This window comes from Mesoplodon bidens, assembly GCF_964165515.1.
Source record: "Mesoplodon bidens genome assembly, chromosome: 15".
Taxonomy (NCBI): Eukaryota; Metazoa; Chordata; class Mammalia; order Artiodactyla; family Ziphiidae; genus Mesoplodon; species Mesoplodon bidens.
Genome location: NC_138171.1, coordinates 63146269 through 63409700, shown reverse-complemented (window position 1 = coordinate 63409700; position 263432 = coordinate 63146269). Strand labels below are relative to the sequence as shown.

At 53.1% G+C, this 263432-nt stretch overlaps 9 protein-coding genes and 1 long non-coding RNA gene across 27 annotated transcripts; 5 read left to right on the top strand and 5 right to left on the bottom strand.

Annotated features, from left to right (window-relative positions):
- Nucleotides 1-5261: 5261 nt before the first annotated feature.
- TFAP4 (transcription factor AP-4) lies at nt 5262-39409 on the bottom strand. Of its 4 annotated transcripts, none has more exons than XM_081255947.1 (7): nt 39321-39409; nt 9441-9606; nt 9232-9330; nt 8659-8829; nt 7915-8055; nt 7125-7280; nt 5262-6312 (listed from the first exon to the last, which is right to left on the bottom strand). In XM_081255947.1, exons 2-7 carry the CDS (start codon nt 9513-9515, stop codon nt 6118-6120), a joined length of 837 nt encoding a protein of 278 aa, XP_081112073.1. In that variant the 5' UTR covers nt 9516-9606; nt 39321-39409; the 3' UTR covers nt 5262-6117. The 4 variants fall into 4 exon arrangements, with proteins under 4 accessions (XP_081112073.1, XP_081112071.1, XP_081112072.1 ...); XM_081255945.1 differs by lacking the exon at nt 39321-39409 and adding an exon at nt 17148-17466; XM_081255946.1 differs by lacking the exon at nt 39321-39409 and adding an exon at nt 17207-17466.
- A 5902-nt stretch (nt 39410-45311) lies between these two features.
- Nucleotides 45312-66597, top strand: GLIS2 (GLIS family zinc finger 2). Its single transcript, XM_081256631.1, has 7 exons — nt 45312-45778; nt 59929-60171; nt 61045-61217; nt 61760-61936; nt 62020-62153; nt 62238-62356; nt 63632-66597. The coding sequence occupies exons 2-7, from the start codon at nt 60000-60002 to the stop codon at nt 64429-64431; spliced, it is 1575 nt and encodes a 524-aa protein (XP_081112757.1). The 5' UTR covers nt 45312-45778; nt 59929-59999; the 3' UTR covers nt 64432-66597.
- A 728-nt stretch (nt 66598-67325) lies between these two features.
- Nucleotides 67326-134410, bottom strand: LOC308629115 (mitochondrial import inner membrane translocase subunit TIM16). 7 transcript variants are annotated; one of them, XM_081256622.1, is made up of 31 exons: nt 134267-134408; nt 131830-131926; nt 130961-131035; nt 126663-126733; nt 126104-126287; nt 123254-123330; nt 111882-111932; nt 106095-106181; nt 105575-105657; nt 85325-85379; nt 84751-84808; nt 84529-84674; nt 84349-84441; nt 84063-84194; nt 83143-83269; nt 82591-82766; nt 82017-82125; nt 81826-81912; nt 81603-81745; nt 81425-81529; nt 81262-81347; nt 80340-80481; nt 80153-80242; nt 79109-79225; nt 78706-78841; nt 78218-78309; nt 77607-77693; nt 69310-69394; nt 68348-68484; nt 67927-67992; nt 67326-67502 (listed from the first exon to the last, which is right to left on the bottom strand). In XM_081256622.1, the coding sequence occupies exons 1-31, from the start codon at nt 134324-134326 to the stop codon at nt 67416-67418; spliced, it is 3141 nt and encodes a 1046-aa protein (XP_081112748.1). In that variant the 5' UTR covers nt 134327-134408; the 3' UTR covers nt 67326-67415. The 7 variants fall into 7 exon arrangements, with proteins under 7 accessions (XP_081112748.1, XP_081112749.1, XP_081112754.1 ...); XM_081256623.1 differs by lacking the exon at nt 134267-134408 and adding an exon at nt 132661-132712; XM_081256624.1 differs by lacking the exon at nt 67326-67502 and having other exon boundaries at nt 67940-68044; nt 134267-134410.
- VASN (vasorin) lies at nt 90335-101327 on the top strand. Its single transcript, XM_081256630.1, has 2 exons — nt 90335-90478; nt 98620-101327. The coding sequence occupies exon 2, from the start codon at nt 98630-98632 to the stop codon at nt 100658-100660; it is 2031 nt and encodes a 676-aa protein (XP_081112756.1). The 5' UTR covers nt 90335-90478; nt 98620-98629; the 3' UTR covers nt 100661-101327.
- A 2278-nt stretch (nt 134411-136688) lies between the features above and the next one.
- On the top strand, nt 136689-137399 carry LOC308628616 (small ribosomal subunit protein eS19-like). Its single transcript, XM_081255738.1, has 2 exons — nt 136689-136817; nt 136998-137399. The coding sequence occupies exons 1-2, from the start codon at nt 136737-136739 to the stop codon at nt 137352-137354; spliced, it is 438 nt and encodes a 145-aa protein (XP_081111864.1). The 5' UTR covers nt 136689-136736; the 3' UTR covers nt 137355-137399.
- A 6472-nt stretch (nt 137400-143871) lies between these two features.
- LOC308629765 lies at nt 143872-146974 on the bottom strand. Its single transcript, XR_014017707.1, has 3 exons — nt 146893-146974; nt 145737-145851; nt 143872-144026 (listed from the first exon to the last, which is right to left on the bottom strand). It is a non-coding gene; the product is annotated as an uncharacterized lncRNA (long non-coding RNA).
- Nucleotides 146975-147108: 134 nt separating this feature from the next.
- Nucleotides 147109-179119, top strand: DNAJA3 (DnaJ heat shock protein family (Hsp40) member A3). Of its 2 annotated transcripts, XM_081257996.1 has the most exons (12): nt 147117-147342; nt 152978-153111; nt 158776-158859; nt 159662-159862; nt 160867-161019; nt 168248-168395; nt 169432-169496; nt 170976-171104; nt 171615-171730; nt 172489-172586; nt 178029-178145; nt 178753-179119. In XM_081257996.1, exons 1-11 carry the CDS (start codon nt 147132-147134, stop codon nt 178130-178132), a joined length of 1443 nt encoding a protein of 480 aa, XP_081114122.1. In that variant the 5' UTR covers nt 147117-147131; the 3' UTR covers nt 178133-178145; nt 178753-179119. The 2 variants fall into 2 exon arrangements, with proteins under 2 accessions (XP_081114121.1, XP_081114122.1); XM_081257995.1 differs by lacking the exon at nt 178029-178145 and having other exon boundaries at nt 147109-147342.
- Nucleotides 179120-182445: 3326 nt separating this feature from the next.
- Nucleotides 182446-192217, bottom strand: NMRAL1 (NmrA like redox sensor 1). 4 transcript variants are annotated; one of them, XM_081256621.1, is made up of 6 exons: nt 192140-192217; nt 191632-191705; nt 188196-188434; nt 185286-185535; nt 183824-184014; nt 182446-182774 (listed from the first exon to the last, which is right to left on the bottom strand). In XM_081256621.1, the coding sequence occupies exons 2-6, from the start codon at nt 191669-191671 to the stop codon at nt 182595-182597; spliced, it is 900 nt and encodes a 299-aa protein (XP_081112747.1). In that variant the 5' UTR covers nt 191672-191705; nt 192140-192217; the 3' UTR covers nt 182446-182594. The 4 variants fall into 4 exon arrangements, with proteins under 4 accessions (XP_081112747.1, XP_081112746.1, XP_081112745.1 ...); XM_081256620.1 differs by lacking the exon at nt 192140-192217 and adding an exon at nt 191868-192133; XM_081256619.1 differs by lacking the exon at nt 192140-192217 and adding an exon at nt 191905-192133.
- A 5391-nt stretch (nt 192218-197608) lies between these two features.
- HMOX2 (heme oxygenase 2) lies at nt 197609-224846 on the top strand. Of its 2 annotated transcripts, XM_081255270.1 has the most exons (6): nt 197609-197705; nt 219689-219815; nt 221934-222051; nt 222413-222904; nt 223839-223965; nt 224055-224846. In XM_081255270.1, the coding sequence occupies exons 2-6, from the start codon at nt 219730-219732 to the stop codon at nt 224180-224182; spliced, it is 951 nt and encodes a 316-aa protein (XP_081111396.1). In that variant the 5' UTR covers nt 197609-197705; nt 219689-219729; the 3' UTR covers nt 224183-224846. The 2 variants fall into 2 exon arrangements, with proteins under 2 accessions (XP_081111396.1, XP_081111397.1); XM_081255271.1 differs by lacking the exon at nt 197609-197705 and having other exon boundaries at nt 219666-219815.
- Nucleotides 224847-225081: 235 nt separating this feature from the next.
- Nucleotides 225082-248246, bottom strand: CDIP1 (cell death inducing p53 target 1). 4 transcript variants are annotated; one of them, XM_081255274.1, is made up of 6 exons: nt 248145-248222; nt 229111-229194; nt 228431-228536; nt 228142-228297; nt 227128-227401; nt 225082-227006 (listed from the first exon to the last, which is right to left on the bottom strand). In XM_081255274.1, the coding sequence occupies exons 3-6, from the start codon at nt 228513-228515 to the stop codon at nt 226895-226897; spliced, it is 627 nt and encodes a 208-aa protein (XP_081111400.1). In that variant the 5' UTR covers nt 228516-228536; nt 229111-229194; nt 248145-248222; the 3' UTR covers nt 225082-226894. The 4 variants fall into 4 exon arrangements, with proteins under 4 accessions (XP_081111400.1, XP_081111398.1, XP_081111401.1 ...); XM_081255272.1 differs by lacking the exon at nt 248145-248222 and adding an exon at nt 247806-247886; XM_081255275.1 differs by lacking the exon at nt 229111-229194 and having other exon boundaries at nt 248145-248246.
- Between the last annotated feature and the right edge of the window lie 15186 nt (nt 248247-263432).

Below are 263432 nucleotides of genomic sequence, written 5' to 3'. Positions count from 1 at the left end.
TCTGAAGTAGCCCTCACTGAGAGAACCTTCCCATTTACCTAAGGCTGTCTACCTTAGAAGGACCCAAATTCATACCCAGTGCAGGAATCCCCCCCACAATAGCTCTGACGGAGACCTCTGTTTGAATACCTCCAGTGACAGGGAACTCACTACCACAGAGCACTAACTCTGCTGTTTTGAATACAAGGTGAGGCCCACAACCAGCCACAATGCTCCAGATCTCCTCCTCACCTGCCACCACACCTTCCCGCAGGAAGCCAGGGACACGCACCACAAGAGTCCCCTAGAGAATGGAGACCGCCTCTCCCCTGATCTCAAACATGCAGCCCCCCACTAACCCTCTGTGCCTGTCCACCCCAGACAATTCCTCCCTACAAGGGAACAGATTTTCGTCAATTCTCTTTCCGAATTTTCAGAGCATCCTCTCTATCTCCCACAGGAGGGGAGGCAACGTGATGCAGACAACGAATCTCTGGAATGTGTACAGCACCGCAGCCTTCTCCAATCACTTTGCCATTTCCTCTTGAACTTGATCCTGAGGCTGCCACGGAGACAGGCCGTACCAGCAGGAACCTGTGACCTAGGCCCCCTAATTCAGGAAACTCTGCAGCTGTCACTCCTAGCTCCTTTTCAACACCAGGGGTGTGGTGGGGGAAGAGCCGGTTTGGGGAGCTCATTCCTTCCTACAGCTGCTGGATTCAGGGCCCGACCTGCCCCCCAGCCCCCAGTCCTACCCCTCCTCTCAGCCAGCACACGCTCACATCAATCAACACCAGAAGCTGCAACTCAGCAGGGCAAGAGGAGAGATGGGACCAAGGCAGGGGATGGCACTAACCTCACCCCTAGCGCAGGACTTGCAGGGCAAGGGAGGCACACAGAACTCCAGAGAGAGGGAAAAAGACAAATGCCACAAGGATGGTAGCATCCAGGAAAGCACAGAGAGGCAGCCAGATAAAGAAGGGCCCGTGGGATGGGCTCGGGTGGGATAGGGGAGAGCCAGAGACTACAAAGTCTCAGGCTAAGGACAGAGTGGCCAGCCAGCTCCAAGAGGCGGCTGGAGGATTTGCATGTGCTTTATGTACTGGTCTGAGGCCAGTTAACCAACCGCTAAGGCGGCTAAGGTCACAGGAATCCCCCTCCCCCCCCACCCCTTTCCACTAGACAACCCTTCAAACATCTCACAGAGCTGGTGCGAATGCCCTGCTGACAGGGATGCCCCGAAATCAGGGCAACAAGCAGCATTTATTTATCATAACCCACCCTGTGCCAGGAAAGCATAAAGATGGCTCCCAAATATCCATAAAGTACACCAAGAAAGCAAGAATTGGATGTAACAGGAGATGAAAACCACACAAAGGCAGGCACACAAAATGGAGCCATTTGTAAGGCTGATACAAAAGCAAACGGCACTACATACGTAAGTCTTCCCATGTGTGTAACTTGATCACTTGCCAATTCACAGTGTCCTTAAAATAAGAACAAGCCAACTGTTCGGGAGAAGTGAAATTATTTCTGCTGCTGAGACTCAACAGGAATTTCTTCTGAAGATCTTCACAAAGAGGACATGGTGTAATGTAATGACCCTTGAGATCAGAGCAGACATACATTTCCCATGAGATTTAATCCCTAACAAAGACCTTAAAATAGGGTGGGGGAGGCCACCAGGAACCAAGAATGCCTAGCTCCCTCCCGAAGAAACCATCACCAAAGAGAGTCACATGCTTAGAATGTCCCTCCACAGCCACACTGGTGGCAGAATCAATAGCCTAGCACAATCTATTTGGGGGACAGCATCTACTAAAATATATTCATAATAGCCGTTAAGTTGGAAGCAACCTAAATGCCCATTGTTAGGTGACTGGCTAAACAAATTTGTGGTACGTTAATACAATGCAATATTCTTCGCAATAAAAATGAACTAACTGCTAATATACACAAAACCATACATGAATCTCAAAAAATTATATTAAGAGAAGCCAGACAAAAAGAGTATATATACTGTATGATTTGTATGAAGATCTAAAATAAACAAAACTAGGGCGTTCCCTGGTGGTCTAGTGGTTATTAGGATTCAGCACTTTCACCGCTGTGTCCGGGAGTTCAGTCCTTGGTCAGGGAACTGAGATCCTGCAAGCTGTGTGGCACGACCAAAATTTTAAAATAAATAAATTAATTAAATAGACAAAACTGATCTATAGTGATAGAAATTAAAACTGTGGGGAATTCCCTGATGATCCAGTGGTTAGCACTCTGTGCTTTCACTGCGGAGGGTGCAGGTTTCATCCCATCGGGAAACTAAGATCCCTCATGCCAGGCTGTGTGGACAAAAATAAATAAATAAATAAAACTGTGATGAGATTCCACTCTACACCTACCAAATTTGCTGGAAAAAAAAAAAACTGAAAAATATAATGATCCGACAATATCAAGTGCTGATGAAGTTGCACAGCAACTCCAATTCTCAAACACTGCTGCTGCAAAATGGTACACAGCAACTGTACACACACATACATAAGTGAGAGCATGTAAAACTGTAAAATCTGAATAAGCCCTGTGGTGGGCACTGACAGCGATCACCTGGTTTCCATACCATACATTAGGCAAACAAGACGCTAGCACTGGGAGAGACGGGGTGAAGGGTGCAGGGGGCCTCCCCGTACATTTCTATACTTCCAAAAATTAAGTTTTAAGAAGCAAACCACTTGAGGGCTTGGTGGAGTGCCGGCTACACGGGTGTATATTCGTTTGTGAAAATTCACGGAGCTAAACACTTCAGTTATGAGCCCTCTTCTGAGTGTACTTTATACGGTACTTCAATAAAAAGGTTTTTAAAACAGGTTTTGTTGAACTTTGCATTGATCGTGTCTCTCCTAGACCCCTTCCCATCACAAAAAATAAAATTCAAGCTTCTTAGTGTGGCTTGGAAGTCCTCTACGATCTGGTCCCTCCACTTCTTCCTCCTCCCAGGCCAGTGTCCGCACTGCCCGCAGGATACCGTGCCCTTTCCGACCCCCTGGCCTGGCTCCCACGTGCCCCCGACGCCCCCCGACCCGCGGCCGTACCCACGGAGGTGTAGCCAGGGCAAGATACACACAGGGCTCCCAGACTCGGCAGGAAGAAAAGAATGAGATACTTCGTGGGTAGTTTCTTGCATTCATCACCTGTGAGGAAATGGCAACGTTTCAGACACTGTGGGTTAAAAGGAAACGTGCTATTAAAATTAATGTCTCTTGCTCCTTTCTGACCATGGCCTCTAGACCGTCGTAAGTCACGTGTGCAGCGTACCGGACTTCCGCCGGGCAGCGCAGGCACCACCACCCGTGGCCGCGTCCTTCGAGCCCGCGGATGCAAGGGAAAGCCGGCGAGCGCCTCCACGCGGAGGACACGCAGGAACCGCGGGCTCGCGGCGTTTGCGTGCGGAGCGTGCGTGAGAGCGCGCGGGGCGGGGCCGAGCTTGGGCCAGAGGAGCTTGCAGTCGGGAGCGCGCGAGATGGCCTGAGGCACCAAGTAGCATGCGCACCGAGGGGCGGGGCGGAGCGAGTCCGGGAAGAGGCGGGACGGAGGCCGCGCCCCTGATTCCCGCCGCCTGCTGGTAAGACCGCCTACGGCCGCTGGGCGCGCCACGACAGGTCTGGGCTTGGGGTATTCCCCTGGCCCCGCCCCTGAGCCGCGCCTCTGGCCTATAGGAACTGCGTAGTTCCACAGACACCGGAAGGAGGCGGAGCCTCCGCCTTGCTGGGCCAGAAGTCCTGGTTCCATAGCGCCCTCTATTGACCCTCTCAGGAGCTGCCTGGAACCCGTCGGACGCGCCTTGCACCTGGCCAAAAGGGGTCGCTCTGCTGGCCTTGGGAAGGGTCGTCCCCGCCCATATCCGAGTGAAGACGGCTCCCTCAAACACGCATTTAATTTATGTAAATATATCTAAATATATCCCAAAAGAGAAAACTACAGTAATAGTGCTAAGTGAAAGAAGCCAGACTCAAGCTAAATATGTAATGTCATATACTGTAAATGAATATATTTATAGTATATGACATTTTGAAAAAGGCAAAATTATAGGAACCATAGGAATAGATTGGTCGGTGGTTGCCAGGGGCTGGGTGGACCACAAAGGGACATAGGGGAACACAAGGATGAAGAAACTATATCTTGATTATGGTGATGGTTACACATTTGTCAAAACTCCCACAAGCAAAAACTAAATTTTTACCGAAGTTAAATTACACTTTAATTTCTTTAAACACTAAAAAACAAAAAGCACATTGGTGGTTATCAGGGGCTCAGAGAAGGGAGGAATGGGGAGAGACTGATTAATGGGTAAGGGGTTCATTTTGGAGTGAGAAATGTTTTGGAACTAGATAGAGGTGATGGTTGCACAGCATAGTAATGTAGTAAATGCCACTGAACTGGTCCTTTCTAAATGCTTAATTTTAAGTTATGTGAATTTCACTAAAAAAAAGTATTAAAAGTTCTAAAAAAGAAAAAAAATGCAGGCTCCTGCCTGCCTTTCTATTCAACAAATTCCTGTCTGGAGGCATTCATTGTGGGGTGAGATGTGAATCAGCTATTCTTCCTCTCTGGCCTCAGTCCCCACGTACCTGTCATGTACCTGAGGAAAAGCAGGTCAAGAGGGACACATTATATAGCAATCTCTGGTCATGGAGGATTAAGGAATTTAAAGGACCACCCCCTTACCAGTTAAGATGTAATGTCCTTGTGCCATTATGATTCTCAACTTTCAGAAGAGAAAACTGAGTCTCAAAGATCAAGTGGTTTGCCCAAGGTGGATCTGATCACCAGCAGACCAACCCCAGGACCTGAGCTCTTAAACACCACACCATAAGGGAGTGCTCACTTCTCTTCTGTAGATGAGGATACTGAAGTTCCAAGAGGTTACACAAGCCGAGGAAGTTGCAAAGCCTAGGGATCAATCAGGACCACTGAGCATCTTGTGTCCTTTCTCTAGGAGACAGGAACCTATGGCTTCGTTGTTCCTTCTCTCCTTGCCTCCCACCAAGGAGGAGTTGGGAGCCACTCACCTCGGCCCCAACACCATCTCCCATCTTTGCAGAATCCCCAGAGTAAACCCAGGGAGTCTAAGGATGCCAATTTCTCATCATAACACCACACATAAGTTGGGGGAGTCATCACGCTCACCCACATCCAATCCCCTCCAGTGGGCCCAGAGAACACCCCCTACACTACCCCAGGAAGCCTTTGCCAGCTCCTCATGACAGCACACATCCAGGAGACACAGAAGCTAAAAAACAAAGTACAAACTTTATTTTGTTTCTTTATAAAGGCACAGTGGCCTCTTGGTTTTTCCCCCCCACTTTCTTAACAAAATATAATAGCTTCTCCTTGAACACAAAGACCTCAAAATTGTAAAAAAAAAAAACAAAAAAAACAAACAAACCAAAAAAAAAAAAAACTAAACTAAAACCAAAAAAGAACCAACAACAAACAAAACAAAAAGAGAAAGACGAAGACTTTTTTGGGGTGGAAGATGGGAAACCTGGAGGGAGAGGTGGGGGCCGGACAGTGGTGGAGAGTGGCGATTCCTAGTGCTGAGACAGGGAGGGGAGGGAAGAAGGGCAGCAGCAAACCCCAACCGAGAAGCAATGGAGACTCCCGGACCCCGAGAGCCCCGACCCAGCCAGACCCCCAACCCATGTAAGTGCTTAAAGGAGAAAGAACACCAAAAAGAGGAGGAAAGGGGTAATTAAAAACTGACGGTCATAGGGCTGGCTCTGGGGAGGGCAGAAATACCTTGGGGTTTTGTTTGATTTTCCCTGTTCTTAAAAACATGTTTCAATGAAAAAATGCTTTTTGGCGGAGAGAGGCCAGGCACCTCCGTGTCCGCTTCCCCAGCCTCCGGGGCCGAGGCCCAGCCCCAGGTGTCCCGGTGCTGCCACGCGCTCCTGCCGCTCCAGCCCCGGACCTCGGGTTGGGTGGCTTCACTCAAAGGTCGATTTACAGTATTGAAAAATAGGTCATAAAAGAGACCCAAATGATGCCGTAATTTTGTAAAAATTCCTCACTCGTTCACCCTCATCTCTCCCAGTTGCTGCCCCGCCCCCTCCAGCCCCCAGAAGGGAGAGGAGGGCTGGGGGGTGGTCAGGGAAGCCCCCCGTTCCCCACTGGCTCCTCCCGGCTCTGGTCCATGGCGTCGCTGTCCGAGGCCTCCGAATCGGAGGCGGTGTCGGAGGCGTGGGCCTCGGGGCAGCTGCGGACCGGCTTCACGATGACGGCTCGACGCTGCTCCTCCTCCTGCTCCTGCCTTTCCTGGGTGCCCTCGATGTGCTGGATCGCCTGGGGGAGAGGCTGCCATGAGGATGGTGGGGCCACGTGGACAGCCACCATCTCCCCCACCACCACCCCCCCCAGAAAGGTCCAAAAGTAAGCCTGGCAAAGCAGGGGCAGCCTGCCAGAGTCAGGAGGAACAAACTTCAGAAGCCCTCTGCTGAGCTGAAAAAGACTTGGAGGGGAGACAGTGCCCAGCTGCGTGAAGTCACAAGCTTCTTACGCTCATTTATATATTTCAAAGCCTGCCTGTTGGCTTATGGAAGGTCTCTGTTATAAATTTTATTATTCGATTTGTCGGGTTTATGTGCAACTCAAGTTCTGGGGGTTGATGGCCTTTTTTCTGTTTGGGCGTTTTGGGTTAATTGTTTCTTTCTTTGCAATGTTGTTGGGCCTCCCGAGAGGTCTCTGCCCCAGGCTGGGCACAATAGTGACTTCAGGTTTGACCTTCAGAGCTGACAGTGAAGCCAGGCTTCACTGTCACCCAACCGGTCACTGCCACCTCCACCCCCATCCCAGGTCCTGGACCAATCCAAGAGCTGGATGCAGGAACTCTGAAAGCAGGGGCTCCGGGAACAAAGGACCCCCCTCAGCAAATGCCACGTGGAGAGAAGGAATGGGGTCTTCCGGGCCATCCAGTCCCCCCCCCGCCCCTCACCCCAGATGCAGAGATGGAGACCCATCTGGCTTCCAGACTTCCTCCCCACAAAGCTCAAGCTCTGTCTCAATCCCCTCCAGTCGCCCACTTTCTTGTCTCCCCACAAAGGGACCATTCTCAGAGGACGACCCCCCATGCGTTGCGCCCTCCCCAAGCCAGGTACCTGCACAATGGTGTCCAGATTTTGCCGGGATGTTGAAACAGAGTTGATGACCGAGGAGGGGCCCATGGTGACGACATTGATGTGGTGGGAGGGAGGGGGCGCTGGCGCCGGCACGATCACCGTGGGGTGGTGGGTAGGGGCTGGAGTGGGCAGGAGCTGCAAGACAGAGGCCCTCAGTCTTTCTACGAAGGTTCTGGGAGCTGCCCCTTCCCTTCTGTCCGCCACAGAGGGTGTGGGACGGCCCTCCAAAACCATCTCCCTCTGCCCGCTGCCTGGAGAACCTCCACCGATCACCACAGCCCATCGGCCTCCTTCACTTGCTGGGGGCTGTCCTGTTTGTGACCCCTCCCACCCCTCTTATTTTAAGAATGAAGAAAAGGTGGCCTGGAGAGGGGCTTTAGGCTGTCTAAGACTGCATGGCCCTTCCCTCTCCAGAGCCAAGCCAGCACTTCACATCTAACAAATACAGTGGTGGTTGGGAGTTCAGACTGAATTTAGATGGCCAGGGTTCAAATCCTTGCGCCAAACTGCTGAGGATATTGGGTGTGTTACTGAACTTTTCTGTGCCTCCAGTTCCTTATCAGTAAACAGGAGTAATAACAGCTCAGGCCTCAAAGGGCTACAAGAAGGATTCAATGGAATAATGTATGCAAGACACCTGGAAGCCAGGAACATCTGCATTACCGATTTAGGCCCGGGGTCCACCCTGCTAGACACCCAGAGGCACCAACATTGAGTCTGAGAGCCCCGGCCCAGGCCCAAACTGCCCCTCCAGGCATCTCCCGCTCACCTGTGTCCGCAGGTGCTGCTGTTCCCGCTCCAGCTTCTCCTGGTGCAGCAGCCGCACCTGTTCCTGCTGCTGTTGCAGCTGCACCTGCTGTGCGATCACCTTGAGCTTTTCCGGGTACATGTGGGCCTCCAGCGAGCGCACCTGGGGGTGGAACGGCAGGCTCAGGGGTAGGACCCGGGCCACACCCTGGCGCCTCCCCCAGCTCAGGGCCCACAGACTGCTGAGGTCGGCCTCCCTGCCACCCTCGGGGTGGAGACCAAAGTCCTGACCGTAGCCAGCCAGGCCCGCCCTGACTCTGCTCCCCTCCCATGCAGCCCCCCTCATGCCATGCTCCCTCCCTTCCTGCCTCCAGCCCCAGGCCTTTGCCCATACTGTTCTCTCTGCCTGGAGCACCCTTCTCCCCCCTCTGCCTGGTCAGTGGTGAGACTTGCCCTCCCACCCTTGGCTCAGGTCACTTCCACAGAGAAGCTATGGGGCGTCCCATCTGGAACCAGCCCAGGTCCCGCTCCTGATGCCCACCCATCCGGTGTGGCCTTTATCACAGCTGCATGATTACGATGTGAGAGCCTTTGACTCATCTCTCCCCAGGCAGACGGTGACCCCCAAGGACTGGGACCTGTGTGGTTTGCTCCCCACTGGACACCCCTTTCCTAGGCCTGGCACAAAGCAGGAGCTCCCGTAAATAACAGGAGGAAAGGAAGAGAGCTGGACAGCATCCCCCACCTGCCCGCCCACCTGCCTCACCTGCTCCTCCAGCATCATGCGCACCGAGCGCTCCTTGTCCAGCTGCTGCCGCAGCTCAATCATCTCCCGCCGCAGGTCCTCCGCCTTCTCGTCCTCCCAGATGTCTGGCGAGCCGATGCCCTCGTCCTTGTCCTCTGCCCGCCGCCGCTTGGGGGATGAGCCACTCAGCTCCTGAGGACCCCAAGGGGTCGGTGAGTGTGCTGTGACACTGCATACACCACCACCACCGCCACCAGGAGTGGGGGTGGGGAGCTCCATCGCAGCCCCCCAAAGCTGTCAAACCCAGGTGCACCGGCACTGGGGAGCCCCAGTGTGCAAATCCACCAGACAGCCAAGGCTGGGAAAGGAGGCAGAATGGACTTGCTTCCCAAAAGTCACCCAGTTCCTTCCAGAGCCCACTCCACTGCACTTGACCCTGGATAAATCAGGGCCTGGGCAGGAAGGCAAGTGCCAGAAGTAGGCAGGTCAGTGGGGAAGAAGGGACCCACAGCCACGTCACAGTCCCAAGCCAGTGGTTGGGCCCGGACACGCCCATGTCAGTGAGAGGGAGCCAGGAGGAGGGCAGGGCGCTACCTGGATAAAGCGCTTGAGCTGTGTGTTCTGCTGCAGGAGCCTGGTCTTCTCCTGCTCCAGGGAGAAGATGTATTCGGCCGTTTGCTGGAGAATGGCTGCCTGAGAGCAGGAGGGACAGACAAATCAGGGACCCTGGCTGACAGTGTTTTCCAAATCTCCCTGCTCCAGCCCGCCACCTCCTCCAGGAAGTCCTCCTGGCGCTTGCCCACCTTGCTGAGCTTCTCTCCATCTGTGTGGGGGATGAGGGTCTTGAGGGACTGGAAGCCCGCGTTGATGCTCTGCATGCGCCTCCGCTCGTTGCTGTTAGCAATCTCCCGCCGAATCCGCCGCTCCTGGTCCCGCTGAGTCTCAGGGGTCAATGGAATGTTGGCAAGGCTGTGGGGAGGACAGGGACAGGCTCAGGCTGGGCGCCCTCCATGCCCTGCCCCCAGTGGCCCCTGTCTTTACAATTCATCTCCAGAGGGGCCTAAGTGTAACAGGCATCCCTCCCACTACAGAAGATACCAGCTCTGTCTGATGCTTACACCCCCAGTAGATCAGGGGGCTGATGGAGTAGCGTGCTCTGGGATGCCTGGGTGTCAAAATAAGCATGCAGACCCCAGGTCCCGATCCCAGTGTCTGGCCAGCAGGTTTGAGTGGGGCCCAGAAACCCACATGGCTAAGAATCCCTGTGATTCTGATGCAGGTGGCCTCAGGTTATAATCAGAGACACCTGCTCTTGGGACACCTCTGAGCTCCTTGCTATGCACCTGGACCCCCTCCAAGGTCGCAGGCTTGAGGACTGAGGGAGATGTCCCTCCTCCCTTCCCATCCCCACAGCCACAAGCTACTACATAAGCCCCCAGCCCGGCCCCAGACCCTGAGCTAAGACAAGACAGGTACCACTCACTCCAGGAAGAGGACCCGGCCAACCTCCCCTGGGGACAGTTCTCCCTGAAGCCCACCCATCCCAAAAGGCAAGCCCACCCTGTGCCAGAGAATCGAGGCTCCCAGCACGCAGTAGGCGATGTTATTGCATATTATGTGATTGCATCTTGCAGGAGCGGCAGCCAGTGGGGTGAGAGAGAAGGCGGCAAGCGGTAGGGGGCAAGGCTGCCGGCCGAGAGGCATTGGCAAGAGGCAGAGACTGCAGCGGGGCCTGTGGGCCCAACGCCACTGCTCCCGAGAGGTGGGCCTGTGTGTGGCCTGGAGGAGGCATGCTCCCCTTCCAGGCCCTCTCCTGAAACTCCCCCGCCCCTGGACTGATGGCTTCCAGATGCTGGGCTCCCAGAAGAGGCCACCGGACCCACCCAAAGCCACAGCCCTGGCTTCTTCCTGAGGGGCCCTCCTGGGGTGACCTGGTCCAGGCCTGGGCCAAGAGAGCTCACACCTCTGGGTCTAGGAGAATGGGGAAAGGATTCTGGGCAGCCTTGTTCCATTGGTGGGGGAGCCTGGGCTCAAAGAGGTAGGTGCCCAGGCTCCCATGCCCATCCCTAGGCAAAAAGGAGTTTGCTTGGAAACCTAGGAGAGGAGCACATCTGCAACAGCTAGATACAACCGAGGCCTTGCTGGCCCCCCGGCCTGCCCCACCTGTCCCCCCGCAGCTCCCTGAGGGACCCTAAACTCGCTCTTGCCCTCTCCTGGGTCTCTGCCTCCTCTCCCCACAGAGAGGGTCGTCAGCTGGGGGTGGGCTGGGAGCAGGCTCCACATCAGCCGCTGCTGGGGGTCTGAAGCCCTGTCCTCCACCAGCACCCCCAGCGTCTCCCTGGGACCCTCCCCAAGATACAGTTCCCTCACAGCACTGGAAAGGGGGCCCACGACCCCCATTTACAAATGAGACTTAGGGCTCAGAGTGGGAGGGACACAATTTTAGGGTCAGACAGCCGGGCATCTGCCTCCCCCACTTCTGGGCCAGGGGCACCTCCCTTCTATCAGTTTCCCTGCCCCTACAGTGGGGGTGATGGTGAAAAGGGGAGGATGCAGGTCAGAGACCTGATACGCAGTGGCTTGCCTACCCCTTTGCAGGCAGGGTGGGGTGGGGGTGGGGGGCTTGGGGGGTGGATCAGAACTGAGTCCAGGCTCCTGGGTCTGGCAGTGCCCTCCAGACCCTCTGCGGCAGGTGGATTAAAGACATGGGGAGTGGGGACTTCCCTCGTGGTCCAGTGGTTGAGACTCTGCACTTCCACTGCATGGGGCACGGGTTTGATCCCTGGTCGGGGAACTAGGATCCCACATGCCACACAGGGCAGCCAAAAAAAAAAAAAAAAAACGTAAAGACACGGGGAGAAATATCCCTAGGAAGCCAAGCCACTGAGTGACTGAGATCTGTCTGGGAGCTTCCCAATCCCTGCCCCGGAGAGATACAGGGAGAGACCGCCCCCCGCCCCGACTCACCCCACCCCTGGGTACTCCCTGGTGATGCCCACAGGTCAGAGCTGACCAGAGTGGTAAGGGGTCAAAAAGGAGACCCATGTCCAGCCCTGGGTCGCCCTGAGTGCTGGCCCTTTCAGAAGGCCCACCTGGAGACCCTAGCAACAGAGTTACTATTTTAACCTGGCAGTCTCGTGGTTAGGACTTGGCACTTTCACTTCGTGGGCTGGGGTTCAATCCCTGGTTGGGGAACTAAGATCCTACAAGCTGAGGGACATGGCCAAAAAAATAAAATAAAATAAAATATAAAAAAGTCTTGAGTTCTTAATGTAATGTGCTAAGGACTCACTTTGCTGGAATTTTCTCATTGAACCATCTCAATCTTCCTCTGAGTTAAGCGGCCTTATGGCATGAGGACACTGACGCTTGGGAAGGGAACAGCTACAGTAAGCGCTGGGGCTGGGACTTGAACCCTGATCCCAGAGCCTTGCTCTTACCCACAGGGCAGAGTGGGCTCTGCACCATCCCTCAGAGCTGGACACCCCGACAGACAGGTGACAGTCTCCCCTGTAGAAAGGATTGAGCATGGGTGTGCACTGCCATCAGGTTAACTCTTACTATCACTCGCAGAACTTTTTATATATTTTTCCCTGTCTGACTACCATGGACACCCAGTTGGGTGGCTGCGTTGCAATGAGGAATCTAGGGTTCTGGGAGGGGAAGTGACATGTCCAAGGTCAGGCAGCCACACCAGGGCACCACAGGCACCTGCAGGAGACAAAATGAATGCTCTCCTCCCCCACCCAGGGGTGGGACCCTCTACTGAGGGCTCACACATAGCCCTGCTTACCAGAGCCCTGTGTGGGGCCTCAAGAGGCAGCGCCCTGGCCCTCCTGACAAATGGTGGGACGGGACAAGGCCCAGAAGTGAAGTGACTTGGCCAAGATCACACCATGACAGCGGGCATAGCAGGGTACAGCTGCAACGCACCTCCTGCACTTCCCAGCCCCCAAGTCCCACCAAACTCCCCAGGCTGAAGCCAGAACTCAACACCCACTGCCCCCCACCACTGCCGCAGCCCCACCAGCCAGCTCATCTGCCCATGAAACCTCAGCCCAGGGAAGCCAACGTTCAGCCCCTCCCTTCTCCCCAGGATGCCCACGAGCTGGGGAGACACCAAAGGAGACCACAGGACCCCAGGCCTGAAGGCCCCAGCCCAGAAGTTCCCAGAAGGAAGGGGCCTGGCGTCCAGGCAGGGAGAAAGGGCCTGCTCATCCTGGCTCTTCCGAATGTTCTATCCTGTCCCTTTTACCACCAAGTCCATCAGCCCAGCCTCCTGGTTCAGGAACCAGCTGCTGGTTAACCTAGTACAGACTTAAGTCCCAGAAAACAGACTTCACCCCAAAGCCACAGTTCCTCATAGGGACTTAGGCCGCCACCAAGACCAACTCACCTAAATAGCCCTGGAAGTTTCTTTAATAGAATGCAGACTAACCAGGGGTTCTGATGAGTGGAATCATGGCTATCCAGGGGTTCCTATACAGGATGGCTAATTAGCATTTCCAGCTGCTACTCTACTAGATAAAGTGGATATTTCTGCAAACGCCTGAAAGTTTCTTACATTTCTTTCTGAGTTTTGCAGAAGTAAACATGATTTACAGTAATTGTAAGGTCCTCCATCTCCTTCACATCAACTTCAGACCCACTCAGGTGAGCAGTGAGGCCTGGTCCACAGATGTTCTCTCTTACTTGTCTCCCTCCCTGAGAGCCTCAGCCAGCCAGTCTCCTGGGGCTGGGCAGCCAATGGCCAAGGAACTGTTTGCATACCAGCCTCCAGTGCCACGACCGGAGCTGCCACCCCCCTCTACCAGCGTGCCCCCAAGACAGCCGCCCCCCCCCCGGAATAATGCCCACATCCCAACCAGAGGCTCAAGGGCAGGAAGCCAGCTCTTCAATTCTAGATCCGGAACTGTACCTGTTCCTCCTGCCTAGCCCAAGGGCAAACTGGTATCCCCTAATCCCCACACACCCCTGCCCGGCTCCAGTCTCAAATTAGCCACTGAGAACTCTCATTTCACACTGCCCAAAGTCACTCACACACCCACCACTCAATGTCTACACGGTCAGAGGTGGGAAAGCCCACGCAGGGTTTCTCCCATACCCCAAAAGGAGGACAGGAGGAAAACGACCCTCTCATCAAGGATGCCCAAGGCCCCTATCCTTCTCTCTGCAGCAGGTACTGAAGCAGCCTGGGGCCCTCGCCCATCCCCGCTGCTTCTATCCATACGCCCTGCCCTTAGTCCCAGAACAAACCACGTCCAGGTTGTTCCCATCAGAAACACCCCCTCCCCACAGCTTCTCCAGCCCCTCAGAGGGAGCCCTGCACTGGGTTCAAGTGGAAATTCCAGCCCTGCCACTTACTAGCTATGGAACCCCAAGCTTAGCCACTTAGTCTCTCAAAGCCTCAGTTTCCCCATCTATAAAACAGGGGAATACTGCCTCACTTCATAGGGTCGTGGTGAAGTTTAAAAAAGATGGGAGGGGGCTTCCCTGGTGGCGCAGTGGTTGAGAGTCCGCCTGCCGATGCAGGGGACACGGGTTCGTGCCCCGGTCCAGGAGGATCCCACGTGCTGCGGAGCGGCTGGGCCCGTGAGCCATGGCCGCTGAGCCTGCACGTCCAGAGCCTGTGCTCCGCAATGGGAAAGGCCACAACAGTGAGAGGCCCACGTACCGCAAAAACAAACAAACAAACAAACAAACAAACAAAAAGATGGAGGAAAAAAAATAAGGGAGACAGATTGAGGATAACAGGATGCCTTGTTCTTTCAGAGTTTGTACCCAGGATCCCAGGAGAACCCATGGCTCTACGGAAACTGACTTGTCCTGTAGCACCATGAGACTTCCAGCTCTTAGAACAGGAGCAAGTTCTCGTTCATTGTGGTGTCCTCAATCCCAGCACAAAGTAGGTGCCTCGTAAATACCAGATCAGGGACCCAACACACTCCAAAGTCCCTAATTGTTCTCTAACTCCTTCTGAGGGGAGCTGGTCCCTTTCCCCGCTATGGCAGGCAGTAGGTAAACTCTTTAAGACCACCATGCTCCTGCTTCTAAGAATCTGAGCGCCACTTAATAGCTACCAGGCACTTTCCACACACATGGCCAACCTTCACAGGTGCTCCATTTTACGGAGGCTGAGAGCAGTTAGGCAACATGTCCAAAACCACACAGCTTATGTGCTGCCGCTGTCGGGTATGGCCCCCCCGCTGTACAGTACCGTCCCCTCTGGGAGACTGAGGAGAGAAGCAGGGAGCCCTGCTAGTCACTGAGGGATGAAGCAAAGTCCACCAGCCTGAGAAGCGAGTATATCCGGCCAGAAGGCCCCGCCCAACCCACACTCAATCCTACCTCACCAGGCAGCTCCTCCTGAAAATGAAAAAACCCAGAGGCCCCAAATCCACACCCAGTGCATGGGCTGACAACTGTCTCACAGCTGGACAAGCTGAGTAGTCCCCGTGCCCAACCCTGGGGCACTTGGTCCCTAAGGGACTTCTGGACTCCTCTGAAGGGGGGCTTGGAAGAGGAACAGGTCAAGCTGGAGTCCTAGGGGGCCCAGAGAGGACGCGGCCAAGGCCCAGGCCTGGCAACCAGAGGGTCCTATGGTACCAAGCCTGCCTGGGATCAGGCCCAGAATGTCCACTCCAGCATCTGGGGCAGCTCAACCCACATCCTCACTGCCCAGGCCCCTCTGAGCAATCAGCAGCTCAGGGTAAGAGCAGGGCTCTGAGATCAGAGTTCAAGTCCCAGCCCCACCACTTGCCCTACCTGTTCCTTCCCAAACCTATCCTCCGCCCACACAGAAATCATAAAGCCACTTTACTCAGAGGAAGATTGTGACAATTCAGTGAGAAAAATCTCGCAAAACGAATCCTTACAATGCATTATGTGCTCCAGAATTTTTTTTTTTCTTTCCACTTATTACAGCTAAGCCCTCCAGGTGGTCCTTAGGGAAGGGCCAACACTCAGGGTGGTGCTGCTGACTGCCCACCACCTTGAACTTAAGAGTAGTTAAGGTGGGAGCCCTGGTGTGTGCGGGGGGTGGGGGGGTGTAGGGGGTGTATACGTGTGCAGCAACCTTCCCCCAACCTGGTTTCTGCAGCCCCTGGTGTCGACCAGCCTGGGCCACACCGCCTGCGGCTCCTCCTCCCTCAATCCCCGCCTTGCCTGCCCAGGACGGCAGAGCACGTGGCCCCAGCCCTGGGGAGCCATTTCGCTCCTAAAGTAGCAAGGCAGGAAAGGGGCCACAGGTCCCATACTTGGACCCGTAGAGAACAACCCACGCAGTATCGCCGTCCCGCAGGTCGTGTTCAACATGCAGATGCCCAGGCCCTTCTCCTAGCGATCGGAATTGCGGGCGTGTGCATTTTAACAACTGTCCAGGGCGATTCCGCTAACCCATAACTCTTCGGTAAAGGGTAGATCTGGAGCAACCCGGGCCAAACTAAGAAAGTGCCTCCTGGGGAAGGCTAGGGATCTCGGACCACCCATCCACCCACCCACCCAGCCTGCTGGGCAACCGGACGCTTTCGGTTTACGGCTGGGGGGAGGGGCACGAGACCGGAAAGTTTGCAGCGGAGACCCACGTGCGGCGGGCAGCGGCCTGGTGAGGCTAGGGGCGACCTCTGATGCCCCCTCCCGCAAAAGCCCCGAACCCGGCCTGCCTCGACCATCCCGCCCGCGGGGTCAGAGCTTTGTGCGGGTAAAGCGTGGCCCAGGCGCGCCTACAACTCCCACAATGCCGCACCGACGCGGCGCGGAGAACTACTGCTCCCGCGAGGCGGCGCGCTGAGGTCCGCCTACTCCAAGAGGGCTGCAGAGTCACGTCCAGGCCTCGCTAGTAAACAGCGCCCGGGCGCGGGCGGTGAGCTAGCGAGTGGCCGCCAACATGCCCGGGTCCACGGCGCTCCCGGCGGGCCGCGCCGGCCCCTCGGGTCCCGCCCACTCCCGCACCCCGACTCCAGCACGCCCCCCCGACCCCGCTGCAGCCGCTCCCTTCAAACACTCACACCACCCGGCTCCCCGCCCGCCCCCCCGCGCTCGGAGCCGCGGCTTAGCTGCATTGTAGCCGTCCGCGCCGCGGCCCCACGCGCGCCCCGGGTCCCCCAGACCCCCTTGCAGGGGGCGCCCAGAGAAAGCGATGAACGAGGGAGAGGAAGGAAGCCGCCGCGGGAGGGGGGAGGAGGAAGCGAGGGGGGGGAAAGCCACCAGCACCAAGCATGGCCGGGACTGCTGCAGAACCACGTGGGTCTGTTTGCAATTTACAAACGTCGCGACTCGCCCGCCTGCAGCGGACAAAAGTGACCGGGGCCGCTCGGGGCCCCCACGTTCCGAGGGAGGAGGGTCCCCGAGCGGCCCGAGCCTGGCGCGCAGGGCTGCAGCCACCCCGGCGGCTAAGAAAGGCGAGAGGGTCCGCGGCGCGGGCCATGCGTGCGCACACGCGCGCCCGCCGGGGCGGACTAGCCAGGGGCTGCAATCGTGGGAAGGGGGTGAGGGGGAGGAGGAGTACACACCTACAGAGCCCTCCTATCACTTCTTTCTCTGTTTTCCTGAAATGTTGCAAAGAGGGCACCTTCTGAGTGGGCACCATGAAATACTCCATAGCGATCGGCCCCCCTCCTCTGCACGAGCCAGGTCCCGCGGTCCGCCGGAGAATACAAGATGGAAATCCGAATCAAAGGGCAGCGCCGGACGGAGGTGCAGAATCGGCCGGTCCCAGATGCTGGCTGCGGCGGCGGCGAGGGGAGGGAGGCGGGCGGGAGGGGCGGGAGGGAGGTCTCTCCGGCCTGCCTCCCCGGGCGTGTGTATATGTGTGTGTGTGTGTGTGTGTGTGTGTGTGTGTGTGTGTTTGCAGCTGATCAGATGTCTGTTTCAAGGCGGGAAACAGCTGGTGAAAACTCAGCACTCCCCCGGCCTCCTTCCGCGGAGTAAGGAATTGCATGTAAACAAAGGACTATTTGCAGCGCCCCCCAGGGCGGCGCGAGGCCCGGGCGAGAGGGGTGCTGGCCCCCAGGGGCGAGTGGTGGCCAGGGTCTGCGCGCCTCCCCACGAGCTCCGGGTGCGGGGGCCGCGGGCGGGCTTGAAGGGCGCGGCGTGAATGGAGCGAGCTGCGGCCGAGCTACATGCGCCACTATGGGTGATGAGGTCCATCAGCTGACAGGTTGGCAAGCGTAGCAAAAAAAAAAAAAAAAAAAAAAGCCAGCCACAGCGAGGAAACCCAGCCCGCGCGCCCGGGGTCCGGCGGGGACTGATCCGTGCAGGGTCTGCGCGCTTGGTGGCCGTCGGGGGGCGGGGGTGTGCAGCTGGGCCCGGCGAAGGCGAAGGCGGCCTGAGGTGCTGCTCCGGGCTTTTTTCTTCTTCGGTTGCAACTGCACAGAGAGGAGCTGCTCTGGCGCGCTCCCTCCGAGCCCAGGGCCCCCTGGAAACTTGCGTCATAGCCACCGCTTCCCACATGTAACTTGGGGCCGACTTCAGAGGCCGGCCAGCCCCCTCCCTCACTCGCTCCCTGCCTAGCTGCCCGCCCGGCCTGGGCTCCGGAGCCTGGGAATCCCGGAGCCGGGGAGGGGAGGGCAAATGGGGGCGCGCCGGGCGCCTCGGATCCTGGGGCTGCCTTAGGAAGCAGGGGCCCCGGCGGGGAGGGAAGGGTGGAGGCGGGCCAGGACAGCAGCGGCTCCGGAGGCGGGCTGCCAGCGCGGCTGGGAGGTTTGGTGGATGCTGCCGGGTCGCCTCCTATGCCCCCTCGCTTTACCCCTCCGCTGGGAGGCTGGACAGCAGGAGGCACGCCCTAGCTTGGCCTGGGCAGGCGAAGGCTGCATCTTCCCATTCAGGGCGAAGCCAGTGCGAGACTTGCTCCCCCGCCAGGGTGCGCTCTCTACTAGGGGTGAAGGCCTGGAGCGGGTGAGGGAGGGACGCCTTGGCGGCGAGCTTCCGTCCGCCCTTCCCGCGTCCCCTCCCCTGGCTCCTGGAGGTTGGCCCCTGGCTCAGGAAGACCGCGCTTGCCTTGGAATGTCCTCCCTCCTGCCCACCGCCTTTCCCAATCCCATCCGCCTTCCAGGTTCCGCCCAAATCGCGCCTCCTAATTGAAATACTGCTACTTATAACAAGGATTACTGTTATTATTAGGAAATGTTACTGTTATTAGATATTCGGAGCACCTTGTAGATGCCTGGCAGTTTTGCGTGAATATTTTCCAATCCTTAAAGTAAGCTGTCAGGCTGTTTCTGTAAGTACAGATCCCGGACCGTGTAACATCACAGTCCCTGGGAGGCTTCACTGTGGGGACAGGAAGGATGACATCTGGGGACAACATAGGATACAGGGCCACATAACTGTGTACACTGAGCAGCGTCCACAGTGCCTGGGTGAATGAATGAACGAGAGCTGGGAGAAGTGTGTCCACCCTTTGCTCTGTCTTCTACAGAAATGCCTTGACCCAGCCTGAGCCCGGTTCCTGCGAGCACACTGTCATTCAGACTGGCCTCCCCATTTCTGCCAAAGGCGTCTTCTCATCTACAGCCCTCTGCTGTCTCAGATGCACAAACCCACACCCCCCTGGCTCAGCTGCTCCTGCCCCAAGGCCTGAAACGTCATCACTGCCCCCACTGCTCCCACTGCCCCACTCCAACACTCCCATCACTAACCCACTTCATGGCAGTAGCACCAGAAGTCCCCAGACTCCAGGCCGTTTTCCATTCCCAGGAGGCTCTGTACACCCCTTAGTCTGATCCCTTCCCAACTCCTAATTCAGCCCACTGTGCCCTCTGGAGCCCTCAAAGGGTGTTCAGCAAAATCCCCTTTATCCTTAGTACCTGACTTTACCCCTCACCTTCTTGCTCTAAGTTAGGTGTCAGCAAACTTTTTCTATAAAGGGCGTGTAAAAGTTATTTGCATGCGGAATCTAAAATATGACACAAGTGACCATATCTAAGAAACAGAAACACACTCACAGACATAGAGAACAGACTTGTGGTTGCCAAAGGAGCGGGGGGTGGGGAGGGAAGGACTGAGAGTTTGGGATTAGGAGATGCAAACTATTATATATAGGATGGATAAACGACAAGGTCCTACTGTATAGCACAGGGAACTATATTCAATATCCTGTGATAAGCCATAATGAAAAAGAATATGAAATATATATATATAACTGAATCACTTCGCTGTACAGCAAAAATTAACTCATTGTAAATCAACTGTACTTCAATAAAATTTTTAAAAAAATATTTGTGTTAGCTTCCTATTGCTACTGTAACAAATTACCACAAACTTAGTGACTTAAAACAACACAAGGGAATTCCCTGGCTGTCCAGTGGTTAGGACTCGGTGCCTTCACTGCCATGGGCCAGGGTTCAATCCCTGGTCAGGGAACTAAGATCCCGAAAGCTGCACAGTGCAGCCAATTAAAAAAAAAAATTATTCTCTGGAGGTCAGAAGTCCAAATGGGTTGTATTTGTCTGAAATCAAGGTGTCAGCAGGGCTGCACTCCTTCTGAAGGCTCTAGGGGAGAATCCATTTCCTCACCTTTTCCAACTTCTAGAGCCTGCCCACATTTCTTGGCTCCTGGCCCCTTCCTTCATCTTCAGAGTGCATCACTCCAACTTCTTTGGTCATCACATCTCCTTCTCTGACTCTGACCCCCCACCCACCCTTATATGATGACCTTGGGCCCAAGCAGATAATCTGGAATAATTTCCCCATCTCAAGATCCTTAATTATATCTTCAAAGCCCCTTTTGCTATGTAAGGTAACTTATTCACAGGTTCCAGAGATTAGGACATGAACATCTTGGGGAGGTCATTTTTCTGTCTACCATACCATTCTCAGTTCATGAGCCATACAAAACCTGGCAGAGGTTACAATATGCTCCATCTATTCCACTCCTAGGTACACATCCAAAAGAATGAAAACAAGGACTCAAACAGATGATCATATTACCAGTATTCACATCAGCATGATTCACAATAGCCAAGGGTGAAAACAACCCAGGGTCCATCATCAATGGATAAATGGATAAACAAAATGTGGTCTGTTCAAACAAGGGAGTATTATTCAGCCTTAAAGAGGAATGAAGTTCTGGGACTTCCTTGGTGGCGCAGTGGTTAAGATTCCGTGCTCCCAATGCAGGGGTCCCGGGTTCCTTCTCTGGTCAGGGAACTATATCCCACATGCGTGCCGCAACTAAGATTTCCCTGCCGCAACTAAGGAGCCTGCCACAACTAAGACCCAGCACAACCAAATAAATAAATAATAAAAATTTTTAAAAAGGAATGAAGTTCTGATATATACTATAGCATGGCTGAACCTTGAAAACACGATGCTAAGTGAAAAAAGCCAGATACAAAAAGTCACATGTTGTATGATTCCACTTACATGAAATATCTAGTAGGCAAATTCATTGAGACAGAAAGTAGATTAGAGGTTACCAAGGGCTGGGGGGAGGGGAGATGAAGAGTTATTGCTTAATGGGTATGGAGTTTCTGTTTCGGGTGATGGAAACTTTTGGAAATAGTGGTGATGGTTGCACAACACTGTGAATGTAATTAATGCAACTGAATTGTGCACTTTAAAATGGCAAATTTTATATGTTTTTGACCACAATAAAAAAAAGTTTTAAAAAAATGGTCAGTGGGGGACTTTCTTGGTGGTCCAGTGGCTAAGCCTCTGCACTCCCAATGCAGGGGGCCCAGGTATGATCCCTGGTCAGGGAATTAGATTCCATATGCCTCAACTAAGAGCTCCCATGCCGCAACTAAAAGATCTCACATGCCACAACTAAAAAGATCCCGCGTGCCGCAACTAAGACCCGGTGCAGCCAAATAAATAGATAAATTTTCTTTTTTTTTAAGTATAAAAAAAAATGGTCAGTGGGCTGGATTTGAGCCGTGGGCTGTAGTTTGCCTGACCCCATTGATCTGGGGGGTGCTGCAAGCCCCTTATCTTCTCACTTTGCTCCTTTGCCAGCTTAGATTTCACAGCCCACCAATATAGTCATCTTGCGTGCATGCTCCCTTGTGAGTCTAACCCCCACCTGCCTTGCCCCAGCCCTGGAGCTGAACAGCGCTGGGAAAAGGAAATCCCACCAACTCACTTTTAAATGCCAGAACAGATCCTCATTTGTGCAGCTGGCGATCCCTTCGTGTTGCCCTGGTCCATCTCCCTCCCTCCCAAAGGCTCCCGTCACCGCCTCTGCCTCCCTCCTTGTACCTGAAATCTGCCTCCTAACCTGTGTCTGGATGCGTGTCCGCGCTCTGTCCGTGCACGGAGAAACCTTCCATGTGAATTCTTCAAAGATGTCTCTCCAGCAGCTGTCCCGCCCCTCAGCCCCCGCATCCTTACCTCGTGCCCTCTACTGGGTCGTTCCCACACCGAGAACAAGCTGTCTTTATTCCCATTTAAAAACAACAACAAAAGGGAATTCCCTGGCGGTCCAGTGTTTGAGACGACACACTTTCACTGACGAGGGCGCAGGTTTGATCCTGGTCTGGGAACTAAGATCCTGCAAGCCCCTCGGCACGGCCAAAAAAAAAAAAAAAAAGCACAATCATACATCCTGTTCCAGCTACCACCCTTACGCTGCTCTCCTTGACTGCAAAATTCCCTGTCCCAGAAGTGGGCACTTATGCTCACTCTCCCATCCTGCTCACGCCATCCGGAGCCAGTACTCCATGAAAACTGCTCTCAGTGGTGACTCCAAGAAGCTCTGTTTTCTGTCTTCACTGTATCTGATCTTTTTTTTTTTTTAAGTTCCCCAAGCAGGGATTCTGAGTGGAAGCTCAGAATCCTAACCACTGGACCACCACAGAGTTCCCTACCTGAACTTCTTGAAGTTCTTTTCTGCTTGGCATCCAAGATATCCCAGGGCCACAGTCCTCAGACCTCTCTGTCTACACACACTCCCTGCTCTTCGGACAACAGACTTCCAGAAAGGATTTGAGGCCATGCAGTGTGATTCAGAATCTAGGTTCTGCCCGAACCCCAGCTCCAGGTGTTAACAGGGTGACTGCAGGCGAGTTCCTTATCCTGACTCAGCTTCCCGGTCTGTAAAACAGAGGCCGTATAGCACCTAGCTTGCAGGCTGTCACGTGAAGTCGCCGACACGCCTGGCATATCGTAGCATTAATAAGTGGTATTTCTTATTATCACTGGTACTGAGTTGCCACGGGCGGCAGTGGCCAGAGACATCTGAGTGGGCCCAGGGATAATGACAGGGTTTGGTGATGTGCAGGGGAGGGACACAGAAGCCAAGCTTTCCCCCTTCCCTGCTCAAACTTGTCACAGTGATGGGACTTCCCTGGCGGCCCAGTGGTTAAGAATCCACCTTCCAATGCAGGGGGCATGGGTTCGATCCCTGGTCAGGGAACTAAGGTTGCATATGCTGTGTGGCGCAGCCAAAAATTTTTTTTTTTTAAAGACAAAGGAACCGGGGCCTCCCTGGTGGCGCAGTGGTTGAGAGTCCGCCTGCCGATGCAGGGGATACGGGTTCGTGCCCCGGTCTGGGAGGATCCCATATGCCGCGGAGCGGCTGGGCCCGTGAGCCATGGCCGCTGGGCCTGCGCATCCGGAGCCTGTGCTCCGCAACGGGAGAGGCCACAACAGTGAGAGGCCCGCATACCGCAAAAAGAAAAAAAAAAAAAAAAAAAAAAAAAAAAGACAAAGGAACCAAAAACTTGTCACAGTGAAAGGAAGCAGGCGTGTTGTAAGGTTCTTTTCTGTTGAATGTGGGGCTCCTCTCCTTTACAGTCAAGACACTCCCAAGTAGGATCCGAGTGTGAAAATCAGCCTGCAGATAGTTTGCCCTTTAAAAGGGGAGGTTCTGTGAAGACTGTCATCAAATAACTGCCCATGGATGATTGGTGTTAGAAATGCAGATTATCATGTACTGAGTTGGCAGAGAGCCAGCCCACCTGCAGCAGGACTCTGGGGCTGGAGACCCTGATCAGACACTGCTTTGGAAAGCGGGTGTGGAGAAGGGGCTGGCTCGGCCTGGGGGAAAGAGCCAGGGACAGCAGTGTGGCCTGGGACACCTGAAAACCCGGCTTTCCTTCCTCTATGTTGTCAAACCCAAGCCCAATCAGCCCCCCTCCCCAAAATTCCCCATTGCTCCCCTTCCCCCAACCCCACCCCCAAATTCCAGGTGGGAGGAGTGAATGAGAGTCAGCAGTAGGCTTTATTGATGATTGGTCTATCAAAAAACCATGGTCTAAAAAAAAAAAAAAAAAAAACATGGTCTATCCATCCAATGGAGTATTACTTAGCATAAAAACAGATGAAGTACGAATACATGACACAATGTGGATGAACCTTGACAACACGATGCTCAGTGAAAGAAGCCAAACACAGAAGGCTACATATTGTATGATTCCGTTTCTATAAAATGTCCAGAATAGGCAAATCCACCGAGGTAGAAAATAGATTAGTGGTTGCCAAGGAATGAGGGGTAGTCAGAGGGAAATGGGGAGTGGGTGCTAGTGGGTATGGGGTTTCTTTTGGGGGGTGATAAAAATGTTCTCAAATTGATTGTGGTGATGGTTACAAAGTTAATTGTACAAAAAAACCCCACTTAATTTTACACTTTAGATGGGTGAATTATATGGTATGTGAATTATGTCTAATAAAGCTGTTGAGTTTTTTTGTTTGTTTTTTGTTTTTGTTTTTGGCTGCGCTAGGTCTTCGTTGCTGAGCGCGGGCTTTCTCTAGTTGCAGCGAGCAGGGGCTACTCTTCGTTGCGGTGCGCGGGCTTCTCATTGTGTTGGCTTCTCTTGTTGTGGAGCACGGGCTCTAGGCTCACGGGGCTTCTGTAGTTGTGGCTCGTGGGCTCTAGAGCGCAGGCTCAGTAGTTGTGGTGCCTGGGCTTAGTTGCTCTGTGGCATGTGGGATCTTTCCGGACCAGGGCTGGGACCCACGTCCTCTGCATTGGCAGGCAGATTCTTAACTACTGTGCCACCAGGGAAGCCCAAATAAAGTGTTAGGTTAAAAACAGCTTTATTGACCCTAAAGATGTCCAGAAGTCCTGGGAACCCCAGAAATCACAGGGATCCCCTACAGCAGAGGGTTCCAGAGCTTCTTTCTTCAGCCAAAGTGGGATCTGGCTGCCCTGATGGTGCGATCAGCACTGCCCTTCTCAGAACACACCTGCCTTCCTCTGAGGCTGCTTGGAGGTTCAGGTGAGAGATGGGAACCCTGAGAATGTGGATTTAAACTGCAGCCAGGAAGACTGTCAGCACAGAGGCAGAGGCAGGTTTCCACTCTACATAGCACCCGTTGGGAGGGGGGATGCATTTTTCTCAGTTTTAAACTTTTATCCTACATGTGTGTCAAGAATACTGTTCTTCTCCTTGGATAGATGATGTCTTCATTTCCTGCTTCTGTGTAACAAATTTCCATAAGTTTATTGGCTTGAAACAGCACAGCTTATCATCGCCAGGCGTGGCATGGCTGGGCTCTCGGCTCAGAGTCCTGCCGGGTGAAATCGAGGTGTCAGCGGAGCTGCAATCTCATCAGGGGCTAGGATGCCCTTCCAAAGTCAGTTTGTTGGCAGGATTCAGTTCCTTGAAGCTGTAGGACTGACGTCCTGTTGTCTTGTGGATTGTCAGCTCCTGGAGACCATCCTCAGGACCTTGTCCCGTGGCCCCACCATCTGAGGAACAGAGAGGGTCCCACACATTGATTCCCTCTCTCGCTTTGAATCTCTCTAATTTCCTTTTCCACAAGCAGCTGGAGAAAACTCTGCTTTTAAAGGTCTTGTGTGCTTAGGTCAGGCCCACCTGGATAATCTACCTCAAGGGCAACTGTGCCATATAACATAACCTAATCACGGGGGTGATGTCATAGTCACAGGTTCCGCCCACACTCAAGGGGAAGGAGTATAGGAGGGCAAAGGTCATTGGGGGTCATTGGAGAATTCTGCTACCACCGAGGGGGGACCATGAAGGAGAAGCACAGAAAGTTAAGGAACATCCCTCAGGATGTACAGAGAATTGGAGATGGAGCCTGAAGAAGAATCTAGGGCCCCAACACTACTTTGAGGCTTTACCTCTACACAAATATGCCAGGAGTGCTGGATAGAAGGACCAGATGGCCTTTAGGGCCCCCGTTGACCTCTAAGGCTCCAGCATACTCGTGCATATGGGGAACCCCAGCCTGCTTGAGGTGGGGCAGGGTGGTGGAGGGTTGTGGATACCAGCCATCGGAGCAGGGATGAGGCCCCATGGAAGCAAAAAGCCCCTGCCTGGGAGAGGATCCTGAATGCTCCCAGGAAGGCAGAATGGGGGTCAGACGCTTCTGCTGTGGATTGGAGCAAACCCCAATATCCCCCAATGCCCTGGTCCCCTTTCTTACCCTAGTCACAGGGAGACCTCTGGGCCGACAAGGCTGGGGTCCCCCAACCACTAGGGGGAGCCTGGCACACACGATGCTTTTGTGCAAGCTGAGCCTGAGCACATTGGGGGAACCCAAGGCAGGTACTGGGGTGGAAGGACTGACCGCCCAGCTCCCCACACCCCCAAGGCCCTGCAGATCCTGGGGCACCAGTCTTGTCAAGGTGCCAAAGGCCCTGACCTCTGGATGCCTGCTTTGTTCTAACAGCCCGATCTGGTTCACTTTGCTCATAAGCGAGCTCTTGGAAAGGGGACTGGAGTCCACCTGTGGCGTGTTCCCCGTTCCCCCCTTTAATCCTGCCCCCCATGTTTCCAGACCTGACACTGCAGCCCATGGCGGGGGAGCTCCTGCCTTCTCCTCTCCTCTTCCTCCACCAGCTCGCCCTGTCTTGGGTCCCTCCAGGGAAATGCCCCTCTGATTTTCAACACATGGACAAGGAGGAACCAGGCCATCTGCTTCGATTGGGTGCATCCCACTGAGTTTTATAAAATCTCAGTGAGGGAATTCCCCAGCAGTCCAGTGGTTAGGACTCGGCACTCCCACTGCCGTGGCCAGGTTCAATCCCTGGTTGGGGAACTAAGATCCCACAAGCCACTGGGTGTGGCAAAAAACCCAAAAAACAAAAACAACAACTCAGCGAATGGCCACCCTGGCTGGACTTTCAGTTTTAGGCAGAAATGGCTGAGTGACCACTTCCTCAGTTGATTGTAAGCTGACAAGGCGGTTATAACAATCCCACCAGGCAGCCCAGTAGCCTGGGGCACAGCATAGCAGTAAAGGGGGACCTAATGATGCCCAGCCTGGGCCCTTTAACCAGGGGTGCAGGGGGAAGGGGAGGACAGAGCCTCTGGTCGACATAAAAAGAGAGTAAGTCAGCCAAGGCACCAAGGGGGTGTGGCTGGATAGGACGAAGGGTCAGCAGAGGCACCACGAGAAACGGGGAGGGAGCATTTGGGGTTCAGGAGAAAGGCAGGAAGGAGAGGAATCGGGATGAGGACAGCTGGGGAGCTGCCGAGCTCGAGAGGTTGTCCAGTGTGCCTCTGGGCAGCGGGCTCTCCTCCCACTGGAGGAGTGGACGGGGGCGGGGTGACAAGGCGGGACGCCCAGTCCCATTTGAGGATGGAAAAGGGTAGGCTGGGACCAGCCAGGCCAGGGGAGGGACACAGGCCTTCTCTGATGAGAAAGCAGACCTGGGTGGGCTGTGACGGGGGAGGCTGCCAGGAAATGGGAGTAGCTCTCCCTGAGGAGGGGAGCTCAGAACCCTAGCGTGTCAGGAGGCACGAGAGGTCTGGGTCACTGTGTGCCAGATGCTGCTCTGGCGGCTTTACCTGCATTCCCCGTTTTATCCTCACTACAGGCCCCTAAGTCCTGTTATACCCTGGGGACTTGTCAAGGTCACCTGACCAGTCTGTGTCAGCACCTGGCTCCTTCAACAGCCTGTGCTGCTGCCCCTAGAATAGCCTCCAGGCTGAGAGCTCCCCTGGTCCCGGTGGCCTGGCCCTGCCCAGGTATGGCCAGGTGCAAGAGGGGAGCTGAGGGATGTGGAGGGAGAAAACCCTGTCTGCTGAAATGACAAGGTCAAGTTCACGGTGATATGGAACCCATATTCTGTGGTTGACTGTCAGTGCCCAGACAGCCAAGGGAAGGAGCAACTCCTAGGAGTCAGGGAAGGCTTTGGATTCAAGTTTGGGCGGACAGGGAGGAAGGAGGTGAGAGAAGCTCTCCACAGGGCAACCTGACTGCTGCAAAGGACAGTTTCAGGACGGCTTTCTCCTCCCTCGACACCTCCAGACCTTGCACCCATTTGTGGCTGTGCTGCTCCCACCAGCACACTGGGGGTTAACATCTGTCTGGTGTAGTGACCACAGCAGCAGTGGCAGCAGGCTGTGATGCCAGTAACTCAGAAGCTGAAATGTGAGAAGCAGGAGGAGAGAGGCAGGGCTGGGAAAGGCTGAGCCACCGCGGCAGCAGCAAGGAGAGAGGGTTTCCCTGGCAGGAGCCCGCAGCTCGGCTCCAGCGGCCAGAAGAGGCCCTCCCATCCTCGGCCCACGTCCCCTCCACATCACTGCCTCAGGCCATGGGCTGTGGCACCCACTCAAGATGGTCCATGGTCACGGTCACGACCAGTGTCTGAGCCCTTGGGCCATGGAGCAGCAAGTCGGGGCTGCAGATCTGGGGAAGGGATGGAGGGCGTGCCCAGGCGACCAGCAGAGAATGTATGTGTGGGGCCCTGCCCAGCACTGCCGGAAGCACTGGGTGGGGAGACAGGCAGAGGGCAGAGTGGGGAGGAGGATGGGAGGTCCCTCGGGCCCCCGTCCTCAGAGGTCTGGCCTTGACTTCCCCCTCCTTGGGCAGAACTGAGTCATGGGAGCCTCCCACTGCTCCAAAGGCAGGGAGACACACAAATCTCCCCGCTCCCTCCCTGGGCCCGCTGCCAGCCTGCCTCTGCCGTGAGGACCAACCTCAACTTCCCAAGTGTGTGCGAGGTGCTGGGCACCGTGGGAGACCCTCATCTCCCTGCCTTTAGTCAGACCCACACCCGCTGTATCAGAGTTTTGGCGGGTGTGTGTGTGTGACCTGCCCCCCCAATACAGATGAGCAAACAGAAGCTCAGAGAAGTTCAGAAATTTGCCCAAAGCCACTCAGCCAGAGTGAACCTGGGCTTGTCTGACAGCAATTACCCACCATGCCATGCTCCCAGGAAGGCAAAAGGAACAAAGTCCACCGGCAGGTGACCCGGGGCTGTGTGCCAAATCCAAGAAGGCAAGAGATGAAAGGCAGCCTAGGAACCTCAGGAAAGAGGCTGCAGATGAACAAAAGGGGCAGTAATGTTTGGGGCTTGGTACCCCGTGAGGTGGTGAGAACGGCATCCAGAGGAAGCAGGGGAAAGGTCTGGTCCTGCCTGGATCTGTGGATGATGATTCTATGGTGGTAGAGACCTCCTGTAACCCCTTAAGATGCACCCCCTGGAGCCACAGGATCACCACTGAGCAGGTGACCACTCACCTTGACAGAACACAGAGCACTTCTGGGGCTTGAGGTTTGCATGGCCCTTGTTTGAAGAGTTAGCAACATTTACTGTGGGAGGGACTTCCCTGGTGGTCCAGTGGCTGGGGCTCCACGCTCCAGGTTCGATCCCTGGTTGGGGAACTGGATCCCACATGCCGCAACTAAAAGCCCGCATGCCGCAACTAAGAGCCCTCATGATGCAACTAAAGTTCCCACATGCCGCAAGGAAGATTGAAGATCCTGCGTGCCGCAACTAAGAGCGGTGGGCAAGGCTCTGCTAAAAATGTACAGAAGCACTGTAGTAGGCCCCACTGGGGCCTGTTGGCCAGGAGGCAGGAAGGTCCCAGCTCCACAGCTTCCAGCTGTGACCTTGTGTGACCCTGACTCACTTCTCTGAGCCTTGCTTTCCTCACCTGCAGAAAGGGGATCATGCCAGCACCAACACGGAGGGCTGCTGTGAGGATTAAATGGGTCATTTGTCAAAAAGCACTTAGATCGAAAAACTTCACCTTCACAAAAACTTGTACATGCATGTTCATAGCAGCATTATTCACGAAAAGTAGAAACAACCCAAATGTCCTTTGATGGATGGATGGATAAACAAATGCTGATCCATCCATACAGTGGAATATTATTCACCCATAAAAAGGAATGAAGCACTGACACAGGCTACAACATAGATGAACCTTGAAAACATGATGCTCAGTGAAAGAAGCCAGACACAAAGGACCACATATTGTGGGACTCTATTTATTGGGGTGGCCAAAAAGTTCGTTTGGTTAATGAATTCGCTGTTCAATAAAGTTCTTAGTGGAAATGAAAAATGTCTTTTATTTCTACTTAAAATCAAATGAACTTTTTAGCCAACCCAATATATGAAATGTCCGGAACAGGCAAATCTGTAGTGTCAGAAAGCAGACGGGTGATTGCCAGTGGCTGTGGTGGGGAGGGGAGGAATGGGGAGTGATTACTAATGGGTTCAGGGTTCTTTTTTGTTTTGTTTCTAAATCAATTTTTTTTGTTTTGTTTTGGCCGCACTGCACGGCTTTTGAGAGCTTAGTTCCCCGACCAGGGATTGAACCCAGGCCCTTGGCAGTGAAAGCGCGGAGTCTCAACCACTGGACCGCCAGGGAATTCCCAAAATCGATTTTATTTTTTAAGGCAGTTTTAAGTTCAGTAGGTTTTTTTTTGTTGTTTTTTGGCCGCACCTCTTAGTTCCTTGACCAGGGATCGATCCTGCGCCGCCTGCAGTGGAAGCACGGAGTCTTAACCACTGGACCGCCAGGGAATTCCCTAAGTTCAGTAGTTTTAAGTTTTTAAGCAATACTGAGCAAAGGTTCAGAGATTTTCCATACACCCCCTGCCCCCACTATCAAATCCCCCATGTAAATGGTACATTTCTTACAATTGATGAATCTCCTGGGGTTCCTTTTGGGGGATGATGAAAATGTTCTGGAATTAGATGGTGGAGATGGATGCACAACTCTGTGGATATACTAAAACCCACTGAATTGTATTAGTTTAAAGGGGTGAATTTTACGAGATGTGAATTCTACCTCAATTTTTAAAAAGCACGTAGTAAGAGCTCAGAAAACGTAGCTCTCGTTACTGTTACTATGTCCTTCAACTTCAGAGAGTCTGTCATTTAATGGAAGAGACCAGGTGAACACATCAAAAAATGTTTGACACCCAGAAGAGAGCCGGGCAGCCTGGTCCCAGCAGCCTGGGACAACTGTCGTAGAGTCACGATCAGGGCGTGCAGGACGTGAACGAGTGACCGATGCAGGAGCCCCCACTCGCCACGCTGGCTGATGTGGAGATAAGCTCCGCACAGAGGTACCGACCCCACCACGTCCAGAGGAGAATAACCGTGAGTGCGGGAGTCTTGTCAGGAATCCAAGGAGGTGGCATTTGGGCTACGAGTCAGAGGATGTGGGTGGTTTGGTGGGGATAAGCAGGCACCCACAGATGTGTGGCATCCCAGAGGGATGCTGGCAGGCAGGGCTGGCAGGAGTGGAGGGTGTTGAGCCCTGGGGGAAGACGGGGGACACTCCTTGGAGCACTCCCTGTGCCCAGAGCAGATTCTGGGAGGGGCTTTACCTCAGTTCACAAATGGTTGCAGAAAGCTTACAGGAGGCTGGCCCTCCACCCTCCCAGAAGCTCTAGGTTTCCGGGAGGTGTCCAGGAGGTTCGGACCACTCTGGGCACCGAGTTTCCTCTTCTGAGCCACCCCCCAGGTTCCAGGGTTCCAAGAGAGAGAATATAGGAGATGGGCAAGCCTGGGTCAGGCCCTTCACCACCTAACCACCCCCCCACACACCCCCATGTCAAACGACCAGGCTTATGCTGTGGCACTGGAGGGAAAGAGGCAGCCACTCCCAGGAGTAGAGGCTGGGCCCCTCCTCCAGCCCCAGGTGGAGCTGAGGGCACATGGAGGCGACTCCCAGAGGCAGGCCTGAGCCTGCAGGCTCACAGGTGAGGCCCACCAGCTGCTCCCTCTACCCCTTTCCCGTTCCTCCTGCCTCCATCCTCTGTCCCAAGTAGTCCCTAACTCTCTCCTGGGAGAAGCTCCTTGGAGGAGAGAAAGGGGCGTGCACACACGCACGCATACACACACACACACACACACACACACGCACCCATCATCCTTTCAGCCCACAGGGCATATCACACAGCACCTAGATACAGGGAAGAGAAAGGGACCTAGGCTAGTTAGCATAGAACCTTCTCCAGGCCAGGCAGGTGCCAAGGGATTTGCAAGCATTGTCTCAGTCAATCCCAAAAAGAATCCTATGAGATTTCATAGATGAAGAAAATGAGCTTCTGAGAGCTTAAGGAATTTAGCCAGTGGGACACCCCAGTAGGTAAGAGCCATAAAGCCAAGCACAGTGCCTGGCACAAGCCCCAGGAGGCAGTTCTGTGGGAGCTCAGCAGAGTGCTGTTTCTGCCCACCCCCTGGCACTGGCTCTTTTGGGGGACCCCTCCCACTCCCACTTTCTCCGTGTGGCTCCTGGGGCATCGGCCCTGCACTGCAGCGAGCTCCTGACCCAGACCCGTCCCATCAGTGTCCAGGATGAGCTGGGCCCCAACTGGGCCAACAAGAGGAAAGCCTAGGGTCTCGCTGGAGCCCCAGGGAGAGGCAGGCTAGGAGTTCGCAGGCCTTGGGGAGCGAAGGCCCGAGAGTAAACCCACACAGAGGACACTGGGCCAGGAGATGCAAGCCAGTGTCCCAGGGCCATTGCTGAGCACTGGACCAGCTAGGCCCTCGGCCTTTGCAGTTATATGAGCTCCCTGAAGGAAGGTCTGACTGCAGAGCTCACACTGTTTCCCTGCCCCACGCTGTCCCCTTCGGGGCTCTGGTAGCTTAGGAGCTGGGACAAGGCTGGGGATGGGGCCTCACCTCTCTCCAAGAATCCTGGGGTCGGGGGGCGGGGAGTGTGGGACCCTCTCATCCTCCTCCTCCCTGGCTCATCGCTCAGTTTGACCTTCAAAGTTGACATCTGCTTCCAAGACTCGGTCTCTCCTCCTGGAATTTAGCCTCCAGATGTCGGATCCGAGGCGGCAGTGGTGGCTGCCTGGCTCCCCCCAGAGTGAATCAGCCACATTCCAAAGGTGCAAACACAGACACCGCGCCCTCGGCAGCCTGGGGCTGCAGACTTCCTCCCCAGGCCCGCCCGGCCCCAGCTCCCGCTCCGCTCCCCTCCCCAATCGCCTCTTCCCAGCCAGACCAAGCTTTGGGCTTCCTTTCCAGAGACATTCTGGAAAAAGAATGCCGCTGGGGCCGGGAGACACCCTGATCCGCCCTGCTGGCTCTGTCCCCTGCAGCGAGCACGAGCACGGACCCCAGCCTGGGCGCCCCCAGCTGTTATCAGTATATGCGGCTCATTCACACAGCAGGAATTTACTGAGCACCTACTATGCAGCAAGCAAGATAGAGACAAGTCCCTGACCTCACGGAACTCAGCCCAGCAAGAGAGTCAGACAGAATCAGGTCCACAGAGAGAAAATAATTCCAAGTGCAGGCACAGCTCTAAAGGAAAGAAAGAAGGGACTGAGACAGATGACAAGGGACAAAGGGAGGGTTGTGGGGGCCTCTCTCAGAAGTCACATGGAAGCTGAAGCCTAAAGGATGAACGGAAACCTTATCTACAGGGTCACTTCTCGGTGATCTTGTCGCGAGAACCACAGCATAGCAACCCCAAATAATGTCCCCCGATCACTCAGCAAGTTTTTGAGTCCTTGTGCTCGCGCCTTCTGTCAGCATTAATGCAGGGGTGTCTGGCTAATATTATTTTTAATAAAAGCTTTATTGAGATATAATTCACATAGTATACAATTTACCATTTTAACGTATACAATTCAATGGTTTTCAGTATTTCAATGTAGTGCAACCCTCACCACAATCAATTTTAGAATATTTTTACTACCCTCAAAGAAACCCTGCACTGCTTACCAGTTACATCCACACCCCTCTGCCCCCAGCCCCTGGCAACCACACATCTACTTTCTGTCTAGGGACTGGCCTATTCCGAACATTTCCTAGAAATGGAACCATACAATATGTGGCCTTTTGTGTCTGACTTCTTTCACTGAGCATCACATTTGCGAAGTTCATCCACGTGGTGGTAGCCTGTGTCAGTACTTCATTCCTTTTCATGCCTGAGTAATATTCCATTGTGTGGACAGACCACAATTTGTTTATCCATTCATCCGTTGATGGACCTTTGGGTTGTTTCCACCTTTTGGCTGTTGTGAATAATGCTGCTGTGAACATCCACGTACGAGTTTTTGCATGGACATGTGTTTTCATTTCTCTGGGGTGCACACCTGGGAGTGGAATCGCCAGGTCAAATGGTGACTATGCTGAAGAACTGCCAGCGCCTGCACCACCTGACATGCCCACCGGCAGTGGGAGAGGGTTCCAATTCCTCCCTCTTCTCCTCAACCCTTGTTATTGCCCCTCCTTTTTTGTCACTGCCATCTGCTGGGTTGAAGTGGTATCTCACGGGGTACCCAACTGCACCCTCATTCCTTTCATGCCTGCACTGCCCCCACCCCCTGGAGATTCTAAGGCTTACAAGCCCTACAGCAGGTCCTGCTATGATCCACCTCCTCCTTCACAAGGGTCAAACCCAAATCCAGTCCAATGCCTGCAGGCCTTTAGGTACAAGGAGCAGTGGGGAGGCGAGATGGGGGATGGGGTGTCCTGGTCTGTGACCCCAGGGCAGAGTGAGGAAGAGGGGCCTTGGGCAATTTCCTACAGGAGCTCCCATGCATCTCAGCCTATCTGCACCTTCACAGACAGGGCAGGGCTTCTTCTGTTCCTTCACTGCCCTAGATAGTAGGCACACATTCATTCACTCATTCAGCATAAATAATTGCCAAGGGCTTCCCTGGTGGCACAGTTGTTAAGAATCTGCCTGCCAATGCAGGGGACACGGGTTCGAGCCTTGGTCTGGGAAGATCCCACATGCCGAGGAGCAACTAAGCCCACGCACCTAATGAGTGCGTTCTAGAGCCCGCGAGCCACAACTACTGAAGCCCGCACGCCTAGAGCCTGTGCTCCACGACAAGAGAAGCCACCGCAATGAGAAGCCCGTGCACCACAACGAAGAGTAGCCCCCGCTCGCCGCAACTAGAGAAAAGCCCGCGCACAGCAATGAAGACCCAACGCAGCCAAAAAAAAAAAAGAACTTAAAAAAAAAAATTTAGGGCTTCCGTGGTGGCGCAGTGGTTGAGAGTCCGCCTGCCGATGCAGGGGACACGGGTTCGTGCCCCGGTCCGGGAAGATCCCACATGCCGCGGAGCGGCTGGGCCCGTGAGCCATGGCCGCTGAGCCTGCGCGTCCGGAGCCTGTGCTCCGCAATGGGAGAGGCCACAGCAGTGAGAGGCCTGCGTACCACAAAAAAAAAAAAAAAAAAAAAAAAAAAATTTGCCGAATGAGTGAATGAATAAACAGAAGATGAAGAAAGAGAACCCAAAGAGGGGATTAGCGGTTAGAAGCTCAGGCTCTTGGGTGAACTGGTTTGCACTTGAATCCCACTTCTGCTACTTTGTAGCTGTGTGTCCTTGGGCCAATCACTTGGCTTCTCTGAGCCTCCCCCGCCTCATCTACAAAATGGGCCTGACAGTGACTTCCTACCTGACAGCATGGTTTTGAGGATTAAACGTGGTGATAAAGATCAAGCAGTATTCCATGCCGAGGACTTCTAGAGACGAGGTCATGTAAGGTCAATCCTCACAAGAACCTTGTGAGATAGGACTATTATTACCAGCTTTGACATTATAGGCAGGAAACAGGAACTCTGGGGGCTCAACGAATCTGTCGTTATAATGCTGGGAATGGCAAAACCAGGATCTGGGGAATCCCCTGGCAGACCAGTGGTTGGGGCTCCACGCTTCAACTGCAGGGGCCTGGGTTCCGTCACTGGCTGGGGAACTAAGATCCCAAAAGCCAGGCAGTGTGTCCAAAAAACAAAAAAACAGGATCTGAACCAAGACCCCTGACTCCAGGGGGGGACACTGACCCAACGCCACGTGGCCCCTGACACAGATGGAGGGAAGCCGGGCAGCCTCCAAGCAGGTGACAGATGGGCTGGTCTGGAGGCGGACATGCCTGTTCAACTGACGACCCTGGGCTCAGAGTCTGGTTCTCAGAAAGTGGGCAGGCCGCTGGGGAGCTCAGAGGCCCCTAACAGCGGGTGGACGGATGGAGGGACGCCAGAGGTGCTGCCAAAGCAGAAGTTGACCATGCCTTGCGGGGGGCGGGGGGAGAAGAAAAGGTGCAAAGAGACCTCGAGGCTGCAAGCCTGGGGCACTAGGACAGACACCAATGAGGGGAGTCAGGATGATGAGGCGGTACTAAGAGTTTTATCAGGGAAAGCAAAAAGAAGTCAGAAGTGTCCAGAAGGGAAGCCCGGCTACTGAGAGGGACACTCTTTCCTCTACCAGCGTGTGCGGCATAGGAGCCTGGCAGAACCCACAGCGGCTGGACCACTCTAGGGTGACAGGTGTGGCCAGACTCCCCTCAAGTCAAAGAGCCTACGTCGAAGTCGAAGAGCTCCAGGGGGCTAACTGAGGGGAGATATCAAGCTATCCCCTAAAAATGTAGGCCTGGTGCACCCCGAAGGCTAAGTGTAAGTTTGGGGCACTCTCCTGAGTAGAGATGGGGTTCCCCTCACTTTTGCCTCTGCAACTGAGAAAAGCAACAAGCCGAGAAGGCCCAAGGATGGAACCCTAGGGAATACCTGGTTTTAGGGGACCACAGGCAAGAGAGGCAGTGCAGACCCCAGAGAGCTTCAGGTGAGCAGGAGCACAGGCTGTTGCGGAGAGGCGGCTGGGAGGAGGTCTCCACAGGAAGTGCTGTCGAGGGGACAGCTCGGGACAGCTCAGCACTGAGCAGGTTATGGGGTGGCCTGCTCTCTGGGGAAACTTGGCTGGGGAGGGATGGAGGCAGGGCTATCGCTTGAGAGTCCATCATTTATTTTCTTATTTTATTTTATTTTTTTGCGGTACGCGGGCCTCTCACTGCTGTGGCCTCTCCCGTTGCGGAGCACAGGCTCCGGACGCGCAGGCTCAGCGGCCATGGCTCACGGGCCCAGCCGCTCCGCGGCATGTGGGATCTTCCTGGACCGGGGCACGAACCCGTGTCCCCTGCATCGGCAGGCGGACTCTCAACCACTGCGCCACCAGGGAAGCCCCCCATCATTTATTTTCAACATGGGAGAAGCTCAGCTGATGACAGCACCCCAACGGAGAGTGGAATGCATTTAAATTCAGTCGTGGAAAGCATTTACACACACCAGGCTCCAGATTTGCTAGAAGGGGTTTCTCACAGCTGCCTGGCTGGGAAGTCCAGGACAGTGGTTTTCCAGGTTCAGTCAGAGGCCCACATGCATCTGGAGCTTGTTAAAAATGCAGATCCCCAGGCCCCACCCTGGACTTACCGGTTCAGTAAGTCTCTCAGTTTGAGAATCCACTGGCGCTGTAAGGCTCAGAATATCACCAGCTCAGTAGGCGACAGTGCACAGAGACTCACCTGAAGGGACCAGCCCTCACCTCTTTCCGGCATTCTATCCACATTTATCCACATGAGTCTCAGGACTCACATGTGCCGCCTCAGACCTCTAGACCTCCACCCAGACACTCCCACACTCTTGGCCCACCTGGTCAGTGACCAGAACTCCAGCTGCCCCCTTAGTTAAAGGCCAGGGTGTACAGGAGGTCCTAGGCGCCCAGGTAGAGTGAGAGTCATTCACCTGACCACCAAACTTCATGAGGAGGAAGCCCTCTGCCGGCGCCCCCCAAGGTGCCTCTGGCCCCACCTGCACCAGTCCCACCGTGAGAAAGGACTGACCTATTTGACCCAGACACAAAGGCCTGGTGACAAGGTCTGGGGATGGCGTGGCTGAGAAGAAAAGCAGAAAGTGTCTCCATCCCCTTCAGTCATCATCCCGTCTGCCACCCCTACAACCCCACAGAGTATGTGTGTGTGTGTGGGGGCGGTCTCCAGGCCAAACATGAAATGTATCCCCTCTACAGGGGTGAATCAGCTCCCAGAGGGGCAGGGCTTGGGCTCTGCAGTCAAATGGTTTGGACTAGGATCCCATCTCTGCTCTTTTACAGCTGTGCATGCTCAGGCAAACCACTTAACCTTTCTGAGCATCTACCAAACAGGCCTGACAGTAAGTTCTGCTGTGGTCCTGTACCACCAGGACCTCTGACTGACCGGAGACTCCAACACAGGGGGCTGGGTCGCACCCCTAACCCTCCCAGGGCCACATTTCACACCACAGCCCAAAGGCCAAGGCTGGAGGCTGTGCCAGGCTGCAGAAGGGACAAATTGCAGAAGACTCGCCATCCTTGCCCCATTAGAAACCCACAGCCCTTCTCGGGATCAGAGGCACAAGCAGATCTTCACAGGAGCACGAAAACATTTTCCCCCCTTCCCAAAGCAGAGAACCGGTCAGCATGGCCAGCAGAGCCAGGTCGGTAGCCCTGAGGCTGTTACCCTCTGGTCTGCGCAGCGGTCAGAGAATGTGCTGCAGGTGAAGACACGGGTGGGTTTCATGTGTTTTGTGTGTGTGTGCGTGTGCGTGTGAACCTCTCCAGACTTACAGGGATGTTTGGGGGATTCTGCTTGTTCTGCACTTGCTGGCCGGCACACAGCCTGCCTGGCTGACTCCACCTTTTTTACTGCTCTGGAGCACTCAGCCGCACCGGACTCCCCCCAACCACCCCCAGAAGCAGCCTCTTCCAGGCTCTGGGCCTTCTGCCCTCTCTCCCCAAAGCCACTTGTACCTGCACCAGAGAGCCGAAAGGGGGACAAGTGCTTCCCAGACAACAAAAGCCTCTCCCAAGAGAACAGACATCCTCGAAGGCTCCTGCTACGCCCTTGTTCTGTGCACTGATTTCAGGCTCGGTTTCAGGTCCCCATTTACTGGGTATGAATTACAGCCAGCTGGCTTTTGGGCAGATGGTCAGCAAAAGGACCCTGCCCACCCATCTTTCACTTCAGGAGGTCAGTCACACCCTCTCCCTCTAGCACCCTGGGAGGAAACTGAGGCGCGGCACAGAGGACCTGACTTGGTCAAGGTCACCCTACCCTGGGTCTCCTGGGTGTTTCAGGCAATGACGCCAGTCTCCTTGGGCTCCAATGCTGTGTGACCTTGGGCAAGTTATTTAGCCTGCCTGAGCCTGATTTCCTCTCACACAATGGTAGCGCCCACGTCTGGGCTGTCCTGAGGCTTAAAGGAAATAATATGCATACAGCACCTAACACTTTGCCGGGCACTTGCTCAACACTAAGCCATTACTGCATGATTCCGTCCTTTCTTTCTGCCCCTCTCTCCACTCCAGCCACACCGGCCTCAATGCCCGGCTGCCCCCAACACCCCCTCGCTTCCTCCGGGACTTCGCTCAAGTCACCTTCTCAAGGACTCTCCTAGCCGCCTGGTGGATGTCCGTCCCCCGCTTTTGTCCTCACCCTGACACTCATCCGACAGAGTGGACATTCTACTGATTAACCCGCCGGCTTCTCGCCCTGGAGCACAAGCCCTGTGAGGGAAGGGCTTTTGCAGCCCTCTCCACCCCGGGTGCCCGCGCTGGAGTGAACGAAGGGTTCCTATCTCGTCTACCCGGCTGCGGGAGCGCCTGGGAGCCTGGTTCAGGGGCCAAATTTTGCCCTGGGGGCCGCCAGGCCGGGCCGGAGCAAGAGGAGCAGCGCGCGCTGGGGCCGCGGGCCGGGGTTGGTGGCGGGAACCGGGACTCCGGGGGGCGGCGCCGGGGACAAAGGGCGGCCCTACCTGCGAGAGGAGTGCGGGTACCTCCCCCAGGGCGGCTCCGGCGCGTGCCCGCGAGGTCACGTCCGGGGCGCGCCAGCCGGAAGGAGGCCCCTCGCGGGGTGTGAGGGGCAGGGCGTCTGCGGCCTGGCCACGCCCCCGGTCGCGGGCCCGAGGCGGGGGCGGAGCCAGCCGGGTCGGGACCGCCTCGCACTTCTGCTCTCCCCCGCCGGCTCATTCATATTCATGAGGCTGTGAGGGGCGGGGACCGGGTCCCCCGCGGCGCCCTGCCCCCCCCGCCCCCCCCAAGCTGCGGATCCCGCCTCTGCGGAGGCTCCGGCCCCAGTGGGGCGCCCCCGGCTTCCGCCTTGGGGAGGGAGTTTCCACTTGGTCACGACTCAAAAATGTGTCGCTCCCGCTCCTCCGCCCCCTCGTCCCTGCCTGGGATGGGGGGGGTCTCCTCCCTCGGAAGACAGCGGGGCGGGGTCAGGGGAGGGGCGGCTCCTCCTTCCTGGGGCAGGTCCGTAGGGATGGGGCTAACCCTTCCCTCCAAGTTAGCGCCTGTAATAATCTTCATTTTTTTTTTTTTTTTTTTTTTTTTTTTTTTTTTTGCTATACGTGGGCCTCTCACTGTTGTGGACTCTCCCGTTGCGGAGGACAGGCTCCAGACGCGCAGGCTCAACGTCCATGGTTCATGGGGCCAGCCGCTCCGCGGCATGTGGGATCCTCCCGGACGGGGGCACGAACCCGTGTCCCCTGCATCGGCAGGCGAACTCTCAACCACTGCGCCACCAGGGAAGCCCCATAATCTTCATTTTTAAAACATAATAATAGTTCTAATTTATTGAGCGCTTACTCTGTGCCAGGCACTGTGCATGTTATATGAACTACCTGTTTTAACCCTCCCAACAGTCCAACTCAGCTAAGTACAGTATTGTCAGAACCAGAAGGTCAGAAAGTTGAGTGACTTACCCACCACCACACAGCCGGCCTTGGGCTTTTTCCGGAAAGGTAGGTACCAATAGGTTGGAGGGGCAGGTGCTTGCCCCCCACCCCTTGCAGGAAATGGGCTTACTTAAGGCACTCCTGGCTGGCTGGGCGTGGCTGAGGGGTGGGTCTGAACGCCTCATTCAAGGGAAAAGCTACAGACTGGGGGAAACCAAAGCATGAGGGCAGGACAGGCTGCACAATTTGCCGGACCCAGTGCAAAATGAAAATGCACTGGTTCAGTTTTGAACAGTGTGTTCAAAAATGATTAAGAATCTCAAGATAGTAACGGCAGAACATTCAGCGAAGCATGGGCCCTGCTAAATGTCAGGCTCGTGCGACTGCACAGGTGAATGTCCATGAAGCTGGCCCTGATGAAGGAGCCAGGGGCTCTGCTAGGGGCTGAGAAGACAGCATAGACACCCCCACCTCCAATATCTCCCCCTCCCTCACCCCCTCAACCCAGGAGACTCACTCCAGGCTGGCATCCAGAGTTCAGCCTCCAGAACTCCAAAAGCTGAGCACTTCAGGCCCTCTAGGTATCAGGTGAGTCCCCACGGGAGAGTGTGTCTCAAACCCAAATGACCCTGCTGGCCCCTGGGCATTCTCAGCCAGGGGCCCTGCTGGCAGGTGGGCTGGGTCATACATGCTGGGCCCAGCAGGGCCCTCAGTTCTGACTCAAAGCCCTTCTTTCTCACTGGAGCAGGGAGTGAGGAACAGTCAGGGCTGATTCCCAGAATAAACACTCCACCCATAGTCAGCCCCAGCCCTCAGCCACAGCAAGCCAGCACCAACAGGGAGAGATCTCCCCAGGCTGCCTGCTCAAGGTTAATGTCACCCTGATCTCACTCCTGCCATTGCTCCATCCTTGTGCCTGGGCCCCCACTCACAGTGGGTTGCAGGCTTCATTAATAACAATAATAGCTACCATTTGCTGCACTCTTTTTCTCTCCTCCCGGCATTGGTGGGAGCCCTTTGTGTGCCCTCTCAGTAGAGCCTCACATAGCTCCATAACAGGCATGAGGATCACCATTTCACAGATAGTGAAACTAAGAGAGATGCGATGCTTGGCTAAGGTCAAGGGCTAGAGTTTGGGATTTGCTGCCATTCATCTGTCCCGGTTCCTATCATCTCTCCTACATCTGTAACATAGGTCTTTAGGCTCACTTCTCTGTGTTGTCTTGTATTATTCACTTCCTGCCCCTAGAATAGATTAAAGGCTCTGGAAAGACAGGAACCGAACTGTACTTATACAGCTGAGTTTCTGCTGGACCTTGCATCGTGTGTTAATTGAAAAGCTACTTACTAAGCATCATGTTGTGCAGGAAACCCTCCTTGCAGTGGGCAGGTATGTGTGTGTGAATGAGTAAGCCATGTCCCCTCTGGGTACTGATGTAAGGAGTCCCCACTAGACTGAGAGATCTCCTTGGAGACCTGGCTGGGTTTGCTAGCCCAGCACACAGTAGGCCCTCAATAAGTGTTGTTGAATGACCACATGATAACAATTTAATAAGCATCTGTTGAATGAATGGGAACCTAGGAGATGTTCAATAAATGCTTACTGGGAATTCCCTGGCAGTCCAGTGGTTAGGACTCGGCGCTTTCACTGCTGGGGCCCAGGTTCAATCCCTGGTTGGGGAACTAAGATCCCACAAGCTGCACAGAGTGACCAAAAAAAAAAAAAAAATGTTTATTGATGAAAGACTAGGGGACCAGATTCAGCCCCCAAATATATTAGCAATTACCCTAGCTCAGGCTCCTATAACAAAATACCACAAACTGGGTAGCTTAAACAACATGTTATTCCTCACAGTTCTAAAGGCTGGAAGTCCAAGATCAAAGTGCTTACAGATTCAGTTCCTGGTGAGGATTCTCTTCCTTGCTTGCAGCCAGCCACCTTCTTGCTGTGTCCTCACATGGGAGGGAGAGGGGGAGGGAGAGAGTGAGAAAGAGATCCAATCTTTCTTCCTTTTCTTGTAAGGGCACTGAACCCATCATGGGGACCCCACCCTCATGACCTTATTTAAACCTAATTACCTCCCAAAGGCCCCATGTGCTAATATTATCACACTTGGGTGTGTGTGTGTGTAGAGCTTCAACATATGAATTTGGGGGAGGACACAAACATTCAGTCTATAACAGCAATATTTATGAAGCATTTATGAAGAGGACATCCCTCTTCACCCACCTTTCACTAAGAAGGAGGAAGCCATGCCTGGCCTAACTACTACAGCAGGTGCTGCCTCCCAGAAAAGCATACCGTGAAAAACCCTCTCAGAGACTGGCCCTCTGAAATGTCCCGTACCCCTATCCTGCCACTTATCTGATGTCCCAGGGAGGTACTGGGTTATAACACAAGCTTTGGAATCAGATTGACTGAGACTGCAACTGTTCTATGCCTCCTACTAGCTTCTAAGACCTTAGCCAAATTACTTAATCCCTGCCTCAGTTTCTTTCTCTGCAAAATGGGAATAATAATAGGACCCACCCTCAGGGTTGTTGTGAATATAATGAAAGTAAAGCATCTCATACAGAGGAAGAACTAGTCTGGCTGGGAATCAGGGGTTTCTGGTTGGGTCAACTCCACCAAGCTAATATATATAGAGTTCCTCATTCTTGTTGGATTTGCAGGTGCCAAATTTAGGGGTTTATTTGCAGCTAAGGGGACCCCAGCTGGGTCCTGGAATTGAAAAGTGTTGGGTCAGGCTTGAAACCTGGTAGTGACCACTAATGTGTATTGAGAATGTACCTCATTTAATCTTCACATCAACCTCAGAAAGAAGATACTATTATTCACTATCCAAACATGGGAATCCCAAGTCAGAGTTCTCACTGGGAGCAACATGCTTGTCCATGAAAACAAACGGGAGTAGAAAAACAAATAAGAAAGGCCCTCCGACCTTTGGAGTTCACTTGAATCCGTTCCCGCTGAACTGTGAGACCCAGGAGGGCAAGGATGGCTGGGGTTGTTCACTCTCTGTCCCTACTGTCGCACAGTGCCTGGCATCCCGTAAGCATTCCATAAGCTTTTTTTTTTTTTTTTTCGGTACGCGGGCCTCTCACTGTTGTGGCCTCTCCTGCCGCGGAGCACAGGCTCCGGACGCGCAGGCCCAGCGGCCATGGCTCACGGGCCCAGCCGCTCCGCGGCATGTGGGATCCTCCCGGACCGGGGCACGAACCCGTGTCCCCTGCATCGGCAGGCGGACTCCCAACCACTGCGCCACCAGGGAAGCCCACATAAGCATTTTTAACAAATATAAAACTAGCCCCTTGTGTACCTCTTTTCCATACACCTGCATTCCCTCGGGGCTGGAGCCCGGCGCCAACGGGGGACGAAGTGAGGCCCCAGGCTTCACGGCCGCGCTGCGGGCTAAATCGCTGCTATCCGGGATGCCGGAAGGGGGCGCTCTGTGGCCTTGGGTCTCCGCCCCTCTCCACGCACTGGTGGGTCGGCGGACCCAGACAGTCGGCCCTTAACAGCCCCTTCCAGAAGGCGCTAGGTCCCGAAGCTGGCCTTCCCCAGGGATCATCCGCCAGCTAATGTTTAACCCGGCCTCACTCCACATTATCCACACGAGGGAAACTGGGGTGGGGTGGGGGCAGGGGAGGTTACCCCCAAATTGCTGCCTTCCAGGCCTACTGGCCTTTCATGTATCACCCAACAGTTCATGAGCGCCTACTCTGTCTATTCACGCAACAGTCGTGAGTACCTATTACGTGTCCATTCATGCAACCTACTATGTATCCATTTGCCCGAAATATAATGAGCATCTACTATGTGTCCACATAACAGCTCACAGCACGTATTATGTGTCCATTCATGCAAAAGGCATGAGCACTACCATATGTACATTCGGTTAAGATGGAATGAGCACCTACGCTGTGTCCATACGAACAACATGTTCTGAGCAACTACTATGTTCCAAGCACTGTGCCACACACTGAGGATGCTGCGTGATGAAGACGCACTCGTCCCAGGCTCTGGCGGGGCACTGCAGCATCAACTACACGAATGAAGGCAAAATTACGCCCAGAGTCAGATGCCTCACCTATGGAGGATGCTTTTCCTCTCCTGGACCCCTCAAGGCCAACTGGCAGGGCTGGCCAACAGCAGGAGGGTTGTTTTTGAACCAAGATTTGCCACCAGACAGCAAGAAGATAATTGGGGGGGGTGCTCTGGGTTGGCCCAAACAAAACACACTTAAGAATGCGAGTCTGGGGTTAAATCTCAGGAGGTAGAAATCAACTTAGCCGTGTGCGGGTGCGGGGCTTTCTCATTCGCGTGTACCCACTCCTTTCACTTCCTAACCGCTGGCACCGCGCTGGGAGCTGAGGGTGCAGGCGCGACCAAGGACCCCAGCGGCGCTCGGCCTGACAAGGCACGTTGTCCCAACTGCTGAGACCAAGACCGCGGTGGGGCCTCCTCCTTATTCCACGGGAAACTGAGGCCGAGGGCAGGGCGAGGACCCGCCCGACGTCCGACGGGAAGGAGGGGCTGAGGCCCACCTCGAACCCTGGCTTGCGCCGCCCCGAATCCGAAGCCAGGGCCTCTGCCCGCCGGGCGCTGCCCGCGCGTTCCTGGAACTGAGCTGGGCGGAGAAATCAGGGCCTGCGAAGAAGCATTCCTGCCGCCCTCTCCGCCGCCCGGGGCCGCAGGGGGCCAGGCCAAGGTGACCCCGCGAGAGGGAGGCGAGGGGCCCCCACCCCCTCGGCCGCCGCGACCTCCTCCATCTTCCCGGTCTTGGGGCTTTTCCTCTGGGCCCGCACGCTCTCTCTCCGGTCCTCCTCCGCGCGCCGCCCCCTCTCCGGGCTTCCCCGAGGGCGGGACGTCCCTTCCCACCCCGCCACCCCCAGGCCACCTCCTGGGCCGTGTCCTAGAGCTGCCCTCGGGCCGGGGGCGGGGCCTCGGGGGGGTACCCGAGGATGGGGCCGCGGAGGCCGCGCGCGGCTCGGCCGCGGCCCGGCGCCCCCTCCCTCCCGGTGCCCGCTCCCCCGGCCGCGCCGCCCTCCCTTCCTCCCCTCCCCCGGCCCAGCGCCGGCTCCCGGCCGCCCCCTCCCCCCGACGCGCACGCCCCGCCTGGCAGCTGGCGCCCCGGACCTGGGGCCGCGGCGGCGAGAGGGGTTTGCTGGGAGGGCGGGAGTGAGGGAAGCAGCGGGGGAGGGGGGAGGGAGGAGGGAGGGAGGCCGCCCCCCGCGCCCCTCCTCCTACCCCTCCTCCGCGGCCCGCCTGTCCCTCCTCCCGCCGCCTCCCTCCTCCCTCCTCCCTCCCTCTCTAAGACATCCCCGCACGGCCCGGCCGCCGCGGCCACCTTCCCTGCCGGAGCTGCAGATGTGGCGGAGCGGCCGGGCGCCGGGCGGCCGTGCCAGGGGAGCCTGCGCCCCGTGAGCCTCGGGCCCTGGCCCCCGCCCGCCCGGCCCCCTCCCCCGCTCGCTCTCCCACCGCTCCCAGACCGCCGGAGCCCGCAGCCGGGAGCCCGACCGCCCCCGCCGCCGAGGTAGGAAGCCCCCAGGCTTCGCGCCGTGGGGACGGGGACCGGCGCGGGGGGCTGGCCTGTCGCGCGGGGGCTGCGGGACCCGAGGGTCGCCTCCCCCTCCCTCGTCCGCGCCTCGCCCCGGGCCATTGTGAGCCCTCGCCGGGGCCCCCGCGCTTGCTCCCTCGCTCGCTGGCTCGCGCGCTCCCTCCCTCGCCGGCTCCCCGGCCCCGTCCCTCCGTCTCTCTGTCTTTCTCCTCCCTCCTTACCTCCCTCTGTCCGGAGGCCGGGCTGCGGCCGAGCCCCGGGCGGGAGCAAACTTCGGCGGGGAAGTTGGGCGGCCGCGGTGGGGGCGTGCTGCGGGGTGAGAGAGGCCCCCACCCCTACCCCCGAGCCCGGGCACGAACTTGTCTGGGGCAGCCGGGCAGCCGCCCTTTCACACGGCGGGGCTGTTTCTAGGATGGGGGCTGAAAGGTGTCTCCTCCCTGGTCCAGGAAAGTCTCCCCCTGCTGCCCCTGGCTAGCCCCGACCTTCCTCGGGCCAGGGGAGGGAGGCGTCCCCGGGGGTCAGGACTGGGAGCTGGCGTCCTGTCCAACACTTGTTCCTCCCCTGCTGTCTGGGTGCAAGCAGAAGGGTCTGGCAGAGTGGGGAGGGCAGGGGTTTCCAACCTGCCTGAGGGAGGGTCTGGATGGGGGCGGAAGGAGGGGGGCAAGGCAGGTGCATCCCGAAGGAGGGAGATGCCTGCGCCCTGCTTCCCCGAAGGCCCCCTGGGATGGGGCTGGAATCCAGGCTGGCACCTGGAGGCCTTGGCACACTGCCCTGCCCAGCCGGGTACTCAGGCCACAGCAGGGCAGCATGCGGCCTGTCCACCTCTCCAGGAGGGCCCGCCTGGCCGGCCACCCTGGGCAGTGATGGTTGCAGGGAGCTGCCCAGCCCTGCCCTGGGGCCTGGGAAGCGGGAAGGGATCCTGGGAGGAGCCCTGGGCCCCCAGCCATCACAGCCCAGGATCTTGGCTCTGAAGGGAACGCTTGACACTGAGGGGGCAGCCAGGCCAGCTGGGGACCTGGCCAAGGCCTGGGCTCCCATGGTTCTTGGTCTGGGCCAGGGACAGGGCCTGAGCTGTGGTCCTTGGAGGCAGCCATCTGAAGGTCCTAGACATGCCTTGTCTTGACATCCTGGAGGGAAGGTGGGGCTTAACCAGCAGCTACGGAAGACAGGCCCAGGGAAGGGGAAACTGGCCCCTTCAGTGTGCCCACCCGCCCAGCCCTCCCCAATCCCCACACCAGTGCCACGGTGCCACAGCTGTTCCAGCCCAGCTCACACAACCCTCTCCACGACCTCCTCGGCACCTCCCCTCTGCTCCTCCTTCTCCCCTCTGGGCCCAGGCTGGGCCTCCCAGCTGGCCCTGGCCGGCACTGGGGGAGGGGCTGCACCTGGGGGCCCCTCCCAGGACACCCCTTTCTGAGCTCCAGCCCAGCTCATTTCACAGCCCAGCCCAGCTTGGCTTGGCCCTGTCTGCAGTCAGCCAAGCAGGAGGCAGTGCCAGGGGCTTGGGCACCATTTATGGGGGTTGAAGACCCGTTGAAAGCAGCCCGTTTTCCTTAGCCCCTTCCCCTCCCCCTGCTTTCCGGAGCTGCCATTAGCGCTGACCCTCTGACCCCTATGCCTGCCCGCCCTTCCCTGTCTGTGACCTTTGACCTTTGATGTTAAATCCCTCCAGCTGGGGCTCTTCGGCCCCTGAGTGACCCTGATGCAGGACCCCTGGGGGCCTCTCCCTGCTCCTGGCTCTCTACACAGGGACACCTGCCAGTCCTTCCCTCACTGATGGGGAGGAGGTGCCCCAGGAAGCCAGACAGTGAGTCACCCCACTTCCAGGCACCACTGCCTTTGGGGTCAGTGGCTTTGGGGGATTCGCTGGAGCTGGGCCACAGCTGGGTGGCCACCACAGCTGGGTGAGTGGGAAAAGCCCCTAGCCTGGGAGTCTAATGTCCTGGATTCGACATTTGGCGGTGCCACCAACTCCCGAGGGTCGTTGGGCCAGGCTCTTCCCCCTTCTGGGTCTCAGTTTCCTCTTCTGTAAAACCAAGGGGGTCAGACAAGGTGAGCTTCCTGACCTGCAGAGTCCATGAGAAGACCTGGGGGTGGGGGGTGCCGAGAGGGGGCTAAGGCCAACAAAAGCCAACTCTCAATTATCCGTGGGTGGAGCCACTATGAATAACTGAATGCCACAGACATCCAGAAACCTCATTTTTAAACAATCCTGTGAACTGAGTCCCCCCCAAAGCTTTTGTTGTTTCTGAAAAGCCCAGCTGCAGATGGGTAGCCACAGCGATGTCTTCTCCTGCCTGGGCTCCCCTCCTTGCTAGGAGTGCCGGGCAAAAGGGCAAACTGGTCTGGGGACAGAGCTCTGCCAGGGCCTCTCCCTGGAGCTTGTCAGAGGGCCTGGATCCCTCTCAGCTCCATCATGTGGACCCCTCTCCCTTCTCCTCTCCTTTCCTGGCCTTGGCCCAGGCTGTGGGAGTGTCATCTGCCACCTAATCCTCCGGGGTCTGAGCTGCCTTATAGAAGGAAGAATGTGTTTTCCTGACATTTTCCTACGTGCATTTCCATCTACCCCAACTCGACTTGCCTGGAATCCGAATTTCCCACTTGGGCGAGGGGGTGGGGACGGGTGCCAGGCAGAGTTTGGGGCAATCCCAGGATGAGGGAGGGTGGCGACAGCTGTGGCTGGGGGACCAGATGTGGGGCTGGGGCGTGCAGTTGAGCTCTCTGGGAGGCGTTTGGGGTGGGGCCCCTGGCGCTGAGAGGCACACCAGGGGTTGGGGCGAGGGCTGCTGCTGGCTCTCTCCCGCGCAGGAGGCCTCCCCAGGTTCCCGTGTTCCAGGCGGGGCTGAAGAGGCCCCTCACCCAAGTGGGAAATTCGGATTGCAGTGGGGAGGCCCTGAGCCGAGTGGAATGGGGCGGTGGGGTGTGGGTCTGCCTTTTTCGAGGCTTTGAGAAGCCCTCCTCTATTTGGGGTTATTGTCATTTTATATTTCATACAGATGACTGAGGCCAGAGAGCTGACCCCTGGAAGGTGCTGGGTGGTCCTCCCTTCACCTCGATAAGCACCCTTCTCAGAGGTGGGCGTGTCCCTGGCTGGCAAGGGTGTCTTTGGGGCCAGCCAAAAGATGTGGATCTCCCCCCAACCCAAATTGCCTCTCCTCCCAGGGCCTGTGAAAGAGTCCTAGAGATGGGCCACAGTCCAGACATAAGTCTGGGGGTTCACCTCTCTGAGAATGCCAGGGCCAGGTGGGGATGGGATACTCAGCCTTGCCCCAGCCTGCCTCCAGCCCTGGGTGGAAGACACCACAGCTTTTGCAAGGCCCTTGGGACACATCTGCCCTAGTGGTTTCCAGGGTGGCCGCTTCAGCCCCACCCTGGGGGCAGGGACTCTGCACTTTCACCCAGGACCTCTAGTGCTTCGCTGATGAGCCACGGTTGGGGTGACCCTGACACCTGGACAGGAATGGACTTGTTGAGTGGGTGGGGGGTGTCTTATGCAGGGGCATGGTCTGGAGTAGACCCAGGTTTCTCTCCAGGATCCAACTTAGCCCTATAAGCCCCTGCTGTCTCTCCAACTAATAAAAATATCAGCTCAGGTCCTGGGGGCTGGGGGTGGGTTGGGGAGGTGAAGTGGGTCAGGAGATGGAGCAGCAGGGGAGGAATGCCTCTAACAGCTCCCTGAGAAAATCAAAAGGATGCCTTCCAGTGGCCATCACAGGCACTGACATCTGTCACCTGAAATTGCTACATTAGCCTCGTGAGAGAGACTCATTGATCCCTATTTGACAAACGAGGAAACTGAGGCACAGTATGGAAGAGGGCCGATGGGCATCTGGGCCTGAGTTCCTGGGTCTGCTATGGTTCGGGAGGATGGGGTTGGGGTCTGGTGGCCTGGCACAAGAGAGGAGCCTGCTCTTGAGGGGGGCCCGAGCTGGCCCTAGCAGCTGTGCATACTGGGCCCCGAGCCTCCATCCTTTTCCTGGCACTGATCCTCCTGGCCTCAGCTCCAGACTTCTCCACGGGGGAGACGAGGCCTGGCCCAGGTCTGCAGGGGTTCTTGGTCCTCTTTCCCATTCCAGCTCTGGGGCTGTGGGACCCCTTCCAGGTGCTCTGGGAGCCCCAGAGGTCTGACCTGCCTCCTGCCTGGGACATGTCTCTTCAAGCTCCCTCAGGCTGGGCAGGGTAAAGGCCCTGCTCTGGGCATCTTGGGGGGCAGGGAGCTCTGGCTCTCCACTCCCCTCCCCCTCTCAGATGGGATGGAGGGTCTGGGTAACTGGAGGGGCCTGGGGGCCACAGAGATGGGAGGTGATTCCAATGGGGGAGGACTTCCCGTCTGCTCCAGTTGCCCCTGGTGGGGGATGGGCAGCGGGGGCTGAGAATCTTCCAGAGCCATAACTGGGGGGTGGCTGGAGCCTCAGGCCCTTTGTCTTCACTGCTAGAGAGGCCAGGTAGTACCTCCACAGCGAGGGCCGACGTGAGCATGTGTGACATGCATGTGTACACGTACCCCCGTCATGGCAGATGGCTATCTCCAGAAGGACTCAGACCCGGCCTCTGGCCCCTTCCTCCAGTCATGGCCAAGGGTGGGTGGGAACCTGCTGAGGCCCCAGGAGACTGCTGAGCTGCCTGAGTCAGCCCCCGGGAGCCTCCAGGAAGACAATCCTGCCTGGCTGACCGAGGGTCTTGTTTGCCTGACACACTCACAGGGTAGCTTCCCACTGGGATCCTGGGAGTAAGGAGGCGGGTGGGGAGGAAACTGAGGCTCAGAGACTTGAGGGCTTGGCCCAGGGTCACTTAGGATCAGGGAGGGTCAGAGGGGAACCAGAGCCTAGGATTGTGTGGTCCTGGCCCCTGAAATATCAGTTCAGCCTGGGAATCCCCCCAGCTTCTCTGCTGCCCCCCATCCTCTGCATGGGCATCATGTGGGACAGCTGTGTCTGGAGGAAGCCTCCTTCCCTCCCCCTCATCATCCGCCTGGGTCTGCCTGGCAAGTCCCAGCCTGCCTGAGCCATTTCTCCCCAGGGCCACTCCTTCCTGCGTCCAGACCCTCGGCAACCCCCATCACCACACTTCCAGGCTGACTGACCCAGAGCTGTGAGGTCCACCTCCCCCCAAGGCTGTGGGGCCCTCCATTGTCCTGCCTGTTGTAAAGTACCCCCCACTCCAGTGCTGCTGGCTGTCTGCCTGCCAGCCCCGACCTCCTCCAGGCCAGGCCCCCAACACCCCCTTCAGGATACATAGTGGACATCCTGAGTGGTCCCGTGGGCCCTGGGCCCCAAGGGCCTGAAACAGGCCAGGCCTGGCACGGCCCCACCCAGTGGGTGTTTCCTTTGGGTTCATGCCCCTGGCTTCTGGACTTGCTTTGCTACCCAGAGTGGGAGCAGGGGAGGGGCAGGGGTGGCTGGGAAGAGGGCATGGGGGTGGAGTCCAGAGTTTGTGCTGGAGCTCCTGCTGGGCCTGGTCTAGGCCAGCTGTTCTGGGGCGGCTCTGTGTCAGGGCTGGGTGGGAGTGGCAGGAGATGAAGCTGAGGGAACTGCGCCCTTCTGGTCATCCCAACCGATCAGGGTGATGCTGACTGCCTTACCCTCACCGCCCAGGTCTGCTCCTGGGTCCCTTGCCCCAGACAGGGAGGAGGAGACATCTGTGTCGGCCCTGCCTCAGGGGCAAACCACTTCCCTCTTTGGGCCTTAAGCCCCTCCACACCTCCCCTGCTGGTAGGTACCACCAATGGATTCATTCTCTCATTCATTCAACAAACATTCACTGAGTACCAAGTGTTTGAGAAAAGTGAAGGGCTGGGGACTTCCCTGGCACTCCAGTGGTTAAGACTCTGTGCTTCCACTGCAGGGGGCACGGGTTTAATCCCTGGTTGGGGAACTAAGATCCATGCCTTGCAGCATGGCCAAATAAAAGAGAGAGAGAGAGAGAAGGGAAGGGCAGGTGTGATGGTGCCGTTAGGGGAATGGTTTGGATGTTCAAGCTCTGGTCCTACTCTAGGCCAGCCCCCTCCTTTCACCGATGGGGAAACTGAGGCCCAGAGCCTTGCTCACATCAAATCGCAGCAGGCCTGGTTGTCTGGCTCTGAGTCCCCAGCACTTCCCATTGCTGCTCAGTTCACTGTGGTGGAAGGAGTGGCATTAGTGATGCACTTGTGAGGACTTGGACCCAGGGCGAGTGTGGCAGGCAGCAAGGGGCCGCTGCAGGGCTAGGGATGCTGCCCTCAGCGGTGTGGGGACAGAGGCAGGTCCTCTGCTCAGCTCTCAGGCACCTGGAAGGACAGCCATGTATGCCTACAAGAGGCAAAGAGTGAATCAAGGGAGACTCTGGAGGAGCAGATCGGAGGGAAGTGGCAGCTGGAGGAGAATATGGAAGCGCAGAAGGCTGTGAGGCAGGAGCTAGCACCCAAGAGCATCAGGTGAGCAGGAGGCAGGGAGTCCTGAGAAAGGAGGTGCTGAAGGGGAGAGCCTGGGAACAGGGGATTGGGCTGGAAAGGAAGATGGCAAGTCTTCTGTGTAGAGCAGTCCATGGCTCCCCAGTACCCTCCAGGTCCTGGCCCAGCCTCTCTCTTGGGCTTCCTCCTCTGCTGAATGACAGGCAGGTTCATTGTGGGTCAGTTGGGGCCACACTCCCAGGCCTCTGCAGTGTTGGGTGCAGAAAGAATGTGGGCTTTGGAGCCTGGAGGTGAATCCCAGCCGTGCTATTTATAAGCTCTGTGACTTTGGCAGTTAATTGAACCACTGTGAGCTTCAGTTTCCCCATCTGGAAAGTGGGGAGAATAGCACCTAAGTCACAGGGTCCTGAGGATGAATGGAGATGGCCCACAGCACTAGTTGTGAGGACCCCAACGCTTCGCCCCATGTCCACGTGGCCAACTTGGATCCAACCACCCCCACACACACAGGAGCACCCCCCCCCAACATTGTTCACCTCTGTGAGTCTGGGCGCCCTTCATTCTCATTCATCTGTGGGCCCCCAGGACCGAGTGGAGGGCCTGGTGTTGGAATGCATAACTGAGTGGTTGGTAAATGAAGCGGAGGGAAGGGCCAAAGTCCAGAGCCCGCCTGGCCACCTCCTGCCTTCTTGAGTTGGCGGGGGCTGTTGGCAGTGGGCCTGGTCCCTGTCCCGGGGTGGTGGGAGGGTTGGGCCGTGAGGAGGGGCCCCCAGGACTTGGGTGGCACTCCTGGACTCATTCTGCAGCCAGGCTCAGTGTGGGAAGCACAGTGTTTCCTTCTCTGTGGGGACTGGGCTTCATCCCCGCTCCCACCCATAAGCCGAGACTCCTGAGTCCAGGACCCTGACCCTGGTTACCTGCCGTGTCCTGTGTGTGGCGTGTGTATGCACAGGTGTGACACATATGCATGTGCCTATATGTCTGAGGGTGCCATGGGTGCCCATCCATGTCCTGTGGGACACTGGCCAACGCCTCTGCAGGCCCTAGAGAGCACTGGCAGAGTGCCCAGCCCTGTCCCCCCACTCCGGGTGGCAGTGCTGCCTGGCAGGGCCTAGGCTGCTGTGCCTAAGCCTTGTTGGTGTGTGTCCCTGTCTGGCTCCCCTGGTGCTGGCCCCTCCCAGGGATTTGGGTGGCCTGGGGGCCCAGCCCTTCCCTCTCCACCCGCCACCTGGGCGTGGGGGCTGCTTGGCGGGCTTGCCTCTGGCTGAGGCCCAGGTGCAGGCAGTGCTCATAGCCCCACGCACCGCCCCCCCCAAGCTGGGCAGACAGGAAAATACCAGACATAGTTGTGCAAAGGTGGCTGCAGGCAGGCAGGCAGCGGGGCGGGGGTGTGTGGGGGGGTGGGAGGCCGCCTTGATGGGCCTGGAGCCACCAGGCTAGGGGAGGCCTCTGTGCCAGGCTGGCCCTTGCAGCTGGATGGGTGTGTGTGTCTGTGTGAGTGTGCATTTGCAGGCCTGGCCCATGTGTGAGCTGCTCCCCCCCACCTCCCCCCCAACCCCGGAGCTTGAGCCTGTTGTCACCCTGCTGGCATTGGGGAAGGAAATGTAGCTCCTGGGAAGCTGGAGCTGGGGAGGGGCATAGGGGAGCCAGCTGCTTGCCTTCCAGCATCAGTACTGCCTGAACCATCTGGGTGACCTTAGAGGCTGAGTTACTGTGTGGGGCACCCCCAGCGCAGGGCTGGAAACAAGAATCTTCAGGGCTACCAGTTGCTGGCACCTCCTGTGTGCCAGGTGCCTGGCAATCTCGCCCTGTGGGGTGCCCCATGAGCTGGCACCTTATCCATGGGGCCTGTATTCCTGATGAGGAAACCAAGTCTCAAAGGTGTGACAGGGGACTGGGACCTGGTAGCCTGACTCTGGGTAGGGCTTTCTAAACGTACCCAAGTGGGGGGTTCCCGGCATGCACCCCTGCTCAGGAGGTGCCCAGCTGGGAGCTTTCCCGAGGCCCCCATGGCTAAGCAGAGAGCTCAGCCCTGGCTGTGTCACCTGGAGGCCCTTGAGCTCCCACCTAGGCAGGGTCTGCCCTCCAGGAGACCTGGGGAAGCCCGCCACCCTCACCCCCATGCTGGCTGAGTGCCCATCTTGGGGTGGGGGCGGGGTCTGCTTGTCAAGCAAGAGGTTCCTGGGGAAGGCGAACCCCACGCTCTTCCAGGAAGTGCTGCCGGCACTGGCCCCTCTCCTGGGACCTGCTTGGGTCGAAGTCTCAGGATAAGCCCCCTAGGTCCTGGGAGGAGGCTTCCTTCTTCCAGGGCTGCTCAGAGTCTCTCCAGGACCTCCCAGTGCTCTTTCTTTGATGCAGTCGGGCTCTGGAAGGTGGCTTGGGTTAGCTGTGGCCACTCCACTGGATAGCAGAGACTGTGGCCCTCCGAGGGGCACAGGCTTGTTTAGTTACACCCTCAACTGAAGTACAGGTACTCCCAGCTGAGGGTGAGACTATGTCTGTGATTACAGTGGGAGGGCCGGTTCCCTCTCAGCTGTCCTCACAGCCCCAAACTGGCCAAAGACTGGGGGACTCAGCAGCGCTAGTGAGAATTCATTCACAAGTTTGATTAAGCACCTACTATGCGCCCGGCAGTGTTCTAGGTGCTGAACATTACGTACTAATGGGAAACACTAATCATTGGATGTGCACCATTTTATTGATTTCTCCCCAAAATCCAATGAGGGGTATGTCTTTAAATTTATTTATTTATTTATTTATGGCTGCGTTGGGTCTTTGTTGCTGGGTGCAGGCTTTCTCTAGTTGCAGCGAGTGGGGGCTACTCTTTGTTGCAGTGCTAGGGCTTCTCACTGCGGTGGCTTCTTGTTGCGGAGCACAGGCTCTAGGCATGTGGGCTTCAGCAGCTGTGGCTCGCAGGCCCTAGAGCGCAGGCTCAGTAGCTGTGGCGCACGGGCTTAGTTGCTCCGCGGCATGTGGGATCTTCCCGGACCAGGGCTCGAACCCGTGTCCCCTGCACTGGCAGGTGGATTTTTAACCACTGTGGCACCAGGGAAGCCCGAGGGGTATGTCTTATACTATGATTATAGTCCTGTTTTAGACATGACAACAATGAGGCTCAGACTGGGAGGTGACTTGCCCTAAGTCAAATGGGCAGGAAGTGGCAGGGCCAAGTTGGAGACCCAGGTGGTCTGACCCATACTGGAGCCCTGCTCTGTGGCCTGGTCAGAAAGGGGGGCCCTGAGAAGATGAGGCCTGCCCCTGCCCCCCAGCCCCTGCCACTGCGTGGCTGAGGAGGGTGGAGCTCTTGGCCAGAGCAGGGCGCCACAGCAGTTCCCAGGAATGCAGGGCTGTGGGGTCGTTTGCTTTGGTAGCATATCTGCCCTCAGCTCCCCAAGTCTCCCTGTGGGCCCCCCCAATAGTCAGCCCCTCCAGCACCCACTCACAGCCTGCTGTCCCTCCTGGGCTCTGCACCTAGCTCCCACAAACCCCTGGGCAGGGAGGGGGTGGGAAGCCAGACCCCCTTTGCCTGCCCCTTCCCACGTCCATGGGCCCAGGAGGGGCCAATGGTGAACACAGCTTCTGGGTTCACATGGGCTTGAAACCCAGCTCTGCCACAGACAAGCTGTGTGAACCTGGACAGATCACTTAATCTCCCTGAGCTTCAGTTTTTGCATCTGCAAATGGGGATGAAACAACACCTGCCTTAAACAGTGGGCATGCCACCCCACCCCACTCATGCAACCTGGGCCAGAGGTCTCCCCTCCCAGCCCTCAGCTTCCCCCTCTGTAAGACCCACGTGCTGACAATGATGGTCCCTGTACCAGATGCAGGGGCACCCTTCCAGATGCAGGGAAGCCAGGGACTTGCTTCTGCTTTCCATTCCATAGCAAGAAAGTCACGTGGGCTTTTGAGAGGTACCTCCTGGGTCCTGGTCCCCAAGTCCTAGGCTGGACGGGTCACAGCTGCTCAAAGGGCAGTTTCAGGACAACCCCGGGGAATAAGGGGTGTGCCTCTCATTGCCCTGACAACACTGCTACCCTGGCGCTCGCTCACCTGGTCCCACGCTGCTGTGGGGTGGGCAGGGAGGCCCCTCTTACAGGGGCCCTGTCCTCTGTTTCTGCCAAGGAGACCCTGAGCGTTTCTCAGGGGTCGTGCCAAGCCCGCCGCCTCCGTCCACACAGGCCCCTTTCCCGGCTCAGGCCCAGCCAGCGGCCCTCTCCCAAGCAGGGACGAGGGGCTTTCTCCAGAGCAGATTCCTGCCGGGCGGCTCCCATTAGCCTGGTGACCTTGAGCCTCAGTTTCCCTATCTGTGCCACAGGGAAACCAACGGCGTCACTCACCAGAGCGACTTTAGAGGGTTCAGAGAATTCGTGCACACACGGCTCCTGGCACATGGTAGGTGCTTAATGGATGCTGACCCCCACTTGCGGGTGTGAGTTCCACCCCACGCCGCAGGACCCTGGTGGAGGCGGTGACTTGTCCCGGCCTTAGTTTCCCCGAGGGGCCGGCCCCGCCCCTCGCTGGGGTGGGCCGGGCTGCCAGGTAGGGCCGGGAGGGCGCTGCGGGCGCTGCAGCTGGGGGCCGTCTGAGTGCGGCCGGAGGGCGCACAATAGCGGCCATTGTCTGCGCTCGGCCAGCAGGCGGGCGCGGCGGGGCGGGGTCCGGGCCCCCGAGGCCCACCGCGGCCCACCCTCGGGGTGACCCCGCCCCGCCCCCGCCGCCCCGGTGGTCCCCGCGCCACCCCCGCGCGCTCCCACCCGCGCCGCTTCCTCCCGCTCCCTCCGCCCTAATTAGTTCCTTTCGCAGCTGGAGCAGCGGCGCCCGGCTGCGCGGCCACCTCGGCGCCGCCTCCCCGCCCAATCCCCCGCCTCCCCGCCCAACCCCCGCGCTCGGGGACCGCATGACCCCGCTAGCGCGGGGCGCTTGTCGCGTCACCTCGCGATCAGCGGGAAACTGAGGCCAGGGTTCCGCAACCAGGTTCCACGCTACCTGAGACTCGCCTCTACTCTCAGCGAGACGGATCACTCTTCGGAGCGTCCCTCTCCTTCTCCGGGAAACAGACACCGAGTGTCCACCTCCCCACCCCCAAATCGATCGGGTGATGGCTGGCTGCCGGCCTCCGGAGGTGGTCACAGCGCCAGTCCCGGGGTTCCAGGCCCAGCTGCATACCCACTCCGGGCTTCTAAGGCCCAGGAGAATGTGACCCTGGCTCTGGACTGCCCCCATCACCCAGCCCGGGAACAAAGAGCAGAGCCCGAGCCCAGAACTGGCCACTGCTGGCTGGGGGTGGGGGGGTAGAAGGGGACACTTTGAGGTTGGCCAAGGTCAGAGCAGGAGTGGGGGTCACAGGCGTCTCCCCTTGGGTGGGGCAGCCTAGGGTGGGGAGCTGTGGGCTTTTGGGGGCGGCTCCTTCCTCCTTTCCCAGGAGTGGGAAGGCTGGGCCTCCTGGCTGGGCTCTGGCTTTCATCAGAATGAACCCCTGTTCCCAGGGCAGGACCCAGTGGCAGGAAGTGGGGGGTGTGTGTCTCTGGGGACTGGGTCTGCTGATTAAGGGGGGTGCTGTAGTCCCAGCCTCACCCTGGGAGACAAGATCCTTTTGGGGTCCTCCCTAGTTCTGGGCTGAGGCAGTGTCTCCTACAAGTCTTCAAAACGAGGTGACCCACGGCTCCTCCCTGGCTCCCCTCTGGCCTTAGGAGAGGGCATCGGGCAGGTGCCAAAGGATGTTACTCGGAGAGTGTTGCCAATGAGAGTGTCAGTCTGAATTCCCAGTTCCCAATCCTGCCCTCGTGGTCCCCTTCTCCAGAAGGTCGGGTAGGGGGGTGGGGGACAGAGGCTGTGGGGAGGCCTGTGGCTCTAGGCCAGCTGAAGGACCAGGCCACCAGCCCTTCCTGGCTCCTGAATTCTTAATCAGCATAAATATTTACTTCCTTCCTCCCCTTCCAGGCTCCCAGCACAGAGGAGCTTCAGGGAGGTTGGACTGGGCCTGTGTCTAAAAATAAACAGGTGGAGGGACAGGCAGACACACAGACAGACAGACATAACTGGGGGGGTGGGTCAGGCAGAGGGCAGCTCCCTGCCCAGCCAGAGGAAGAGTGGAGGGGGCCCAGGTCCATCCATCACTGTCACCTGCCCACCTGGGTCTGGAGCTCCTAAGGGGACAGGGTGGCAGTCTGGTCCCAGCCTCCCCCCCCCCCCACCCCCGCCTCCGGCATCACTGGGAGCCCCTGGCCCATGCATGGCCTGCGGGTTAATCCAAACAGATCTGCCAGCTCCCACCTGATGGAGTTTAACAGGGAAAAGTCAAGTCACAGACCCCGGTCCCACAGCCAAGTGTGGCCACCCATTCTCTGATAATGCTGCCCCCTCCCCAGGCTCAGAGACTCCAATGTTAGCCATGTGCTTGGCTCTTGGGATGTGTCCCCAGAAGCAGAGGGTCCTAAGTGAGGGAGGGGACCACTGTTACTTGTGTGTGTGTAGGGTCTTCGCAGAAGTGGAGCTTGTTGGGGAGACGGATGAGCCGGGGCTTGGAGCTGGGGCAAGCTCCAAGTTGCTGAGGGGCTTGGTCTGGAGAAGATGGGTGAGGACATGGGCTCCCCGTCCTGCTCCCTGGAGAGAGCTCCAGGCAGCTCTGCAAACACACACACTGGTGAAATACATGAAGTCTTTTACCATGTGGTGGTCTTGGGGATGTTCCCTATTAAATTGTGAAGAGCTAGATTCCGTGAACGACAGAGAGTATCTTGTTTGGCAGATAGATTTTCAGGGTGTGATCATCTCAATTAACAAACACAAGGAAACACCATTTCCCAGCATGTGAAAAGATTGCTGCTGTAAAAAATGATGTTTGAATTTGGAATAAAGGACCCTTGCTCTTGGGTCACTTATATGTGAAGAAAATTACACCACTGAGAAATTCAAAGTGGTGAAAATTCACCACTCAAAATAAAAGAATATCATCACCATCAAAAAAAAAATATGTATGTATGTTTGTGTTTTACTAACCACTAGACAGCCGATCACTTCCCCCTACCCTGCCCCTGGATGGCCTGGCTGGGCCACAGTCCCCAGCTGCCCCCTGGTGGTGGCCCAGAGCCCTTGGGCTCCCCACGCCTGTGGGACCCTCTCCTTGGACTGCCCCTGGGAGGCAAGGCCACCTGTCTGTCTGCCCAACCCTTGGGGCCAGGCCAGGCTTTGAACAGCTTGGCTGGGACAAGCTCTCAGCCTCATTCCCTTGGAGGTGACCACAACTGTCAGTAACTAGCACCTCTGAGGGCCACCTGGGAGGACACTCATCACCCTCCTGGCCTGGTTCTGGGTCTCCCAGCTCATACCAGGCATATATCCCAGGCGTGACTTCCCACTCAGTCAGAAATGACCTTTGGGACTTGCCTGGCCAGTTCCAGGGAGAAGATGTGGCCTTGAATCTGATGGTTCTGCCACTTCCTAGCTCTGCAACCTGAGACAGTGTCGCTAAAACTCCATTCATGGCAGAATGGACCCTGTGAGCTTTGCTTCCCAGAAAAGTCTCGTGAGAAGTGGAGGAGTTAGCTGTGGGTTGGTGGTTGGCTCACCACGATACCTGCTATCCAGAGCCACTCAGAGGGTCTCTCTACCCGGGGAGACAGCCTTCACACTGCCCAACACCCACTGCCTCTCCGCTTCTGTGGGCTTTAATGGGCTCAGCCCGAGGAGGAGTCTGGGGTCACAGTGTCACAACACGGCTCCTGTCCTCTTCCAGGTTCCTGCCTGAATACCAACTTGGGAGCCCCTCGCTGCCTGCTGCCACCCGCACCCCCAGCCCCCATCACCATGCACTCCTTGGACGAGCCGCTCGACCTGAAGCTGAGCATCACGAAGCTCCGGGCGGCGAGAGAGAAGCGGGAGAGGACACTGAGTGCAGTCCGGCACCGAGCTCTGCACAGGGAGCTCGGCCTGGTGGATGACAGCCCCACCCCAGGCTCCCCGGGCTCCCCGCCCTCAGGTACTGTGCCCGGGCAGGGCAGCAGTCTCAGCCCTGGTGGAGCCCTGGCGATGGGAAAATTGTCCCAGGTGTATCCACCAGGACATACAGCCCCTCACAGCCTCACTTAGAGCGCCCTCCACACTGTCCATCCATCCTCCCAGCAGTTTATCTTTGGAGGCGGCACTGTCCCTGGGAGGAGGGAACTAACTTGCCCAGCTCCTGAAGCTGGCACAGCAGAGCCAGAATTCAGACTGAGGCCTCTGGGAGAATTTGGAGGAGCTGATAAAGGGCACGGGGGATTCATGGGTAGTAACAAAAGGCCCCGTGGCCCAGTGTCTGGGCTCTGAGGCAGAGTGGTCGGTCAGCCAGACCAATTGAGACTGGGGACCGAGCCCAGCAAGTGCTTCTTAGGGGGTGCTTTGGGCTCAGGTCTTCTGCTCCATCTCCGGTGGACCCTGAAAACCAGATCTACCACGTCCAAGCTGGAAGGCTCTGGAAGCAGCCCAGCCCAAACCTTTCATGTTACAGAAGGGGGCAGAAAGGGACCGGAGAGAAGTGAGAAAGGTCCCTACCTGACATTGTGATGGGGAATCAGTGGCCCTGGGTTCCAGTCCCTATTCAGTTACTTACCCTGTGTGCCAGCCCATTCCCATCTGTAAAATGGGTACTTCCCATCTTAACCAGTGGCTGACCTCTCACCACGGCAGAGGTCACATTTGTCAGCTGTACAGGCTGCTACTCAGATTCCGGGGTCCCAGGGTGGTGCAGGGGGGCGGGGGCAGGGCGTGGCTGGTGTCTGCTTCCAGAGTCACAGTGGAGGAGTCGTGGGCAGGAGGGCCTGGCCCGTCAGAACTCCTGGCTCCAGTATCCCTGAATCATGCCTTCCCTTAGGCTTCCTGCTGAACCCCAAGTTCCCCGAGAAGGTAGAGGGACGCTTTTCGGCAGCCCCCCTGGTGGATCTCAGCTTGTCGCCGCCGTCCGGGCTGGACTCGCCCAATGGCAGCAGCTCGCTGTCCCCTGAGCGCCAGGGCAATGGGGACCTGCCTGCAGTGCCCACCGGCCCGGTAAGGAGGGGATGTGTGTTCTAGAGAAGGTGTATTCCTGGGGCTGCTGTAACAAAGGACCACAAACTGAGTAGCTTAAAACAGAAATGTATTATTGTGGAAGCTAAAGTCCAAAATCAAGGTGTTGACAGGGCCATGCTCTCTCCAAAGGCTCTAGGGGGAGTCCTCCCTTGCCTTTCTCAGCTTCTGGTGGCTCCAGGTGCTCCTTGCCTTCTAGCCATGTCACTCCACTCTCTGCCTCTGTCATCACACGGCCTCCCCCCACCTCGGTGTGTGTGTCCAAATCTCCCTTTCCCTTTTGGAGACATTGGTCACTGGGTTTAGGGCCCCTGTCCAGTCTGACCTCTTAACTTAAATCTGCAAAGACCCTATTTCTATACAAGGTCATGCACACAGGTACCAGGGGTTGGGGCTGGGACATGTCCTCATGTGGAACACAGCTCAACCCCCAGACAGAGGGAGACCGGGGGTGTGGGGGTGGGGTTTGGGCCCACTGGCCCGTGGGCAGGTGCTGACCAGCTCTGCTCCCTGCCCTCCCCCAGGACCTCCAGCCACTGCGCTACCTGGACAGCGTCCCCAGCTCCTTCCAGTTCTTCCTGCCCCTAGGCTCCGGGGGGGCCGTGCACCTGCCTGCTTCCTCATTCCTCACCCCCCCCAAGGACAAGTGCCTCTCGCCAGAGCTGCCCCTGCCCAAGCAGCTGGTGTGTCGCTGGGCCAAGGTGAGTGGGGGTTGGGAAGAGTGGGGCAGGGTCCAGGGCAGGTGGCGGCCCCACTCGGGCTCAGCACACTCTTGGCCCTGCAGTGTAACCAGCCCTTTGAGCTCCTACAAGACCTTGTGGACCACGTCAACGACTACCACGTCAAGCCCGAAAAGGACGCAGGCTACTGCTGCCACTGGGAGGGCTGTGCCCGCCATGGGCGCGGCTTCAACGCCAGGTGAGGGAGGGCGAGGTGGGTGGGAAGGGGGGCCTGGGTGTCCAGCGGCTGAGCTGTCCTCCTCCTGTGCCCTCCCTGGAGCAGATACAAGATGCTCATCCACATCCGCACACACACCAACGAGAAGCCGCACCGCTGCCCCACCTGCAGCAAGAGCTTCTCCCGCCTGGAGAACCTGAAGATCCACAACCGGTCACACACAGGTAAGGGCGGGGCTGGAGTGCGGGCGCCGGGCCATCCGCACAGCCAAGAGACAGGCGCGTACCCCAACTGTTTGGTGGTCCCTTTCCGAGTGCCACTTGCTGGGGAAGCCTCTCCCGTGGGTCAGACTCTGGCCACGCGCTATCGGGACAGACTCGTCTTCCTGTGTCACACTCGGCATTGTGTTCGTATGATCGTCGACTCATGCCCCCTGTGACTGCAGTGTGTCTGCTCGCTTCTCACGGACCCCAGCACACAACAGGGCCAGCACTGGCCAGCAGAGCCACACACTTAATTTAATTTATTTATTTTATAAATATTTATTTATTTGGCTGCGCCGGGTCTTAGCTGCAGCGCGCGAACTCTTAGTTGTATGTAGCATGTGGGATCTAGTTCCCTGACCAGAGATCAAACCCGAGGCCCCTGCATTGGAGTGTGGAGTCTTAGCCACTGGATCGTCAGGGAAAGCCCCTTAATTTTAAATTTCCTAATCGTCTCCATTGAAAAAAGTACAAAGAAATACACGGTGAGGTGAATTACAATGATACATTTTCTTGAACTCAGTATATTCAAAATGTTGTCACTTCAATATTAAAACGTCAGGGAGGGACTTCCCTGGCAGTCCAGTGGTTAAGACTGTGCTTCCAATGCAGGGGGCGCAGGTTCAATCCCTGGTCAGGGGACTAAGATCCTGAATGCCTGCGCTGCGTGGCCAAAAAACAAACAAACAAACAAAAAAACCCCACACACATCAAGGAGACACTGAAATTCTTCATTTCCTACAAAGTCTGTGGACTCCGGTGTATATTTTACACTAGAGGCACGTCTCAAAGGCTCACAGCTTCACGGGGCTCCGGCCGGCCCTGGTCAGCGGGAGCAGCCCTTTCGTAAATCTGGAGAAACTGTGTTGAGTCAGGGCCAAGGGCATCCACGCAGAGCTCACTGTGAGCCAGGCCCCAGCAGGGTCTTTAAGCAGTTACCTGTGGAAGTGGTCGCTGTCATCAAAGTCTGAAGCACAGGCCTGAGGCCAAGGGCACACACAGCCAGGCCACAGGCTGGCTTCTCAGCGGCCACGACCTGCCGTCCCCACTGGAGTCAGAGCTCCTGCCGGTGCTGAGGACACCACCCCCCAAATCAGACAGCCCCTGCTCTCAGGGAGGTCTGGGTCTGGGGTGAGGGGCCTGGGGACTGTCGAGTGGGGGGTGGGGGGTGGGAAACTGGGCTGGGATGGCCTGGGCGGCGGGAGCCCCTCACACCGGCACCGGCGCCGCCCACAGGCGAGAAGCCCTATGTGTGCCCCTACGAGGGCTGCAACAAGCGCTACTCCAACTCCAGTGACCGCTTCAAGCACACGCGTACCCACTACGTGGACAAGCCCTACTACTGCAAGATGCCTGGCTGCCACAAGCGCTACACGGACCCCAGCTCGCTGCGCAAACATATCAAGGCCCACGGCCACTTCGTGTCGCACGAGCAGCAAGAGCTGCTGCAACTTCGCCCGCCCCCCAAACCACCACTGCCCGCCCCTGACGGCAGCCCCTACGTCAGCGGGGCCCAGATCATCATCCCCAACCCGGCTGCCCTCTTCGGAGGCCCCGGCCTGCCCGGCCTGCCTCTGCCCCTGGCCCCCGGCCCCCTTGACCTCAGCGCCCTAGCCTGTGGCAATGGCGGGAGCGGTGGGGGTGCAGGGGGCATGGGCCCTGGGCTGCCCGGCCCCGTCCTGCCCCTCAATCTGGCCAAGAACCCGCTGCTGCCCTCGCCCTTTGGGGCTGGCGGACTGGGCCTGCCCGTGGTCTCCCTCCTCGCTGGCTCCGCTGGCGGCAAGGCCGAGGGGGAGAAGGGGCGTGGGGCGGTGCCGGCCAGGGCCCTGGGCACAGAGGGCCGCAAGACCCCCCTGGAGAGGACTGAGAGCGGCCGCTCCCGGCCAAGTCCCGACGGCCTCCCCCTGCTGCCGGGCACCGTGCTGGACCTGTCCACAGGCGTCAACTCGGCGGCCAGCAGCCCAGAGGCGCTCACTCCTGGCTGGGTGGTCATCCCGCCGGGCTCCGTGCTACTCAAACCGGCCGTGGTGAACTGAACCCACTCAGTGGACGCCAACCACCTGTAGCCCAGCCGGCGGCTCCCAGCCCTGCCCCCCGACGAACGGAAACTCTTCTGCGAAATAGCAATAATGTTCTCCTGCCTCAGGGCCCAGTTGGCTGTGTCCCTGGGCAGACCTAGCCCCAGATAAGCTGGGCAGCAAGGATGGTGCTAGAAGGGCATTGCTGGCACCCCAGGCTCCCAAGGGAGGAACTGGGTCTGCCAGCTAGGGAGAGCTGTGCTCCTGGGTGCTGAGGCCTGGCTCACCTCTGCCCCACCCCGCCCCATCCTCCACCTAGCCCTCAGTACCCCCGTCCCCCAACTCTAGTGCCACGCTCATCCAGTGGCCAGCCGGGCAGGTCACCCTCCCTCCCTTGCCCACCGGCCAGCCCTGTCCCGGCAGTGGGGATGGTGGGGTGGCATCTGTCCTCCTGACTAGCGCCAGGCTCCCTCCCCATCCCCTTTGATGGTGAGCTGTGAGGACCCCCTGGGATCGAGGCCCCACCCCATCCTGCCTAGCCTCACTGGGCCCCTGCTCTGGGGGCTCCTGACCCCTTTCCCTCTGGTCTACCCTCCAGAGGGAGAGCAAGACAGACGCAGGCCCTGGCAAAGCCACAGGAAGAAGCCACCTTACCTTATGACAAGGCGCCTCCCAGCTTGGAGAGGGAGGCCCGCTCTGCCAGCTGCCCTTCACTGCCCGCCATCTGCAGCCGCCGGCTCGCTGCCCGAGGGTCAGTCCCTCCTCTGGATTGGCTGACACTCCAGATTGAGGGGGCTGGCTGACTACTCACCTGCCCCTTCACCACTGGGCCTCCCTCTACTTTCAGGGAGCCCTGAGCAGGGAGAGGTGCCAGGACCTGGGACTGGCCCAGCTCAGGGAATAGGTGGGGCTGAGCCGGGCCTGGCCTGGGGCGGTGCCACCCTGCACAAGGGGCTGTGGAGGCCTGCAGGGTGTTGTTAGGAGGGGAGGCTGGCTAGGCACAACCCCAGGCTGGGATACGGCTTCTGTCCTGGGGGCACCAAGTCATGGCCAACACAGGCGAGGGAGGGCTCCAGGCTGGTGCTGGGCACAGGAGCTTCCAGAGGCCATGGACAGGACCTGGGCTTGAGGAGGGGAAGAGGAGCCGCAAAGCAGCCAAGGATGCCCTTGGGAGGGCCCCGCCCCTCTGCCTGGGAAGGGGAAGCCAGACGAAGGAGCCTGGACTTGGCGACCTGGCTGCTTCCTTTGGCTTTTCTGAGCTGAGCTCCTGCCCTGTGTCCCTGCTCTGCTCCCCCATGGAGGGGCCAGAATAAGCTAAGGATGCTGGGGCTCCACGTGCCCCAGAGCCCACACGTTGGGTTTTCTCCCAACCCAAGCCCGGGGAGCTGGGCTCTCCCACAGGCCCTGGCGGTGCAGCACATGTCTCATTCCCCGCCCTGAGCCCTCACGTTCCCTCCCCGTAGGGGGCCTGGTTCGGTCTGGGAGGTGCTGGCCCAGCAGTCAGGAGCTCTGTCTGGCTCCTAGGCCTGCCCTGCCCTTGGCCACAGTGACCAAGCCCTCCGTGTCTCCGGCTGCAGAACAAGGGAGCTATGGGACTGCAGGGGGGTCCTTAGCAGTCCTGCAATTTCCCTCCTCTGAGCAGCTCTGCTGACCCTGCCCTTTCCTGGACTGCCCTTCTGTCCCAGAGGGGTCACCCTGAACCGGCCCACTGACAGGGCCCGGCAGCACTGGCTTTGCCCCTTGAAGGGGCTGTGAGCAAAGCAGGAGGGAGCTGGTCTCCTTCCCTCGCGCCCCACCCAGGACCCAGGCACCCCCCACCCCCACTAAGGGCCCCAGGCCTCAAGTCCCCATTGGGGTGAGGGGTTTGAGACTCAAGCCCCGGGAGCGGAGGAACAGGGCACTGGAAGGTGACATTAGCTCAGCATGTGACTCGGTGATAGACCAGGCCCGAAGGGGCCGGTGTACGTGTCGTTGTTGTCGGTTTGTTGTTGCACATTCCAGGATATCAGTATTCTAACAGGTTCTAAGTGCCTTTCTATCGTAGCTTATGTTTTTCCTCCTCTTGGCTCCATTGCTGTTAGCATAGAGTTTAAAAAAAAGAAAAGAGATAAGCTAATGACTATAACAATATATTCCTCCATGTGAGAGGAAGTTTATAAAGAAACAATAAAAGTGAGTTACAAACACGGTTGTCTTGGATGTGCCAGGAGCTGGGCCATGGACAGGAGACCACCTCTGACTGCCCGTGCCTGGCTCTGGGGTCCCCCACCCAGACTGCAGTGCTGAGACCCTGTTCTGGGGTTTTTTCCCAACCCTGTGGGGGCCACAACCTCTCTATCTGCTGCTGGGAGCCAGAAGGGAAGGGCAGCAGGGGAGGGTGCTGAGACGGAAGGTTCTGGACAACACATCGCAGGTTCAGGTCCTCATGTGCCACTGCCTGCCATGACTTTGTTGAGTGCCTTAGCTCTGGGGAAGCCCGGCTCCCTGGCCTCGGTGCAATGAGAGGCTGGCAAAAGCTCCTCTTTCCCGGCCGCACCCTGGAGCTTTCCCCCCAGATTACTGAGGTGTTAGAGCCCAACCCAGGTCAGGGAGAGGCGGCCTGTGACAGAGCCCGGGGGCCTGAGCTCCATCCACCAGCAGAGTGGGCGGGGCAGACCTGAGGGCCGTGATGCCGAGGGAGGGCCTGGCATTGGGACTGCGACAGCAGGAGTGGCTGTGTCCAGTACTTGACAGAACGCGGCCAGCTTCCTTAGACGAGCAGGGCCAGGCTGGCTGGCTTCTAGCCAACCTTGCCCACACTGGCCCCGCTGGGTGTCAAAGGCCCAATAACGGGCAGGCAGATGCCACTGCTTCCCCTCCCCTGCACGCACAGCCCCACGGCTGGTGGGAAGAGCAGCCTGCCTTCTGGAATCTGGACGTGCGCACTCAAGAAATGCGGAAAAGACATTTATTACCGAGCTATAAATTAGAGGTGGGTGGGCGGGGCGTGAGGCACCGAGTGGTCACGTTTTGGGCGGCTGCTCTCGCTCTCTGTCCTCCTGGGCCTGGATTCTGAGTTCCTCCTCAAGGCGCTCCTTCGCTCGCACCACCTGGGGAGGGAGTCACAAAAAGTTAGGCAGGATGGCCCCTTCCCTCCTCGGGTCCAGCTCCAGCTTCCTGGAGAGCAGTGGGCAGGTCAGAGGTAACAGCCTGAGCGGAATATAAACAGAGGGGCCTGGGGACGCACTGACTGAGTCTGGGAGCTGAGAGCTGATTCCAGCACTCCACCAGCTCGCAGTCCTGGCCCTTCAAAGCCTCGGCTGCTGGGGGCACCACTGTCCAGGGTAACACAGGGCCCAGGCCAACACAGTCCCACTGGCTGGGCCACATGGAGCTGGCAGCACTGAGGGGCTGGCAGTTCAGGGGGCTCCCTGCGCCCCCGGGACCTTTCTCCTGCCAAGCTCTGAACTGCCTGGAAATGAGGGAGACCCAGTGAGAAGCGGCCCCGCGGCCTGCCCTCCTCCCAGCACTCACCTTTGACTGCAGGTAGAAGGAGCCACCCACGGATTTGTCGTTCACCTTGAATAGGTGTTCGTAGTTCTGCAGAGGAGGGGAGACGGTGAGGGTCCCTGGGTTACAGAGGCAGGGGAAGCTAGGAAATGACAAAAAGGAAAGCGAAAGGGCTCGCCCCCTCCGCCGCGCTATGGCACCCGGAGCCGTTGAGGGGCAGAGAAGCGGACAGGTGCCCACTGAGGGAGGCCCACGCCTCTGCCACTGCTGCCTGTGGCCTAAACACTGACAAGTGACAGTGGCTTCTTTGAATCCCAGCTGGCCGCAGCCAGAGCCCCCACTCCTGCCCGTTTCTGCTGCCCCCGTCCCCCCTCCCAACGCTGGTGGCCTGCCGCCCATCCCCACTTCTGGTCTGCTTGTCTCGGAGCTGGCCTGGTGGCCTCACCTTCTGGATCTCCTCAGGGCTCAGCTTAGAGACGTTGAGAATCTGCTGTGCCTCCTGGAGGCTGAGGCCGGAGAGGTTGGAGGCGGCTGCAGACTGGTGTCCCGCGCGCCCCCGGGCGTCAGCTGCTGCCCGGCTGGCTGTGGGGACACACGGGTGAGCACTTGGCCCTCAGCAGCCAGGAGCTCCTCCGGGCCTTCCACGTGGGCAGCTCACCGCTGCCAGGTGGCGTGGGGGAGGAGACAAGCCGGGCCAGAGGGCATCTCTTCTCCAGGAGTGGATTTTTTTGGGGTGGGGGGTAGTAAAGTGAGGACAGGGGCAGGGGCTGGTCAAACCTGGCATCAGGTCCCCAACCTAGACCATGAGATGACCCTGTCCCTCTTTTCTCCCCTGGCCTCTACCTCCTGGGTGCATCGCAAGTTGGGGAGTTTAGGTTACTATGGGGAACAGAGTGAAGCTGCAAGCAGGGGCAGGCAGCATGGCTCTGCCCTACGGTTACCTAGGCCACCAAAGCAGGCTGCCTCGGGTGACTTCTTCCCTTTCAATGCCTCTAGATTCAGGAGCCAGTACACTTTTTCTTAAAGGGTCAGAGAATAAGTATTTTAGGTTCTGCAGGCCAATTAGTCTGTGTTGCAATTACTGGACTCTGCCTCGAAAACAGCCAGAGGTATGGCTGTTCCAATAAAACTTTATTTACAAAAACAGGCGGCCAGGAGGGCCAGTGTGCCCATTTCTGGCCGGATGCTCACGCCCATCAGGTCTCCCTTTTATAGGATTGTCCCAAGATCTAATAGCTCTGCCCCCCAAAGGGAAGTGCCCCAGGCTACCTGAGCTGCCAGAACCCCACCCCACAGAGGGCCCTTGCATTCACAATTGGCCCAGTGCGAGGGAGGGGCCCAGAGCTACGGGAAAAATCTGAGCCAGGCAGGATCGCCCAGCCCAAGGAGACAGAGGCCCAAGCTTACCTGCAAACTCCTGCTGCAGGGCCCGGGCAAAGGCCCTGCCCACCACCTGCACGCCCATCACAATGATCTGGGCCAGGTACTTGGCCTGTGAGCAAAGCAGGCACCTATTAGCAGGCTGCATTCTCAGAGCCCCCAGTGATGGACCCTGGAAGTGGTGGCTGTGCGACAAGACTTCTGGATTGCTGAGGTAAGGAAGCTCAGAGCAGCAGCCACAGACCACTTCCTCCAAAGCACCCTGATAAAAAGCTTCTGCTTTGGGTGGCTTCGGGTGCTCATGGGACAGCAGGCCCGGGGGAGCGGGGGGAACCCAAGAGAGTCCCCAGAGGCAGATGGGACTCTCCCTCGTCCTTTGGAAGAGGCGGACAGGAGCCAAGGCAAAGTGGCCTGGGAACCAGAACTCAGGGCCGGTCCCAGACCCTCCATTCACTCTGCCACGACAGGCTGCTTCTTGTACTTGGCTGATCCAACCTTTACGGGTGGGGAAATGCAGTGCCATTCTAATTGTCCCCATACTATTCAAGTCAGTTCCAATCAACACAACAGAAGACCAAAATACCCTCCACTTTCAAGGAGCAAAGCCCACTAAGTGGGCATTTAGACAAACACAGCAGGGACCAAGTGTTGAGGGAGAGCAGGCCAACCCCTGTTCCTCCACCGGCTCACTCCTTCACTCAAACCCTGCCTGAGTCACCACCGGGACCACAAAGATACCCAGGACCCGGCCCTGTGGGAAACCCTCCACTGCAGCACAGTGCGAGCGTCTTCTACCCCAAGACCAGGTGGGCCAATGCACCACGGAGACAAGTGGGGCCTCTCATCAAGCATGACCAGAGGCGTGGAAAGGCACCGGAGGGACACCTCAGGAAGGACAGGGAGACTCTGGGAGGCAACGGCACTTCTGGCAAGTAGAATCTCGATGGGAAAATGGGGGCTTTCTAGGCAGGGGGACCAGGGTGAGCCCAACTGGGAGAAAGTATAGGGGATGCCTGGGAGCAGCCAAGAGCCCAGAGGTCTTGTAAAATAGTAGGAGGTAAGATGAGGCAGGCGGGTGAGATGGGAAACATACAGATCTTACTGTGACCAAGGATTACAAGCAGACAGCATGTGTGTGTGTGAGATGGTACAAACGTGGGTGCGTGGAGGACACCCGGGGAATGCTCGCGGCAGGTCACCACTGCTCACGTGGCACATCCAAGTGGTTTCCAACAACCAAGAATGGACTTAGCCAGGGTGCTGAGCACTGTGACAAACACATTCTATCTATTGTGCCATCTAATCCCAACAACTCAAGACGCTGAAACACAGAGGGGTTTAGTGACCAACATGAGGACACACAACTAATACCTGGGGGAAGATGGGCAGAAAACCCATAGCCAGTGCTATCAGCTATCCCCAGGCTGCCCACCTCACACAGAATCCCGGGGTCTGCAGGGAGGGCGACTGAACAACATGACAAGGATCAGGACCCAACCCAGAGGCCGAAGAGGGGCTTGTTAGATTCCAGTGGAACCCCCGACTCCAGAACTGGCCTTGCTGGCCTCCCTAATGGGTGGGGTGGGATGCGGTTCCGGGCCATTAGCGGGGATTGATAAATGGGAAGTGGGTTTGGATTTCACAAGTGGGTGGAAATTTCATAAGCCCCGTATTTCACACCATGAAGACTCCAGTGATCAGAGGGAGGGGCAGGGCTGCAGGCGCTGCACTGTGGTGAATAGACTAAGGAGGATCTGCTTCAGATGGGAAAGTCTCACCTGGCTTCTCCCCCAACCGCCGCTTGCCTAAAGCCTCTCCCAAGTCGGGCAGGAGGCTCTGAGATGGACAGCTGGTCCTGTCTGAGGGACTGAGAGGCTGACAGGCCAGCAGGTGATTCCGAGTGTTCCCTTGGCCAGGAATTCCCACCAGGCCTCCGACCACACCTCCTTCTGCTGCCACACCTGACAGCAGCCCCACCCCACTGCCTGCACTGTCTCGTACTCAGGTGTTTACTTCTCTGCCCAGGTGGTGACTGTTGCTAAATAATGAACGTTAAGAGCTGAGGCTCTAACTGGGCAGCTCCCCCACCACCCCCTGCCCATGGTTCCTGCTGCCAGAGCTCCATAGCTGCAGGGCAGGCTGGGCTTCCTGCAAAGTTTCAGAGGCTACCCCAGCCATCCAAGGGAGCTGCCTGGTCCACCCACCACAGCTACCAAGGTTCCTGCGGGAGGCATCTCCCGGGGGAGGCAGTGATGTGGAGGTTACACAGACAAGCTCTGGGATCACCTGTGTGCAAATGACAGCTGGGTGCCCTGGATAAGTTCCCAGTCTCCCTGAGCCTCAGCTTCCTCTCCTATTGTGGCCAACAACAGGGCTGTCATGGGGATTAAATGAGATAATGCTTATAAAGTGCCTGGCTCAGACCCTGATAATATAGTAGGTGCTCAATAAATGTTGATTTTCATTTATTACTACTCTTTGTTTCCCAAAACCTGACACTGGCCAGGCACTGGAGAGTAACAAAACTCCGCCCAACACAGCAGCTCATTTGATAGATCCTCTGATTCCTCAGGGGAGAAAGCTGCAAAATGCTGGGTTACATTCCCAGGGAGCTGGAAGCAGCGTGGAAGAGAAGTGAGAAAGCTGCTTTAGTCAGGCTGACATAACCTGGGTCCCCGCTTTGCTTCTTGCCACCTGTGTGGCCCTGGCAATCACTCAACCTCTCTGAACCTCAGTTTTCTTATCTGCAAAATGGGGAGAATAATACCCCCCTTATAGGAGGGCTAAGGCCCTCAGAAGGCAAGGCATGTAAAAAGTGGACACCTGACAGTGGCAGGTCCAGAGTAGCTCAACAGCTGCCTCTGCTTCCAGACCAGATCCTGCTTGGTGCTGAATGATCTAGAGATCAGAGGTGCAGCCAAGCTTCTCAGCTACCTACTCAATACCCAGACACCTACCAAGTGCCAGGTGGGTCAGCTGTGCTCACAGCTGAGGATTCATGGGGAGCACAGCTGTGCCAGCTGCAGCTACCACAGGGGATGAAGACAGTTACTGGCTGAGGCCTCTCCCAGAAAGCCCTAAAACACCCCATAATCCACTGACTGATGCTCAGGCCTGAAGACCCAGGGCAAGAGCAACTGGCCAACACAGCATCCAACTCAGGCCAAGCTGATGGTCAAGGAGCAGAGGTCAGAGCCATGAGACTCCATGCCTGGGACACTGCAGATGGCACATATGCTTTCCTGCCTGGAGAGCAACGTGGCACAATGTGGGACCAAAGCCCTGCAGCTGGGGCAAAGGACCACAGGCAGCGTGGGGGGTTGGGAAGCCCTAAGGAATGTGGTTTGTCCTGTGTGAACTGCATCAAGAAGGCAACCTGGCTTTGGACAGACGGATGTGCAAAGTTCCCTTCAAGGCACAGTTCCTTGGGCTGGTGGGTAGAGACAGCCACTGACTCACCCTCTTCTCAAGGACGCATGGAGATAGAAAGGGGGCTCTCTTCACCCAGGGCCCCTGCAAACAGCTGCTGGCATCACAACTAGGCAGGAGGGAGGTCAGGACCACAACTCTCACATCTGCCGTGATATGTCCAGGGCCTGGGCTGTGGCTAGCACAGCAGGTGCCCGATACATATTTGAATGAATGTGACACTTGACAGGGCTTCCAAATGCCTCCCACTCCCTCTGCTGAAGGAGGGTTCTGGCCATCCTCCCAAATCACGCACACAATACCCTACCTCTGCTGCCACTGCCAGCCAATTCAGTCTACCCCCAGCCTGGCATCCCCAGCTCTGGCTACAAATGACTTCTCTAGTTTTCTCTCCGCTCATCACTCTCCACATCACGTACTGCAGCCACACCATCTACTCCAGGATCGGCTCCCCTCCTTCTTTACTCTGAGTTCATACACCACACAGGTCACTCTTTTCACGTGCACAATTCAGCACTTTTTAGGATATTCATAGAGCTGTATAACATTTTCATTATCCATCCCCCCAAACTCCATACCCATTAACCCATTGAACATCCTCTCTCCTACTCCAATACAGTCTAATCCCAACATCCTTCACGACTTAGCTCATGTCAGGCTTCCCTAGTGGCGCAGTGGTTAAGAATCCACCTGCCAATGCAGGGGACACGCGTTCAAGCCCTGGTCCTGGAAGATCCCACATATCCCACATGCCGCGGAGCAGCTAAGCCCGTGCACCACAACTGCTGAGCCTGTGCTCTAGAGTCCGCGAGCCACAACTACTGAGCCTTTGTGCCACAATTACTGAAGCCCGCGCACCTAGAGCCTGTGCTCCGCAACAAGGGAAGCCACTGCAATGAGAAGTCCGCGCACCGCAGCAAAGAGTAGCCCCTGCTCTCTGCAACTAGAGAAAGCCCCGAGCAGCAACGAAGACCCAACGCAGCCAAAAATAAATAAAATAAACAAATTTATATATATATATTTTTATGACTTAGCTCATGTCACCCCCATTCCCCTGGGTGAAATCTTTCCAGGCTCCTCCCATTTCTACCCTCCCATATCACTGTCTTTCTTTTCCTATTAATATTGTCCTATTTTACGGACTCGCCTGCTTTCTCCTTTAAGGTACCAACTCCTCCAGAGCCACATGCAGGAATGTGTGTGAAGGACTCAGCTGGGGTGGGGGGCGGGGTCCTCAGAAAACGGCAGTGACTATTACAAGGCAGGACCAATGTGGTGCTAAGTGTGTAGTCTTAGGACACAGAGGAGCTGGGCTCAAAACTGGGATGAGTGACCCTGGAAGAGTCAGACGCCCTGAGTTTCAGATTCTTTATCTGTAAAATGGGGACAATGAGAGCACCGACTTCTTTAGAATTAAATGGGAATCTACATAAGCCTCAGCTCAGGGCCTGGCGCTTGTAAGCTCTTACCTTATCCTTAACACTATCAGTTAAGAAGTGGTTCCCCAAACCCACTGCCTCAATCACTCAACAATCCTCTATCCGGGGATAGAGCTCAGGACCCTGTACTTTTAAAGGTCCCCAGGTGACCTGACGTAGCCAGTGTGGCCCAGATCTGTGGGCTGGCTCTGGGTGCCAATGGTACCGCAGAAACGCTCAGTTTTCGGTGTTGCAGGGTCTGGTTCAAGTCCCAGTTCTGCCACTTCCTCGTGAAAGTCCCGGAGCCCGTTTCACCAGCTTTCAAATGGGGACGATAATAGGGCGACACCATCAACTAGCTCGGGGACCGAGCAGAGGCTCGCGGGCCGGACTTACCTCCACCTTGGGCTGCCGGCACGTGGCTGGCGCACACGGCGATCGCATCTGCTCGGTATTTCCCGGCACGCCAGACCCGCCCTGCCTTCCAGCCAGAAGGCTCTCCCTGGCCCCGAGGTCGACAGCGCCCGCCTCAGTAACCCCCGGCTGCGACACCCCAGTCCCCGCTCCCCGCCGGGAACGCAGGTGGCGCGCGGCGCCCGCAGTCCAGCCGGAGCTCCCAGCCCCGGCCCCGAAACTGCCTCCCTTCCCCTCCCCTCCTCATGCCTCACCATGGCGGCCACTGTGCTTCTAGGGCACGGGCTCCGGCTTCCCGGCCCCTCGGCCCCGGCTCAAGGGCGGCCGGCGGGTCAAAGGTCAAGGGAAGCTGCGAAGAGCGCGTGCGCTAGGCATGCGCGTTGCTTCTGAAAGGGCGGGCGTGGGCGGAGACCTATGGCCCGTGGGCGGAGTCGGGGCGGGGCCTGCCCCAGCCTCCGGCGTTCCGGCGACCACCGGAGGCTACTGATGGGCGGTTTCAGGACCCTCTGGCCCTCCTGCTTATCCTGGGGCGCTAGGAGCAACAGAACAACACCGGTCAAACGGGGGGGGGGGTGCTATTTCTTCCCTCCATTTTGCCAAAATATTTGGGACTAAAAGACATGCAATAAACATACACCTCATAAACAATGAGTAAGACGTCAAATTCTCACAAATATTTAGGAAAACAGGAAACTTCAAAGTAGGTTTCATTCCAGGTTCCCTGTCTGGAAAGGAGGGCTCGTCTCCCTCCTCCTAGAAGTCTTTGTTCCAATGTCACCTTCTCAGTGGCCACCTTGATGCCCTACCATCGCTGCAACTTGTCCTCCATTCCTTTGCTTTTCTAATACAGGCTTTATTGAGAGAGAATTCATACACCACACAATTTGGCCTTCTGCAATGCACAATTCAGTTCTTTTTAGTATGTTCACGGAATTGCGCAACCATCACCATTAGTTCCAAAACATTTTCAGCCCAGCCTTAGCAACTCCATACCCATGAGCAGTCACTGACAATTTCCCCCTCCCCCAGCCCCTCGTGACCACTAATCTGCCTCCTCTTCTATGGATGTCTCTTCTGGATGTTTCGTAGAAATGGAATCATACTACATGCGGCCTTTTGTGTCCCTTTTTTTTTTTTTTGGCTACGTTGGGCCTTCGTTGCTGGGCACGGGCTTTCTCTAGTTGCGATGAGCAGGGGCTATTCTTCGTTGCGGTGCACAGGCTTCTCACTGCGGTGGCTTCTCTTGTTGCAGAGCATGGGCTCCAGAGCACAGGCTCAGCAGTTGTGGCACATGAGCTTTGTTGCTCCACACATGTGAGATCTTCCCAGACCAGGGCTCGAATCCATGTCCCCTGCATTGTCAGGCAGATTCTTAACCACTGCGCCACCAGGGAAGGCCCTTGTATTTGGTTTAAACCTTTTTTTTTTTTTTTTTTTGTCCACGTCATGTGACACGCAGGATCTTATTTTCCCCACCAGGGGTCAAACCAGTGCCCCCTGCAGTGGAAGCCTGGAGTCAACCACTGGACCACCAGGGAAGACCCATAAACCTCTATTCTTGATCCCTATTTTTTTCTGAAGCTCTTACCACATTCTATCAAATTATACCATTCATTCATCTTTATGTTTATTATCTGTTCCCTCCCACTAGAATGTGGATTCCTGGAGGGCAGGACTTTGATCTCTTTCCTCCACTCTTGGGCATCAGCACCTGGAAGAGTGGCTGGCACATGGAAGACACTCAACAAACGTTTGTTGAGTCAATGAGAGTCGGGCTGCCTCCTACTATGTTCTGGACCACTACCCTTCTTTCCTTTCCTCCAACTCTCCAAATTCTTTATTCTCTCAGCACCCTGGCTGCCCTTCCTTTTGTCTGAAACGTTCTTCCCAGGGCTCTCTCCATGCCTTTGTGGCCTTCAGGTCTTAGCTCTCAGCTTAAACGTCGCTTCTCAGACCCTGACCACAGTCTCCCCGTGGCTCCCTTTCACGTAGTTTATCTACTTCACAGCCCTCCTTGCACTGTCTATTTGTGAACTTGCACATGGTCCGGCTCACCCCGGCCTACTAAGACTAAGTACTAAGTGCCTTGAGAAGCCATGTCTCTCCCGTTCATTACAGGAGCTGCCATCCAGAGCCCTGCCAGATACTAGCGTGTTGGATGAATGAATGAATTCCCAGCAGGAGCAGAGTCAGGCCTGGGACAAGTGGGAGCCCAGGGCCAACCCGACCTCACCCATACTCCTGTCCCCTTCCCCTTCTAGCCAGCCAGAGACCACAGCGGCACGAGAGGTGGCCAGCTTAGAAAAGTTTAATTGCTAAAAACATCCAGGGTACATGTAGGCTAGTCCCTGCGGGGCTCACACCCCCTTCATTGGGCTATCAGCTCAGTGATGCCCATTCCTCCTGGCTTCAAGTTTGGGGAGCAAGGCTACTGGTCCCAGGCCCCTGAGGCTGGTGCTGCTCCAAACGGCCTGGTGGGGGGCCAGCCCCCTAGGCCCTTGACCAGAACTGGAGCAGCAGGCAAGATAGGACGGCATGTGATAATTGAAGGTGCTGGGCGAAGCCAGCCCAAGCTGGGACCAGCCCAGGTCAGAGTAGAGGGGACAGGGAGCCCAGCGGCTGCCCAGGGACATGCCACTGAGCCCTCGCGCCCACCCCACCCCCATGCCCCTGGCTCCACATGCTAGCAGGCAGCTGAGGAGAAGCAGCTGGTCCCAGAAAATGCAGAGATGCGAACAATCCATGGGGGTTGCAGCAGGACCCAGAGGCTACGGAAATGCCCAAGATCCAAAGGAAGCCAGGCCTTCTGGGGTGAGGTGTGCCCCGGCCAAGAGGTGGCTTCCAGTTTGAGGGTGAGACGTGAGGTGTGCAGGGGCACCAGCTGGTTCAAGGAGGCGGCAGTGGCAGGTGAGGCTAGAGGTGGCTGGTGGGCAGGCTAGTCCTGGAGAGATAAACCAAGAAGTGGGAGGGAGTTGAGAGGGCCTGGGGGAGGGGGGTGGCACATGCGGCAGGCGTGAGTCGGGGAGAGATGGGACAGGCAGCAGGGCCCACTCGTCCACTCACCCACTCGTCCTCATCCACACCTTCGAAGGAGTCCTGTGGGAGCGGGTCCACCCGGTTCCCCAGCTTTGCCACCATGGCACTCAGCAGCTGGGAGAGGGGACGGGAGAAGAGGTGGGAAGGGAACAGGGCTTCTGACCCCAAGAATGTCAGATCCCAAGGCTGGAACCCCAAGGTTCAAAGTTGTGGGAGAATCATTTTCATTAGAGCCCTGACAAAGTTGATGGTTTTCATTGAAAAAGATACCTTGACAGAGATGGGGGAGCCAGAGACAGACAGACTGTAACACGGAACGTAAGAGTCACAGGGCAGCTGTCTCCACATATAGCCTCAGACGCTCAAATATGCACCAGGGTCCCCAGCGCACTTGGGTCTGGTTGGGTTGGGCCAGGCTAGAGTGGGGCCTCTTTCCAACCTTCCCTGGCTTCCTGAGCCCTGTGCCCTGGGGGCGGCAGCAGTCAGCTTTAGGGCTTTGGAAGGTCTTCCCTGTCCAACTGACAAGTGGGTGACACTCGCTCCTCGCCCAACCTGGGTTGGACTAGAGAACTGAAGGGCAGTCACCAGGAGCAGCCAGGACCCTGTGACCCCAGCGGCCAGCCCTCTTCCATGCCTACCTCTTCCTTCTTCTGCTGATCCGACTTCTCTTCCAGGTAGAGTGCTGAGGATGGGGCCCGCCGGGCAAGGCCTTCACGGGGGGCCTGGCTCACTGGGGTGGGACAGCAACAAGCATCAGGCAGCAGAGAGCCCCTTTGGTGGGGCCTCCTGGCCTAACTGCTTGGTACCAGCCCCTAGGGGATTCCATGGCAGAGAGTCCAGAGGTGGCGCTTCGTTTCACAAGGCCTGCCCTCGGCACCAGGCTGTGTGCACGTGCGCATGTGTGTTGGGGGTGGAGGGCTTGTGATGGAAACACAGACCCCGGGCCCTGCCCTCCAGGGGCTCAGAGACCAAGTCCGAAGAGCAACCACCCCATCTCTGGGAGCACTAGAGGTTTCTGATTGCCAGCAGGGATGGCGGTTCGGACTTGGGCCTTCTGCCCCTTTCTCCAACCCCCACCCACTCTCCTGCTTCCTACCTGCCCCCCCAGCCCAGTCCCTCATCCTACCTGGGGTCATGTCAGGGGGCTGCAGGCTAAGAAGCCGGGGCTGCCCGTTAGCGCCTCCCAGCCAGGCCTCAGCGCTGAGCACCGGCTCCCAGCTCACAGCCGTGTCTGGGAACACGTCATCCTGGAAGAATTCTTTCTGCAGGGAGGGAGGAAGGGGCTGCCCTGAGGTACTGACCAGAGGTCTAGGGCACACAGGCATCCATTGGGAGGGGGGCATGGCAAGACCCAGGACCCCAATCTGAGGTTTCTGCAAGTTTCAGAACATCAGCAGAGTAAGGGGAACAGGTGCCCCAAAGAGCAGTGAGTGGGGCAGTGTGGTGACAAGACCAGTCAGGCCCCAAAGCCTCTGACAGGGGCCAGGCAGGGGGTGCTGGGCATTGGCATGCTGGGCCCCCAACCTCACCCTGACTCGGGGCAGCCGGAAGGTGACAGGCTCCAGGGAGGTCTGGCGAAGTCGCAGGCATCGGGCAAACTCCACCTCCCGCACGTCACACTCGGTCTTGGGCAGGAGAATGAAGCCCTGGGGCGGCAGGGGAGTTGAGCTGGGGCTGGAGTCCAGAGCTCACACTGAGCACCTGGGCCCCCTCACTTAGGACCATCAGGACCAAGGCCTATCCCTGGAGAGTGGTGTGATATTTAACAACTAGCTCTCTGGAGGGAAAATGCCCGGGTTTGTAGCATTTGCCTATTTCCATGGTGTGAAAACTCCCACCATATCAATTTCACACTACTAACATGACCTGGTGAATGCAGATTTGGGAAGGGATGTGCAATAGCAGCCCATGATACAGTATTTCTGCCAGACAGGGCCCACAGATGTAAATAACCTCAACAGTACAAATAATAGTGAAGTCAAGTAAAATAATTAGGAAGTGATAAATTAAGTATCTATTGCCTTGGTCTTTACTGTAACTTATTTGTGGGTTCATAAAACTTAAACTTACATATTTTAATTTTTAACAATGGTTGAGTTTAAAAACCAGTTCCCGGGCTTCCCTGGTGGCGCAGTAGTTGAGAATCTGCCTGCCAATGCAGGGGACACAGGCTCGAGCCCTGGTCTGGGAAGATCCCACATGCCACGGAGCAACTAGGCCCGTGTGCCACAACTACTGAGCCTGCGCGTCTGGAGCTTGTGCTCCGCAACAAGAGAGGCCGCGACAGTGAGAGCCCCGCGCTCCACGATGAAGAGTGGCCTCCGCTTGCCGCAACTAGAGAAAGCCCACGCCCAGAAACGAAGACCCAACACAGCCAAAAATAAATAAGTTTAAAAAAAAACACAAAAAAACCAAACCAGTTCCCGAGGCTGCTGGGCACACCCCGCCCGGCCCGGTGACTCAAGGGCCCCACAGGCCCCTGCAGTCCTGCACATGGCCACGAGAGGGCGGGTAGCCCATGGTCCCACCCACGGAAGGAGGACCAGGGAGTGTGTGCGTGTGCGAGGGCTCACCTTGTGGGGGTCAGGTGATGTGAAGCTGTTGCACTCCAGGAAGAAGGGGGCCTCGGGGAGCAGCTCATACAGGAACACACGGGTGTCGCCCTGGGGGAATGGCAACAGTGAGGTGGCCAGCATTAGCTGCCTTTCCCCCCACCTCCTCTCACCTGCCCAAAGCCCCCGCCTGTGCACCCCAGCCCACCTTGCCCGTGAGCAACACCAGGCGGGTATCTGGGTCATAGCTGGGCAGCAGGGTCGAGGGAGCCACATCCAGCCCCAGCACTGCCAAGGGGCCACTGGCCAGGGCCTCAGCCGAGTACAGGAGTAGCTGGCGCTCACTTCGGCTGCAGGGGGGCAGAATCAGGTCCTCAGAGCTGGAGGGGCCTGGGGCATGGCAAGGACTCCAGCAAGGCCCCCGATCTTGTGGGGCTGGAGGCCTGAGGGCCTCGGGGTGGGAGGAGAGGCCTCTGCCCATCCTCCTTCCTAAACCAGCCTCAGAACCACTGGCCTGGCCTAATACAATAGCTTTCTAACCTGCCGCCCCGCCTCCTCCCAGACCTCTGCCCCCTCTGCCCCTCCTCAGCACACTCCTGTCCCATGGCCACTGTGGCTACTAAGTCTGGACTTTTCTCCCCACATTCTGTTCCAGGCCCTTTGCTCCAGCCAGGCTGGTCACCTTCTGGGCCACTCCACCCAGAGGTGAATGCCCTCTCCTCCGGGTCTGTGTTTACCAGCCCCTTTGTGACCCAGTTCAGATGATACTTCTCTTAGGAGGCCCTCCCTGATCCTTCCTCCAGAGCACCAAATGCCCATCCCTTGGACCTCTCCAGGAGGCTTGGTTCTGTGTTTTGTGTGCTTTGTCTGATCCCCACAAGGTATGGGCTCTGCAGCAGGGATGGCTTTCAGCCCCCTGGGCCCCTAGTTGATTCGTTCCTCCCCATCTCCTTCCCTCCCATCAATCCACCCATGCACCCATCCATCTATCCATCCATCCATCCATCTGTCCAATAAATGAGAGTTGGGGACAGCTTCTGCATGCCTGACAGGTGTATGTGTATCTGGGGGAGGGGGCACAGGTGGCTGCTGAAGTCTGGGGATGGGAATAGTGGTCCCAGAGTTCTCACCTGTCAAAGCCAGACACCAGGAGACAGTGACCATCACACACCCAGACAATGCGGGCTCCACGGGCCCCCTCAGGCCCTGGGCCTTCCTGTTGGGATATAGTACATGAGGCCCAGCTGGGACCCCCGCCAGGTCTGAGGGCCGCCCCCAGCCCCTCCTGCTCACCTGCAGGGGCTCAGGGCTACCCCGGGGCTCGTAGATCCGCAAGTGCCCATCCTTGCAGACAGTGGCCAGCTGCCGCCCATCAGGACTCCAGGCCAGGCCAAAGATCTGGGGGCAGGTGGGGACATGAGAAGCAGCCTCTTGCCCTGTGGCTGGGCGCCTGCCCCCAAAGCTGTCCTACCTGATCCCGGTGGCCCTGCAGCCTCAGCCGCTCTGCTCCAGCCTTAAGGTCCCAGATCCGAATGGTAAGGTCGTAGGAAGAGGAGGCCAGCGTGTCAGCTGCCAGCGGGTGGAAGCGCAGAGAATAGATCTTCTCCGTGTGGCCTGGAGGCGAGGCATGGGGTGACGCTGAGCCCCTCAGGAGCCACCGCCCACCCCCCGGCCCCCACCCAGGCCCCCCTGACCTGTGAGCACGGCCTCGGGCATGGTGAGCACCTCCTCAAGGCCTTCTGGGGGCACCCGCCACAGCCGGATCCTGGCATCCTCCCCAGCTGTGGAGAGCACAGGCTCATCACTGCTGACCCAAGGCCCCCCTTCTCTGTTCCCATTGAGGACCCTGGGACCCTCCCTCAAGCCCAGTGCCCAGCCTCCTTACCCACAGCGAGGTGGTGGGGATCAAAGGGGTCCCAGGCCAGATCGGTCACAGCTGCCCCATTCTGCAGCGTGGGCAGTGCTGTGTCGGGCAGACGGCCGGGCTTCCGCAGCTGTGGGAGGTGCCCCCATCCCGAGGCCCATCAGTAATATGCAGGAGAGTCCGGTCCCCAGGGCTGCAGGGCAAGCAGCGTGCCTGGGCCCACACCCTCTGCAGCTGATGATGCACCACCAGGTGGCCCAAGCTCTCTGCCTCAGACACCTTGCACTCTGAGCCCCAAGTGCCAACCATGAGGCCCCCAGAAAGTGAGGGAGGCAGCACGGAGTGGTGGAAAGAGCTCAGGCTTGGGGCTCAGGTGGCCTGGGTTCAATTCCCAGCTCCACCACTTACACAGCGTGTGACCAGGCATCTCTGTGCCTCACTGCTTTCATCTGTAAAATGGGGATAAGAGTAGCACCCCACACACACCGCATGGGATGCTGGGCACTTGGTTTGTGCTTAGAGAATGTGAGCTGGTGTGGGCACCTCAGCATCCTGCAGGGACATGGGGACAGCGCAGCAGGGTGGGGCCCCTCACCTCGAGCACGGCCACCTGCCCACCACTGCTGAGCAGGGGCATGGCCACACGCTGCCGGTTGGCACAGAAGCCGTCGCTCTCGCCAGGCGTGGTGAGGTTGAGCCCCTTGAGGTTGGTGATGTGGCTGTCTCGGTGCAGGACGGTGCCCTGAGCGTGCCGGAACTTGGAACTGGGGCCTGGCGGGCAGCAGGGACACGGAGCCACGTGAGGTGAGGGTGCCCTGCCTGCCCCACACTGTCCCGCAGGAGGACCCGGGCCAGTCCGGAGTCCGGGCTGCCTGCTCCCCTCAGCATAGGACCGTGCAGGCTGTGTGCCCAGGTCTCTGCCAGTCCAGCCAACACAACTCGCCCAGAATGAGACTCGAGGGATCTCGGAACGTTTAGGCCACCCTCTTACAGGTGAGACTCTCTTCATCCCGCAAGGAAGTGACTCCTCCAGGAGGGGAGGCGGGACTGTGGGGGGAGGCAGGACCGGGGTGCAGAGGAGGGTGGCTGGGGTGGGGGTGGACAGGGCTCCCGTGGTAGGGCGTTAGCCCCGCGCTGAGGCACTTACCCAGCAGGCTTTGCAGGGACCTCTGGCTGGGACTGGTGCTGATGCCGCTGGTGCTGGAGAGCGAGGGCCCCAGGCTGGAGGGCGTGGAGGGCGAGGTCAGCAAGCTGGGAGGGGAGGAGAAGCCCTCCTGGGGGAGAAGCTCCGGTCAGCCAGCAGCCCCGTCAGGCGGGTGGTCAGCCAAAGAGAGAGGGGATGCCGGGGTCATCACTTTGGGACACTGGGGTAGGCAGGAAGCCCCACCGTGGGATGTGGGGTGGGGACGCAATCGCTGATGGGCAGGAGGTAACATGGGGTGAGCTGAGCGTTAGCACATGGGACAGCAGGTAGCAGCTGCTGCTCCTGGGAAGGTGGGCCCAGAACGGTCAAGAGCTTTCAAGAGGGGCTTCCCTGGTGGCACAGTGGTTAAGAATCCGCCTGCCAATGCAGGGGACACGGGTTCGAGCCCCTGGTCTGGGAAGATCCCACATGCCGCGGAGCAACTAAGCCCGTGTGCCACAACTACTGAGCCTGCGCTCTAGAGCCCGCGAGCCACAACTACTGAAGCCCAGGTGCCTAGAGCCCGTGCTCCACAACAAGAGAAGCCACTGCAATGAGAAGCCCTTGTACCACAACGAAGAGTAGCCCCCGCTTGCCGCAACTAGAGAAAGCCTGCGCACAGCAACGGAAGACTCAACGTAGCCAAAAAATTAAAAAATAATAAAAATTTTAAAAAAAGATCTTTCAAGAGAAGCTAGAAATCCAGATTTTATATGAAAGTCTTACTTTCTAAGTGTTTGCTCAATTTTGATAACACAGAGGTTCTTCATTTATGCTTCTTGCATTTCTGAGACCATCGGGCAGGCCACACACTCCTGCCCTGACCTGGGGCCCCTGTTGCAGCATTGCAACGGGGAAGCCAGGTGGGCTATGCTGATACTCACGCTGGGGTCCGCATCACCCACAGGTGTCTCTGCAGGCTGGGCCTCTTCCGGGGTGGGCCCTGCAGGGGGCACCAGATGGGAAGTGAAGCTGGGATGGGGTCGGCAGGATGGGTGGAGGCTGACCCTCTGCACCTGTGGGTAGAGGCCGGCAGGTGAGGCAGGAGGGCTTGGGGTGGGGATAGCGAACACCAGGCAGCTGAGTTAGTGCACAGGTGGACCATGTGCCACGGACGCGGCTGCTGCTGGTGGTGCAGGCCAGGAGCAGTCAGCCAGGCCTTGGCCCTACCTGCTGGTTGCTACCAGCCCACCAGGCATGGGGGTCGGAGGCGGGCACACAGCCTGCAGTGTCCGGGAACAGGTCCTCGTGGAACTCCACAGCCTGGTGGCACACAAGCACACGGGCAGTGAGGTCAAGTCCCCCAGGCTCCCCCAGGCCCTCCCAGTCCCTCACGCAGGACCCCCTCACCTTGCGGGGCACGTGGTAGCTGATGGGCACGATGGCTGTGTTGCTCAGCTGCAGGACGCGAAGCACCTCGCAGCCCATGACGGCCAGTGCTCGCCGGGGCACGAGGGCCACCCCCTGCAGCACGCTCTCCAGGAGGCACTGGGTCACTATCAGGGACACCGTGGAGGACAGTCAGAGTGGGTCAGGGAGGGGAGGGGGCACAGGGCGGGGAGCAGGGCTTACCTGGGCTCAGTGCCGGCTGCTCGGGGGCCACCTCATAGCAGTACAGCTGACTCTCGCCCTGAAACGATCCCCACCCGAGCGCTGCTCGCTGACTGTGCTGGTGGCCTGGGCTGCCCGGCTCTAGCTCCAGCCGCCCCGTCCCTCCCCAAGGACGGAGTCACAGAGCCACGGCCAACGTCTACAGGGCGCTGATGTGCGCTGGGCTGAGCCCCTGGTAGACTCTGCCTCGCCTGTTCATCATCACGGAGCACGGAGTGAGCACCAGGGGTATACGTTCAGTAGGACAAAGTGCCTGCTGTGTGCTGACTCTGCTCTATTCTCAGCCTTATCGTCACGAAGCTGACGTTCTGGGGAGTGACCCCAACTGCATGGAATGGAGACTTGGAGCCCTGTGTGCCTGGAGCCCCTGACAGGGGTGGAGTCTGGGCAGCACTGTTCTAGCTCCTCCTTTCCGGGGTGAATAGCATCCTGCACTCCCCACTCTCCCAGTTGGCTGGCCAGGTCAAAGGTTGGGGCCAGGTATGGCGAATGAGGGCACCAGCCGACATGGGTGGGGGCTTGAGCTTCTCCTCACCTTTCCCGCCAGGACCAGGAGCCTGGAGTCTGGATCCAGCAGGGGCATCAGAGACCTGGGGGAGAGACGGCCTGTCTTAGGGATATGGCCAGTCATTGTGGCCAAGGGGCAGGGGGAAGGGCTGAGAGTATCGTGACTCTAGATCGGGGCTTAGGCCAAGCACAACAGTGGCCAGGAGTGATGCAGCCCCTCCAGTTGCATCCAGCCTGGTCCCCAGGGACCCTCCACCTCCTCTCCCTGTGCTCCCGACATGCTGAGCACATCCCCACGTCCCAGCCTTTCTTTTCCAGGTCCTCCGTCTGCCCAGCTGCTTCACCCCAGGACTGTGCTCGGCCTGGGCACAGGGGAGCTGTCCCCTCTTTCTGCACCTCAGCCCTGATCTCTTCCCACGCTCAGCAGCTCCAGGAAGCCCCCCGACATACATTCTGTCCCTGATCTCACCTCCACCAGCCTAAACACCAGGCCCGGGAAGGTGAGAGGGGTGCTGGAGCTGGGGAGCCCCTCCATCTCCACCCGGCACAGTCGGCCTGGGTGCTCCAGGACCCAGGCTTAGGGGCCCTCTCCTCAGTCACCCCTGCTCCTGGGCCTTGATGCTGTCCTAGAGACTCAGAACTCCCCTAGGCACCATCTCTGAGCCCCAGTGCCCAAGCCTGAGCCAGGGGCCAGGAGCAGGGGCTCCTTCCTGCCATGCTTCCCTGGCCTCCCTCTTCTCTGTCCCCGAGGTGGGGCCCTGGGTGGGGGGCAGAGGCTGGAAGCCCCCAGAGCCCCTGCTGCTCTGTGTTGCCTGTCTCGGCCAACAGACTGTTGCTCTCCAGAGATTTACCACTCCTCTTCCCCTCCCAGGCCCTGCAGGGCCCCTTTGCAGCCCCCAGCCCTGACTGCTGTTTTCCAGGCCCAGAGTCTCCTGGATGTGGGGCACCCAGAAGAACTCAGACTGGTGTCTTCATCTGTTTCTGCTTCCTGCTCCTGGTTTTCTGGTCCTGCTCTCACATCCCTGGGGACCCATGGGCCTGGACCCCCACCTCAACGCAGACACTCATCCTCAAATGGAACCCCATCCTCCTCACTGTGGTCCCAGCAGTCAGAGGTCGCCCAGCTGTGGCAGCTGCCTCCATCCCTCACCCAGGCAACAAACGGTCCAGCCCACCCCCTCCCCTGCCCGGCCAGCTGCCCACCACCCCTCCCCACCCTGCTGGAAGGGAGCCACAGAGTGGACTGGGAAGCTGGGTGGGTCCCTGGGTGGCTCCATAGCTTCCTGGAGTGCCTTGGGCTGGTCACCTGTGAGTAACACAGCCTCTAATTACCTTGGGCTCAGCCGGGTGAGCTGGGCTCAGAACTGCCCTCTTGACCTGGTCTGATCACTGCCTGCTGTGGGGGGAGAGGGGGGCAGGGGGACAACGTGGTCGTGTGACCTCGGGTGTCCCCCGCACTGACGCTGGATCCAGTGGGGCCAGACGTAAGTCCCTTCCGGAGTTCTAACAGGACTTTCACTCACCCACTAGTTCATCCACAATCATTCCCTTGGTGAGCTGGTCTGCGCCCGGCCCTCAGCTGGGCCGGCAGGTGTGACCAAAGGTGGGTGCAGCAGACCCCACCTCTGTCCTCAAAAGCTCACGGCCTGGGTGAGAGGCAGACAGAATTCCACAGACAAACGCATGAAGGAAAAGTTCTCTGAGGACACACAGCAGAGAGCAGAAGGGCCTGACTCTGGCTGGCCACAGGTGAGTGGGCATTCTCTATGACCCAAAGGTTAAAGAGAAATCAACCACGTCAAGGGGAGAGAATTCCAGGCAGAAAGGGCAGCATATGCAAAGGCCCTGTGGCAGGCAGGTGCACAGCCTGTTTGCGGAACAGGGAGTAGAACAACATGGCTGGTGGTCTGGGCAGTAAGGGTGAAGGGCTGAGGCTCAGGATGGGGTGGGTAGAGGCCACACAGAGCAGGGCCTAGTACATCAGGAGGAGGGTTCTGCCTCCCTCCATCGGATAAGCAATAAAGAAGCAAATGACAGGATGAGATTTGTGCTGAGCAGAGGTCACCGTGTGGAGACAGGCAGGAGGAAGGAAAACAAGAGTCTAAGAGCAAGTATGCTGGGCGGGGACTCTCATCACCCTGCTGTTGCTTTGACAAGAAATGGGGAATCGGCCTGCAGTTTCCACCCTGGCATCAGTGGCTCACCTATACTCTAAACCAACCTCTTTAAGAGGCTTGACCTGGCACCCCTGTGTCCCTGCCCCATCAGCCCCAGCTGGCTGGCCCAATGACTCAGGTGCTAGGACGGGGGCGGGGGGGGGCGGCAGGAAGTCAAGGAGGGCAGGGCTGGCTTCTCTGACAGGTCAGGCCAGTCTTCTTCGCCTCAGGCAGAGCTACCTGAGAAGCTCCGGCAGGCAGGAGCATCCTGCCCACCACAGCGCAGGCCAGGAAATGGGGTCATGGCACCCAGCCCCAAGAGTTGGCCAACAGCTGGCACGGGCCTGACCCCAGGCCTTGTAAAGAGAGCCAAGCTAGGTCTGGGTCTGGAATGCAGAACCAAGCTCCAGCCTGGCATAGGGCCAGAGGGGGTGAAAGCTGGCATGGGCACCTCTCCTGCTGCCATGGCAATGGGGGGGGGCTGGCATCTGGGCCTGCCACTGGGAAAGGCTTTGACCCAGATCTAGGGGTCTGCTCCAGACTCAAAGCCACAGAAGGTCTAGAGCCCAGACCTGCCACCTACCCCTGAGCCCAAGTCTCAGAAGCTGCAGAACCATGGTGGTATCAAGTGGATCACGTGGGGGAGGGGTTACCCCCTGATACTCCCATCAGCTTTCCCAATATTGCTGCAAATAACACAGGAAGTACCACGGTGAGCCTGCCAGGAAATGCAGTTTCAAGAGCCCTCCTCTGGTTCTCCCTGCCAGCCCATCTCTCCCACTCAGACCCACCACCTAAACATCCTGGCACTGGCACTGGTCCAAAGCAGAACAGGTCCCCTGTTCTTGTCACCCAGGCTGGGCAGTGGGGACCCCCTTGAACCAAACCCTGCCCCCCACTCCCTTGCTCCCTTAGAACCAGGTTCTAAGGCAGGTGGTGCCTTGAAGCCAAATGAGGACAGGATGGACGGACATACTGGGGAGGGGGGCCTCCTGGAAGCTGTCCTTGAACCTCCAGGTGGATGGGAGCATGGCCTGTGTGAGTCCAGACTTAGGATTGGGGCTGGGGATGGATCCTTTAGGCAGGTGGGATCTCACTATCAGCAAGAAATGGCCACAGAGGCGAGAAGATTCAGGATCTGTCAGGAAGTCCTGTTCCTGGAGGAGAGTCAGGCTGGGGTCTCCTGAGGGCCTTAGGGGACACAGGGCCCAAGGGCAGAGGCATAGGGACAGTCTGAGCTGACCGCAAACTCAAATGGTTCAGGAAACTGAAGGAGTGCAGCAGCCTGGTGTGAGACAACTAGGCTTGGTGGGGACTGGGGCCACCTGTGAGTCTGGGCCTTGGTCACAGGGGGCAGCTGCTGCTCAGCCTTGACCGAGAGTTCCCACTCAAGGCAAGCTGGGAAGACCCATTTTAATGTGAAACTACTGGATTTTTCAATGTTGGCAATGGCTTCAAAGTTTTAAAAAGTCCCACAGGAGCCAAATGAAACACACCTGAGGGCCTGCACTGGCCTAGGAACGGACGTTTAGAGGTGTGCAAAGCACACTCCACATCCACATATAACAACAAAAGCATGGGGTGCAGACCTCTGCTCATCCTGAAAGGGGGCCGTGTTGGGGAGAGGTCCTGCGGAGGCGAAAAGCTGAGAAGGAAAGTCTGGGAGGTAACCGTTGCACCTGGACCCTGCTTAGCCCTGTTAGAGACTGGACAGAGGCTATCCTGCCTTCTGGAGGTGATCCAGTCCTTCAAACACCATGCAACCCCCCCACCCCTGCAAGTTGGTGTGGCCCAGCCTGCTGGGATAAGCCTTCAGGCCCCCCGAGATTTGAGCTGGCCCAGCCAAGCCCTGACTGTGGGCTGGGCTGGACGGGGTGGCGGGTGTCCTGGAGCCGGCTGAAAGTTAGGAGCTGAGCTGGGTCCCCAAAGGCTCTGAGGCATGACTCTGACCACAAGTGCAGAGGGGGAGGAGGGCAGAGTGTTTTCCTGGAATCCTCCAAGGCAGGGGATTTTTCTGGACTAGCCCAGCCCTTGGCACCCGCCCCTTCTGCCCCATTAAGGGCCACTGTCAGCAGCACCCAGGCCCCACCTACTGACAGTGAGGCCCAACCTCACATTTCAGCCCAGCACCCCCCAGCACATTCTGGCCTTGAAGCTGCCAGTAACTGTGGGTAGTCTATCACGTCCCCTTCCTGGGTGTCGCTCCCTTCATCTAAGACATGGGGAAAGTGGTCCAGAGGTGCTCACAGCAAAACGACCCCAGGACTCAGATTTGGCATTAGAGGTTGTACTTATGAGGTTCTCAGAAGGGATCTGTGTGTGTGGCCTACCCAGGAGTTTCTGAAGTTGGGATTAGCTACCAACAACAACATGGAGAGATTTCACATAAAAAATCCAGATTTCCAGTGTCTTCTGAAAAACCTGAAGCTCTGGCAGACTGGGACAGGTCATAGCGGCTGAGTCTCCCCTCCCCAGGTCTCCACAGGCTCTGGGGTCCGTTCCTCGAGTTTTTATCACCTGCCTGGTATGTCACAGGCATCCAGGTTTGGGATGCTTGGTCTCACTCATTATTCGCTTGCTTTTTCACAGGGAAAAAGGGATCTGCCAGGGTCATATTACAAACTAGTGGCAGACCAGACTGGACCGCGGGACTCCTGACTCCCAACAGAACCAAGCAAGGTCTCTCTTGCCCGCCTGGTCGGGAGTTGGCGGGGTGAGGACCAGGCTGCTTGGCCGAATGACCCTTTCAGCAGAGAGGGGAGGCGGGTCTCCGCCGGCCCCGCCTCGGCCAATAGGGAACAGCCACGCCCCCCGCCCATGGCGGCCCCACCCCCAGACTCTTAAGACGGAACCCGCCTCCCGCGAGCCGACTCCGCAGCCCGAGCCTTGGGGCGGGGAGACACGGACGCGGCTGCCTCGGCACCTCAAGACCTCAGGACCCAGGACCCCTCCGGCCTCCGGGCCAGGAAGCACTGAGGCCGCGGCCCGTCCCGCCCGGCTCCCGCCGCCGCCGCCGCTGCCGCCCGGTGAGTGTCTACCGGGCTGGGGGTCTGCGGGCGGGAACAGGGGACGGGCTGTGCACACGCGCCGATCACGCGCGCGGACCCCCCCGACCTCCGCCGCGCGCACACGCACTCAGGGCGGGCACGCGGCCCCCAGTCTTGCACGATCACCTGGATCAACTCGGGGACGGAGGCGGGCGGGCACCGTGCGCCCCCGGTCTGCCCCCTTATCTGGCAGTCATCGGGCTCCGACAGCTCCACGGCCGGGGTGCGCGCACGCGCGAGTACGCGGCTCACCGGCCCGCGGGGCTGCAAGCAAACAAAATAAACACCCCCTCCCTCCTCCCACGGCTGGGCCCTCCGGCATGACCAGTTTTATGAAACAAACCCCTTTGAGGGGATGGCCAAGCCACAGCCTTCGGTTACTTTTACCTCCTGGAGTGACACTGGTTCTGGGCATGAATACCCCTAACCCCTGTCCCCCTCTGCAGATCGACGGCCTGGGGTCCGTCCTGAGGGCTCTGTCACTCAGGGCAGAGCAAGGGGCCCACAGGCATGCAGCCCTTGAAATGGGGTACGGACCTTGGCTGACTGGGTTGTACTCCAGGTATCAGGGTGCCCCATCTCTGCCCCTGCCAGGGAAGGGGCTTTGCTCAGGCTGTGAACCCAATGGCCTGGAGCCAGCCTAGTCTTTTGTGTCCCTGGGCTGGCAGTACTGCAGCCTGAGGGCTGCCGAGGTCCCCTGTGGTCACTGGCAGGCCAGCTGATTGGTGCCAGCCATTCTGCCTCACCCCCATTTGTTAACGATTACCACACCAGGGTAGCTGACTACCTCTCCCGCTGGGGCCAAGGGCTGGAGTGTGAAAGGTGGGAAGGAGGAAGTGGCCCTGAGGGTCCCTCTGCTTGCCTCTGCACCAAGGGCAGGTGAGGCTCTGGAGCGGGGCACCAGGACCCAGAGCCACCTCCCCAGACCAAGAGCTTCTAGGGCCGGGGAACTGAACTAAGTCTCAAGGTCCCTTCCCACTAGGCTGGACTTTGGGCATTGGGGGCAAAGAGGGGTGGCTGGGCGGGTGAACTCCAAGTGGGGTCAGCAGGCCCAGTGGGCCATGACATCCAGTATGGGCCCAGCTGTTGGCAAGACCCAATAGGGCTAAGGCAGGCAGTGTGGGGGATGGGAGAGTAGTCCCCTGAGTTTGCTGTCTTCTCCCAGGGGAATCAGCCCCTGGAGCTTCTGTAAACAGAGTGTCAGAGGCAGGAAGAGGGCTCTGGTAATGAGCAGCCCAGCTGGATTCCCTCCAGACCATTATCTGGCCTCTCCCGGGCCCAGGGAGGGAGGATGAGCACACGCGTGCCAGGCTGGGGGCCCGGGCACTGCCTGTCTCCACCTCCCCTGGCCTCATGTTTCAGTGAAACAACTACCTGGGACCAGTGGGCAGGCGGGGGCTGATGTCCCAGGGCATTTGCTGGAATGGCACCACTCTCTCCAGACCCTGGACATGGAGGAGGAGGGGTTCAACATGAGAAGCCCCTCAAAGTACCCAAACCAGTGCTCTCCCCAGGCAGCCCCCTCTGGCAAATGCCCCCAGGGAGATACCCTGGGCAGGGGATGCGTCCAGCTCCTGGCTCCCATTCCTGACACCTCCACTACAGTCCTGGGTAAGCTAGGACAAGTCCCAGGTAAAGAGAGTTGAATCCTTGTGGGGGCTTTTAAGTGGGTAGCAGCTCCTGGGATCAGGACAGCAGGGTCTCAGCTGGGCCCTGGAGGCAGCTCCCACCTCAGTAGGCCAGCCAGCCAGTTCCCCTGGTGGCTAGAGAGAAGGCTGGGTGAGCCTCTGCCCACAGAAGCATCCCTGACCACTGGCAGGCCCTGAGCTCATGGGAAGGACAGCAGTGCCACTTAACAGGGTTAGTGATCCCTCCCAGAGCCCCCCTCAGAGTCCCCTCCCTGGGCCAGGGAGCCCAAGGCTCCGCACTGCCAAGAAAACCAGCTCCCCTCACTGCTGTGGAATTTGAGAGTTCTTGGAGAAGGGGGAGGGCGTGTGTGTGCGTGTGTGTCTCAAAGCACAGCCCAGTGGGCGTGTGTCTGGCGTGGGCATGTGTCTGCGCGCGCGTGACCAGAGCAGGGCTGTGTTTGGGGGCGGGCAGGGGTGTGCTGAGGGTGGGCGGGGGCTCAGCCTTCTCCCTTTTATCAGTTTCCACATTCCAGAGTCAGCCGGATTGCTTTCCCTCAGCTGGCTGGGCCGCCTGGCCGGCCAGACCCGCCAGCCTCCCCCGCTTTTCCTCATTCCACCCTCCCTGGGTATGAGGAGGCTGGAGCAGACTCCCTTGGGCCACCTTAGGATTGGGGGGTGGGAACAGGCGAGGGGCCAGTTCTTCTCCAAGGTGGAGAAGGGCCCCCACCCGTCTCCTCCCGGGGAACGCAATAAGGCTCTCACATTCCTCGGAGGCTGCCTGAGAGATTTAATTAAGGAGGAAGGAGAGAGCTAGCCTGCACTGAGAAGAGGCTGAGGCTGGGGTGGCCACTGGGGCCCCCCTGGCCCTGGGCCTGGGTGGGCAGCAGTGAGAGGTGAGGGGCAGGCTTGTGGCTCCCCTAATCAACCCCACCTGCTCACTGATGAGCTCACAGGCCCCAGGAAGGGCCTCCTTCGCTGCAGGGTAACCGAGAACCCTGGGCATGATGGAATGAGAAGGGCAAGACCCCTCTGGGGCTACCTCCTTCTCAGACCCTGTCTAGGCCCCAGACAGCCTGGGCCCAGCCGGCTTGGGGCTGGTGGCCTCCCTTGGTGACTAAGGTCTTCCTCTGGCAAATTCAGGGTTAATTGCAGAGTTAGGGCCTTAGTTGATGGGTGCTTGGCCCTGGGTGGGGACAGGGCGGTGAGCAAGCCCCATGTCTGAGCCCAGCCCCAGTGGCATCACAACTGCACGTGCTGACGGTGGCGTCTGGACCAGCCCATTTCAAGTTGGGCCGCAGCCACCACATAGCTCCTGGGGCAGCAGGTGTCCTCTTCCAGCGGAGTGGCACCTCTGCTGACTGAGAAGGCATGTCCTGCCACCCTGAGGGCTCACTTGAGCCAGGGACTGGCCTTAGTCACTGGTCTCCCTGCCCTGGGCTGACAGGTCTAGCAGCTGTCAAGTCACCCACAGTGCCACAGAAGACACCCACCTGGGGCCAGGCAGCTCCTGCCACGGAGTGGGGAAGCGGGAGGAGGTCCAGCTCCTGCTCTTCTGGTGCTGCCAGCTGGCCATACCTGCTCAAGGATCTAGACTCTTCCCTGGACAGGGAGACGGGCTGACGTACAGACTATCCCCCTTTGCAATATTCTGCCCCAGGATCTGAGGCCTGGCTATACAGGAGACCCACCCAAGGAGCTTCTCTAAAACACAACTCTGCCTGGGTCTCACCCCAGAAATTCTTATTTAATTGGCCGGGGGAGGGTGCGGCGTGAGCATTAGGAACTTTCTAAAGCTTCTTGGTGATTTTGATGTGCAGCTGGGGTCGAGAAGCCCTATAGGTGGGAAATGGAAGGGAAGCCCGGATGAGGTCGTGGTGTGGAGTGTCAGGACTTATCCATAGCGTGAGTAGAACCCGCTGGGGGTGGTGATGGAGTAAGTAAAGCAGAGATGCCAAGACTGGTGGGTACCCCCACCACCAGTCAAAGGGCAGGGCTTAATCAAAGGGCAGGGCTAGGACCACCCCCCAAGGGGGCTATCTCCGAGGAACCTGAGGCTCAGCCCCCTCGGCCCCTTGCATGAGGGCCCAGGATAGAGACCCCAACCTGCTGGGCCAAGGGCTGCTTCTCCCCAGGGATGGGGAGACTGGTGGACCCAGCCCGGGCCCGGAGCCTCCTCAGACACGTCAGCGAAACTGGAGCCAACTGTCCTGGCTGCCGGCATGGTCCCGCCTGCCTGGGGGGTTGGCAGACTCCTGGGCTGGGCTGTTGCCAGGCCTGGCCGGCAATGCTTCACCCTGGCGGGCCGGCACTGGGAGCCAGAGGCCCAGAGCCATGGGGTCAGATCTGCAGCCCCAGACCCCTGTACCCACTCCACAGCATCGGGTACGGAAAGGGACGTGTGCCTGCTTCTGTCTGCCCATTCCTGTTCCCCACTGGCCAGGCACAGGAGATGCTCCCGCCTGAGGTCTCACGTGGTCAACCGAAGGCCCAGGTTCCACTCACTCGCCAGTCCCTGCCTGACCCAGGGCCTATGAGTGGGTGCCTCCAGGTGTCCCACACTTGGGGGTGGGTGGGGACACTCTGGGTCCCCCTGAGAGCTGAAATGATGATGTCCTTACAGAGCCCCTCCTTCTGCTCCCCCTCCTCCCCCGTCACATGCTGAACTGCCGGCCAAAGGACAGCTCACTTCCCCCCACCCGCTTCTAGAACTAAAGGCACCTTCCTCCCACCCCCAGGCTGCTCTCCCTAGCTTCTCCTGTTCTTCCACGCCTGAGGATGGAGGGCAGCCTTTGCGTAGAGGCCTCACCCTGGGCCCAGGGGGCCTCCTGTCTGTGCCTACATCTGCGTGAAGCCCCTCTCACACCATGGCATCCTCACCCCATGCATGCGGAGGGCAAGACTCAGGTTTTATGGGTGACGCCCTCAGTAGGTAGTGTTTACTGACCACCTAGAATGTCCTCCAAATACAAACTAAACAAGCCCTGAGACTCAGGCGCTGTACCCAGCCTCCCCCACTTCACAGATGGGAACTGAGGCGAAGGGCTGTGGCCAGGCTGTCATGCAGCCAGGCTGCGAATGCAGGCAGTCAGACCCCAAAGCCCCATCCCAGCACTGTCCCCTGGAGGGCCCTTGTGGTGGGGCCAGGCCAAGGCGAGTCCAAGTGGAGGGGAGGCCCTGGACACTCTGCCCTCCTGCCTCCACTCCACCACCCCCCCTCAAATCCCAGGGCTACCTCCAGAACTCTCCCCACATCCTTTGCAGAGGGAGAGGGCCCACCTCCCTGCCTCGAGTCAGCAGATCAGATATCAAAGCCCAGGCCCCCGGTCCTTCAGGGCTGCTGAAATTGCAAGGGCCAGGGCAGCCATGACCCCAACGAGACACTCCCCCCCCCAATGCACACACACACCAGCACGCACCCAGACAGGCGGAATGGCTCCCAGAACTTGTTAAAAGAACTTCCCCATTTAAAACAAACAGAACAACACAGAACCACAACACTGGGTGCTCAGAACAACTCCAGAAGGTGAATCAGGGCTGCTAAGAACAAAAGCCCACAGGTGAGAAGGGATCTGGGAAGCTATTTAGGCAGAGCTGGTCTCCTGCTGCCCTGTCACCGGCCCCCTCCAGTCAGTCATTGCCCTCTGGGTCCCCTCTGGGGGCTCTCTGATCTGTTCTTGGTGGCAGAGCCCCCCGGAGCTGACAGCCCACAGCTTGCCATTTTCCCAAGCCCCAGTGCCAGCTCCTTGCTGGATGGGTGGAATGGGGCTCAAGCAGAGGCACTCATCCCTGCATCCTGTGGACTGCTTCCACAGGATGGTAGCTGATGCCTACTGGGGTCTCCCCAGCCCAGAATGCCAGCTGCTCTTGTTCTGACCCAACCCCCACTCTCCATCAGCTTACCCAGATTGCCTCTGCGGCCAGACAGACCCCCGGTGTTCCTGCCTCCCTCCCCCATGATGACTTTACTGATTAAAGGGCCAGCAGACTACAGGTGAAGCTCAGAGCCCATGCTGGTCCCCTCCTCAATGCAGAGTGGGAAACACCCCCCAGTATGCATCCCAGGCCCCTAAGGACCACATGCCTGGCTCCTCGGAGCTAAGTGCTCCCAATCCTGGGAGGTGTCCATTCTGGAATGCCCAGGTGGACAGATGAGGAAACTGAGAGAAAGCTGCTCTCTGTGGCCTCACAGTTCAGGTGCCCCTGGCCCAGGGCTGCCTGACTGGAGTGTAAGCTTTTAACTGTGATCTTTTATAAGGCCCAGGGGAGCTGAAGCTGTAGGGGTGGCCAGGCTGGCCAAGTATAAGGTCCCCTCCCACCCCAGAGCCTGGCTGCGCCCTTCCTGACCCTGCCCGCCACCCCCACCAGGAGGGCTAACTCAGGGGGAGGCAGCTCACCCCCCAGGTGCATGAGGGGGTGGGGGTCGCTCACAGCCCACATCTGGAGGCCAGGCCATACCCACCGCCTTCTGAGTCAGGGAGGGTGGAGCAGGTCCCCACAGTGGAGGAGGCCAGGTGCGGCATACACAGCCCCCTGGGAACGGCGCCGGCAGGGCTGGGGGCACACGAGGCCTCCCGGGTTCTGGCTGAGGTTCATCTGAGGCTGAGTGCAAGATGCTCCTCCACCATTCACTCAGCAAAGATGGGCTCTGGGATACAGGGAGCAAAAACGGGGCCTCCCCTCAGGGAGGGGACAGCAGAATCTAGAGAGCAGAGGAGGTGGCACTGGCTGGGGTCAGGGAAGGCCTCCCTAGCTGGCCTCTGAAGGGCAGTCACCAGTGTTAACTAGTGAAGGGCAGAGGGGACCCTGCAGGTGGGCAGGGCCTAGGCAGGCCCAACCTGGTGACGGGCTTTTACTCAGAGCTGGCCCAACACCATAGTGGCCTCCTGGGGACCACCTGCCCCTCCTCCGCCTCCCGTTCCAGGAGCCCACATCCCTGGGGAGGGGCAGCCCGATGGACGGCATTGGGCAGAACATGGGCTGCGTAGGGGGCCACGCTACCTGTGTGGCTGGATGGCTGGCCAGCATGGGGGAAGGGGAGGCTGAGCCCCAACACAAAAGGCCCTTGTGTGAGCAGGAGGCACCTGGAGGGGAGGCATGCCAGCCTCTCAGGGACTTTAGGGAACCAGAGTGTGGGGACCGCTGCTGGGGTGGCCCCCTGGCTCCCCTCAGGAGCCTGAGTGAAGGGGGGCCCATGCTGTGGCCCTATCCTGTCTCGGGCAGTTCCAGCTACGAGTGGGAGCCTGGAGCGGCTTGGGGAGCCACCCCGACCTGGGCAGGACTGGGCCCCACATCAGGAGGGCAGGCCCAGCCACACCTGGACGTGGTTAAGGACCTGGGCTCTGGCTCAGATTTCCCGGCAGTGCAAAGGCAGCAAGTCACTGCACCTCCAGGAGCCTCTTCTCCTGTCATCTGGGAGTGAGGAGAACAGCTTCCACCTGGAGTGGCTGCTGGGGGACTAAACAAGGAGACCGTAGACGCTCAGTGCCACGGGCACGTGGGAAGGGCTGCTGCTCCTCTTGCTCAGGGCTTGGCCTAGAGTGGATTCCCAAGAAATGATAGAGGATCCCATCTGCGGAGCGTTTCCAGGCTTGACACTACCTCCAGGGCCACCACACAACCAACGTCCCCCAACCTGAGACCTGGGTCAGCCCAGGGAGGCTGGGGGCCCCTCACCTCTAGTTCTTTCATCGTGGCTTAGAGATGGGGGATCTGAAGACCAAGGTTCCCTGCCTCCCCCCTTCCCACAGGGGGGACACCTACCAAGGGCTCCAGCCCTCCTCTGCTTCCCCAGGGAACTCTCCTGCTGGCCATGTCCTAGGCAGGTCTGACTTCACAAGTGGAAAAACACCAATCCCAGAGTTTCCCCGTGAAGTCTTCCCGCTGTGGTCTCTCCTCACTCGGAGGACTCAAGAGTGCGGCGGCAGTGGCCGGTGGCCCAGGGCAGGCAGCTTCTCTATTTACGTGCTCGGCCGCCTGCCTGCCTGGTCTCTCCCAGGTGCTGCGGGAGGGGCTGCCACTCCAGAACCCACCATTCTCCCTCCTTCCCTGTCCACCTCAGCAGAGATTTTTGGGGTGGTTAGGGGGAGGGCACAGAGTCTGATGTTTTTTGACCATGTGTTCTCTCTGGGCCACAGAGAGGCCAAAGGGCTGGAGTTAAGGAGAAGGGGGTTATTTGTGGTCACTGAGTGTTGGGGGGCCAGGCCCCTCTCTGTGTGCATCAGCCCACCGAACCCTGGTGTCAGCGCAGGAAGTAGCAACTGATATCATAACAAGGTCATGTGATTGCTCAAAGTCACATAGCGAAGAAGTGACGGGGCAGGGACAGGAACCCAGCCAGGGCACTGGGGACCTGACTCATAACTACTGTATGCTGTTGGGTTTGGGGGCGGGGAGTGGAGAAGGGGGCTGGGAATTCCCTTCCCGGTCCTTCCTGGAGTGGCTGTCCCCTGGGGCCCCTGACTCACGGTCTCCCGCTTTCCTCTCTGCTGCCAGGGGCCAGAAGATGCGCTCCAAGACCCCCCCGCCTCTGTTCCTGCCGCTGCTGCTGCTGCTGCCGGCCCTGGAGCCCAGGGTGCAGGGCTGCCCATCCGGCTGCCAGTGCAACCAGCCACAGACAGTCTTCTGCACCGCCCGCCAGGGGACCACCGTGCCTCTCGACGTGCCGCCCGACACAGTGGGCCTGTACGTCTTTGAGAACGGCATCACCACACTCGACGCGGGCAGCTTTGCCGGCTTGCCGGGCCTGCAGCTCCTGGACCTGTCACAGAACCAGATTGCCAGCCTGCCCGGTGGGGTCTTCCAGCCACTGGTCAACCTCAGCAACCTGGACCTGACTGCCAATAGGCTTCGGGAAATCACCAACGAGACCTTCCGTGGCCTGCGGCGCCTGGAGCGCCTCTACCTGGGCAAGAACCGCATCCGCCACATCCAGCCTGGTGCCTTCGATGCGCTCGACCACCTACTGGAGCTCAAGCTGCAGGACAACGAGCTGCGGGCGCTGCCCCCGCTGCACCTGCCGCGCCTGCTGCTGCTCGACCTCAGCCACAACAGCCTCCCAGCCCTGGAGCCCGGCATCCTGGACACCGCCAATGTGGAGGCGCTGCGGCTGGCCGGCCTGGGGCTGCAGCGGCTGGACGAGGGGCTCTTTGGCCGCCTGCGCAACCTCCACGACCTGGACGTGGCCGACAACCAGCTGGAGCTTGCGCCGCCTGCCATCCGGGGCCTGCGGGGCTTGACGCGCCTGCGGCTGGCGGGCAACACCCGCATCGCCCAGCTGCGGCCCGAGGACCTGGCTGGCCTGGCAGCCCTGCAGGAGCTGGACCTGAGCAACCTGAGCCTGCAGGCCCTGCCGCACGAGCTCTCGGTCCTTTTCCCCCGCCTGCGGCTCCTGGCGGCTGCCCGCAACCCCTTCAACTGCGTGTGCCCCCTGAGCTGGTTCGGCCCCTGGGTGCGGGAGAGCCGTGTGGCGCTGGCCAGCCCCGAGGAGACACGCTGCCACTTTCCACCCAAGAACGCCGGCCGGCTGCTCCTGGACCTTGACTACGCCGACTTTGGCTGCCCGGCCACCACCACCACAGCCATGGTGCCCACCATGAGGCCCACGGTGTGGGCGCCCACAGCCCCACCTTCCAGCATGGCTCCCACCTGGCTCAGCCCCACGGAGCCAACCACTGAGGCCCTGAGCCGACTGCCCCCCGCCCCACCCACCATGGGTCCTGCCCCCCAGCCCCGGGACTGCCCGGCATCCATCTGCCTCAGTGGGGGCACCTGCCACCTGGGGGCGCGGGGCCACCTGGAGTGCCTGTGTCCTGAGGGCTTCACGGGCCTGTACTGTGAGAGCCGGGTGAGGCCAGGGCCGAGGCCCAGCCCTGCCCCGGCCACCATGCGGCCACCCCAGCCCCTGCCCCTTGGTATTGAGCCCGCCAGCCCCACCTCCCTGCGGGTAGGACTGCAGCGCTACCTGCAGGGCAGCACCGTGCAGCTCAGGAGCCTCCGCCTCACCTACCGCAACCTGTCGGGTCCCGACAAACGGCCGGTGACACTGCGGCTGCCGGCCTCACTCGCAGAGTACACGGTCACCCAGCTGCGGCCCAACGCCACCTACTCCATCTGCGTCCGGCCCCTGGGGGCCGGGAGGGTGCCTGAGAGCGAGGAGGCCTGTGGGGAGGCCCGCACGCCCCCGGCAGTCCGCTCCAACCACGCCCCAGTCACCCAGGCCCGAGAGGGCAACCTGCCACTCCTGATTGCGCCCGCCCTGGCCGCCGTGCTCCTGGCCGTGCTGGCTGCTGTGGGGGCGGCCTTCTGTGTGCGGCGGGGGCGGGCCGCAGCAGCTGTGGCTCAGGGCAAAGGGCAAGTGGGGCCAGGGGCTGGGCCCCTGGAGCTGGAGGGGGTGAAGGCCCCCTTGGAGCCAGGCCCAAAGGCGACTGAGGGTGGTGGGGAGGCCCCGCCTGGCGGGCCTGAGTGTGAGGTGCCGCTCATGGGCTACTCGGGGCCTGGCCCCCAGGGGCCCCTCCCAGCTAAGCCCTACATCTAAGCCTGGGAGTGATGGATGGCCGGGGCCAGGCTCTTGGCCCCACTGGGACTGGCCAGGGCCCTCCTGCTGCCAGATCAAGGAAGTTCTCAGATCTGTACGATGAGGACATGTCAGGACCGGGGCTGTGTGACCACAGCAAGTCCCTGCCCCTCTCTGGACCTTGGTCTCCTCATCTGTAAGAAGCTGGGACCCAGGTGATAACCTCTAAGGTCCCCCCGCCGCCCGAGTGCCTAGAGGATGGCGTCGGCCCCGTCTTCTGCAACATGCAACCTCTGGGGTGGGGCGGGCCCTGCCGTGTGCTGGTAACACAGGCCCGGGGCTGCCAAGCTCCCCACCCCAAGGAGACTCTGGGGGCCAGTGAAGGACGCCCCCAGAAAAGAGAGCAGAGGGAGAGTGGGACTGGGGATGGGGTGGGTGACACTGCCTCAGCCCCAGAAAGTGAAGGAACAAAAGAAACTGGAAAGAAAGATGCTTTAGGAACAAGTTTTGCTTCTGTTTTTTAAAATATATTTATAAAAGATCCTTTCCCATTTATTCTGGGAAAATGTTTTTCAAACTCAGAGACAAGGACTTTGGTTTTTGTAAGACAAATGATGATATGAAAGCCTTTTGTAAGAAAAATAAAAGATGAAAAGAAACAAGCATGTTTCTCAGGCATGGCCCCAGTGTACCTGGGCTGGACAGAGGGAGGGTGGGGGCTCGCAGGGTCGGCCTAAAGGGACAGCCCTCTCTGTGGGGAAGCTGGGGGCAGGGACCCCTCTCCCCAGTGGGCACCAGGCCCTAGTCAGCATGCCCTAGGCTGTCCTGCCCTGGGTTGTGTCTGCTCGACTGAGGTGCCCGGACCAGCCTCCCAGTGAGACTGGGAACCAGGAGGGAGCAGGGGTAGGAAAGGGGCCACTTCAACCTCCGGGCAGAGGAACGGTTAGGGCAGCCTTACCCTTCCCAGGCCCAGTCTTCTGCCAGCAGGAGCTGCAGGGCTCCTGGGAGAGGCTGGGGAGATGCTCGTGGCAGACGCAGGCCAAGATGACCCCCAAGGGTCCCTCCTCAGAGATGGGTCTGATGAGTTCACCGCCTGCCTTCCTCTGTGGAGGAGGTGCCTTGAGCCATGCCCTGCCAGGCCCTCATGGATGGTCCTAACCAGATGGCACATATGGCCCAGCCCTTCCTGCAGTCCTGTTGCCCCTCTGCATGGGCTCAGGCTGGGAGACCTTGCTCCCAGCCTCCTGCTCTAGCTACAGAGAAGGGGCAGCACAGATCCTGAATGGCAGGAACTCTTTGCTGGGTGAGGAGGCAGGGACCGAGCCAGGGCTGTTAGGGGCAGGTGGCCCTGTGATGCCCCTTTACTCTCTGCACTTGAGTAAAGTACCCAGGCTTTCCAGAAACCCCGGAAGTGGGAGTGTTCTCCAGGAAGCCACAGGCCGAGGTGGTGGCAGGGCCCCCAGGGATGCTTTGCACAGCCCTGGCCTGGACCAGGTGCTGGGAGCTTAGGAACAGTGAGATACACGCGCCCAGCACCTTTTCCTATTACCCTCTGGCAGGAACGGAGGTGCCCCTGGGGCCAGAGAGGCCCTGCAAAGGCTAGAGCGAGCCTCCCTGCGGCCCCGTGCCCATCTCCCTGCATGGGTCATGGCCCCTGGCCCCCAGCCTCACCCTGGCGGGAAGGAGGCAGCCCAGCCAGGCCTGGGGAGTAGGCCCTGCGGTGCTGGGCGTTGATGTCAGTGCAGAGTCAGGCCCGGCCACACGAGGCTCTGGATTCAATTACCGGCTGCTGAGGGTTCTGGCACGAGAAGGGAGGAGGTGGGTTGTGGTGGGCAGAGAGTGGTGGCAGCGGGCCTGGGTGGGGCCCCTTCTTCCTGAGGCGGCGGAGGCAGCAGCCCAGGTGGATTTCCTGTGGGCCTGGGTCCCATTAGGGGAATGGCTCTGGCGAGGCCTGCCCTCCCCTTCGGCGGCCCCGTCAAAGGGGCCATTGTGGGTCTATGGGCTGGTGCTAAACACAGTGGCTGCTGAATGAATGTTTTCGCTGCAAAGCTAAACCTGGCTAGTGGGGCCGCAGGGGCGGGGTGAGTGGTGGGGCCCACAGAAAGGGGCCTGAGCACTCACGCCAGCCCTCCCAGAAAAGGTCTTCGGGCATCCCATCAGATGAGGGGCCGGGGGATGAAGAGAGGGCCAGGGAACGAGTGGGGGACCAAGCCAAGACAGAGCCACTACCCAGGGTGATCCTGCTGTGGGGAAACACCAGCCCCCAACTGCTGGGTCCTCGCTGCCACAGGCCCTGCGCCACACGGGCTACACATGCTCCCATTTCACGTCCAGCAATCCCTCTACAGAAGAGAATCACAGGCAGGGAACAGTGAGACAGCGGCTTGCTCAGCGCAGGCAGGGACGGATTCCAACACCTGCTCCCTGGCCCAGGAGGTGGGGGTACCAGCCTTGTGGGGAGGGCTTGGCCCTCCAGGAGAGGGGAGGGGCTACTGAGAGCCGCAGAAGGCAGGCAGGGAGGGGTTTCCCAACCTCCAGGGAACTCGCTGGGATGCAGGGCCGGTGCCTCTGGCCAGAGGTGGACACCTCAGTGTGAAGAATCAGAGCAGACTCCCAGCCTCCACCCTGTGAGGCTTGCTGCCAGGGCGACCTCAAGAGAAGATCGATTTCTCCGGCTTCAGCTTTTATTCTTTGGTAACATGTGGAGAAAAATCTCCATCTGCCTTCAGCTCAGGGCTGATGCTGTTGACCATTCACCCAGCCCAGGAGCAGGGCACCCGAGACAGGTGGTGGTGTTTCTGCGTCTCCCGGACCGGAGCATGAGCTGCTCCATTAGCCCAGGTCCTGCCGGTAACCCCCCAGCTCCACCCAGCACAGGAAGTACGGGGCAGCCATCTGTGGACCTGCTGCCCGAGCCCAGCTTTACAGATAGGACCTGCTGCCCTGCGCGTCCCACGTGGGGAGGTACGCTCCACAAACAACACAGATGAGCAGGGGAAGGGCACAGATGGGAGCAGAGACAGAGGCCCCTGGGAGGGTGGGGCCCTGGGTCCTCCCTGGGAGAGGATGGGGAGGGGCATGTGCCTGACCCCTGGCTCCCTATAGCTCTTATAAGAGCTCATACTGTTCTGCCCAAATGGAGATGGAACATCTGTAAAACAGAAAAGAAACTGAGCGGGTGCGGTGGAGACCCATGCCGTGCCCGAAGCTGACACCCTGCACACTTCCTACCTTCAGTCCAGTTCACTCAGCAGCCCCCAACACCCCAGGGGGCTCCTGAGGGGTTCTGGCTTCTGGGGAGCCTGGGATAGGGGACCCACCACCTCTCAGGCCAGCCTGGAGGCTGGCACGCATCCCTGGCGTCCACCAGCTTTGTAGAGGGCTGGAGAGTCCCAGCTCCTTTGCCAAGGGCGTGGGCCCAGTGGGGCAGTGGCCATGACTGGGGGATGAAGGGGGCGGGACACTGGCCTGGCCGCCCATCTGGGAGTGATTTGAGAAATTCCAGGCCTCGCTGGCCCTGCGAGGCTATTCTTAACTGCTATAATTACAGGGTCAGCCTTGGCCAGTGGCACCATGGGGTCTGGGCATCCTTAACTCCCCCAGGGGCCACACTGGGGCTGGGCGGGGGCTGCTCCTCGGGGTGGGGTGGGGGCCGGCACAGACCGGGGCGGAGCCTGGCAGGCAGGAAGTGGTGGGGAGAGGAGCACTTGATGGTAGTGCTGGCTCCCTGTTCCAGGCTGGGCCCGTTCCCTCCCTCTGCTGGGGGGCCCCATAGGGAAGGGGCTGTCTGGCCTGGGTAGGCGTGGAGGACAAGATATCAGTGCAGCATGAGGGCTGGGGGAGGGGTTGCTGGACATGAAGCCAGAAGGCCTGGGGGCCCTGATTCCTCCAGCGCAGGGGGGCCCTGGTAACATCCCGCTGTATCCCCAGGGCCAAGAGCAGACAGAGGCCTCACACCTACTGGTATGGGATCTCACTCAGCCTTGCCTCCCTCATCTGCAAATTGGGCCTTTCCAGCACCCCAGCCTTTCCCTGGGTTGTGAGACAGGATGGGAGTGCCACCCTGACGGTTTCCCCTTCTCTGGGGGCTTTCAGTGGGGTCGCCCTGGCAGGAGCTCTTACGGCACTCAGCCCTGTGTGCCCCAGGCACGGCCCTCACTGCTCCCAGAGCCTGGACAGGTCACCACGCCCTCTATTACTCAGTTTCCCTAGTTGTAAAACGGAAGAGGAAGGGGCTGAATGGATATCCAAGGACCAAACCCCCATCCTGGCTCGGACCTCCCAGGTCCCTGCCTGGGTGGGGGGTTCAGCAAGCCGCCCCAAGAGTCACAGCTGAACAGGGACCAGGTCCCACCGCCTCCTGCACCAGCCGGGCTGGTCCTCCAGCCTCCTGTACCTCATCTCCTCAATGGGCCTTCTGGTGCGTGGGTTGTCCCTGCACAGAGCTGGCTGGGCCAGGACCCCGTGGGGCACCACCATAAACCCTCTTGCACACGCTTCCAGGAGGGTGGAAGGACGAGGTGCACTTGTACCTCCAGGCTGCCTGCACCCCCCAACCCACCCAGGACCACCAGTGACAAGCATGTGGCCAGGGCTGAGGTCTCACAGAAACTGCAGGTCCGAGGCCTGCCTCCGTCCTGCACTGGAGCCTCCAGACCTGCTAGCCCACCTGACCCCACGTCACCCCGCGGCCACCTCATGATCGTAGCCTCAGTTTCTTCAGTCTTCGGCTCCACCAGAACACTCACAGCAAAGTCAAGCGCATCCCCAGACCCCCTGTCCCCGCACCGCCGAGTCACAGTCCCCTCCCCAAATGCCAAAACACACCAGCACGAGCCCCCGGGCAGAAGCCTGCCCCACAACCAGCAGTGTGCACTTACAGACATCACTGGGCCCTCAATGCCCCAGCCATCCCAACACGTCAGCCACTCCTACCTGGGAGAGGTGTCCAGGGTGAGGGAGGTGCAGGCGCTGGAGAAGAGCCGGGTGTCCCAGAGCTTCACTTCACGCTCACGCATCTGCAGGGAGGGGGCAGAGAGGGGCTCAGAGGGGCCCAGCCCGGAACCCAGGGACTAAGGACACAGGCTGGCACGGGAGCACTTGCTCCAGAGCAGAGCATTCGGGGGTGGGGGGGTGAGTCACGCCAGGGAGGGAGAGTTTGGGTGTTCATGTCCTGCCCCTTTAAGAACCCTTAGGTGACAAGGGACAAGGGGCGGTTCCCTCTGTGGACTCTGGTCCCTGGGGGGGCCCACCGCAGTTCCCAGGGTCAGGCTTAGCTATTGCAGATGGAATCTGCCAGTTTTCAGCAGCCGTTGGTCCCCTGGGGCTCTGAGACCCGGCTGCACACAGGGCCGTATATGGACGGGTCTGGAGCTGGCCCCAGCCCCCCGCTCCCAGTGGGCCTCGTCCCCGCCCTCTTGGTGTGGATGCCCTACTCCTCCGGGAGGAGCCCTACCTTGTTGAAACCGGTGGACACAAGGTGCTCCTGGGTACCTGTCCACACCAGCCGGCCATCCCTGCTGTTCTCATGGGCCCACGTGCTCTGGAGGAGGAAAAAGATGGCACTGAGTTGAGCCTTGGGGGCCTCCTGTGGGGGGAGGCACCCACCTGAGAGCCTTCCAGAGGGCAGGAGGGGTCAGCTGGGGACAGCTCTGCACCCAGAGGGCCTACTTGGCCACTAAGCTTGGGCTCAGTCTCCCTCCTTGTAAGGGGCCTGTCCGGCTGCTCTGCTCATGGCCAGGCCCCTCTTGCCGCGGTGATGGGGCTCAGGACGGCGGCACATCCTTGCCTCTGCAGGTGTCCGGGGGGAAGCACTTGGCTGCCGGTCACCATCCTCAGGCTCTGAGGACCCCAGCGCCCTCTTGGAACTTCGTTTTCCTTGCTCGTGGCCTGGGCTGCCTACTTCCCAGGACTGTCGCGAGGATCAACTGAGACCACACGTGACGGGAACAGGCCGGCCGCAAAGCGCCGTGCAAATCGAGGGATTACGAGTGGTACTGCTGCCTCTGGACGCTGCCGGGGGCCGAGGAGAGGGCCTGGTGCCAAGCATGGGGAACAGTCCCTGGAGAGGGCAGAACAGTGCCCCTCTTGGCCCTCCCGTGGTGCTGGAGCTGCCAGCAGGAAGGTTTGCTGGGCCCCAGGGAGGAGAGACGAGTTCAAACCGTAGGCGGCCCTGTCCCCCGGGCCCAAGCAGGGGGGAGCTGAGGGGGCCAGAGGAAATGCAAACAGCTCCCTCCCAGTCACCCTGGCCCCTGGAGCCTGAGACCAAAGACCCTGTTACCAAAATTAGCTCACCCCAAACTGTGGCCAGCTTCCTCCCAGCTTCCCACGATCTCCTTGGGAATGAATGAGGGAGGCAGGCGGCTGTGAGGAGCTGGCCCCGCGCCCCCTCCCCAGCCCGCGGAAGCCGACCCCAGCGTGGGAGACCATCGGAAACGGCTCCGTGTCGTTCAAGGGGCTTTTCTCACTGCTTCCTTCCCACCCGGCTGTAGTCGGCACAGGAAGTCAAGGCTAGAGCCTGAGAACTAGGGCCCAACATCCCTCTCTTTACGCAAGAGGGGCTGTGGGGTCAGGGCAAGGGTCAGCTCCACCACCGACACCCCAGGGTCAATCAGAATTGTCACATGGGCTCTCGCCCTCTCATCGGTGTGCAAACATCCCACGTAAGGAGCACCAGATGGCTCGCACTACGTTAGCACACCATTCATTCATTCAACAGCCGTGCAGGCCTCCTCCTGGCCAGGTACTGTGCTGGGAGCTGGCAGTGGGGCCGGACACATCTCAGATGGACGGTCACGTCCTGGGTGAAGCAGGGCTGCTCACTCACTTGTTCTTTCATAATATGAATATTTGAGCTGCACATGACACTAGGCACTGGGAACATGGTCAACAAAACAGAAAGGGTCCGCAAACTCATAGAACGTGCAGGTTGAAAGGCAGACGTGAACCAAACAGAAATAACTATGTCAGCGAGTTGCTGTAAGTGGGGGGTTAGGGGCGCGAGCTTTGGAGTCAGACTGGCTGGGTGAAAGCCAAGCCGCCAACAGCCTCGTCCCAGGATGTGCCTCAGTGTCCTGACCCACACAAAGAGCACCATGATGGACCCACTGTGGAGGGCGAAGCGCTCAGGGCTGTGTCCGGCACACATCAATGTGCATTTTTTAGAAGCATGGTAACAGGGTACAATAGAGTATAATTGAGGGCAGTGGATTTAAGGTAACACTTAAGATGTGAAGGATTGGCAGGCGTGAGCCAGCGGTGGGGACCAGCATCTGTGAAGAGTCGGGGTCTCGGAGAGCGAAGAGGCCGGCACAGCTGGCAGTGGGGTCGGGGGAGAGGAGGAGGCGGTGCAGGGTCTATAGGGCCTGTTGTCAGCGAGGGCGTGTTTTTCATCCAGAGGCACAGGTTTGGGTGGAACATTCCTTGGCCTGTGTCTCCACCTTCCTATTTCACACACAGAGAAACCAGAGGCCCAGAGAGAGGAAGCCATCTGCCCCAAGTCACCCAGCAGGACAGCCACCCGCACCAACCGTTACTGTTCTCTGTCTGCACAAGAGGAGCTGATGGAGGATAGGCCAGGAGACAGGCCCAGTCAGAAGGCAGCAGAGCCCAGACCAGGAGGAGCCCAGGATGCTGGCTGCCCACAGGTACCTCGGGTCTCCAGCAATCCTCCCTGGATGAGTTCACACTGGGGGAACCAGGCAGTGATGGGCAGGGCATTGTGGGCTGGCGGGTCCTGCTCGCCCCACAGCTCTCCACTCTCGCCTCGGGTCTCAGAGGACACGGCACCCAGGAAGTGGAGACGAGGTCAGAGCTTAGGCTGAGCCCAGTGCACCCACCATGGGCACACCCAGCTCAGTCTGTCCCGGGGGCCAGAGGAAGCCCCAGCAACTTGGAGGGGAGGCCAAGGACCCCCTCCCCAATCCCCTATCCCCAGATCACTAGAGTGACTTTCAGTTTCAAAAATGGCAAGTTCTGGGCTTCCCTGGTGGCGCAGTGGTTGAGAGTCCGCCTGCTGATGCAGGGGACACGGGTTCATGCCCCGGTCTGGGAAGATCCCACATGCCGCGGAGCGTGTGGGCCCATGAGCCATGGCCGCTGAGCCTGCCCGTCCGGAACCTGTGCTCCGCAACGGGAGAGGCCACAACAGTGAGAGGCCCGTGTACCGCAAAAGAAAAAAAAAGAAACAAAAGGCAAGTTCTTTGCTGACCACAGTGGGACTCGGGGAGGAGGAGCCCTCCCTCCAAATCCCCGGATTCTCATTTTCCTGGGGTAGAGGGGAGGCTGCAGTTGGGACCCAGGCACCCTGCCACCCGAACCTGAGCCCTGTCATAGGAAGCTGCTGATGGTGATCCCGAGCCCGCAGGCCAGGCCTTGGGGTTTCCCTCTTACAGGCAGCTAGGTGTCCTGCTCGTGGAGAAGCCCCTCGGTACCCCATGTCTCCCCCACACCTGGCCCCAAGGAGAGAATAGGAGGGGCTGAGGCCAGGCCGCGCCTGCCCAGTACAGGGGCGCCAGGAGCAGGCGCATACCCAGCATTCCAGCTGCAGTGAAGCCAAATCCCCCTCTCTGTCGCCACAGCAACGCTTCCTGTGTGGGGCAGGGCAACTGGAAGAGCGGCCCTGGGCTCCTTCCTAGGGTGAGGGGACCTTCTCCGGTGGTAAGACCCCCATCACTCACCCACACCCCTCCTCAGCCAGGCTCAGTCCTGGGTTGCAGATGCTGGCCCCCCAAGCCTGCCTGATACGGGGTGGTCGGAAGGAGTTCTGCCTGTCCACGCCAGAGGTCCTCTGGCCCCCTCCTGCCCTGGACCAGCCTGTCGAAGCTCACCATCCCTGGGTACCCGCTCAGCTGTGGCTTCTACTTCCCTGGCACGGCCATGGCTTCAGGGCCTCGGCCACCCCCACTGGGGCTCTGGCACAGTGAAGGGGCAGGAGAGGCCTGGGGCTCCGGAGTCAGATGGACCGAACCTGCCTCTGCCACTCAGCTGTATAACCCTAGGGAAAAAATGACCAAAGGACTGACTTTACAGGACGGTCAGGAGAGTGGAAGGAGGTTGTGTGTGCCAAGAGCCTGGGACATAATAACCCGTCATAAATGCAACCTAAAAACAAAGCAGAGGGTGTGAACAGGAGGGAGCCGCCCAAGCATCCCCTGCTCCAAGCTCCAGTCTCCAGAGGCAGGCCCCAAAAAAGACAGTGGAGGGAGGACTCCCCAGGCCTCCCTGCCCAGCCTCCAGGCCATGGGGACAGCCAGTGGGGCAGGGAGGGCAGAAGCTGGAGGGAGGGCAGTGCCTTCTTCCCCAACCCCCACCAGTACCCCCTCCAGTGGGGAAGGAGGATCTCAGGAGAAGGCACTCCCAGAAGGCCTCTCCCCCGAGCTGGCCTCTCGGCTCACACCGACCCTGGCTGCCAGCAGCAGTTTTCTTAATAGAAGCCAGGTGTGGGCCAGATGCCCTGGCGGAAGTGGGGGGCAGGGCCAGGCAGAGGGCAGCATTCCAGGTCCTGCTGCCCCCGCACAAGCGGCCAAGCACAGGCAGCGTCCCAGGAGCTAGGAGGGGGTGGGAGCCACCCACGCTCTTCCCGGGTCTCCTCGGCCCAGAAACCCCCTTCAGGGGGGCTCCCTCCCTCTTCTCTGAACTTGGAGCCCTTGGACAGCAGCCACTGCATCTCTACCTCAGCACCATGACTGCCCCCCGTTGCTAGAGGAGGAGGAGAGAAAGGAGGAAAGGGTTCAGCTAGATGAGGTGGCCAGAGGCACTGCCCAGCTGGGGCAGGAATGGAGGCGCCAGGCGCTGTGGCCTGGACCCTGGGGAGGAGAGGGTGACCTGAGAAAGCTGCGGGGAGAGGGCCTCAGTCTCCCTCCTCGAGCTGAGCCTGGGGCCCCTTTCCAGGCAAAGACTGAAGGTTATTTAGCACAGAAAGCTACAGTGAGGCCCACTGTCACGTTGCCCTGAGGCTCACACAGCTCCACCACAGCCAAGGGGCGAGGAGACCAAGGAACCAAGACCCAGCCTCGAGGAAGCAAGCCCAGGGTGGAGCTAAAGCCACTTCTGCTGGGCTTGGTTCACCTGCCAGGATGGGGCCTCCTCTTGGTCTTTGGCCAGTCAGAGGTGCAGCTGACTGCACTGCCCTGGGAAAGAGCTGCAGTTGGCTGTATGAAGGGGGGGGAGAGAGAGAGAGAGAGAGTGTGTGTGTGTGTGTGCGTGTGTGTGTGCGTGTGTGCATGTGTGTGCGTGTGCGCGTGCGCTACTACTGCTTGGGTTTAGACTGGTGGATTACCCTTGACCCCGGGTGGGGAACAAGTCCTAGAAATGGAGATGAGGCATCTCTGCTGGGCCTGGGGTCTTGCTGGGGAGCTCTGCCCACGAGCTGGCAGCAGAACCCTGAACTGCACCTTCCTTAGGAAAGAAGGCTCCTCAGCTTCTAGAAGTTTAAAAAATGTAAATCTGCTCATTTCATTGTTGGCTTATAACCCTAATGGCTCCCAAAGCACAGGTGACAAGCCCCTGACTCAGGCTCCTAGGACAAGCTTAGCACGCCCCAGGCCGTCTACAGCAGCACTCAGGCCTCAGCCCCAAGCCAGCTCCTCAGAGAAGCACTAAATCACTCCAGCAAGAGGAGCCCCCCAGCAACTGCCCCGTGTCTGTCTCATTCACCACAGAACATTCTGTGCCTGGCACCAAGTTGTTCTCAAACGAATGAACGAGTCCCCAGTGGCTCAATGCCTGCAGCATGAACCCATCGCCTGGACTCCTCATTTGGAACTCGAAGGGCCACATGCACCCATGCACAGCCAGACACAAACCAAACCCGCTCGGCGCCCAGGGCCCACAGATCAGGCAGGCCCCCCAGCACCAGGGCCTGGAGGGGTGTAGAGGGTGGGGGCTGGGTCTTCTTGGCTCCTCTGCGGCTGGTCTCCGCTGACCGTACCAGGAAAGGTGGGTAGGGTTGAGGGTTTCAAAGGAGAGGAAGTTGGAATCTCAAATTAGCTTCCTGAAGCCACAGGATGCTTCCACCGAAGGCCTGTCCCACCCTGTGATCAAAGCTGGATCCTCCCAACACCCAGAACATGCTTCCCAGAAAGAGCCTCGAGCCACCTCCCAGGTGACCCCCACGTACCCACCAGGCCTCGGCCAGGGGCACGGGGCGTGGCAGAATCTGTGTCAGAGGCTGAGCTGCCCTTGCCCGTGCCTGCTGGAGCCGCTAGGGCCTCAATCCAGCTCCGCTGCCCACACAACTCACCTGGGAGGCCTCAGGCTTGGTTCTGGGGTCGAAGATGCGCAACTGCTTGTCCTGGAAAAGCAGAGAGGAGAAAACAGCACAATTAGGCCGGGGAGGTCCTCTGGGAGGAGGCCTATCTCCCCAACCCCTAGGCTCTGATGGTCCCACACCCAGTACACAGGTTGAGCATCAGGCACCAGGCGACCCCTCCCCAGCCCAGTTCCTCCTTCTCACAGCAGAGGGCAGGCCCCCTTTCCAGCCCCAGTCACCCACAACAAAGACTGTGACAAGAGTTCACATTTCCTGAGCACCTACTATGTGACACGCATGATCTCACCCTATCTTTCCAACCACCTTATGAAGCCATGCTATCACCATGACCCCTTCACAGATGGAGAAACTGAGGACCAGAACCAAACTCTAGGTTACCAGCCACTACACATGTGTCCGGCCCTGTGCTCAGCCCAGCCTAGAGGGGCTCACAGGACAACATAAATTCTACACTTGGCGTCTAACCAGGACGGCAAGCTTGCACATCCATCCATCACTCAGCACGCAGTTACTGGTTCAGAATACCTGACTGAGGGTGGGGATGGGAACAGACGAAAAAAGAAAAAAAAAAAACCAAAACAAAATGCCCATACCTTATATAAACAGCTTTCTTCCTGTGGAATAATTTCTCTGCGTGTGTGAGTGTGAAAGTGTACACAAATGTACATGCATAAAGAACTGGGGAAGAGGAGGTGGAATCGGTATCCGTTGACTATTTACAGGCTTGGCCATGATAAATTGTTAACTGCAAAAAGGAAGATGCAGAGTTACGCGGTGTGGTGTGATTCTACTGTGGTATTTGTATGACCACGTTCCTGTATGTTCTGCAAGTCTGCTGAGTAAGGAGAAAGGTCTTGACAGGCACGGGCCGTGTTTTAATGCTGGCACCAGGGGTGAGGCAGGTGAGGGGTGATCAGCTTTTCCTTTTTATATCTTAGCACGGCTCCACTTTCTTCTGATCAGCACAGATTCATATTTTCTTATTTCAAAAAACAATCAACCAGCAATGAACAATTGGAATTTGAAATTAAAAACACAATACCATTTACATCAGCACCCCCCAAAACTGAAATACTTAGCTAGAAATCTAACAAAATGGGACTTCCCTGGTGGTCCAGTGGTTAAGACTCCATGCTTCCACTGCAGGGGATGCAGGTTCAATCCCTGGTCGGGGAACTAAGACCCCGCAAGCCACGTGGCATAGCCAAAAAAAAAAAAAACTAACAAAATACGTATAAGATCTACATGAGGAACACTACAAAACCGCTGAAAGAAATCACAGAACTAAACAAATGGAGAGATATTCCATGTTCACAGTTAGGAATACTCAATATTGTCAAGATATCAGCTCTTCCCAACTTGACTTATAGATTCAATACAATCCCAATGAACATCCCAACAAGTTTTGTGAATATCGACAAACTGATTATGAAGCTTATGTGGAGAGGCAAAAGACTCAGAATGGTCAACACAAAATAAAGGAGAAGAACAAAGGTGGAGGACTGCTGCTTCCTGGCTATATTCTAAAGCTACAGTAATCAGGTCGGTGTGGATCTGCACAAGGATAGACAAATAGATCAATGGAACAGAACAGAGAGCCCAGAGAAAGACCCCCTTAACTACAGCCAGCTGATCTTCGACAAGGGAGCAAAGGCAATACAATGGAGCAAAGACAGTCTTTTCAACAAATGGTGCTGGAACAACTGGGCATCCACATGCAAAGAAATGAATCTAGACATAGACTTTACATCTTTCACAAAAATCAACTAAAAATGGATGATAGTCTTAAACATAAAAACACAAACCTTTATTATAAAACCTCTAGAATATAGCATATGAGAAAACCTAGGTGACCTTGGGTTTGGCAATCACCTATTAGATACAATACCAAAAGTGTGACCTATGAAAGAAAAAACTGATAAATTGGACTTCATTAAAATTATAAACTACTGGTCTGCAAAAGACACTGTTAAGAAAATAAAAAGACATGCCACAGACTGGGAGAAAACATTTGCAAAGCACATATCTGAGAAAGGACTTACATCCAAAAAACACAAAGAACACTTAAAACTAAAAAAAAAACAAATTAGAAAATAGGCAAGAGACCAGAATGGACACCTCACCAAAAAAGATACACAGATGAAAAATGAAAACATGAAAAGATGCTTTAACACTGTATCTCATTAAGGAACTGTAAATTAAAACAACAATAAGCTACCACTACAAACTTACTAGAATGACTAAATTTCAAAAACTGACAACACCAAATACTGGTGAGGATGTGGAGCAACAGGAACTCTCATTCACACTTCTGGTGGGAATGCAAAATGATTAGGGCCACTTTAGAAGACAGTTTGGCAGTTTCTTACAAAGCTTTAAAAAAAAAAAAAAAAAAAACTCTTACTACATGATCCAGCAACTGTATTTACCTAATATCCTAAGTATTTACTCAAATAAGTTAAAAACTTATATCCACATAAATGTTTATAGCAGTTGCAAAAAACTGGAAGCAGCCAAGAAGTTCCTCAATAAGTGAATGAATAAACTGTGGGACATTCATACAATGGAATATTGTTCAGTGATAAAAAAAATAAATAGCTCAGACAGACCCCAAACCATAAAACTCCAAGAAGAAAACATAGGGGAAAAACTTCATGACACTGAATTTGGTAATGATTTCTTTCTTTTTTAATTAATTAATTAATTAATTTTATTTATTTATTTTTGGCTGTGTTGGGTCTTTGTTGCTGTGCACAGGCATTCTCTAGTTGTGGTGCGCGGGTTTCTCATTGTGGTGGCTTCTCTTGTTGCAGAGCACGGGCTCTAGGTGCCCAGGCTTCAGGAGTTGTGGCTCACAGGCTCTGGAGCACAGGCTCAGTAGTTGTGGCGCAAGGGCTTAGCTGCTCCATGGCATGTGGGATCTTCCCGGACCAGTGCTCGAACCCATGTCCCCTGCATTGGCAAGCAGATTCTTAACCACTGTGCCACCAGGGAAGCCCGGTAATGATTTCTTAAATACGATAGCAAAGCACAGAGAAAAGCAAAAATAGACAAATGAGACTATGTAAAACTTAACTTTTGTTTATCAAAGGACACAACAGAGTAAAAAGACAACCTACAGAATGGGAGAAAATATTTTCACATCATCTATCTTATAAGGAATAAATATCCAGAGCATATAAAGAACTCATATTACTCAAAAACGAAAAATCAAATAAACCAACTAAAAATGAGCAAAGAACTTGAATAGACATTTTCCCATAGATACACAAATGGCCAAAAAGCAAGTGAAAAGATGTTTAACATCACTAATCCTCAGAGAAATGCAAATGAAAATTATAGTAAGATATCACCTCACACCCGACAGAATGGCTACTGTCAAAAAATCTAGACTATAACAAGTGTTGGTGAGGATGTGGAAAGTTGGAATCCTTGTGCATGGTGGTGGGAACATAAAATGGTACAGATGCTATGGAAAACAGTCTAGCAGTTCCTCAAAAAATTAAAAATAGAATTATCATATGATCCAGCAATTCTGGGTATAAACCCAGAAGAACTGAAAACAGGGTCACAAAGAAATATTTGCACACCCATGTTTGCAGCAGCATTATTCACGATAGCCAAGACACAGAGGCAACCCAAGTGTCCACTGACAGATGAATGGATAAACAAAACATGGGACTTCCCTGGTGGTACAGTGGTTAAGAATCCGCCTGCCAATGCAGGGGACACGGGCTCGATCCCTGGTCCAGGAAGATCCCACATGCAACGGAGCAACTAAGCCCGTGCACCACAACTACTGAGCCTGCACTCTAGAGCCCGAGAGCCACAACTACTGAGCCCACACGTCACAACTACTGAAGCCTGCGCACCCTAGAGCCCATGCACCACAACTACTGAAGCTCACACACTCTAGGGCCCGTGTGCTACAACTACTGAGCCTGCGTGCTGCAACTACTGAAGTCTGTGCTCCGCAACACGAAAAGCCACAGCAAGGAGAAGCCCATGCACCGCATCAAAGAGTAGCCCCCGCTCGCTACAACTAGAGAAAGCCAGCGCACAGCAACAAAGACCCAACACAGCCAAAAAACAAAACAAAACATGGTATACACATTCAATGAAATATTTTTCAGTCTGAAAAAGGAAACCCTGTCACATGCTACACTATGAACGAACCTTAAGGACACTATGCTAAATGAAATAAACCATTTACAGAAGGACAAATAATGTATGATTCCATTTATATGAGGTATTTAAAGTAGTCAAATTCATAGATATGGAAAGTAAAATGATTACAAGAGGCTGGGGGAGGGGCCAAAGAGAAGTTGTTCAGTGGGTGTAGAGTTTCAGTTCTGGAGATCTGTTTCACAACCATGTAAATATATTTAATATTAGAACTGTATATTTAAAATGGTTAAGATGGCAAATTTTATATGTGTTTTTTATACCAAAATTAAAAGAAAATAGCTATCAGTCCACAAAAAGATATGGAAGACCTATAAATGCATATTACTAAGTGAAAGAAGCCAATCTGGAAAGGCTACATATTCTTTGATTCCAACTATGACACTCGACATCCAGGAGAAGGCAAATCTTACAGAGACAACAAAAAGATCAGTGGTTGCCAGGGGTTTGGGAAGAGGAAGGCAGGGATGAACGGGTGAAGCACAGGGCACTTTTTTAGGGCAGTGAAACTATCCTGTGTGATGCTGTAATGATGGATACATGACGTCATGCATTTGTGGGAACCCACAGAAAGCACATCAAGAGTGAACCCTGGGGACTTCCCTGGTGGTCCAGTGGCTTAAGACTCCATGCTCCCAACGCAGGGGGCCCAGGTTCGATCCTCGTTGGGGAACTAGATCCCACATGCCGCAACTAAGAGTTCGCATGCCACAACTAAAGATCCTGCATGCCGCAACAAAGATCCTGCAAGCGGCAGTGAAGATCCCACGTGCCGCAACCAAGACCCAGCACAGCCAAATAAATAAATAAATATTTTTGGGAAAAAAAAAAAAGAAGAAAGACCAAGATTGTTTTTTTAAAAAAAATGGAAGAGTGAACCCTAATATAGATTGTGGGCTTTAGTTACTGTAGCAACATTGGTTTAACTATAACAAACGCACCTCACCAATGCAAGATGGAGTGGGGAGGGGAATATGGGGAATCCTGGCCCTGTCCGCCTGGCCCTGCCTAGGTGCTTGGGATTCAGACAGAGCAGACAGTCCCTGCCGAGTGCTGGTGTCTGCAACCCAGAGGTGGTCACAGGTAACTCTGGGGAGGAACCTGGACCTGACTTGAGCCCAGAGGACAAGTGGAGCTTGTACTGGGAAGGGAAAGGCATTCGAGGGAGGAGGAAGAGAACGAGCAAAGATGTGGAGACAAGAGTTCGCTGGCATGAGACATGGAGGGAAGACGAGGTCATACAGGGAGAGTGAATGGCAGGAGTGGGGGGCAGCAGGCAAGCACACAGCTGGACAAGGGAGGGGTCAGCCTGCAGAGGCCTCGAAAACCAGGCCTCCCTTCACGGGCCTTCACGGGCAGGGTCCCAGGGTTCTCCTTCCAGCTGCAGTTTACTGAGCACTTGCTACGTGCCAGGTGGGCACCAGGCACAGTCCAGTGGTTAGTTCTGAGGCACCGTCCACTCCACAGCCTCAGTCAGGAGGAGTTTGCTTAGAGACAGACAGCGATCAGACAGACAAGGACAGTGAGGGACACAGGATGGAGACAGGCAGAAAGAACAGTGAGAGACAGAGAGAGGACGGGGAAAGATAGAGGGTCCAAGAAGAACAGAGACACAGAAAGACAGAGAGAAAGACAGAGAACAGAGACAACTATAGACACAGAAAAGACAGCAAGGGACAGTGAAAGAACCAGAGATTGAGAGCAGAAACAGGGCAGCACGAGACAGACAGAGGATGGGTCAAGCAGTGAGCAACATTGGATCTCGACAGATGACAGGCAAGAGAGAAGGCCTCCTGGCAGCAAGGGCCACTCCCACCCCTGTGGAGACCTGACAGGCAGGATTGGGACGCCAAATCCACCACTGATGTGCTCTGTGACCTGGGCAAACCCCCGAGCCCAGGGTGGGGTGAGGGTGATGGCAGCACTTCTCACAGGTCGGAGGCACAGTCTTGGGACCTGGGCACCTCCCTAAAGGCAGCTGGGCCAGCGAGTGCAGAATTCCAACAGGAGGTCCAGACCAGGCTTCAGACTGGGCACTGGGGGCTGGACTGGCGCTGGTAGGGCCTGCAGGGCCGGGCAGCGGGGGTGGCACTGGGCTGCCGAGGCGCTGGGCTCACAGGCACACTCCCGGTGGAGTGGAGCCCAGCTGGCCAAGCCCAGCCATCTGTGGGGCCAGCGCGCCCCCTAGCGGCCACCTGCTTCTCCCCTCGGCCGCAGGAGCTGGGAGGGGGGCCAGAAGGGGCTTCACTGGCCTGGGCCAGCCCCTCGCCCTGCAGGGGCACCAGGAGGCCTGCAGGTAGAACTGCTCCAAGGCAGGACGGGAGTCATAACCAGGTGGCCAGGGAGGTTTTCCCAGTGGGGTTGGCGGGGAGCACAGTGTGGAGACCAGGGAGGCTCTGATGAGAAGAATGCTGCCGACCACTGGTCAAGAGGGGCTCAGGCTCCCTTCTGCTGAGGGTGGGCCCCTCACGGGCTCCCCCCGTACTCTGAGAACAAACCCATGGGCACCTCCACCTGGACTGCGGTCACAGGGGCAGCCCCCCTCCTGCACCACTCCCCAAGGGCTTGCAGCTTTTGACGAACCCGTTCAGGATCCTGAGGCTCCCTTTACAGCAAAGGAAGGGGCAGTGGACACAGGACTGTGGTGATGCCTGGCACTCGCTGACATGTGACACCCTTCAAGGACAGCGTCCTCCCCCAGGATGCCGCACCCACATCAAGAGTATCGCGAGGCCCTGTGTCCCCACAGGTAACCAGGTCTAGGAACTGGGGTGGGAGCTGGGGGGCATCCCCTGGGCACCACTCCAGGCAACCCACTTGGGAAATCTATGCTTCTCATCCCTGCGCCTTTGGGCTCTGGGTGGAGAAGGCACAGAGGTCCACCAGACTCAGAGATGGTCTGCTCCAGTAATCCCTCCCCCCAAGACATCAGCAGGCGAGGAGTTGAGTCGCCATCCCAGGACACAATGGGGACAGGGTGCTCTGTGACTGGGTAGCTCTTCCTTCTCCACCCGCCCCGCTCCGGGCCCAATCTTGATGGTAAGTGGGGCTCAGACCCCTGGGGACGTGGGGCTGGACCCCCACAACAGAGAAGCCCCCTGTAACCAGCAGGGGGGCAGTCCAGAGTTCAGGAGCCCAGCCTGGGTGGTGGGGAGGGAGAGGATGAGACCAGCGGCCCAGGGTTCCTCTTGCAAGGTTGCAGCCAGATCCTGGGAAAGCTGTCCCCAGGGATGGCACCCTGGGGACTGCCGTGGCTGCAGGGTTTGTGGTGAGGCCCTCCGTCCCTGGGTGCTGAGGGCTCGCAGCTGTCACCCCTCCTGGCACTGCTGCCCACAGCCATTCGCATGTCCAGTGACTGGTCAGCATGGGGACAGGGCCCAGCCCCCTTGCCTCAACAGGGACAGCTCCCGCGTAGTTCCACAAGGCATCTGCAAGCAGTCCCTGGACCCAACGCCCTCGGCCCCCTCCTAGGTACCCCCAGCCCCATGCTCCACCAGGCCTTCCCCCCGGGAGTCACTTCTCCCTGTGCTGGCCCCCCTCCTGGAAGCTGACATGCTCCTTGCCATCACCCCACCCCCACACCGTGTCCTCCACCACAGTGACCGCTGCCCTCAGAACAAAGCCCTCGTGTGGCCTCAGGCCTGGCCTCAGCTGGCCCCACTCTGCCCCTGGCCATACCCCTCACCTGGCTGCCTCTGAACACAGCAGGACCCCCGGGAGACAGGACCGCCGGGAGACAGGACCCCCGGGAGAGTGCCTGCCTCCTAATTGATCCCTCCGAAGCCTCATCAAAGCCAGACTCAACCACACTGGGGGTTCCGACCACTCTGGGGGGTCCGGTTCATATCAGGCCCAGCTGGGCCGGGAGCTCTGGGGAGTGCCGGCACCTCTGGCTGCTCCACAGGAAACGACCCAAGTCCAGCCCCCAGACACCTGCTCCCCAGACACCCTGCCTGGGGCTGGGCTGGGGGCCTGGAGCCGAGTGGATGCAGGGCGGAGGCCACAGGCTAGACTGGCCTCGTGGGTTGCAGCTTTTGAGTGAAGGGCCGTCCAGGCCACAGTACCTGCGGGCAGAGTGGGGTGCTGGAGGGCGGCCTGGGCGAGCTCTAAAGAAGCTGCCTTCCTCCCAGTCCAGGGCCGTGGCCCAGGCAGGCTGATGTGTGGGCCGTCGCTGAGGCCAGTCCCTGCTCAGAACGTTCACAGGGTGTGGAGACGGCACCTGTCTGCCCAGGGCTGTTCCATCACCATGAAAACCAAGGCCCCTTCCTGCTGCCCTCCTGTCAAGCTGCCTGCAGCTCTGACCCCCTCAGGCACCCACTGGAGCTGTGAGGCGGAGGAAGAGCAGGACCCTCCCTCAGGGGCTGGGGCTTTCCGCGCACTTCCTCGCGGACTCACATGTGGGACGGGCAGCCCTGCTCTGTTCAACCTCCAGGCTCAGAGGGCTGACTGCGCACCCACGGACACATGTCTCCCCCCAAACCCAAGCTGGAGCCCAAGGTGTTCACAGAACACCCCCAGGGCAGCCTCCTCTGGAAAGCCGCTGGCTAAAATGTATCAACCACCTTAAGAATCTTCACAGCCTGCAGTCAGCAACACCCCTCATAGGAATCTAGGTGGGGGTGGGCAAGCTCTAAGGCCCACGGGCCACATCCAGCCTGAGACCTGGCTCTACCAATGCAGTTTTACTGGGACACAGCTACGCCCCTCATGTATGTACTGCCCATGGCTGCTGCTCTGCTACAAGGTGCAATGACAGAGACAGCCTGGCCTGCAAAACCCAAAGCATCTACTATCTGGCCCTTCACAGAAAAAGTCTGCCCCTGCTCTAGGCTAAGAAACTCAGAGAAGGCAGAGAAAAACCATATATACAAACACATTCAAACGTTACAGCTTATAACACAGTGACATAAACTGGAAGTTAATCCACGCTTCTGAGAGTAGGAGCTCCACTGAGAAAACTGTGAATCTACATGATTAAATATTTCCCATGACATTTATTAAATTTTTGATGAATTAGAGAAAATGTTTATTATGTGGAACAAAAAAAGTGCAGGATAAACTAACATGGAGAGTATGATTCCTACACGTACAGAAAAAGCAGCACAGAGAGAAAGATGTCAAAATGGTGATAGGCCCTGTCCCTGGGTGGAAGGGTTACAGGTGACTTTTTTTTTTTTTTTTTTTGCTTCTTCACTTTTACACTGCTCTCCAAAATTTGTAAAATAAGCATAAACTACTATACTTGGGTGATCAAAAGAAAACACCTCCCATGACAATTCCCTTCCAGCTTCCTCCTCGCTCCCATCCTGTCTCATTCTCTCATTCTCTCTCTCTCACACACACACACACACACACACACACACACAGACACACACGCTGTGGAGACAGCACAGAGGGAGTTTCTCAGTGGAGGGGGAGGTCACAGCTCAAACACAGGACTCTGTCCAGGCTGGTCCCTCTGCCTGGGACACCTGTCCCCTCCTCAGTAAGGGTAGCCCCGACCTCACTATCCCTGGGAAGCTGTGTCACCAACGTTTTGCCCGAGCAAGGGAACCATGTGACTGCCTTGCCCTCGAGCACGGCTCCTTAGGGACCTAAGGGGACAGTAGCCCCGTCTGATTTACCTCTCGACCCCCAGAGCTCAGGCCAATGTCTGGAGCCTACTGTTTAATAAGCCAAACAGGGGGGAAAAGTGGATGAAGACCAGGAAATGGGGCTTCCAAGAAGGCAGAGAGAAGAGAAGGTGGGAAATAGGATCCTCCCGTGTATGCAGGCTCCACATTTTCTCTTCAGAGGCGTCACCCCAGCCAGCTCTGGTCCCCACCCCCCCACTCTTCCTGGAAGAGCCCTTGCAGGCTCCTTCCTCGCCTCCCACCTTCCTTCACGTGTGGCTTCAGGCAGTAGACACCCTGCAAGCTCCTGAAGGTCTCAAGACCCAAATCCACAGGTATGTCTCAGCTGCATCTTCTCAGACCCTTCCCGTGTTCCCTGGACGCCCTCTAGCCTGGGTCTCAGGGCTTCCTTCCTCCCACCAGGCGCTCCCCCATCTCCTCGCAGGTTCTGGTCCTTCCTCAGGCTCCCTCTGCCTCTGCTCTCAACCCTTCTCTCCCACTCAGGGCACTCTCATCCCTCTGCAGGTGCCATATAAACACAGACGCCACCCAGGCCTCCACCTTCCGCTCAGACCACTGCCCAGAGCCAAGTGCATGGACTCAACTGACACCTCCGCCCAGACCTCCCGGTACCTCCAACCTGGGGAGTGCCCAGTCTCGGTGGCAGGCCTCCTCCAGCCTGTAAACCAGGAGCTGGCCTCGGGACCCCCCCCCTCACACACAGCCCACCACCAACCCTGCAGCTCTCTCCTCCCCAGCTCCCTCGACCCCACCTGCAATTCTCTGTCCACAGTGCAGCAGGGGAGCCTCAAAATGCAGATCTGCTCGCCTCACGCCTCAACCACCCACCTCTGGCTTTAAAAACACTCCAGTGCTTTCCCGTTGCTTCTGTAGTAACAAGCGCGACCCTGTGTACGCAGCTCTGCTCTCTGCCCCCAGCACACTCCCCCTGCCCCGCACCATGAACCCTTCCCTCATAGCCCTTGCCAGAGGCCAAGCCTCCCCTGGCCTCTCCAACCACTCAAAGCACCTCATGTCCCTCTTTCACAGCCTGGGTCACAATTATCCTTTTATCTGTACGATCCCTGGACCCACATCGGCCACCCCCACTAGCACAGGACTCAGTGGGCACAGGACCTGGCATCACCGAGGACCCTGAGGCCTTCTGACTGGCCGGAGGGCCAGCACAGTGCCCAGCTTGTGGATGCTGCCTAACACAACCCTCACGGAGAGGCAGGCAGTTTGGACAAAGCAGCCAGGCAGCCAGGTGAGGCTGGCTGAGAGTGGTGTTGGGAGCCCCAGAGGTCCAGTGTGGGGCTTTCTTTAGGGGGGTGGGGGCTTCAAGAGACAGGTATGAGCCAGAGGCATGAGGACAAGGAAGGTGAACACCTATCCTGGCCTCAGTTTGCTGCTGCCCCACAAGTACTGCCGAGTCTGACAGGTACAGCCCAGGACACGGGCTCTGCGACACGACGGCCCTGGCAGAGCTGGGCATGCCTCAGGCCCCCCACAGGCACTTACTCGAGTCTCACCGCCCACCCTTACCTTACATGTCGTGCCCACCAGGGCTCCGTCCCGGCTCCAGGTGGCACCCTGCACCAGGTCCCCGTGGGCCGCCAGCTCTGCAGAGAAGCGGCCAAGGTCAGGAGGGGTCCAGGGTCCCCCCAACCCTGCCCCATGCAATGAGGGCATCAGGGAAGCGGGCGCAGGCAGGCCTGGCTTGGGGGTAATTCCGGGAAAGGGGCAGCAGCAGTGAGGGTGCTTCAGGCAGAGGAGCAAGGGCAGCAGCTCCTCCCAGATTGTGGGGGTGCTTTTGTTGGGGGGGGTGCTTCCTTCAGCCCTGCCCTCCTCAGGCCATGCTCCCACTCCCTTCCCAGGCTCCCTGCTCCTGGGCCACCCCACTCTGCTCAGTCACCAACATCCCCCCAACCCCCGCAGACCACGGACGTGTCACACACACACCCGCCCTGGGCCCCTACTCGGGCCATCCCCATTCCCTCCCCCAACAGCGTGACAGTTTTAAAATGTGTCCACAAATTCTTTGACACTCCTCCTGTTATAGACCGAATTGTGTCCCCCACAAAAAGATGCTGAAGTCCTAACCCTCAGCACCTGTGAAGGTGGCTTTATTTGGAAATAGGGTCTTTGCAGATGACCCACTGGGGAGAGCTGAGATGATGATCAAGTTAAGCGGGTATTGCTAGAATGGACCCTAATCCAGTACGAACGGAGTCCTTGTGAAAAGGGAAATCAGAGAGAAGATGACATGAACAGAGGGAAGACGGCCATCAACATGCCCCAAGAAACATCTGAAGCCACAGACGCTGAGAATGGGACCTGGAACAGATTCTCCCTCGCAGCTCAAAAAGAAGCAACCCTGCCAACATTTTAATTTTGGACTTCTGGTCCCCACAATTGTGAGACAATAAATTTGCTGTGGTACTCTGTTACGACAGCCCTAGAAAACTAACACCTCCTTTCAAAATGTGGGGCCCGATTCCCTTCTTCTTGAGTCTGAGCAGGACTCAGAGACTCGCTTCTAACGGAGAGCATGTGCCTTCCAAAGCTGGGGCGTAAATGGCACCGTGGCCTCCTCCTTGATGCCTCTCTTGGACGGTCCACCAGGGGAAGTAGCTGCCATGTACTGAGGGCGCTCAAGCAGCCCACAGAGAGGCCCATGGGGGAGAACCGAGGCCTCCTTCCCACAGCCAGCACTGTGTGAGTGAGCCACTTAGGAAGTGGATCCCTCCACCCCAGTCCAGCCTTCAGGTGATGGCAGCCCCAGCTGACAGCTCAACCCCAACCTCATGAGGAACCCTGAGCCAGAACCACCCAGCTAAGCTGCTCCCAAATCCCTGACGTTCAGAAACTGTGAGATGATAAATGTTACCAGCTGTTATAAGCCTCCAGGTTTCGGGGTAATTCTTTCTGCAGCAATAGGAAACTACTATGACAAGGTCTACTCCCCCGAGGTTAATTCCAGCCCTGTCACCTGCTTGCACTGTGGCCTTGGTCAAGTTATTTAACCTCACCTGTAGCACGGGAACGGCAACACCCCCCCCTCCTCCACGTGAAGCCCTCAGCACAGCACTGGGCACACGAGAAGGGCTTGAGAGATGCTAGTTACAGCTGGGGTGACTCTGATGACACACTGCTGGGTGGCCTGCACCAGGTTAGGGTGGTCTCCTCCACTGCACCAGCAGCACTCTGGGGGCAAGTGGCACAAGACGGCTCCAGGATGGGTGCTGGCTGACTCTTCAGTCAGGAGGGAGTCCCTCAGACACCCCGTTACACTGTCGGCCCTTGGTGCCAGCCCCAGAAGTGGGGGTATCACCAAGGTGAGCCTGACCCACCCTGGACACTCTGCACAGCACTGTGGGGCAAGTCCATCCTTCAATTCTCTGAGCCTCATGTCTTTCTTTACCTTGAACCTGCCAAGGAGGACTCTGCAGAAAGGATTTGGTGGTGCTGCCACAGAAAACACCTGGGTTCCGCTGTGGGTCACACTGCAGGGTCATAACCATTCAAATACTGAGGAATCTGACCCAAAGTTGTCACCATCTACAAGTGGTCTGAGTGTGTGCCCCCCAAATTCACATGTTGAAACCTAACTCCCACTGGGATGGAATCCAGAGGCAGGGCCTCTGGGCGGTGATTAGGTCATGAGGTGGAGCCCTCATGAATGGGATTAGTGTTGTTATGAAAGAGGCCCCAGAGAGCTCCCTCACCCCTGCTGCCACGTGAGGACACAGCCAGAGGACGGCCATCTGTGAATCAGGAAGCAGGTCCTCACCAGACACTGAATCTGTTGGTGCCTTGATCTTAGACTTCCAGCCTCCAGAACTGTGAGAAATAAATGCCTGTTGTTTATAACCCACCCAGTCTGTAGGATTTTGTTATAGCAGCCCAAATGGACCAGGACAATATATACTAGGAAAATAAGAGAAGCAGCACCGGGGGGGAGAGGATGTAGAAACAGCAAAATTCTCATCCCCTAGAGGAGAAATCAGTAGTTTGTTTTCAAAACTGAAATGTCACACAATTCAAGAAATAACAGTATAAGGAAGTTACTTAGACATATGGAGGAAAAAGCAGAAAAAACAGCTAAGTGAGATGAAAACACATGCCTATGGGGTTTAGGGAAGGATGGGGTGTTTGTAACAAGCCTTGTAAAATTATATGTAATATATACACACACGTATACAAACATACACATACACACACCCATATATATACATAAATACATATATATGTATATATATGTATGTATACATATCATATACATGGGAAACTTTGTTACGTGTCTTAAAAGTCATGTTACCAAAATCATAAACAAAGAAACAAAGTGCTGCCAGACGGGGCTGCCCAGGAAGGGACAGTGAGTGTGGCCCATACCTGTGAGGGGCTGGTGCTTGGCGGCATCCCAGACCTTCACAGTCCTGCCCGCCGTGCTCACCAGGACGCCATCTGCGGTGGGGTGGAACTGCAGTACCTCCACCTGGACGTCCTCAGGGCCCAGCACCAGCCCAGGCTCTGAGGGCAGCGCCCCGCCAGGGGCAGGCAGTCGCCAGAGTTTCACCTGCAGGAAAGAGCGAGTCCGTGAGCCCAGGACTGGGAGGAGCCTCGCTGCCTCCAGCCAGCCTTGCCCCAGCTGCCCCCTACCCCAGGGGAAGGGAGGGGACGGGCTCAGGGTCACAAGGTGTGGTTAGAGGCCGAGGGGAAGATGTGGGAGTGGGGAGAGCCAAGCGCACTGCTCCCCCAGCACCAAAGGCCTGCTGTCCTCAGGCAGCCAAGCAGCAGAATGCAGGTCATGGCCACAGCTCAGGGTAAGCGCACGGGAGCACACGGGAGCTGGCGTGGGTTGAGGAACTTAGCAGGAGGGGCTGGACTGCAAACCAGCAGGGCCCTGGTGGCTCATAAGGCCTGGAATAGCTCTTCCAGCCGCTCCACTCACCGTCCTGTCGGCTGAGGCCGTGGCCAGGAGGAAGTCATCAAAGGGAGAGAAGTCCAAGTCCGTGACCAGGTCTGAGGGAGAGAAACAGCTGACACAGGCCAGACATGGGCCAGATGTGGGCCCGCCGGAATGTCCTGTTCCAGCCCACCGTGCCCTCTCCCAAGGCCGGGACCACGGCCCAGGCATCTGAGCTGACCCCTCTGCCTACACGGCAGCAGGCTGAAAGTCCTCGAGGGGAGGGCACCTCTGGAGACCACAGGCCAATGCCACAGGCCCCCACCTGCAACACACATCCCCAAGAGCCCTGCATCCCAGGGTGGTCAAGGGCCCATCACTGGGAGGTTGGCAGGATGATGGGCAGGAAGCTCCTTGGATCACCAGGTACCTGCATTCGCCCAAAATCCAGAACCCAGCTCAGGTGAATGGATACAAGCGCCGGCCCCCATGGGATTCACATATAGGACAGACTAGAGGCCACCCAGCCCTAACAGACCCTCATCACATCCACAGGGAGACACACACTTCTCTGCAAATGCAGCAAGAGGCGGGCTGTGAACTCAGGGGGGACCCCAAGGTCAGGGGTCAGAGGAGGCTTCCTGCAGGGGGGCACAGTGGGCCCTGGAGAATATGGAGGGTGGCACAGGTTAGGACATCGGGTAGGCAGGGGGCTGGAGTGACATGCCTGACCTAGGAGTTCTCTGCCCCTTGACAAGCCAGGGCTGGCCCACCTACAGGAGTGCACCTGACCCAAGCCCAGGCAGCCAGCTTCTCTCTGAAGGGAGTTAAACCAGGAATGGGAAGCCTAGCGACAGGGTGCCTTAGGGACTGGCCTGGGTGGAGAGCAACCAGCTGGGAGGGAGCTGACAACTCTCAAACCAGAACCCTCCTAAGGCCTGCGCGTCCAGCTGCTCCTTCAGTTCTGGAAGCTCCCCAAGAGTCTCCCAAATCCCTTTCTGGCTTAAGCAAGCTGGAGTTAGTCTCAGTTCTTTGCAACCAAAGAACCTGAACTGCTCATCTCCGGGGGGCCGGGAGGGGAGGTGGGGCACACGGAGTGAGCCAGAGCCCAGAGGGGAAGTGAGACTGGGGGTTTCAGGGGGACAGAGACAAGGCCAGGGCTCAGGTGTGGGGGCAGTGGAGATGTGAGCAGGACGGCCAGCCCCAAGGAACCAGAGCAAGGAGCACAGTGACCATCCCTGCTGCCAGCCTCCCCAGGGGGGCCGAGCAGGTACACTTTCCTCCCAGGCCAGAGCCTGACCCTGGGCATCCTGCCAGAGGAGACGAGGAAGAGAAGGGGCGGGGACTTCCCTGGTAGCACAGTGGTTAAGAATCCACCTGCCGATGCAGGGGACACAGGTTCGATCCCTGGTCTGGGAAGATCCCACATGCCGCGGAGCAACTAAGCCCGTGCGGCACAACTACTGAAGCCCACGTGCCTAGAGCCCGTGCTCCGCAACAAGAGAAGCCCCCACTCACAACTAGAGAAAAGCCTGCGTGCATCAATGAAGACCCAATGCAGCCAAAAAATAAATAAATAAAATTTTAAAAATTAAAAAAAAAAAAAGGGAAGAGAAGGGGCGGATGGGAAGAGGCACACCATGGGACAGCCCTAACCTGGACTCCTGGCCACGGAAGCCCTGCCACCCAACCCTGCGGGCTCCTTAAGGGACAGGGCAGGGCCCAGGCTGGGTGCAGACGCTGGCACCCCCAAGGGAATGAGCAGTGGTGATGTGGCCGTTCTGAGTGCTCAGTTGTGCCGGCAGGCTTGTGGCCTTCATGTGTGTTTATCTCACCAAATCCTCACAACGACCCATCAGGATGGCACTGTGGTGTCATCCCCAACTGGAGGAAGAGGACATGAGGACAGAGAGATTAAGTAACCTGCCCATAGCTGCACAGCTAAGAAGGGGCAAGGCTGAGGGTCAGGCAGGCAGTCCAACTTCAGAACCTACATCTTCACCGCAACACACGGTGTTTCCCAACTCAGAGCAGGCCCCCAGCCATCACTCCACAGCCCAGTCATGCAGCAACGCTCTCTAGATGCTTCCCAGCCTTCTGCTCCCCTGGACCAAAGGACCACTTGGCCCTGAGCCAAAAGGCAGAAGGTGCCCCTGAAGGCAGGGTGCCCTGAAGTCAGGGCAGCAGCCAGAACCCAGGCCACCACAGTCCCCCCCGCCACCAGCACCTAAGAGGGCAGACCAGTGCCTGGTGCCCAGACAGCAGGTTCTGAGGAGCTGGAGCTCAGCTACCCCCAGAGCAGCTTTCTGGCAAGGCTGCTCCTGCGGGGAGAGGCTCTGGATAGCTGGAGCCACAGTGAGGCTACGATCTGCCAACACAAGCCTGGTTCCCCAGTAACAGGGGGCCCACCACCTTGCAGACAACACCAACTTGAGGCCACTTCCCCATGAGGAAAAAGCATCAGGAAGCAAACAGCATGGTGTCTAAAAACACCTGGGTTCCGGTTCTGGCTCTGCCAGCAGCAGTGCCAACACTGCTAAATTCTTTAACTCTTTGAGCCTCAGTTTTCTTAGCTGAAAAACTGGTTATTTAAAAACCTACTTCGGGGCTTCCCTGGTGGCGCAGTGGTTAAGAATCCGCCTGCCAATGCAGGGGACACAGGTTCAAGCCCTGGTCCGGGAAGATCTCACATGCCGCGGAGCAACTAAGCCCCTGCACCACAACTACTGAGCCTGAGCTCTAGAGCCTGTGAGCCACAACCACTGAGCCCGCGTGCCACAACTCCCGAAGCCCACGTGCCTAGAGCCTGTGCTCTGCAACAAGAGAAGCCACCACAATGAGAAGCCCGCACACCACAACGAAGAGTAGCTCCCGCTCACCACAACTAGAGAAAGCCCACGTGCAGCAACGAAGACCCAACGCACCCCAAAAAAAAAAGAGGTATGAGAATGGATGAGAAAGCAGACTTCATCTATGCGCTACAACATTAGATGGATCGCAAAAACATCATTCCAAATGTAACAGACCAGATTCAAAGACTAGGTATAGTGTGAATCCATTTATGTGAAACGTCCAGAAAAGGCCAGTCTGTAGAGCAGAAACCAGCAAAGGTTTTCTGTGAAGGCTGGGATAGGAAACGTTTTAGGCTTCAAGGGACATACAGTCTCTGTCTCCTTAACTCTGCAGTTGTTGGAAAAAGCAGCTACAGACGGTAAGTCAATGAAGAGGCGTGGCTGTGTTCCAATAAAACTATTTACAAAGACAGGCAGCAGGCCAGATCTGGCCACACAGTAGCTTGCAGCCCCTGCAGCAGAGGCAGAAAGATCAACGGATGCCTGAGGCTGCAGCGCCCAAGGTAGAAACACATTAACTGCCAAGGGGCACAAGGGGTCTTTCTGGAATAATGGAAATGTTCTAAGACTGGATGGTGGGATATGCAACCCTGTAACTTTAATAAAAGTCATCGAATCCTTCACTTAAAACAAGTAATGTTTATAGTATGTAAATGATACCTCGATAAAGTTGTTTCAAATTTTAAAAAAGGATTAGGTGAGAAAACGCAGATACACGCTTAGCACCTGGGGAGCTATCAGTCTTCACTCCTGTCATTTTATTAACCACCATCATCTTCATCAGGACCACTACACTGAGCTGCACACCCAGACCAGGGACGAAGGATCAGCCCCCTTCCCTCACCCAAGGCTGCCCAACAGGCAGCCAGGAGCGCAGTCCAGAAGGTCTGGGCCCATGGCCACTGCAGCTGGACAGGGAAATGGGAGGCAGCTGGGCCAGCACTGCTGTAGCCCAAGGAGAGCAAACTGTTCCCTCAAAGCAGGCAGGCTGCCAGACGGACTGCTGGGCGCCCCCAGAAGCAGCTGTAGTGGTGGACAAAAGCTCTCTTTGTGAGGGCCCATCTCCGGCCCTGCAGCCCAACCAGCCCCCTCCTTGGAGTGCCCTGAGCAGCCTGGCTGGAAAGAATGCCTGGTGGTGAGAGGTGATCTGCTGGGCTCCAGGTGAGCACACAGGGCTAAGAACCACATAGGGTTGAGTCTTCTGCAGTGATGGGGAGCCAGCATCAGCCTGGAGCCTGGCACTGGCCGGTGCATATCCCCCTCCTTCCAGCCTGACCACCTGGAGCACCCAGCTTCCCTCCTCTCTGCCCAGGCCACAATTCTCAACCAGGAACCAGCCTTCCAATCTGGACCCCGTCTGTCAGAAGGCACAGAGAGGAGAACAGGAAGGACCCAGCCAGCCACAGGGCTGTGGGACCAGGTGAGTATGAATCCTTGGCCCCAGGGAGGGAGGGGCAAGTTCCAGGCTTCCTGGGTCCAGTCTCCACTCACCTGAATGGCAGCCCAGGTGGGTCACATGTCTCTTGTCCTCTCCCTGGCCTTCCAGGGGCACGATGCCCAGCACGCCTGTCAAACAAACACGGGGACTCTGACTTCAGGCCTAATAGGGATCTGTTACCCAGGACTCCCAGAGCACACAAGACCCAAAAGCTCAGCCTTGGACCTTCCCAGAGCCTCCACCAACTGTAAGGCCACACCCTTTGGGACAGAGTGATTGGCAGAGGTTTCGGTTCCTGCCCCACACAAGAGCCTTCCGTGACGTCGACTGTGCAAAGACACTAGGGTAAAAGGACGTCTCTTTAAGGCACTGTGGGTCATAAGCAGTCAGCATGGGGCTACCAGTTGCCACCTTCCCAGCTTTACCTGAGAAATAAGCCCTCACCAAAGGGCAGCAGAGCTGAGGAACAGGGAGAGAGGTCAGGATACAGTGAGATACAGCTCTGCCTAAAGCCTCTGGAATTCTTAGTTCTATAAACCAAAAAGGTATCCATTTCTTGCTTAAGTCAATTTGAGGTCTGAGTTATCACTGACAACCAAAGAGTCTCAACCAACACAGGGGGCTTTTGCGTTCGTATTGACCCCAGCTGCTCCCAGATGAGGAGTGGATTGCATATGAGGATAGCTGGAAACAAAGGCGACAACCCCCTCCCCACCCTCCAGGCCAAGCCAACATGTTTTTACAAACTTCGGGCAATGCCCGAAGCAAAGTCAATCTGCCTACTGTATATTGACCAGTTTGCAGGGGTCTAAGGCCTTCATGGTGCTGACCTCTGAGTCCTGAGAGGCCTCTCCAAGCCTCTGGCCCCACCCTACCTAGGGTGACAATGTCTGAATCCCCACAACCATGTTCACCTCCCTACCTGGACGGTCAGAGTTGAATGCAATTAAGCTGCAGCTGGCTTTGATATGGTTCCCACATGAGGGGACAGTTCCTGCTCGAATGTCACTGATCCAGGTCTGAAAATAAAGAACAAAAACGTGTTGGCCAGGGCTCTGCCTAAAGCAAGGGGTAGGGCATACGGCATAATCCAGGGAACTCTACCTTAAAGCTGCACCATTAGAGATGCATTCCTTAGGATCAAACCCTGTCCCCACTCACACAGTCCCTTAGAAAACGCAAAATGTCCTTGAAATGATAACCTGTCATTAAGGGGTTGATTTTGCTTATTAAATAAGTTCTCTAATAAGGGGGAGGAAGCTGTCAGAAGGAAGCTTAGGCTGAACAAAGTCAAGAGGCTAACTGGGCAGTGTGTGTGTTGGTGGGGGGTGGAGGGGTTTGATTCTGTTGAAAGGGAGAGAAGCAGAGAAAGGAGAAGTATGCACCTAAGGTAGAAGACAGACTTGACTTCCTCAGCTGCATTGCTGAAGGCCTCCACTAAGTACGGGGTCTCTTCCAAGCCCCAGAAGAAAACACTCAAGCTCAGAGAGGGGAAAATAAAGGCCTTTCCACGAAGTCCCATAGTCAGGTGAACGATGCACCCCCATAAAAAGGCAATAAGGTTAACACCCACATACGCAGAGGAACACTTTTTCTAAAACGGAGGTCCGCGAGGTCCCAGTGTTTCCTGTTGGTTTCAGCACCTCGCAGCATCCCTGCCGCCCGACGATCGAGCACCCACATTTCCCAGCCCACCCACTCACAGTGTCCTGGAAACCACCCCCACCATCCAAGTTTCTAGTTCAATGTTCACCTGCCACGGGTAGAACGTTATCATCTTGCATTATTCTCCCCTCCTGATTCATGTTTCCTGTACAAATACAGTGACAGGAAATATCTTTGAAAAGAACCCATCACCTGTTCTCCCATCTCCCTAACATATAAACCATTTTAAGCTCTCCCTGTAATCCCTAATTCTATCACTGTCTGTTTACCTTGTTGGACTGAGGTCCACCCAGAAACAAGCCCCAGAGCTCCTCAAGTACACTCCAGACCCCTCCAAGCATTATTGCACTCAGAGCAACGGTCTTAATGCAAATGTGAGAACCTCTCCACCACCAGCCCCCCACACCCGCTTCAACCTTTCGATGGCTCCCCACTGCACTCAGAGTAAAACCCAACTTCTTCCTGTGGCCCTCAGGCTCTGCAGGCCCACTCTGGACTCATCTGACACCATGCTTCCCTGTCACTGCCCTCCATCCACCCTGGCCCACTTTCCTTCTTCCACCAGGCTCTTTCTCACCCCATTCCTCCTATGGCTGGCTTTTTCTCACCCTTCCTGACTTAGCTTAAATGTCACCTCCTCCCAGCAGCCTTCCCAGACTACCCTACTGAGGTTAACCCCACCTCTAAGTCCATCTCCATCTTCATCTTCATCCCGGCCCCTCATGTGTGTTCTTCAGTGCATTTATTAAAACATGCATTGCCCTTGCATGCCTGTCTGCTTTCTGGCTGTCTCCCTCAAGAGACTAAGCACCAGAGAGGAAGGAAAATGCTGCCGTGTTCACTGCTATGGTTCCAGCAGCTGGACACAGCACATGGGACGTGCCCAGGAAATATGGTCCAGAGGATAAAAACCGGGTTTTTGCTCCAGGCTGCCCTCATGTGAGATGGTCCCTGATGGGGTCACCAGAGGTCAGTTTCTAAGCTTCATTATTGGAAGACTCTCACAGGCCTTCCAAATAATGTTTCGCTGTAGACCAAGGATGGCATCATCTCTGAAGCACACCCCTCATCAGGCCTGCTGCCCTTCCAGAGGACCGAGGTGCCCTCCCACCACCTGGTTCAGCTCTTCCTCTGGGCTCCACCCAGCCTTTGGCAGCATCACCCCGAAGAGGGGAAGAGCTCACGGCAGCCTCGAGAGGAAGCGCCAGCGGAAACCCGAGGGAGGGGCGCGCTTCTGGCCGAGGAGCTCCCCCTCTCCAGCTGACACACCCGGACTCGCCAAGACCAGGACAGAGAGGGGCATGTCTCTCACACCCCAGCCCCGGGCAGGGGCGATCGGGGCGGCAGGGAGGAGGAGCCGCCCGGCTCGGGGCGAGGTCGACCGGAAGCCGGGAAGGCAGGCAGCCTTGCAGGCTTCAGGCCTTGGCCCCACTGGGCTGGCTGCGCCGCCTCGGTGGTCCCGGTGCGAGGCGGCCGGGCTAGCGGAACGCAGGGCTCATCGAGAAGCCAGAGAGTGTCCCGGGAGCGCCAGGCTCCGACCGCCGCGTGGCGACGGACGGCCCGGACGACGGCCCCGGGCCTGAAGGGGGAGCGCCTGGGCAGGCGGGCTCGCGGGGGTAGGGAGGGTCCCCGCTCTGGGCCAGAGGAGGGGGAGGGGTGGCCGCTGGGCAAGGGGCGACGGCAGCCGGGCTCACCTCGCGGCGGGGCGGCCGAGCTTCCGTATGCCGGTACTTGGACACCTTGAAGCGGTTCATGGCGGCGGGAACAGCGGCGGTCGCAGCTTCGAGGACCCGGGCGTCGGCTCTCAGGTGCACCGCGAGCAGCCGCGACTCCCGCCTCCTCCCGCCCCACCCACGGCCCGCCGCTCTAGGCCACGCCCCTACGCGCCTCAGGCCAATCGCAGCCCGCTCCGGTCCACCGAGCCACTCCTCCAGCCCCTCTCCCTCCGCGCGCACGCCTCGGGCCCCGCCCTCCGGCCAATCGCCGCTCGGCCTCCCCTGGAGGCCGCGCCCCGATGCCGAAGGCCAGGCCGCGCGGGTCGGGAGGTCACGTGCGGCGCGCTGTCCTCCCGTGGTCCCGCCGGGTGTGCGGGTCTAGGGGCAACAGCTGCGATTTTTGTGGCCAGGGATTTGCCTCGGGAGGCTTTCCAGTGTGCGGGGCACGCCCTTCCCCGGGAGGAGGGAAAACAGAAGTGAACTAGCTCCACTTAGGAGACTGGGAACACTCTCAGGGAGAAAGGGGCCGCTGGCAGGGGTCACACAGATAGTGGCAGCGAAGGGGATCCCAGGTCTGATGCAAATCCCTGTCCGTGGGACCTACTCTATAGGCTCCGCATCCCACCCACCCTACTTAGGTCATGTGGGCTCGGTAGGAGGGGAGTTGAAGACTTTAGCGTCCCTTTATAAGGGCGAGTCAGGCCTTGGGCGCGGTGGGGCAAAACTCCTCGAAGGAAATCAATCAATTGCAGATAAGCTGAAAGGGCAGTAGATAAGGGCCATGGAGAATCTTAAACAGCAAATTTGCCCAACCGGCGCTGCTTGGTTAGTCCCCGGACAAACCTGGGGCGATGCACTCCACAAGCCTTTCTCTTCGCTTTGAAAATTGACTCCGTGATTACAGAATATGCTTTCTGCTTGAGAACAGACATAACACCTGCTCAGGCGTGTCTGGAAAGGGGACTTTGATCTGAGGAATGCGAATGATTGGTCGCAACGTCCGCTACTGTGAAAATTCGCCTTCCGCAGCCTGCTGCAGACAACAGCCTCAACTTAGGCAGGCTGCCCAGAGGGTAACTCTGAAAGCTTAGTCTGGCGATGGGCACGAATGGACTCCAAAATGCAAGTTCTTTTTTTCAGTTCTCACAGGTAAAATGTGACCACTCAGGGGCCCTTACTGAGTTAAGAGCACCTTTGATCTCCATAAACTAAAGATAGACTGTCAGTAGGGTTGACTGAGGCCTGGGATTTGGAATTCCAAGCAGTCTGGCAGGAGTTCAGCTTTCCCATGGCACATACTCTTCAGACTCTGGAATTCCAGCAGCTTTGGAAAAGGCACCATCAGTACAGTCTTGAGTTCGTGTGGTGTTCAGTTACTGCAGGTGTCGCTTATGCTTTTTCTTTAAATTGTGGCAAAAAACATATAAAATCTAACATTTTTACCTGTACAGTTCAGGAGTGTTAAAGACATTCACAGTGTTGTGCAAGAGATATCCAGAATTTTCTCAAGGAAAGCTGGAACTATAGCCATTAAGCAACAGCTCCCCATTTCCCCTTCTCCCCAACCCATAGTAATCATTATTCTGCTTCCTGTTTCTATGAATTTGACTACTTTAGATACCAAATATAAGTGGAATCATGCACCATTTGTCCTTTTGTGACTGGCTTATTTCATTGTAATGTCATCAAGGCTCATCCCTGCTGTAGCATGTGGCAGAATTTCCATCCTTCTTAAGACTGGATAATATTCTGTTGCATGTATTTACCACATTTTGTTTATTCATTTGTCCATCAATGGTTACTTGGGTTCACCCACCTCTTGGCTATTGTGAGTAATGCTTCTAAGAACATGGCTGTGCAAATATCTCTTCGGGACTCTGCTTTCAATACTTTTGGATATATACCCAGAAGTGGGATTGTTGGAGCATATGGTAGTTCTATTTTAAATTTTCTGAGGGATCTCCATACCAGATATTGTTTTTAGAATTACAGTTACTAAAAGTTAGGGTTTTTAAAAATATTTATTTATTTATTTGGGTTGCAGTGGGTCTTAGTTGCGGCACGAGGGATCTTTAGTTGCGGTGTGTGGACTTCTTAGTTGCAGCATTTGTGTGGGATCTAGTTCCCTGACCAAGGATCGAACCCAGGCCCCCTCCGTTGGGAGCACAGAGTCTTACCCACTGGACCACCAGGGAAGCCCTACTAAAAGTTTATTACCAGCCTTTAGTTACTGTTGGTTGTTTGGTTAATTCTACAGTATGCAGTAACCCCTATTTGCATCAACTGTATTTGACTTACAACTTTCCAGTACGGGGACATTCAGACATTATGTATTGTGGTTCAAATATAAATCAACTGTAGACCTAAAACTATAAAATTCTTAGAAGAAAACAAGGGGCAAAAGCTTCACAACAACCTTTCCCCTGGCTGGCAGCTTGGAGGCTGCACGATGCCTGGAGTTACTGTAAAAGACGTGAACCAGCAGGAGCTCGTCAGAGCTCTCGGAGCCTTCCTCAAAAAGTCCGGGAAGGGCTTCCCTGGTGGCGCAGTGGTTGAGAGTCCGCCTGCTGATGCAGGGGACACGGGTTCGTGCCCCGGTCCGGGAAGATCCCACCTGCCGCGGAGCGGCTCCGCAGCGGGAGAGGCCACAGCAGTGAGAGTCCTGCATACTGCAAAAAAAAAAAAAAAAAAAAAAAAAAAGTCCGCGAAGCTTAAAGTCCCTGAATGGGTGGACACTGTCAAGCTAGCCAAGCATAGAGAGCTCGCTCCCTACGATGAGAACTGGTTCTACACACAAGCTGCTTCCACAGCACGGCACCTGTACCTCCAGGGCAGCTCTGGGGTTGGTTCCATGACCAAGAACTATGAGGGGTGTCAGAGACATGGTGTCATGCCCAGCCACTTCAGCAGAGGCTCCAAGAGCATGGCCCGTCGGGTCCTCCAAGCCCTGGAGGGGCTGAAAATGGTGGAAAAGGACCAAGATGGGGGTTGCAAACTAACACCTCACGGACAGAGAGATCTGGATGGAATCGCTGGACAGGTGGCAGCTGCCAACAAGAAGCATTAGAACAAATTATGCTGGGTTAATAAATTGCCTCATTTGTAAAAGAAAAAAAAACTTCACAGCATTGGATTTGGCAATGAATTTTTGGATATGACACCAAAGGTACAGGCAAAAAAGAAAAAATAAACAAACTGGACTTCATAAGAAGTTTTTAAATTTGTGCATCAAAAGACACTGTCGGGGGCCTCCCTGGTGGCGCAGTGGTTGAGAGTCCGCCTGCCGATGCAGGGGATACGGGTTCGTGCCCCGGTCTGGGAGGATCCCATATGCCGCGGAGCGGCTGGGCCCGTGAGCCATGGCCTCTGGGCCTGCGCGTCCGGAGCCTGTGCTCCGCAACGGGAGAGGCCACAACAGTGAGAGGCCCGCATACCGCAAAAAGAAAAAAAAAAAAAAAAAAAAAAAGACACTGTCGGGGGCTTCCCTGGTGGTGCAGTGGTTAAGAATCCGCCTGCCAATGCAAGGGACACGGGTTTGAGCCCTGGTCTGGGAAGATCCCACATGCTGCAGCTGCAACTAAGCCCGTGCTCCACAACTACTGAGCCTGTGCTCTAGAGCCCGTGAGTCACAACTACTGAAACCCGCACGCCTAGAGCCCGTGCTCTACAACAAGAAAAGCCACCACAATGAGAAGCCCGCGCACCGCAATGAAGAGTACTTTCCGCTCACCGCAACTAGAGAAAGCCCAAGCGCAGCAATGAAGACCCAACGCAGCCAAAAATAAATAAATAAATAAATTTATTTATTTTTTTAAAAAGAGAGAAATACTGTCAGCAGGGTGAAAGGCAACACACAGGGTGGGAGAAAATATCTGCAAATCATAGGTCTAATAAGGGATTAATATCCAGAATATATAAAGAACTCCTAAAACTTAACGACAACAAAAAACCTACCTAGGGACTTCCCTGGTGGTCCAGTGGTAAAGAACCTGCCTTCCAATTCAGGGGACAAGGGTTTGATCCCTGACTGGGGAACTAAGATCCCACATGCCGCGGGGCAACTAAGCCTGCGTGCCACAACTATTGAGCTCACGCGCCTCAACAAGAGAGCTCGTGTGCCGCAAACTACAGGGCCCGCGCGCCCTGGAGCCATCCCACCACAACTAGAGGAGAAAACCCCGCATACCACAACTAGAGAGAAGCCTGAGCACAGCAGAGACCATGCACCGTAATGAAAGATCCTGCATACCTCAACGAAGATCCCATGTGCTGCAACTAACAGTTGACACAGCCAAAAAAATAAGGAAAATAAATAAATATTTTAAAAAGTTTTAAAGAAAAAACCTACCTCATTTTATTTTTTTTAATAAATTTATTTATTTTATTTTTGGCTGTGTTGAGTCCTTGCTGCTGCACACGGGCTCTCTCTAGTTGCAGAGAGCAGGGGCTGTTTGTTGCAGTGCACAGGCTTCTCAGTACGGTGGCCTCTCTTGTTGCGGAGCACGGGCTCTAGGCTCATGGGCTCATGGGCTCATGGGCTCATGGGCTTCAGTAGTTGTGGCGCACGGGCTTAGTTGCGCTGCAGCATGTGGGATCTTCCCAGACCAGGGCTCAAACCCGTGTCCCCTGCATTGGCAGGCAGACTCTCAACCACTGAGCCACCAGGGAAGCCCCTACCTAATTTTAAAATGAGCAAAGGACTTGATAGATATTGCTCCAAAGAAGATATACACATGGCCAATTAGCACACGAAAAGATGTGTAACATCACTACTCATCAGAGAAATGCAAATCAAGACTACAATAAGTTAACATTTCACACCCAGTAGGATAGCTACTATCAAAAACAAAACAAAATGAAAAACAAAACCCAGAAAAACAGAAAGTAAGAAGCCTTAAAGAGGATTTAGAGTAATTGGAACCCTTGTACGTGGTTGGTGGGAATGTAAAATGATAAGCCACTGTGGAAAACTTTATGACAGTTCCTTAAAAAATTAAAATAAAACTGCCACATGATCCAAGAATTTCACTTTTGGGTACATACCCAAAAGAATTGAAAACAGAGTCACAAAGAAATATTTGCACGCCTATGTTCATAGCAGCATTATTCACAATAGCTAAAACATGGAAGAATCCAAATGTACATTGATGGATGAGTGGATAATCAAAATGTGGTATATACATTCATTGGAATATTGTTTAAAGTAATTAGCTTTTAAAAAGAAAGACAATCGGGGGGCTTCCCTGGTGGCACAGTGGTTAAGAATCCTCCTGCCAATGCAGGGAACACAGGTTTGAGCCCTGGTCTGGGAAGATCCCACACGCCTCGAAACAACTAAGCCTGTGCACCACAACTACTGAGCCTGCACTCTAGAGCCCGTAAGCCACAACTACTGAGCCCAAGTGCCACAACTACTGAAGCCCTCGTGCCTAGAGCCTGTGCTCTGCAACAAGAGAAGCCACCGCAATGAGAAGCCTATGCACCGCAACGAAGAGTAACCCCCACTCGCCACAACTAGAGAAAGCCCGTGTGCAGCAATGAAGACCCAACGCAGCCAAAAATAAATAAATAAGATTAAAAAAAAAGACAATCAGGAATTCTGTGGCAGTCCAGTGGCTGGGACTCTTCACTTTCCCTGCTGAGGGCTGGGGTTCAATCCCTGGTCAGGGAACTAAGATCCCACAAGCCTCATGGCGCAGCCAAAAAAAAAAAAAAAAAAGGAAAGAAAATCTGCAAGATGCAGATTTCATCAGGCATAGATGAAACTTGAGAACAAAAAGATAAATACCATGCGATTCCATCTATGAGGTACTTAGAGTACTCAAAATCATAGAGATGGAAAGTAGAATGGTGGTTGCCAGGGGCTGGGGGAGGAGGAAGTGGGGAGTGTAATGGGTATAGAGTTTCAGTTTTACAGGATGAAAAGAGTTTGGAGATGGATGGTGGTGATGGTTGCACAAAATTATACATATATTGAATACCACTGAACTGTGCCCTTAAAATAGTTAAGATGTTAAATTTTATTATGTGCATTTTCCCACAATAAAAAAAAATATAAGTCAACTATACACCTACTGCAAAAGTTCATTGTAAACCTCCCAGATTTGCTTGATGTCACTTCATTATTATCCCTGAATTACTTGTGTTTTTTTTTAACGTACCATTATGTCAGATGGGCCTAAATGGGCACAGTCAGAAAGCGAGAAAGCCTTTAACCCCCAGAGGGAACAAATGGATATGCCATGGGCTAAATCTGGTCTACAGATATGTTTTAGTGGTTCATATGGTGTTTTAAAAATTGGGAAGCTTCAAAAAAGTTTGGATTTCAGATCTCTTGAAAAACTGAAAGATCTGGCAACGCCAGGTCCACATCCCTAAGTGGCTAAAATGCGCTGGAGCTGACAGCAACTGCCACTTTTAAAACATGTTTTCCTCACCCATCATAGTCCCACCAGCCCCTGTGGTCTTTTTTTTTTTTTTTTTTAATACTACTGTTGTTTTTGTAAAATATTTATTTATTTATTTGGCTGCACAGGGTCTTAGTTGAGGCACATGGGATCTTCACTGCCGCATGCAAGATTTCCATTTGGCATGTGGGATCTTTAGTTGATTACTTTTGGCTGTGCTGGATCTTCGTTGCTGCCCGCGGGTTTTCTCTAGTTGCAGCAAGCTGGGGCTACTCTCGATTGGGGTGCGCGGGCTTCTCACTGTCGTGGCTTCTCTAGTTGCGGAGCACAGGCTCTAGGCGCCTGGGCTTCAGTAGTTGTGGCTCGCGGGCCCTAGAGTGCAGGCTCAGTAGTTGTGGCGCACAGGCTTAGTTGCTCCGCGGCATGTGGGATCTTCCTGAACCAGGGCTCAAACCTGTGTCCCCCGCATTGGCAGGTGGATTCTTAACCACTATGCCACCAGGGAAGTCCCAGCCCCTGTGGTCTTATGCACAGCCACTCCGCTCTTGTGCTTTACCTGTCTGGTCCTGGCACCTGGGTTTGTGATCCCCTGACCTTCTCTCCCAGGAGAGAAAGAGGCCATGCCCCTGGCTGTGCTGGGTCATGTGACTATTGCCACAAACTGGGGGCTGGTGGAAGCAGAGTAGAAGAATGTCAGCTTTTCCATTGCCATAGTGATGAACCTGAGCTCCACAGCAGGGGAGACGGAAGGGCCAGAGGGACATCATCAAGGCCCAGAGAATGACCATCTCACGTGTTCCCAGGTCCATTCTGGCTGAGTGATCACTGGAGAATAATTTTAGTAGAGTTCAGAGCTCTAAGGCTGCTGCAGACTTGAGCAGAATAAATTAGTTCATGGATTGAAAAGTTGAACTGACAGCCTCCAAGATTCCTTCCAGCCCCTCAAGCCTATGAATTGACAGCTTTGTCTCTTTGCACTCCTAGAAACCCCATTTCACTGTCTATAAGGACACAGGAAGACACCTCTCTACCTTAAAAGGCAGCCTATCAAAACGTGGATCAAATTTCAATAGGGCGGATGTCTGGTTAGCTTGGTGCCTGGCAGGATGATTTCAATTTCACAGGTCCTATTTCCAAGAGTAATTAATAATGAGCAAGAATTTGGGAGTCCATTGTAGTGAGGTCCTCATTCTAGAAAACTCAAAACACTTCGTGTAACCAAAGGAAGAGACATCAGCAGAAAGAAAAGGGACGAGCAAGAAGAAAGCAAAAAAAAAAAAAACCACACAAAAGCATTAAAGAGCCTTAGGATGCATCTTTATTTTCAGCTGTGATGCCAAAGAGAGGAATTTTCTGACATGGTGTTCTCTTAATCTTCTGTAAAGTCAGTTGTTTCCATAAATTAGAATTTTTGCAAGAGAGGGAGGCATGAGGCCAGCTTCAGTGCCAATAACAAATTATTTAGATCTAGTTATCTGCCCCTGAAATGGTTGTCTATTAAAATACACAAAGGCAGGGCTTCCCTGGTGGCGCAGTGGTTGAGAGTCTGCCTGCCGATGCAGGGGACATGGGTTCGTGCCCCGGTCCGGGAAGATCCCACATGTCGTGGAGCGGCTGGGCCCGTGAGCCATGGCCGCTGAGCCTGCGCGTCCGGAGCCTGTGCTCCGCAATGGGAGAGGCCACAGCAGTGAGAGGCCCGCGTACCGAAAAAAAAAAAAAAAAAAAAAAAATACACAAAGGCACATGTAGTTATTTCAGCACAGGAAACGAACAATTAAGCAACAAAATACATTTCAAAACTGGAGAAAAACATGACAGTGCACCTTGTATTATTATTTTGTTGTTTATGGAGGTGTACCCACGTAGTCTTGGGGCTCTGAAGTTTTACTACATTTAGTGATTTCTTCTGATTTTTTTTACAATAACTTGCAAACTATTTATATATATATTTTTGGCCGTGCCGCGTGGCATGCAGGATCTTAGTTCCCCCAACCAGGGATCTAACCCGTGCCCCCTACAATGGAAGCACGGGGTCTTAACCACTGGACTGCCAGGGAAGTCCCCAAAATATTTTAACAGAAACACAAAATTTAACTTTTGTGGTGATAATTCACAACTAAAGGACATTTCCATAGAAAAGACTGTCATTTACTAAGGTGATGTTTTTCACTTTGGAGTCTACTGATCACCAGGATATCCACAGCTTTATTCTCAGCATCTGTGGTTCTTTTTTTTCTTTAGGAGTTCCTTTCATTTCTCAGGTTTGTGAAACATTGTTTAAGTTTAAGCCTAGTTTGGGCAGAAGAGTATTTCGCTGGGAGCTGAAACCACTTGTGTTTTTTTCGTTTTTTGGGGGTTTTTTTGCGGTACATGGGCCTCTCACTGTTGTGGCCTCTCCCATTGCGGAGCACAGGCTCCAGACGCGCAGGCTCAGCGGCCATGGCTCATGGGCCCAGCCGCTCCGCGGCATGTGGGATCTTCCCGGACCGGGGCATGAACCCGTGTCCCCTGCATCGGCAGGCGGACTCTCAACCACTGCGCCACCAGGGAAGCCCCACTTGTGTTTTTTTTTAAAGGGCCTTTTAGAAATCATTAGCATGAAAGTCCTGTTGGGAATACCCAGGTGAGCCAGGCAAGGATATAGTTCATCTTGTACTGCAGGGAACTGCACCCACTGCAGAGGTCATGCCTGGGAACATCTGGGTCCCACATTCCACACTCCCTCGGAATTGTCCCATACTCTCTTGGGGAGGAAAGGAAATGCTACAACTAGAGAAATTGTGACCCTGCTTGTATTGCCTCTGAAGGCTTAGGCCCTTCTGCCCTCCTGGGAAGGGCTCCTCACTCATATGGAGAAGGAGCAGTGGTCCCATCATGTAGCCGTGGACTTGGGCAGTCCCATAGTACCTCAGAAGCCCAACGTCCACTGGAAATCACAGGGTAGACCCTCTAGTCTCCCTTTGTCTTCAGCCTGGCACGCTGGAGGACCACACTTAAATTCCCTGCTAGTGCTCCCAGATCTCCCCACCTCGGGACAGCCAGAAAGGGCGCAGTAGAGTAGTAAAATGAGAAGTGCAGACAGGAAGATGCTTGCGAAACTTGTCTGTCTTTTGCAAAACACTTGTTTCTCCTTAAAGCTGAAGTTTTTGGCTTTAGACCAGAGAAGGGGGCGGGGTGGGGGGGAGGAAGCAGGGAAGGATACCCAGGACATATTTTGCCTGAAAGTGTGGGTAGGTGTTGCCTGTGCGCTCATCCCAGTTTTTAGCCACAGCCTGGGATGGATCCATTTGTGTTCCGTCACAACTAAAGTCCTTGGGTGGCGGTGAAATCATCTGTAGGTGAGGGTGGTAATAAATACTTGCCCTGCCTCCCTCCTTTTGTTGTAAAAAGCAAATGAAATTCTGCATGAGAAAGTGCTTTGTAAACTATCCAGGGTTACATGACTGGGATCTACTGATCACAATTTACCAAGGCACACAGTTTAAAGAGCTCTAGTTTTGCTGTTAAAAGATCTTAGTCCACCCACTCACCAGCTGTGTGAACTTGGACAAGTCTTTTCACTTTTCAGAGCTTATTTTGGTGTTATTTTGTGGTGAGGGTGAGGAGTCCATTTGTAAAAATGGGAATAGCCTCTGCCCTACTAACCCGCAGGGTTGTGATTGTATCAAGATAGAAAACATGAGAAAGTTCTTTGTGATGAGCTGGAGACTGTTCTTAGCACAGCCAAAGTTTTCCGATCTCTCCATAGTCACCAATTGCCTGAAATTGGTCCCATCGATATCTCAGTCGTGTTCAGTCCAAATAATAATAACTCATTATCTTTTTCCCCCCAAAACTGCTTCTTTCCTGGGATTTTTAGCTTGGCACGACTGCTGTTTGGAGAACATAAAAAAAGCCTATTCGTTGTCTCCAAACAACCATCGACTCAAGATGATTCAGGAAGCACAGACCAAGGACCACTGCTGTGGAGATTTCCCAAGCTTTGTAATCTACTCATGTTTAGTAATTGTATCATCTCTTGTTTTTCTATGGTGACTAGCAGTGACAGAAAGCAGGCACAGCCCTAGGCTGCTCTCACCAGGGAGTCTTGCCAGAGGCTTCCATGTTCTCTCCAGGGCCTTTTTCCCCTCCTTTAGTAGTCACCCTCACCTACTCCATTCCCTTGGGGGTCTCTGCTTCATAAGAGAAAATATGGCCTCTCCAACAATCAGCTTTCCTGCTATCCCCTAAAACAAGAACACACACCCACTTTTGGTGTGGAGGATCTTCACTGTTAATCACTGTGGGGAAGTAGATGGGGGGAGGGGCTGGTACTAAAATACAAAAAAATAAGGAAGTTACAAAGCTGACAAAGTTTTCATATTAGTGAGCCCTCCTCTAGTTCCTAACTCGCTCTGAGGTTGTAAATGAAAATCCCTTTGGCTCTTGTTCTCAGCTTTTATTCCTAAAAGCTGTACTTCTCATCCAGCACCCTCCCCCCTCCCCTTAGGTTTTCGGATCCCTTTGGGCAAGTAACTGTCTGCGTTCTCCTTGGTGTTCCAGTGCTTAGCATAGAGCCTGGCACATAGGACTGACATATATTGAGCACTTATTATGTGCCAAGTACAGTATGAAGGCTTTACATGGATTACCTCACTCTGTCCTCAGATGATCCTTTGAGGTAGTTACTATTATGCCCCCATTTTAGAGAAAGGGAACTGAGGGACTTCCCTGGTGGTCTGGTCTAATGGTTAAGACTCCACATTTCCACTGCAGCGGGCACAGGTTCGATACCTGGTCAGGGAACTAAGATTTTGTGTGCCGCGTGGCGCAGCCAAGAAAAAAGAGAAAGGAAACTGAGGCACAGAGAGGTAAAGTAAGTTGTCCAAGGACACACAGCTGGTAAATGGCAGAGCTGGGATTCAGTCCCAGGCAGTCTGACTCCACAGCCCATAAGCTTAAGCACTATGCTGGAGACATTTAAATATTAAACAAACTCTTTTCCCCACTTCCCATCCCATGGACGGCCTTTTCCTTGTTTCTCTAGAACGTCCCTTACTCACCTCAGTCCTCTACATTTCCTAGCGCAAACTCTCAACTATTTCTTGCAGTTTACAACAGCCTCATAACTCTTCTTCACTGGACCAGTGGTTTTTAACCTTCTTTCAATTTCAAAGCCTGTGGAAAATTTGATTGATGAAAGCTATGGGTATTTCCCCAGATTTACATCCACATACACAAAAATTTCATCTATAATGGGGGAAGGGGCAAGGAGCACAGACCATCTTAAATTCATCCATCAGCCCTCAGGTTACCTTTCTATTGTTAGGGGTGGTGGCGGTAGGAGTGTGAAAGCAGAAACCCCTCTACAGGACTTACCAGGCCAGGTTTATCTTTCCAGCCTCATCTCCAGTCACACACCCCAAGTTTAGAGCGTACAGGACAAGCACTTTCACGTCTGCTTTTGAAGTTCTTGCTGCTTAGAATACTCTTCCCCTCCACCGCTACCTGACACACTTTTCACCAAAGTCCAACTCGAATGTCACCTCAGATGCCTTCCCTGACACCCCAATGCCCCTGACCTATTTGAGAAACTCCTTCACCTGTGTGCCTGTAACACTGTTTATACCTACGATAGCACTGATCACATTATCTTAGTTGCCAAGGAGCCTGTTTCTCTCGACTCATCGTGAGCTCCTCCAAAGTAGGGATGGTATGTCATTCATCATTGCATCCTCGACATTCTAGAACGCGAGGGACACCTAATACGTGCCCAAAACGTTTATTAAATTATTTTTCGGGTAGCTCGGCTCACATTCAGCGATCGGCAAGTTCACTACAGGTTTGGAAAAGACAAATACGCTTAGGAGAGAGCTGAGGGATCAAAGTTCTTTTCGTGGGGAATCAGCCAGAGGGAGAGTGAGCTTGAGGCCTGGATCTGGGAGTAGGGCAGAGACCGCAGCCGCTTGCGCCAACGCCGGGTGAGTAAGCCTCAAGCAAGGAGACCTAAGACTCAGGGTCAGGAGGAAGGAAGCCGCGCGCTGCATGCTGAGATCTGCGCTACTGACGGCCGCATTGCACGCCGGGGTTTGTAGTCCCGCCCCTTGCCGGGCCCCTCAGAACAGTTACATTCGGCTGCACTCAACCACGCCCTTATACAGATAAGGTATAGTATTGATCGTCCAGCACAGAATGACTAGGCTCTTTAAGGCAACTTACCTATTAGCACTTTTTAGAGCAAACATCATCTCGGCGTCGGCTACGAAGAAAGCGCATTGGGTGCGGACGCGCATGCGCAACGCGCCCGTGAGCCCGGGTGTGTGCGTGTGTCTCCCTCACTTCCGCCGCGAGTGAACGCAGCGGGCCCCGCCCCCAGAAGTGCCGGCTCTGCGCGCGTGCGTAGTCCGCGTGAGACCGCCTTGAGCCGGGTGGCGCAGACGCAGTGTCCCCGGGCCAAGATGGCGGCGCGGTGCTCCACACGCTGGTTGCTGGTGGCCGTGGGGACTCCGCGCCTGCCGGCTGCAGCGGGGAGGGGTGCTCGGCCGCCCATGGGGGGCGTGGTGGGGGCGTCGCTGGGCCGAAGTCTGAGCGTCCCCGCCTTTGCGCCTTCCCTGGGAGCTCGCGGTCCCGGGGCGCTGCTGACATTGAGACCTGGTGTCAGCCTCACAGGTGAGTGCAGGCTCCAGCGCCCGAGTGAGGGGCTCCAAGGCCTAGAAAGGAGTGACTCGCTTCGCTCCGACTACGGCGGTAGTGGGGTGGAGCGTGTCTTCTGATCTACATGCAGAATCTCTTGGGGGAGATGGGCCAGCAGGAGGCAGAGAGACCCAAATGGCTACTCAGAGGTGGTAAACGAGGGAGAGCTGCGTGGAGCCTCCGGCGGCGGGGATGAAACGCCCCGCAGCCGTGAACCTTCACCTCTCTGTAAACATTTCTGGAGGCCTCTTTCCGGCCTGCCGCTGCTCCCCTGCCCAATTCCTTTCCCTTCCCTCTACCTCCTAACCTGTAATGGAAGGGAAAAGGTAACTGCCATTTGGTGAGTACCTGCTCATGGGCTAGCTGGGCACTTTGTGCTGCTTCTTACTTGATGGTAACAACAACCCTGCAAGGTGGGGCTCATCATCCCCATTTTAAAGAGTGGGGAACTGAGGTTCTAGCAGAGGAGTTGACCCGCCCAAGGTCATAAAGTTAGTTAAGGAGAGTTGTCCCAAACCCAGAGCTGTTCTTCCATAGCTTACGCTCTCCACCACATGGTGTAAATCGAAGGACATACTTACTGTTTTTTAGAAGTTCCTTTTTTTTTTTTTTTTTGCGGTACGCGGGCCTCTCACTGTTGTGGCCTCTCTCGTTGCGGAGCACAGGCTCCGGACGCGCAGGCTCAGCGGCCATGGCTCACGGGCCCAGCCGCTCCGCGGCAGGTGGGATCTTCCGGGACCGGGGCACGAACCCGTGTCCCCTGCATTGGCAGGCGGACTCTCAACCACTGCGCCACCAGGGAAGCCCTAGAAGTCCCTTTTGATGGACATATATACACTAGTATGTATAAAGTCGGTAACTAATAAGAGCCTGCTGTATAAAAAATAAATAAAGTTCAAAAAAATGAAAGAAGTTCTTATGTTGGTCATTGATGCAAACTAATATATATTGAGCACTTACTATGCACCAGGCATGGATCATTTCCATGTGATAAACACTGCTATTAATTCTATTTTATAGATTAAAAAATTGAGGCTTAGATGTTAACTTGTAGAATGTCACAAAGCTAGAAAGTAGTTGAGCCTTGATTCAAAACCTGCTGCTTTCTTAATTGCTGGAGGTGATGTTGAATTAGTATATGTTAAACCTTTTAAATGTTTAGCTATGATGGTTTCTTATGCTGTGTGTTGGGTGACTTCCCTTATAGTGAGATAAGGAAGGAAGGAGGAAACAGTGAACAACCAACGATGTGCCTGGATTGTGCTAGATGTTTGTGTTCCCTAGAATTTGTGCAAATGATATTTAAGCTATAAACTTACAGAGATGATTAATTAGAGGGTCCTGGCAAGGTAATTTACACAAGATAATTTCCTATTGAGATCCAATTTTTAATGCTTACATAAAAGCCAGTAATTAAAGTATCAGTAATTGTTATTACCTTGTACAGTGAACACTACTCCAGTAATGTGTGTGCGTCCTGGGTGGATTATTTAATCCTTTTGTGTCTCTCATTCCTTTATTGAAAATTTTTTAATTTACAGGTATTTATTGAGGACTTGTCATATGCTAGGTACTGTTCTAGGTACGGGGGGTACAGCAGAGAACAAAGAGATTGGATGTGGTTTTGGTCAGAATGGTCCCATTTTTAAATTCTGTTCCTGCCACCTATATTTCCACATGGATGGACGGAGCAGTAGTCTGCCCAGGTTTCCTCAGGATATTTGGATCAGTGTCATGCTGTATTTCTCAGTATGAGCAAAAGTGGTCATTTTTAGGTTTTGCCAACGTTTTCTAATGTCAGGGTTGTTGTGAATAGAATTTGACTACATCTTTATGCTCAATTATTAATTCCTTAGATACCTATTAAGCTAAATTAGTTCATATCATATTTGTCCAGGTTTGGGAACATTTTTTGATAATTGTGTATGTGTATGTGTGAGAGACAGACAAGCACTAAGTACTGAGCCTGGCATGGGGTGATTACTAAGGAACTGCAGTCAGCTGTCCTTTTCCCCAGGTGAGCCCAGTGCCCACAATGGGCATGTTTTGTAACAGGTGTTGAACACCTGTGAGAGGTGGCATCCTTCAAGGTGCACTGTTACCACATCTAAGGTCATCATCTCAGCTCCCAAACGTTGGTGTGTGATCTCATCTCAAATCCAGCAGTACAGTTAGATGATGTAAAAACAACACTTTATTTTAAAATTTTATTTGTGTATTTATTTTGGGCTGCATTGGGTCTTCGTTGCTGTGCGCAGGCTTTCTCTAGTTGCAGCGAGTGGGGGTTACTCTTTGTTATGGTGCGCAGGCTTATCATTGCAGTGGCTTCTCTTGTTGTGGAGCACAGGCTCTAGGCTCATGGGCTTCAGTAGTTGTGTCATGCGGGCTCAGTAGTTGTGGCTCGTGGGCTCTAGAGCGCAGGCTCAGTAGTTGTGGTGCATGGGCTTAGTTGCTCTGCGGCATGTGGGATCTTTCTGGACCAGGGATTGAACCCATGTCCCCTGCATTGGCAGGTGGATTCTTAACCACTGCGCCACCAGGGAGGTCCCTAAAAACAACACTTTAAATCTGACTTTTTCTCCCAGAATGGAAGGTAGTTATTTCACACCTTCTCGCAGAGTGGAAGGTTGGCCATTCTTGGAATGACTTGGAGGCTAATCCTGTTCTGGGTTGTTCTAAAATGGGCAAGACATTTATTGGTCATATCTTGGGGGAAAATGTGTCTATTAAATGAACTCTTTCTAATCATTGCTAATCATTGATGCCTTTGGGATAATGTCAAGTCATCAGACTTGTGCTAGTTAAATGTACTTGTCTTTATATGCAGTTGTGCACGTTACTGTCTCCCGTTCTAACCCAAGCCTGAGTTCTCTTCTCATGATGTAGAAGCTGCAGCTTCCAGAACCTTTGCCACTACCAGCCTCTGCCTTCTGGATTGGAAGGGGTGGGGGAAAGAGGCAGGATAGGTCAAGGTAACCCCTCAGTCCTGGAGTGAAGCGGGGGTTGAGTATGGGATCACTGAGAAACTAGCTCTGCTGTTTTTCTCAAATCTGACCAGAGAAAGACGACAGTAGTCTCTCCCTCTCCCATACTGTCTGCTTTTCATATTCCAGGAAATTTAGGGTGCAGCAACAGAAACCAAGTATGGGGGATACTGAAAAGACGGATTTACTTTCTGCTTCTGATTTTATCATTCTGACCATTCCTACTTATTCTCCTGATTATCCTTTTTCTTGCCCCCTTCCTGGATATGCTCCACACCCTGGGTTGTCTTTTGTGCGTACATGAATTTTAAGTTGTCTCCCAATCCTTGTTGTTGTTGTTTGAGAGCTCTTTCTCGTGCACATCTGATCAGTTCTCTGTTTAATGCTTGCAGTGGCTCCCCATTGCCCTCAGGATAAAATCCAGACTCTTTAGCATACTCAAAGGCCCTTCTGTTTATTCCTAGGCCCTATTAATTACCATCCTCATCAACATCTGTAACCACCCCCTACCACCCCCCCCCACACACACACACTCTCGAGTCTCTAGTTATATCATAGTACCTGCAGTTACACAAGGACTTTCTCTCTCCAAACCAAAGGTGATCATATGATGTAGTTGCTGAATGGAGCACTTTTGAAAGCAAAAGGGATGCTATTGCAAACAGTGCCAGGACTACAGGCATAAATCTGGATGGATTCCAGCCCTCCTTAGCTGAGCTAATTTCTGCAGCTTAACAGCAGGTGCCTTAGGAGACCTCTGAATCTCTGAGATTGGGTTTACTGGTTCTCAACTGGGGATGATTTTACCCTCAAGGAGACATGTGGCAACATCTGCAGTTTTACTTACCAGTTTGGGGTTGGGGGGTGCTACTGGTAACTAGTCGGCCAGGGATGCTGCTCACACATCCTACAATACATACATAGGTATGTTAGGCTATAAATAGATAACATAGGGCTGCCATAACTAAGTAGCACAGACTAAGCGGCTTAAAAAAATAGAAAATTATTTTTTCACGGTTCGGGATCAGTGTTTTGGTAGGGTTGTCTTTAAAGACCCCCATCTCCAAATACACTCATGTTCTGCAGTGCTGGGGGTTAGGACTTCAACATGTGAATTTGGGAGGGAGGACCCAATTCAGCCCCTAACAGCCCCCCCCCCCCCGCTTCACGAGGAACCTGATCCCGTTGTCAACAGTGTGGAGGCTGAGAGACTCTGGCTAGGTGACCCTTTTGTGTATTCTCACTCTGTGTCCCTGTGTGCTAATATCACTTCACACACTGCCTCCCACACTCCGCTGCTGGGCAGTAAACTCCTTGAGGGCACTGGCTTAGACTCTTCTATTCAACTCGTATCCTCAGTGCCTAGTACAGTATTCAGATCGTGAATGAATGCAGGCTCCCAGAGGGCAGTACCTTTGCATGGTTTGCTGCTGTGTCCCCTGCGAGGAGCCCAGTGCTTGGCAGGCATGTTTGCTGAATGAATGAGTGGTGAATCTAGAAGCTTCTCCTTGGCAGGGGAACCTTTGACTTAAAAACCTGGAGCAGCCTCATGATCCTTATTCTCTTTTGTGGCCCTGCCCTCTCTTTTGCAATAACTTGGCCCCTTCTGCTCCCCGCCCTGCCCTCCCCATCTTCAGTTGTCACAAGATGGGTTGGGGGTTAGGAGACAGGTTGTAGAGCAGCTCTCCCTCCTTCATTTGGTGACAGTCCGTTTGGCTCTCTGCTCCGTACAGAGGGCAGTTGAGTAGATGTGTCTGTCAGCCTTTCCTCCCAGCTGCTGATGCAGGAGGCCTGAAAGGAGGGCAGGGCATGGAGGCGGGGCTACCATGTGCTTTGATCCCTTTTGGGTTGTCTGCTCTGGGGTAAACAGAGGTTCTGGCACAGGGCTGTTTAACCTTGTGCGTCTATATATATGTATTGTTTTTAGGGGAGGGGTCAGTGCTTTTATTGGATGCTTTCAAAGAGATCTGTGACTCTAAAGACCAAGAACCATTTATTTAGCACAGTTCTCACATTGAGTGTGCCACAGAATCATCACCTGGAGGGCTTGTTAGACACAGCTTGCTGGACCCCACCTCCAGAGTTTTGGATTCAGGTTTGGGTGGGGCCTGAGAATTTACATTTCCAGCAAGCTGATGATGCTGCTGGTCCAGGGACCACACTCTGAAAACCACCCCATAAGCAGATATCCAAGGTTGCATGGTGGAGGGAAAGAACCTGGGGAGTTGTTAAGCTTTAAGTGAGACAAGGCCTATGTGAACACTTGGCATATGGTGGGTGCTCAACCAGCCGTGTAACAGGAGAGCTTAGTTCCTTTTCAGTCATCCCCAGGTGCAGCCCCCATCTGGGGGTGGTTCCTTTAGAGGTATAATGAGGCTACAGCCCTAGTGTAATCCAGCGGAATCAGCCCCACCCAGCACTCTATTTTTTGTAGACTCCGTTTACAGTGGCTTTAGCTGTTTTTGAAGTGCAGTGAGTTTGGTCCCCAGTGGTCTTGGAGGAGAAGAGGCCCTAAAGCTGTGACCTCTTTGCTCCTTCACAGGGATAGCCTGGCTGGTTGTTTGCTCACAATTTCCTTTTGTTGAGTACATTCCCAGAGTGATTTTCTTTCCTTTTTTCTTTTTTAGGAGTAAAAAGTTACCCTTTTCTTTGTACTGCCTCCTTCCACACGAGCGCCCCTTTGGCCAAAGAGGATTATTACCAGATATTAGGAGTGCCCCGAAGTGCCAGCCAGAAGGAGATCAAGAAAGCTTATTACCAGGTCTGTATGGAAGATTTTACAGACGAGACTGCAGAAGGGATGCTGTGGATGTAGTGTGACCCTGACGGGTGCAGTGTGTGTGCCCGTACCTGTCGGTTGTGTGCAGCCGAGAGTGTGCAATGAGATGGTAAAGATGGGCTCTCCTGGACCATGTTCCTCAAGTGCGTGAGGCCACGCTGGTTAATGCTGCAGAAAAAAGGAGAGTCAGAACCAGAGATTAAAAAAAAAATCTTGGTTTTCCCTGGTGGCGCAGTGGTTGGGGGTCCGCCTGCTGATGCGGGGGACGCGGGTTCGTGTCCCGGTCCGGGGGGATCCCGCATGCCGCAGAGCGGCTGGGCCCGTGAGCCATGGCCGCTGAGCCTGCGCGTCCGGAGCCTGTGCTCCGCAACGGGAGAGGCCGCGGTGGTGAGGGGCCCGTGTACCCCCCCAAAAAAAAAATTTTTTTTCCAGGGCTGTTTTTGTACTTAGATCTCTTCTGTATCTTCTGAATCAGTAGGTGTGCTGCTCTAAGTTGTTTTTTTTTTTTTTTTTTTTGCGGTACGCGGGCCTCTCACTGTTGTGGCCTCTCCCGTTGCGGAGCACAGGCTCCAGATGCGCAGGCTCAGCGTCCATGGCTCACGGGCCTAGCCGCTCCGCGGCATGCGGGATCCTCCAGGACCAGGGCACGAACCCGTGTCCCCTGCATCGGCAGGTGGACTCTCAACCACTGCGCCACCAGGGAAGCCCTGCTCTAAGTTTTAGGTACCAAGGGTGCCGATATAGGAATGCTAGCTTTTGTATTTTGCCTAATATAGGTGTTAAAAATAATCAAGTACAATCTATTAATGTCATTTGATGAAAGAAAGAGCACTTTAACACCATAAACATAGGAAAGCCATATCAGAATAAAGAAGATTAAAAATTTTTTAATAACATCTTTAATGGAGTATAATTGCTTCACAATGATATGTTAGTTTCTGCTTTATAACAAAGTGAATCAGTTATACATATACATATTCCCATATCTCTTCAAGAAGATTAAAATTTAATAAAATTAATAAATTAAATACAATTTAAATTTTAAAAATTACTGGGAATTCCCTGGTGGTCTGGTGGTTAGGATTTGGCACTTTCACTGCCGTGGCCTGGGTTCAGTCCCTGGTTGGGGAACTGAGATCCCTCAAGCTGAGCGGCGTGGCCAAAAAGAAAAAAAACTTTTTTTAAAGCCAAATACTGATTAAGACCAGACCTTACAGCTTGGATAGCTACTCTCTCCTCTTACTTTTTTTTTTTTTTTTTAAGGGTGCAGTTCAGTGGTTTTTAGTATACTCACAGAGTTGTATAACCATCACTACAATCAATTTTAAAACATTTTCATACCTCAAAAAGAAACCCCACACCATAAGCCCTTATTCCCCATTCTCCTCTGCCCTTGAAATTGCTAACCTACTTTCTGTCTCTATAGATTTACCTATTCTGGACACTTCATAGAAATGAAATCGTGATATGTGGACTTTTGTGACTGGTTTGTTTTACTTTATTTTTTATTTTTCTGACCACACCATGTGGCATGTGGGATCTTAGTTCCCTGATCAGGGATCTAACCTGCACCCCCTGCAGTGGAAGCGTGGAGTCTTAACCACTGGACTGCCATGGAAGTCCCATGGTTTCTTTTACTTTAGAATAATGTTTTCCAGGTTCATCCATGTTGTAACATGCAGCAGTACTTCATTCCTTTTAGTGGTCAAGTAATATTCCATTGTATGGATATACTATGTTTTATTTATCTGTTCATCAGTTGATGGATATTTGGATTGTTTCCACCTTTTTGTTATTATGAGTAGTGCTGCTATGAACATTCCTCTGTAAGTTTTGTGTAGACTTATACTTTCATTTCTCTGGGGTATATACATATACCTAGGAGCAGACTTGCTGGGTCAATTCATAGCAATTTCGACTGCCATGTTTAACATTTTGAGGAACGGCCAGGCTATTTCTTTTTTTTCTTTTATTGAAATATAGTTGATTTACGCTGTTGTTAGTTTCAGGTGTACAGCAAAGTGATTCAGTTATACATAAATATATATATCTATTCTTTTTCAGATTCTTTTCCCTTACAGATTATTACAAAATATTGAGTATAGTTCCCTGTGCTATACAGTAGGTCCTTATTAGTTATCTATTTTATATATAGTAGTATGTATATGTTAATCCCAAACTCCTAATTTATCCCTCCCTCTCCCCTTTCCCCTTTGGTAACCATAAGTTTGTTTTCTATGTCTGTGAGTCTATTTCTGTTTTGTAAATAAGTTAATTTGTATCTTTTTTTTTAAGATTCCACATATAGGTGATATCATGTGATATTTGTCTTTCTCTGACTTACTTCACCTAGTATGATAATCTCTAAGTCTATCCATGTTGCTGCAAATGGCATTATTTCATTCTCTTTTTATGACTAATATTCCATTGTATATATATGCCATATCTTCTTTATCCATTCATCTGTCAGTGGACATTTAGGTTGCTTCCATGTCCTGGCTGTTGTAAATAGTGCTGCAGTAGACGTTGGGGTTTATGTATCTTTTTGAATTATAGTTTTCTCTGGATATATGCCTAGGACTGGGATCCCTCGATCATACGGTAACTCTGTTTTTAGTTTTTTTTTGTTTTTTTGTTTTTTTTGCGGTATGTGGGCCTCTCACTGTTGTGGCCTCTCCCGTTGGGGAGCACAGGCTCCGGACACGCAGGCTCAGCGGCCGTGGCTCACAGGCCTAGCTGCTCCGCGGCATGTGGGATCTTCCCGGACTGGGACACGAACCCATGTCCCCTGCATTGGCAGGTGGACTCTCAACCACTGCGCCACCAGGGAAGCCCTGTTTTTAGTTTTTTAAGAAACCTCCATACTGTTCTCCATAGTGGTTGTACCAATTTACACTCCCACTAACTGTGTAGGAGGGTTCCTTTTTCTCCACACCTTCTCTAGCATTTATTTTTTTGTGGACTTTTTGATGATGGCTATTCTAACCAGTGTGAGGTGATACCTTATTGTAGTTTTGATTTTCATTTCTCTAATAATTAGCAACGTTGAGCATTTTTTCATGTGCCTGTTGGCCATGTGTATGACTTCTTTGGAGAAATGTTTATTTGGATCTTCTGCCCATTTTTTGATTGCGTTGTTTGTTTTTTTGATATTGAGCTGTATGAGCTGTTTGTATGTTTTGGAACTTAATCCCTTGTTGGTTGCATCGTTTGCAAATATTTTCTCCCATTCTGTAGGTTGTCTTTTCATTTTGTTTAGTTTCCTTTGCTGTGCAAAAGCTTTTAAGTTTAATTATTATTTCCCATTTGTAGATTTTTGTTTTTATTTCCATTACTCTAGGAGACGGTTCCAAAATGATATTGCTGCGATTTATGTCAAAGAGTGTTCTGCCTATGTTTTCCTCTAGGAGTTTTACAGTGTCCGGTCTTACATTTAGGACTTTAATCCATTTTGAGTTTATTTTTGTGTATGGTGTTAAAGAATGTTCTAATTTCATTCTTTTACACGTAGCTGTCCAGTTTTCCCAGCACAACTTACTGAAGAGTCTGTCTTTTCTCCATTGTATATTCTTGCCTCCTTTGTCATAGATTAATTGACCATAGGTGTGTGGGTTTATTTCTGGTGCCAGATTATTTCAAACAGGCTGCACTGTTTTAGATTTTCACCAGTAGTGTGTGAAGGTTCAAATTTCTCCACATCCTCCCGAACACTTGTTATCTGTCTTTTTGATTCAAGCCACCCTAGTGGGTGTGAAGTGGTATCTCACTGTGGTTTTGATTTGCTTTTCCATGGTGGCTAATGATGTTAAGCACCTTTTCATGTGATTTTTGGCCATTTGCTGTATGTGTATTAGATCCTTTGCCCATTTTTAAATTGAGATATCTTTTTATTACTGGGTTGTTAGGGAATGAGGAAAGACTTGGGGATAGGAAGCAGAGATCCTGTCTTGGGATAGTGAATAGTGTGTCTCTTGAGCTGGAAGGTAAGGTACCTGATACAAGGGTGGGAGAAGATTGGAGAGATGGGGCCTGGGGCCAACTTAAGGGGGCATGTGAGGCCCTTAGCAAGTACTAGAGATTTAAGAGAGAGTAGGGAACCATCCAAATTTTTAGGTGTGGAAGTAAATAGATCAGGTAAAGCTGTATAATTTAAAACCGGAAATTTAGAAAGTAGGCTTTATGGAGCAATAACTGGGGTCAGACCTTGATAAAAGCTTTTCATGTATTACATCATTTAATCCTCATGGCAAAAGACTTGGCGAGGTTATGACATGCAGCTGAGGCCACACAGTCAATAAGTGGCATACATGAGACTAAAACACAGGTCTTTCTGACTGCCAAAGGCCTCTCTTTTCCTTGTGCTGATCTCTTGAGCATATCAGCCTATCTTGCCCTGGCCTGGAACTAGCCTTGTGGCCCACCATGATCTACTGCCCTGCCTTGAGAGCCCCCTTCTGACTGAGCACTCAACCTTCCACGTGCTGGTGTGAGGACCAGCATGTCCAGCAGCAGAGTGAGCAGCCAGTTGCCGGCAGTGGTGGAGCCAGACGTCTCCTGAGTCTCTTTCAGCTTTAGGATTCTGTGCCCTCCTCACCCTCTATCAGGGTGACCCAGACTTGGAAGGCATCGGTAGCTGCAGGAAACATAGTGAACACCTACAAAGGTGTCGCACAGCACTGCTCAGCATGGCCAGGAAGAAACCTTCATTTTAGAGCTGCTCAGCTCGCCTGTGTGCTCTGGACAGCCAAGGGAGATCTTGTTTTGTTTTTTAATATTTAAATCTATGTTTTTAGTAGGTAATATATTCCCCTGGTTCAGAAATCAAAAAGTACAAAGGAGTGTACAGTGAGAAGTCTTCCTCCTTCCTGTTCATCCACATCCCACCTGGAGCAGTCAGTGTTTTCAGCTTAGTGTATGTTCTAACTAATTTATACAACAGATACAGCTATTTATCTATCCAGTAATTTTTCTCTCTTTTTATATAGATGGTAGTATACCAGATACACTCTTTTGCATCTTTCACAAAGGTGCTCAAGTTCTAAAGAATTAGTTTTTATTTTTGTTAGAGATTTGTTGTGGTTGAAAAATGTGTACACACCTCAGATTTGAAGAGATGGTTTTTTTTTTTCGTAAATATTATTTTTTTTTATTAGTTTCTGCTTTATAACAAAGTGAATCAGTCATACATATACATCTGTTCCCACATCCCTTCCCTCATGCAGATGGTTTTATTTATTTATTTATTTATTTATTTATTTATTTATTTATTTATTTATCTTTCCCAAAACTCAGTTTATCATTTTGTAATACACTTTTGATCAAATTTGAAAGCTGAACACAATGTGTATGTTCTTAATTCTGGCTGTGTGTGCTTTGCTTTTAGTTTGTTTTTATTGAGGTATAATTGACATTGTTAGTTTTAGGTGTACAACATAATGACTCAACATTTGCATACACTGAAATGATCATCACAATAAGTCTAGTTAGAGATGGTTTATTTTAAAGTCTTAAACCTTGTTTTAAGAATTGCTATTGGTTGTTAAGTCTCAGACAACTGCTACAAAGGAGGTGAGGTGTAACTGGTATCTGGGGTTCAGTTTTAGTAATCATCTTGTGTCCATAGTAATTTACCATTTCCTCCCTTAGCTCGCCAAGAAATATCACCCAGACACGAATAAAGATGATCCCAAAGCCAAGGAGAAGTTCTCCCAGCTGGCAGAGGCCTATGAGGTAATGCAGCCCACCGGTGTGTGCAGTCACTGTCATTACGCTGTGTGTGTGCATCAGAGCTCGCTGCCCAGGGCGACTGCTGTGTCAGAAGGTCCAGTGGGAAGGCTGTGTTCCCCACCAGATCACCTCGTTGAAGGAAAAAAAAAATTCCCAGATCCAAAATTTTCACATTAGAACTGACCTGGAATCTCAGTAAAGAACAGGATCCAATAATCTGTGTTAACAGAGCTCCCTCCACTCGGAATTGTTGCTGGGTCTGGGAACTCCTTGTCAGAGTAAACAGTTTTGCGCCTATTTGATGACCCCTCCCACCCCCAACTTAGGGCATCACTGTCTGGTGGGGATGGTGGGTGTTGTAAAAGTAGACCACCACTGCCCTAGAGGAATGTAGAATGTAATCTGGGGACGAAGCAGACGTGAAACAGCCACTGAGCATTGCAGAGTTAAGTGAAAGCGGACCTCCTTCCTGGACTTCGGCCATGCTGAAGGGGTTCAGGATATGTAGGGTATCATAAGTCTGCTCTGTGTGTGTGTGTGTGTGTGTGTGTGTGTGTGCGCGCGCGCGCGCATGTATGCGTCCCTCCGACCATTCGAGAATAAGTCGCAGACGTGGTGTCTCTCTATCCCTAAGTACTTCTGTGTGTATTCGCTAAGAACAAGAACATTCTTTTCCATAACCTCAGTACAGCTGTCAAGATTAGGAAATTTTATGTTGATACGATACCACTGTCTGTGCTTGGTATCTGTGTCCCTGGACCTCGGGAGACTCAGGAGCACCTGACTGCTGTGCCTTTCACGGTAGGTCCTGAGTGATGAAGTGAAGAGGAAGCAGTATGACACCTATGGCTCTGCTGGCTTCGATCCTGGGGCCGGCAGCTCTGGGCAGAGCTACTGGAAAGGCGGCCCCACTGTTGACCCTGAGGAGCTCTTCAGGAAGATCTTTGGGGAGTTCTCATCCTCCTCTTTTGGAGACTTCCAGAGTGTGTTCCATCAGCCCCAGGAGGTAAGCATCTCATTTTGAAGAGTCATTCAAATTTTAGCTGCCAAGTGTGATGCAAACGGATTTTACCAATTCTTTTTCTCAAAGAAAAAGCTAAAGCAGCTTAAATGGGATGATTTGGAGGCAGCCATCTTGGTAGGAAATGGTTCCAGTATTTGAAAAATCATATAATAATGTGTACATACAGTTTTACTATATTCTTACAATTGCTTAATCAGGCAGCACCTAAGGCTCTCAGAGTCCATAGATAGAGTGTGAATATTTTATCTGGAGCCTGCCTCGTTATTCTAGGAGAGCTCAATCCATAGGGAGGTACTGCCAGTCCTGCCTCTTCCATATTTATGTCTTGTTTCAGACATTATCAGAATTGAAGAGAGAGGGGAGATGTTTTATGATGTGAGTTATGATTGTGGATCGTTTGAGTTGTTAGTAAGGACCATGTACAAATATTTTCTGTGAGCATTTTCAGTTTGTTGAAAAGCACATTTTCACTTAAATATTATCTCTTAAAAATTCTGAGGAGTGGGGCAGAATCAGTTGATTCCTATCTATTCTTGCTTGATAAAGTACAAGTAAGTTAAAAAGTAAAGTAACTAGGGGAACAGATGAATTGGTGGAGCATAGGATTTTTAGGGCAGTGAAAATACTTTGCATGATACTATGATGAGGATACATGTTATTATACATTTGTTCAGACCCATAGAATATCCACAACCAAGAGTGAACCCTAATGTAAACTGTGGGCTTTGGATGATTATGTTGTGTCAATGTAGGTTTATCCTTGATAAAATAAGTACCATTCTGGTGAGTCATGTTGATAACAGGGGATGCTGGGCATGTGTGGGGGCAAAGCGTATATGGGAAATCTCTGTACCTCCCTCTCAATTTTGTAAACCTAAAACTGCTTTAAAAAATAAAGTCTTTAAAAGAAAAAGTAACTGTAAACTGCTGGCCGGTGCTCTCCCTTACTTTAAGAGAGATAACAGGCGGTCCCTTGATTTCTTTAGTACATCATGGAGTTGACATTCAATCAAGCTGCCAAGGGTGTCAACAAGGAGTTCACCGTGAACATCACTGATACCTGTGAGCGGTGTGATGGCAAAGGGAATGAGCCCGGCACCAAGATGCAGCACTGCCACTACTGCGGCGGCTCCGGCATGGTGAGCGTGAGGCTGAGCCCCTGGCCTCCCACCTCTTGCCCCCTTCCTGCTCCCCTCCACCACTCCTCTTTTCTGTGCTCCAGTGGACCTAGGGCTTTGCGAGCTCATAACTAGGTGGGGCTGTTTTGTCTAGAATCTTCTGCATTTTCCCAGGAGTGCTCTGTCCTAGTCAACAATACGGAAGAAGCAATGAAACTCTGCTGTCTTCTCTGAAAATACATTGTGGGGTATTTTGGTAATTTGAACCTGGGGTAGGGGAGGGGGACTTAAATTTTGCTTGAAGTGTGATCATTTTTTTCTTTTTGGTAAGTTTCAGGTATAACTCAAACTTATAGAATAGTATGAAGAACCACTCCCTTACTCCTTCTACCCAGCTTCACCAATTGTTAACATTTTGTCCCATTTGCTTTGTCATTTGTGGTGTGTACATTGTGTGTGTGTGTGTGTGTGTGTGTATATTTTTTTTTTTGGCTGCGTGGGCTCTTTGTTGTGGCACGTGGGCTTCTCTAGTTGCGGTGTTTGGGCTCTAGAGTACACAGGCTCAGTAGTTGCAGCGCACGAACTAAGTTGTGGCTTGTGGGATCTTAGTTCCTCAACCAGGGTTCGAACCTGGGCCCCCTGCATTGGGAGTGTGGCGTCTTAACCAGTGGACCACCAGGGAAGTCCCTATGGTATATATTTTCTAAGAGCAAGAATATTCTTTTACGTAACCACAGTAAGTTGTCAAAATCAGGAAGTTTAATGTTGATACGATACCGTTATCTGTACAATTCAGATTTTTTCAGTTGTCCTTATAATGTTCTTTTTCCCCACAAGCCCAGTATCCAGTCTGTGATCTTGCATAGTATCTGGTTGTCACATCTTTTGTCTCCTTTAATCGGGAATGACTTCTCAGTCTTTCTTTTATGACAACTGACATTTTTTAGGATTACAGACCTGCTTTGTAGGATGTCCCTCATTTGGGTCATCTGATGTTTTCTCCTGATAAAATTCAGATTATGCATTTTTTTCAGAAACACCAGACATGTAGTGCCCTTTTCATGGATCATGTCAGGAGCCATGAGGTGTCAGTTTGTCTCATTAGTGGTGATGTTACATTTGTTCACAATCAGTTAAGGTAGTGTCCACTGGGTTTCTTCATTATAAAGTTATTATTTTTCCCATTGAAATTAACAAGGAAGTTGTGAGGTACCTTGACACTATATAAATATCCTGTTGTTCATCAAACTTATACCCAGTAGTTACAGCATCCATAGATCAGTCTTACCTAAATCAGGGATTACTGTGACTTTTGCTAAATGGTGATTTTTTTGTTTTTTATGTTTTTTAAAAAAAATTTTTAATTTAATTTTATTTATTTTTTTATACAGCACATTCTTATTAGTTATCGTTTTATACATATTAGTGTATATATGTCAATCCCAGTCTCCCTAAATGGTGATTTTCTGATTGCAACATCCCTTCTTTGTTTATTAGTTGTCATTCTACTGAAAGGAAGAGCTTTCTCTTCTCCATTTATTTATTCATACTTTCATTCATATCAGTATTAACTCATGGACTCTTATTTTATTCACTGAGCTGTCATTAGTATTACTTACTTTGATGCTCAAACTGTCCCTGACTTGGCCTGTGGACGTCTCTTCTGGCTGGCTCCTGTATTCTTTTGATGTGTCCTCATCATTCTTTCAGCGCTTCCTTACTTTCTATAACAACAGGATATTCTAGACAACTTGTACTTTCCTTGCCACACCCTGGAAAACCAGTCGTTTCTCCAAGGAGTCCTGGTTCCTTTAACTGTCTAGTGGGATTTAGAAACCAAGATCTGTGCTCTAGGTGTGGTCATTGTGCCTGGAGTGTCACTGCTTCCAAGACTTTTCAGCAGACTGAGCCAGGAAAAAAGCATGTGTATGTGTGTATGAGCACATGTGCATGTGCACATATAGATACATATTTCATACCTATGTTTCCATATTTTTCATGTTATAGATGTATATACACACATATGTTCACACCGATCCATCGACCCATCATCCACCTGATAGTTCCACTTCCAGCCCAACACCACAAGGTTTATCTAGTCTTCTGCCTATCCATATTTGAAACTAAATAATAAAGATAAATTATTAATTTCTAATAAAGAGAAATCTGGCTCTGATTATCCTCTATATTTACTCATTTGCTCAATCCTGTAAGACACAAAAAGTAGTTTCAGAATTGTTACTCATACCACTGCAAAAAGAAGTCCTACTTAACTGACATTTAGTATTTAGAGTTGTTTTTACCTTTGGATTAAGGGTATATAGTTAAAATACTGTGCTCAGCTTACTTAGATCACTTCTTTTTCTCCCCCTTCACCATGATTATTTATTTGAAATGCAGTTAGGTTTCCATTGAGCATGTTTGTATTCCATTTAGATGGTTTTTTTAAGGGAGTTGGGAAGTTCTCCATCACCCACCTTTAAAATCAAATCATTGTTCATGGTATGTGTGTGTATGGGGGGATAGAAGTTGTCTTTGAGTTCAGAAAAGCATGAAAAAGGAGACAGAAGTCACTGATAATCCCACCACTGTTAGTATTTTGTTGTGTTTCCTGCCAGTTGTTTCTTGTTTGTTTGTTTGTTTTGGGGGGGTATAATTGTTTTACAATGTTGTGTTAGTTTCTCCTGTACAGTGAAGTGGAGTTCCCTGTGCTATACAGCAGGTTCTCATTAATTATCTATTTTATACATATGCATCCACCGCCCCCCCACCTTGGTGTCCATACATTTGTTCTCTACGTCTGTGTCTTTATTTCTGCCTGCCAGTTATTGATTAGGAATATCATTTCCGTTTTATATTAGCTAGTTTTTGAATAGGTTGTATATGCAAATCATTAGAAATTCAGTGGGTACAAATTGAAAACTGTGTAAGATAAGTCTCCCTCTCAATCTTGACTTTTAGCCATTGAGTTCCACTCTCCAGAAGCATCCTTTTGTCTTTCTGTGTGCAAGCCTGTGTGTGTGTGTGTGTGTGTGCATTTTTTCATACCAGAGATAGAATGCAATTGTTAGCACTGCTTGTACCTTGGTGTTTTGTTTCTAGTTCTCAGTATGTTTGGGAAATACTCTGCATTTATCGTGGCCTCAGTCTTTTTTTTTTTTTTTTTAATGTTTGTTTATTTGGTTGTGCCGGGTCTTAGTTGTGGCAGGCAAGCTCCTTGGTTGTGGCATGCAAACTCTTAGCTGTGGCCCGCTGGCTCCTTAATTGTGGCATGCAAACTCTTAGTTGCAGCATGCATGTGGGATCTAGTTCCCTGATCAGGGATCGAATCTGGGTCCCCTGCACTTGGAGCATGGAGTCTTATTATCCACTGCGCCACCAGGGAAGTCCCTGCCTCAGTCTTTTTATGGCCACGGTATTCCTTTATATGGACACATCACCATTTGTTTAGGCAGGCACCTGTTGCTGGATGCCTAGGTGGTTCTTATTTTTTTCATGTTATAGACAACGGATACCTTTGAATAGTGTCATTCCTCATATTCACTTTTTGAATATACAGGTATCTATTATGCGTGAAGTAGAATATCTTTTCTAAGATTTGAGAGCCATTGTTTTTTTGCATGTATTCCATCTTTTGTCTTTTTTTTTTTTTTTTTTTTTTTTTTTTTTGCTGTACGCAGGCCTCTCACTGTTGTGGCCTCTCCCGTTGCGGAGCACAGGCTCCGGAAGCACAGGCTCAGCGGCCATGGCTCACGGGCCCAGCCGCTCCACGGCATGTGGGATCCTCCTGGACCGGGGCACAAACCCGTGTCCCCTGCATCGGCAGGCGGACTCTCAACCACTGCGCCACCAGGGAAGCCCTTTTGTCCTTCTTTGTATTGAGTAATTGGTCTTTTTCTTATTCATTTGTAGAAGCCCTTTATAAATTAATTGAATTAGTCCTTTGCCAATGATTTTAGTTGTATTTGTCTTTTGACTTTGAATATATTTTTGCCTATTTGTATATAATTTTCAACAGTTGAGAATCATATGTGCAATTTTTCCCTTTTTTCATTTATTATAATGAAAGAGTTTTTCCATATCTTTGAGGTTTTTTTGTTTTGTTTTTTTTTTTGCTGTATGCAGGCCTCTCACTGCTGTGGCCTCTCCTGCTGCAGAGCACAGGCTCTGGATGCACAGGCTCAGCGGCCATGGCTCATGGGCCCAGCTGCTCCACAGTGTGTGGGATCTTCCCAGACCGGGGCACAAACCCGTGTCCCCTGCATCGGCAGGTGGACTCTCAACCACTGCGCCACCAGGGAAGCCCTGAATATTTTAAACTTTCTTTTTGATGGCTAAATAATAGTCCACTGATGGGTGTGCCCAGAGTTACCTGTAAATACTCCTACAGCTTAGTCTGAGAAAGTGAAGTTGTGCTCACATTCCTCTAGAGGGCGCTCTTGGAGTGGATGAGGATTCCTGTGGTTACAGTTTTGTGAGTTGAGTTGCTGCCACTTGTTACAGATACTTTTTATTTTATTTTTTATTTTATTTTATTTTTGGCTGTGCCAGGCGGCTTATGGGATCTTAATTCCCCAACCAGGGATTGAACCCGGGCCGTCGGCAGTGAAAGCTCCGTGTCCTAACCACTGGACCGCCAGGGAATTCCCTACAGATACTTTTTATTGATCCTAATTCCCTCTCACTTCTAAGGTCCTTTCTCCAAGGCCCTGAATTGCTGTGGCTTTCTTTTTTCACATTTCTTAGGTGAACATTGAGATAAGACAAGCTGAAGTGTATTTCTCTCAAAATGTAATGTTTGAGATTGGGAAAAAAAAATTTGTAAGACGTAGCTAAAGGATTAGTATTACTAATATGTAAAGGGCTCTTTCAGAATAATGAGAAAAAGACTAACAGCTCATTAGAAAAACAGGTCAAGGTGAGAAGAGGAAATGCAAGTGACCAGCAAATGTTTCTTGCTGGCAATCAGGGAAGTGCAGGTGGAGCCAAGGAGATGCCTGAAGTTCGCCACACATTACAGAGATGGGTTCAGGCCCTGCTGACAGGCCTGTGGGACGTGGCACTAGTGTGCACTGATGGTGGATGTGGAAACCACCCTGGCCACAGCTGCAGTGGCTCTTCACCTGCACATATGCCTCTCTCTGTGGGGATGTAGCCTATAGATCACACCTGGCAAATAGCACATGTACATGGTGTCCCTTGGAGCCTGTGTGTAATAGGAAAGGACTGCACAGCCTCAGTGACCACCAGGTCACTGAAAAATACACTGATGAGGAGTGCTCTCTGAGATTATTAAATTGTTAAAAACAAAATAGCAAAAGCCACAGAACTGTGTGCACAGTATGCTACCTGGGCTTATTGAAAACTTGTAATGCACAGATGGATGGTTTGAAATGTGTGTCTATAAAAGTAGGATACACAAGAATATCACTACAGCTGTGCATATATGGAAGGTACCTGGAATGGTTAGGGGCCAGGGGTGAGGGGGACATTTAACTTTTCACCGTACCTTCATTTTTCACTTTAGAATGTTTTTTTTTAATTAATTTATTTATTTTTGTCTGTGTTGGGTCTTCGTTGCCGCACATGGGCTTTCTCTAGTTGCGGCGAGCGGGGGCTACTTCTGTTTGTGGTGCGTGGGCTTCTCATTGCAGTGGCTTCTCTTGTTGCAGAGCACGGGCTCTAGGCACATGGGCTTCAGTAGTTGTGGTGCACGGGCTTAGTTGCTCTGCGGCATGTGGGATATTCCCGGACCAGGGCTTGAACCTGCATTGGCAGGGGGATTCTTAACCCCTACACCACCAGAGAAGTCCCTACTTTAGAATTTTGTACCATACGCACATAGGACCTTTTCAAATAAATATAGCACATAAAATTGTATTTTTTAAAAAATCTTTTTATTTATTTATTTATTTGGCTGCGTCGGGTCTTAGTTGCGGCATGCAGGATTTTTAGTTGCAGTGTGCAAACTCTTAGTTGCGGCGTGCGGGATCTAGTTCCCTGACCAAGGATCGAACCTGGGCCCCCTGCATTGGGAGTCTTAGCCATTGGACCACCAGGGAAGTACCTAGCACATAAAATTTTAAATTTAAAAAATGTTTGTCCTAGCAAGTCCACCTTTGGGAATCTGTCTTAGAAAAAAAAATTAAGACATCAGGACAGAAGGATCTATGTGAAGAGATTTTTTTCTTCACCGAAACAAAAATTAAATATTAAAATGGAAATTGAAATCTATATATATTGGTCTGGAGGAATGTTCATGATGTATGATGAAGATGAAAGGGAAAGCAAGTTGCAGAACAATAGTATAATATGTTGTCATTATAAAATTTTTACTTAAAAAGTTTTTTATGGAGAGAGAGAGAGTGAGTGAGCGAGTTGTGGGAAAGAACACCTCAAACTGAGCTACCAAGAGCTGGTCACCTTGGGAGTCAATATGAGGGGGGAGATTAATAATTTTTTTTATATATGTCTGTATCCTTTGATTTGCTATAACAACAGGTATTTGATAATTTACCAAGAAAAAAACCCCCAAGGATGTTAGGTTAAATAAAAAAGTAGCCGATTTCCAGTGCCCAGTGAGGAGCTGATGGGAGTGGCCACAAATTGTAAGGCCCCACCAGCTGTGCGAGGGGCTGGGAGCCGGGGAGGCTCCTGGAGGACTGGGGTGGGAGGGGCTGGGGGGATAGGGAAGAAGAGACCCCTGGCGGGGGAGCATGAGCAGCACCAGTGCCCGTGAGAGGAGCTGCTTGCCTCCTTGCTCCCAGGGTACCTGTGATGGGGGCTGGGGACAGTGGGGGGCCCTGGGAGACAGAGAGGCCAGTGCTGCCCCTCCCTTGGAGTGGGCAATGGCAGCTCTGGGTGGGGGTTGCATCCAGCCATCACTTTCCTCTTTCTTTCCCTGCTTTCCCAGCTGTCCCTTTTGTAATGGTGGGGTGGGGGGTACTCTTTTTAAAGCATATTTGCTCAGCTCCCAGGAGTTTCGGGAACTTCTGTAGAGAGGCAGCGTCTCATTTTTCAGCCTCATATAATCAGATTTGTGGTTTGGGATTCAGAAGTCTGTGCGCTCTAGGTCAGATTAACAGTTTGAGCTCCTGCACCTGTGTCTTTAGGCAGTATGTTTTAGTGCATGTGCACGCAACACGTGAGTCTTTGGTGAAATGTTTCTCGTGCACATTGTGGTCCCAGGACCTCGCTGTCAGGGTTTACTGGTGTCTAAGGGTCCCGTTTTTCTTCTCCTTTTTATCAGGAAACCATAAATACAGGCCCTTTTGTGATGCGCTCCACATGTCGGAGGTGTGGTGGCCGGGGCTCCATCATCACGTCTCCCTGTGTGGTGTGCAGAGGAGCAGGAGAAGCCAAGCAGAAGAAGAAGGTGGTGATCCCTGTGCCTGCCGGTGGGTCTGGGGCTCCTCCACGCGCAGGGGCTGGGAGCTGGGGCCATCGTGTCCTTGTTTCTGGAGCCCAAACTCGAGGAGGAACCAGGGTCTCCTTGCGTTTTCCTCTGCACCAGTTATCCTTAAAATCTGCACACATGTCACGTGGGGAGATGAAACCCGACGTGGCCGCTCTGCTTCTGCATGAAGGACTCCCCCATCTCCTCCATCTTCTGTCCCAAGGCCAATGTCGTCCCCACTGCCAGCCCAGCGGGCAACACCACCCCCTCCTCCTGCCCCCAGGGCCAGCTTGTGGCTGCTCTCCCTAACTGGCTCCTGTTCCTAGCCAGTTTCCACTGTGCGGTCTGATCATGTCTCTCAACCTGTTGAAGACACCGCAGTGACTCTCAGGGGCCGAGAAATGGCCTCCCCTTCCAGCCCCTGCTGGTCTCAGCCTCCCCTCCTTTTAGTCTCCCCCTCATTACCTGCCCTGCAGCTTCCTGACTTTCACGTAGCCCCTGCCTGCCAGAACAGAGCCTTTGCATACGCCATTCCCGGTGACTGAAGCTCACTGTCCACCTTCTTTTCAGTAGGTTAACTCTGTTCTCCTGGAGCTCCCAGCTCAAGTGTCACTTCCCCAGGGGAGCCTTCTGGAACCCTCCCTGTTCCTTAGATGTTCCTTTGTCTGGAGTTGTGATCTTTTCTTTCTAAGAACATGTCTCTGTTTGTAGTGATACATTCGTTAGTGTTGTTATTTGGCTAATAGCTGTCTCCCCGATTAGACTCTGAACTCACTGAGATACTAGGTGGACCTGGCAGTAAACCGATGAAATGAATAGAAGGGGCTTTTGTTCAGTTATCAATTATTGTATGTTGCACCTTTGGAAAGTTATCTTGTTTTAAGTTATACTTGTTGCTATCTTCGGTAGTTGTGTTACCTTGTTAACAAGAAACAGAAATGAGTAAGTTGGTGGGTTGTAAATGGATCTAGCATAGAAAATGCCTTGGGAGGTCCCAAAATAATCGTTCTCTTTTGAACTTTTGTTTTTACTTACAGGAGTCGAGGATGGCCAGACTGTGAGGATGCCTGTAGGAAAAAGAGAAATTTTCATCACATTCAGGGTAGGTTCTCTGTTTGCACAGCTTCTGTCAGGCCCTTGCTCTCCTGGAGAGGGTACGGCCCAGGCTTCTCATAGGAGAGGTAGGAGCTTCACAGAGTGTCTGGCCATCTGAGTTTCCAAGGTGAGCAGTGGCCACTTTGGCAGGGTGATTAAACGTGTGTTACATCAAGCTTTTGTGCTAAATGTGGAGAGAACAAAGTTTCCTCGAGGTGTTTACAAGTTGGACTCATAAAAATACAGAAAACATCTCCTTGTATTTTTTATTTATGTATCGAATTGTTCATAGGGACAATAAGTGCCAAAGCTACAGTTTTATGTACAATGTGCAGGGCAAACCCACTTTTCTGAGGTGAGGGAAACATGAGAGGAGGGGCGCCTTCTGCCAGCGATTCCACCAGACGTGTACCCGAGGAGGTGCAGTTCACAGAGGCAGGGTGTGTGACAGCCTCGTTAACAACAGTGAGACAGTGACAATAGCCTGCTGTCCTTGGAGAGGAGAATGGTGAGTGGTCTGCGCTGTGGGCCTAGGGCACCTCAGAGCAGGAGGCTCGCGCTACACGTGTCAGCATGAGACGTCCTGGGACTTCTCAGTTACAAACAGGGAGAGAGCAGGTTGCAGGACGAGGGAAGGAGGTCATCTGTGTAAAATTTTAAACCATGTGAGGTGGTGTTATGTATTGTTTAGGGACATGTAAACATGTAGGAAAAGTAAGCAGATGCTTGTAGGAATGACACCTACTAGATTGGCCTGGTTACTCTGGAGGGGTGAGCTGGAGGTGGGGAGAAGTCACCTGTGTCCTAATGTTCTGTTACCTAAGCTGGGTTGTGGAAACACCGTGTGTTATTTACTTTGCTGGTTTACGTATATGTGAAATATTTTATAATTTAAAACAAAGAAAAAAATAATGTAAAGGGTGAGTCTTCTAGACTGAGAAATCGAAGACAAAGGCAGCGGGCTGGAAGCCAATCTATAAGGAAGGTTTGGTAGAGAATTCATATTGTTCGCAGCTGATAATAGAGAAGAAAAAAAGAAGAAATCACTGGAAGGCAAAGAATGTCTTTGACACACAAAAAATAGTGCTTATACAATCAGAATAATTCCAGTGTTGCCAGTCTGACTTGAAGGTAGTTTGTACCAAATGACTCTTTGGAAAGTAAACCGTTTTCGCCTTTGTAGATTGTATCAGTCTGTGTTTCTTTATACTTTCCAATAAAGAAAGATTTTTATTTTTTTAATGTTCAGAAGCTGATTTTACTTTTTTACTTCCCTGAACAATTGAACAGCTTGATCTGAGATGACACTCTTGCGTTGCAGTGAAGTAGGAACCTCCCCTGTAACTCCCAGAGCCTGGGGCTGTGGTTGCTTTGGTGAAAGTACATTCTCTCCCTGATGCTGTGCTCTGAGCTGCTGAGATATGTCTGTTGCCCGCTCTCCAGAACGACTTCTCTGAGCGTAACCCCCTCTCGTGCTTGGCTGTAGGTGCAGAAAAGCCCTGTGTTCCGGAGGGACGGCGCAGACATCCACTCCGACCTCTTCATTTCCATAGCTCAGGCCATTCTGGGAGGCACCGCCAGAGCTCAGGGCCTGTACGAGACCATCAATGTGATGGTAAGAGGGCAAGCGTGGCCTCACCACCCTTGTATTTCCTTGTTCTTTTTTTCTGAAACGGGAAATGGCTGAGAAGTGGTTGGAACCTGGGAACAGCCAGCCTGTCGGGGATTTGAGGAGACAATCTGGGTGTGGGGGGGAAGGAGGAGTGTTGGCCGTGCCTTGGGTGTGACTTGGCAGGGAAGGCAGCTCCCGGGCCATGTCCACTGCTGCCGGGCCGGGGAGCGGCCTCAGTGGTGCCCCAGTTGGCTCTGCCACCTCCCAGGTCTCGCTCCCCATGCTCCCTCAGTCTTGCTCTGGGCTCGCCGCCCCAGACTCCCTGCCCTCAAGGCCATCACAAGCTCTGCTCGGGTTGGACCTGGCTTAGCCAGTTTCCGTGTGGTGTCTGGTGGGTTTGGTCTAGAAACCTGAATGGAGTTCTTTTCGGGAATAAGATGGTCTTCACATAGTGAAATGTTTTCATTTGGGCAACTGGAAACCAAGGAAAACCAGAGATTCCTTTCTTTATAGATTCCCCCTGGGACTCAGTCAGACCAGAAGATTCGCATGAGCGGGAAAGGCATCCCCCGGATTAACAGCTATGGCTATGGAGATCACTACATTCACATCAAGATCAGAGTTCCAAAGTAAGCGCTGCTCAGCTGTGGCGAGGCCCGCCCGATCTCTGCAGCTTTCAGCACTGGGCAGGAGCCGCTTGAGGGCTTCTTACCTGCTGAGTTGGTGCTGAGCGGCATGGTGGTTCAGCACCGAGCCCAACTGCCCGGCCTGTGTGACTCTGCTGCCATAAGCGCTGAGGCTTAGGCGGGTTACTTCTCCCTCTAAGTCAAGTGTATCCTGCCTGGGCACTCCTGAAAGTAGATGTAATACAAAAGCTCGACCTCGTTGAGTTGCTGGAAGATTAAAGGAATAACCCATAGGGAATGCTTAGCTATTGCTGCTGCTGTTGATTTTGTTATTATTGTTCTCAGGTTGCCTGCCATCTGGTGGGAGAGACCTATAACCAGATAGTTGTGGGTGATGTCCGTGGTGTCTGGGAGAAAAGTCCAATCAGGGAGCCGTGGGCATCCGGAGCAGGGCATGCCAGACTCCGCTTGGGAGGACTGGGTTTCCAGCCCTCTCTTTAATTACATCATTTCCATTTTGTTCCCCCCTGTAAACTATTTAGCATAGCCACAATGGCAGTTGTTTAGAACAAGTTAGGGTAGTTCAGGAGGTTTATTTTACGGAAGCTTTGAGGGCGTGGGCTCTTGGGTTCAGGGTGTGTCCTGTGCCTGGGTTGCGGGTCTCGCATTTCCCACACGCTGCGTGGGGACTGGCCACGTCCACGTCCTTTAAAGAGCTGCCCAGAGGAAGCACTCTGACACTGACTGTGCTCGGTCCACAGGAGACTGACAAGCCGGCAGCAGAGCCTGATTCTGAGCTATGCTGAGGATGAGACCGACGTGGAGGGGACAGTGAATGGCGTCACCAACACAAGCACTGGTAAGGTGGCCCAGCGACCTGTGGGAGCCCCCAGCCCCTCGGAGGGTGGACGGTTCAGCAGCGTGTTGGGGTTTCCACTTGGGCAGAGCAGAGTAGAAAGAGGGGAGCTGAGGGCTAGGAACGGCGGGGGCAGCTGCGCTCCAGAGTAAAGCTGCTCCCCCTTCCTCTGCACCTGTGCTGCTTGCCGAGGTTAGCGAGTTCCACGATGCTTCCTGCCAGGTAGCAGCTGTGTGTCTCAGAGGGCTGCTCTCCTGAGTTCTATCCTTGGTTCTGCCACTTGCCTTGTGACCTTGGGCACATCCCTACCTGAGATCACCTTGTAACCACTAAAGGAGAAGATGGGTTGGGAGGCTTAATGCATTCCTCTCCCAGAAAGCTTGTCCAGGATTTCAGAGTGTCCTGTAAACAACAGCTACTACAGCAATGAAGGACCGTGGTCACATTACCCCAAATCTGCCTGTTCATAGCGGGCCTAAATTCTGAATTCCTAGGGCAATGAAAAACAAAACACCTTATTTACCCTGAGCTTAAACATCATAGGCCCTCTGTAGAGTGGAGTTAAATATTGGTGATTTGATACCAAAATGCCCACAGGCAGAAGCTTTGGCCACGGGAACTTCGGCCACAGCCCTCCTCCCATGGGATGGGGGTGCTCTGCTGAGAAAACGCTGTTCTCTATCGGTTGGGCCTCTGCTGGGGCCGGGACAGGCCGTGCCAAGGGTGAATTGGCTTCAGCTGCCCAACATGTTGCCTCCTCTTTGCATCATTTTGTTTTTGTCTGGGTCCTGGATCTGCCTCTCACCTTCTCAGAGATTGAATGGCATTAGATCAGTGTATGGTCATTCAGGGCAGGTGATCGGAGCGGGGCGTGGGGGCTTGGTCTTGTAGCCCCTGGGTAGGGGTGGGGGTCCCAGCAGCAGTAGCCTTTGCGTGGACTCGGCTGAGCTCCTGTTTTGTTTTTGTTTTTTGTGTTTTTTTGGCTGTGCCACGTGGCATATGGGTTCTGAGTTACCAGATCAGGGATCGAACCTGCACCCTCTGCATTGGAAGCGTGGAGTCTCAACCCCTGGACTGCCAGGGAGGTCCCCTGAGTTCCTGTTAAGTCTAGGGGACCAAGTCCTCTGTGAAAAAGCAGCTGCCACAAATCCTGTCTGTGGCCAACTAGGCACCAAGTGGGCACTTATTTTAGTGGTTTGGTTCATAGACTTTTTCCATATTTTCTGTTACTATCCCTTGAACTAAAAGGAAGTGGGAATGGTTGTTCCATGTAACTCTACTTATGCACCTCTAGCTTCTTCCTGAGTCCCAAATATTTCCGCAGTCATGGAGCATGTGAGATTTGTTCTGCAGCCAGTTCTCAGCTGTGCCCCCTCCCACATTGGGAACTTGAGGTCCACCTGGGCCTTGTTCACTATATTTGAATGTCAGGTATTAGTCATCACCAGTTGTTGTCTTCAGTCCCTTTCTGAGAGCTTAAATTGGGAGTCGATCATGTAGTCAGCTTATGAGTGTTCTTAGAACCGTCATTACTTTCATGGTTCTTTGTCCTGTTAGCTCATTCCCTGTCCCCTTGTTCAGCCAGGATTTATTGAAACGCTCCTGTGTGCCAGACACTTCGCCAGTTCTTCCTTTAAATGTCTATTGACATAATTTTGCTGAGTATAGGGTAACTTTAACATAGGCATTGGATGCATTTGTGAAAAGTGTTTATAAAGTAAAATGAGTATGCCAAATTATTATTTTTTCCACTTCTGTTGTCATTTCAGAATTGTATTCCAGTGGGAAATTTGGCTGCCAGGCATAATTCTTTAAAAGGCATTTAAGAATCTTAGTAATGGCTTCAAAGAATGCATTGTCAGTCAGTCTGCTACCTGGATGTGGTTAAGCCTCTTGTTACACTGTGAAGAAAGTTACCTTTGCAGTCCACGTGTGAAAACACACCAGTGTACAAAATTCCCCTCCTGTCAACTTCCTTAAGGTGACTCCTATTTATTTAAGTAGAGCCTGAATCTCTTTTATTAAAGTTTTACTAGAAGCAGTTGCTTGCAGTCATCAGTGGTTCTTGGGCTAAAGTGTCACTTCTTAATAGTCTCTAAGTGAGATAGTCATCGGAGACTGTCACTGCAGATACAAACGGATTCCTGGGTGTCTTTGCTTTCATTACGGGAAGGCATTTGGAATAGTTACAATTATGTAGGAAACTGACCTAAAGTTTTTGGTGGGTTTAGTATCCCTTGTTTACTTTTGTTCCCTAAAGCCCCTGCTGAAAACCTTAATGTCTGACCCTGGCTTCATTCCCAGTCTGTGAAGCAGGAGACCATAGTGAGCTTGGGACCCTTAGTGCTCTCGGGGGCCTGGGGTGCTCTGAGGTTACCACATGGTCTTTTGGGTTTAGAGACAGTGTGGCTCATTGTTTGTGTTTCTGGATCATCATTAATTCCTGTGACAACCCACATACGTACAGTTAGCTGTCATGTAGGAGCCTGTTCCATAGCTCGTTATTTGGGGATCCCACTGCGTTCTCTTTTCTGACAAGCGGACAGTTGACTATAGAGCCCCTTTATCTAGGCAGAGTGGAGGCAAGAGGAAGATGAGGGAAAAGACATTTTAGTGGAATGAGGGGTGCTCCACTGGCTCAGTCTGTGCGTGTATAGACGGCTCAGGGAGTCAAGCTGTGAGTGTAGACCTGTACCTCTACCTGTAGGGTGGGTCCAGTTCTCAGAAGTCATCCTGGAGTCCTGTTGGCTTCTGTTTCTTCACACAGATGGTCATTGAGCATTTGCCACGTGATAAGAAGCAATGCACAGAGAGACAGGGTCCCTGCCCCATCCAGCTTAAAGTGTGAGCGGGGAGGACAGGGCAAGCACTGAACCCCCAAATAAGCGTTAGACCTTGCTTATAACACTAGGGGTTTGTGACTGTGGAGAAAGGTGGTACACATTCCCAGAATGAATGTTATCTGGTTATTCTTCATTTTGTAAAGAGCCATCAAACACTTATGCCTGGGAATCGCTGCCTGTAAGCTGGGAGCGTGTCCTCTTTGAATCCCCTGCACGTGCACAGCGCCTGTTAGCTGAGTTTATTTGAATTCATTTTCCTTCTGAGGGATGGAAACGTAACCCCTGCTCGGGCAAGCTGCGTGTGGTCTGATAGAGGAGTCCTGTGCCTCGGGTCCGACCTCTGCCTGAGGTTGGCTGAGCAGCCCCTCCGCTCTGGTCACCTCCTGAAGGCGCGGACTGGAAACGCTCATGCAGTGCCTGTGCAGCTGGAGGGATCATGGGCATTTCCTGTTTATCCTAAGTGCAGGAATCATGTGCCAGCTTGTATCCTGTAATGAGACCAGAAGGCATCTGAGTGCTCAGGACATCCTGTAAGGACACGTCCCTCCTCCCATGGGCCAGAAAAGCGATGTAGGTATAGACTGCATCATCCGTGTGCAGAGGCTCACAGTTTATCCCTGACTTTCGGTTCAGAATTTTAAATTCAGTGTTTAAATCCTCTGATGTCCCTGTCAGTAAGCCTTATTCCTGAAGGAGCCCACATTTAAAATAGAGATAAGAATGTGTTCTGGTGGCAGGGGGTGAGAATTTCCAGGTGTGTCTGTGTTCTGTTTTATTTTTTGGTTTTGAATCATTAACCCGCTAACTAGGTATTTATTCTGGCTCTCCCAGACTTTGGCCAAACGCTGTGGCCCCGGGGCATGACTGCAGGGACAGCAGAGTGGGGGTGGGGGTGATGGTGGTCACTGAGTGTTTCTGTGCCCCATTGTGACTAATAGTTAAGAGCTTGGGTTCTGCTATCAAATGATTCAAGTCCCAGCTCTGCCATTTTTAGCTATAAAGCCTTAGGCAAATTTCTTCACTTCTGAGCCTCAGTTGCCTCATCTATAAATTGGGGATAATAGTAGCATCTACTTCATAGGGTTCTTCTGTGATTAAATGAGATCATGTGGATAAAGCATTTGGCATGATACCTGGCACATGTTAAAAGCTCCATCAGCAGCAGTAACTCATAGTGTGAGACACACACACGTGCACACACACACAGACTTGCTGTCCCCTCACCAAGGACATAACAAAATTCAGTACTTTTGCCTTGCCTTGCCTTGTCCGAGGAGGCCCAGGAAATTTCTGGTTTGTGGATTCCTTTGTGTTAGGAGAGTCCTTTTTTGTTACTTAAGTCTTTTATGTAAGAAAAGGGGGCATGAAGGACTGAAGGAGGGCACACCTGGCCTTGTAACCTGTGGCCGTGGATGCCTCTCCCAGGGGCCTGCCGCCGTGATTGTGCAGTGCCCGGGTCCTCACCTGGGGAGCCCTGGGCATTGGGCTTTTGTGGTTGCTCAGACCTCTGTCAGCACATTCTTGTTTGGGGCCACCGCTGTCTCTCTGAGGACATTCCTGACTTAGGAGAGCACGTCAGGTCCAGAGGATGGCCCCGGGGGCTGTACCCAGGACAACCTGCCCCACCCCTGCTGGGGCCCTGTTGCTCAGAGCTTTGGGCCTCTCACCAACAAAGGCGTCTTAGACTGAGATCTTGGAGACGTGACCATTTTGTACCCTCTACGCGCTGTACTTGATGTACCTCTCCTAACATGTTGAGATGTGCTAATTCTCCTAGCACAATGAAAAATATTGAGTACAGTCCAGCTCATAACAAGTTGGCCCTCTGCCTCGTGGTTGGCAGGTCTTTAAAACGATGTGTTTGTGCAGCAGAATTGCTCTCAGTGGGCCCTGATCAGCTTCCCTTTATCTGGAGCATTTGGAGCCAGATGCTTGCCCAGTGACACACAGGGTCTTCGGCTGCCATTGTCATAGATGAGAAGTGCGCATGTCCTGGGATCCCCAGGTGTCCCAGAGACGGTTTGTGCGCACCGACGGGCTGTGGAAGCTGGTCGGTTGGTCTTGGTGCATGTTCTTCACTTCTCAGAGCCGGTGAGTGAGAGCCTGGACTTTGGCGTCTCACTGCTTGGGTCTCATCTCTGGCCTCCTGCCTGCTTACCGGCTCTGTGACCTCGGGCATGCCACCTAACCCCTTTGTGCCTCTCGTTTTTGTTTTTTTCATCTGTGGAATTTACCTGTAAGGTTAGCCTAAGGATTGAACGAGCTAATGTGGATGCCATGTGGCCTGGCCCAGAAGACATCTGGCACTTGGCTGTATTTCTATTACGGTTGTTAAGGTAGAGACAGCTCCTTTTTGTCCCTTTCTATTTCTTGTCTTCCTCTCGAGGGCCAGTGACTCGAGGAGCAGTTGGGATGCTCCGAAGTGCTGAGTCATCTGACAGGCGGGGCAGCCCTGGCCAACCGGGGTGCAGCCCCCTCTCCTCTCCGGGTGGCACTTGGTGGCTCCTTCAGTGGTGAGCCCTGGGTAGCCAGGCGGGGCCTGCGATGGGACACATGGAGGTGTGCGCCCTTGACCCCAGTTCTCTCTGCTGTTTGTGCCCAGGTGGCAGCACCATGGATAGCTCCGCAGGAGGCAAGGCTAGGCCTGAGGCTGGGGAGGACAAGGAGGGACTCCTTTCCAAACTTAAGAAAATGTTTACCTCCTGATATCCCAGCCGAGGTAGGAAAACCCCTGAGGTTCCTCCCCTTTTCGTTCCCCTCTGTGAACTAATCCGTTTTCTGTCACTTTAACCAGTATCGTCCCCCCACACCCAGAGTTGAAGAGGTTCCAGTCTCAGGCGTGGTGTGTCTGGCTCCCCTCAGAGCCAAGCCTCAGCCCGTGGGGAGTCAGCCGGTAGTGCAGGGCCGAACCGCAGATAGTAGCCGCTTCTGCGGCTCCACTTCCTGGAGAGGTTGCTGCCTCCCAGCCCTCCTTCCACCAGCTCCTGGGGGCTCTGCGTCCTGCCGTGGTGAGGACCAGTTTGCCCACGGTCACAGAGGGCAAGTCATAGCAGAGCCAGGCCTAGAACTCAGATCTCCCCAGTCCCCGCCCTGTCCTGCCTGGGAGGCATGGGGAGGTGTCAACCTTGGTTAGGGCTGGGGTGGGGGGCACTGCCAGGAGTCCTGCTTGCTCACTGTGGTGTCTCGGGACTCACTTTTTACTTGTGCTGGTCCCTGGTGGCTGGGGCTCCTGGTGCAGCTCCTTCCCAGGGATGACAGAAGCTCACCAACAGGGCGTGTTCTTCCTGCGATGCCAGTGAAACGTAACTGTTTGTGTCTTGGCTCAGGAAAACGGTCCACTGGAAACTAGCCCGGGAGCAGCAGCCCCTCCTTGTGGCCAGGGCATCTCAGATGCAGGAGGATACCACACAGCAGCACCGAGCCCCTGCCTGCAGAGGCCCTCTAGACCACCTTGGAAACAGCAAAATCATGTGACAATGCACCTCTCCATGGAAGGGTCATGGTGGACAGCCCCTGGGCAGTAAGGCACGGCAGGTCTAAGGGCTGGTAGTTTCCTATCCATGGGTAGGTAACTTGGCCTCTTCTGGCTCTGGCAGAGTCAGACAGCTGGACATTTCTTGCAGAGCTAAAACTCTGATTTGGAATCGAATGTGGTTAAAGAATTAAAGGCCATGCTTACAGCTTAAAAATGAAGCCTTAAGCTGCACCGAGTTGTGAAGTGATTAATTTCCCTCTCAGCAAACCTCTGGGAGGTTCCAGAATGAGTCTTTCCTGACAGAGTTGTCTTTTCCAGGAACCTGGGGCATGCACGCCCCACTGGTGTCATCCACCCCTCAGCAGGGGCATCCCCTGCTAGAGTTTGTTTTAATTCCAAAAGGTACCAAACAGCTGGAACATGGGGGCCTTGGGGGCCCGGGGTGACACATATGAAGACAGTCCCTGGAGATGCTACTCTTGATCACATGGGCCATGATCTCTGTCAGGATGGATAGTCCTTCCTCCCACCCCACTTGGGGTGGCCCCTTGTCCCCTGACGGTTGAGTTGTGTTGTTCTAAGCCGGGTGTGAGTGGAGCTCCTGCCCTTCTGCTGGACCACAGCCAGCCGTGGCCTGGGGCCGACTGACGGCCTATTAACCCGGAGCCCTGCCCTGCTCCCTGCCAGGGCCTTGGTTCTCACCACTCACAGTTGACCTCTGTTTTCAGAAGTGTGTTTAAATTATTCAGTGCTAAGAATAATATCAGTCTTTTTCTGATAAACGTTTGTTCAGAAAAGGAGAGCACAGTCTCAGCAGTTGAAGGTTCTCCACCATCCAGCCAGAGCAAAACACTGTTTCCCCAGCCTTGGCTCGTAGGATGTGTGGGTTCCATTGTGTTTCCAGATCCCCCCGCTGTGGTAAGACAGGTTAATGGAGAACACTTCTGATTAGTTCCCTTTCTGTTTTCCTTCATAATTTACTAAAATAAAGCATCTACTAGTGTCTGCTCTAGGAATGTAAAATGATTCTGTATCAATGTAAATAAGATTATCTACTACAAAGAGATATTTAAAACTTAAATTGTCGTCATTTCTTCTTTGAAAGAGTTCAGACAGCTTTCTGCAGGTGGCCCAGCAGGGGGTTACTGGTGGTCACCTGCCAGTCAGGCCACCCCACGTCTCTGCTGGCCTTCCTGGGACGGCTGGAGGTGGCTGTCCTAGTCCTTGGAGTCACGTGCGCCAAGCGACGGGTGGCGCTCTGACAGGCGCTGACCCTCTCCAGCCCAGATCCCAGAGGGGGGGAGGGTGCTGATCTGACGAATGTTCTAGGGTTTGGCATGTAGCTTTTTCTTTGGGAGCCTGCGATTTGAGAGATGTACAGTGTGGCCTACTTAGGTCCCTACACGTCACCACCTCCCTCACTAGATTTTTTTTTCCTCCATTATTTTCAGAGGAATCTTAAGGTATTTTTTTGTGTTGCAGTGTTAGTCCGGGCTGTCTCACAAAAGCCCAGGTGCCGTCGTGGCTGGAGTGGGCCCCGAGCACATAGCTCTGCCCCGCTCTGGGTTCTGAGCTGAGCAGGTTGAGGTGTGAGGGCACTTGCTGGGTTGGGTGAAGAGGCTGGGAATACCTGTTGGGTGAGAAAGGGGCTCAGTGACTTCCTGCCAATTTCCAAATTTGTCCTTCATTGAACAGAAGTTTATCAAGCGCCTGCTGTGGACTCAGTATGGGCCTGGAAGGATCCTAGACCCCGGGGTACGGCGGTGGGGAGCTAGATGGTTTCTCTCATGATAGCTTAGGTTTTCTTCCTGGAGAAGCCAACTGAAGTCCCACTCATGGCCTGTCTTCTGAAAGCAGAAGCCTAGACTTTGAAAGGGAAAAGTGGATTTTCTTTCTAGCGAGACATCTTCATTGCTGTACTGAGGCGTCCTTCCCTCAGATGGTCAGAAGGTGGCGGGGCAACATCTGTAGAATCAAGCCCCACTCAAGGCCTGGACTGGATTTGGTTTATTCCCACAGCTGGATCCTGAGACGTGTCTCCAGACAACTTTGCAGCCCGAGGTGGGGCTGGAGCGTGAGGTGAGGTATTTAAAAATACAAAAGAGTATCTCCAGGTCCCTGAGCCTCTGGGGATCGAGAGGAGGAGAGGTAGATGGTGTGAGCATTTGCTGAAATGTTTGGAGCGTGGACAAGGGAAGGCACTGGAGGCTCACAAGGCCTGACCATATGGGCCCAGGGGAGTCAGACACTGCTTCGCACAAATGCCCTCACGTTGCCTTCACAACAGCCTGGCCAGGGGGCACCGGGTGAGCAAACAGACCCGAGAGGCTCGGCGACGTGTCCATGGCCTGCTGCTTGTGGATGAGGAGCGGCTGGAGCCTGGCATCAGCTCCCTGCAGTTCGCCCTGGACCTGGACCCGGACCTGGCACAGCAGGCTCTCCCCAGGCTTGGTACTGGCCAAGGGCTGCTCCAGGATCTTGGCACGGTGAGTGACAGCCCCAGCAGGTGAGTTTCCCACACAGGGGCCTGGGGGACTTGGGCATCACAGGGCTGGACACAGATGACCTCTCATGTTCTCTTGCTGATACGGGTGGGCTTGGAAGCCCATGTCATCACATCCTTTTCCTCCTAACCTGCCTGGGAGGCTGCTCCCCTCAGACCGCAAGCTGTCCCTGTCCCAGTCCCACTACAGTGGGCCCCTCCTCCAGTGTGCCTCATTCCTCCTGCTCTCTGCAGCCCTATGTCAATCTGCAGTCATTCTGCAGATTTGTATCTGGCTCTCCTGCTAAACCAGGCTCAAGGCAGGGCGCATACTTTTCTGGTGAACATTGTATTTAGGGCCCAGCTTACACTGGTAGGTTGTCAAAGAAGTGCTTTTTCAGTGACTCAGTTAATGAACGGATCGAATGAGTTTGGCTGCCCTGCTCCCCTTTCAATGCCTCTGCGGGTCCTGAGGCTGAGGCGGGGTAGTACAGACGCTGGTGGAGGTTTCACAAGTCCACGGAGACACTGGTTAGCCCGCCGGCTGTGTCCTCTGGGCCTTCATTTCTCTTCTCTAAAGCGAGCAGGAGAGGGAAACCGTCCAAATGCCTGGGGAGCTCAACCCGCCAAGCAGGGCTGCGTGGTTATTTCCCTGGTTTCCCTTCCCAGCCTTTGCTGTGGGCGGCGTCACCTTTTCTCAGCAGTGTCCAAGTCTTATATGACCTGGGGTCCACAGAACTGCCACGTTCCTTCAAGGGTTTCTTTCCAGCCTGTTTTGCGATCACCCACATCTCGAGGCCTCTGCACCTGGGGGCCCAGGAGGCAGGAAAAGAGAGGGGGAGAAGGGGCCGGTCTTCCTGCCCTAAAACTCAAAGAAGGAACACGTGGGTGGCTGCACTCACGTTCTGGAGAGGAATGGCGTGTGTGCAGGGGTGTCTTAACGTTGCTCCTGGCTGGCGGGGGTGGGAGTGGGGTCCTCAGCCCCCCCACTTGACTGGGTCCCCCACCACTTTATGCTTCCTGTTGGAACTTTCATGTCCTCAGGCAGCTGCCACCCCAACCCCAGTCCCTGAAACAAAGCACTTTTCTTTTGGAAGCCATCTGTGAGAACAATGGCCTTTATTTAAAAAATAAACTTTCTTGTAACACAAAAAAGGATCACTGTGACTGTACCTCCCGTCCCCCCAGATGGGGTTGAGAAGTGGGCAGGGTCACAGTCCTGCAAAGTCCCCTTTGTGCTGCTCTAGCCACTGATCCAGCGTCCTGGCCTTGGGGTTGAGCCTCAGGCTCAGTTCGATGTTGCGGTCGGGTTTCAGGGCATAGAAACGGAACATGTTGGCCAGGTCCTGGGCGCCGGGGAAGCCAAGCTTCTCGTAGTCCTCGGGGCTTATCTGGAAGCAGAGGGGAGTCTCTTAGGGTCGATCGGCATCTGCAGCACCCTGACCACGCTGTTGACACCTCAGTTCCTACCCTGGTCCCCACTAAGTTCACCTGAAAACCAGTGTATTATAAAGATGAAACGTCAAAAACCACTGTTCTAGGGCAATTTAAATCCTGTTCTTCCAAGATCACGATATGAAAACTTCTCAGTCCTTTCCAAATCAGAACTAAGCTTACGTCACTTCTTGCTCAAAAAACCAAAGTTGTTCCCCTTTCCTGCCCAAACTGAATCTTAACTCCTCAGCTTCCAAATCCTCCATGACTGCCTCAGGCTTTCTTTGTTTAGAGAGTAATATGCAACCATTTAGTGCATGTTTTCTAGTGCAGTCATTGTGCCAAGGGAGCATTTACAGCAATTGTTCCATTCAATCCTCAACAGCAGCCTGAGGAGGGGGATACTCTCAGGGGCTGGGCCTCCAGTCACACACGGGTGGGTGTTAAGGGCTGGGAGCAAGATCTGAGTCCAAGGTCTGACTGGCCTGAAATGCGTCCTGCCATAGCCTCTCCCCCATCGTTGCTCTGCTTGGGTCTGGGGGCGCTCTACAGGTGGTTTTTGTCATTTAATGACTTGGAGTAGCCCAGATTTTCATAATGAGAGACAAGAAACAAGGCACCTGGGGGTCTGGACAGGAAAACAGAGTAGGCAAGGGGAGGAGGGGACTGCCAGGCCAAGAAGGGGGGGACCAGGATGGGGCCTACTCCGGCCTCCTTCCCCTCCCCGAGAGGAGCCCAAGACACCCTGCGTTTTCCCCCTTGCTTTGGCCCCTACTGTCCCCTCTTCCTGGAACCCTTCCTTGCCACTTGATCAACTTGACAAAACCAGAAGTTTCACTCCGCGGCCACACCTGGCTCCTAAGAACAGCACGACATAAACGTTCACAGTGAGAATGAATTTGGCTTTACGTTGCTCAGAGCGCTAGGGCAGCCCTAGATGCCCCTTCCCTTCTACCCGCAAAGCCCCTCTGACCGCGGCTGCCAAGTCCCAGCCTGGGCCCTCCACCTTGGCATCTCGCACAGTCTTCCTGGTATGCCTGGAAAGCAAGGCAGCGTACTCCTCCACCGTGTGCCTGCAGGTGCTGAGCCCGATGTTCCGGCCGATGTAGTCTTCGGGCATCTTCAGTAGGCTGAGCACCATGGGGCCCAGGTCGGACACAGACATGCCGTCCATGGGCACGTCACCCATGGGCAAGCCTGGGAGGGAGAGAGGGACGTGCTGGCATGCGTCTCTGAGGGGTCGGTCCCCACCGGCCAGTCGACTGGATGTGTGCACAGGCCAGCACCTGGCACGAGGCAGACACCCCTGGTGTCAGCAGGAGAAATGAGTCAGGAAATGGGACACGATCGAGCTCTGCCACCCGGCAGGCCATTCAAACCCTGGGAGCCCGGCTGTGCCCTTCCCAAGGCGGGGAGAACCCTGGGCCTGCCGCCCCTCTCAGGCCTGAGACGGGAACAAGAGGAAGGAGAGGAAGGGGCTTTGATAGGCACCTCTGAGAACGGGAGCTCCCAGGGTTCAGGCCCCCGTACACTTCGTCAGACCCAAATCCCTGATAGGGACGCCTGTGGTGGGGGGTGCTCCAAACACCAGCTCCACCGGCAGGAATGCTCGGTCAGCTGAGGCCAGGGCTGACCCCAGAGCAGCATGACGGGTGCTGATAACCATGTTAAATTAACGAGAGACTCCACCTGCCGAGGTGTGGTCTTGGGGATGGAGAGGCAGAGCTGTGTCCTGATGAGGCACCTGGAGTGCTCGGACCCTGCCCTATAAAATGTCTGTGGCTGCCCATTCAGATGGCCCAGGGAGCCTGCGGGGGTGGAGCCTGTCCCAACTTACAGACGGAACACAGGTGAATCTCTGATTATGGCTTTGCAAATCTCTGATTATGGCTTTGCAAACCGGTGTGCCAACACAAGGATGAGACTGCTCACCAGCAGGCAGGACCCAAGCGAGGGTGAGCAGCGTTCACGCAGAGGTGAGGGGCTGGGAGAGCTCAGACCCCTCCTGCTCCGCCTGTTGAGCCACCTGCATTAACCCACTGCCCCGCCGGCAGGACACAGGTCGTACATGGTTCCCTCCAAGCTGTTTACAGATTTGCAAACAGATGTTGAGAAGAAAGTGCTTTCCTATTTCGGGAAATCTACAATTGGACCTTGCCTTCCAAATCCTCTCCTTATTTATGAAGCAGTAACGATAAGCACACTCTCTCCGTAAAGCTCTCCAACAGACAAAGCACTGCATCCCCAGACTCGGCAGATTTTCCCATGGCCCCGGGGAAGTCCAAGTCATGCCCATCTCACGGAACAGGACGCAGAGGCCCAGCATGGTCACACGCGTTGCTCGCAATGACAGCCTAATGTGAGCGAGCCAGAGCTTGGACCCAGAGCCCTCTGAGGACAAGCCCAGTGGGCCACCATGGCTCCACACGGTGAGAGGAGACGCCCGAGGAAGTGGGGAGGGCACTCACTCAGCAAGTAGCTCTTTCCATCTGGGGCTTTCTGGGGCAGGAAGCAGGAGAGGAGGTTCTCAAAATAGCAGGGCAGCCGCACACTGGTCATGGGGACACCAATGTCCCGGAAATATTCCTCCACCTCCCCTTTGCCGTCAAAGTGTCCCGCTGCCAGTCTCCCTGCTGTCAGCTTCTTGATGTTCTCCAGGCCACTGTAGACCACGTAGTGCAGGCCCAGGCGCTTGGCCAGATCGGCCAGCAGCTTTCCCTGGTGGGCAGGGAAGGAGAAACCACAAAGCTCAGAGGGAGGATGTGTGTCCCCATCATGGCACTGGCTCTCCCACCCCAGAGGCCACTGTGCCCGGTTCCAAGAGCCCTCTGATAAGGCTCCCTCTTCTGTGTGCGGCTCACATGGCGCCACATGCTCTACCACGGGATTATAAGCTTCCCACCACCCACATAGCCTTAGCGCCCCTTCTCTAGATCATCTGGGTCGTTCCACCTTCCAGTGTGCTGGACCACAGCCCACCGTGTGCCACCTGGGAGGGTGCGCACAGAGGCTTCCCGCCTCTGCCTGCTCTCAGAGAGCATCTTGTCCCTGTGCTGAGCCGTCTTCCTGGGAGAGCCCCAACCATCCCCTAGGGAAGTGCTATGGCTCAGCAGTTAAGCACACAACACACACCACCTGGGTTCCGGACCAGCTCTGCAGCACACTGGCTGTGCCATCCAGGACAAGGGGTCTAACTGTTTTGGCCTTGTCGGTTAAATGGGGACAGAAACACAACCTCCTGCACAAGGCTGTGTAGGGCGCTGGATGGTGGCCTCCCAAAAGATATGTCCACGTCCCAAACCTCAGAACCTGTGAATGTCACATCATTTGGAAAAAGGTTTCTGCAGATATTTTTGTTAAGGAACTTGAGACGAGATCATCCTGGATTATCCTCGTGGGCCCTCAACCCAAAGACGAGTGTCCTTATGAGAGATGGAAGAGGAGACACAGAGGAGAGGCCTTGTGTAAACAGAGGCAGAGTCCAGAGTGATGTGGCCTCACGGAGAGCTGGTACCACTGGGCGCCGGAAGAGGCAAGAATTGGAGCCTCCCTTGGAGCCTCCAGACAGGGCAGGGCCAACACCTTGCTGTTGGACTCCTGGCCTCCAGAACGGGGAGAGGATAAATTCCTGTTGTTTTAAGCCACCTGGCTTGGGGTCATTTGTTATGGCTCAGGAGGTCTGGTTGACGAGATCTGCGTGAACCAGAAAGGTTGTCTCTGTCCACTCTCTGAGATGGGCTTCCATGTAAGACTGCAACTGAAGAAAGGCTGAGGACTAAAAACAAGTTTGGAGACCAGTGGTCCGGTCCAGTCTCCCTTTATTGTACACAGGAGGAACGACAGACCAGCGCAGGGAAGTCACGTCCACAGCCGCAACGGAGGGGAGATGTGGACGAGGCAGGACTGAAAGCCGACAGGCACGGGTCTCAGCCCAGTGCCTTTGCTGTGGCACCAGTCATACTTCCCACAAATACCTGAGTGCCTGCTATGTGACAGGCCCACCGCAAGTGTCCCCACCTTCCAAGAGACTTTAAAAAGATGCATGTTCGTCTCACATCCCTCCCTCCACCACCTGGGCTCAATAACCACCCAACCAGAGAGAAGCTGGGTGGAAAACAGAATAAAGAGAAACAGAAAACATCTGAAAGGGGACATGGAGGACTTTTCGGAATGATGGAGATGTATTCTATTTTGATTAGAATGGTAGTTACATGGGTATATTTATTTATTTTCAAATTTCATTAAATTGTACAATTTAAAAGTTTACTTTTTATTTATTTATTTTTGGCTGCACTGGGTCTTTGCTGCTGTGTGTGGGCTTTCTCTAGTTGCGGCGAGCGGGGGCTACTCTTCGTTGCGGTGCGCAGTCTTCTCATTGCGGTGGCTCCTCTTGTTGCGGAGCACAGGCTCTAGGCGCACGGGCTTCAGTAATTGTGGCACGCGGGCTCAGTAGTTGTGCTCGTGGGCTCTAGAGCACAGGCTCAGTAGTTGTGGTGGTGCACGGGCTTAGTTGCTCTGTGGCATGTGGGATCTTCCTGGACCAGGGATCAAACCCACGTTCCCTGCATTGGCAGGCAGATTCTTAACCACTGCAACACCAGGGAAGTCCCTACATTTGATTTTAAGAAAATTATGGGTCAATAGAGTTTTTTAGAAAGTATAAAGAGTCACTGGATGACACAAAGTAGATTGTGGTTGCCTGGGGCTGAGGAAGCGGGGAATAGGGAGTGACCACTACTAGGTATGGTGTTTCTTTTGGGGTGATGAAATGTTCTGGAATTAGGTAGTGATAATGGCTGCACAACTTTGTGAATATGTTAAAAACCACTGAATTGTACACTTTAAAGGGGGGAACAGGGACTTCCCTGGTGATCCAGTGGTTAAGAATGAGCCTTCCAATGCAGGGGACGCGGGTTCGATGCCTGGTTGGGGAACTAAGATCCCACATGTCGCGGGGCAACTAAGCCCGTGCCTCAACTACTGAGCCGGTGAACCAGAACAAGAGAGAAGCCCATGTGCTGCAACAAAAGATGCCACATGCCGCAACTAAGACCTGACTTAGCCAAAAATAAATAAATACTTTAAAAATAGTAATAAAATAAAAGCTTTAAAAAGAAAAGGGTGAACAGTATGGTACATGAATGATGTCTAAAAGAAGTCATCGGATGAGGAAGCGGCCACCTTCTGCCCTCATCAAAGTCTAGGAGGGCTGCATAGAAGAGGAGGGGAAAGGCCTGCACTGTCAGTGGTCAGGCAGGGGTCAGCCCCTCTCTGGCAAGTCGGAGCTGCCCCGCAAGGGCAAGTAGAGACCTGGGAGTGCCTTTGAAGATGGCCTGCTCCTGCCCTGGCTTCCCCCACGCCCTCTCACCTGCCCTTACCTGCTTGACCTCCTGCTCTTGGCTGCAGTTCTCCCAGTAGTTGGTCACGACGAAGGTGGCGTGAGCCCCGATCAGGGCCAGCTCCATGCTGGCCTCATCATCCTGGTCTCCCTGCACTACTTCTGCACCTTGCAGCCTCAGCTCCTTCGCTGCCCTCTGCCTAGGGTCCCGGGTCACCACTCGGACCCTGAATGTCCCATCTTCCAGGAGTGTCCGGGCCACTGAGCCCCCCTGGGCACCTGCAGAGAGAAAGACCCGCAGGGTGGGACCAGCCTGGGAGCCTGCCAAGGGTGAGGCCCTGCAGGGAATCCTCCACCACAGCAACACACCTGGTACTTTTCACCTGTGATTCCCACTGTTTTGCCTCACACAATCTTTTAACTAACAGCTTCATTGAGATAGAATTCACATACCGTAACATTCATCCTTTTATTTTTATTTTATTTTTTTAAATACAATTTTAAAACAAATTATTTATTTATTTTTGGCTGTGTTGGGTCTTCGTTGCTACACGCAGGCTTTCTCTAGTTGCGGCGAGTGGGGGCTACTCTTTGTTGCGGTGCAAGGGCTTCTCATTGCGGTGGCTTCTCTTGTTGCAGAGCACGGGCTCTAGGCGCGTGGGCTTCAGTAGTTGTGGCACACGGGCTCAGTAGTTGTGGCTCACAGGCTCTAGGGTGCAGGCTCAGTAGTTGTGGCGCACGGGCTTAGTTGCTCCGCAGCATGTGGGGTTTTCCTGGACCAGAGCTCGAACGCGTGTCCCCTGCATTGGCAGGCGGATTCTTAACCACTGTGCCACCAGGGAAGCCCACATTCACCCTTTTAAAGTGTACAGTGCAGCAGCTTTTAGTACATTCAGAGTGTGCAACCATCATTGCAGTCAATTTTAGAACATTTTCATTGCCCCAAAAAAGAAAGTCCGTACCCATCAGCAGTCACTCCCCATTTTCCCCTCCCCTTCAGCCCCTGGCAACCACTAATCTACTCTCTGTCTCTACGGATTTGCCTATTTTGGACACTTCACATAAATGGAGTCACACAATATGTGGTGTTTTGTGTCTGGCTTCTCTCACTTATGTTTTCAAGGTTCATCCATGTTTTAGCAGTCATCACACACCTTTTACAAAAATTTTAAATGTATTATGAAATGTTTTTTTTAATATTTATTTATTTATTTTGGCTGCGCCAGGCCTTACTTGCAGCATGCAGGTTCTTTAGTTGCGGCATGCATGTGGGATCTAGTTCCCTGACCAGGGATCAAACCCGGGCCCCCTGCATTGGGAGCATGGAGTCTTAGCCACTGGACCACCAGGGAAGTCCCTATTATGAAATATTTAGCACATACAAAAAAGGGATACTAACACCCATGAGCCCACCGCTTAGCTTAAGAAATAAAGTATCACCTATACCTTAAAAAAAAAAAAGACTGAGGGGAATTCCCTGGCAGTCCGGTGGCTAGGGCTCTACATTCTCACTGTTGAGGGCCTGGGTTTGATCCCTGGTCAGGGAACTAAGATCCAACAAGCTCTGCGGCACGGCCAAAAAAGAAAAAAAAGAGAAAATTATTAAAATCATCAAAAGGAAGAAAATAAAAATCATCCATAAATATATGTATAAGAACATTGGCTGCAAATAAATAAATAAATTCACTTCTTACCAAAAAAAAAGAACATTGGCTGCAGTATTATTATCCATAGTGGAAGTTTATAGACAACCTAGATGTCCTTTGGTAAGAACCTGGCTAAATAAGTGATAAATCCATACAAAAGTGATTAAAAAGAATGTGGCAGGGCTTCCCTGGTGGCGCAGTGGCTAAGAATCTGCCTGCCAGTGCAGGGAACACGGGTTCGAGCCCTGGTCCGGGAAGATCCCACATGCCGCGGAGCAACTAAACCTGTGCGCCACAACTACTGAGCCTGTGCTCTAGAGCCCGCGATCCACAACTACTGAAGCCTGTGTGCCTAGAGTCCATGCTCCACAACAAGAGAAGCCACCGCAATGAGAAGCCTGCGCACTACAACGAAGAGTAGCCCCCGCTCGCTGCAACTAGAGAAGGCTCGCACTCAGCAACAAAGACCCAATGCAGCCAAAAATAAATAAAAGTAAGTTTACAAAAAAAAAAAAAAAAGAATGTAGCAGATCTGTATGCATGACTTATGTGACCACAACATGGCCTGGAGTGGAAAAGGCAAACTGAAGAACTACAACTACCCTCATACAGTACTGGTGGGAATGTAAAGTGGTACAGTCGCTTTGAAAAAGTCTGGTAGTTCCTCAAAATGCTAAACACGGTCACCATATGATCCAGCAATTCCACTCCTAGGTATAGTCCCAAGAAAATTAAAAACATATGTCCACACAACTTGTATGTGAAGGTTCACAGCAGCATTATTCACAATAACCAAAAGGTAGAAACAAATCAAATGTCCATAATGGATGATGGATAAACACAATGTGGTGTATCCATATAATGGAATATTATTCAGCCATAAAAAGGAATGAAGTACAGATTCATGCTACAATGTGGATGAACCTGGAAAACGATGCTCAGTGAAAGAAGCCAGACACAAAAGGCCATGTACTGTATGATTTCATTTATATGAAATGTCCAGAATGGGCAAATCTTTATAGACAATAGACTGCCAGTTTCCAGGGGCTGGGGAAATGGGGAGTGACGGCTAGTGGGTATGGGTTTTTTGGGGGGGGTGATGAAATGTTCTAAAACTGATTGTGGTGAGGGTCACAGAGCTCTGTGAATATACTAGAAACCAGTGAATTTAACACTTTAAACACGTGAAGTGTATGGTATGTGATTTATACCTCAATAAAGCTGTTATATATTTTTAAAATATATACAGTAAAGAAAAAAACAGGTGGGGTAAAAATAAAACACTCCCATTTAATAAACAGTATCTTTTTTTTTTTTTTTGCCGTACGTGGGCCTCTCACTGTCGTGGCCCCCGTTGGGGGCGCGCAGGCTCAGCGGCCATGGCTCACGGGCCTAGCCGCTCCGCGGCATGTGGGATCTTCCCGGACCGGGGCACGAACGCGTGTCCCCTGCATCAGCAGGCGGACTCAACCACTGCGCCACCAGGGAAGCCCTACTCAAGAAATTTGACAAGAGTGATGGATGGGGTTTCGGGACAGAGGTAGGAGGGAGATTTAATTTTGATATTATGTGCAATCACCTGTTATTCAAAGCTAAGTAATTTTTTTAAAAAATTCAAAGGGAATCAGCGCCCAGGTCCTGCCCCACGGCCCCACCCTGAGTCAGGGGTCCCAGCCATCTCATCGCTCCCTCCAGGACGCCGGGGACGTCTTCTGGAGCTGAGGGGCGGGCGCCCAGGCTCTGCGGGGTCGGACCGGCCTGACCCCTGCCCTGGGCTGGCCTTGGTGAGGGGTCCTGCGCCTCGGGGCCTCCGTTTGGGGTTTCGCTTACCTGTGGCTCCAAACACGACCACCAGTTTCTTGTCTGCCATGAGGCCGGGAGCCGGAAATGCAGTCCGGAGAGGTCTGAGGGCCATGAGAGGTGCAGAGTCGGTGAAGGGGCCGGGGGTGCCTGCCCGGAACGACCCCGCGCGCGCCGGGTAGGACCAAGGGTGCGGTCCGGCCGGGAGAGGTCGGGACCCCGCGACCCCCGCCCCCTCGGGCCTGACCACCCGCCCCGGGTCCTACCCGCACCCGCCGCCCGGGTCCCCCAGGTCGGCTGTACCGCCTAGCCGCGGCCTAGGTGGGAAACGGTCCGGGAAAAAGGGACCCCCGGTTTTGCAGCCGAGTCCACCGCCGAGGGGAGGGATGGAAGCCTGCGAGAGGCGCCGCCCCCCGCCCCCAGCTCCAGCTGCAACCTGGCAAAGTCACCCCTTCCCGACCACCCTGCGTGAAGGGACCCCAGGCTGGGCTGCTTCCGAATCCCAGCCGTCTGGGCCCTGACTCTGCGCGGAGCTGACCCGCCACCCCCCTCCGCGGACACAGATGGTTCGTCCCGGCTCCCGCTAGACTCAGCGGCAGATCAGGACACGCCAGCCCCAGGCCTGCGTAAACCGAATTTGTGTAAATCGGATCTGACCGCAATGTACAGGCCGAGGGCTGCTTAGCCGGATGCTGGGGGTGATGACTGTGCGAAGCAAAAATAAATACATAAACACATAATAAATAAATAAAAATTTATCTTGCATGAGCATCTGAACTTTAATATACGGGTGTCACCCAAAGACAAATAAATCTATATCTGTGAGTCTTAATACCCAAGGCTCTGTTTGAGTTCCTGTATGCCTGACTCACGTTTGAGGTTGCTACTACTTGCCCGTTTTGAATTCTATTTAACAGGAAAGAGATCTCTCTCTCTTTTTTTTTTCCTTTTTTTGGCCGCAGGCAACGTCATGTGGGATCCTAGTTCCCCGACCAGGCATTGAACCGTGCCTCTGCAATGGAAGCGGGGACCGCCAGGGAAATCCCCAGAAAAGAGATTTCTTTGTGTTCAACTAAAAGTCAAAAATGGCCCTCTCACTCCTCTTCGGAAATTTATTGCTGACTGAGTAAAAGCATTCATTTTTTTCCTTTCATTCATTCCAAAATGTGTACTGACTCCTCAGGGAATGTCAGCTTCCTGACAGTAGACACTCGTCTGTGTTCACTGCTGAGTTCCCAGCACTTAAAATAGTACCTGGCACAAAGTAGTCGCTCAATAAATATTTGCTGACCGACTGGCTGTCTAAACATCTACTAGAACTGGAGTCACAGGGAAATCAAAGTAAAACTGGTGCTGTTTTCCCAAATCTAATAGTGGAAATAACCCACCAGGTAATGTGTATTTTATATATGTAAAATATTGGTCTTTATGTGTTGTAAGATGCGTTTATTTATTTTAATAAATACTCATTTATGTTTGTGTTTACAAGTGAAGGTGGTGTCTAAATAGAGTGTTTAAATCTTGCATTGTCGCCACACCCTGTTATGTATGTCTCTGAGCTCAGACTGCAAAGTTTGCCAGGAATACTTCCTCCCACCACCTTAGATAGGGCTGACTCCTACTCATTCCTTCATGCGCCACATAACCACCACTTCCTCCAAGAAGCCATCCCTGACCCCTAGGCTAGGGTAACTACTATTTCACTCCCATCTCTATTCCACTGGCAACATTGTCTCTACCACATTAGACCCAGAGCTTCTTAAGAGCTGGCCCCATGTCTTTTTTGTCTCTGTCTCTCTCCCTCCTGGCACAATGTCCAGCACTTAGTAGGAACTCAATAAATACTCACTAAATGGAACCCGAGTGCATATTATTCTGATAAAAGATGAGTTTTTTCTTTAACTGCATGGGTTAAACCACAAAACTCGATGTTCCGAGGTCTCCACTTTAAGGAAATAAATCCAAACAAGGAGATCCCTAGTGGGACCAACTGCATAATTTGCAAGGCCCAGTGCAAAAAGAAAATGTGGGGCTCCTTGTTTTAAAATTACCAAGAACAGTGATAGCAGAGCATTAAACCAAACCCAAGGTCCTTCTGAGCCTGGGACCCAGTATGACTGCTCCAGTCATAAGCCCATGAAGTTGATCGGCCCTGGTCCCTAGGTTTGAGAGTAGCAGCCCAGGGCCAGGCTGGGGCCTGAGCAACTCCAGTGCCCTTGGCCTTGCTGAACCTGAAGCTTGGAAATCAGTGCAGGCAATGAGTGGCAGGGAACAGCATCTCTGCCCTGGGCTTCTGGTCAGTGGTGCTGGTGCCAGGGAGCTGTCCCGAAGTTGGTGGGCAGACAGACAGCCTGGGCAAAGGTCTTGTTTCTTGAAGCCCCAGCTACCCACCTCAGGCGGTTCCCTGAGGCCTGAGGGAAGAGATCTGGCTATTGACTGGCATATGATCAGCCGTGACTCAGCACCTCCTGTGGGACTTTATATCTGATAAAGGACTTCCCGCAAAGCATTTGCCAGCAACTCACTCAGCCAAGTGACATGTACTAATGATGATAACAGTGGGAACCCTTCTCTGGGCTTCTCCTACATGTCAGGCACAGACTTAGCCCCACATTATCTCATTTTAACTCTTGAGCAACCCCTCCTTCAATCAGTGCCACTCGGTTTAATTCAATTTTACGTGTGCGTGTTTGGGGCAGGGGGCAGTTTTAAGATTCATTCTTTTTTTTTCTTTTTTTTTGGCCACGCAGCATGGGCATGCAGGATCTTAGTTCCCTGACCAGAGATGGAACACATGACCCCTGCAGTGGAAGCATGGAGTCTTAACCACTGGACCGCCAGGGAAGTCCCAAGATTCATTCTCTTATTTTTTTTTAAGTTAATCCTGTTGAGTTTTTTGGGTTTTTAAAAAATATTTATTTATTTATTTGGCTGCACCAGGTCTTAGTTGTGGCATGTGGGAACTTCGTTGCAGCATGCGGGATCTAGTTCCCTGCCCATGGATCAAACCTGGGCCCCCTGCATTGGGAGTGCAGAGTCTTAACCACTGGACCACCAGGGATGTCCCAAGATTCAGTCTTTTAAATTTGATTTTGATAGCATAATGCATTTATTCATTCTCATAAAAAGTTTAAATGGTACAGATATATAGCACAAGTGAGCCTTGACATCCCTCTGTCATTCTAGTGTGTAAACTTTCCCTCTTTTGGATGCATTTACATGCCTAAACATGAACAGGTAGAAAGATAACATTTTGTAGTTAAAAAAATAAAACAGAAAACAATTTTTAATATAAAAAATAAAAGAGATTGTTGACTAAAAAAATTAAATAGCCAGGGCTTTCCTGGTGGTGCAGTGGTTGAGAGTCCGCCTGCTGATGCAGGGGACACAGGTTCGTGCCCTGGTCTGGGAAGATCCCACATGCTGCAGAGCGGCTAGGCCCGTGAGCCATGGCCGTTGAGCCTGCGCGTCCGGAGCCTGTGCTCCGCAACAGGAGAGGCCACAGCAGTGAGAGGCCCGCGTACTGCAAAAAAAAAAAAATTAAATAGCCAATCTAAGAAAGAAATGGAAAAATTCATTCGCATCAACCTGAGCTCTGAGAACTGTTCCAAAGAGGTAAGGTAGGAGGCCAGAATATACGTGATTTTGATGAAGGGTTACATGCAGTCAAGCACACATCCTGGGAGAAGGCTACTGCTATTCATGAGGAACAGATATCTTAGTTAATGGTTTTAGTGCTTTTCTAAGTATGGGAAGATACAGGAAACTGGGTTCATAAAAATTTCCCCTGAAAATATCTCAGGGCGATTTCTGTTAGTTTTCCTAGAGCACAAAGTGCCTCATCCTGATCTTTGCCCTTTCAGGGTGGGTTGTAGGTCAGTGACTGTAGTGGCTAATGACTCAATTCTTGTAGAACTGGCTGGTGGGCAACATTCTTTATTTTACAATCTCCTCCCTTTCAGTCTTAATTTCAACCAAGTTTTGGGAGTCATTTTGTGACCAGTTTGTCCCATGGAACTAGGAATGCTCATTCTCAGGTCAGGATTTCATTGAGAGGCCACTTAATGTACTATTACTGGACTAGGCCCTGTTTAGAGTAGTCAAAAGCCTCTGGACCACTTGTCTTACAGTCTGTCATGGTCAAGGAAATGGTTCCCTCTTGTTGCTTCTTCCCATATGTAGAGTTACACTATTACAATCATTCATCTTATAGAACTATATATAAGGTCAATTGTTTCAAGTTGCTTAATTGTCATTAATTTGATGTGAGGCTCAGTCACACATTTGGTAATGCAAGAAACATTAATCTTGTAAACACAGAATACAAGTAATTCAGCTAGTTACATTAATAAAGTCATAAATAAATATTTAAGCTAAGAACTTCCATTAGGTGCAACCCAGTATCTCCCCCAAGATATCTGCATCCTGACCCCTTACAGGATTGAGAAAGAAATTTTATTGTCTCAGGAGTTTCAGGACTGGCTTCAGAAGGAGAAAAATGGATATTTATGGTTGAGCAGGTATTTCTGCCGCTAGGGAGGGCTGGTTAATGCATAAAGCAGATACACAATGCACACTAGAGGGGAGGGAGGAGGCCCAAACAGAATTTTTTTTTTTTTGGCCAAGTTGTGAAGCTTGTGGGATCTTAGTTCCTTGACCAGGGATTGAACCCAGGACCTGGGCAGTGAAAGCACAGAGTCTAACCACTGGACGACCAAGGAATTCCCAGAATTTTTCTTGTCTTAAAATGTGAATTTTTACTTCATCAGGATCATACTGAATATATTTTCCCCCCGAATTTTATTATGAAAATTTGTGAACATAAAAAAAACTTGAAAGAACTCTATAGTAAGCAGCTATATATTAATACCACTTTCATTCGTTTTAGGGCTACTCTTCCTTGCGGTGTGAGGGCTTCTCATTGCGGTGGCTTCTCTTGTTGTGGAGCATGGGCTCTAAGTCTGAGGGCTTCAGTTGTTGTGGCTCTTGGGCTTAGTTGCTCCGTGGCATGTGGGATCTTCCTGGACCAGGGATCAAACCTGTGTCCTCTGCATTGGCAGGCAGATTCTTAACCATTGGACCACCAGGGAAGTCCAAAGGGCAGAGTCTTCACCACCGGACCTTCAGCGAAATCTCACCACTTTCATTCTTAACATTTTGCTATATTTACTTTATCAGATATCTATCTAGCCATCAACTAATCTTATTTTTTTATGTTTTTCTAATGAGTTGCAGACATCAGTACTCTTTTTTTTTTTTTTTTTTTTGCCGTACGCTGGCCTCTCACTGCCGTGCCCTCTTCCGCTGCGGAGCACAGGCTCCGGACGTGCAGGCTCAGTGGCCACGGCTCACGAGCCCAGCCGCTCCGCGGCATGTGGGATCTTCCCAGACCAGGGCACGAACCCGTGTCCCCTGCATCGGCAGGCGGACTCTCAACCACTGCGCCACCAGGGAAGCCCCCGCATCGTCTTTTGATAGACGTTTAGGTTGTTTCAAGGTTTTCACCGAAATGCTGTTGCAATGACCTTCCTTGTTTGTGTCTCTTTGGGTTCTTGTGTTTCTCTAGAACAGCTACCCAGAAGTGGAAGTACTGGATCAAAGAGAATGCCTATTCTGAATTTTAACAGATCTTTTGCCAAACTGTCCCCCCTTTCCCAGTAACTCCCGCAAATACCGCTCATTCCCCACACCTTTGCCAGTACCGGACAATAGCAGTCTTTTAATCTGCAGCCAGTCGCGTGGTTAAGGAAACGACGGGAAACCAGTGTGGCTGAAACAGAAGGGACAGGTGGAGCCCAGTGTGAGTTGAGCCTAAAGCGGAGGTGACAACGGGCAAGAAAAGCGCGCAGCCCCGAGGCGTCCTCATAAACACCCCCTCTAATGAATGGGAACATTCAGTCGCAAGCACTTTCGACTTCCGCAGCCAACCAGCGTTCTGGGATTGCAGCCACTTGTCCGCCGCAGGGGCGTGTCCTCCGCAGGCCCCGCCCCCGCTGCGTGCGCACGTCGGCCGCCTGCTTGGCTGCGGCGGCCGCGGCGCTGAGCGAGGCGCTGAGTGACGCGCGGACTCGACGCTGACGGGCGGCAGACCTGACCCGCGGCCGGTGAGTGTCCGCGCCCTGCCGCACCTCCCTCGGGGCTCCTCCGCGGGCCCGGTCTGCCCGGGCCCTCGGGAGCTGGGTTCGGTCGGCCACGGCCCGCTGCGCCCCAGCGCCCGCTTGAGGGAGCCCTGGCGGGCCAGGGACGGGGGGGCGGCCCGGAGGGGGCGAGCGGGGCGAGCTGGGTGGGGGCCGAGCGGGGGGACCCCGCTTCCTAGACGGCGTTTCAGAGACCCGGGGAGGCCTAAGCCGCGAGTTCGCATAGTTGTGCCCCGGGGGAGGTGACCCCCTGTTCGCCGCGGGCGGACTTGGGGTTCCCGCGGGGCCTGCAGCCTCTGGCCGCCCAGCCCGCACGTCTGTCCACCTTGGGCCGGCGAGGACCCAGACCTGGCCCGGCGGCGGAGAGCCGTGCCTGGGCTGTTGGCGTGGGCCGGGGCTCTGCCCTTCCTGCTCTTGACTCACCTCGGTCCGTAGGGCCCTTTGAGTCACTGTCTTGACTTCCGGAGTGACCCGCGGCCGCCAGATTGCGAGGGACCAACGTCAGGGGCAGCCGGTTAGTCTGGCAGGGAGTCTACTTGTCACCTCGTAAGCGCAGTGCCCCTAGGTGTATTAATTGTCCCGTAAAAGCTGCCAGGACCGCCTTGCACACTCTTTTCACAAGGCCTGTGTCATGTCATTTAAATGACTTCTGATGAACCGGTTGCTGTGGCCTGTGGCTGTTCATCCTTATTGTCTTGTATTCTTGTGTGAACCACACAAGGCGGAGCCTGATTGAAAAAATATAAACATCCTATGGTGCTCTACAGTTCAGGAAGCCCGCTCACTCTCAGCCCCTAACAAAACCCTGTGAGTTGATAGTTTTCCCACAGGTGAAATGGGTTTAATGATGAATCTCGAGTTAAGAGATTTAACCTGCATCCCAAAATCAATAAGATGGCACAGATGGTCTTGTACCTGGTGGTCTGCTCCCAGATCCCATGCTCTTTCCTCACAGAGCCATGGAGATTGGAAATGGATTATGTTATTTAAACTAGACATTTTTCCCTCTCCCCCTAAACTGCCCTCCCAAGTAGAAGGAAACAGGGAGCTTACTAGTTTTATGTATTTGAATTTCTGTTAGGCATTAACCAGGTGTTTTGATTAAAATTTTAACTGTCATATTAAAATTTTTAGGTTTTCTTTTGCGAGGAGGAGGATAAGGAATATAAATGAGTAAATCTGTGCTTTAAAAAAATTATTATTATTTTATATTTATTTATTTATTGGCTGCTTTGGGTCTTCGTTGCTGTGCGCGGGCTTTCTCTAGTTGCGGCGAGCGGGGGCTACTCTTTGTTGTGGTGCGTGGGCTTCTCACTGCGGTGGCTTTTCGTTGTAGAGCACGGTCTCTAGGCGTGCGGGCTTCAGTAGTTGTGGCTCGCGCACTCTAGAGTTCAGGCTCAGTAGTTGTGGCGCACGGGCTCAGTTGCTCCGCGGCATGTGGGATCTTCCTGGACCACGGCTCGAACCCGGGTCCCCTGCATTGGCAGGCGGATTCTTAACCACTGCACCACCAGGGAAGTCCCTAAATCTGTGCTTTATTCATTATGTTTTTTTTTTTTTTTTTTTTTTTTTTTTTTTTTTTTGCTGTACGCGGGCCTCTCACCGCTGTGGCCTCTCCCGTTGCGGAGCACAGGCTCCGGACACACAGGCTCCGCGGCCATGGCTCGCGGGCCCAGCCGCTCCACGGCATGTGGGATCTTCCGGGATAGGGGCACGAACCCGCGTCCCCTGCATCGGCAGGCGGACTCTCAACCACTGCGCCACCAGGGAAGCCCGATTATGTTTTTTTCAAGAAACATCACAAGACAAGACATCACAAGCTTACCAAGAGCTCACAGTTCAGTTGGGCATTTCAAGTTTACTTGGTGAAATTGGGAAAAGTTTTCAAATACAGTACCTAAGCCAAAATACTGGTGGGGGTATGGGAATTCGAGGGAGCTTGGAAACACTTACTGAGTGACCTTGTCAGACTGGCTATGTGAAGAGGAAAAATCTGTGATTCCCCCATTGTCTGACTTGATTTCCTTTTTTCCTTTGCCTGAGCCAATGAGATGATATGCTGTGAGTCACCAGAGTCAGGAGTATGAGCTACTCCAGAAATGACAATGCCAAGGAGAAGGTGAATTACAGAAAGTAAAGCATTCATTGCCTTTGGCTTACCGTTCCTTGAGTCTGTTGAAAAGCAAAATAGCTGGGGCCTTTGGTTTTTTGGTTTCTTTTTAAAAGCTGACTCTCTTCATAGGATAGTTGGGCTCTGTATCAGGTTTGCACCAAAAATTGAAATATCACTCCTCTAGGAGGAAGATATTTTTGAAAATTGGAATTTTATATTTTAGTGTAAAATTCAGCATTTAGTTTGTAACTCCTTGGAGAAAAAGATGAAAAATTTGAACAGTACATTACCTCCTTGTATATTATTGGCCATAGTTAACTAAAAAGTTATAAATAGACATTTAATGCAGTCTCTTTTTCTGATACTAGTTAATGGGAGAATTAAGAGATCTGGGTCACATTTCCTTTTGTGTTGAACACAGTGAAGGTTATTTGCTTTTTAACTTAATTTATTATATGTTAGGTTTGTTTGTGTAAAAGTATAGGATGAAAGCTCTGCCTTTTATTTATTTATTTATTTATTTATTTATTTTTAAAATAAGATGTTGGGGGTAGGAGTTTATTAATTAATTAATTAATTTTTGCTGTGTTGGGTCTTCATTTCTGTGCGAGGGCTTTCTCTAGTTGTGGCAAGCGGGGCCCACTCTTCATCGCGGTGCGCGGGCCTCTCACTATCGGCCTCTCTTGTTGCGGAGCACAGGCTCCTGATGCACAGGCTCAGTAGCTGTGGCTCACGGGCCTAGTTGCTCCGCGGCATGTGGGATCCTCCCAGACCAGGGCTCGAACCTGTGTCCCCTGCATTGGCAGGCAGATTCTCAACCACTGCGCCACCAGGGATGCCCCTCTGCCTTTTAATGTAATCTGAATAATCTCTCAGGGTATTTTTGCCCTGCTGAGAAGCAGTGCCATTACTGATTAATTCTTGCCAGCAGTGAGAGAGAGTGGAGGGGCATATCTTTAATTGGAACAGTTAATATAACTGCTTATACTGGGATCTTCCTGTTTTTTATTTGGAAGCTATTTCACTCTGGTGACCACTCGGGTGCTCTGTGATAGTTCACTCCAAGGTTTACTTTTCCCTATTGACTTCATTTATTTACCATAAGATGTCTCCCATTATATTACACATTGTAAGGCCAGCTAATGAAGGCATCTGGCCTTAAATTCTTTTAAACTTTCTAATAAATCTGACACACAGTACTGAAATACAGCAGCCCATAACTGATGGTCTGGTCTAGCAATGTTATATATGTTTACAGGATATACAGTTACATTTATTCATAAATCCTTTCTGTATGACCAATATCTTTCCATTAAGAATAACAGTGGTTTTGTAGTTCACTATAGATAATTTAGAGGTGCATAGCTATTATAAAGGGAGTATATTTACAATCAGCCCATCAGAGGACTGCATCTAAATTGCGATCATGGCTGACTGCAGTGGAGCCAGGGAGTCTTTCTGGGTCGTCATATCAACCACATCTATAGTCAGACCTTACAAGGTAATATTCTAAACCTTAACTAGGCATTTCAAAACAGCAGTTAAATTCATGAGGCTCTTCTCAGTGAGCAGGTTTTAATGTTGCTTTGATGTAATTTTAAAAGGCTTTTAGCAAATGTGCATTTCCCTGTGTGATACATTTCTTTTAAGCAAATATTTTAATAGTAATCCAAGGGCTGTTTTGTCTGCTTTTGGAGTAGGAATTGCATCAGATTGCGTGTCTTCTTGCTGTTCAATGATATGATGTTGAGGAGGGTTCTTTTTTCAAATGTATGCTTAAGTATCTCTCTCTCTCTGAAAGTCTACATATACACTAACTTTTTGTTTGCACTTCAAAATGATTGGATTGTTAAGTACAAAACTGAGCTGATTAATCAATTTGTAACCATTATTTTCACAAAACTATTCAACACTAGACAGTGTTGTTTTACATGTGTGTATATATATCCAAATACATACATATTAATTTATATTAGAAAGAGTGAAAAATAAACGGTTTGTTTCTCCCCAAAAAGGAAGCTGTGGTATATTTTTGATCATGAGAAAAACACTTAAACCCCTTGAGCTGCAGTTTCTGTGTCTGAAAAATGAGGTTAATACTTGATGAGCCTTCAAGTCTTGAGTGCCTTGAATGCTGCTTTTCACTGTAAGACAGGGGTTTCCAGACTTTTCTGTTTCACTAAGTTTGAGGTTGGGCCTGGGAACCTGTGTTTTTAAAGTTTCCCATGTGATTCTTGTTTGGGGCCTCCTTGTCTAAAGCCCAGGCTGGATGGAAGAGGGAGTAGATTGGTAGGAAGGCAGAGAAGTAAGCGACAGGATACCTGAGGAAGGAGACAGCAGAGAGGACAGAAAGGGCGGATTGCTGCACACAGTGACTGCGGTCAGCTTTTCTGCCAGAGGCCCACTAAGTGGATTTCTTTTCTCTCTACTTAGGGGAAAAATTAATTTTTGTCACACGAATAGATTTGTTTCCTTCCCAGGAATATCATAAGCCTAATTATTGTCATAGTTCTCAGTAACTTTAAAAGAACTTTGTGGAAGAATGGCATAAAGAGACAGGTGTCTAGCACCCCGCCAGCCTGACTCTTTCTCAATACTCCCAGCTTCTTGCCTTTCTCCCAGTGAGCTCTCTCAGTCTTGGAAGCCTCAAGTTTCACTGTCTTGTATTATATTCAATCCCGCAGTTACCTTAGGGCTATGGGAAGGTGCTAGCATGATTAAAAACAATTTGCCATCATGCTTTTAGCTAATCTAGTTGGCTGACCTGCCTCTTCAGTCACTGGGGTGATCATATTTATTATGCCAAACAGTGGGACCCATAGTCTGAGCATACAGGTATACTGAAGGAGTTGGTGAGACAGGATATTTGAGTCAGAACTGTCCTGGAATATCTGGAACATAAGGCTCCATCTTTAGCACTCTTGTCTGTACTGCACAATTAGCATTTATACTATAATACACCTGTTATGTTATTTATCTTTCTATTTCTCTCTCTCTCTTTCTCAGTTGAAAGCTGCTTGAGGTCCTGAACATCTTAGGCCTCTTTGTAGTTGTAGAGCCCATGAGCATTGTAAGTGTTTGTTGATGATAAGATGGCATGTCACATACCTTCCTTAGTACTGGATCTGCTATTCTCTCTGGCAAGACCACTAGGAGCTGCTGCAGAGGAGCTGTTGTCACCTGGAACTATTTCCAGGGCAATTTGGAGGAGGGCAGGCAGATGAAGGGGAAGAATCGGTGAGCAAAACTGAGTGTGGGTTGGGAGCAGGGGCTAGGTAGTAGTGTTTGAAGGCAGATGAGAAAAGCAGACATAATGAAGTGGCATTAAACCTTTACTCCCTTGATTTTCTACAGGAAGGCAAGGGGAGAGTCACACCTCCTCTTTGCTTAGTAGTAGCAGGTATCCCACTAATTAGAAAATAACTTTCAAAACACTCTATTCTGGGACTTCCTTGGCAGTCCAGTGGTTAAGACTTCGCCTTCCAATGCAGGGGGTGTGGGTTCGATCCCTGGTTAGGGAGTTAACATCCCACATGCCTTGGGGCCAAAAAACCAAAATATTCAAAAACAAAAACAAATAAACAAAAACGCTCTATTCCTCTGCCACACTTGGGTTTTTGTCAGCCTCAGCAAAATTTCTAAGTGTCTGTGCTCAGTGTCATGTTTGTCTTGCTTTGTAACACTTTTTGTGTTTGCAAAAAGTCTTACTGGCGGACCCAGGAGGAACAAAGTGGGGTGACTGGCTGCTCTAGGTTATGCTTTCTTCCCTTTTCATGTGGCTTTTCCGGGACTTATGCCCAGATTTTAAAGTCAACACATTCAAGTGCAAATGCCTACAGGTAGAAGGACAAAGAAGCTATCTATCTGCCCATTTGGCACACATGTCTTGCCTCTGTGGTGTGCAGACTATTGGCACCGAGGGGATGTACAAAAACAACAGCAAACCCAGCAGTCCTTGTTCACAGGGGGTTGGCAGTCACCTTGAGGGGGTGCAAAACAGTAAATTCACTTTGTGTGGTTTATGATTGTTGTTTTGACACTCAATATTCTGTGAGGTCAGGGAAGTGAAGAGCTGAGAAGTGGAAAAGATGATAATTTGAATGAAACCCACTGGGTTAGGTAAAAGACAGAGTTGGAAGAGAAAAGAAGGAAGGAGGGGAAACCCCTCTTTAATGAATGAGCATTAAGGGGTTTTATTGAAAACATATTACCCACAAAAGGAATGTCTCTCATAAAGTAACTCATCTAGAATAGGGATTCTTAACCTGAATTCTTGGTCCACAGGTGAACTTTAGGGGCCTGTGGTTGCTCTGGAATGGCATAGGCAGCATTTTTTAAATATGTAATTGTTCTGGAGAGAGAGTTTGAAGTCTTCATCTGATTTTCAAAGGGATTTGCAACTTCAAAAGGCTAATGATTATTGTATTCTGACAAATACCCTTGCTACCCATCTTCAGAAGTGCACGTCTGTGAATTTGTTTCTTCAGATGAGGAGGTATTTCCATGGAAGATTAGAGACAGAAACCATAGGATTCCTTTGTAAACAAGCAGCCTTCTACCAAACACCAAGTGTCATGGGACATACTTGAGTGTTCATGCAAAGGGCAGCATGTTCCCACGTACACAGTGGTCTAATCTGGTTCCCAGGAGTGGGGCAGCTAAAGTGCCTTTACCTGACTGGTGTGGGTAAGGCTCCAGGTCTGCCCTCAGGGACCTTTAGTCGAGTGCAGCCGATTAGAGTGTGTACCTGTCCGTGACACAGAGCTAGAGCCAAGTAGGAGTGTTGGGGAGAGTGTGAGTTGGCACAGAAATCACATGCTTTTTGGAAGGTCAGGACGTTTTTCAGAAACTACTAGACTGTTGGCAACAAGGTACGAAAGAGTGGAGGGAACCCTGGGCAGGTCTGTGAACAGTGGCTAATTCAAGACCAGCTTCCCTCTGCTGCTTTGGACCTGCAGACCTAAAAGACTGTCCTAGAGCTGCCGTCACTTAGCACACACGGCGGGAAATGGAAACAGGCTGTTTCAGAGTGAGTGCCCTAGCTGCTCCAGACGACAGCCAGCAAAGCATGCTGAGCTCAGGGCTCCTGAGGGTGGAGGAGGAGCTGAGCTCCCGCCCCCAACCCGCCCTGACTGCTTTAACTGTGGATGCTCCACTGTACTTGCTCCATGTATTAGCCTTCTGTGTAGGGTTTGGTTTGGGAAAAGGGGTGAGCATACCTCTCAGAGCCCTGGAGCACATGATTCTCTGCCTTTCGTGACATTTGCCCTCCGCATTGTGTCTACCTTTTTTCCCCCTACTTATTCATTCATTATTGCCTAATCAGGTCCTTAGTCAGCAGTAGATGTTCTGGGCTATTTGAGTTTCCTCTCGATAATGATTAGTGGTGACAATTGATGTTTGACCAGTTCTAGAGACCTCTTGGGAATTACAGGCACCCATTTCATGTATCTTTAATTTACGTATTTTGTGCAGGCTGCCTCATGGAACAGGAAGTTATTCATTTTACAATGGCAAAATGCTGTTTGTTTTTTTTCTTTTTGGTAAATTGCGATCACTGTAGCATTTTGCTTTTCCCCCTTGCAATAATAACCTAATGCCTTGGTGTATTTCCTCCAAAATGTGCTTAAAGACAGGATATGGGCATGTTAAAAGAAGGTTGACACCTTCCCTAGACTAACGAACATGAAGAGAATTCTGCTATGAAATCCCTTCTCTAAAGCCAACTGGGGGAATAAAGGGTTTTCACAGAGGTGGACAGCAGGAAGGGTCGGTGGTTTGTGCATGCATGGGGTGGAGGAGTGCTGGTAAGCGTTTGTTACCTGGACTGTAAAAATTTTGCCTATCCAGTTCTTTCTTTTTTTGTTGTTTTTGGCCGCGCTGCTCAGCATGTGGGATCTTAGTTTCCTGACCAGGGGTCGAACCCACACCCCCTGCAGTGGAAGTGCAGAGTCTTAACCACTGGACCACCAGGGAAGTCCTGCCTATCCATTTCTTTAAAAAAAAAAAAAAAAAAAGGTAAGGCAGTATTCTGCTCTTAATCAGGCTTTCAGAGTCCTTAAAATCTAAAAGGTGTGCCCGTGTCACCCCCTACCCTTCATGAGTAGAAATTTCTGCAGTAAAAATGCTGCTCAAAGATGCTTACTCACTAGCCAGCCATTTTTCTTATTTCTGGGATTCACTTTTAAATGTTCTCTTTGTCATCTGCTCTTTGAGAATACCTTGATTTTGAGAATACCTTACATTCTGGAAATTGTCTATTCACTCAGCAGACCCTGATTAGGTAGGTACCCTGTGTTGGGCAGTAGGAGACAAAGATAAATGAGCCATAATCTGGAAAAAAGGCATGTGTACAAATAAATACTGTAACAGAATACAAGTGCTATAATAGATCATGAAAGGCTTACTTAGGTAGCTCCTAATGTAACATCATGCCTCCAAGATCATCCCGCTCATTGTTATCTAGACCTTATTTTTAGAAGCAGTACAACTCCATTTTCAGAGGAGTAGGGGAGCTGCTCTGTCTGAAATGGGTGGGGGAAGCCCACAGTCTTTCCTGCTCTGCGTCCTGTTAAATACCATCTTCCCTGCAGCTCAGTGAGAAGTGCCTCTTATTTTACAAATGAGGATGTTGGAGTTCAGGGCAGTCGTGTAATACAGCTAGCTAGCGCAGACCTGGTAGTAGAGCTTAGTTCTCATTCTTAGCCTACTTGTCAGTCAGACACCAGACTGATAAACAATAATTAGATTTTCTCCCAGTTTTATGTTCTATTCCTCCAAGAAGTCAGTGAGCACATTTCTGTCAGGGCTTCACCTCTGCCTGGCTTTGTTACTGAGCCTGCTTTAAAGGTTTTGCCTCCTAGCAATCTAAATACAAATTAGTCCTATTCCCAGGAAGGTACTGTGAGCCTTTTCATTGTCATCTGTGGGCAGTGCCAGGTTGCCCCACCTACAGCCTCTTCTGTTTTCTGGTGGAAATTCAGTTTCCCCAGAAATCTCTGTAAAGGATATTTGATGAAGGTGTGATGGATGGTGTGAAGCTTAGCTTGAAAGCAAAGCTCTTCTTGTCTCTGTAAACTGATGAAGGGATGAGAGGTTCGAGCAGGGTTTTTCAGCCTTGGTGCTGTTGATGTTTTGGGCTGGATAATTGTTGTTGTTATTGGTGTGTGTGTGTGTGTACGCACACTTGTGCTTTCTGTGGGATGTTGAGCAACATCAGACCCACCTCAGACCCACTAGATGCCAGTAGCACAGCCCATCCTCCAGTTGTGACAACCAAACATGTCTTCAGGCATGGCCAAATGTCCCTTGAGGGATAAAACGGCCCCCATCTGAGAACCGCTGGGTTAGGGATTGATTGGCAAGAGACCTAAATGTAAGTCAGAATTTTCAAGTACATTTTTCATTTACCTAAACTTTTATTTACAGCAATGAGCTGCTCTAAAGAAACAAAACAGTAACATGTCCCGTCCCCGATCCTGACCCTCTGTGGCATGGAGGGGCTTCACCTAACTCATGTTCAGAGCCTCCTTAAAAGAATTTGAACTCTGGTGATCATCTTCCTTTAGGTCCTTTGCAAAATTTATTTTGCTAGAAATTCAAAGGTTTTTCTGTTCCTTTCTTGGTATCTAGTGTTATCAGAATGAAAACAGAGGTTTTTCACAGTGAGCATTCAACTCAGTCTGTGATCCCAGTATAGATTTGATGCTACCTGTAGGGCCTTTCATAGAGACAGGGGTTTTTCCATTTCTTAACTAAAAGTATACAGGAACATTTGTTAACTTTAAGTGACACTTTCTTTAGTTTATTAATCAGCATCATACTATATGGCAGTTTTACAAGTAAATTATCTCATTTAATTTTTATACCTATGTTGCAGAGTTATTACTATCCTTACAGATGAAGAAACTGAGACTCAGAGAGGTACCTAGTCGAGGGCCACCCAGCAGGTGTGCAGCAGAATCAGGGTTTTCTCTCTGTCCTGCCTGACTAGAGCCTGTGCCTTGACCACAGCCCTATGCTGCCTCTCAGCCTGTGTGTGGCAGTGGATTCTCTCTTGACTGGGCTTAGTTCAGGTCAGGTTTGTTGGGCACCTACCGTAGGCTGGCTCTAGAGATCATCATGCAATTCAGTCATTGCCTCAACTCCTTTGGTGTCCTGTCAGCACATTAGCATTGTGCTGTGCAGATAGGACTTCTGTGCGTATGGCTGCTGTTGAGCCCATCTTCCAGAAACTTTGAGATGGAGGGATTCGGTCTGCATGTCATAGGATGTATACTGAAATACAAATACTTACATTTCTATCTAAGTTAATAGTCACATTTATACAGATGCTGAGTTACTGCCAGTGACTACTGCATGGGGAGGCTGTGTCCTGGGCATTTCATCCTGGTGAGGAAACTAATGCACATGGCTGTGGAAATTTCATGGACAGACCAGGTAGAGAAATGTGTGATGATCTGTTATCTCTTACCTTGGATCTGAGAAGGTTTCAATGAAGAGCTAGAAAAGTATCTAGAAAAAGATACTTACTTTTGCTAAGTAATCACTGTGCCACCTTGATTTTTCTGCCTTTCAAGTATGGTTTTGAGGGGTGTTGCAAGTAAATTGTTACTAACAGTGAAATTTGTGAATATTTTGTCTTTCAAAAAATAAGTTTTATTGAGTTAAAGATTATCCTTATAAGTCAGCTCTCATTCTGAGATGCTTTTTAGAGTGGAAGAGAGGGCTGCTGTTACAACTAACTGCTGATAACTTCACATCACCTACAGTATATTTGTTCTACCCTCTAGCTCCTGGCTACTCCTAGGGGACATTTTCATCCATGTACAAATAGGCCAGATATACTGAGGGAGGAAAACAGTTGCGCACCCCCATTCCTAGGGGCTGTTGCCTCATTTATTAATACAGGGAACCAGAGTTGAGTGGCAGCAGGCTGCCTGCTCTGTGCTCCTGACCGCTCCTCCAGTGGAGGCAGGGGCTGCTGGGAACGCTGGGAAAGCTGAGCCTCTTACTCTAAGAAAGTCCGGTAGCTATTGCTGCTGGTCCCCTGCCACCATAGACACAAGCCTGTGAGGACAGGGCCAGCCTCTTGGAGTTGCCAGTTCTTGGTCAGGGCTTGTTTCCTTGCCGCCACTTCATCCACCCTTTCTCCTGCTGCCAGAATCTAGGCAGTCGTGAAAAAGCCTGAGAATGACACCTAACTCTGTAGACCTGTGGAAATATGTTAAGATCCCAAACAGGTCCAGAGTGAGGCAGAGGAGCCACCTCATTAGATTGACCAATGCCTTGGCCTATGGAGTTGCTAATCTTTTTTTTTTTTTTTTTTTTTTGTGGTACGCGGGCCTCTCACTGTTGTGGCCTCTCCCGTTGTGGAGCACAAGCTCCGGACGCACAGGCTCAGTGGCCGTGGCTCATGGGCCTAGCCGCTCCACGGCATGTGGGATCTTCCCGGGCCGGGGCACGAACCCATGTCCCCTGCATCGGCAGGCGGACTCTCAACCACTGCGCCACCAGGGAAGCCCCTGGAGTTGCTAATCTTATAAGAAGTTTATGTTGATGTACTTCCTATCCATCACACTACTGTTTCAAAGGCAGATGTATTTTCAGTAGACTGAAAGATAGGACTGAATAGGTCCTAGACACTTAACACATGGAGGACACGCTTTCAGATTCTTAAAACCAGATCTTCTATTTCTCTGTAGTTACTATGGTAATAGGTACTATAGAAATGTGCAGACTCTATTGTGACTTCCTCTTGGTGTTGGGATGCCCCAGAGCCTCTGGCTTCATCGTCCACCAAGACCTGGCAGATCTGGCTGCTTCCTTCCAGGCACTGAGTGGTGGCGGGGGTCAGGGGATGAGGTGGTCGGGGGGCTGGAGTGGGGTCGGGGGATGGAGGCCCAATCCTCCCCCTTGGGACCAACCATCTCCAGCCTTGGCCTGCCGTGTTAGTCAACAAAAGCAAGGCTCGCCAGGGGACAACCTTCTCAGGTTGCCCTGTATTCTGAGTGAGCCAAGATGAGAGTTGTGGGGATGGGCAGCCGCAGCTTCTGAATCTTCAAATGGGAGCCTGAGCATTTACTTCTCAGATATCATAGGACTGAGCTCAGTTTTCATACAAAAAAAACAAATGGCACTCAGTGGTTTAGCAAACCCCTCCACTGTGAGCGTAAATGCAGTGTAATATAACCTCAGTTTCCATGTTGCTAGTAGTCTGTCGTGACAGCCTACTAATTTCACGTTCGTGTACCACTGAGGGTTAGCTGGGGACACAGGAGGAATCACCTTGCATTCAGAAGGACTCAGGTTTGGTCCCAGCTCGACTGTTTACTCTGAGTGACCTTGGCCATATTACTTAATTCTCTTGATCTTAGTTCCTTCATAGTCATGGGATTCTGCTCGAAAGTGACTTAGTCTGGTGTGTCCACATCTGTTAGACTTTAGTCTGGCGCTCTTCCTCTGCACCACCCTCTCTTGGGTGAACTTGAGGGCCTTTGGTCCCTGCAAGGATGCTGCTTAGGTTCTGTTGTTCCTGTTTGTACAGAGGAAATTACCTGGGAGCCCATAGCACTTCTGGGTTTTCCAAAATGGAAATTCAGCAGAAGCATCCTAATCATCCACTCTCTCCCTCAACTCCCAAATGCTATTTGTAGTCATCATTTATGAGAGAAGCTGAAGTCACAGGTGACAGTCGTTGCACCTGAGTGAAAGGAAATGTGGCTGACCACTTAACCCACAGGACACATGCTTTCAAGATTGTTCCAAAGTTGGAATGATTTTTGTTTGATGGAGATGACCCACCAGCATTTACTCTGTTACAACCAGCCCTGTAGATGTCTGGTGCCTAGGCTTTGTACTTATAAAATCCCAGCCTAACCATTTTAGAATTCAGTCAGTACTTCAGCCCCCACCCCTCCAGGTCCTTCTCATGGGAATAAAGAGTCTTGTCTTCTCAGCCCTGAGACCCAGTGGCACTCAGGGAACAGGGCAGGTCTTGTATTTATTTCATTTGTAGTAGGAAGTGGTGTCTTTGATGCCAGCAGCAGTAGATTTCTGGCCTCTTCTCTGCTCTTTTCAGTGTTTCAGGTTTCGTCCCAGTGTCTGCTTTTGAATTCTTGCTCAGCTGTATTAGAATGTGCTAGAGATGAGCCCACCCCTCCACAGTGAAAAAAGCCTGCCAGAGAAGTCTTGGACTTCCTGAATCACGCCAGTTTTTGAGGTTACTAAGGGACTAGTGCCCTTAATTGTTTTCTGGTTGCTTGTTGCCCAAATGTGCAGGTGTGTGTTGAGTAAATCTGACGCAAGAGCTTTGTGTCCCTGGACTCCCCACTTTTCCAGGATTCCTTGTTTGAACTTGCTCTTTGTCAAGAGGTTAATAGTCATCCATTCAATGAACTGTGGGATTGAATTCACCCAGTGATCAAAATGAAATGGGTGAAGCTTGTGTGTAAGATTTCCTGAGGTGTGGCGGCACCAGAGTTCAGAGACCTCAGGTCATTATTCTACAAACTCAGAAGGTATTGATCTAGATGATGTGGTTTCCTCAGGGTTTTGGGAGGCCCCTCTTATCACTGCTTCGTAGGGTAAGAGCTGAGTCAACCCTGTGCACCGCTCCCAACATCCAGCTTAGCCAGCATCGAGCAGCATCTGCAGTGTGGATTTTCTAGCTTCAGTGGTCACAGGTCTCACCTCAGAAAGAGCAGGAATTCCCATTTCCTGACACTGTCAGAGGATGAGGGCTGAGTCAGAAGTCCTCAGGTGTGACCTGCCCAGAATTATCTATGGATTCACCAAATTTCACATTCTTCCTCAGTGTTTCAGAATCACTCAGCTGCCCGTTTTCGCCAACAACTTTCTCAAGAGATCATTAGCATTTGAGCAGCGTTAAGTTTCATGAAGCACTTGTGCACACATTAGCTCATTTAGTCCTCACAGCACACTCGAGAATGTGGAGCAAAGAGAGTTTTGTTATCCAGTTTTATGGATGATGAAACTCAGCCTTCAGAAGGTTATGACTTACCTATAGCCATGGAGCTACTAAGCATTGGAACTCCAACCCAGATCTTTCTAACTCTAAAGACCATACCCTTTGTGCAGGGCCCAGCTACCTTTCCATTCCCGAAGGTGAGCTGGGTCTAGAGCAATAATCAACAGTAAGTGGGACCCCAAAAGTGGCCCCTGTAAACTGACAGGTCCACTGAGCTCCCCGCTCCCCTGCATCATTCCAGCCCTCCCTGAGGTCTGGGAGCAGCACAGGGACAGTCAAGGCTGTTTGCTACAGAAAACAGGTTGCACCTCCTCTTCACATCCATATGCCAGCTGGGGTACAAAACTGGCCCTTGGTGCAGGGTTTACGCTTATAAATACTGGATTTTAAACAGTGCTAAGGAGAGCAAGTTTGTTTCCACGTTGCATCGGGACCAGGGCTTCTTCCCCCTGTTGAGAATTTCCTGGTGTCCTAGCACGGTCAGAAAGAAGCTCACCAGGAGTGTCTCCTAGGGTAGACCAGCTAGTAAACGGTTCTGAGTTCATTCTCAATTCCTTTTGTAACATTAACATTTGTTATAAAGTGGTTTCATGGTCATTATCCTGTTTGATCCTAGTAATAGTCTTTTATTGAATGCTGGGCAGATATTCATTGCATTTTACAGGTGAAAAATGGAGAAAGCCAGAGAGATTTGGAAGCTCTGAAGAGATGCACCTTCCTGCCCCCTGGCTTCCTCCCTCCTGCTCCCTCTCCCTCCACAGTAGCCCTAGCATTGTTTGTTCCCCAGATCATATATAGGGTTAGAAGTAGGATGTTAGAATTTACTCTTTTTGTGTAGACAGATATTCAGAAAAGAACTTGCATGATGGGTAAACAACCCATTTCTTTCTTTCTTTTTTTTAACATCTTTATTGGAAAAAATATGGAATGCTTCACAAATTTGCGTGTCATCCTTGTGCAGGGGCCATGCTAATCTTCTCTGTATCGTTCCAATTTTAGTATATGTGCTGCCGAAGCAAGCACAACAACCCATTTCCTTATATCTGCTGAGGCTTGCCTGATAGGAGTATGTGGCACCATTAAGAATTGACTTGGCCCGATTATGGGATTGTTCAACAGAAACAGGTGAAAAGGGGATGTAGAGAAGAAACAAATCCTATAGTCCAGGAAAGGGGGTGTCTTGCACTCTTGTATTCTGTGTTTATCGTCTGAAAACATTTATGGGGCACATATTGTACATGGGTTCTGTGAGAGGTGATGCATCGTTTTTAACTAGGACCCTCCTGAATGTCACATATGTGGGTGGGGTGAGACCATAGACAAAGATGTATACAGTTGAAAGGTATTAGTTCAGCCAGAAGAGTGGAAAACACACAAACACATCTCCATGGGCTGTGGGAAGAAAGCTGCACCAATGACCAGAGGCACCTTGAGACAGAAGAAACCAGAGGCCTCATTACCAGCAGTACTGGCTAAGAAAAGGAGTCAGAGCCTGCTGAGGCACCTGCCCTCACAGGCCCGCGGGTGAGGAGCAGCCTTGCTGGGTGAGGGGAGAGAGGATGTGGGACTGGGCCTGTGTGGTGCTGTCAGAGGGGCCAGGGAGTCAGTGTCCACCTCTGATGTGGGGAGAGCAGCCCAGGGCAGGAACTCTGGGGGAGACCCTGGGCTGCTGGAGCCCTGGGAGAGGACTCTGGGGGAGCATCAGAAAAAACAACACTGGCCCCTAAACGAAGGCAACAACCCAGCTGGGGCCTGTGAGGTGAGAATGGCCTTGGCCAGCTCAGAGGCATGGGAATTATAAACAAGTCATTAGTTAGAAAAAAACCAGACCACCAGAAAGAGGGGTGGAGGTGGGGAGAAGGAGGGAAGGAGTCAGATTTGAAGAAAAATAAAACTAGATTTCATACCATTTAATTCAGAGACATAGTACCCAACTAAATTTTTTATTATTTTACTTGGTATTTTAGAATTTAATTCATATTTTATTGTCACCCCTCACCCGCCCCCTTCATTTAGCTAGCTTTGTCAGTACGCATTTCATTCATGCATTGGCAACAATTACAGCTCAGGTTGGAGACTCCTCAGGGTGCTGTGCTGTACATGATTTGGAACATGGTACTGGACTCTGAGAAACTCAAGAGTATGAGGGAGTCTTGATCTGTCTTGTAGGATGCTTCTAGTTTAATGGGGTGGGAAACAGGCTGATGGCACTTGTGGAAGCTGAAGAATAATCATCTCTTATAAATGTGACGCCACTTCTAGACCGGAGTGAACTCTGAGCCACCAACAGCCTTCTGGGTGGCAGGCAGGGACTTCTGGGGCCCAGTAGGAAGCCATTCGGTAGGGAGGGAGCAGCCACTCACCTTCCCTCTGGCTGCTTCCTCCTCTGTGTATGTGGGAAAACAGCACTAGCTCATGTTGTGGGCATCCCATGAGTTGCGGTAGCTGATAGCTGGTCACTGTCAGTTCCAGTCAGGCAGGAGAACTGTTCTCATTTCAGGGAGCTGGTTGCCTGCCTTTCCTCCCCCTTCCCCCCTCCTTCCTCTCTAGTTCTGGCCAAGCTCAGCAACCTGCCCCCTTCCCTCAGTTGTGGTTTTCCAGGGCAAAGAAGAAGAATGGGAATGAAAAAGAGAATTGTTACGGATGAAGTCTCCACTGTGCCTTTTGGGATCACCAGGTGGGGAAGGAGTGGTGATTATGTTTCTGTCTGGCAGCCGTGTCCCAGGCTGACTGACCTGAGATTTGCTGATGTCCCTATGGAGGAGGATTTAACGTCTTTGAACATGACTGTTCTTTCAGAAGCCCTAGAGTCTTGAGCCTGTCATTTACCAGGGCAGGGGCTTTGAAATGAGTGTTGTGGATCTGCTGGGCCAGGTCCACAGGAGGGAACATTGGTGATCAGGACGTTGTTGCCGCTTCTCTCAGATCAGGTGTGGGAGTGGGAGTGAAAACCAGTAGTGATCAGGTGAACAGCGAGGAGTACAGGAATTATGGAGTTGTGGAAGTAGATTTTACAAACAGAGAGTCACAGTTTTCTGGAAGTAGAAGAGAGAGAGAGGGCAGATCGACCTTTCTAGAATTAGTAAGAGCAAAGTAAAGGGCCCAGGGGACTTCCTGGTGACCACTTGGTACAGTACAGGGTCTTAGCTGGTTTCCTTGGTCCAATGGCTCTCTCTCTCCCTCCTCCCATGCCTTTCCTTCCCCCCTTTCAAGAGAATTGAGCCACTTTATATGAAAGAAGGAGCCAGTTAGCTAAACAGTCCAACAAATAACAAGTATTCATAGTTTTCCAAATTCCCTTCCTGTCACCATCAGTATACTTAGTTGTAGATAGTCGTAGTCAGTGTTTGGGGGCCTTTTTTAAACAAAGAAGTTTATGTAGACTTCTTTATGCAGGGGTAGAGCCCGTCAACTTGTTGCTGTGGTGCCAGGATTCCATTGTTTACTATTGTTTGAGTAGCCCTGCCCTGTATTGTTAGGCTGTGTGACTTTTTTCAAATGTCATAGTATGGCTGCTTATCATTTTGGTACAGATTACTATTAATACTTCTTGAAGTGTATTTCCCACAGTGGAATATTTTGGGATCTTTCTGTTTTTGTTGGGGGATTGGGGCAGCTTCTTGTTGATAACAAAAGGTTGAAGTCTAGAAAGGTTCCAAATTTATGATTTGGCCTCTGATTTTCTAGGGATTACAGTGGTTCCTACAAAGAAAAAAGGATTTGAGTGTAAAAGTCAGCCTGACCAAGTTTGGCCATGTAGCTTTCAGAGAATGAAGTGATTTCTGTTTCTGACGTGCAAGGTGGCTCCTGAATGCTGCACCCCAGGCCACTCCCTTGAGGAACAGTGGCCGGGCCTCAGGAACGGACACAGCCCTCTTCCTGGCACTGAGCCTGTGTGGGTTGAATGTACTAACTGAGCCTTCCTGAGAATGTTCTCCTTCCCTTCCAGATGGAGTTTTTAGCCTGCGTAAGGACTCAGTATTCTTGCCGCTGGGATGGAATAAGCTGGTATCTATCCTTCTTTCAAAGCAAAATCCTTAAACCGTGTTTTGAGTTTAGAACCTGTTGAAGTAGTGGACCGCAGAGTGCGCTTTGCTGGCCACAGATGCCTGCTGTTGGCGGCACGCATTACACCCACCTTCATTCCTTTGGCTTTGTTGTTCAACATGTGTTTATGGAGAGCCTGTTATTTTTGGGGTCCTGGAGCTACAGCAGTGAAGCAGACAGCTGTGGCCGTGCCCTTAGGGGCAGAGTTGGGCCTCCTGAGAGCTGGGAGGAGGGAATTAGGGGCTGCTGGGCAGGACCAGGTTGAAGAGGGTGGGCAGAGGGTGTGCCTGAGGGAGGACTGGCACAAATAAAGTGCTGCTGAGAAAAAAAATGCCAAGATGGGCACTGGAGGAAAGCTGGCTTTCCCTTACTCTGTGTTTTTAAGAGAAGCAGAAGCCTTGTTGCTCAAGTGACTACACCTCCCAGAATGTGCAGTTATCAAGTAAAACAGTTAATGGTCAGATTTAATCGCTCATACAGTCCCTGCTGTGCAGCATGATGATCAGGTGGAGGAATTTACCTAAGTTACTGCAGTTGGTAACCTAGGCAACCAAATGGCATTTGTTCTTGTCTTTGCCTGATTTTAGTTTTTTCCTGTAAGCAGCATGGGGGCTGCGGCCCTCAGGTGCCTGGGGCGTGTCCTCAGTGTGGCTGTGCACCTGCCTAGAGCCTCTGGGGCCTTTTACTGCAGCCTCCCTTCTCTGGGAAGCCGAGAACTCTCATCTCAGCACCCTCTCCTCTCTGCAGTCTGAGTGCCGAGCAGCTGGGGACAAATTGTGGCTTTCAGGGTCCCTAAGGGAGTGGAGCTCAGATGTTCTTTCTTAAAAGTCTGGGGAATTTCCGGGCGGTCCAGTGGTTAGGACCCCACACTTTCACTGCTGAGGGCCTGGGTTCCATCCCTGGTCAGGGAACTAAGATCCCATAAGATCCTGCAAGCCGCGCGGTGTGGCCAAAAAAGAAGTCTGTAAAGTTGAGTCAGTATGAACAAGCTGGGGGAAGCTACGTGGGGCTTATTCCACAGTTGGCAGAGTCTACCTTGACCCTTCAGAAAGAGGACACATAGCTGGGCAGCCTTTTACCATCTCTGTGGACTGTCCAGTTTCTAGCTTTGTTCATATTGTTGCTTGATCTAGAGGCACTTCCTCTCCCCCACCCCAGATCCCGTCTGTTGTTGATGGTCTGCACCATACCGTCACCAACACTTTGATAGAGGAGAGTGTATCTAATTTGGAGTCAAAGGAAGGTCCCATTTTCTATATTTTGTTATTTCTTTTTCTCTTCAGTTTTATTGAGTTATAATTGACAAAATTGTAATTGTTTAAAGTGTGCAACATGACGATTTGGTATATGTATACATTGTGAAAGGATCCACACAATTAAGTTAACACATCCATCACCTCACATATTTACCTTTTTTTAAAAAATGAATTTTATTTATTTATTTATTTATTTTTGGCTGTGTTAGGTGTTCGTTGCTGCGCGCAGGCTTCCTCTAGTTGCGGCGAGTGGGGGCTACTCTTCATTGTGGTGCGCGGGCTTCTCATTGTGGTGGCTTCTCTTGTTGCGGAGCACGGGCTCTAGGCGCACGGGCTTCAGTAGTTGTGGCATGCAGGCTCAGTAGCTGTGGGTCACGGGCTCTAGAGTGCAGGCTCAGTACGTGTGGCGCGTGGGCTTAGCTGCTCCGTGGCATGTGGGATCTTTCCAGACCAGGGCTTGAACCAGTGTCCCCTGCATTGGCAGGCGGATTCTTAACCACTGTGCCACCAGGGAAGCCCCTACCTTTTTTTTAAGTGAGAACACTGAAGATCTATTCTCTTAGCCAATTTCAGTTACGCAGTACACTTTTATCAGCTATAGTCACCATGCTATTCATTAGCTTCTCAGACCTTATTCATATTATAACTGAAAATTTGTACCCTTTTACCAGCCATTACCCATTGCCCCCACTCCCAGGCAGCCCCCATTCCACTGTGTTCTGTGAACTGAACCTTGTTTTTTAAAGATTGTGCATAGAAATGGTACCATGCCTAGTCTGGCTTATTTAACTTTCTGCTATTTTCTAAGTGTTCTTGGGCAAGTACAAACCGTTATATCTAATATTTACTGAGTGCTTACCAAGTGGCAGGCACTGTCCTTCCGTGTTCTCACTTAATTCTTCTTATCATTAATCCGATTATATAAATACTAAATCTAAAGGTGAGAGAAGGTTCAGAAAGATCCTGCTGAGCAAAACCATGCGTTATAATATCCCCAGAGATAACAAAGAAGATGTTACCTAGAGAAAACTCAGGATATTTAGCAAAATACTAACAGTAGTTGTATCTGTGGGGTGAGATAGAGGTTGTTCCTTACTCTTTATACCTTTCAAGGACCTTTATGCCTTCTTTATACCTTTCAAAGACCATTTCCTATAATTCTTTGTTCTCCTTGAACAAAGAAGTACCTGTTTCTGGGTAGAGCTCAGTAATGCTCAGTAAGTAGATGCTGCTTGAGGTAGAAAGTTAAGGTCTCTTCTTTTCTTGGCTTGATTTGGCCTGAGTTGGTAGCCCTGGTCTTGCGTTACTTTGTTAGTTGTTGGTGCAGCTGTGCTGCTGTTCATCTGGAAAGTTCCCAGATGGCCTCCCACCCCTTTGCACTGCCAGGGTGGAGGGTGAGCTTGTTGTGTTCTGGGACCGTATCTCCCTGGCTGACAAAGGCTCAGCCATGGCAGCAAGCAGCAGGCACCGATTGGCTAACTTGTTATTTCCATCAGCCAGGCAGAGTCTGGAGTGGGCTGGGGACAGTTTGCTTGCGTGGTGACTCAGTGTAGCTGATGCAGGTTGTCAGGGGCCTTTCAAGCAGCTCTGTTTTAAAGCAGAGCTGCTCTGGATGGCCTGGCTTGACGTTCCACTTCATGTGCTTCTCTGCTTCTCTCTGCACAAGTCCACCTGCCTTTAACAGGTAGGCTGGGCTGGCTCAGATGAGCTTGCTGCCGCACTGAGAGCTACTGCACTGCTCTTTTTTTTTAAATGATGTTTTCTTTGTTATTTTATGTTTTGGATAACTTTTAATTTTGCTATAATTTCAGAAATACAGAAAAGTTGTAAGAATAGTACATAGAACTCTTGTGTACGTTTTATCCAGATTTACCATCAGCATTTTGCCTCATGTGCTTTACTTGTGTGTCCTCCCCCCTCCATGTACGTGCCTGTACACACACACACACGCGCGCGCGCACACACACATGCTCGTTTTCTCTGTCTCTGAACCATTTGACAATAAGTTGCAGGTAGTATGCCCCGTTACTTTTGAATACCTCAGTATGTGTTTCCTAAAACAAGGACGTTCTCTTAACTAACCACAGTGCAATTATAAAAAACAGCAAGTTCAGCAGCAATACAGTGCTGTCACCACTGTCCATATTTTGCCCATATGCAGATATAGTCCCAGTAACGGCAAAGCTTTATTTATTTATTTATTTATTTTGCGGTATGTGGGCCTCTCACTGTTGTGGCCTCTCCCGTTGTGGAGCACAGGCTCCGGATGCACAGGCTCAGCGGCCATGGCTCACAGGGCCAGCCGCTCCACGGCGTGTGGGATCTTCCCGGACCAGGGCTTGAACCAGTGTCCCCTGCATTGGCAGGCGGATTCTCAACCACTGCGCCACCAGGGAAGCCCCAAAGCTTTATTTTTAAGGAAAACATTCCTGAGGCACATGGGTGACTCCTTGCTTATGTTGCTCAGGGGAGAGCAGAACCAGCAGGTGTTTGGGGGACGTGACTGTCGTGGGCGCCGCATCACCTACTCCTCATGTCTCTGCAGGACCAGAGTAGTGACAGCAGCAAGAACCACACCCAGCAACGATGTCAGCGGAACTGGAGACCTCAGAGGGGGTGGATGAGCCAGAGGAAAAGAGCTCTGAGGCCCCAGAAAAAGAAAACCACGCCAGGTGAGCGAGCGACGGGAGCTGGCCATGTTGAGTCAGGTGGGCCCAGGGCCTGCCATGCCCAGCACACCTGGCTTCAGGTGCTGGAGGCACCAGATGTGGTCAGGGTCATGCTGCTGTGGTCCCCGGCCGCCAGGCTGGCACTGCAGAGACAGCATATGGCACCCTGGGCTGCTCAGCGCTCTGCCCGCTCCTTCTCACCGTCATCTCCATCATACAAGGAGGCAGGACGGGCACTGCTAGGAATGCTGCATAGTGGAACTTGATGGTATTCCTGGTCCTTTTTTCTTCTTAAAGTTCTAAGCGTTTTGTCATCTGGGGTGAGAAAGGGTAATCAGAGGCAAAGCTGGCACCTTTTCCAGTGTCTCCCACCCCCTCGAATGTCGGAGCAACTCTAACTTCAGGGCTTTCCTTACTGGGGAGGACCAGTTCACTCAAAGCCTCTAGTTACCTGGGCCTCTTCTTCATTGTTCTTAGCCTCTCCTTGTAGCCCTGTCATTGGCAAAGTTCTTTTTTTTTTTCTGAATATTTATTTTATTTTTTGTCAAAGTATGGTTGATGTATAATATTATATAAGTTACAGGTGTACAGTATAGTGATTCACAATTTTTAAAGGTTATACTCCATTTATAGTTATTACAAAATATTGGCTATATTTCCTGAGTTGTACAATACATCCTTGTAGCTTTTTTTTTTTTTGTGGTACACAGGCCTCTCACTGTTGTGGTCTCTTCCGTTGTGGAGCACAGGCTCCGGACGCACAGGCTCAGCGGCCATGGCTCACGGGCCCAGCCGCTCTGTGGCATGTGGGACCTTCCCGGACCGGGGCACGAACCCGTGTCCCCTGCATCGGCAGGCGGACTCTCAACCACTGCACCACCAGGGAAACCCATTGTAGCTTATTTTATACATAGTAGTTTGTACCTCTTAGTCCCCTACCCTTATATTGCCCTCCCCTTTTCAGTCTCCCCACTGGTAACCACTAGCTTGTTCTCTATATCTGTGAGTCTTCTTTTTTGTTATATTCACTAGTTTGTTGTATTTTTTAGATTCCACATGTAAGTGGAATTTAGTATTTGTCTTTCTCTGATTTCACTTAGCATAATGCCCTCCAAGTCCATCCATGTTGCTACAAAAGACGTTATTTCATTATTTTTTGTGGCTAAGTAATATTCCATTCCATATATGTGTATGTATGTATGTATATATATATCTCTCACACATGTTCTTTTTTTTTAATTGGAGTATAGTTGCTTTACAACGTTGTGTTAGTTTCTGCTGTACAGCAAAGTGAATCAGTTATACATATACATATATCCACTCATTTTTAGATTTCCTTCCCATTTAAGGTCACCACAGAGCAGTGAGTAGAGTTCCAGCAAAGTTCTTTTTTTATATCTTGAAATAATTGCTAATAATAAACTATTGTCAGCACAAGTGATATGAGCCAGTCTCCTGAAGAAGCCAACAGAGGCTGGGCTTCGAGAGGTCAAGTTTTTCTCGCTCTAGTAAATGATTGTGTGGACGCACGTGAGCCCCTACCGGCGTGGTCTCCACCTTGTCTGGTACTGGCTACTGGCATCTGTCAGCACCACTCCATCCTGCATAATTTTGTTAAGCAGCACAAACCTAGGTCCTGGCTCTAACCTCCCCGGCCTTGATCTCATTTGCATCCTCCTACTCCTGGACCCAGCCACATGTAATCCTGAAGACACTGTGGGTCCAAGGTGGGAGGAAAGCAGCAGGGCCACCCCAGGAGATGCACGGTCAGTCCTCAGTGGTGTGGATTCCAGGAAAGACATTCCCAAAGGTTGTCTCTTCCTTGAAGCCAGCACACGCTGTGGTAGGATTAGAGGTGTGTGTTTGTTTGGGCACTAGGGGGCCACAGAAGCAAAGCATCATTCATTTGGGTGGTTCAGAGAGACACGGACACTGTGGAGGAGTAGGTCACAGTCATCCAGAGTGTCTCCCAAGTCCTTGGAGCAGACTCACGTCTGCCTGTCCTGTGCTTCTTGGTAAGAGGCTGGAATCAAGTTTCTGAGCAGCCTCTGCCTCTAGCTCAGCAAGTGGTCAGCCTAGAGCTGGGAAGGGCTAATTCACACATGCATGCTCTCTCCATAGGATGGCGGACCTCTCCGAGCTCCTGAAGGAAGGGACCAAGGAAGCGCATGACCGGGCAGAAAACACCCAGTTTGTCAGGGACTTCTTGAAAGGCAACATCAGGAAGGAGCTGTTTAAGGTTTGTGCCCTAGGTCATGGACTGGGTCGGGCTGGGGGCCTTAGTCCCATGAGGAAGTCCCCCTGGAGAGCCTTTCTCCATACTCCATGCTTTCTCAGCATGGTTTCATGTCTTAAGTGGAATAACATAGTGATGTAAAGGAAGTGATCCATGTTCCAAAGAATTCAGCGTGTCATTCCTTTAAGAAACAAAAGCTTCCTGCGCATGTGAAATAATTCACTGTATAAAAGTAGGCCTTTGGGGAATGGAGGGGGGTGCTACTCGAGCTTTTGTCTACAGCTGCTCAGAAGTGTGGGCAGTGGGCTTGGGAGTTGCCGGCCAAGGTCCCCCTTTCCCATGGTCTCCCCATCGCCCTCGGCAGCTGGCCACCACTGCACTGTACTTCACATACTCGGCACTTGAGGAGGAGATGGACCGGAACAAGGACCACCCAGCCTTTGCCCCCTTGTACTTCCCCACGGAGCTGCACCGGAAGGCGGCACTGATCAAGGACATGGAGTATTTCTATGGTGAGGACTGGGAGGAGCAGGTGCAGTGCTCCGAGGCCACCCGAAAGTACGTGGAGCGGATCCACTGCGTGGGGCAGAATGAACCAGAGCTGCTGGTGGCCCACGCCTACACCCGCTACATGGGGGACCTCTCAGGGGGCCAGGTGCTGAAGAAGGTGGCCCAGCGGGCCCTGAAACTCCCCAGCACAGGGGAAGGGACCCAGTTCTACCTGTTTGAGAATGTGGACAATGCACAGCAGTTCAAGCAGTTGTACCGGGCCAGGATGAACGCTCTGGACCTGAACCTGAAGACCAAAGAGAAGATCGTGGAGGAGGCCAACAAGGCCTTCGAGTACAACATGCAGGTACTGCCAGGGGTCAGGCAGGAAGGGGCCTCTGACCACGGGGGGCTGCTCTGGGTCTGCCTGAATGGACATCAGTGCACTAGGACAGAGGAGCCGCCCAAATGGGCATCAGTGCACTAGGACAGGAGCTACAGCCTGCCTGAGAGAAAGTCAAGGGACCAAACAGGCCAGAGAGCATGAACCCAGTTATGGCTCTGCTTTGTTTGATAGCCTGTGTGTTGTGTTTTGGGAAGGCGAGGCCCCAGCACATTGAGGGGTTGGGAAGGAGAGAGCCATCTCCCTCCCTCTCACCCCAGGATCCTGGTCTTAAGGAATGGGTTTCCCCCTTTTTAGCAAGGATTGCTATGAGAAGTCCTACTTGATAAGTTCAGGGAGAGAACCAAGGAGAGTGAGAATGACTCAGTTTACAAGTAGCTGTTAGATGGGCCCAAGTCTGGGGAGGCTGATTCTGTGTCCAGAGCCCAGTCCCAGCCCTCAGCACCAGGAAAGTTGCCACGGGAGGTGGTGAAGCGCCAGCCTGACCACAGGCCTGGCAGCCCTCTAGTCTGATCTCAGCAGGCCTCTGAGGGCCACTTAGGCTAGGTCAGCCCTGTCAGGGCCTCATTCTCCCATGTTCCTCCTTTTCTGTTGTTGCTAAAAATACCCAGCGGCTGGAAATAGGGAAGTACCAGTGCTCACGCAGTGTCTTGGGGAAGCGCTTTTGCTTTCTCCTCCCATCTGTCCCCTGGTAGTTTCACTTGTGGTCTGTCAGTCTGGGCAGCACAGGTGCGGCCACACCTCCCAGAGCTCGGCGGTGGGGCACGGACTGGGGCTGCTGCTCTGCACTCCTGAGCAAGCCTCGCCTGCTTCAGCTCCCTCTGTGTCCGGGGGAGATTTTTCTTTGAAAACAGAGGATACACAGTCCAGTGATGGCTGTCGTCCTCTGCACCTGCAGATATTCAGTGAACTGGACCAGGCTGGCTCCTTGCTGGCCAAAGAGACCCTGGAGGACGGGCTCCCTGTGCACGATGGGAAAGGAGATGTGCGGAAATGCCCCTACTACGCTGCTAAACAAGACAAAGGTAGGCCTCTTGTGTCCTGAGCTCCCCCCAGGGTGGTTGTGTCCGTGTCCCCCACTAATGCCATGTCCCTTGTTGGTACTGCCATGCAGGTGCCCTGGAGGGCAGCAGCTGCCCCTTCCAAACAGTCCTGTCTGTACTGAGCAAGCCCAGCCTCCAGTTCATCCTGGCCGCCAGCGTGGCCCTGGCTGCCGGCCTCTTGGCCTGGTACTACATGTGAAGGACCCACCACCCATGCTGGTGCCCTCCTCCTGACCACTGGCCCGCCCTCACCTCTACCCACGACCAAACTACCACCTCAGGTGACTTTTTTTTAATGCTGGGCTTGAGAAAACAAGCAACCAATAAAAGCCTGATGCTAAAGCCTTTGCCTGTCAGCATCCCATCTGCAGGCCAAATGCTGACCTGGGTGCAGGCCCACCCTCCCTGCAGCCCCCAGGCCACAGCAGCAGGAGCAGCCATTGCAGCTCAGCGGGCAGCCTGGGCCTCTGGAACCAGCTCTGCTGCTGGGGCACCCACACCTCTCACCCTGAGGCTCTTTCCCTCTGCTTTTCCTTGTCATGTCTGCATTTAGGTGGGTATCTTTCCCTTGCTGGGAGTGGAGAAGCTAGCAAGTTCAGGCTCCCATAGTCCTGGGGTCGGGGGGGCTCCCTAGATGTGGCTGCTCTTCTGCAGGACCTCTCCTGGGGGCAGGGGCCAGGAAGGGGGCAGAAGCCAGGCTTGCACCCTGCCTCGGAGGCCCTGGGAGCTCTGTCCTGGGTAGCCAGTCCTCATGCCTCTCAAGCAGAAACCTGAGTGGGGTCTGTTTGCCCGTGGCCTGTCTCCTCTGACCTGTGGAAATGCTACTGCACTCAATAAAATGGACTCTGACAGCTGCCTCCCTCCTTCCTGGTGTGATGTCATCCTTCTCGATGGCCCCTGGCAGCCCCTCATGGGCTCCCAATACTGCTGGTCACGTTCCAGCAGTGCACCTCTCCAGGGCAGAGTCACTGTGACCATCTCACAGAGACCCTTAAAGTCCATGTGGTCCCGTGGTTTTCTAATTCTCAGAGTGCTTTGGAGTTTTCCTACTTTTTGAAATTTTTTTTTAATAACTAAGATAAAAGAGCAATAGAAATGTTCATTTTAATAGGAATTTATTACCGGTTTTATATATTGAGGATCTGTGAAAGTTTTACTCAGAAAAGGGTTCAATGGTGGGGACACTTTTTTCAATAACTGACCGAGCCCACTTGCCTTCACAAGTCAGATGAGGGGCAGGGGCAGAGCCGGCCAGAACCTGCGGGCCCAGCTGCCTGCCTACCCCCAGTAGCCTCAACCCCAGTGGCTCTGTCTTGCTTAAAGGAGTGAGGGTACCTCCCTGCAGGGTGGGATGACCCTGAGCTCTAGCTGGGGGTCTCCAGCTTGCAGACCCTGTGGGTGGATGCGTGGTGTGGAGGCAAGTTACATGCTATCAGTAAGGCGGCCTGACAGAGCCATGAAGCCAACTTCCTGGCGCAGTCACAGCTGGAATCCTAGGGCTCATCCACACTGGGCTCTGGCGGGTTTAATTAGGGACTGAGATAGCAGTGTCGTCCCTGGATAGTCGATTTGGCATAAGCACCGACACCCTGAGGACTCAACCCCCCACCCTCTTTCCCTCGCAAAAGAAGGAAGCCAGGCAAGAGAGCAGAGGCCTCGGGCAGGGGAGTGAAAGGGCCAATTTAATGAGAAACTATAAACTGAGACCGGCCACGATTCAGAGTGACAGGAGGCCATGCAGTGGCAGTGCGAGACCAGGAGGGGGCGGCAGCAGGATACAGTGGTCCACGTGAGCAAGTTCACAGACAAACCATTCAGGAAATAGACAGTGTGGGCTCACGCCCAGGTCAGGGCTAGTGTCCACCAGGGCACTTGTGCCACTTGTGGCTGCTCCTTTCTCGTCCCCAGCCTGTCCCCCGTCCAGTGCTGCAGCTGCTTCTGCTGCAGTGCCCGCTGTCGGAGGGAGCACAGTGACAGGTGACAGCAAGCCAGCCAGGGCAAAGGGCGCAGCGCTTACTGGGAAGAGGATCCATGGAGAGTGCACCGCAGATCTGAGTGTGCCTGCAAGGAGGCCCCTCCTCTCTGTCACCTCTAGTCCCAGCTGGGACACACCCCACAGAGGTTGTCCCCACATGCAGCAAGGACATGGTATACACAGATGGGCTAGGCTCCTGGGCATTTCTTCTGGCCCTAGCAAAGACCAGGGTTCACAGAGGTGTGGCTGGAAAGGGAGCTGGGCAGGGGCCAGAGGAGAGTCCCTTCTTGGCAAGCTAGGGCCCAATCTCTTACCCCATGGCCTGCAGGTGTGCCAATGTCCACATTACACCAGGTGGCTTCTGGGCACTGTTAAGAGTTCCTGAGTTCTGAGGGCCAGAGTCATTCCTTCTGATCATCATACCTGCCTCTAGCACTCCAAAAACAAACTCAGGCCTGCCTGGGTCCATCCCCCACTCTCAGCCCAGCAGATCAGACATGACTGTGGCTACAGGCTAGGCCCCACTGCAGGCCCCAGGTCTAGGGAACCAACCACTGCTCTGGCTGCTTTTGGTCCCAGGAAGACCCAGGACTGAACCTGTACCTGGTTCAGAAATGGAGGAAGAGACCCCAGCAGGGAGACCATGTGAGATCATTTCCCACTTATCTTTCTGATCACAAACACCAAGCAAACCAGCAGCACACAAGCTCAGTGCCATCCCCCCGCCACTTGTTGACCCTTGGCCTAAAATCCAACAGAATTTTTGCCAAGAGTCAGATGCTCAGGAAAGGGCAAGGCAAAGAGGACAAGACTTCCAGGGGACGGACTGGTGGAACAGCTTCTACCCCCAAGTGGGAGCAGGGAAGTGAGCCACTGAGCACGGGGAGCAAAGCACAGGGGGCCAGACTGACAGTGGGGAGTCCAGTCCCGGCTCCGTTAGCAGAGGCGCTTGTACGTGTAGATGTAGGCTTTGCAGCTGGGGCACGTGTGCGTCACATCCTTGAAGTCGTTGATGAGGCAAGGGATCAAGCAGCAGCCCAGGTCACACCTGAATCGGAGACGGGAAGAGACAGGGAGGCCTGAAGAAAAGGCGCCGAGGGCCGGGGCCTACTCCAGCGTGGTGGTGGGTGGGCTCAGCCTCCCCACCCAGCAAGTGCTATACCACTTACCCCATGAAGCAGCAGAAGAAGCCCAGCACGAAGTTCATCAGGCCAATCTCGTAGGAGATCTTGGTGGTAATGGCCTGCTGGCAGTGGGGACACACCGTCTGCACGGGCGCACCCTCAAAGATCTCTCCCTGCAGCACTGTCACTGTGGTGGCAGCCCCTGAAGGGACCAGGACCGTGGCCGTATGGCCCCCAGGGCCAGGGTAAGGCCCTGGCGGGTAGGGCCCTGGTGGGTAGTAGCCCATGGGTGGATGGGGGCCTGGAGGAGGGTAGAAACCTGGAATGACACGGAAGATGGAGCAAAGACAGATCACTGCCTTGCCACCTGCCCCATGTCAGAGGTGAGCACAAATCCCTGAGGCCCCCAGCACCCAAGGACATAGGGTGAAGCCTTGGGGACCAGGCCCTGGGCCAAAGTAACCATCCACATTCTCCCAGCCTTTCCTGCTCCCTGTCCCATGGGGGCCAAGACAGAGAAGCTACTTGGCCCAGCCAGATAGGGCAGAGAGCTGGGAACAAGGTCTAACCGCTCCTCTCCTCGGTCTTAGCTTGATGCGTTGGCTCCCTTGCCTCTGACACACAGGGGACAGAGCTGTGCTCAAGGACCTTGACCACAGGAGGGAAAGCCTTGTCTCTCACCAGCCTCTCCTCCCCACCAGCATCAGGTCTTACACTGTGGTGCCAGGGGCCAGCCCACCTGACCAGGGCCCTTCTCCAGCCTGTGTAGTCTCTCTAAAGAGCTGCTGGGTGAGCAGGATCCCAGGCCTCCACCATGGACTCAGGTTCCTGGCAGCACCTCCAGGAGCCAGCCCTCCCCTGGCAGGGCCCGGGACACCTCTGGCCCACAGAACCTGTACCGTGTTCTAGGGCACCTTCCCATGTCCACCGTCCAGACCCACGATTGGCCCCTCGCCCTTAAACACCCACACAGATAGGCTACCCACTCGCAGCAAAGTCTGGCTGGCAACCCAGGTGACATGCTGGGTGCTGGGCTAAGTGGATTCCTTTCCAGCTTACCTGGAGGCATGTAGGTGCTGTCTGCATTCACATGTGGAGGGATGAAGCCAGGCTGGGGCATTGGGTGACCCGGCGGCTCATAGGGTGGGGGGCCAATGTCTGCAGGGGGCAGTGACATGCCCGGTGGGGGCTGCATCACAGCTGGGGAGGTGCGGCCTGGACAGAGAGTGACACAGAGGCAGGGAGAGGAAGCTCAGAGGGCTCCAGCCATTGGCGGAGGGCTGCTCCAGGCACCAGCTCCTAGCAGCTGGAAAGGGCAGGAGACAACAATCAAAGCGCTGAACCCTACCTGGGGTGGGTGGAGCTCCACTTTTCTCCTCCAGAAGGGGGGCTGTGGGGCCCCCAGGGTAAGGAGGGGGCGGCTCATTCGACATCTTTGCTGCTGCTCCTGGACCCTGGAGGACAAACCGAGATGCAAAGTATGCTCCCAGCCCGCCACCCCCAGCCCCCCACCGCCAGTCAGGCACTGGTCTGTGGTGAGGGGCTGCAGCGCGAGGTGTGTGGTCATCCTCAGAGCCGCCCCTGCTGAGCCCAAGCACACAGGGCCTCCTGTGGCTCCTCCTGAAGGTGTCCCCTGCCCCGGGGCTCAGGTCACCTTTCACTCCCCTCCCCATAAATCTCCATGCTTGGATTGGCTGGGACCAATTCCTTCGAGAGAGCAGACTGGGCTCCCTGTAGGCCCTGGAGACGCCCCACCATTGCTGAGGTAACCCAGCCCAGAGCCACCATCCTCCAACCTACAGAAATTACCAGCTTCAGGGGTCACCCACACTTCCTTTGTGAAAGCCAGAGTGGGGTGGCCCTGGGAAGGGGACAGAACCCAGCAGCTCGGGAACCTAATCTAGGGCTTCTCACAGGGCAGTCTGGTCACTGGTCCTCTCCTCCCCTCCAACTTAGGGAGCACCAGGCTGGCCTCCACGCCAGGGCACTGTGGCCTGCTTGTGGGAGGGGGTCTGGGAGAGTTTTTACCTCCAATCCCAGGTACTCAGAGGAGACAGGCAGGTGAGGCTCCTTCTACTGCCGGCCTGGGCAGACACACAGGGTTCTGGGGAGCTGTTTCAGGGGGAGAACAGGTAGCGCCCTCAGCAGTGGGGCAGGGCTGCCCTGGGTACCTGGCCCCACGCAGCCATACTCCCTCGGCACTGTATGTCTGGTGTCTCCCCCGCTGCCCAGCTCAGCGCCATCCTGTGTCCCTACCCACTCCTCAGCCCCCCTTCCCTTCCCCACGGCTACTCTCTCCTCAGGGCCATGGCCAGTCCTCTGTCCACTCCCCACCAGGCCCAGAGCAGCGCCCCCATGTCCACGTGCCCTGTGGGAAGGAATCAGAACCAAGGGCGTCTCCCCACAGCAGCAGCGCTGTTTTGGTCAGGGAGTGGTTGGGGCGAGAAGGAAGGAGGTAGCGTTGGTCATTTCCTTCACAAGGTCCACTGAGCACCTGCTGCCGGGTACTGGGGGAGAAGCAGGGGAAGCAGGCCATCCTCCCGCCCCGGAGTCTGCATTCTGTGTCCTTTAGTAAGATACTTCCTTCACTCTATTCAGCAGCATAAAAGGCTAAAAATTAACACCATTTTAAAGTGAGACTCATTTTTTTAAACTGATATAATATGAACTAGAAAAAAAACCTAAACAGTATAAAAAATATATACAGTGAAAGCAAGTCTCCTAGTGTAGCTCCCTCCTAGAGCCCATCAGTGTTAAGTTCAGAATGATGTGGGGATGGAGGGCCCCAAATAATCCTGCCAGGGGAGAGGGAGCCTGGAGTCACGAAGTTTAAATATTAAATTTAACAAATCAGTGGCAGGGCCAGAGGAACTGAGTCTAAGCAACAAAAGTGAAAAAAGATACAATCAATTTCATCAAAATTTAAAACTTGTGCTTCTAAGGATACCACCAAGAAAGTGGGAAGACAACCCACACAGTGGAGGAAAATTTTTACAAGTAATGTATCTTATCAGGGACCTGTACCATTTAGAATATATAAAGAACCCTCCTAATTCATTAAAAAAAAAGATAACCCAGTTTTTTTAAATGGGCAAAAGGATCTGAACATACATTTCTCCAAAGATAAACAAATGCCCAATAAGCACATGAAAAGAACCTGAACACTGTTAGCCAAAAGGAAAATGCAAATCAAAACTACAAGGTACCATTTCCTACCCACCAGGATGGCTAAAATGAAAAGGACAGTAACAAGTATTGTGTAGAGAAACTGGAACCCCCAATGTTGCTGGTGTAGCCGCTCTGGAAAACAGTCTGGCAGTTCTTCAAAAGGTTAAAATAGAGTTACCACATGACCCAGCAATTCTGCTCCTAGGTATATACCCAAAAGAATTGAAAACTCATGTCCATACAAAAACTTGTACAAGAATGTTCATAGCAGAATTATTCATAATAGCTAAAAAGTGTAAACAACTCAAGTGTCCATCAACTGATAAATGGATAAACAAACTGGAGACACACACACACACACGTATCCATACAGTGGAATATTATTCAGCCATGAAAAGAGATGAAGTACTGACACAGCTACAACCTGGATGACCCTTGAAAACATTATGCTCAGTGAAAGAAGCCAGATACAAAGGACCCCATATTATATGATTCCGTATATGAAATGTATGGAACAGGTAAATCCATAGGGGCAGAAAGCAGATTCGTGGTTTCCAGGGGTTTGGGGGGCTGGCCATAGTATGGCAATTACGGAGTTCCTTTAGGGATGATGAAAATGTTGTAAAACTGACTGTAATGATGGTCGCACAATTCTGTGAATATACTAAAAACCACTGAATTGCACACAATTACTTAAAATATTTTAATTTTTTGGCCACGCCCTGCAGCATGCGTAATCTTAGCTCCCTGACCAGGGATTGAACCTGTGCCCCCTGCATTGGAAGCACGGAGTCTTAACCATTGGACTGCCAGGGAAGTCCCTGAATTGCACACTTTAAATGGGGAAATCGTATGGTATGTGGATTTTTGTATGTCAATAAAACCTATTAAACTGAAAGAAAACAAAATTGCCCAACCTTATCACCCTAATGCAGCCAGTCTCTGCATATCCCTGCCAGTCTGTATGTATAGGCACCTATATTTTTATATAGTTGCCGTTGTGACAAAGTTTTAAATCCTTTTAACATTGTGTCACATATATTTCCTCCATCTTGCAAGACTCCATGACCATAGATTTTAATATTTCCAAAAATGGGCCCATCACTGTTTACATGACCAATCCCTATTAAAGCATTTAGAATGCCCCTTATTACTTTCATAAAAAACTGGAACACCTTTGGCTAATGCTCTTTCCCTTTCTTGGATTATTTCCTTGGGTTAAACCTGTCAGAAATGAGACTATTAGGTCAAAGGGTATGGACATTTTATGCCTTTTGTGAAAGATGATGCTGATTTACAGTGCAAACTCTGAATACTACTGTTATTATGATTTGTAATGTTTTTTTGTTTTGTTTTGTTTTGTTTTTTGCGGTATGCGGGCCTCTCACTGTTGTGGCCTCTCCCGTTGCTGAGCACAGGCTCTGGACATGCAGGCTCAGTGGCCATGGCTCACGGGCCCAGCCGCTTCGCGGCATGTGGGATCCTCCCGGACCGGGGCACGAACCCGTGTCCCCTGCATCGGCAGGCGGACTCTCAACCACTGTGCCACCAGGGAAGCCCCTATGATTTGTAATGTTAAGATGACACTTGGTTATGTTTACTACTTTGATCACTAAGAGGGAGGACATCTTCCCAAGTGCTTATCAATTATATGCCAGCTCTTGTGAGTTGCTGCTTATAATTATCCTTTGAAGACATGGAGACCAAGGAAAGACAGGACCTGTCTGAGGTCCCATGGCTTATTAGAGGCTGAGCCAAGCCTAGGACCCTGGCGTGACTCTTCCACCCCCACCTGCAGGTGACTCCTCGTAGCACAGGGTCAAGAATAGTAAACAGCAGAGCCTCTAGAGGACGTCACAGAAGGTCCCTGTCCAGGGGCACTGGCTGTGCATGCTGGGCCTGAGGGCCCTTGCCCAGGCCACTGTCAGTGGCCATAGCCACCCCGATGGGAGAAAAAGGCAGCTTTCCTTAAGGGGCTTGACTCGGGTCTGCAGAAAACTCTAATATGCTGAGTCTGTTAGAACCCGGGCTGGCACCTGCTGCAAACTGCCATGCTCCACCCATCAGGGATGCCTCTGGGGGTGGCTCACCAGGAAACTGGCAGGTCCTGGGTTGCTAAGCAGGCCGGGAAGAGCTGCACTGTGCTTGGCAAGGTGCTTGAGCACCTTTGGGTTTAAGAGGGAGGAACTAGCCCCTCCATGCCTGGGGAGCAGGCACACACACACACTTCTGAGGATGCAGGTGTGACCTGCCTTGTCACCAAAATCTCTGGATCGAATTCCGTCATCTCCTAGAGCGCAAGAATTCACTCTGGAATCCCACCATCATAATGATAGCATAAGCCCTGAACACAGGGCAGAGGCCTCCCCTGGTGTCCAGCAGAACCTAGAGCAGGCACTGCTGCAGGACACTCATTCCACTCCAGGTCCTGACTACACCACGGCCCAGCTGTTCCTGTCTCCTCCCCTCTCCTCCACACCCACACCGACGATGCAGCTGCCTTCCTGAACTGTGGCAGAGACTGGGGGGCAGGCCCCTCCAATACGAAAGAGGTTTCTGAAAAATGGCTCACAAAAGATTTCAGGAATTCAAACCCCAGTTCCCCTAGTGCCTCCCAATATACAATCAAATGTGTGTGCTCCCACAAAACTGCATTGTCCAAGGTGTAATCAGAAACCTCAAAAATGCAATAATAATAATAAAAGGCACATGTCCAAAAGCAGAAGAGTTTTCCAATAAAAATGCACACTGCTCAAGTTAAGCTACAAGTGCAAGCGTGGAATCTGATATCACAGCCCCGGCAACTTCACTGTTGGGCAGGTGCTGGAGCGTCCGTTAAAAGAGGCTCAGGAAGGGTTGCAAGTTCCCAACAGAGGAGAGGGAGGCCCATGGTCCTGGGAGCTCGATGAAGCCAACGTGCAGCCCCCGAACCCTGAGACAGGCCTCTCAGCCTCCTGTTTAGATATTGTAGCTACAGACTGTGAAGAAACAGAGTTGTCTGAAAGCCGTCACGACTCTATCATAAACCCAACAGGAGCTCCCGGGGGGTCCAGAGGACGTTACACAGCACACCCCTTTATGCCCTCTGGACTTGGTGGATGCAGAGGTATTACCCAGTCATAGTACTGATAAAATACAGATTCTCTGAGAAGAGAGCTAGAGATCCAGCTGACCGCTCAGCAGCTGGCCAGCCAAGGCGCTGACCCCAGCAGCACGTGGGTGTAAGGTGCAGAGCAGGGTGCCCAGGACCTGGGAGCTGACTCTCCTCTGCCATAGGCTTCATGGATTTCCTCTTTAAGGAGCCTTAAATTCCTCCTTACCTGATTTCAGGCAGTTTGGGGGATGCTGGGGAATTTCCACTTCACCCTGGATGAAAGTGAAGTGCCACTGCCCCAGGCCTGACGACTCCTACTTTAGAAGCCACCGGCCTTGGGAGACGGAGCACTTTCGAAAAGCTGAAGTCTGGGCTGGAACTAAGCAGGAGCTGGAAATGTGTGCAGGGCAGAGGCTGGATTCCTAGGGCACCTGTAACAGGGCCCTGAAGACGGAACTGACAAAGGAGATCAGTGTCCCCTCCACTGCATTTTCAGGTTGAGGCCTAGCCTGAAAGGAATGTCCTGACTATGGCCAGGGCAGGGAGGCAGCGTGGGGCACGTGGCTGGCAAGCTGAGAAGGCGCTGTTGGGACTCGGATCCGCGCCGTGAGCCCACAGCTTCCTCAGGAGCGGAGGACGGACCAAGAGATAAGGGGGTGTCCAGAAGCTCTGGGACCATCATCCCCTACATGAGAGAGAGGAGAGGGAGGGCCTGCACCCTGTTCCACCAGGGGATGGAATGGGGCCACTTAAAAGCCACATCTGGCCTCTGCCCCCACAACCAACACAGTCTAGCACCCCCTGTGCTCCTTTGTAGGAGGGAATTATTCCAGTCACCCTAAAGTGAGATGAAGCCTGTCTCCACGTCTGTCTGTCTGTCTTTGGACCCACTCCCTGCTGCAATCTCATCTCACCTTCCCCAGAGCAGCAGGCACTGGGGCCTCTGGGGTAGGACACAGGGCCGGGCACCTTCTGCAAAGCCAGGTCTCCCCACGTCCCCTAGTGGACTTAAAAGCACAAGACCTCCCGGCCCTGGGAAACGGCTCTGGCGTTCTGCTCTGCTCCCAGCTACTCACTGTGCCCGGTGGAGAGCGCTGCTGTTGATCCAGGGCCAGAGCCTGGCCAACTGGCAGCAGCCTGTGGTGGCCCAGGTGGCTCCCCGGGGGAGCTGGGAGGGCCTGGGCCCGGGCCAGCAGGATACACTCCTCACTGGCTCAGCCGCTGCTGCAAACTCCATTCTGCAGTCAGTCTAAGCTGTCCGGCACACCACCATGGGGTGCCAACCCTGCCCCCGGTCCCCCCACCCCAGACAGTCTCTGCTAAGGAAACACATCCACACTGCCTTCTGGAGGAGGACTGGGAGGGCAGGGAGGGCAGTTTGGAGCTGAGACGCATCTGTACATGAGTGCAGGTTCCTGGAGGACTGAGGACAGATGTGGGGGACGAGACAGAGATGAAGGGAGAGGACACACCCAGAAGGAGACTTTCTGACATCAGTTTCCCCCCAGGGTCTGCTAGAGCAGCGGTTCTCAAACTTTTTGGTCTCAGAACCCCTTTACACTCAATTATTGAGGGCTCCAAAAAGATTGTTTGTGTGAGTTATATATATCAATACTTACCTTACTAGAAATAAAAAATAAGGAATTGCTACAAGTATTTATTCATTAAAAAGATTAACTCATTACATGTTAACATAAATAAAATTTTAAAATAACTACTTTCCAAAACATTTAATAAGAAGGTGGACATTGTTTTACATTTTTGCAAACCCTTTAAAAGTCTGGCTTATTGTTAATAAGTCTACAAATAACAAATGCTGGAGAGGGTGTGGAGAAAAGGGAGCCCTCCTACACTGTGGTGGGAATGTAATTGGTGCAGCCACTATGGAAAATAATACGGAGGTTCCTCAAAAAACAAAAAATAGAGCTGCCATATGATCCAGCAATCCCATTCCTGGGTATATATCTGGACAAAACTATAATTCAAAACAATACATGCACGCCTATGTTCATAGCACTATTCACAACAGCCAAGACATGGAAACAACCTAAATGTCCATCAGCAGATGAATGGATAAAGAAGATGTGGTACATATACACAATGGAATATTACCCAGCCATAAAAAAGAATGAGGGACTTCCCTGGTGGCACAGTGGTTAAGAACCCGCCTGCCAATGCAGGGGACACAGGTTTGAGCCCTGGTCCGGGAAGATCACACATGCCACGGAGCAACTAAGCCCGTGTGCCACAACTACTGAGCCTGCGCTCTAGAGCCTGCAAGCCACAACTACTGAGCCCATGTGCCACACTACTGAAGCCTGCACACCTAGAGCCTGTGCTCCGCAAGAAGAGAAGCCACCACAATGAGAAGCCCGTGCACCACAATGAAGAGTAGCCCCTACTCGCCACAACTAGAGAAAGCCTGTGCACAGCAACGAAGTCCCAATGCAGCCAAAAATAAATAAAATTAAAAAAGAAAAAAGAATGAAATAATGACATTTGCAGCAACATGGAGGGACCTAGAGATTATCATACTAAGTCAAATAGAAAGACAAACACTATATGATATCAATTATATGTGGAACCTAAAATATGACACAAATGAACTTACCTATGAAACACAGACTCATAGACATAGAGAACACTTGTGGTTGCCAAGCAGGGTGGGGGTGGGAGTGGGGAGGGAAGCACTGAGAGTTTGGGATTAGCAGATGCAAACTATTATATAAAGGATGGATCAACAACAAGGTCCTGCTGTATGGCATGGGGAACTATATTCCATATCCTGTCATAAACCATAACAGAAAAGAATATGAAAGAGAATGTATAACAATCTGTTGTATGGCAGAAATTAACACAACACTGTAAATCAACTATACTTCAATAAAATAAAAAAGTCTGGCTTAAGAGAAGGCAGCTGGATGCTCATATCTTCTTCTCCATCCAATCTGTTGTGATGTTTTGGTTAAAGTATGAGAAAATCCAGCCTCCCACAGTAAGTAGCTGGAAAAGGGAAAGGTATCTGAGTAGTCTTCTCAGCTAATTGTGGATATTCTTCAACACTACACCCAAACCTGACAGGTGGTAGTAGCTTCTTAAAGGTTAGTTGCAATATGGAATCTGAATCTTTAACAACAAATTTTTCCTATTACATTGAAAATCATTGGGCTACCTTGTATTTGGAATGGATCTTTTACACATGCCCCGTTTTATAACAGCATGCATGGGTCATTTGGAAAATAATGGTCCACGATTATGAGCCCTGATTATGTAGATCTAGCAATGTTAACACATCTCATTATAAGATATGCCTCCCTCAAAAAAATCACATTGTTAGTATCACCACCAATCCCATCAGAAGAGTCTTTAACTGCTGGGAAGCTGTCAAGCTCACGGTGGCAGATACAAGTTTTCCAAAATTCTGACATTTTCACTTGAAAGCTCAAATTTTATCATTGGAAACAGTAACAAATTTATCATTGGCAACTTACACAAAAACAAAAGGTCAGTTGTTTTCCTTGAATTAGCAGGCTCACTTTGTTCATTTTCAAGAAAATGTCTGCTAAATCCCCAAGTCTGAATAACCATAGTCTGTGTGTCAGTTGTTTTAAATATGGAGCTCCATGAAAACGCTAGTTCAGCTCACAGCTCAAACAGCTGCACACGTGCTTCCCCTTGAGGTCTCCAGCATGCTTCATGTGCGTCCTTTCATCACACAAAACATTAAAAAAATGTGTACTCAAGGGTCCAGATAATAAACTCAATAATTTTTACTGCTTTTTCTTAAGTGAAACTGGCGTGAACACAACCACAACAATGACTAGCACAGCTGGTGCCACGCCTTGAGCAGAGCTAAGTCCTGCTACTGTTGCACCGCCAATGCTAATGCCAACACAATGAAAAAGGCAATATAACCAATAACGTCTTGGTGTCCTTATAAACATAGTTCTGACCTTCAGCCCCTGGAAGGTCTCAGGAAGCCTCCAGGAGACTGCACGTCACCTTTCGAGAGCTGCCGGGCTAGAGGAACCCCCAAGCCGGTAAGAGGGTACCTGCAGGCAGAGCAGGGTCAGGGCCAGAGGGACCGAGAGTGGACTGCGCCGGTGAGTCTCTGAGCTGGCTGTTTGTCACACCGAGGCCCCACCCCAGGGACATGCTTGCTGCAACGTGCAAGGCTTTAAGGAGGCATCAGACTAGTTCAGACTCAGCTCCACCACTTTCCAGCTGTGTGACCTCACTGAGCCTCAGTTTCTTGGTTTGTAAATGGGGATAATCATGCCTACCTCTCAGGGTTGGAGCAAGTTTTATAATAAACAGTGTAAGCAAAACACCCAGAGCAGTAGCTTGAGGCCAAGAACACAAGAACACTGAATAAATGGCACCTGCTATTGTGGTCAATTACTGTGAACAACTTCCAATGGGAAGGAAAACAAAACAGGCACTGACGCCTCTGCTATGGCAGCTTCTGCTCCCACAGGAGCAGGGATCCTGGTGTGCATTCCCCCAGGATCCCGGGGTACTCGTAATCAAGCCCAGCCTGAGCGGCTCAGCCCAGAAGAGGTCACTGCGGCACGGCCAAGTGGCGGCCAACTGCTCTGTGGGCCCCTAAGACAACTTCTGGAAAGGAAGAGATACTAGCAATCATCCTAAAGGGCCACCGCTCCTTCCAGGCGACTGCCCTGGAGCTCCATGGGCTACAATGCCCCGGGAAGGGCACTCTGCCCAGACCCTGGCATCCACCCGAGACCCTAGTGGCAGCAGCTGCAGGGCCAAGTTTCCCACAGCTGGGCTGGCCTGCCCACTGCCTCCCGCCAGAGGAACTCACCCCCCACCCTCCGGCAGCCATGGCACCAGGATGCCAGCTGGCATCAGAGGGGCTCCTCTGTCCCCAGGAGGCAGGTTCCAGGCGTCTGGCCAGAGGGGCTTTGGGCTTTGCCGGGGAAACTGAAAGGCAGCTTTCCGCCTTGCCCACAGCCTCGCATCTGCTGAACCAAGGAGGCGCCCACTGCTCTGTGAAGGGTGGAGGCCGGGGGTGAAAGCCAAGCGCCTTGGGGGGGTCCCCTGGGCCCACCCAGAGAATGGGGGAAGGGGAGCACACTCAGCCTCTGCTGAGCAAGGGGGCCTGGCCCACATTGTCCACACCCCGCCTGCCCACTGTAGAGGCTGCGTGGACCATGAAGGACCAGGCAGCGTGAGGTGTCCCTATGGCTGGGGGCTTATTCACCAGGGATGGCCACTGACTCCCTGGGCGACGCCACATACTGTCCTGTTCTCCCAAGTTGCCAGAGGTGGGCTTAAGGACAGTCTGTTTGGTGGCCACTTAACAGAGGCCCTCGGAGGGGGACGGCACTTCCTCTGGGAATAACCAACTGTCTGTTGGTGCTGATCATTGTGTAGCACCTACTTTGCGCTGGGCACAGGCTGGGAAGTGTCAGGGAGTGAGCGGCTCGGTCCCTGCTTTCCAGAAGCCCACGACTGAGTGGGGGAGACAGGAGTCAAATACACACCAGAAACACCAAACCTAAGTACACAGTGAAACCAGTGGTGTACAGGGAAGTACACTGTGAAAGTACCGAAAGATCAGACCCGTTCCGGGGGTCAGGGAGCAACTCTCCAAGTAAGCCGGGGGGAGGAGGTGGGGTCAATGAGACTAGCAGGCAAAGGAGAGGAGGGGACAGTGGCAGGACAGTGAGTCACAAGGCCTCAGGAAGGAGGCTGCACCCGCTGTGGGTGGCCAGACAGCAGCCTGGAGCCATTGAGCCTCAGGACTGTTTCAGAGGTACGAGGCGCAGGGGCTGCCCTGCAGCGCACAGACCTCAGATCCCCACAGAGGACCTGGGCCAGTAGGCAGGATAAGGACCTCAGGCCACACAGCCCACAGCAGCACCCCGGCCCTTCTCCTCTGAGCAGCCACCCCCCACCCCACGCACCACCCCCTCAACTCAGCCTTCAGGAACAAAGACACTGACTTCCTTTCTAGACCGGCAGTAAAATTTGAAGAGCGCCACTGATGGATTGTATGACCCTATATAATCTCTCCACGCCTTGGTTTCCCCACCTGGACCACAGAACTCCATTTTTATTCAGGGCAGCAGTATCTTTGCTAAGATGTTCTCAGCCCTTCTTACAGTCATGTGACCATGTGGCTAAGTTCTGGCCAATGAGTCACAGTAGAGTGACATATGTTCTTGTTGGAAGGTGCTAAAAGGGAGCCACCTCGGCTGGGAGATGGAGCCCATGTCCTCAGGCCCTCCTGCCTGCTGCCAGGAAGACGGACGTGACAGCCCTAGCAGCCGTGCTTGACCACGAGGTGACCTTGGGGATGGAAGCTGTGCTAAGGACAACTGAAGGTGCCCAGGCCCTGGATGACCATGGAGATACCATTCCAGCACTGAATGGACCACTTCTCTCACCGATCTTGTAGTGAGAGAGAAACAAGCTAACTTGTTTTCGCTGGGGTTACTGTGAGTTTCCTAGTAAATGCAGCCAGACCTCAATATCAAAGAGAAACAGAAAAGCTAGTTTTCCAGTAAGTCTCAAATCCAAGGTAGCCAGAATCCATTTGTGATTGGTAAATTTCCAGTTAGTTATTAACAAGGAAGGAAAACAAGTACCATTAAAAAGAAATAGTGCTCCTTGGGCCTGAAGGTATGTACACAAGTGGTCCATCATTGAAAAGCTCCCATTAGGACTTCCCCATGCCTTGGCTTCCTCTAGCTCACACTGCCTTGCCGAGCAGGCCCCTAGGCTGCCAAGTTCAGCCCTGGCGGGACTGGAAATCCTGAACTCAGCCCCTTTTCCATTGGCCTTAAAGATGCAGGCAGGACAAGAGAGACAATCCCTCCCTCAGATAGCATCACTGGTGGCTGCAAACCATTTATTTTAACGCTTGAACCTGGGTGTATCTGATGCCTTGGGAATTCTAAACACTTCAAAACAAGCTAAAGACATGGAAAAGACCAGAAAGTAGATCTGGTTCTCCCATCTGTCTGCTCTCCTCCCACCCAGCCCTACACTCTTCTCCCTGATGAGTATCATGGCTCAACAGAGCTGATACATCAGCCTAAGCCGATGGCCCCAAATACCACAGCCTATGCCCTTCCCCGGGGAGGCTTGAGCACTGATGTCACAGGCCAAGCAGGAAGGGCAGACTCCTCACCTGCTGATACCCAGGCACTAGGTCCCACCCATCTGGCCACCTAATGTTCCAGAGTCTCAGTTTTCTCATCTGTGAAATGGCAGCAGCCGTCCTTGACCCACCGAGTTGTGATGAGGCGTAAATGAGGTCACGGATGAAGAGCACGCAGCTCAGAGCCTGTCACATAGTGTTCAATAAACACAAATCATGGTTTGCATAAATACAAATAGTTGTATTTATGGAGACGCAAGCAGAGTGTGGGAAAAGGAAGTATACAATAAAACAGAAAAGAGAATACATTGGTTGCTCTTAATCAGAAGCAAAATCAAAAGGCAGATAGGACTCAAAGAATGGTTCTAAGCTAAAAAGTAGTAAGACTTCTAGGAACTGTGATGATGATGACAATCATAAATGCACAATTTACATCATGCTGAATTCTGGTCAGGGCCGTGGCAAACCACTCTGACTCCCCGTGACAGAGGCAAGGGCACCTGGGCCACAGCAGAGTGGGTTCATGCAACTTTTCTGGAGGACAATCTCACTCCTGTACATTCTTTTTAACACATTAATTCCATTTCGAGGCATTTGTCCTAGAAATAAATGAACACATGAGCAAAGGTTCACATGTAAAAATGTTTCTATACATCAACGTCTTGATGTTCAACCAAAGGGACTAGTTACCCAGGTGGTTAACCTATACGATGTAACTATATTCACTCCCTCAAAATGATGTGGATCTACCTTTACTGACATAGGAAGATGGACTTGATAGAGCACCACGTAGCATGTACAGTGCGATCCCTTCTCAGAGAGACGTGTGTATCTACATGTAGATTACACACCAAATGTTAAGGGTGTTTTTTTCTGGATAGTGAGATTTTGGATGATTTGTTTACACACACACACACACACACACACACACACACACATATAGAAACTTTTTATTTCTGTGTAGTTTCTAGTTTTTACAGGGTGGGCAGCTCCTTTGGTTGGTTCCTTCCTCAAAATGCTCACTATAACTGTGTTATATTTATGTGTATTCCTCCTCAGTCCAGAAAAGGTGTCTCTGACCATAATCTAGTTCTGTCTGTAGGGAAAGAAATGCTCCAAGGAGCAAACCCAAGGAATGGGCTGTTCCCCTCTCATGACTTGGAGTGGGCTTTGCTTCAGTTTTGTAGGAATTTGGTAACACAAGTCAGTTCCCTATACCAAGTCACTTCCCAGTGCTCCAGTAAAACTGAAGGTCTAGACCTGTGGAGCTGGGACATAAAGGCCATCTAAGGTAGTTCTAGCCTCAGAGACCCTGCCTGGAGAGCCAGCAGGAAGTCACCTGGCAGAGGAGGCAGGTGAGAAAATCCCAATAGACACATGACAGAACTGAGACTGGCAGCATCACAGGGCTTGACCGAGGTCACGAGCTGGAGCTGGTGCTGGGAGCACAGGACTCCTCCTGCCCTCTGAGCCGCCTCCCAGGCAGGACCAAGCTCAGGAGCTTGGATTCTGCATGTTCTACCGCTGACACAGAAGAAGGAAGTACAGACAGGAGGGGGATGAGGAGCAAAGGGCAGAAAACAGATGCAGCTGCAACCACGAGTGGATAAACAAGTCATCTGCACCTGCTGGACAGGCAGGGCTTGGTAACCAGAAGGCTGACTAATTTTAGAAATGCAATGAATCTAAAGAACCATCACTTAGGCAATGAAAGTGGAACCCTGAAAAGAAAAAGTCCTTAACTGTGCCTTTGTTGAGCTGACACAAAATGGAAGGCAGCTATGCTCACACTACACCACCTACACGAGCTGACACAAATGGACAGTCTTTGGATTGACTCTACTTTAACTGGTTATCTGAGATCAAGATACACCATCCTGGGCTTCCCTGGTGGCGCAGTGGTTGAGAGTCCGCCTGCCAATGCAGGGGACACGGGTTCGTGCCCCAGTCTGGGAGGATCCCACATGCTGCGGAGCGGCTGGGCCCGTGAGCCATGGCCGCTGAGCCTGCGCGTCCGGAGCCTGTGCTCCGCAATGGGAGAGGCCACAACAGTGAGAGGCCCACATACTGAAAAAAAAAAAAAAAAAAAAAAAAAAAAGATACACCATCCTGATCCAGGAAAAAGCTCTAGGGCCTTAAGTGCAGCCAAGCCACGTGGCTACTACAAGGTCCCCATCCAGCTGTAAGAGTCTTATTTTGGACACAAAGGCCTGCTGGCCTTGCTGGCCCAGGAGAGGAACTCAAGGCTTTACCAGCCAGTAGAGAGATGGGACAGCTGAAGGGCAGACACATACATGATTTTATTCAACACACAAACAGCCAACACGCATCTAGGCCCTGAAGATGGGGGAAACTGCAGTTTTCATGTCACAATCCAGTGGGGGAGGGGCTGTAAAACACAGAAACTGGTAAAATACGTTGTATGTCAGCCAGTGAGGCGCACCGTGGAGGACAGAGGAGCAGGGAAGCGAGGGCTCCTCTGAGCGGGAACCTTCAAGCAAAGACAGGACGGAGGTGAGGCGAGAGCCACAAGCCGTGTACACGGCTGGGGAAAGGTCCTGGGGAAGTGCAGTTCCGCGCAGAGGCCTGGAGCACGTCCACACGCCCGTGGCTGGGCAGGCGGCTGGGCGGAGTCGGGGCAGGAGTGCGATGGAGGGCTTCCCGTGCTGTGCCTGGGCACTAACGTGGGTCCCCGAGAGTCCTGAACCCTACAGTGCTTGGCCCCCACCTCCGGCGGGCACAGGTTCTTTTTGGCCAGTGTGACTGGGACTGCAGAGAAATGGGCCCCGGTGTGGCCCCCATACTCCCCAGGCAAAGCAGGGAGACAGGTGACCCGAGCTCGCCTGAGCTTGCCTCCATGGGGACAGAAACCGAGGCCTGCCCCGAGTGCCAGAGCTGAGAAGTGGTCACGTGAGCAACATAGAATTCCTCTAGCTCTGGGATTAGCCAATTTTATTCAGCAGAGCCATCACTACCCAATTTTGTTTGCTTATTCTTTCTTTCAAGTGACTACCTGTTTGAAAAGACTTAAGATTCCTGACTCTTTAATTCAGCCAACATTTTATAGGCCCTCTATAGAGGGCACTCACCTCCCTGGTCCCTGCCCTCAGGGAGCTGCAGATCCAGCTGGAAAGCCAGCTCACACTTGAAAAAATTTTGCAAAAGATACCCAGCAAAACCCAAATGAGAATATGTGACAGTAGGTGCTCCAGGTGAGAGAGGGGGCGGTCTGTGGGTGGGGGCCCTGGGAAGGCTTCAGGGACCAGGTGGGCCCTAGGTAGGCCCCACAAGGAGGTGGGCAGGGGTTCCAGGACTGGAGCAAGAGTCACTAGGAGCAAGGGGGAAAGAACTGTGGTCAAAGGCCCAGCCTCTCCAGGCAGACCGGCAGCTCCCAGAGGGCAGGGGTGGTGTTTGGGGACAGTCTCTCCACAGCCCCAGGCAGTACATCAAATATCAGCTGACCAGTTGGACGATAACACAGCCTGGCTGATACTCCCAGGCAGCAGCTCTGTCCCCCAGCCCGCAGGCCCTGCTTCAGTTAGCAGTACCCCTGTCCCCAAGATGGACGTCTGAGAGATGTTCCAGAATTGTCTCTGCCCCTTAAAACTTGACCTGTCAGCAAGCCTTGTGAATGCCATGGTTCACAAAGCTCTCAGAGCTCATCTACTGGTCAAGGTTCAAGGTCAAGGTTTACTGGTCAAGGTTTAAGGGGAAAAGTCTGGACTTGGCCATGTGTTCCAGATCTCTCTACCACACTACACTCCAGCCACCCAAGACTGTAACTCGCCCTTTCCCAAACAAACCAAACCCCACCCCCACCAAAGAACCTTTCCACCGACCATTCCTTCAGACTCCAGACCCTCTTTCCAGAAGATGGAGCCTCTCCTGTAATTCCCTGTGGTGGGGATCCTCTGTCCTTCACTCTTGTCACCCCACTGGAGAACACTGGGACTCTCCCCCTCATTTTCCTGGGACCCAGCTCAGTCCCTGCCACTGACCTGGCAGGTCGGTGAGGGAAGGCTTCCCATGCTGTCCCTAACCCACAGCCACTGGGCCAGAGCACAGCCTCAGCCGAGAAGCAGTGTGCTGGCTTCCCGATGAGAGTGCCAAAACTCCAGACAAGAAAAGAAACCCTTTCTTGAGTCCCAGTCGAGTCCAGGGAGCAGTTTTCACAAGGGGGCCGGGGGAGCCCCTACTTCCCTTCAACCCTGCTGTCCCAGGAGAGCTGGGTTTGGGGCTCTGCTCTGCCATTATTTGGCAACCCTGGACAAGTCATTTGGTATTCTGGCTGCTTCCTCAGCCGTGAGACTCAGAGGTGCCTGAGCTGCATCTGCAGAGCTGACCCTGCATGCAATGACAAAACACAGGTGAGAGCTCTGTCCGGTGGGAACGAAGCACACACAAAAGGCACACACTGCAGACAAAACTTCATTCCCTGCTGTTTCCCCAACTTGTAAGACTATTGCTCTTAATGTTAATTAGAACTGTGACAACCGTTTCACGTCTTCCTGAAGTAATAACAGGTTAGAATTCTCCTCAAGCCCCATCCAGGGAGACCCTTCCGCCATTCCCTACCTACTTCCACCTTCCCTGGCCTCTGTTTCTCCTTGAAGGAAAAACACAGACACTGAAACAGATCTGAGTTTAGACTGAATCAACACTTATTGAACACATTATGTATCCAGCACCTTCACAATTTTTACTGGACACCTCCTTGTGGTAAGAACTGATGGTCTGGATCACCCAGTGGACAGACCACACAGGAGCTCACAGCACCCACAGATCAGGAGTACCAAAAAGGTGATGAGAAATGTTTTCTGGAAAAATGATCAAACATTACCAAAAACACATCACAACCGCTTTCATAGAAAGATCAGAACGTCAGTGGCCTTCCTTACCCTGCACTGCATGGTTTCGTGCTGTCTTCAGTCTAATACTAGGGGCCCCTAATCCTCTCAGCGCTTCCAGCAGAGACAGGCCTTCATCTGGGTGTTGCTCCTCACCTACCACAGATGAAGCAATTGAGGGTCTGGAAGGGCAAATGACTTGTCACACAGCTTGGAAGTGACAAAAAGGCCTCTAGCATGGTCTGCCCTCTCAGGGCGAGAGGCTCTGCCTGCCACAGGTCCCAGGCCCGGTGCCCCCTGTCCCCTGCAGCACTAAGTTGCACTGCAGCCTCTATCACCTCCAGGGGAGATGTGTCTGGGAGAGTCCTGACTATGCAGAGAAGAGAGAACGAAGACCTTTGTGGGATCCTAGAAACCGGCACATTTCCATTCTGTGCACTCCATTTCCAAGTCCCTTTGTGGGGCACAATAAGCCTCATGCCACCACTGCCAGCCTGGCTCTCCTCCTCTCTCCTCCTCACTAAGGGCCGAGCTCACACTGCATGCTGCCCTCTCACTGGCACAACTGCCTTCCTCCTCGTAAGGGCAGAGACATCAATATAAGATGCAATATAAGATGCCATGACTTTAACTGCCACACTTCCCTGACTGTGTCCGATATGAGTACAAATACATCCGTGCCCTTTGAATGGTGTTTCTGAAAGTGGAGACGAATTTTCACAGGACCTGTCTCTTCTCTCCCCTTCAGACCACTGAAGAGGGTTAGGGTTGGTATCTGTGGCTATGGAATAAAGTACCTGGGCCCAAGGGACTCGGAGCTTGTTCACTGGGCTACGGAGCCCTGTGCCCCTAGGGCTTTAGAAAACACACCAAACCAGCAGATTCAAACCAGGAAAGCTTATAGTGTAAAGAGCAGGAATGGCTTGCAAGCTGACGACTTGCATCAGTTCCTGCCAACGCAATGTGTGGGGCGACCTGGCCATCGGGACACATCCCATCAGTTCCCACTCAAAACAATTTTGTTCCCTGAAGTATCATTCTATGTCACACAATCCATGTTTTTGCTCTTAGGGTGATTCTAGAACCATGGCCTGCTGTTTTCAAATCTTTGCAAGCACACATGTAAAGCTCTTTCTTGGTTCCAGAGGCCCATCCTATAGAAAAACCTCCAAAGTCCTCAGCTCCTCAGGGACGGGAGACAGAGAGAATGACTCTCAAATATGCAGTCAGTTAAAAAAACAAGAAGAATTCTAAGACTACTTAATAATATGCATGTTTAACTATATAGGGGGGTATAGACCGATATCTGCAACTTATTTTGACACACATAAAAACAAAAAAATCAGATGGACTGCTGGATGGTTAGATTTGTGATAAAGCACAATAAAATGCTGGACATTCTAGGTGGCATTCACTGTAGAATTTCTTCAACTTTCCTGTACGTTTGAAACTTTTCATAATTAAACGTTTGGCAGAGGGCAAGGCAGAGCTGGCGTGCTTCTCCCCACCAGACTCTTAGATCAGCCCTGAGGGAAGAAAGAAAGCACGGAGGAGCAAGGTCACACTTGCTAGGCATTGCCCTGCCCAGCAGCCCACAGGACACACATGAAACTGGTATAAACGCTATGCTCAAGGTCCATCCTCCTCACACTAAGACCAAGGTTCTCAACCCCAAATGAGCCCGAGAATTATCTGTGGAACTTATTAAGTAAAGTCCTGGGGCACATCTCATAACTGCTACATCTTAACCTCTGGGGGTGGGTCCCCGGAATCGGCCCTTTTAACGAGGTCCCCGATGACTCTGATGCAGAGGATCTTAGGCCCATACTGGAGAGACTTATAGCCTCTTGTTCCTTACCTGACACCTGTTGAGAGGCCTCCTGGGAACATTTAGAGGAAAGAAAAAACACGCATATCCTTAAATAAGTCAAGTGCCCAAACCCGGGCTCGCATGACGCCATGAGTTCAACTACACCAAAGTCCTCGATGGCATGAGGTTGGGCCCAAAGATAGGCCAGGTCACTGCCTCCACCCCCGGCACCGGCGTGTGCGGTCGAGAGCGGGCGCAGAGATTTACAGATGTAGGCAAACCAGGGCGGGCGGGGGAGGGAGAGCCGCGCGGGGCCCGCCTGGCCTGCCAAGGTCACCACGGAGCTCAGCAGAGGCTTCTTTGTCGCCGGGACCCTCCTCCCGACCCCCCTCCTTGAGGAAACAGACCCTGCGGAAAACCTGGGATGGTACTTCCCCAACCTTCCCTGCAGAGGATGTGGGAGGCGTGATAGCGGGATCCGAGGAGCGGGCCGGCAACCCTCGGGGCACCGAGCCCGCCGCCCGCCGAAGCCTGGCTAAGCTGTCACCGCAGCCCCGCGGGTGGCCGGCCAACCCAGCGACGGTACAACGTCAAAACCCCAAGGCCGCTCTGGATCGCATCAGCATCCTGGGAGGAGGCGACCGGCCCGCTGCGCCGCCCCCGGGGTCCCTTTACCTCGAGAGGCCGGCAGCCCAAGGCCGAGCAAACGCCGAGACAGCCCGGGTCCAAGCGCTCGGAGGACAAGACCCTCAGCCCCGCAGGGCTTTGCGCGCACACCCCCCCCCACTCGCCCAAACGCCTCTGGGAGATGTAGTCCGTTCTGGTGCCCGAAACGCGCTCCGCGGGCCAGCGGGACCACAGTGCCCGGCGTGCACCGCGCGGGCGCCGCGGGCGGGGGCGGGGAGGGGGCTGCGCGGTACGAGGTCGTACCCCTCCCCGCACGGGCCGCGAGTGCCCAGCCCTGCTCCCAGGGGTCTCCGCGGGAAGCCGTCTAGAATGGTCGAGGCGACTCACCGTCGCCGCAGCAGCCGCGGCGGCCGCAGCAGCAGGAACAGCCGCCTCCGCAGCTCGCAGTCGCGCGTCTGTCAGAAGGAGGCGGGTAGACTTTGGAGCAGGGCCGAGGCCCGTGGCGTCACAGCGAGGGGTGGAACCATGCGGTCGAAGGAGGGGCCATGAGGTCAGTGCAGGGGCGGGGCCTCGAGGCGGCACGTGACTAGCCCTGGTGACTTCACGAGAGCGGGAGCCCTTCGGCCCACGCGAGGCACGTGGCAGGGCGTGGGGTCTTTGTCAGGTGAGGGAGCAATCAAGGGAGGCCCTGTTAGGTCTCCCTCCCGGCCCGCCAGACCCGGGGTATGCACCAGAGCTAGGCGCACCTTTCTTCCTTTCAGGCGCATTTGTTCGTTTATTCCACAAATAAATATTGGGTTTAGGTGCTGGGCATTATGTGGACATGACCAGGTGGAAAGATTTTAGTTGCCTTATGTGGCGGTTCCAAGCAGAGCTTAAATGAGACAACACTCCGCCTTTTCCTTTCAGCTCTCGTACTGTTAACAAGTGTTAGTGGGCATTTTTAGTGCCATATTTTTCGCAGTTTTGTTCGTTTGGTTGGTTTTGCTGTTTAAAATGGCCCCCAAGCATGGTGTTGAAGAGCTGTCCAGTGTTCAGCGAGCATGAGAAAGCTGTGATGTGCCTTACACAGAAAGTACCTGTGTTAGATCAACTGTGCCTGTGTGAGTTATGGTGCCCTTGGCCTTGAGTTCAATGTTACTGAACCAATAATATATATTAAATAAGTTGTTTTTATTTATTTTTATTTATTTATTTATTTATTTATTTATTTATTTTGGGCTGTGTTGGGTCTTCGTTTTTGTGCGAGGGCTTTCTCTAGTTGCAGGAAGCGGGGGCCACTCTTCATCGCGGTGCGCTGGACTCTCACTGTCGCAGCCTCTCTTGTTGCGGAGCAGAGGCTCCAGACGCGCAGGCTCAGTAATTGTGGCTCACGGGCCCAGTTGCTCCGTGGCATGTGGGATCTTCCCAGACAAGGGCTCGAACCCGTGTCCCCTGCATTGGCAGGCAGATTCTCAACCACTGCGCCACCAGGGAAGCCCCAGATAAGTTGCTTTTAAACAGAAACACTCAAATATGGTTATGTATTAATTAGTTGATAAAAATGTTGTGACCAGTGGCTGGCAGGAACCTTACGCAGCATTTCCTCGGGAGCAGTGAGTGGTTCGCTGTTCACTATTTCAGTGTTTGCAGTGACTTTTGTTTGTTTGTTTGTTTTGTGTGGTATGCGGGCCTCTCACTGTTGTGGCCTCTCCCATTGCGGAGCACAGGCTCCGGACGCGCAGGCTCAGCGGCCATGGCTCACGGGCCCAGCCGCTCCGCGGCATGTGGGATCTTTCCAGACCGGGGCACGAACTTGTGTCCCCTGCATTGGCAGGCGGACTTCCAACCACTGTGCCACCAGGGAAGCCCTCTGTTTCTGTTTTGTAAGTTCATTTGTGTCATATTTTATTTTATTTTTTAACTATTTATTTATTTATTTTTGGCTGTGCCATGCGGCTTGCAGGATCTTAGTTCCCTGGCCAGTGATTGAAACCACGCCCTTGGCAGCGAAAGCACGGAGTCCTAACCCCTGGACCGCTAGGGAGTTCCCGATTTATGTCATAATTTAGATTCCACATATAAATGATATCATCTATTTGTTTTTCTCTTTCTGACTTACTTCACTTAATATGACAATCTCTAGGTCCACCCATGTTGCTGCAAATGGCAATATTTCATTCTTTTTTATGGCTGAGAAGTTGCAGAGACTTTATAGAACATAAATACCACTAATAAATGAGACTCAACTGCCTATGATTCAATTTTATGCGGTGCAGGGGCTTCTCACTGCGGTGGCTTCTCTTGTTGCAGAGGCGCGGCATGTGGGATCTTCTCAGACCAGGGTTCGAAACTGTGTCCCCTGTATTAGCAGGCGGACTCCCAACCACTGCGCCAGCAGGGCGGTTCTCGATTGACTTTTTTTTTTTTTTTTTGCGGTATGCGGGCCTCTCACTGTTGTGGCCTTTCCCGTTGTGGAGCACAGGCTCCAGATGCACAGGCTCAGCGGCCATGGCTCACGGGCCCAGCCGCTCCACGGCATGTGGGATCTTCCCAGACTGGGGCATGAACCCGTGTCCCCTGCATTGGCAGGCGGACTCTCAACCACTGCGCCACCAGGGAAGCCCTCAATTGACATTTTAAAGAATCATTCTGATTGCTGTGTGGAGCATGGTTTAGACCAAGAGAAGCAATTAGGAAGCTGGGAAACCAGCGCACATGTAGTTTTTAAAGTTTCTACTAATCATGTTAAAAAAGTAAAAAGAAACAGGTGAGATTAATTTGTACTAATTAACCCAATATATGCAAAATATTGTTGTTTCAATATTTAATCAGTATAAAAAATTATCAATGAGATATTTTACATTCTTATTTTTCCCACACCAAGTCTTTGAAATCCAGTGTGTATTTTATACTTATAGCACATCTCAGTTTGGTTCAGCTACATCTCATGGGCTCAAGAGCCACATGTGTCTTGTAGCTATTATATGAGACAGTGCAGATATCGAACGTTTATCCATTTATTGATTCAACCAAGCAAGATCTTGTTGTAGGCCTGGAAATATACAGAATGTAATAAAGCCCAATCTCTGTTCTTGAAGTGCACACTCCATCCAGCTAGGGAGACTAATGTAATAGCTTGTGTTGAAGACCGCAAGACACAGTGCTTTGAGAGGTCAGGGAGGGAGCACCCAGATAGGGAAAGCTTCAGAGAGGAGATTGTCATTGAAGTTGGGACTTGAAGGATGTGTAGGAGATCCCCAGATGGAAGAAGTAGGGAAGGGCACTCCTGTCAGTGAGAACTGCTTATGCGAAGTCCCAGAGAACTGATGTCGAGCATCTCTGGGGAAATGCAAGCAGTTCTTTATGGCTGGAGTGTAGGGTATGAAATGTGAGGGTGGTGGGTAAGGAAACAAGAGGGTCTTATAGACCAGTCTATGGAATGTAGAACTTACCCTGTTCAGTAGTAATGGGGAATGGTGAGAATTTTAAGCTAAGTGATGTGATCAGATCTGTGCTTTAGACAGATCATTCTGGCAACGGGGAAGGGGTGGAAACCGGAGACAGGAAGACCCATTAGGAAGGGAAAGGACCCTAGGATGGATGGAGAAGAAAGCCCCGTGGAGACTGAGAAGGGTCAGAGAGGAGGGAGGGCAAAGGGTGGTCCAGAGAGTCCTGTGCAGTAGAAAAGAACAGGCAAACCTTACTATGCCAGAGGCTGGTGGGGATTTGCTGACCCTCCAGAGTCCATGAAATGGCAGAGGGATTGAGCACCAGTGAGAACCTAAAATTTAGTAAGATGGAACTGGGTTCAAGTCTTGGACTATACCACTGTGTGGCCTTGTTCAGAGTACTAAGTTTTTCTTTCTTTATTTTTGGCTGTGTTGGGTCTTCGTTGCTGCACGCGGGCTTTCTCTAGTTGCGGCAAGCGGGGGCTACTTTTCGTTGCAGTGCATGGGCTTCTTATTACGGTGGCTTCTCTTGTTGCGGAGCATGGACTCTAGGGTGTGTGGGCTTCAGTAGTTGTGGCACACAGGCTCAGTAGTTGTGGCTCACAGGCTCTGGAGCGCAGGCTCAGTTGTGGTGCACGGGCTTAGTTGCTCCGCGGCATGTGGGATCTTCCTGGACCAGGGCTTGAACCCCTGTCCCCTGCATTAGCAGGGCGATTCTTAACCACTGCACCACCAGGGAAGTCCTCAAAGTACTACGTTTTTCTAACCACAAAATGAGATTAAATATAAAACCAGCTTCGGGAATTCCCTGGCAGTCCAGTAGTTAGGACTTGGCGCTTTCACTGCTGTGGCCCAGGTTCAATCCCTTGTCAGGGAACTAAGATGCTGTAAGCCATGTGGCGTGGCCAAAAAAAAAAGACCAGCTTCAGGGGGCTGTTGTGAGGATGGATTGGCTTACTGCAGTTAGGTCACTTTGCACGGATCTTGGCACTTACTGACACTCGATACAAATAGTAGCTGTTACTATTTGCTATCCTTTCAATGCCCTGGGCCTCAGTTCCCTCACTTAACAAAAATGGAATTGCCATCTCCCACCTGCTGTTAAAGGAATCAAGGAATAAATGAGATGATTGAATTGTATTTGCACTTAAAACTAAGGGTAAGACTTCCCTGGTAGTCCAGTGGTTAAGAATCCGCCTTCCAGTGCAGGGGACATGGGTTCGATCCCTGGTTGGGGAAATAAGATCCCACATGCTGCGGGACAACTAAACCTGTGTGCCACAACAATTGAGCCCTTGTGCCACAGCTAGAGAGCCCCCATGCCACAGCTAGAGAGAAGCCCTCGTGCTGCAACTAAAAGATCCCGCATGCCACAGCTAAGACCCAACGCAGCCAAAAATAAATAAAAACAAAGGCAAGTGTTCATCAAAAGATGAAACATGGGGTCCCTAGCAATTCTACTCCTAAGAATACACCCAAGAGAAATGAAAACATATGTCCACACAGAAACACATACACTAATGTCCATAGCATTTGTTCATATTCATAGCATGAATGTTCACATTCACTATAGCCAAGAGAGTGGAAACAACCCACCAGCTAATAAGTAGATCAACAGAATGTGTTCTGTTCCTACAATGCATTATTATTCAGCCATAAAAAGGACTGAAATTCTGATGCAGACTACATCATGGATAAACCTTGAAAACATCATGCCAGTTGAAAGAAGTCAATCACACAGGACCCAATATGTGCAAAATATTATTGCATAATATCACGTATTTTATGATTCCGTTGATGTGAAATGTTCAGAATAGGCAGATCTGTAGAGACGGAAAGATTAGTGATTGCCTAGGGCTGGGAGAGTTCAGGGGAAGTGGAGGTGACTGCTAATGGGTACAGGTTTTATCTTGGGGGGTGATAAGAACGTTCTAAAATTGTCATGATGGTTGCACAACTCTGTAAGTGTACCGAAAGCCATTGAATTGTACACTTAAATGGGTGAATGTGAATTATACCTTAAAGCAGTTACCAGAGAGAGAGAGAGGGAAAGACACTACCCAAAGCAACTCAGAAGAATTCAGACACATAATGAAACAACAAAATAAAGGCAAGCCCCCACCCCCTGTGTGCAGAGAGAGAGATGTTTTCCGGGTTATTTGCCGTAGAATCCATGGGGGCGTATGTGAGACCAGGAGCCCATGACCAGCCATCCCAGGAGGTGGCAGGAGTCATTGGCCATCCTGCAGGGTAACTGCTTGTCTCACCTTTTCCTGGGGAGCATTCACTTTCTGCAGACACCTCCGTCCTCACGAACACACACCCACGGCTCCTTCTGTGTCACCTGCCTTCTCCTCTGCCCACCGACCTGTACTGCAAAGCCAGCCGCCCTTTAATTTCAGTGCAGATTTGACCCTAACTGGGGCAGCTGGAGCGCCTCAGGCCCAGCACGTCTTTGGTGACGGGTGCCTTTGGGCCTCTGCCACTAGATCATCCTCCTGCCGCTGGATGAACACATGTTGGCCTTCAATGGGGCTGGCCCACTGGATTCCCAACAACTTTCATCCAACCGATGGCCTCCCAGGTTGTGCAGAAAATGGCCCAGAGTGGGAAAAGTCAGAGCTCCTCCATCCTCTCTAAACCAGTGCCATCTGCTGGCAAAACGGTGGCACACATGTGGAGGTGGCCTCCCCGCTGGCCTTTCCTTCCTGACTTGGAGCCTGCGTTACAGAACATGGGGGCCAGGGTAATATTCAGCCTTCTTTGTTTAGTTCTGTCAGGCCAGAGCTAAAATTGGGCCTGATTCTTACATTGAGACCCAAAGGAAAAGTGCATGTCTTAAGTGTTGAGCTTGATGCATTTTCACGAACCTCACTCGTTAATGCACCAGGTCAAGACACAGAGTGAGACCTCCTCTCCCCAGCAACCTCCTCTGTGCCCCCTTCCACTCACTGACCCCTCACGAGGAAGCCACTAGCCCGACTTCTATGAATAGATTCGTTTTGCCTGTTTTTGTATCTTCTATTACAAGCTGGAGCCAGTTGGAGCCAGTTGGAGCATAGCGTGTACAGCTCTGTAATGCAACACTCCAGGTGACTAAAGGGTTCTGCCCAGTGGAGCAGAGCCTGAGCCCCTCTGGGTGCCGCCCTCCTCCCACAGTCCTCTGTGTCCTCCTTAACCCCCCTCCACCCACCAGGCTGATGCGCTACTGGCTTGAAAGCCTCAAACACAACCTTGTGATCATTTTGGGAGATGCAGCTAACATCACTGAGCACTTGCTTTGTGCCAGGTGCCATGCTAAGCTCTTTATTTACACTCTCCCCTCTCCATTCCCACAAGGAGCCTGTGTGCGTTTACCTAAAGCTGAGCAGAGAGGTAACGTGCTGGGAGTTGCAGAGCCAGCGGCCGGCAGACCCAGCTCCTGTGACCCTGGACTGATTCCTCACCACCCACACTGCTCTCCAGAGGCGGCGCTAGCCAGCATGAACGAGGTGAGAGAGGAAGCTGTCAGACTCAGGCCCTCACGTTGCACAGGACAGGAGGGGAGCCTGCCACCCCTGCAGAATCCACATGATTGGGTGATTAATTTGTTTGAATTGTTGCAGATTCTCAGACCTTTGACACAGAAAAGAGCAGCTATAGCATGATGCATTTTCACAAACGAACACTCTGTTGTACCCACCTCCCAGCAACCTGCCTCACACTCCCTTCCAAGCATGAGGTCACCCCGGGGTCACCACGCTCCTGACGTCTAGCAACAAAGATTAGTTTTCTCCCTTTTTGTAATTTTTACAGAAGTGGAATCATATAGTATGAGTTCTTTTGTATATGACTTTTTTGGCTCAATCTTACACCTACGAAAGTCATCCAGGGACTTCCCTGGCTGTCCAGTGGTTAAGGCTCTGCGCTCCCGATGCAGGGGGCATGGGTTCGATCCCTGTTCAGGGAACTAAGATCCCACATGTCGCGTGGCACAGCCTCAAAAATAAAAAAAAAATTTTTAATTTTAAAAAAGAAAGTAATCCACATTGTTGTACATAGTTGTCAGTGTTCATTCTCATTGTCATGTGATAGTCCATTTTGTGAACAGACCACAGTTTGTCTGTTTTACTGTTCATGGGCATCTGGGTAATTCCCAGGTAGGATTTTTTAGCTATTCTGCTGTTGCTGTCACAGACTTTCTGGTGCATGGCATGAGCATATTTCTGTCAGGTGCCCTCCAAGGGGTGGAGTGGCTGGGTCACAGGGTGCTCCTATGTTCAGCTTTGTAGACCCTGCCACAAAGTTTCCCAATGTGCTTCTGCCAACTCACACTCCACCAAAGCATATGAGAGTTCTGTAGTCGCATCCTTGCCAACACTTGGTATTACCAGACCTTCAAATCTAAATGCTGAATGATTCTAAATGGAAACATGAACGATTTCAGTGTTAACCTTTCTCTATCATTAATATGGCCCATGAGAGTTAACAGCTCCTTTGCACCTGTCACCCAGTTTAGCAAACATTTACTGAGTCCTTCCTGTGTGCTGGGCTGTGTGTTCTGGGGACAGAGACACAGAGAAGGAGGAGAAAGGTCTCTGTCAAAGGAACCCCAGGAACTCCCTCTCTTCAGGTCTCAGCTCAGATATCACCTCTGCAAACAGGCCTCCCTGAGCACCTACCCCCATTATCTCATTGCCTGCTTCACTTTCTTCATAACACATACATCATCTGTTACTTATTTATCTGTTTACTTATTGCTGTCTTCATGAGGGCAGGAATCTTGTCTTTTTGGTGTTCTCCAGCCCTGGGAATAGTTTCTGGCACATAGTTGACTTTCAGTAAATATTATTTATTGAAAGAAATGATTGAATGAATGATTGAATAAGTGATTGGCAGGATGAGAGCTGAGATCTTAGATTCAAGTCCTGGCCCTGCCACTTATTAGCTATGTGTGACCTTCAGTAAATTAAGTTTTCTGATCCTCTTTTCCTCATCCTTAAAACAGAAGTGCTTTGAACTGGCAGAAGAAAGAACTAGTGAGCTTGAAGCTAGATTGATAGAGATTTGTATCTATACAATCTGAAAAATAGAAAATAAAATGAAAATTGAACAGAGCCTCAGAGAAATGTGCACCAACATGCATGTAATGGAAGTATCAGAAGGAGAGGAGAGAGAGAAAGGAACAGGAAAGATAGTCAAAGAAATAACGCCTGAAAACTTCCCAAATATACTTTTTTGTGTGTGTGTGCTACGCGGGCCTCTCACTGTTGTGGCCTCTCCTGTTGCGGAGCACAGGCTCCGGATGCGCAGGCTCAGCAGCCATGGCTCATGGGCCCAGCCGCTCCGCGGCATGTGGGATCTTCCCAGACTGGGGCACGAACCCGTGTCCCCTGCATCGGCAGGCGGACTCTCAACCACTGTGCCACCAGGGAAGCCCTCCCAAATATACTTAAAAAAAAAACAAACATTAGGGACTTTCCTGGTGGTGCAGTGGTTAAGAATCCACCTGCCAGTGCAGGGGATACACGTTTGAGCCCTGGTCCGGGAAGATCCCACATGCTGCGGAGCAACTAAGCCTGTGTGCCACAACTACTGAGCCTGCGTGCTACAACTACTGAAGTCCATGCACCTAGAGCCCGTGCTCCACAACAAAAGAAGCCACCGCAATGAGAAGCCTGTGCACCACAACAAAGAGTAGCCCCCTCTCGCTGCAACTAGGGAAAGCCCATGCACAGCAACAAAGACCCAATGCAGCCAAAAACAAAATAATAAATAAATAAATAAAAAAGAGGTGAGAAGGTATCCAGCCATGCACCCTGTAGACCATGTCAAGTGCTTTGGTCTTTGTCCTAAGCACGGGACTGCAGGGCTGGCCGTGGACAAAGAGGGAAGTAGATGGAATTCGGAGATATTTAGGAAGAAAAGTCAGTAGGGACTGATGAAGGTTGTGATGTGGATGATTGCTCGGAGTAAGGCATCTAGAAGATCCCTGGGCATCTCCCACGAGTCCCTGGAAACCTGTGGTCTGAAGTCTTTTTAAGGGAGCTGGACAGTGCCTTGTCCAGGTCCCAATACAAATGTAAACTTATATTTTATCCCTTCCCCTGGAGAAATGTGAGCCCTGCAGCTCCTACTCCCACCTGGACACACTCTCCTGAGTGGTGGGCATCAGGGAACCCAGCAAGTGCAGGCTCTAATTGTCTGTAGCCTCCCCAGAACACCCAGCTGCCCCTTACCACTTGTAAGGGTTCTGTTTGCATTTTCCTTTCATTTAGCCAGCCTCACAAATGAGCATTTCGGGCCAGTTGGAGGTTCTTGGGTGCAAGCAACAGAAACTTGACTCGGGTTACCTGAGCAGAAAAAGACTTGATTGGAAGGTCACAGTAGCTCACAGAATTATGTTCCTGGCTGGGGAGCCCAGCTTGGATGGGAACCAGGAAGCTGGGCCTGGCCAAGATGCCACTCCAAACAGCCTGGCAGGGAAGCTTAGTGCGCCATTACCCAGTGACCTAGCCACTGGACCTTCAACTGCGCTGCTCTCATCCTGAAAACTCCCCTTTCCATCTGCCCTTCATCCTAGTGAGATAAGGATGGGATGAGAAAGCTGAGGCTCAAGAGGTAACTAGCCTCCCTAAGATCAGGTATCTTGCCCAACATGGTAAGAAGGGGCTGAGTCACTGCAGTTCCACAGACCATCTCAGACTAATGCTTACCCCACAGCCCCAAGGCTTCCTGTGGGTTAGTCCAGAGCTGATTTGCAGTGAAACAGGTTTTTTAAAATATCGGTCTCAAAATTCAGAACCAGGGACAGCAGTTGCCTTGTTGAATTTTCACATCTAACTACAAACGAGTCCTTGGTGGGTAGGGTGGGATCTTCAGCTTCTTCTTGTTCTTTTTTTTTTTTTTGGCCATACCGTGCGGCTTGCAAGATCTTCTCAGTTCTCCATCCAGGAAGTGAACCCGGGCCACAGCAGTGACAGCCCAAATCCTAACCACTAGCCCACCAAGGAACTCCCAGACCTTCAGCTTCTGAGGAGTGGACAGGTCACCTGCACCTGCTGTGAGATCCCTCACTTCTACCCCCACCCTAGATAAGCAGAGAGTCCAGATACTGGGCAGCCAGAAAGTGCAGACATTCACCACAAGCTCTAATCCTCCACCAGCAGCCCGAGCCTTCCACCTCTCAGTTCTTCCCAGAGCAAGAGAGGAAAGGTTGCCTGGTTATCATTCTTAGCTACTTATCCAGCGAGAAAAATGGTTTGTCTGGGTGAAGCAGAAGAACGGCACTTTACAGAACTGATTTAATCATTGACCTCAATTTATTTGGGAGGAAAAAAAATGCTACTGCTTGTTTCCAATCATGTTAATTGGCTTCTGGCTCTGACCAGCCATTCAGAGAAGTTCCCAGTGACAAGTTTGTCCTGAAATTGTCTGAATTAGGGTTCTGCCATCAGAACTGAGTGGTGCCAGCTCACAGCTGCTCTCTGCCGACCTAAGGGCAGGGTCCCTCCCCAGGGACAGCAGACCCTCCAGGAAGCTGGGAAAACCCTGTGAGGTAACCTCTTCCATACAAGCAGCCAGCTCTTTGGGTCTTTCATTTTTATAACACACATTTTATTTTAAGACCTAAAGTGACACAATTAAAAAAATTTTTTTGAAGTATAGTTGATTTACAATGTTGTGTTAATTTCTGCTGTACAGCAAAGTGATTCAGTTATACATATATATATATTCTTTTTCATATTCTTTTGCATTATGGATAATCACAGGATATCGAATATAGTTGTCTGTGCTATATATCCTATATATAATAGTTTGCATCTGCTAATCCCAAACTCCCAGTCCTTCCCTCCCCAACCCCCCCTTGGCAACCACAAGTTTGTTCTCTATATCTGTGAGTCTGTTTCTGTTTTGTAGATAAGTTAATTTGTGTCATATTTTATATTCCACATATAAGTGATATCATATAGTATTTGTCTTTCTCTTTCCGACTTCACCTAGTATGATAGTCTCTAGGTCCATCCACGTTGATGCAAATGGCATTATTTCATTCTTTTTTATGGCTGAGTAGTATTCCATTGTATATATAGACTACATCTTCTTTACCCATTCCTCTGTCGATGGACATGTAGGTCGTTTCCATGTCTTGGCTGTTGTAAATAGTGCTGCTATGAACACAGGGTTGCATGTATCTTTTTGAATTGGAGTTTTGTCTGGATGTATGCCCAGGAGTGGGATTGCTGGATCATATGGCCACTCTTTTTTTAGTTTTTTGAGGGACCTCCATGCTGGTTTCCATAGTGGCTACACCAATGTACATTCCAACCAGCAGTGTAGGAGTGTTCTCTTTTCTCCACACCCTCTCCAGCATTTATTATCTGTAGACTTTTTGATGATGGCCATTCTGACTGGTGTGAGGTGGTACCTCATTGTAGTTTTGATTTGCATTTCTCTAATAATTAGCAATGTTGAGCATCTTTTCATGTGCCTATTGGCCATCTGTGTGTCTTCTTTGAAGAAATATCTATTTAGGTCTTCTGCCCATTTTTCAATTGGGTTGTTTGTTTTATGTTCTTGAGTTGTAGGAACTGTTTGTATATTTTGTATAAGCCCTTGTCAGTTGCATCATTTGCAAATATTTTCTCCCAGTCCATAGGTTGTCTTTTCGTTTTGTTTATGGTTTCCTTTGCTGTGCAAAAGCTTGTAAGTTTGATTAGGTTCCATTTGTTTATTTTTCTTTTTATTTCTATTGCCTTGGGAGACTGACCTAAGAAAACATTGCTACAATTTATGTCAGAGAATGTTTTGCCTACGTTCTCTTCTAGGAGTTTTACGGTGAACGACACAATTTTTAAAGTTTATGGATCCTTTCAAGTCTAACACATTGACTTTTTTTTGTATTTTCATCATCAGTATTTCGATTTAGCAGCATCAGATCACCTGTAACATACATGGCTTTCCCAGGTCTTGCCATTCTGCAATGTGAAATGAGCAAATGCATGTGTGTACAAGATGCAGACTGGTGGGACCAGGACCAGGTTAGCTGGTACAGTGCTTGGGGAGACCACTGGGTGTGAATCCCAGGGGCTATCTTTGGAGTATATGTTGGAGGCTGGCTACTCCAATAAGCCTACTAATGCCCATCCCCCACTCTCATTTTTCCCTCTTTTATTTTATTTTTATAAATTTATTTAGTTATTTATTTGTTTGTTTATGGCTGCATTGGGTCTTTGTTGTTGGGTCTTCATTGCTGCAAGCAGGCTTTCTCTAGTTGCGGTGAGCGGGGGCTGCTCTTCGTTGTGGTGCATGGGCTTCTCGTTGCGGTGGCTTCTCTTGTTGCCGAGTTTGGGCTCTAGGTGCGCAGGCTTCAGTAGTTGTGGCTCGCGGGCTCTAGAGCACAGGCTCAGTAGTTGTGGTGCACGGGCTTAGTTGCTCTGTGGCATGTGGGATCTTCCCGGACCAGGGCTCGAACCCGTGTCCCCTGCGTTTGCAGGCGGATTCTTAACCACTGCGCCACCAGGGAAGTCCCCTTTTTTTTTAATTGAAAAAAAACTATTTTTTTGGCTGTGCTGTGCAGCTTGTGGGATCTTAGTTCTCCGACCAGGGATTAAACCCAGGCCATAGCAGTGAAAGTGCCAAGTCCTAACCACTGGACCACCAGGGAATTCCCTGCCCTGTTTTATTATGTTCATAACTTTTTTCACTACCTGAAGTTATTTCTTTGTTGTAAAATAAGTATCCATCTCCCCCACTAACCTGTATGCTCTGTGAGATCAGAGACCTCCTCAGGCCTCACTGAGGTCTCCTCCATGATTAAGAGCAGCATCTGGCACACAGTAGGTGCTCAATAAATAGTGGTTGAAGGAGAGAATGAAGAATCAGTGTCAGGTCCAGTGCCGGGTTCTGGGAAGTGTATCAGCATCTCTGTGGTGGGCTTGCAGCCCTCATCTTGAAGGTCTGAGACCAGATGGGGCTCTGTGAGGTGAGTTTCTTCGAGACGGCAGGAGCCGCCAGCACCGACCGTGGCGTTTCCCTAAATGCTGGTGTCCTGGCCTCCGAGTAAGCCGGGGCCTAGTAACACTCCACTGCCCACCAGGACTCCTACAGTGGAGACTTCCCACACAGGAATGGTTTCATATGCCAGGCATCCCCCCACAAATGACAAAGAGCCACCTTGTCATTACACCAGCTTGCCCAGCCTGGCCCCCAGTGACTGAGAATTGCCTCAGATTCTGTCTCTCACATTTCTTTGTAAGGCCTGTGGGGCGTGTAGTCTGGCCCCATGCTCTCCCCTCCAGCCTTGCTGCTACACTAAGCAGCCCGTTTCACTCACCGCCCCCCTTACCTTCCCTCACCCACCTGGGCAGGTCTGGCTTCTGGTTCCATAATAATACAGCGCCACAGTCCCCAGTCTGCCAGTCGAAAGTCCAAAAAGCTCCAGCCACTGAAGGTTTTCTCTAAGGTCTTGTCCTTCCAGCTGAGACCACCAGGAACCCAGCTGTAGTTGAGCAAAGTTGTCCTCATGGACTTGTTGCCATAAGGGAGAACATACAGCGTGCCTGTTCTGATCACCTCCCGCTCACCCCTTGGTGGGAAGGGACCCCACCCTCAATAGTACCACACCTGGCACTGGACAGGTGAGATCCACGCATATACTCACAGCAGGGGGAAGAGGACACCGAGGGCCACCTGGTGGAAGCCTCTAGAATCAGGACAGAAGACAGAGTTCTTGGAGTTAGGAAGCAGAGGGAACCAGCAAGGGCTGTGGGTGCAGTCTTTGTAGTAATGGGGGGTGGGGGTCTCCCCTGGTTCCCACAGGAGGATATGATGGGCTTGCTTGAATAATTTCACAGGCTGGCAGGGAACCGAAGCCCCTCAGGATGAGGACGGGGTGGAGTGCGGCTGGTCTGGCTGGTGGGGGAGCTAGCAGGGTGGGGGGCCTTCCCTGCTGGGTGGGGGGCACCTCTGACAAGAGCAGGGGAAACCAAGGGGGCCTGTGAGACCCAAAGATGTCAAGGCAGCAGTTGAAATTTTAGTCTATGGGGAGTTCCCTAGTGGTCTAGTGGTTAGGATTCAGTGCTTTCACTGCCATGGCCTGGGTTTAGTCCCTGGTCGGGGAACTGAGATCCCATAAGCCACACAGTGCACCGAAAGAAAAAGAAAAAGGAAATTTTAGTCTAACAACACAGTGGGGATCCCAGGGACATCTCACAAGAGGGTTAAGGTAGAAGGACTTGTTCTGGGATTTGGCCCTTGTCAGGAGATGGGGGGAGTGTTCTGGGTTGGTGCTGTCAGGAAGCAGGGGTAGTTCTATGGTATTTTAACCAGTCTTATCTCGAAGGCCGGAGGAACGAAGCAAAGCTAACGGTCTAGCTGGTCGAGAAGCAGCAGTCACTCGGCTCAGCCAGGACAGGGGCCACATGGTCATATTTGTAGTTTGGATGACGTTCTGTTCTTGTCTGAGTTCAGACATGATTGTTACCGGCCTTGTTTGGTCTTGAGCCCATCACAGGCAGAGTGGCCCTGTCGGTTGGGGCTTCTAGGAAGTCACCTTCACTGAAATGGACCAAGGCCCCCCCAGCTGGGCCAGTTTCCCGTCCACGCTGCCTCTCTCCTCCCCTGTGCCCCTTCTAGCCGAGGGCAGGCGAGGTCAGCCCTCGGGCCACTCATCTCGATACCCAGAACTCTGCCCTTGACAAAGCATGCAGGCCAGGAGGTTTTTAGCTGGACTGTGTGTGGTTAGACCTCCCACTTTGATGCATGTGAGCTGTCCAGTCCTCTCATGGGGCAGTCGCTGCACTTAAGGCTCTGGACGGCAGACATCAGCCACCACAACACAGGCAGATGTCAGAAACAAAACTGGCTGTTGGTTGTGGTACCAGATCCTGAAGACAGAGACCTCGATTGCCAAACCCAGGCCCTGAAAACCGCCCCAGAGTCGGGCTCATCTTTCCCTAGAGACCCCACTGACTTTTTTTTAGAGGCCAGTCATGAGCTGTGTACTTGACCCCATTGACTTTTTGGAAGCCAGTTATGAGCTATGTACTTGACCCGTGGTATTTATGTGGTATTTACACCGATGCTGCAAGAAGTGTCTGTTCCAATACAAATTCCTGTTGGTTATACAAGGAGAAATTCAGGGCTTCGGGATCCACTAGCAAATTTACATTCGCCCGGTTCATTGGGCTTCCATTATGGGAAGCTGGGGTTTCCTAACTCCGAGAACTCTGTCTTCTGTCCTGATTCTGGAGGCTTCCGAGGA

Excerpts from the sequence above, each read along its gene's own strand:
- TFAP4 (XM_081255944.1), bottom strand. The coding sequence starts at position 10,341 with ATGCCTCTCGGCCGGCAGCCTTGCCCCCTACCGCTTGCCGCCTTCTCT. Across the intron at positions 9,331-9,440 it reads ATGGAGAGAAGCTCAGCAAG|GCAGCCATTCTCCAGCAAAC; the intron begins GTGGGCAAGCGC and ends TCCTGCTCTCAG. Across the intron at positions 6,313-7,124 it reads ATCTGGACACCATTGTGCAG|GCGATCCAGCACATCGAGGG; the intron begins GTACCTGGCTTG and ends CCTCTCCCCCAG.
- GLIS2 (XM_081256631.1), top strand. The coding sequence starts at position 60,000 with ATGCACTCCTTGGACGAGCCGCTCGACCTGAAGCTGAGCATCACGAAG. Across the intron at positions 61,937-62,019 it reads TGGTGTGTCGCTGGGCCAAG|TGTAACCAGCCCTTTGAGCT; the intron begins GTGAGTGGGGGT and ends TTGGCCCTGCAG. Across the intron at positions 62,357-63,631 it reads CCACAACCGGTCACACACAG|GCGAGAAGCCCTATGTGTGC; the intron begins GTAAGGGCGGGG and ends CGCCGCCCACAG.
- VASN (XM_081256630.1), top strand. The coding sequence starts at position 98,630 with ATGCGCTCCAAGACCCCCCCGCCTCTGTTCCTGCCGCTGCTGCTGCTG.
- LOC308629115 (XM_081256622.1), bottom strand. The coding sequence starts at position 134,326 with ATGAACCGCTTCAAGGTGTCCAAGTACCGGCATACGGAAGCTCGGCCG. Across the intron at positions 126,734-130,960 it reads CCACCTGGGCTGCCATTCAG|ACCTGGTCACGGACTTGGAC; the intron begins GTGAGTGGAGAC and ends TCTCTCCCTCAG. Across the intron at positions 67,503-67,926 it reads CCTTCTACCTGCAGTCAAAG|GTGGTGCGAGCGAAGGAGCG; the intron begins GTGAGTGCTGGG and ends CTCCCTCCCCAG.
- LOC308628616 (XM_081255738.1), top strand. The coding sequence starts at position 136,737 with ATGCCTGGAGTTACTGTAAAAGACGTGAACCAGCAGGAGCTCGTCAGA. Across the intron at positions 136,818-136,997 it reads TCCTCAAAAAGTCCGGGAAG|CTTAAAGTCCCTGAATGGGT; the intron begins GGCTTCCCTGGT and ends AAGTCCGCGAAG.
- DNAJA3 (XM_081257996.1), top strand. The coding sequence starts at position 147,132 with ATGGCGGCGCGGTGCTCCACACGCTGGTTGCTGGTGGCCGTGGGGACT. Across the intron at positions 147,343-152,977 it reads ACCTGGTGTCAGCCTCACAG|GAGTAAAAAGTTACCCTTTT; the intron begins GTGAGTGCAGGC and ends TTTCTTTTTTAG. Across the intron at positions 159,863-160,866 it reads TGTTCCATCAGCCCCAGGAG|TACATCATGGAGTTGACATT; the intron begins GTAAGCATCTCA and ends TGATTTCTTTAG.
- NMRAL1 (XM_081256618.1), bottom strand. The coding sequence starts at position 191,716 with ATGGCCCTCAGACCTCTCCGGACTGCATTTCCGGCTCCCGGCCTCATG. Across the intron at positions 185,536-188,195 it reads AAGAGCAGGAGGTCAAGCAG|GGAAAGCTGCTGGCCGATCT; the intron begins GTAAGGGCAGGT and ends CCTGCCCACCAG. Across the intron at positions 182,775-183,823 it reads AGACTGTGCGAGATGCCAAG|ATAAGCCCCGAGGACTACGA; the intron begins GTGGAGGGCCCA and ends CTCTGCTTCCAG.
- HMOX2 (XM_081255270.1), top strand. The coding sequence starts at position 219,730 with ATGTCAGCGGAACTGGAGACCTCAGAGGGGGTGGATGAGCCAGAGGAA. Across the intron at positions 219,816-221,933 it reads GAAAAAGAAAACCACGCCAG|GATGGCGGACCTCTCCGAGC; the intron begins GTGAGCGAGCGA and ends CTCTCTCCATAG. Across the intron at positions 222,052-222,412 it reads TCAGGAAGGAGCTGTTTAAG|CTGGCCACCACTGCACTGTA; the intron begins GTTTGTGCCCTA and ends CGCCCTCGGCAG.
- CDIP1 (XM_081255275.1), bottom strand. The coding sequence starts at position 228,515 with ATGTCGAATGAGCCGCCCCCTCCTTACCCTGGGGGCCCCACAGCCCCC. Across the intron at positions 228,298-228,430 it reads TGGAGCTCCACCCACCCCAG|GCCGCACCTCCCCAGCTGTG; the intron begins GTAGGGTTCAGC and ends CTCTCTGTCCAG. Across the intron at positions 227,402-228,141 it reads CAGCACCTACATGCCTCCAG|GTTTCTACCCTCCTCCAGGC; the intron begins GTAAGCTGGAAA and ends GTGTCATTCCAG.